At 37.6% G+C, this 288,358-nt stretch overlaps 13 protein-coding genes across 32 annotated transcripts in view; 7 read left to right on the forward strand and 6 right to left on the reverse strand.

Moving 5' to 3' along the window:
* The window catches only part of LOC128887168 (RB1-inducible coiled-coil protein 1), a 73,358-nt gene extending 70,015 nt beyond the window's left edge, over window positions 1-3,343 (reverse strand). The window contains exon 1 of one of the 2 annotated variants that reach the window (XM_054142760.1): window positions 1,552-3,343. In XM_054142760.1, the coding sequence (XP_053998735.1) occupies window positions 1,552-1,619 (68 nt within the window). In that variant the 5' untranslated portion in view covers window positions 1,620-3,343. The remainder of the gene's footprint in view (window positions 1-1,551) is intronic. The other variant, XM_054142761.1, reaches the window with a different exon arrangement.
* An 8,552-nt stretch (window positions 3,344-11,895) lies between these two features.
* Window positions 11,896-17,979, forward strand: LOC128887180 (ubiquitin carboxyl-terminal hydrolase 22). 3 transcript variants are annotated; one of them, XM_054142792.1, is made up of 8 exons: window positions 11,896-11,999; window positions 12,197-13,035; window positions 13,103-13,519; window positions 14,602-14,734; window positions 14,804-15,019; window positions 15,098-15,512; window positions 15,589-16,155; window positions 16,233-17,979. In XM_054142792.1, exons 3-8 carry the CDS (start codon window positions 13,400-13,402, stop codon window positions 16,288-16,290), a joined length of 1,509 nt encoding a protein of 502 aa, XP_053998767.1. In that variant the 5' UTR covers window positions 11,896-11,999; window positions 12,197-13,035; window positions 13,103-13,399; the 3' UTR covers window positions 16,291-17,979. The 3 variants fall into 3 exon arrangements, with proteins under 3 accessions (XP_053998767.1, XP_053998765.1, XP_053998766.1); XM_054142790.1 differs by having other exon boundaries at window positions 12,197-13,519; XM_054142791.1 differs by lacking the exon at window positions 11,896-11,999 and having other exon boundaries at window positions 12,165-13,519.
* A 273-nt stretch (window positions 17,980-18,252) lies between these two features.
* Window positions 18,253-21,445, forward strand: LOC128887181 (hexosaminidase D-like). Its single transcript, XM_054142793.1, has 9 exons — window positions 18,253-18,411; window positions 18,501-18,555; window positions 19,015-19,230; window positions 19,295-19,643; window positions 19,716-19,790; window positions 19,871-20,066; window positions 20,124-20,399; window positions 20,468-20,554; window positions 20,621-21,445. The coding sequence occupies exons 1-9, from the start codon at window positions 18,383-18,385 to the stop codon at window positions 20,793-20,795; spliced, it is 1,458 nt and encodes a 485-aa protein (XP_053998768.1). The 5' UTR covers window positions 18,253-18,382; the 3' UTR covers window positions 20,796-21,445.
* A 197-nt stretch (window positions 21,446-21,642) lies between these two features.
* On the forward strand, window positions 21,643-23,991 carry LOC128887179 (hyaluronan mediated motility receptor-like). Of its 4 annotated transcripts, none has more exons than XM_054142787.1 (6): window positions 21,643-21,969; window positions 22,031-22,431; window positions 22,499-22,982; window positions 23,057-23,269; window positions 23,330-23,518; window positions 23,607-23,991. In XM_054142787.1, exons 1-6 carry the CDS (start codon window positions 21,679-21,681, stop codon window positions 23,652-23,654), a joined length of 1,626 nt encoding a protein of 541 aa, XP_053998762.1. In that variant the 5' UTR covers window positions 21,643-21,678; the 3' UTR covers window positions 23,655-23,991. The 4 variants fall into 4 exon arrangements, with proteins under 4 accessions (XP_053998762.1, XP_053998763.1, XP_053998764.1 ...); XM_054142788.1 differs by having other exon boundaries at window positions 22,499-22,694; window positions 22,749-22,982; window positions 23,330-23,991; XM_054142789.1 differs by having other exon boundaries at window positions 22,031-22,220; window positions 22,299-22,431; window positions 23,330-23,991.
* Window positions 23,992-24,008: 17 nt separating this feature from the next.
* LOC128887169 (intraflagellar transport protein 140 homolog) lies at window positions 24,009-28,961 on the forward strand. The gene is made up of 6 exons (XM_054142762.1): window positions 24,009-24,488; window positions 24,550-24,797; window positions 24,862-25,180; window positions 25,260-25,476; window positions 25,548-28,518; window positions 28,608-28,961. Exons 1-6 carry the CDS (start codon window positions 24,225-24,227, stop codon window positions 28,921-28,923), a joined length of 4,335 nt encoding a protein of 1,444 aa, XP_053998737.1. The 5' UTR covers window positions 24,009-24,224; the 3' UTR covers window positions 28,924-28,961.
* Window positions 28,962-29,151: 190 nt separating this feature from the next.
* LOC128887182 (histone-binding protein N1/N2) lies at window positions 29,152-49,322 on the reverse strand. Of its 2 annotated transcripts, none has more exons than XM_054142795.1 (3): window positions 49,093-49,322; window positions 30,556-31,302; window positions 29,152-30,298 (listed from the first exon to the last, which is right to left on the reverse strand). In XM_054142795.1, exons 2-3 carry the CDS (start codon window positions 31,300-31,302, stop codon window positions 29,642-29,644), a joined length of 1,404 nt encoding a protein of 467 aa, XP_053998770.1. In that variant the 5' UTR covers window positions 49,093-49,322; the 3' UTR covers window positions 29,152-29,641. The 2 variants fall into 2 exon arrangements, with proteins under 2 accessions (XP_053998770.1, XP_053998769.1); XM_054142794.1 differs by lacking the exon at window positions 49,093-49,322 and adding an exon at window positions 36,983-37,012.
* On the forward strand, window positions 32,543-130,468 carry LOC128887194 (uncharacterized). The gene is made up of 6 exons (XM_054142819.1): window positions 32,543-33,034; window positions 35,316-35,540; window positions 44,097-44,204; window positions 45,319-45,456; window positions 46,689-49,084; window positions 130,313-130,468. The coding sequence occupies exons 1-5, from the start codon at window positions 32,956-32,958 to the stop codon at window positions 46,946-46,948; spliced, it is 810 nt and encodes a 269-aa protein (XP_053998794.1). The 5' UTR covers window positions 32,543-32,955; the 3' UTR covers window positions 46,949-49,084; window positions 130,313-130,468.
* On the reverse strand, window positions 58,011-61,910 carry LOC128887187 (uncharacterized). 4 transcript variants are annotated; one of them, XM_054142802.1, is made up of 7 exons: window positions 61,566-61,910; window positions 60,090-60,174; window positions 59,875-60,007; window positions 59,589-59,803; window positions 59,191-59,337; window positions 58,655-58,828; window positions 58,011-58,206 (listed from the first exon to the last, which is right to left on the reverse strand). In XM_054142802.1, exons 1-7 carry the CDS (start codon window positions 61,579-61,581, stop codon window positions 58,074-58,076), a joined length of 903 nt encoding a protein of 300 aa, XP_053998777.1. In that variant the 5' UTR covers window positions 61,582-61,910; the 3' UTR covers window positions 58,011-58,073. The 4 variants fall into 4 exon arrangements, with proteins under 4 accessions (XP_053998777.1, XP_053998776.1, XP_053998775.1 ...); XM_054142801.1 differs by having other exon boundaries at window positions 60,096-60,330; XM_054142800.1 differs by having other exon boundaries at window positions 60,090-60,330.
* Window positions 64,588-85,508, reverse strand: LOC128887172 (uncharacterized). Of its 3 annotated transcripts, none has more exons than XM_054142770.1 (3): window positions 85,084-85,508; window positions 67,843-68,903; window positions 64,588-66,167 (listed from the first exon to the last, which is right to left on the reverse strand). In XM_054142770.1, exons 1-3 carry the CDS (start codon window positions 85,317-85,319, stop codon window positions 64,963-64,965), a joined length of 2,502 nt encoding a protein of 833 aa, XP_053998745.1. In that variant the 5' UTR covers window positions 85,320-85,508; the 3' UTR covers window positions 64,588-64,962. The 3 variants fall into 3 exon arrangements, with proteins under 3 accessions (XP_053998745.1, XP_053998746.1, XP_053998748.1); XM_054142771.1 differs by lacking the exon at window positions 85,084-85,508 and adding an exon at window positions 73,744-75,236; XM_054142773.1 differs by lacking the exon at window positions 85,084-85,508 and adding an exon at window positions 71,795-72,232.
* On the reverse strand, window positions 85,565-126,443 carry LOC128887175 (inward rectifier potassium channel 2-like). Of its 4 annotated transcripts, none has more exons than XM_054142776.1 (10): window positions 124,645-126,443; window positions 107,697-107,811; window positions 106,563-106,801; window positions 105,955-106,228; window positions 105,106-105,298; window positions 104,804-105,025; window positions 102,774-103,009; window positions 101,738-102,036; window positions 100,945-101,218; window positions 85,565-85,703 (listed from the first exon to the last, which is right to left on the reverse strand). In XM_054142776.1, exons 1-9 carry the CDS (start codon window positions 124,923-124,925, stop codon window positions 100,945-100,947), a joined length of 2,133 nt encoding a protein of 710 aa, XP_053998751.1. In that variant the 5' UTR covers window positions 124,926-126,443; the 3' UTR covers window positions 85,565-85,703. The 4 variants fall into 4 exon arrangements, with proteins under 4 accessions (XP_053998751.1, XP_053998753.1, XP_053998752.1 ...); XM_054142778.1 differs by lacking the exon at window positions 85,565-85,703 and adding an exon at window positions 87,818-87,881; XM_054142777.1 differs by lacking the exon at window positions 85,565-85,703 and adding an exon at window positions 95,944-100,345.
* LOC128887189 (coiled-coil domain-containing protein 137) lies at window positions 95,905-134,015 on the forward strand. Of its 5 annotated transcripts, none has more exons than XM_054142810.1 (5): window positions 95,905-95,937; window positions 130,384-130,463; window positions 130,532-131,171; window positions 131,240-131,450; window positions 133,986-134,015. In XM_054142810.1, the coding sequence occupies exons 1-4, from the start codon at window positions 95,920-95,922 to the stop codon at window positions 131,447-131,449; spliced, it is 948 nt and encodes a 315-aa protein (XP_053998785.1). In that variant the 5' UTR covers window positions 95,905-95,919; the 3' UTR covers window position 131,450; window positions 133,986-134,015. The 5 variants fall into 5 exon arrangements, with proteins under 5 accessions (XP_053998785.1, XP_053998784.1, XP_053998788.1 ...); XM_054142812.1 differs by lacking the exons at window positions 95,905-95,937; window positions 133,986-134,015 and adding exons at window positions 129,020-129,138; window positions 129,299-129,318 and having other exon boundaries at window positions 131,240-131,771; XM_054142809.1 differs by lacking the exon at window positions 133,986-134,015 and having other exon boundaries at window positions 131,240-131,771.
* LOC128887193 (BLOC-1-related complex subunit 5) lies at window positions 131,816-133,253 on the reverse strand. Its single transcript, XM_054142818.1, has 3 exons — window positions 133,105-133,253; window positions 132,439-133,030; window positions 131,816-132,360 (listed from the first exon to the last, which is right to left on the reverse strand). Exons 2-3 carry the CDS (start codon window positions 132,750-132,752, stop codon window positions 131,859-131,861), a joined length of 816 nt encoding a protein of 271 aa, XP_053998793.1. The 5' UTR covers window positions 132,753-133,030; window positions 133,105-133,253; the 3' UTR covers window positions 131,816-131,858.
* A 64,798-nt stretch (window positions 134,016-198,813) lies between the features above and the next one.
* Window positions 198,814-281,052, forward strand: LOC128887170 (extracellular serine/threonine protein CG31145). Its single transcript, XM_054142764.1, has 7 exons — window positions 198,814-201,287; window positions 253,486-253,610; window positions 258,027-258,102; window positions 271,152-271,244; window positions 271,567-271,871; window positions 274,107-274,380; window positions 278,942-281,052. Exons 1-7 carry the CDS (start codon window positions 200,821-200,823, stop codon window positions 279,141-279,143), a joined length of 1,542 nt encoding a protein of 513 aa, XP_053998739.1. The 5' UTR covers window positions 198,814-200,820; the 3' UTR covers window positions 279,144-281,052.
* Window positions 281,053-288,358: the final 7,306 nt, after the last annotated feature.

A 288,358-nucleotide genomic window follows, 5' to 3' on the forward strand; every position in this document is an offset into this window, starting at 1 on the left:
ATCATTTAAATTTTAGTTACAAATACAGAATCTCTAGTCATAAATGACTGGTACTGTAGTTTTATACACAATTATAGCAGTTCGATAAACCGAGTACATTCAGGTGAACTTCTATAGTACTAAAGCAAATCAATAAATATTGATATAATAAGCATATACTAGAAATTTTTAATTTCAATATATTTATCGAATTTCAAGTAACTTGAGATGTACGAAGAATATTTTTTACACGCATACTTTCACAATTAACTTTCCCAGAAACACTGTAAACTGCTCTCTAAAGAACCATCATATAGAAAGAGTCGAGAAAAGGAATCGAATCTAGGTTACGCCATACACAGAGCAATTGGAAAAACACAATTTATTTATCTTCCTTTGAAAGAGTCATAGGATTGAAACGTTGAAAAAGATATGAATATTTATTAATTTATTCTGTAACCGAGGCAAACAGAAAAAGTTAATCAGTTTAACCAACGATATATAAACCTTCTTCATATTTTCCAACTTGAAGGATCGTTTCGATAAATATAAAGACAAAATAAATAATTTCACCCCCAATTCTACCGATACTTGAAAAAAACAATCTGCAACAATCCGCACAGTCTGATTTGTATGTTTCATCGTCCAAGGTTCGCCCATTGGGTTGTACATATTGATACCATAAATATTTACAAATCAATAGCAGAATCAAATGTAAATAGTAAACAAACACAACATCAGAAACGTAAATAACGGATGGTCCGAGACTGACGGTCTACAGTGTCTACCTATGCAAGTTCGTGCAAGAGCCAAATAAATAAACACAAAATTCAATTCTTCATTAGTTCGAACAGACGTCCTTTTTGGAGCTTACGAACACAATACTGTCACGTTCAATTTAGAAGTCGTATTCGTCTAAAGTTTTATAATATCGCATTTGTAAAGAATAAGATAAATTATACGCCTGTAAAATCCATAATTTTGAAAATTTTGAAAAATCCATTAATATGCGTTTAAGTATCACTAAAGACTGGAACATAATCAAATTTGCACAAAATTTGAGATGCTGCTCCATTTAGTATTCATTCAATTTCCCCGTAAAACGACCCTATTACAGAATGTAAACAAGCTTCACAAAAAAAAAGAATTTTTAAGAAAACTACAATTTCACATAAAAGTTTTGTTGTAAATTGATCGATTTATTAACTAAATATGGAATAATGAACAAATCGTAATTGAATTGTAAATATGAACGTGGTCGCTAATAACCCTGTAGTTGATGTGACCTTAAGTAAAATAATTTAAAAAAAAAAAAAAAATGGTACATATATAATTCAATAAATATACATCAAAATTCAAATACGCCTTTGAATTTTTCTTAAAAATAGGCACGAACTTTCCGGACAACCAAATATTTGAATTTCGGTGAAGTTACAAAAATAAATACCACGATAAATGTTTGATTATGTAGTCCCCGATAGTTGGTAAATGAAATTCAATCGCGGTAGAAATTTTAGCGTGGCAGTAAACGTTTAAAAAAAAAAAAAAAGAAGAAGAAGAAGAAAAACTTACGTCTGCAGGGCCAGTTTGATGTCGAAGGTGATGGTGGTGCCGGTGTCCACGTGGAATATGTACAACATCTTCGGGCCGGTCAAGCTCCTTCCAGTCCGAAAAGGGTGAAACGGCCAACCCGCCCTAAGGACTCAACTGGCATCCAGGCGATGCTTATCTTGCTGTCGACGTCCGAAGAAGAAGACCTCTGTCACCTCGGGTCAACTCCTGTAGTCAGCTCGATCGGGGCCGTACCCCACGTTTCCCACCGCTCGCGAGTACGGCCCCCTCGGGTTTATGCCACATCGATCACGGCCACCAATCCGTTCGTCCTCGTCGATTCACCGAAACTCTCGCAGAGTTCGAGACCTCCCGGTGCAGCCCTCCTTCGGGAAGTATCGCACGAATTGTGCGATCGTGCGATCGCGCGCGAATCGCGGATAAAACGAGCCAAGACGAGAACGGGAAGCAAAGCTCTGACGAGAAACGACGCGAAAGATCTCCTCCGTCTATGTATTTCCGCACGCTATTTATACACGTACGTACGCGCACAATGTCAGTTCAAATGAAAACAATTCCGTGTTTCAACGAGAACGATTCGTTGAGATTCAAGTGGAAAAAAAAAGAAAATATGTAAATCGCTCGAAAAAGAGCAACGTATTACGAGATCATCGATAACCAAAGAAATAAATCGCACAGGTTTCGGAACAGGGAATACTCGTAAGGTGAGATTAGTAGTAATTGGTACAGCCTTTTTGACGAGCTCGAGTTGGTAAACTATAGCTCGAGCGAGGCACGATCCGCGCGATCGTTATTCACAGGACGGCACTGAAGAATTTTTGGTCCGAGCCGGAAGTCGGTGACGAAAAACGAACGAGGGAGCGTAGAGCCCCTTGGAAACCGAAAATAATCACTCGCCGCGAAGATGTCTGCTTAATAAACTACGGAGTAACGATTCTTGACAACGTCGTTGGTCCTGTCATCGAGGTTCACGGTATAGGTTGCACTGTTGCTCCGAAAGCATCGGTCGATCGCGTCCTCCGTTTTTCCGTGATGTAAGCCTCCGCTTGCCACGGCTCGGCGATCCCTTTAAACACAGTTCGCGAGACAGCCCCGCGACCAGCAACGTCGTGTACGCGAAACACAATCAAACTGTTTCGAAACGAGCCACCGTTGCAACGATGGAGAACTCGTCGACGCGATAAACGAGTTAGTCCCGGATCAGCTGCTCGTCAAAACAAAGCACTCGCGCGTACACGAAAGGCCAGCGATCCTTTCTCCTGGTCGGTGCGTTGCCTGGCGAGGATCCGAGACGGAAAAAGACACGGTGGACGATATATCCCGTGCACGAAATGGCTCGGGATCATCCAGGACGCCAGAATCTTGGTTTAATATCGCAACCGAGTCGTGTGTACGCCGAGAGTGACGTACCGACCACAACAAACAACGCTGCGCCACACGCACGGGAACCTATGCGCAGAGAACCGTAGCACAGGAACAAAGAAACCCCACTTTCGTCCGCGGGTTTTTCTCGTTTGCGCCTTTATTTTCCGGTGGACCCGAGTTTCAGGTACCGTTGCTGACACTTGTGTACTTCGTTGCCGAATTTATACCGCGAATGCGCCGAACGCTTGCCCGTTGAGTGTTCACTTTTTTTTCAAGCTCTTGCACCGTGCCAAAGAGAAGTAGAGGGGCAACTAGCTTGGCGCAGTCCCGTTCGACATTTTGCTCTGACGCATCGCGTCGCCAGCTGTTTACTGCCGAGAGCAGCTCCGGTCGAGTACGGAGAACAGAACTGCTTGCGGAGCGCTCTGCTCCCACAGATATTCCACTCGCCACTCAGCTGTTCGCACGACGTTCGTCGCGCCATCTGCGTATGCTAATATGGCGGGCGGTACGGGTGGCGCAGTTTGAACGGAGATAATCGCAATTCGATCATCTTCGAATGATATCCTTTCTTCGATGTTTCTTGCGTACACGTCATACAAAAAATAGTGAAATCTGTCGTTCGTTGGGACCATTCGCGTCGTTCAACTCTTTGCGGCATAGGAATTCAGGTCATAAAATAGACCCATGTGGCACAGGAATTTTATTGCGTTTTAAATTAAACAAAATTGTTATATTAGGTTGTCCCGAAAGTTTCTTTCGCGAGTTGCACTCAATTATTTTATGTGGTCGTGTTTATATAAATAGACGAACTAATTGCATAGATATTCATGTTGTAACAGTAATGGAGTAAAATGAATCGTGCGCAATTCAGTAATGTAACATAAAACATAAAATATCGTGCATGTATTACTTAATAATAAAGCGAAAGAAACTTTTGGGACAACCCAATGTTTTTATGAATAAAGGTATACAGGCCGGTGGACTGTAAAATTAATTATATAAATGTCGTTTGTTAATCTATTAATGATGAACAATACCAAATAGAATATTGAAACCGAGAATGTAATGAATATTCAAACTGACATTTTCTTCGATTGATTCTATTTCAGAAGATACATTTTAATTTCTGAGAAATATGAAATTTGTTATTTTCGGAAGATTCAGCAATTTTGTTTTGGACTATCGATTTGTTTCGCGGATTGCCTTAAGCTGTTTATACATTAGAAAACTATGTTAAAGCTGCATTTATTTTAAATTCGTCATCTATCGCTCGATTAAAATTCTGCCCGGAATGCTATTTGCAATTTTAACAAATACTTACGATGTACTCTTGTTTTCGATATTAATTATTTCAGTATCACAAGTATTTCCTCCAATTTACCAAGGAATAAGAGCAACACGTTCCACGAAAATAATCAACGTTGTTTCGTATTAAATAACTGTAACGAATACCCAAATGTACAGTATGCAACGAAATCCTCAGCATGAAACACATCCTATTTATCTGCCAGCATTTCGATAGAATTAGGAAAAACCTCAAGATCCAAAACGATATAAATGAAATAATGAACTCTCGGGACAATATCAGAAACTTGATTATATTCCTAAAAGAAACCAAAATCTATAAAAAAAATTGTAAAATCACAGATAACATAAGTTTTATACATGTAAATAAACACACTGTAGTCCCATCGAGCAGCACAATGTAAAATTATACATGATGTTAAACGTAAATGTATAAAGTCGCTCGCGACCAGAGTTGTTAATGCGACTTAAAACTTAAAAAAAAAGAAAAAAAAAACTATAACGAAACACAATGTAAAAGCGTAGTTACAGGAATCGTAATTTCAAAAGAACCTGTAGAAGCAGTAGTGCTGCCATCGACCGAAGATGTGAGCGCACATGCGCGGTACTACAAACGACCCACCGCCATTGTATCGTTTCCGTGTGGAGGCTCTTTATGCCAAGTCGTCTGTGAAAGGGGAGAATGATGCAAATTTCGAGTTGTGTAGCGTGGGGTCTTAGCTGTACGCTGCCGTGTTTGTTTATATCCCGTAACGCGGACGGAGAGTAGTTATATGTATAGAAGTCGACGTCGAAGTTTTCGTTCCTTCGGTTCCACGAGCGCACAAACGCTTCATGAATACGTGCCTTCATTCTAGGCAAATAGTAAAACAGCTCGAGTATACATAACGCTTGCACCCGAAAATAACCGTTCACTGTTGCCTATTCGTAAGCTGTCAAGCTCGTTGGGTAGTTCGATAATGGATACCACGTGTACGCTTAATGCGCTGTTTATGCAGCAAATTATTATCTATTTTTCTCTAGGAATCAGCGTCACCGCGTGCTGACCAAGCGTGGCAATTTACTTCGTAGTATGTAAGAAGTAGACTTGTAACTGCGTCACTCAAAAGATAGTTTGCGAAAAAAAAATAGCATAACAACATATGTATACCTCGCTACCGTACCGTTCACCTTTCGTTATAGGCAGTTCGAGGCCTCGACAGTCGTAACGAGAAACACTCCCATTTATTGCGATCATTGTTTATCGTGGGTGATTCGAAATTGATATACACCGCCAGACCTGATGACGCATTATACTAACGACAAAGGCATCTGTCAGAAACCTCCAAAATCAATGTTTCAAAAATTCATTCTTTATTCGAAATGCTTATTATACCTAACACCATCGAATTATGATAAATCAAATCAAATTATTTGCGCGTCGTTTCAAAGATTAAGAAAGATCATGGATAAATATTATCCTATACTAGTAATCGACTATGACGCAATCAAATAATTTCGTTACATCTTCAACGCTCCGACCAAAGTTGCTGACCTTCCTCAGGAATGATAAATGTATCAGATAAAAATATGGTGAACATAAAGTATGTCATATGTGGAGACGAGTGAATAATTTCGTAAACTATGATCCACCGTGAACATAATGAAATTGAAAAAATAATAGCAGAATCGTTTGTCTCCCTTTAACTACGATTTATCGTGATCTAACGATGGCAAATTGCGACCCAGTCGGGAGCGTGATTCGTGCGCGACTCGAATTTTAATTCTGTCGCGATTTACTCGTCGCGTGGTGTCAATGTATTGCCAGGAACTTACTACGCCGTGACTTCGACATTCACACGCCCCGAGATCGACGCAATAAAGACGAACGTTCTTGAGACGCGTACGTGTGTACTACGCGATAGTAAATAGGTTGCGTGGACACGTGGCACACGATAAGGCACAGTACTGTTTGATATCGCGAATTAAAGAACTCCTAACGAACGAGAGGAAGCGGACACGATGACGAAAATTCATTGAACTCGTCGAAGGCCACAACATATCTCACAGTGTGCCACTGTAGCAATCTAGCTTTACTAAATTAATAACACCGTAACTTTCAAGAAATTCAAATTCAACGCACGTACAATGGGTCAAAAAAATATTCGTACACCTAGTTCCTTTTTGTGAGTACTTTGTACAAACAAACGGTACACGAACGAAAACTATTTCGATTAATAGTCTATGTATAGGGATTATGTGAAAACGAACAATTTTCAATAATACGTTGCGCAGAAATACAAGAATTTGGGAGCCAAAAATGTATTCGAAGAATTATGATTTAACAAAATCATTTATTTGACAAAAATATAAAAAATTGTTTGTTTATACAATACATTTGGTATAATCTGTGCCAGTAGTACATTTTCAAATTGTATACAGAAATCATGTTAACGATGAATCGATGAAAAATGAAGCATCTGCATCTCGTGTGTTTTTTTTTTGAAACACGAAGACGGTCACGAAAAAATTGGTAAAAAACGAAATATAAGTCTGACGACAGTACAATACATTGTTAAGAAATATGAGAAAGAGGAAACTGCAGAAAATAAGCCACGAACAGGTCAGACGCGTGTACTCACGATTAGAGAGGGTCGGAGTACAATTGAAAAGGCAAGAAAAAATCCGTTTGTGCTCGAAATGTTTGCAATGAATTCGCGGTAATATATGTATATTGGTACTATCAATTGTTACTGTATATTGTTCTATATATAGTTACTATTACTGTTGTTGTATATTAAAAGACTTATCTGTATCCTCAAATTGATGATTGTAAGCAGACACCAAACAACACAGTTAATAGGTTCCTGTAGGTAAATACTGAAACTAAAAAGCCTTTAAATAGGTTCCCATTAGGTGACGATGTAATAATACAAATAGAGAAAAGCGTTCAGATTTTGCTAAAACATATGTAAATAAACGTATGTCTATCACAAAATTACTCTAAGAAAACCTAAATCAAAGAGTGGTGAAATACACTTTTAAAGGATGAATCGTTTTCATAGTGGATACCGTTAAATCTGAATTTTCGAATAACTGTAACAAATGTGTTAAAAATGTACATTATACTCTCCATTTATTACACGAGCTAGAACGACAACTTTATAGAGACGTATTGTTTTGGAATAGTGTAAAGCTAGATTCGAAAAATGACGCACTCTGCGTCAAGATAAATGAGTTTTAACCTCTTCGAAGCGTTATCATCGTGCACTCTCGTGCACGTGCAATTTTCAGCGTAGGTACATTTTGGACAAAAGGGGAGATTCCTCTATACGTGCATTATTATTGATGAATATAATCGTTCGGATTTCGATATCGAGATAATGATTCATTGATTAGTCATACATCGTGCATTTCCGTCAAATCATACTTATTGTTGCAATTTTTTAGATGTTGCAATAAAGGAAATACGTCGTCTTATTGAAAGAATTTATCAGATCATTCAACTAGTCATTCTTTGTTATATTGTGTAAACTTTTGACAAGTTCAATTAAGTTGCTCTTTACGAACTTTTCCTTAAATCACGTTGCTATCTATTACATTAGTCAATAGTTGAGCCTATTTTATTTTAAATGGAGTTTGTCCAAGAAATGCTTAAAGTATGTTTATTTTGCCTGTAAAAAGGTTTATGTCAACAGGTGATACTTTCTCACAAGTTTGTTGGCCGAAGTTCAGTTGGTAAACAGAATAGGAAAAACACTCATTATGAAAATGAATTCTATATGTTCTGTATGAATTTTATAACATAACAGCGTTATTTTTTCTGACTCGTAAAATGGACGTATCGTTGCACACACCGTTTGTGCATCAACAGTATATCAAACAAAGGAAGATGGACTTACATCACTTTCATAATGAATGGCGTAGACGTGTCTTAAATGACAATCCAAGCTAACAAATTTTTACCATTTTTTATGGAGTGTTCACCTTATTATATGTATATGTAATATTAGTTAAAGGGACATTTAATAACGCTTTCTGATGGCCTTTTACTGGGTAAAATGTGATAAATGACAAAATTATTTCGTTTCTGCTCATGTTTGTTTATATTCGAATCGGGATCGGGAAGTATCGAAATTTAAGTAGATAGATGAAGAAATTGCTTCCCCAGGGACGTACCGTTTTAACCAATTCACTGCCGGTATTCCTGCCTGGTCGGGGATCGTTAACGATCGTTTCCCCCTCGTGAAAACGCAGAACCTTGAAGCGAAGCTTCGCGACAAGCGGCCCACCGATGCCTGATTTCACAATTTTTCGATTGCGAAATGTTGCGCGAACATAATGCTGTCTGCTCGATGGGGCAGGGTCTCTCAAACCTCATATTCTCGCACCTCCATCCCTCCTCATCTATTTTTGGTGGATCCCCTCATTAAAAAAATATTTTTGGAGGACCTTCTAAATTTAAATTTTTGTTTCTTTTTAAATACAATGAAAAAACTGCTTCTTTTACAGAAATGTATGTACAACGTTCAATAACGTATGTATACGTTTCAAGAATTTGTTATTGTAGAAACAATTGTACGTTTCTAAATTCAACCTATGTATATTGAACGTAAGTTTTGTGGTGTCGTAAATTATACGATGTCATAAATCTATGATGACGAAAGAGGCATCGTGTCGATGATCGTCTCCTGGCCACAACGAAATGTCAGGCTAAAGTCTGCAAGACACGTGCTGTGACCCAAGGCAGCCCCCTACAACAAGTAGATTTCTATGGAAGCGTGTAATCTGAGAAACCCTGTAGGGTTATCATACTTGTAAGAATTTCTTATAGTATTTAAAAAACTGGCACCTCCGCACTGACGACCAAATTTTAAAGTTGAAGATAGCGACCAAAAAAACACGTCTTGATGTTACGCTCTGACTCAAACTATATGCCCTTCAAATATTAATACAATAATTAAATGCTGCTACTTTAATTACACGAAAATTTAATTAAACGTGAGTGGCACGCGTAGCGAAACCAATTGCAAATCCTTGGAATAAAAATCTGTAACGTTATTCTCTTGGTCCGTTAATTCCGCTAAGTATAATATTGCTTGAGATTATTGATAAAAACTCGTTGTATAAAATGTTGCTATCTTCTTTTGTCATTTCTGATGAATCAACCTCATAGGTCGATAGTTGTTTGAATGGAATTATTCGCCTACGCTGACTTTCAACTTGCATTGACAATGAGATTTTAGTGCATTTTTTTCATTATAAAATTAAAACACCATCAATTAATGCGAGAATTAATATCTTCTCTGCTCAATGCTAATTTCACAGCATTACGGTCTGTTACTTAAGTAACACTTATTCCCCGAGGATAAATCTATTTGATGCGCAAATTATTCCCAGTATCTCTAATTAACAATTGCGATAACGGCTCTCTGTGTCTGTTGATCGCTCGTAAAAAATAGCACCGTATCCGTGTAAGCTATCGTCACTGTGTAAATCCGAGATTGAGGTCTGCTTTTAAAAGACTAATATCGCTCGATTTATCAACATGTCGCGTAGCGTCTCAAACTTTAGGGGACCCTTCCTTCCTTATAAGAACGTGCGATGGTTTTGCGATTAAGGAGAAATTAGGTACAAATTTTCTAAAGTAGCTGGATAAACTAAACGAAATTTGGAACTTGATTCGCAGTTTTAAGTAGTGGAAACTCTCGTCTGGCTTTAATATTTGACTCGTTCGACATGATTTCATTATTATTAATATTGTATTCTAGGTACGTCTACTTTAAGAAATATACACTTTCTAAAGACCGTAGCTGAATAAGAAGAAACAGTTTGTCCCAGCAGGAATGATATAACTATCTTACGTAATGTAAAAAAATATTGTTTTTCTAGTATTTTCATCATCAGATAACTTCCCCAATTTTCTTATACACGTATCTCGATCATGTCAACAATACGTATATTATTGACCAAAATCGATTTAATCGTTCGGAAGTTATAAGTTATTCTCAAAATTTTTTATTTTTTATATAAAAATGGTTCAATATCGAAGACTGATATTCAACCAAATTACAAGTGAGACTAAAATAGTATTAATTTAGAACTTTTACCAAAGTCCTAAATATTAAATTAATAGAATCGCGAATTCGAAAACGGCATTTTTAAATGTTCAAGCTGTCCATCCGGCGTGACAAAAGAAAATATTTACCACATCTTCTAAAATGGAGGTATGACGAAATCTTTCAAATCTGGACTTGTGAAATAAGAATTATTAGCCAACCGATCAATACGATCTTCGATCAACGGTAGCAGATTGCTATCTCTCACTGTAATCTTATTTTAGCTACACACAGGTAATTTTATTTTAATCTACGCACCGTCTGTAGGTGTTATCATTTTTCTTGACCAACAGAATTAGACTACTAAAATCTGTATTATGTTTTAATAATCTCTCTAGCTAACAAATCGTCGATAATTTTACGGACTTCGCAATTTTCGTGCCACGGTAACCGTTTAGACAAATAGTAAAATGATTTGCTGTTTTCAACCAGTCGTATACAACATTCGTAATTAACAAGATCTAACTCACACTGGAGTGTTCATAATCCCTCAATGGGGCATCCAACATTTGTTTACCTACAATCCGGAGTATCTAACTTTATTGCAACGATATCTAATCTTTCTATCACCTCGATGTTAACGTTAATGTGTAGGTCAGATCGAATATCAACAAATGGTTGTTATCTCAGTCAGACAAAACATTATACGTCGTCGTTGAGTCTGGTTCTACCATAATCCTTAACTCGAAATATGTACGTCATCTAGCAATAATAGCAGCTTAATTCTAACTGTAACATATTCAGTAACTGATAAAGGCGACCTTTATAATTAACACCTTTTAATCAGTCCTTTAACATCAGATCTGCGTATATCATGTACAAGAATTAAATCTTGTAATAAAGAAAGAAATTAGAATTAGAAGCTTTAGAGTTACTAGATAATTAATTGTTATTATATTAAAATATTAAATATTAAACAAATGTTACGATCTCGATTTTTGGCTACTGAATGTTGCAACGATCTATACTATCCTACAACATATTATTTCATACGTTAATATGTCAAATTTTTCAATTTTACGAATAATTGTTTAATGGAGCAATATGTATCGAAATTTTAGTTAGTGGTGCCAACTAGCAGCAGCAGTGAGAACTATTTTCACTACGAACTTGGACGTTTTCCCACCGATGGCGCCACTAGTACTTACCTACACTATATACGGAACTCTATCAGTAATTACATGCTATGTATTAGAAACTTCCAAATTATTAGAATAGATGGCAGCATAAGAATCTTTCGAATTTGACGACATCAATTGGTCAAACACAACTCGACGTTGTCAAAAAGCTTGGATGAGTTGCGAATATATATGACAGCCAACAAATGCATGACGTATAACGCTCTGCACCATATTTAATTATTCGAACGGTTTTGTATATTACCATGCTCGTATGCAACTTTGTTTTAATAAATTTCACAAGATGCGAGATTTACGGACTTCGTAATAACAAAAACCAATATTAATTCGTATTGTCGAGGTTATGAGACAGAACCGTTGATCAGAATATAATTTGATTGATGCGCTATTGTTGATAGACGAGAAGCTGTAGAATAACATTGAGAGTCAATGGGTCACGCAACGAAGGAATTATCAGTTAGCGGTTTCACTGCTGCGAATTACCAGGAAGACGATTCCGAAGGGATGCATGCATACCGTGCGCAGCTGTTACTCTAAGGTGAGAGGGGTTAGGAAAGCGGGGGGGTTCAGTGCCGTACGTAGTTCTTTATAACCTAAAATACATGTTGCGTATTGTAGGTATTTTTAACGTTAACGTAGTTTCTTTATTTCTGTATGACTGCGCGTTGCAGTTTCGAAAATAATATTTCTACGAATCCTGACAGATAATAGAACGTTCGTTGTCGAATGTTTCAGGTTCACCAATTTTTGTTTGTAGAGTCTCAGATCGGTCGCACCGTATCATTTGAGATATTACTGGCAATTAACCAGCGTACGATATACCATATACTCATCGTTCTCGCTTATTTCGTAAAATTCAGTTCTAAAGCTTTACAAACCGGTATTTTACGTTGCAATTCACGCGACGTGAACAGTTATTGAAAACTGCGAATGTTTTACGATCATATCGTTTGAACAAAAAAATGATTTGACAGCCAATCGCGAGGTAATACGCGAAATAACGGTACTTACGATTGGCAGACAACCTTTCTTTCGACACGCGTTCGTTTCCAATTTTGAGAATCAGAAACGTGACTTGCCAATGAAAAGAAACAAATTATGCGGTGTATTTGCGGTGAGAATATTAGTGAAAATTATTTCGAGTTTCTATAATACTCGATTCGTCGTATACGAACGACGCGTGATGGTCTTCGCAATGTCTCATTGGAGCACATTGGAGTAAACGAAATGAAACAGAATTGTCGATAGAACCATCGTCGCCCTTGGACGAGTCGAGCCTGGGAACGTTCTACCGTTAGTAGTGGGGGTAAAGAGGGGCTGGCTCTAACCGGCGGCGCCTGCAGTGACCGGCTGGTGTCTGTAAGCACCCGGGTGTCGAAAACGTGGATACGAGAAGTGAAAGCGGTGCTTTCCCTCGAAGAGGTCGACGCCGAGAGCATTGGTGGTCTCCCCATTGTCTCGTGGGTGTTAAAGAAAGATCATCCGCTTGGTCGCGCGCACCTCTATTTCGATTCGTCTGCCTCGTCTCTTCCTCCTCTCTGGTCTGTCTCTCTCCAAGCAACGGGGACAGATCGGTACGGTGTGACAGCGATCGACTGGCTACAACACTGCACGGACAACCCTTGCGCTTTTTTTTCCAAGGTTCACGCGGTTTTCCATGTCAACGACACGCGCGCTTCTGCCAAGGCCAGCGTGCTACGCCCTGCACAGAGCAGCCTCCGTCGTCGCCGTAAACCGACCGCTCCACGTAGTGCTCGTGCTCGTCGTTGACGGCCCGTTCTCTACGTCGTGCCGTCGGTGGTCAACTCTCGGTTCGTCGTTGTGGTCATCGTGGTTATCTGTTGGGTGGTCAAAGAAGGCCGGCGAGCATCCAAGTGCGTTCAGGGCTATTGCCAGGCCGAGGAGGAGACAGGGCAGCGTCGCTCACGCCAGCCTGAGATGAGCGACCATGGCTGCATACACTTGAATAATTTCAAAGCAGCCAAGGGTATCCAGCCGTACAAAGTGATACACTCCTATTTCGTGACCAGCACGTCGACCGAGGCACGCGTAAGAAAGGTGCGACTATCTTTTTCTTGCGTGATCCGTGGTCAAGGTTCTGTCTTTGTCTCTTCTCTCGCTTTCGCCTGTGCTCTCTTTCTCTCTCTATGTTGTATTCGACGTCGTACTATCCCTGTTTCTTGTTTTCCGTCTTGCCATTTGGTAGTCTCGTTACGGGATCATGTTCGTCGGGTACACGATAAAAACAGTAATTTATAAGAATGAGAAATCGCGACACCAAGGACGTTTTCGCAGTCTCGGACGCCCGGAGATCATTTCTTTTCTTTGTCATTTTCTAGTCTCACTTGCGATCTTGAGTCACGGGGCATATCCTAATCAGAATGACAAACTGATCCGTAAACACCCGCGTACTGTTTACAGTAGTGTGCTAACTTCTATGACCGCTTTGTTTTTTCTTTACGTGATTCATTCATGCTTTACGAGGATGGGGTTGTTAATTTGTTAATGAACCTGGATTTTCATTATGAGGTTCATTTAAAAAAATTCTTTGTTTTGCTATTAGCATAACGGTCGGTTCTAATGATCAGTCTTTATTTGCGTTGTTTGGGAATATTAAATAGTCCGTTGAATATTTCACAAACTCGATTATCGATCCATAATCTATTCTTGATTCTTTTCTACCTATTTTTGTGTTTCTTTCTCATTCCTTAATTAACATTCTTTCATTTCCTAAGCTAGATTTAAGTTACTGTAACACGAATTGCAACAATCGTTGTATACAATACAGATAATGTCATTTAATTTTCAGTCCTCTTTTTATGGACGTCTCGTGTGTAAAAACGGATTTAAAAATGGCGGCCGTACATGATTACTCTGCCGGTACAATGTTCTGATAGATTTTTTGCTCGCATAATGTTACGGTATTACAATCGATGAAAATTCGCAAACATTTATACTATAACACAATTATGATTTACATTAAATAAACCTTCGTATCGTATTTTATACATATGTTGAGCAACACATGATACCTTTCCATAAGCATACTTTTATCTAATCTATATAACAGTTTACTTGTATGATAATACTTTTATCTTCTATAAGGAGTACAGTAAATAAATGGTTCTTATATTTTTCAGGCTGTAAGCTGCTTATGTCATACATGTAAAACTTACAAAGACCGCCTTCATTCTTGTCTTCACTGTATATTCTTTGGCTGCTATGTAAAAGGTCATATACAGGAACATGCAAAGACAAAAAAGCATTTTTTAGGTAATTACAAGTAGTCACCAGCATAACGTATTTGCAGAACGTATTTCTTAGATAAATTTCATGTTCCAGCCGTTGACCTTTGTTATGGAAATATTTTGTGCTTCCAATGCGGCGATTATGTATACGATAGAGAATTATTGACAGTTGCTAAAGCTCAGTGGAGCGAGTCTGCAAAATCACTGAGTTTTGGAGAATTTTATCGAGCATGGGAACCAACGCAAATAGAGGCAGATTTACTAAGGAAACATCCACGCAGAAGGCGTGTAGTCGAAAATTCTACTATAGGTAAGAGTTACACCATATGTTACATGCAAATCAGGAATTTAAATATAAATTAAAAATTATACTTTATAATACTTTTAGGTCTAAGAGGACTTATAAATCTCGGAAGTACATGTTTCATGAACTGTATTGTACAAGCACTCATACACACGCCACTATTAAGAGATTATTTCCTTGCTGACCGTCACCACTGCCCACAACCCACTCGTTGCCTGGTGTGCGAAGTGTCTCATCTTTTTCAGGAATTTTATTCTGGCAGTAAAGCACCATTGACACTTCACAAGCTTCTTCATTTGATATGGACGCATGCCAGGCATTTAGCAGGTTATGAACAGCAGGATGCCCATGAATTCTTTATAGCTACACTTGACGTTTTGCATAGGCATTGCGAAGCAGCGCCGATTTTAGTAAAAGATAATCCACATCATTGTAATTGTATCATCGATCAAATCTTTACTGGCGGGCTTCAAAGCGATGTGGTTTGTCAGGCGTGCAAGTACGACACAAATCTATATCATAACGTAGTATGTACCGTAACGCGAACGAACCTATATTTACATAATAATTTTTAGCGGAGTATCGACCACGATAGACCCATTCTGGGATATATCGTTGGATTTGGGACCAGCTGCTAGTGCATCAGGTTCCGATAGTTCTGGTCCTCCAACCTCATTATTAGATTGTCTGGAAAGGTTTACGCGTGCAGAACACTTGGGTTCTAGCGCAAAAATAAAGTGCAGCAATTGCCAAACTTATCAAGAGAGCACCAAGCAATTGACGATGAAACAGCTCCCTATCGTGGCCAGTTTTCACTTGAAACGATTCGAGCACTCTAGCATTCAGGACAAGAAGATTTCCACGTTCATCTCGTTCCCAGAACAATTAGACATGACACCTTTCATGTCGCACAGACGAAACGGTAACAATAATAGTGCGATGATGGATGGACTACCAAAGAATGGAGAGGACATGGCATTCAGTGATAATAGATATTCATTGTTTGCGGTAATAAATCATGAAGGTTCTTTGGAAACTGGACACTACACTGCCTTTATACGGCAGCAAAGAGATCAATGGTTTAAATGCGACGATCATTTGATTACAAGAGCAAGATTAAAAGACGTCTTAACTAGCGAGGGGTGAGTCCGCGGCACTGGTTATAGTGCGCAGTTAGTATTATTACGAAGGATGCAGTGAAATAACGTTTCCTTTTCAGGTATCTTCTTTTTTATCATAAACAAATTTTGGAGTACGGTCGAAACAACAAGGTGTAAACGTTAGATCATGTAATTAATTTATTTATCACGACGAATCATGGGCGGTAGACTTAAGTTCTTTAGCATCTTAAGAGATATATCAAACAGATAATTTCGTATTGAAAAATTGTCTCATAAATTTTATCCGACTTAAAGAAATTTGCTTATCGGTCGGACATGCATGATCTGTGCGACAGAAAATAGATATATAGAAAAACAATGAAATGAAGGCCTCAAAAAAGAAATTTCGAACTCCCGTCCGAAACGATATGGTTTAAAAAGTGGTACGGACGAAAATACTTTCGAAATTAGAAGAGTGTGTTAACGAATAACTATACTGTTACGCTTTGATCGTGCGAAAAGATAAAACTAGAAATTAATCACTGTTATAAATAATCGAAATTAATTGGATGTCGCTCTGTTAGCATAGATGTTTGTCGTGATGTTCAAACTTTTTCCACCATTGTGTTTTACGTTCGACGAAATCTAGGCTAGCGCACATGGCGATTGATTTCCCCGTTCGTATCCTAAAGTATTGTAAGTGTAGTTGTAAGATTAGCTCAATTTTTTTAAACGACCGATCGCATTTTTGTATATCGCTGACTATTGTTATATTCCTGCCCTCACACTTGTATACACGAGGCACCAAGGATGGATCACATGACTCAGATTTTTACTCTTAACTTTTCTTTTGTTGGCTTAAGATTGTATTACAAGTAATGAATTAATATGTTAGATCTTGTGTACGCGTTCGATTAAAACATGTTCTTCGCGCGATTCATCGTGTCAGCCATCCTTTGGTGAATCAATTTTGTACAAACGAAGTAACGTATAACAAAAGCAAGAGGGGATAATGACATTATCTGAACAAGGCGAATTATGTCGCATGACTGTATAATAAAAAAAGTCACTGTTTGACAAATTTTTTGTCTGTTTGCCCGTTTTATTTTTATTTTTATTTTTAATGTAACAATTTAAAGGTTAACGATGTTCAAACGGACGAACGGAAGAAAGATACGTAGTTTCCTGTTAAAGAATCGAGCATATCGCTTTTGATAATTTTGCTTAATTTTCTGTACAGCGGATTCTATAAAGTGCCAAGCGTTCGATTGCACTTTTATTTCTTAACTGTGTGCCTACCATAGTTATTATCATAGTGCGCTATTTTTTAACAGAATAGATATATTCTATATTGTGTTCATTGAGATAATTTGCGTTCACGTTTCCCTTAAACACGTAGTTTCGTATAATCTTTCTCATATTAAATGATACCTGAAAGTGAATCGCAGCAGACGCCTAATACGAATAGTGTCTATCAATGTTTAACAAACCATTTTTCGTGTACGTCTTCGTACGTAACGAAAATAAACGATCCTATGTCAAATTGTTAAAATTCCACTAAGAGATTTCTAAATGTAACTAATTCTTAAAACAAAAAACAAATATGTAACCTACATAGGTTTAACAACGTACATACAAGAATATTGTACGAAGAAAGATAAGAAAAATAGATGTCGTAAGCATTATCATCGTTCGACAGATTTACTGATCGCATTGCAACTGCAATGGTGCGTCTATTCTCGTAATGTATTGTGACATGATCAATAAAACTACATCTGGAAATTAAATATTACACCTGCTGTTGTAACATTTTATATAAGGCTGAAGTAAAGGTATACAGAAATAAAGTTATATTTCATGGAAGAACCATCTTTTATTGATACTGTCCTAATGATCCTAAACACGTGGTACACCTATGTGCTTTATTAAAAGGAAATGTATAATGTTAATGTACGGTAGATAATCTTTTATCACATCTAATGCAATGATTGATATTTACTTTTCAAAATACATAAAATATCGTAAATTCTTTATCAAGTTATCCTCATTGATGATATTTTTAAGTAAATTTTTCGTATCAGCGTTCGAATTTAAATCATAGACCGCGTGTTGAAACCTAAATATAGAATTAATTCATAGTGTGAATAATTATAGTTTTAGTGTCGCAATAATAAAAAAAAATATTTATTGTAATTTTTCATATGTAAAGTGGCTGTAGCAATCTTTATACTGTATCCCCTTTAATTAACGTCGTAGTAATGGAGGAAAGATGGACGGCTTGACGTTTGGCTTGCACAGGTAAACGGCCGATTAATTGATGTAAATTTCCGAAAAACTGTTGTTCAAATGAATGTCACATCACAAAAAAAATGATATTTTCTTTGCAGACTAGTCCACTTAGATCTTAAGGGTGCTCCGCCACGAGTTTGTTACTTCGAGAAGGTCTGTTGCCCAAATAAACAACCACATTGTTTACACACACTGTATCTCTTATCTGACAGCAGCGTTATCGAATTATAATGACATGTCTTCTTTCCATTATTTGTGAGATAATTCTTACACAATTCTAAACATCAATATCTGGATTTTTATTTAATTGATACAGTCTCGTGATTTGTCTAAGAAGGACGTTTGTAGATTATGTTTTAGAACACTCGCGTAATAAGGCGTAATTTTTCTGTACCTAAACTTTCATGTATCTAATTTTCGGTGTACTTAATACTCTTGCGAGGTGATTCTTACACGTTTTATAATTTTTCAAATCCTTGGATATGATACTATATTGTTTACTTATAACCATGCATTCAAAAGTTGGATCAATGCAGTGTACAAAAATGTTGTGCTTAAGAGATTAAAACATAGAATGATATGTAATCGTTAAATATACATAATTTATTGCAGTTGTTTCCTCTTCTGAGAACATGGGGTGCCACTGGTCTCCTCCTAGAATGGGAAGACACATTTCCATACAATCGAGAACTTTCTCATATAGGGAGCAATGGATTAAGCAATTTGACCAGTGGATACACAGCTCAGGAGGCTAGACATATCTTACAGTTAGCAGGAGACTGTGGTTTAGCAATTGTTCCTTTGGTCCAAACATTCGGACATATGGAGGTACAGAAAACCAGAATGCAACTATAAATTGAAACAGTTTTAACTAACATTAGACCAATTACAGTTTGTATTAAAACATAATGAGTGGAAATCATTGAGAGAAGTAGAGCATTTTCCAAGCTCAATTTGTCCCTCTAATCCCAGGACATTGCCTTTGGTAAAGTCCTTGATACGGCAAATAGTTAGTTTTCATCCAGACATACAATATTTGCATATAGGTGCAGATGAAGTCTGGCATTTAGGTCTATGCTCTGTTTGTACAAAACGTGCTGCTTCTAGCAAGTATGGAAAGCAGTCTCTATACCTGGAACACATCTTGGCTATTGCACAATATGTACAAGAAACATATCCCTACTTAAAGATTATCATATGGGATGATATGTTAAGATCTATAGATTTACAAATATTGAATGGTATTTTGATCATTTACTTATACTATTCTAAGTCATATATTATTGCATAAATGTATTTCATATAATTTTCAGATCATTATATTGGAAAATATGTAGAACCTATGATTTGGCACTACAATCCTAGAGATAATTTTGCTATACCTCATGGTAAGGTTTCTATGAGGAATTGTAATAAATATTGATATCTAAATGTTAGAAAATGACATAGTATTAAAATTGTTCATTAGGACTATGGGATAAGTATACCGCAGTCTTTCCCCGTATTTGGGCGGCTACTGCATTTAAAGGTGCTACTGGATCTTCACAACATGTACCAGTTGTAAGGCATCATGTCAGTAATCATGAAAAATGGTTAGAAGAATTAAGTGTACATGTGACTAAAGTTCACGAATTTCGAGGAACAGCTTTTACTGGTTGGTCAAGGTAATTTTTATTGAAATTTGTATTTAATAAAATAGTTTTATCGACTTTTAATTTTAGGTATGACCATTACGCGACACTATGCGAATTATTACCTACGTCAATACCGTCACTAGCGTTATGCTTGAAAGTCTGGCTCCATGGTTATTCTGAACAAATACACAATCAAGTGGCCAAGAGTTTAGGGTATATAGATCATCCACTTCATATAACACCACAACCAAGACCAGCACCGATCCCCAGCAATTTACTCTTTCCTGGTTGGCAGGTTGCAGTGGGTGTAGAGTGGTTTTTAAATTTTAGAGCTAAATATCATAATATTACTGCTAGTGAACAGTAAGTATGCATTTTAATATCCCTTTTGAATATTGTTTTCATTATTACATGTGTACTAATTGTTATAGAATATCAACATGGATGAATCCATGGCAAGTCACGAATAATTACACAAATCCGATGCAGTTAGAGAATTTAGTACCTGCTTTCACAGAGTATGTTCATTTATTTCTATGATTATTACAATAAAAATCATATATCATTGAGAATGATCTTTGTAGGTTACTATTGGAATTATCTTCTTTGGAAGGATATTTGCGATTTCAAATGGAAAGTATTTTCTTTCCAACAATGATTGACGAATGGATAGGTACAAACATACAACCCATGAAAGGGAAACTTGTAGAATTGAAACAGACGGCAGAAAATCAAATTAAATTGAATAGTCGAGTTTAATGTTTTAATAAGTATTTTGCAGACTTTCTGCTTTAGATCTCAATGACCAACTTCAACAAAAGTAACGAATACAAAACGATAGGCTGATAAACAAAGTACGAAACAAATTTAGCGTATTGTACAATTTTATCTTATAAGTAGATGCAGTGAAAAGATCGATTTAAAAAAATAATGTTATATGATACGCACGGGATATAATTTTATAAAAGAAAGGAGGATTATTTTATTACTTAGCTTAAGAGTGAACGAATGAACTTATGACTATTTCCTAGTCACCTGATCTTTGTCATGTTGCGAGCTGTCCTGTGATACTGGCTATGAAAGGATCATTATAACGTAATTGAGCTCAATAATCACACTTCTTGACTATTGTGCTTATCGTATTTGCTTCTATCTACGTTAATCGTGCACATAGTATGTGCAAATATTTTTTGTACTCCTTTCACAAACACCTTTTCGAAAAATTTGAGAAAATCATACTAAATAGCTGTATAAAGATTTTACGCAATGTATTTCATGAAGTCTTTTTATTAGTCAATTTATGAAGTAATCTAATAATTGTTTTCAAAGAGTACTAGTCGAAGAACCGTATTATACTATCTGTAAATGTAGTCAAAGTTAAAGTAGGTGAAACGTATCCGAAAATTGTAGTAATGAATAAATAGTAATTACCAATATACGATTTTCTTTCAAATTATTCCATTTCTGATGCATTTGTTTTCTACCCCCTTTTTTTTAATATAATTCATGGCCATCGCGTGATCTTCGTTATTGAACGAGAAACAAAACTAAGATACTATTAAAAAGTAAACATTTCCGGAAAAATGTCTTTTTTAAATTTATTTCAAATAATACTTTCTTCTAACCCAGTTGGATAAAGATCATGCAAAAAATTGGAGAACATAATGAACAAGAAGCTTTGAAGTTGGACGAATGCTTTAAGGAAACTCTAGCACGTACCAGACCTTACGTACTAGAGTTGACATCTGCAGAAAGTGCTCAATTATGCAAAGTTTGGCTTGATAAATTAAATGCTGCAACCTCACAACGCCGTCTCAGAAATGAATATCTCTTAGAATTATGTAGGCAATTGAAGATGGGTCGTATCGACGGAATTTTCAGCAGACCTCCACCTAGTGGATTTCTAATTCCATTGCCTAAGTCATATCATATGGTACCTATATTAGAATTTACAAACTCTACCGTGATATTAAATTAATTAATACGTAATACAGGTTTGTATTAGTTCATCTGTAAGCGATCTATCAGATTATGTTGCGAGACCTCTTCGTAGCTGTTTAAAACCAAGTGCAAAATGTATCCAGCACCAACGAAGTAGATCATTAATGAAGCACCGCACGATGGACGTCACGAGTACGAGCCAATGCTTGGACGCAACTAACGCTTCACCAACTGTTCGTTTTCGTAATCAGAATACAATAAGAAAAAGTCAAACAAAAATTTATGAGCAGCGTATCGATACACTGAGTACTCTTATTACAGAGCTGCAGACCCAAAATGAATATCTAAAGAATCGATTATTGGAACATCCGAGACATTGTAGTAATAATATGGATAATCGCTTGTGTACAAGTATTAATCAATTAACTTCTGATGTCACTACTTTAAAAGCTAAGTTAGTATACCATTAAATATAATTTGAAAGAGGCAATGAAAGTGTAAACGATTAAAAATTGTTAAAGGCTGCTAGAGATGCAAAAGATACAAAATTCTCTGAAAGAAAACTATAAAGAAGTTGTACAAGACTATCACTGTACAGTTGTACAACAGTTTACTGCATTGAAACATGAATTAGAAGGGGCTCAATTAAAAAATGAGGCATTGGATAACAGTGTATCTGTAATTGCTGAAAAGCTGGAGGAAATCATCCATGGTAAGGTAAGAAGTAAAAGTTTTATTTGTGAAATGAGAAACATAAAAATTATTTTGAAGGATGAGCAACTTAAAGAAACAGAAAAACAATGGATGGACAAAGTCAAGGCAATATGTGAACAGTTTGATGTGTTTACAAAGGAAAAGTGTAAAGAGTTGTATATGAAACAGGAATTCCTTGAGAAGAAAGATTTGGAATTATCACGACAAGATGCAGGACGAAAAGAAGAAATTGAATTGTTGACGAACAAGATCCATGATTTGGAAATAAAACTGGAGAAGAAGATTGAAGATGTACGATTGTGTACATGTGTGCTTAATACCGCAATTACATTAAGCATACTATTAAATATTGCTGTATCTCTTAGGAGGAGAAATTACAAAGAACGTTAGTAGAGCAGTACGCGATGATGAAAGAAGAACTTAACAAATGGAGAAAAGAAATAGATTACGAGACGCAAACACAAAATCAAAATCTCACGTCCAAGGTCTCTGCATTGAAGAAAGTCGTTTTAAAGCTTGAAAGGTCTAAAGAGAAACTTGAAAGCGATTATGAGAAAAGAATGACGCACGTTATCAAGGTAATCGTATAAAAATTCTAATCAGTACAATATTATATTGCTTAATATGTTATTTTATAGAACAAGGATTTGGAAATAAAAGCCTTACAATTACAATTACAAGAACAAAAAAATGAATTGAGTACATCTCTAAACACAATGAAACAAAGTGAGGTAGTCAGTATTGTTACACTGTTAGAAAAACAGTACAAAACATTGTTGGCAGAAACAGAAGCAACAACAAAAACTCAGACTCAGGAGCATCTTAGGGTACTGTGCCATATAAACTTTACTTTAAATGTAAGACTACAGTTAATATAAGATTATAATATTAAGAGATCATTTTTGAAAACTGTAGAAGATTGCTGAACTAGAAGACCAAGTACTTAGCATGAAGAAATTGTAACTCAAGTTAATAGAATAGTGAATCCTAGACTCTAAAACATAAATGTTATAAATGTATAAATTATCTTTTTATTAATAAACTGTATACTAACGAGATTTTACTTTCTTTAACTTCCTCGATAGATGAATTTAAATAATTCTTTTATCTATTAATTTAGTACAAAATGAATATAAACAAAATTACTTTTTAAAGTGAATACTACTGCCATCTAGTGACTAAAACTGTGAATTTAAATTACCTGGTCGCTAGATGGCTCAGTTTTTTTCGTCCATCTTTCGATGCCATATTGCCATGGCAACGAACATGTCAACTAAGTTGTGAACTGTCAAATTTTTGAGAAACAGTTCATCTTTTAAAAAAAATTCCTGACAGACATCAACATATTAATTTATATATAAAAGGATACAATGAATTTTTCAATGATATTTAAATTTATGATTTTACAGTTTTTGGATAGATAAAACTTATTTTTAATTCGTATTTAAGATCATAAAGTTAAACATTAGATTTTATAAGTTGCTTGCATGAGGGTTTCAATGTTAACAGTGAAAATAAAGCAATCGAAGAATAATGTCACTGTATTTTGATGCGCGTGTACAAAATCCAGAAACAGCTTCTATTAGTACTCACGTGATTTGGCATGCTAACTATCCATTGTTAGCAATTGCCTCATATTCTCAGGATAAAGGTGGTTTCGTGACAATTTATGATGATCAAGGAGAGCCTATTCAGGATGTGGAATCACCAAGACATTCGGTTGCTCAGGTCACTGCTATTGGGTGGCATCCAGAAAAACGTTGGCTTGCAGCAGGATGGGAAACAGGAGAATTGCGGGTAAATAATTTGTCTGAAATTAAAAGCATAATCATCTACATTTATGTGAATATTTGTTTAGGTGTGGCCAGGTGATACTGGAAGTACAGAATTCAATATAATAGTTACTCCACATCGTGATCCCATTAATATTCTACAATGGAGTCAACATGGTGGAAGATTGGTATCTGCAGACTCAAGTGGGTCGATAATTGGTTGGAAAATTGATTCAAGAGGGCAATTACTAATGACATTTCATCATGAGTTGAAAGATTCTTTTGTGCAGATGATATTTAAAACCATTCCACCAAAACCAACAATTGATATAAGGTGCGTATGAAATATATCTGTGTTCAATTGATTGAAAATAATTAAATAATATTAATTGCTTCAGTGGGTTAGCAAGAGCAGCAGTTGCAGGAGATGAAAGAGCATTAGATATGTTTAGCTCTTGGCGACCTAGAACTGCTGCACCAACAACTGTTGCACCTCAAAGAGATAATCATGCTTTTTATATAGGAACTACTAACAGTGTGATATATTTTGTTGATAATCAGGGACAATGTACAGAAGTACTTAGTATGAGTGGTGCTGCATTACAATTTTTATTGCATCATCAGACTAGAGATTCTATTATTATTATGACAGAAGGTTTGAACATAGGACATTTTCAAGCAGATCCTATTACTGGACGACTCACAGAATTAACAAAAGTGATTAAATATCTCTTTCTTTTTATGTTTTCCAAACACAACAATCCTAGTTTATATAATTTTGATTTTTCCTGTTTAGGTGAAACTTAGCAGTAGATGCGATATATCGAGAACTAGTCCAACATTGTGTTGGACTAGCGGAAATACTTTAGCAATTCTTACGGGAGAATTAGGCATTCGTTGCTGGGATCTTTACACTGGTGATACTTATGTACTTTCTCCACCAGATTCATCAACTGAAAGTATTGCTACACCACAAGAAATCTGCACAAGCATATCTTTCTGTAAAAGCAATGGTACTGTTAATGCTTGACTTCATTTGCAGAACAGAATCTGTACATACAAATACATTGATAATATTTCACAGGTACTTTGGCTGCTGGAACAAATTTGGGAACAATTTACTTATGGAAACGCAAAGTTGAAATGGATAACGATGAGAGTGGCTGGCCAACTATACCAGAATCTTGTAGTATTCATGGTACAGTGAAACAACTGACATGGGGTGCCGCCTTGTTAAGAAACCCACTTCTTGCTGTTAATTGTATCACAAATGTATTTATATTACATCAACAACCAATGTGTGCTGCATACAATGACGGGGTTTGCGCCAGTCAACTCAGTCCTACTCAGATTTTATTAGAGATTGAAGAGCTGACATACACTTTGAAAACCGATATTCAAGTACAACTCGTTGCTGTTAATAAAGAGTACGTTGCCGTATCCTCGAGTAGACAAATCGTAGTTTATAGAATTTATAAAGAAAATTCGATTAACACTGCTATAATTACCAGTTTTAATTGCGATACGGAAAAACTATTAATTTACGATCACACTCTAATAGTTTTGACGCCTGTAGTTATACAATTGCGGTCGGTGGAAGGTACAATTATCCAGATTCTACCTACACTGCCAGAGGAAGGTGAACCAATTACAATGGATCTCACTGGACCGTTTCTAACGGTTGCATCTCTGAATGGTATACTAAAAATTTGGGATTTGAGTAAGCGAGAAGCTAAGTTACACACCAGAGCAATGGCGACTTATGAAGCGATCAGCGATTTTGCTGAGATTATTGAAGCTAGATGTAATGCGGATTGTCGTTGTGTATCCATTACCGTTGCTATGGCTAATTTGATGCCTAGTTCAATTTTATACATCTGGGACATAGAAAGCGATCAAATACTCGAATTTGATTTTGCAGTATCCGACGATACTGACGAAGACAATACCGGTCTAACCGTAAAGTGTAAAGGAAGATTAGTCACTGCTCACTGCTGGGATGTCGAAGATCCTAGGCTTTTAGTGTGTCGCGCTCAGAAATTGGAGACACGAGATTATAAGCAGTTGTCGAAACAAAAAGAAGAGAATGACTTTTCAGTTTCGAATGCTACTGTAGTTTTAGTATCAATGTTTGCTACGTCAGATCATGGAATAGTCGTGCAGGATATAAAACCAATCAAAGACGAAAATTGTAGAGTGTTAGGTGTAGAGACTCCGCATATCATTATTCTGAATTCTGAGAAGACTGCAGATAGAAATAGTAAAGTAGAAAAGTTACTTATGAGGGATTTCGAGGAACTAGGTATATGCGATGTAGTCACAAAGAAAGCTGTTTTAGATTTTAGCTTTCATATCAGCGTTGCTAACATGGATGAGGCTTTTAAGGCTATAAAGTCCATTAAAAATGAAGGGATTTGGAAGAGTTTGGCAAGAATGTGTGTGAAGACAAAGCAGTTGAATATGGCTCTTCTGTGTTTGGGTCATATGAAGCAAGCTAAAGCAGCAAGAGCACTCAGAGAAGCTATGCAAGATGATAGTCTAAATCTGGAAGCTAAGGTGGGTGTACTAGCTGTGGAACTTGGTTTATACAATGACGCTGAACGCCTCTTCCGCGAAGCGAAAAGATTGGATCTATTGGGCAGAGTTCTCGAAGCTCGCAGTAAATTCAAGGAAGCCATACAACTGGCATCTAATGAGAATAAAATTTGCGAAAAGACAAGCTACTATAACTACGCAAAAACCCTTGAGCAGGAAGGTAAAATAGCAGAGGCTATTGAGATGTATACCAAAGCAGATTGCCACAGGTTTGAGGTACCAAGGATGCTACTCGTAAGACCTAGAGAATTGTTGACGTATCTTAACAATTCTGAAGACCCAGAAATAAAAAATTGGCATGCACAATACATAGAATCAACAGGAGACATGGAGGGAGCCTTGCGTTTATATGAACAAGCTAAGAATACTTTATCAATGACAAGATTGCTTTGTTATTTTGGCAAGGAAGACGAAGTTAGCGATCTGGTGTCTCGAACAAATCACGCTGCTTCTGCGTATCACCTAGCTGCACATTACGAATCGAAAAATATCGTATCACAGGCCATTCATTTTTACACTGTTGCTAAAGCTTATACAAATGCAATCAGATTGTGTAAAGAACACAACATGTATGAAGAATTATGGCCCTTGGCTGTATTAGCACCAAGGCAATCGCAAATAGATGTTGCAAAATATTTTGAAGAAAACGACCAGCCAGATAAAGCAGTTTTATTGTATCATAAAGCTGGATTGTTGCACAAAGCTTTGGACATTGCATTCAAAACTCAGCAATATAGTGCTTTGCAGCTGATTATTATGGATGTTAATGCAGATTCTGATCCTGCTTTAATAGAGAAGTGTGCAGACTATTTCGTTCAGAATGATCAAATCGAAAAAGCTGTAGATTTACTCGCTACAGGAAGAAAATACTTGGAAGCTTTGGAACTCATACAACAGCACAATATTCAGTTAATCGAAGATCTCGCAGACAAGATGACACTGGAAAAGATTGATAACGATCCGGAACGCGAAAAGATTCGTATCTCTATATTGGAAAGAATCGGTGAAATTGCTTTTGAGCAAGGAAATTATCATTTGGCGACAAAGAAATTCACTCAAGCTGGAAATAAATTGAGAGCTATGAAAGCATTACTAAAATCTGGTGATACAGAAAAGATCTGCTTCTTTGCTCAAGTTTCTAGGCAGAGAGAAATTTACATCATGGCTGGGAATTATCTACAGTCGCTGGATTGGCAAAATCAGCCAGAAGTGCTGAAAAATATTATTAATTTTTACTCTAAAGGAAAAGCGATGGATCTTTTGGCCAATTTCTATGTTGCCTGCGCTCAGGTGGAGATAGACGAATTTCAGAATTATGAGAAGGCTCTCGATGCTCTAAATCAAGCCAGTAGATGTCTTGCAAAAGTAACCACTCCAAGGGATCCTGATATTCACAAAAGAGCCGTTGATTTGGTAAACAATAGAATAGCAACGATTAGACGCTATCTAGATATCAAGAAGTATGTATCTATGTTTACGCACATCGTACGCAGTAATAAAAACCTACAAAATAAAATTGTTAACGAAATATTACAAAATATTGTTACAGATTATTTGATAGAGGTGAAGTAGGAACAGCGATGCAACAGGTCCGTCAATTACTCGATTCCCAAGGACCTGATTTGGAACAGTCCGTACGCCGTGGTGATTTATTCGCGACTATAACACAGTATTATATTAACATAGGCGACACTGATAAAGCGCATGCTGCAGTAGAGGAATTAAAGCGTTTAGTACCTGGGATTAATTTGAGTTACTATTACAACATGAGCGTGTTGGACACTCTCGGTTATAAAATGAAAGTCCAACGAGAAGAGAGTTCCGACAGAGAAGACGATGATATCGAAGAACTCCTGGGCGAATAAATAAAAAGCGAATTAAGTAAAAAATACACACACAAAATTTAGTTTTAACTCAAATTAACAATCCGTCCAGAAATGTGATCATAGACGTTAAGCACACGGTGTTGTTCGATTAAATTCAAAATATTTGTATAATATTGTAATTTAAAAAATACAGTATGAATCATTTAGTATGAATCTGAAATGTTCGTATTAGATCATTGTGATTCGAGCTGCATTCATTCTGAAAGATTAGAAAAAAACCATCATTTAACGTTTATTAATCAGACTTATACAAGAACAACCTTATTCCTTAATATTTTATCGTGTCCTAGAGAATAAGAGTTTTAAAACACTCGCAATGTAGACGGTAATTAGTACAGCTTCTTCGCTGTCAAGACCTTTCAAGGTAAATAAATAATCATATCGTAAAAACAACGAAAATATGAAATTCAACACACACGCGAATCATAATCATAATTAATGAATAAAAAAATACGAGTGTTTCCGGTTTACTGCCATAATCATAATTAACGAATAAAAAAAATACGAGTGTTTCCGGTTTGCTGCTTTTAAAATATTTTCCACGGTAACGAGTAGAATCGTTCTCGCTGGATCGAATATCGTTACCCTACCTTGGTCCAACTCTAAAAATTCCATTAGTGGTACAGTTTGAATTTTCACCGCGCGAAACAAAGCAACGATCAAAAGTGTCCCAAACGCACCGAACCAAGCGAAATATTCAAACAGCCTTCTCTGGCGTTGGCTTTTTGCATGGCGACGCAACCTCTGTCTCTGGTTCGTCAGCTTTTCTCTTTTTGCGCACCAGATGGGATATGTCACTAGCTGGTTTTTGAACTTTTGGCGTGGACGCGGAATCGCTGCCACTTGGACCGGCACCGTTAGAACAGCCCCCAGCCACTTTGCTCTTAATACCCTCTATGACCAACTTGCAAGCCTCTTGCTTGAAATCCTTCATGTCTGAGATCTTTTCTCGGATCTCTGGTAGTAGTTCTTTCAGCTCTTGTATCTCTCCTTCGACAGTGTAAAAGGAATCTTCAGTCTTTGGTGGTTCTTTCAGTTCTTCGAGCTCTTTGATGCGCGTCTCTAGCAACTCTGTGGCCTTGTTGAACTCCTCGATGCTAGCGTCAAACTCGTTGCCTAAAGAATGGGCCAGCGCGAGCTGATAATGAATCTCTGCTATTGCTCTCGGTTCGCGGGGTTCGATTTTTTGCAAAAGTTCCAAACATCGGTGCAGATCGTTCAAAGCACCCTGAAAGTTTCCTCCTTCCATAGCCACCTCTCCTAGGAGTCGATAGGCGTCGGCCAGTAACTTCCAACCAGGCTGTCCTCGTTTTAAGAGTACCAGTTTTGCCAGCTCCAGAACTTCCCAGGCCACCTTTGATTTAAGAACAAAAATTTATTTAATTTCGTAATTGAAAATATCAGTTGTTTGTTATATAGAAGACGCCCCCGAGCGACGTCATAGTTTAATTAATCTTCTGTATTTAGTCCTACTGTAGAATGGTAACGCAACGTTGAACAATAAGAGATTAATTTAAAATTACAGTAATGTACCGAAAATTAATGGAGCGATACCAGTACAAGTAGGAATTAATCAAATGTATGGTTTACAAGAAACACATAACCGTATACCTGTAAATTATTAACTTCATCTTCATCGTCCTCCTTTCCGGTATCCTCGGAATCATTCTCTCCATTCTCCTTCAGCTCGCCATTCTGTCCAGTCGAACAAGACGGTCCATTAGCATGATTCATTTCCTTGCTCGTGCCGGCCGTAGCTTTCTCTTCCTCCTTTTGTTTCTGCTCCGCTATTTTGCTATCATCAGTTTTGTTAGAGTCTGGCTTTCCAGCATCTTCCTTCTCATCGTTCTTGGACTCTGGCACGTTCTTCTCCTTTTTACCATCCTTTTCCTCCTTCTTCTCTGTTTCGTCTGCTAGTTTCGCGGGTTCCTCCGCAGACTTTGATTTCTCAATTTTGCTCTCAGAACTACCTTCTTCTTTGTTTGCTCCTTCCGTTGCAGTTTTTTCCACCGGTTCCTCGTTCTCTTCTTCCTCTTTTTCGTCTACGTTGCTAAGTTTTTCGTCATCCGCTTCCTCTTCGTCTTCCTCGTCGTCTTCCTCCGCGTCTTCCGTGCCTGGAACTCCACCGCCCAACACTCCGGCTTCTTCTCTCGCCAAACCAAGAAGTGCACGTCCGTAGAGCAGATAGGGTTCACCGAGTTCATCCGCAGTGTCTCCGTGTTTTTCTACGAGCAGCTGGCAAGCTTGCGCTAACGCGGTCACAGCCATGGTGTAATCCCGCACTAGCAGGTGCCGTTTGCCGTGGGATATTGCGGTCGCTGGGTCGGTGAATGCTGCACTCTCGGCAACGTCGGCCATCTGCAATGGAAAACGCTGTCTTTATTACGTTGTTTCGCTTGGTTGTTGTTCAATCGTTAGCTACGAGATACAGGAGTCGTCGATACAGTAAATTTCGAGTTTACGAAAGCTTGGTCTGAGTACAGGTAGTATCTCAAAGGCAATTTAGGCTTGCGTTTGTCACTTTTGTAAAGTTTGAGGAAATTAGCGACAGTAATTTAGGGACTACAAAGAGTCTTCAAGCTTTTGAGTTTCTTGTTTCGAATTATTTATCATCGACGATGCTGTATCGTCGTAAACGCGTAGAATACAGGGTGTCCCAAAAATGTTGTAACACCTTGAAAGAGGTGGTTCGGGAGGTGATTTGAAACAACTTTTTCCTTAGCAAAAATGTTGTCCGAGGCTTCGTTGAGGAGATATTAACGGAAAACACTGACCAATCAGAGCGCGCGGATACCGGTGGAGCGGCCGCGGTAGCGAAGGCTACGAGCTAAGCGGCCGCGTCAATGGCCTTCGATGCACGTCGAGTCGCTTGTTCGCGTACAAGCGCGGCCGCTTAGCTCGTAGCCTTCGCTACCGCGGCCGCTCCAACGGTATACGCGCGCTCTGATTGGTCAATGTTTTCCGTTAATATCTCCTCAACGAAGCCTCGGACAACATTTTTGCTAAGGAAAAAGTTGTTTCAAATCACCTCCCGAACCACCTCTTTCAAGGTGTTACAACATTTTTGGGACACCCTGTATTTCATCCACAAACGTCGCACTTTCTAGACACATCTAACGCAACAACGCGTTTTTCCCCGCATGCGATACGCTAGCGTAGACGCTGATTTAATCGAACACGGTGGGCTCCGAATGTCGAGCAAATTTGACGATCGTTAACCGCGCGAATATCTCGATGAACACGTTTCGTGAATTGAATATCTGCAGGTTGTTGGCATTAAAGCAATCGCAAACAGCTCGTTAGCGGACAGTGCGACTCCGATGCGAGCAGCCTGCCAAGAGATTAATGAAACTCCTCGTAGCCGTTTATAGCTAGAGGATCTAGGTTAGTTACTTCGTTTGGCCCAGACGATTATCTCGGTGTCCTTCAATTTTGACAAACGGACGATAGAGAGGGCTCGGAAGTTGCTTTGCAAAGCGGAAATCGAGAAAACTACTCGAAATGCGCGAGAGTGATTAGGTCAAGAGACTGGTAACCAAGTGGAGGAAGACTAAACCATCCGCAATGGGAACGTACGGGAAATCAGACTCAGTTAACATATATTCTGCGCAAGATGATGCGGCAGAAGAGGACTATGGTACGTTGACCGTGTCTAATCATCGTCGAAGAAGAGGAAGAGGGACAGTTCGACGAAGGGAGTAGAATCGAATCGTGGAAGGAAAGAAGGAAAAAGAAACGAGGAACAGAAAGGGCTGGAGAGAAGCAGAAGAGGGTTGTCCGCAGCATCCGGGTGGGGTGGTCGGTTGGGTGGTACGTCGGTCGATTTTCGTGCGCTTCGACGCAGAACGGAGAGGGCGTCCTGGTCGTTTGCCCCCCTCGTCGTGGCGGAGACTCGCCGAAAACAGACGATCTCTGGGGGTGTCGATTGGTCAGTGCGTAACTAGCGACTGTCGGTGCGGTGTGCGGGATTCAGTGGGCTGCCAGCGGTCGCCCTGGGCACCACCTGCATGGATGGAGCCTACCCGTGTACCCAGGGCCCCTGGTCCGCGTCTCGTTTTCCTCGTTGCCACGCTTGCCCTCACTTTCGCAGGTAATCCTCATCTTGACTTCGACTTCAGATTCTCGATCATCTTTTATTTCTCTCGCGTCGGCTGTGTTTTTGTTTGGATCCGTTGCTTCTCGCCGGCACGCGGTTCACGGGCAATCTTACGTAATAAATTTATTGCTAGGAACAATTGTTGTGTTTGTGCACGTTGAACAGAATGGAGGGAATTTCTTTCGAAAAAGAACTTCGTTTCGCTATATTTTTAATTCGTTCGCGTACGGGGAGTTCTTCGCTACGCGATCAGCTGATTCGAAGGGTTGCGTAGGCTTCTTTTCCGCAATGTTCGAAGAGATAGATCACGCGTCTGGATAACTTTGGAGAACAAAATTAGCAACGATAACATAATATTTGACGGAATAACATTTTGTCTTGGTGTTCGACAGTGATTATCTACTTTGGGAGATCTCAGTTGCTCTTCGAACAGTGTGTGTGCACCTTCGTTTCATAGTGTCAACGGACAATCGATGCACATTCCTATCAATGTGCTGATTAATTATTGTATTCAAAGCTTCCGCAAAGCAGCGGATAATCGAGGGGAGCAGAATCGATGTCCCAGAGCACGTGGGCAACGTTGCCTCCGCTACATGCTTGAAACAAAACGTTATAATATCTGTTCTGTATCGAGAGACCTACCGTTTATGTAGATGAAATCTATCCTTGCGGGCTTGTAATCTCTAGCCTTCGCGGTGCGCTTCCAATCGTACATTTAGGTAAACAATGCGATCGCACAGCGACTGATGTAAATATACGCTTTCCTATGTTACTTTTCTATATTACTTCTTCTTCTCTTCAACGATCGACGAGATCATAATGTATTTTTCGAGGCTCGTTTAGTCGTTTCCGCGTTGCAATCGAGCCTCTCGCGCGTTGTCGTCATGGAGCTCGTTAGCGTCTTTTCTTTATCGTTTCAAAACTTCTGGCAGCACGGTCAGCAACCACCGGTTGAACTCGTTGCACCGTGTACTTTCTCACTAGGAGGACACGAACACTCGAAACAAGTATTCCTCTGTGCTCTATTATACTCGAGGGCCCTCGTTACTAGATTTCTTACACGATACAATTTTCCATGACACGTACGCACACAATCGAGCGGTGGCGCCTATAAAACGATGCCTTTTATCGACTTGTCCTCGTGGCAAGTACTAAACGCTGAAATTCTCGTTTATCGTCATCGATCTCGACCAACCTTGTGCTATTCATCCCTTTAATCTGTCGCAACAGAATTGGAAGAAGATCGTGAACGTACTCTTTTACAAGAAATTCGTTCGATTAAATTTTCAGAGAAAACGATGCTTGTTTCAGCAGTGTAGTATGTTTGAGCATTTATCTTCTCCCCGTGTTTAGAATTTGTCGAGCAAATTTGTACTATGCCTTCGATAGTCGATTAACCAGACTGGAGGGTTCAATTTGGATTTCTCCTACCCCTATCTTTTTCAAAAATTGACAGTCGTAATAGGGAGTAGGTGTTTAACTCTCCAAGAGTTTGTCGAAAGGTAGACTAAGGTAAAGGTAGGGCGACTCTTCAGCTTTCTTCCTTTTAGCTACTTCTAGACCTACAAAGTCCTTCCAAGACCCAGGTGACCGAGTGCTTCGTAAATATTGAAACACCGAACGTTCATCGCGGATCTCTGAAAACGTATATCTCGAGACCATTGGTAGGATAATTTTCTCACCGTTCTTCACGTTCCTTGTCGAAGATCCTTTCAGCCACTTCAAAGGAATAGTCGTTGATTGCGTAACTCTTCCGGACACTGTTTCATTACCATGCATATCGCCGGAGGTTCGATCGCCGTCTTTCAGGAGCTCCGAATATCGAGGACACTCTGACGCAAAGGAGACGGCATCGAGTAGCGAGATGTACAGGATGTTTCGATTATACATCTCGTGAGAGAATGAAATTACCAAAAAAATGTTTCTACAAATGTTATTTGGTTAAAATTGACAATTTATATGGAGCAAATATTTTTGTTGTAAGTAAAGTAGTGAGGGAGATTCGAAAAATAAATTAATTTTTTTTTAAATGGAATCTTATATATTTTTATCCATGTTATAATTGCGTTTGTTTAGACAAATTCATCAACCCAGAATATATGGTTATTTATTGTAATAGAAAACTTTAAATTGGAGCCAAATAGATTTTGTGAAAACATTTTTTGGTAGCTTCATCCCCTCATGAGATACGTAACAATTCCGATTTAAACCAAACACCCCGCAGAACGTAATAGCGGCACTTTTTTACGGAGAACCCTCGTCTTCTCTGTTCCAGCGACCGGACTGTTATGCGGTGCCATAATGTCGGACCATTGGGAGGAAGTGGCCTGGGATAAGGAGGTCTTGACCCACGCGAACGTTACTCTCACGTGGTACTTGGACGGGCAGGTAGCGATGGTGGGTCCTGTTTCCGGCCATAGAAATCATCATCCGGGCAGACGACCCACCTTCCTCGTGCCAATGTACGGCGGCATTTGGATCATGTGCGTCTCCCTTGCGGGTAAGTGATCGTTGTAAACGATTCATGCAACGTTCTACGACACTGTTTCTCCAATTTTTATGAACATATTTCACTTTAACACGTTTACTGCCAAACGAATATTTTTGAAAATTTCTGCTAAGATTAAATATTATTTAGACTATCGAAGTCTAGGTAATGAAACATTTATCGTGGTATTTAGTTTTGTAATTACATCAAAATTCAAGAACTTTGTTTAGATTCATCTCCTGTGACGTCTAACTTTCAGAATTAATCTTTCTAGTTCTTGAGTGAAAAACACTGTCACCCACATATGGGTGACATGGCGATCAACGTGTTAACAGCGTGTGCACACTAGCTGTGGTCGTAGGAATTACACCACCTTATTTAGAAACAGTTTATATCTCAAAAGAGTATCTTCTTCAATGTTGTATGTACATTAAATCTAGGCCAACATTAATTTCTAGGTAGTTTGGTTCCTTAAATTGAGGATAGTCAGAGAAAAGAAATCTTAAAAGCCAGCGTTGCTCAAACTTGCCCATTGACAAGCTTGCTTGGACAATTTCCATAATTTAGTGAGACCACTAGCTGCTCTTATAACTTCCCTTCGCCGATAGGTCATATTTTATCGTCAGAGACGTAACCACGAATACCCACTCCGAAGTATAAAAGGAATTGGCGTGATTCGCGTTATCGGCAGCTTTGAACTGATTTCGAACTAACAATTATGTCGAACGACAACTGGACTCGTGGCAAATTGCTTTCCAGTCATATCGGTTTGTAGACAAAATTGGCTCCTATTGAATTAAACGTTATACACATTCGTCCATTCGATGTCTTTTAGATCACATTGCAGAAAAAAAATATGGACAAGACATTAATCGAACCGGTTATTTCGTAACACTATTTTTAGAAGAGGATTTTCTACACTAATACAGTCAGTCCCACAAATATCCGTTTATATCTATTAAAGAAATTTGTCTAAATTAAGTGATCGGCTTGAAGTTTTCAAGTAAATTTTTCATTATAAATACATACAAGTGTAAAGTTTATCCGTGTAGATATTTATAATGGAACGTCAAATCTATCATTTTATTTAGACAAATTTCTTTAAGAGACATAGAGGCAATACTTCGGAATCTATATTAGATACTAATCCAGGCTGATGTTAACTTATACGTACTTTGAAAGTTTGTGCGATCAGAATTTTGTTCCTGTACAAGTTTTGGAATCTACAAGTACAATTCGGTGTTTGTTCAGCTGACGTTCATGGAAATTCGCTCATAGAGCGCGTTCTAAATAACACACGTGTGCATACCATTTTCACGTAATCGTACCGATGTATCTAGAACGAGGCGGTGCTGTTTGAATGCATTCTATACGTGGATACCACCTTGACTCTGACCAAGCTATCGACCAGTCGATTAGGATCTGAAACATCGCCCTGTCTGCCCCAAGAATGCCGTGACCGTGAACATCTTGGACGTTCCTTTGCTGAAAGTTCGTGACAATCACTTTCGCTCTTCGACCCTTCGACCATCAGTTCTCCAAACACTAGTTCGTAATTCTCCTACAACTGAAAGCGATTCCCCAATGTGCAACAAACACACGGCGACTAAATAGGAACACGTAAAAGTAGCAAGGCCAGATGTAAATTAAAGTACTGCTTTGGTGCAAAAGTCAAAACGCAATTGTATACTACAATAAATCGACTGAGGTACAAATGTGAAATGTACATTCGCACCGCTCAAACGGTTAACGATGAAAATTAATGCGTTCACTTGAAAAGGAACGAACGAGCTACATAATCAAATTTTCAAATGGACATTTTTTTACAATAAATATATCGGTCCTTTATGTTTACTTATTATTTAATCTCGTTGCCTATCATACGTTCAAGTAAAACGGTGGTTCCGATCTAATCACTTGAAAGTGGGACTTACTGTACGCATTTCACGGTATTTTTCGCTCAAGTTTTATTCGCGTATATTCAACTCAAAATGATTTTCATTCGTCGTTGATGGAAGAAGCTGCTTCGATTTTTAGCACATATTATTCCGAGTCGAAGAGATATGGTATTAATATTTCCGTAAACAGTCAACTCGAACGGTGACTTTTTTTCCAAGACCAACAGATAAGAAGTCACTTTGAAGGTGTAAAATGCAATACATCATTTGGTAGTCACATAAAGCAATTTGCTACTTTATTGTATAACACTTTTTCAAAGAAAACTGAAGCTTAAGAGAGAACGTTCTAAACAATTGATTGCTAATCATGGAAAAGTAGTATGAGAATATAAAAATTTTAATAAAAGAGGCAGTGATAACAATTCTGTAATCAGAGAAGGTGATATAACAGAAAGACTGAGAGATACATCATAATTTATTTATTAATTTCAGGCATTGTTCCTTTAAAATTAGGTTTTCTTGAAGAAGTTTCAGAATTCGATTTTTCTCTCTTCGAACAAAAAAAAAAGGATTACCATTTTTATATTACTTGGAAGGTGTGAGTAGCGAGACAGTTTACTGTTTATTGATTAAGCCTATGCAGAAGGGGGTCTATCTATATTCACTTCATTTTGCGAAAGAGTAGCGTAAAATTAAAACCCGTGTGATGATTATTTTTATGCCAGAGAAAATACTTCCAACGTTGCTGCTCTGAATCGATCGCGTTCATTTGTAGTGGTTGCTAGGTTGTTTTTCAAAATTAACATAACGTGGGCGTAAAAAGTGACGCGGAAGCCTTCAATTACTCGTATCTTTTCTCTCCTGTGATGTCAAAACACAAGGGAAAGCGTTAAAATGATCAAAGGAACTCAGGGTTGCTAATCGCAGCTGTGCATTTGTTTCATTACTTTAAAACGCGAGGATGAGAGCTATGCAGCGTTATTTTTAAGCGTGAGGACGGAGGTCACAGGACGCGCTCTGCACCGCAACGTTTCCGCCCGCGGTGCAGAGATGGGCGAAATTTGATTTAAACAATAAATTACGAAAAAAGGAATCGTACGGCAATTTATTTGCAACGCTGATTCCAATCAACTGTTATACGTCACTGTGATATATTTTATTTAAAGGGTTACTCCTTTTTTCTGGGTCAAAAAAAATACATTCTTTTTTGTTCTTATCGCTTAAAACTCTGTTTTAGAAATATGTTACCACGATATCTTAAAAACCACATTTCTGATCGAGTTCAAACTTTGCGTGCATACAAAGTACGCTTCTAATTATGGCGCGAACGATGATATTTTTGATATCTTAAAAATTACTGTTTATTTCGAGTGAAAGACACAAATGCTATGGAAAAAATTGCAAATTTAAATTAAATGAGCCGCCATTTAATCAATTTTTTTTTTGGAACTTTTTTCCTTACTTCACGCTATAATCACATTTATAACAAACAAAACAAAATTAGTTTTAATACCAAATTTGAAAAGTTTATGTCAAGTACTTCAGCTGCAAAGTAATCATGACAATTGATACGAAACTGGTTCAAAGAAAGAGTACCCTCTTAATAAATCCATTTCAAATATTTATTCAACGAGTAACAGATGGAAAGATCTGTATCATTTATTCGTTATTCGAACTATTTATCTGGGTAAGAATTTTGCGCATTCTGTCGCAGTGTATATTCATCATCAAGCTATTTTCCTTGTATTCTTGTTTTGTTTACTTTCTTTTCAATCAATTTACGTCCACAATCAAGCCTTACTTCGCGTGCTCAGCTTTTCGTTAATAATATTTTGTTTATTTCTAAGTTCGTCAAATAATGTTGAATATAATAAGTCTTGTAAAATTTACTTGACTAGAAGAAAATATTACCTGACAGTCTGATCGGAAATCGCAATTGAAAATTATTAGCGTGGGAGAAACGTCGCGAGAAGCTTGATCTCCGAACTAGTGAAACTCAATGGCCACGGGAACCTCGAAGTTTCTTTAGGGTGCGGCTTGACACTGCGTCTATTAGAAACCTCGAAAACGGTCGATACAGTAAACTCTCCTAGAAAGTGGTTTCCATATTGCGCAAAAATTGCGAAAGCTCTCATATAATGCGATAGTAATTGTTCTACTTTGTACTAGTCCTGAGGGCCTTATAACGAGGTGCGAATTGTTCTGTTTTGTACTGATCCTGAATTTCTTACAACGAGGTACGATTTCTTACATTTTGTATTAATCCTGAGTGCCTTATAACAAGGTATAAATTGTTCTACTTTGTGCTAATCCTGAGTGCCTTATAACGAGAATGTAATTGCTCTATTTTGTACAAATCCTAATTTCTTATAACGCAGTACAAATTAATTACGTTATGTGGGGTTGACTGCACCTAAGATAAACCAACACTTTTCCACCCTCTTAATCTGTTTTAAAGCTATTCCGCGCCTGGTCAACTGAGATTTAAATCCACGACTCTTGGCAACTACAGCTAACGAGTCTATCGCAACAAAAAAAAAAAAAAATAGTGTTGGTAACTTTTCACCATGGATCCGAGAAGGTAAAATCAATCATAGCGGTGACCAATACCGTACTACTACACCTCGATAAGACTACAATTTCTTATCATTTCCTACGAGACACACCTGACTGAAATCTGGACTAGCGTTGTTTTCGAACTTATAATTTCAATTATTTAGCATCGAAGAAAACGATTCGTTAACCTTCGCTAAGTGTCCTCGTTAAATACTGTAATTCCACGACGAATTTATCGCGTATCTTTCTGCAACGGCGGATTCGGAACGACGAAATTTGCAACGCGGCGAGTAATGAAATCGTTTCCGAGCGTTACGTCAAGAGCGATGACGTTGTCCAACGTTTAATTGAAAAAATTCCCGACGAGGCGAAAAGTTCGACGTTTCTTTCGCGAACAGCTACGCTGGCACCCGACGATCGCATCTTTGCATCTGTAGGCGTGCAATCATCGTTGATTATAGATTCTGATCGTTCAATTTTCTCACTTCATTGAGAATGTTGAAGGGCGGGGACCAGGGGGGTTAGGGCTGGAGCACGAGAACCGCAACTACTATTTCAATCCTTCACGTTCCACGTTTAACCACCTTCCAATGGATTCATTAAAACGTCCGAAGTCTCGAAACCTTAAATTTCTGCCATTCGAGCTTCGCAAGCTCGAAAAACTTCTGGAAATTGAGTTTCGGATAACGAGCGTAGAATCGATGCATCAATTGTATCGGAAGGCTTTCGTGCTCGCTTGGAAACCGGTGAAATGTATGCGAATACTTTCAACGAAACGAAGTAGTAAGCAAATGCTTGAATTTACCCGTTTTTATGCATACTTGAAAGTAAAAAGTGTATTTTGCGAAAGATTATATCGATTATTGTATGCGTAAAGAGTATAATAATAGAAGTGTGTGGCCTTGTATTGAATGGAGTTTTAAATAAGTTACCCTCAACGTACATCGTATTTATTTGTTCGTTTTCGATAAATATTATTTCGTTAACTTTGTTGTTACAGGCAACTTCTACATTTTTATTTTTGTATAGTCTTTAGATATGCAATGAACGATATCAACACTCGCAAAATTCATTTCTTACTTTGAAATATGGATACAAGTGTGAACATTGAAAAACTTGTGTTTATGTCATACCCTTTTGAACTCAAAGTCAATTGAAGTTGTTTCTAATCATAGTTTGTTGTAAATATGTCCGAAAAATGTTCAATTACGTATAATCAAAAATAGGTTGAATATGGTTGTGATTGGAAGTATTCTCATCAAATAAATCTCGAACATAAAGAATAATACTCCCTTGCAGATATAATGAAGAATACAAAATAAATATTTATTTATATACTGTCATACGAAATAAGGCTGTATGCAAAATTTCTACACCTTTTAGCTTATACCGTTTTCGAGATATAAACATAAGTGTATACATTTTCAAGATGTGACTTAAAGAGAAGAGTATTAAAAAAAAGAACACCGACATCAAAACTGTTTCAACTGTTTAGATGAATTACGTTCAAATGTGCTTGTCAAATATCTGAGTTCGAGAGTCGAGTCCTCCCATTCAAGCTCGAAAGCGTGAGATATAGAAATCACAGTAAAGAAAGACGAATAGGACCAGACAATCTACCTATTGTTTTCAGAAGCCTGTGCCTTCTTCTGTGTGTATTCGTACGTAATAGAATTTTCGCAAATCTTTGTACAGTTATTCCGTCCACTTTGCAGTAGTTAATGCGGCTTGTTCTCGTGAGATACACCTGACCTTCGAAAACGTTTGAGAAATTAGAGTCACGCGTGTGTCTGAATAATTTGTTCGTTTATTTTTTGGAAAACTCTCTCTGATGGTACCTGGTCACGCCAAGCACGGAACGCTATCCAAAGCAGCCTATGCACATGTCTCGTTGCTGCTCGACCTTTCCATGAAAAACAGTCAATAAGTCTAAACACATAAATCCCGAGGCAATTTTGTGACTACAGCGAATTCTCACGTGTGTGTGTGTGTGCACAATTTACATCTCAATCGTCTCTTTCCCGTTGCCTTGCAAATGCAAAAAGAAAAAGCTTGAAAATACATAGAAGCGTTGTAACTGCCATCTGACGCGTATGGTATATAAACAACCTTATCAAAGCGATAGGTAATTTTCTGGTGCAGTAAAGCAGAACTTCTCACACACTTCTCACTACAGCTCATTCGCAGACTGAATCATGGGATTCGACACAAGTAAAATTGATAAAACTTTACACGAAATGATTAAAGATAAGGGATACATTTTTATTTAGTGCTAGAAACTTGAGTCGAAGGGGCGAAACTACCCCGTAATGCTACCTTAGATATTATTAGAGATGCAAGGAAATTTTTTAAACAAACTTATTATGGCTTTTGATGGAATATTACACTACTGAAAAAAATGAATACAAAATGATATCTTTTATAAAAAAAAACCATTCGGAATTTGTGTAAAAGAGTAACTTGTATATTCGATATCTTCGAGGAGTTAAAACTTTTAAGTCTGTAGTTAGAATTCATTTCAATTACGAATCTAATGTTATATTCGGCTGTGCAACGTTTTTTTACATGAGGTATAAATGATAGAAAGTGTAGACTATCTTGTATAAAATTAAGTTAGACCACACGTCGAGATAGGCTTTAATAAAATTAATAATATTCGTCTTTCGTCAAATGAAAATTCTCTGTTTCATGTACTACATGTAACGATAAATTACAGTCTAGAATTTTCTATACAGCCATAGCGAACTTAAAAAGGTGATTATCTATTAGGTCATCCCATATGTTCGTGCCATACATTGTGTTTATATTTAACAACAAAATTATAGGAATTTTATAGCGGCGGTACAATGACTTTGTCAAAGAGGAAAGATCGTAGAAAGAAAGGGTGATTACATTTTCTTGTAACATTTGTAGGTATATTTCCTACATTTATTTGAATAGCAGAGCAATAAGTTAGAATCCGTCACTTGTTCAATAAAAGTTGCAGTGTGAATTCTATGATATAGAAAAATTCGATCTTATATTCCAAATTGAATGAATGAAAATTTATTCGAATAATTGTTCACTAAAATAAACGTTGCGAATAAATTGCTGTACAGGATTTCTATAAGTTATTCGTTATTTGAAGAAAATTTTGTCTATCGTTGGCTGAAAGTGCTCCTTCGTTAAATAATATCACAAGTGGATACTGAAGGGTTATCGGAGTTTCTAACAAGCGTGCAAGTTTGTAGGAGTAACCTAGACCCAGTGAACTTGCGCCGATCTATTTCTGCTTCGAAATTTATTATTACTCAATTCACCAAGTTTCCGCGGCCTCGACGACTCCCGTTCCTCTTCCTGACATTTCACGGAAATTCACGTTCAAGTTCGTCTTCTTCATCGAACCGATACTATTCGGTATTTGATATCGAATCTCACGCTTCAACTATTCCGGGCTCGTGGCTCAAGTTAATCGACCATCCATCAAAAGTAGCTAGTTAATTGGTCATACGTAAAGCTTCCTGCGAACGAGACATCTACATGCAGATAAAAATTCGTGATTACCCCTCAAATTAAGGTCAACCAATAACTCCGATCGGAAGTGGTGCTTTGCGCGTTCGTTTTTCAATCGCAATTGAACCAGAAACTTACATAAATGAAAACCAATTAATCATTCGTAACACCTACATGCACTCTCGTTATATCTTTTTCGAGGAGATTTTATTCTATCGATTCAAAATTAATTCGATAATTACAACTCTAGAGACTTTCGCATTGAAGAAATCATTGAGAAAAATTCCTTGGCGACATATATAAGAGATATGTAATTTAACAAGAAATCTTACGAATTTTATATAACTGGTGTAGAAGAACTAAAAGATGTAAACTTGTAAATTAATACACTAGTATGTACGTATAATAGGTATACGTTGACCTAGCCAGTTTAATATAAAGGAATGCATGAATATAGACTCAACGTTTCCAATTTTGCAGCGCGAAAAGACGCTTTTAGAAACACTGTTGAAATTAGAAAGGGTTAACGAAAGCAGTACCAGTCGAAAATATTTGTTTGGTGTCGTTTTGCCAAGTTGAAACGCGTCAAGATTACATTTCTTTATCACTTCTCACATTTCAGAGGAGGAAATACGACTTCTGGGTCAGGTAGGTTTTCCGCAAGGGAGGTGCATTAACTACTTGTCGCCTGACGAAGCACATGAAGAGATCCGTGCCGCCTGGCAAAATCGTGAGTACAACGTCTTTTGTTCTTTTTTTTCTCGTATTTCGCCGATCCTCGCCATTCAAAGGCCTATTCGCGTGTTGCATTGTGATGGTTACAAATAAAATTCATACGGTACAAGTTAAAATACTCTCCTCACAAACCAAATTTTCAAGTTAAAATAAACTTCAAGATTCGTTTAATACATTGCAATATTATATTATTATTGTACAAATTCTAAAATTACAAAAAAAAATTACGTGTTTCCAGTCACGGATTTTCTATGTACTTTTTTTTTGTCCTTAACAGTAAAAATGGGTTAATAATTATTTTCTAAATAAAATTATATGAATGTGTTCTCAATTTTCCCTTTCTATAGTGCTACATTCTAGTATCAGATATTCTACCCTACAGTTATGTTAAATATTGTTTAACGGGAACAGTCATAATGAAATTATAATTCAAGAAAAGTTATCAACAACTAACAAATGTCACGCTTGTTTAGGACCATAGATTCTTGTTAGATAACTTAGGACAAAACCTTATAAACACGAGTAATCAAAACATAACAGTAGATTACGACCTCATTATTGGCTGGTAAATGCTAAACTCCTTTGATACTAAAATATTAGCTACCTATGAAGGTGATGTAAGACCTACTGAAATGTCACCAAAGTTTGAACTGTAGTGCTCCTAATATATATAAAAAATGATGACTAAAGTTCTCGTCAAACAAGCTGGCCCTTCAAAGACATTCTGATTATACCGCTGTCTGTATACTATTTTGAAAGCAAAGACTTTAGTCAAAACATAGTAAAATACACTTTCGTGGTTAGCTAACAAACGTTATCGAACTCGCTCAGTACCACAAAATGTCCTAGTTAATGACCTAAAACATACTCCATATAGTAGACCGCATTATACGTAGATGGGTTTACTTTGGAGATTACTTACTTCGAAGCTTTCGCAGCTTTCGCAGCTTCGAGTACCCCGAAGAGAATCCTTAGGAACACACGAAACTTATAGCACATACATAGTTTTTGGTTCAGAATCCCTCGTTACTACGGAGAGATTTATCGAAAATCGCTCTAACGACGTAAAAGGTTCATCTTAAACGGCGGATGTTCATCTTTCTTTCCAGGGATGCAGAATTTGAGTATTTCCTGTTCTCTAGTTTGCCTGATTATTCTGAGCACCGCTGTTCTGATTGGCTTTTTTGGATTGTGCAGGCATCAAATATCGGCAGTTCTCGTTACCGGCGTGATGTACCTTTTGGCGGGTAAGTTTGTCAACGTTGATCCGTGGTTTCGTTGGAAAACTCGACGGATAACATCGTCACGGACGTAATTGCGTTAACCGAATACACTTCAACGGTACCAACGTACCGCGGTTGCAGTCGACAAACTCGGCAACCGCAAGGATTCCTAAGCACTCGCGAAGTCAACCGCAAAATAAACGGTTCTTTACAAGGGAAAACGTTAAACGCTGTTATAAAGTTACACGTTTCCAGTGAGAATAGAACCTACGGTGAACACTGTCATCAGACACTGTCAAAAGATTCGTATCGTATCGTATCTACCTATAAGAATTGTTTTTGTTCTTCGCGATGTACACAGAATATTGACTTACTGTTTGGGGGTAATATTTTGGGAGATCTTTCTACAGGCGAAAATAAGACGATATTACGTTTGAGGCTTTGCGTTTGTTATTAATTACTGAATGTACGTGAAAAGTTGAGATTTCCTTAAATTTGGTACGTAAAATTTAATTCTCTTTCAGATTTATTTGAAACACTTTTTAAAATTTAAATTCAAAATGCGGTCAGATTTTGTGATGATAATATAAATCTTAAATATAAAGTTTCAAACGCATACTCCGCGAATGCATTTTTTTAATTAGTTAAAACTTAATCAGTAAATCTTAAGTGTTAAAAAAAAAAAAAAAAAAAAAAAAAAAAAAAAAAAAATTGAAAATTTTCTTGATTACAATCCTTTTATAGATCAAAGCTCGAAATGTAATTTCGTCTTTCTTCACTTTTGTCTCATTTTTATTCTGTAGAAACATCTGAAATATTTACAAGGAGTGTGTGAACATTCTGCATAAAATATTGCATTATTTATTTTACACAGAAGAGCAACGAAGTGCCCGAACCCAATAATCAGAACCATTTAATTTCCATTTCTCTGTTGAATACTGCACTCAACTGTAGTATAAAGTAAATTTGTTTAAAGTTGTATTGAAAGGGGGTCGATATAGTTTGAATAACTTTGCACGAATAAGCCAAAGTGTTTTCTTACTCCACCGGAGCCTTATTCTATACGCTTGTGGTTTTATTGGCTGTGCGATAAAAGGCAAATATTTCTTATCGCTGATAAGACACTCCCAGACTGAAATCCCGAGATTTCTTTTTAATAACGAAATTCTCTAATTAAAACAAAAAGGATTCATTTTAAATCTTGTTGCGCCAGTATGAGATCGAAGAATATTTCTGATTTTGAACAATTGTTCCAGCCACGTTCGCGTTGTTCACCCTGACGATAATTCATTTCAAGAGAGCCCAGGATCGCGGAGCGCGAATACTGGACGGCCCTGAGGATGGTGTAATCGGTGGACCGGCTCCACGCAGTGTCCTCAAGGCCAGACGATTCAACAGCTCCTGGAGCATGGACTTCGGATGGGGTGGCGTCACGCTTTGCGCCCTTGCCTCGGTGGCGTGGATTATGCTCAGCAAAATAATGCGTTTCAGCCCTATCGCTGCTATGATAGCGTAGCAGTGGGAGGCCTTCGAGGTTTAAGGTCGTTTCCAAGAGTTATGATAAAGCGTTTCGATGTCGAAGCCCCTTTTTGGGTGCTTCAACGAAGAAAAAAAAATGTTCTTTCTGACTTTGCGGTGATGTTGGTTCTAAATTTAAGATAAACTAAAATAGAAGCAATACGAAAATTCAACCAATTAATCGATTAAACATTGGGAAAAAAATTAACGAAGAAAGTAAATCATATTTAGAGAACTTAAGCGATTTAGGAACATTGATATTGAAGCAAAGTGTAATTTAACATTGGAGTTCGACATCGAGACACATTGTGCAGGTACTTTTATCCAGAAATGTAATGGCGATTCAAAACGACCACCTTGAAGGCAAAACTATTTCGCATTTACTAGCAGGCAGTATGGGTTGCATACTGCTGTTTGTTGACTTTATCGAACCTGTCAAGAATTTGAGTAAGGCATGATGAGGAGTACAATTATTGTCCATTGCACTGAACACATTTTATACAATTTACCAAGTAATTTCTAGTCTCTGACAAAAAAAATATAAATGATTGAGTAAAGAACTGCAAGCGAAGAAGTGTTGTATGAGATTCTGTTTGTAAACCATACAAAACTTCTATGTATCGAATGTTCTATCATTAAGTTTCTTATATTTTAAAGTTTTGTACGTTTTCTACAAGTTTTCACGTACTTCTGTTGTACCTGAGTCTTTGTATAATCTGAAGACCTTCTTTTCGTATGAATCCTTACGATAAAAGTAAACATTTACAGATACATGAATACAAAATATCATTTAGAAGAAAGGTAAGATTTACTTTTGATTGCAATAGTATTGTATTACGATATCTAGAACAGTGCAGAACAATATACATGTTTACCTCGGGTTTAATTTGCAGTCAAATTAGTCAATTAATACAAAACTAACAAAATCTTACTTGTTCTAGTCTGTATATTTAGATTTATTACAAAGTTAATAGAAACTTATATGTTTACGCAAGATTTCGTTTAATTGGATTTGAAGTAATCTTACGTATTTTAGAAGCCAAAGATATATTTGTTAAAATTTTGCTTGGAAATTTAAATACAAAGCATAATATAAGATAGATGCCTATAGTATAATTCGATCGCCTTACTATTAGAGAGATAAGCATGTTTGTAATATGCATAGTATAGAAGTAAACTTGTTCGAGCCAATGTAAGCAACGATATGCGTGTCTGCAAGAAGATTATAGCTTTTGCTACGACTTGTTATAGCAAAAAGGAGGATATATGCCAATAAAAATGTATCGAATATAAAGGATTGTGAATTGCAATTCGTCCATTAAGATTTAAGGAAAACATAGATGCTTCAAAGAAGAGTACCTATCATACTTGGGGATCAAGTTTTGCTAGTTCAACGATAAAACAAGAAAAGGAAATCTGAATATGTTAGCAAAACTTTTCTCCGAGTGTTTATTTAAAACAAAACGAATTTTTTTGTCATATTTTTTACCTGATCCTTGTTATTTGTTATATCGAAATTAATGTACCATAAATGCAATAAAAAGAATGAGCTATGAATAAACAATACAGATACCCTTGACTTTCCCTGCATACAATGGATGCTTTCACCTACATCGGTTACACAGTAGACGTTTAAAATTGGAGTTGCAAATCGTAATTTTGTGCCATAGAAAGGTTATGTTTCACAACAGCTTCGCAAAAATATGGATCTCATGAGCGAACACATACACAATGTCTTGTGCGATGCAAATACTTGAATACGGGACACGTGATCGGTCGTTATTAGTGTACGTAACGCGGGATATGCGACACATTGTGTTCAATACTATCCTTACACACGCGCGTACTAACACGTCACGTCTGTTCACGGATTCAAACAGATTATATTTTTTGTGGTAGTAAACAACAAAGGTAGTAGAAGCGTGAACTCATTGGAACTCGAGAATGTATGTACAAAAATAAACTGCGGGTTACGAACGATATTACGCGTTAAAAATGTTCGAACAAGAGCAACCTTATTTCGCGAACTTGCAAAACGTCTCGTTTTCTTAATATATTTATTCCAAACAAGACATTTAGCGACCATAACACAAGATAGAAGAGAACAATAATGCACGTGGAATGTGAACGATATGTACGTACCTTTATTTCGTTCGAATTACTCGAGGTTTGACGCTTTCTTAGCAATAGACACACTTTCACTATTTCTTCCGACTATTACGCGCAAAATTTCGTGTATCACGACCTTTGGTTTAACAGTTACGATTAAATTTATGTACAAAGAGCAAGGAAGATCGAATAGAACGACCGTTATGCCTAACAACGGTTTATTACCGGCACGCGTATAACTTGTGCGAGCGTCAAGCACACAAGAGCACAGCGCTGCTGCCAGCATCGATGTGAACGAAACATCTGACGCGCATGCGTCTTCGTTTTACCGCCATTTCTCTCCTTGAAGCGGGATACGTTTATTTTAGAAATACAATCGTTTGTATTCAATTAATTTTTATAACGCAAATATACACTTCAGTTACGTCTTAAAAAATAGAATTAAAACTAGTAAAATCATTGCCTTCTTTGAGTATTATTATCTTTGTCACCGGTGAATTTCGATGAACGTGTTTTGCAACAAAATCAGTTCGATGTATATCGAACTTTTCGTTGTTGTGTAAATGTTATTTGAGATCTGAGATATAAAATTTCTATTTCTTCTTGATTTCTGCTATTACGATAGAATCGGTAACGTGTATGTGGTTTAATGTTAGGTTGGTTTACACTATGTAAAAATTGTATGAATAATTTATTCTGATGATCGATCGACATACATCGATATTCGCGATCTGTGCGTTGAGAACGTATCGAATGCGCAGCGTCCCTCCATTGGTCTGCGCAGTTTCGGCAAGTTGCGTCTGGTGCTTCGTCGTTGTGCAATTTTTCCAAGATACCCAGATAGCTCAGGGACGTCTTATGCACATCCATAAGACGTCCGGTACTGGACACTGACAGATAACGTCCAAACGTCCCCTGAACGTCCCTGGAACGTCCCAGTTACATCGTAGGATGTCCTTGGGACGTCCGATGTGGACATTCCCAGAACGTTCTCTGTACGTCCCTGAGACGAACAAGTGACTCCGTCGTGCATCGTAGGACATTGACGCTGCCGCCTGCCCCCGACTTTTGGGACACCCTGTATAAAGGTCTAAACGTAAAGTAGATTTGGTAATATTTTACATAAACGAAAAGAGGGTTTCAAATCTTGTCTTGGAGAATGAATTTCAGCTTGTATCAATATTTTTTCTTACTAAATAACTAGTGAGAAATATGTCATTCGGTTCATATTACCATAAAATGCGATATTAGTGTAAACAATAGTCGCGAATAAGCGTACCAGAAAATGACTGTCGAATTTCAGTAGCAAATTGTCAAATTATCGAAAGCGACAGCCATTTTGATTGGCGCCAAGTACTTGGCGTTGTCACGAACTTCGATTCGTAGTATTTCTCTAAATTTGTAATTCAAATGTAATTTATTTAAGTAATTTAGTAATTCAAAATGAAAGTAAAGGAACACGTTGCACGTTTGACTTTGGCGTTAAACAAATTAAATTCAAAATTAATGCCAGTATATAAAACTACATGGAAATTGATACTTTTAGATTATGAATAGCGAGTATTTCGAAAATTGTATAGATTCAAATAGTTGTTAATTATCCAGTTACATCCCATAATTGATTTTTGATAAAGTTACTGTTGCCCTCAAAAGCACTTTTAACAGGTTTTATACTACAATTCGTAGAGCTTCTGCTATTAGTTTTACCGCAAACTTCGTCGCACCTCTGTTGAGCTTTCCGTTTTTCCACAACATTTAATTCATTTTTCTCCTCGTCTCGGTAAAGTATCTTCTGTTCGCGTTTAACAAATAATTTCTCTTCGATTTTCGTCGCGGCGCATTGCTTCTGGTAATGATAATTCTTCCAGCATCGTTGGAAATTCGTGAAAGCGTTGCTCCAAATGCAAAGTTCTTCCACTGAAACGGAAATATTCTGCTCTATAAACGTTTCTAGTCCTTTATTCACGAAACTATACATTGAATTTAAAGTGAATCTTGTTAATAAAGCAAGAGAGAAAGATAACTGAAAAGGTTATATCTGTCTCACACGCATTTTAATAAATTTCATTATTACTAAATCTCAATTTACATTTTTTTTATATAACTTTGTATTTAGTTCTACATGTAAAAACTTCATGAGTCACATTTTTTTATTATCCAATTGAGCCTAAATTTGACACAGAGTAGTTTCTGCAATTTACACAATAAATTGTAATTATTTATAACTAAGGCGTGCCTACTAATGGGTTGCCCTAAGTAACCTAATGCACACACTAGATCTCTACTAAAGCTTCGGCCATGAATATGAATTATTACTGCCATGTTCCTTGAGTATTATAGGAGTGGGATATTAATTTGTCAGTCTTAGTACGATATGATAAACAAAGAATTGAATGGAGAAATAAAAAAATTACATTATTAGGCTTAGTACTGTTTAAGTACCCCTCAGAGTTGTATACATTTATTTATTTATAACTGGGAAGTATCATTTTGAAATAGTGACCATTTTCTTTAAAAAACAATTAGGAAATTATGAGAGTTAGAGTCTCTTAGATTAGAGGGTTGCAGGCGCCTTTACCATTTCCGTGTCACTCTCAACGTTACCGATTCAGACTGGAATACAAGCTTAGCGCTATTTTAGGCGTAGGAATTGGAACTACATGTGACAAAACTTAACCGATAATTTTGTTTCTACAAAGAATGCTCATTTTGTCTGTAATGCTATTTTAATGACAACGAGGTAATATTTTCTTATGAACCTGTTGACTTATTTGAAAGTTGAATTGGTAAACTGAATGAATATTCACACAAGACATTCATTATGAAAATGCTGTAAATTTAAAGTAACAACATTACGTTCTCAGATTATTACACTAATTGTGTACCCATAATTATGTCTCAAGCCTTGGTAACATTTAATGATCGATTCAAACGTCATATTGTTTATATTTTGAAATGAAGGAAGATGATTGAATAGTTCAATTAGATGAAGAATTCAGGGGAAAAATGATTATAGTCTAATTCCACAGAGTAATTTGCGTGAAAAATTATCAGTTGTGCCAGCAGGATTAACAATTTTCTTCTAAACTGTGTTTCTTTTCATTTTTTGGTTAACTTTCGTGCTACGATGGTTAACTACTGTATTGCATACTTAAACGTGATTTTTGTACCATAGAGAATTAATGTTGTAAACACGAACGTCCCTGAAGGAAACGACACGTTAGGTAGAAGTGCGCTGGCCAAGTTTAAAAGCGCTGGTCCTTCGTACAGGGCTATTCCTCTCATGGTATCCATCAACCACGGCAAATACAGATAAGGAATACCATACTTATCGCCAGCCATCATCATCCCCGTTGTTATCAATCCTGTGATTACATTTGTCACGAATATTACGATCTTCAGATCTGCAAACAACGTGACCGTTCGCTTCGAATTTTGACAAAGGGTATAATTTATAATAAAAGTGGTTTAAATCTAGATTTTGATCAAAAGTTCACATAAAATTGAAAAAAAGATAGGTCACTTGAAGGTGTTAGAAGGCTAAAAAAAATATAGTTTTTTCGATCAACTTGAAGCAATAAATGCTTGGTTTCTTCTTGATATAGTATATCATTTAAGTAAAGCGTTTTCTAAAAAGAGCTTCAGAATGTTAGTTTTTAATATCAAAATACGTCAGCGTAGTCGCAGTGGGTACTTAAATATGGAATATCATCTTTCATGTTTAATTGTAATCATATGTTCTTCCATTTAAGATTACAAAAAAAGAGGATATATTCTACAATTTGTGCTTGATTAAAAAACAAAATTCTTTAGCCCCTTTCGAAAAATCCTCTATAATTACTGAAACTTCGTCGGAAAAGGGCGTTAAAGGGTGCTGATTTGGTTACTGTCGTTCCAAAGGAAGCACGACTTCCGGCTTCAAAAGAGATCGAACTCAAGCAATGCGTCGTAAAACAAATTAAAGCCACGTACAGTGCTTCAACCTGTGACAACGTTACCATACTTTACATTTCTCGAAATCACAACAATAAAAGCGATATTTATTACAACAGGATTTTCAGATAGTCTTTAAAGAACTTGATGCAGTTTTCTTTTACCTTCGACATAGGCTCACACGTCTGTTTCCCATTTTTCTTTTGGTCCTCCGCGTAAGAGCGACTGACAGTCCTCTTTAATTTAAGCACCATCTTTACAGAATTTTCTCGGTATTTATCCGTACATGTTGGAGCATTTTTTGGTTATTCCGTCTACCTGTCCGTTGGACAGACAGTCGTAACAAACAAAGAACGATATCGATCGATAACGTATAATCGGCAATTTCAAACGTACGACCTGGAGTTGTTTTATTGTACCAATATACACTTTGTAATAATTTTAATGATTGAATTGCAAAGGTTTCGTCGTGTGAACAATTATCGAATTTTTATCGAGATTGTCGGGCTTGGGTGTGAAACAAGCAGAATACTTGGAGCCAATTGTGCACGGTCAAAACGGATAGCAATATTTCGTCGCGTTTCATATGAAGCCCGTCCAGAAACATACTGACGCAGAATACGATTACTTCAACGATAATGACGCACAGCTGCATTAGCAGCCAGGGTGTGTGTAGCATCGGATATTCCTACAAAAATATCATTCGAAAACTTTAAATCCAGAAAGCAGCTTGCTAAAGGGTTTTCTCAAAGAGGCTTTAGGATTTATGATGCCCTAGTGATGGGCATACTAACACTATAGCTACCGACATTTCATTTGTACACAAACGTTTAAAAACGATCATTTGACCTGTCGTGGGTAGGTTTAGTGTTAACAGAAATATATAGAAATATATCATATAAATCAGATATTTTATAGGGTTTGTTTCATTAAAAAACACACACACACACACACAAAGCCTTTTTTTGGAAAACGCTTTATGAATGGCTTACCGTGATCGCGCCTAGCATGATTAAAGTATAGTGTTCTATCCCCAGGATCGAAGTCATCAGTTTCAGGTCTCTATTCACTTCTGAGGAAATTAAAGAAAGGAACTAGTGATTGTTGAGAAATTTAGTCCTAGTAGAAAGTTAAAATAACGTTTCTATTTCAAATTGGCGAATAGAAAATCGAAATCTGGCACGAATTGAATTTTTACAATATAGAATTCGAAGGTTGAAATTTGCGAATTGGGATTTAAAGATTAGAAATTGTAAATGTGCGTTTAGAAGTCTGTAGTTACCAGTTTCCTTGGATCTGCATTCGGTCGTCGGTCTGGCTGGGCTTTTATAGTTCATTATTCGAACGATGTCGAATGCCGTAATCACCTAACGATTGGACAAAGGTTAGCACAGTGATTTCTCGATAAGCAGAGTATCTATTCCGATAGTTTAAATATAGAGTTAAAAATGAACTCGGAACTGGTATTCAACAAATAAAATCGCCAAATTCACGAATCAACGTTTCCTCATCTTTTTCGCAAAGTAAATATCGTAGATTCGTGACTTCGTCCGGTACGCTATTATGCAGAAAGAATTAATGAGTATTACGATCGACTAACGGTCCCAATGAGGCCCAGCATGATGACGTAGATCGAGTTTCCCATGACATAGTGATCGCACAGGGTACATGCCAGTCGTCCGATTCGCTAAAAATTATGAATATTATCTACGTACTTCTCAAATTCAACTAATTAAAAGTTTATTCCATTGAGTGAACGACTAACTAAAGCTCCACTATGTTCGCTAGTTTTTCGTCTACCTCGAAATCTCATAGTTCATTGATCTTGATTTAAACGATAGCAATAATTTGATCAAAATTCACGTTAAGGTTAATTACGCGACTCGTTGTATTTTTCAGTATTAATTTTATGAACACACGCGGCTTGTGATGTAAGTCAAAGATACTGAACGTCCAGAATTCGTAATTACTTCGACGAAAGTATCTAAAAGATCGCCAAATAATTCAATCTTCCTTAGTTCGATTCGATTAATTTTCACTACGACGGACACGACGCTGTCACGTTAACCTACTAACAATAAATACCAAATTGTTTTTGCAAAATTGATGGTTTACTTTCCGTGCGTTGTATCAAAAAATTCTTCAATAAACAGAGGATTACTTATTTCATGAAAAGTAATTTCGTTCTAATTATACGACGTGTTTTATAAATAGGAAAATGGAGACAGATAGTATCCAATGTTATCGACACAACAGACAACAATAAACGATAGTACTGTAAGCTTTTACAACCATTCCTTTTAGTAAAGAATCATCAAAAGGAGAAATAATACTAATTTTATTGTCGAAAATCTGTAAACATACGAAAAGTATCAATACAATTCTTTTTATTCATAATATGTTATGGAAAAGGTTCTAGAAAAATTACAGTGCCCTTTGGTCGAGTTTCAATTTACATATTTTAAAAATTATTTGACATTCAAATAATGTTCAATATCCAAAAAAAATGTTTTTTTAATAATTTCTACATAGGACACTGCTATTTAAAGGCAACATTAAATTATCGAACTTTAAATTAAAGTGACTCCTTCAAAAACCAAGTTATCCGAATCAAATTTTGGTTACATACTCTTTGAAAGGTATCGAACAAAGAAAGGTATGAATTTTGTGATCGGATTATCTCTTTTCAACGTTTCTTTAAAAGATGTTACATCATTGATTCACAGTCGAATAACCATAGAAAAATACGTACTTTCAAAATTTTATTTAGAAATTATTACTGGTAGTTGATTTTCACATGAATGCCTTCCCCCCTCCTAAATCGACACATACATGCACACGAGTTACAAACGCTTACCGAATGTTTACTGCTTCCGATGACAGCAGCCACACTGGATGAGAGGGAGTGTTTACGACAACGTGCCATTTTCTAATTTCTCCCGCGATTCGCATAGCTCGGACGCTTGATCATTTTCCCATCCACCGAAATTTTCTCGCTAGGTTATACAGTGTAATTTACAAGTGCAACGGTTCGTCATCCGCGAACAATTTGAATAACGACGAAACATTTACGTTTGCGTTCCACTTCAGGCAATCTACACTTGCCTCGTTTTCGGTTCTCAAATAGGACAAAAATTTCTTACGATGAACAAGTACCCTGAGAAAGTTCGAACGCTACACGAGAATTACTCGACGGTGAGCTGAACAATAGAATTCGACTATATCTAGTACATTTGTTAGACGTACAAAGAAATAATCCACAACCTTTTATCAAATTCGATGTTTATTAACAACGCATGTTTAAATAATTCAATCCTTAAGGATACATTCTAGAGTAAACTTTTAAAGAGAGAGGCTTCTTTGGGAATTAAAAAAAGGAAAATTATAAGTAAACTTTACATAGAACAGTGTTGGTTAACCAGTTATCATATTACTTATCCCTTTAAACTTTACAAGTTTGTAACATATATTTTTTCGCTGTCAATGATTTTTTCAAATTTAGCAAACTAGTCCATTTGGTATTAGTCACATCACTATTGTACGCTCACACTGTATTATATTATTTTATCTTATATCTTTCATCTTTAATTTTTATTTATTTATACATATACCATTTACCGTCCAATAGTTTGTCTCTACCATGTTTTTTTCTCTTTCATGTATTTAGATTATCCTGTTTTGATCATTTTAGAAAAGACCATAGATGAAAACGTTCAACAGAAACGACAAACGATTTGCTACATCAAAGGTTATTGATTTTACTACCCAAGCTTTTCGGTGTACTCGCGGCATTGTTATCGAGGAAAGAACATATTGTAGCTTTTACCTGCTGAAATTCGTAACAACTATAGTAACGAATGTGCTTCTTACTAGCATCCATCATTATCAATATTACTATGCTTATCTCACTGATTTGTTTTGACGAAACTCGAATTGAAAATCACCCTTACACGGTTATGAAAAGAAATAGTGGATTATTTATTCGTACAACTAATAGAAGCATCCATTTTGTCATACGAGTCATTTTTCAGGCGGTCGACTATAGATTTCCACCGCGAAATATTAAAACGAGTTCGTCCAGCATAACAACGAAGGACGAAAGGCTTTCCAAGAAGAATACCTCCGAAACCGAAGTGTTGCAAGTTTGCCAAGCGTTGTTATTGTCCACTTGCGTGCTCTTATTGAGCTATTACAGCATTCGTTATGGCCAAACCGAGTACAGTGTTCTGGAAAGCGGTCAGCTCGTTCATGGATATAAACAAAAGGCTGTTGTCACTTTGAACTTAGGTTACTCTGTACCGTATTCTTTGATTTCCTTTCTGGCAACTGGTATGCTAGCATATTCTCTCGTATCGGTGAGATATTTTCGTTTCTGCTTTGAATGACCAAAAGCTTAGAGTATAAGGGGATATATAGAGTTTCTCTTCATTAGTCTATTGATTATTGTAGAAAAGACCATGCTGGAGTCTTCCATCGATAATTCTTTACTTGACTAACCTGGTGGACGATGTCAGTGCTGTTCTTGCAGCAATGTTTCTATTTCTCTTCAATTGCTCGTTACCAGCTGCTCTGTTTTACGCGACAGGATCGGCGCTGCTAATACGTACGTTTGATTTTTTAAATTTAAAAACAAAAGTCAGTTAACTCGTCATACCTCAGTGTTCGACATAGAGAATGTTTATGATGACCTAATATCAGTTTATTAGTATTTTGTTATATATTCTTTCCGCTGACTATTATTGCAATTATAATTTGAAACAGACGGTAGATTTTAAGTTACGACATAAAAAAAGCTTGACGTTCTCTATCGAATAAACTATTGTTTGTAACTATTTAAAAAATGCAGCTCTTAGTATATCATGGGTTAAATGGTTAAAATTGTATCATTTAGTTGGTGAAATTTGGATATGGCTGGGCGTTCTGCGTCTCTACGAGCAAAGAACGTTTAAATGAAAGCAATCCTATTAGAAGATCGTAGGGATTCGAGGATAAGGGTGGAAAAACGCATTTAAAAAATCTTCCACAATGTTCGCATTGTATTTTATAATCTACATGTACAGAATTTGTAATAAAGCGTTGTTTCATGTCATGATGTTTCCAGGATTCGCGTCTTCTTGCCTTATAGCGCTCGAGTAAACGATAGGACATTCTAAAAACTCCCTCTGACATTTCGTTTTCAAATTGACAATTCGGATTTCTGGGCAATCGTCCATTCTGAAACACAGGGTGACTTCCTTCATTTTATTGCAAATTCACTTTACCTAAATTTTTGTCGTATAATGTGAAACACAGTATGACTTCTGTACTTTACGTTAAATTCACCTTTTTTTTTTAACTTTTTGCTTCAACCAACCATCTGTCTCTGACGAGTATATCGATCGTAAAGAAATGCCAACATGTTATAATGAGAGCACTCGTAATATTCATAAAAAGTAATTACTATGTGTTGTTCAAATAGCAATTTTAGTGAAATTTAAAATATATTGGTACGAACACTACGTAAAACGAACAAATAAATAAGTATAAATAATTATTATGGCAAACTTGTCTAGAGTATGAACAAAATAGTTGTTCTTCCCTTCGTAAATGTATCCAGGCATTTAGATGATCGATTGGTTACATTTAATTATTAATTATTATTTTAATTTGCTGGGTATCTTACCTTGGACAATACTTTCTTACTGCTTCTGTTAACGTATATGTTCCAGTGAGATCCCTTTTCGATATTTCCCGTACGAGAAATCCCATGAAAGCTTGACACGGAACTCCTGTTAATTGAATATCGTTTTCCAGTTCGATTGTCGCGAGTGTGTCTGGTTGACATAAGTCTTTGTCTCTGTGGAGGGTTGACGATTTCCACAAAATTTATACGTTAGTTGTTGCGGGTACTATAAACAGTTCTCCAAAAAAGGCTTTAGTTTTCTATTCTTTAATAACAAAATAGTCTGTTAGCATAATGGTGGACATTATCCTTCAAAAATGTTTACTCCTCTTGTTGAGGGATTCTGCAGTGAATAAGTTATTATCATATTTTTGTTCTTTTTATTATTGAAAATTATTATTAATCGTAGATATTTGTACTTTCATTCAAAATGAAACCAAAGGAGGGTATACTCTTCATTTCTGTTTTATGAAAATACAAAATCCTCGAGTTTCTTTTGGAAAACTCTCTGGATTTCTGGTTTTAGAAACACTCACTTGCAAATAAACTGTTTCATGGAATCCAAAGCACAGAACATGTTTGGTTTGAGAGCTATTCCAGGGACGGTCCAAAGCAGCTGTGCTTTCGCCGCCATTTCTAAAACCTCGTCGTTCAAACCTTTCACAGCATGCGATAGTTTCGTGCTAAATAAAAATTTCTCGAATTAAGTGGGCATTTGTCCCGATTTTGTACTATTTATCAAACGCGAGCATGGTCTAAATCAGTGATGGATGGCAAGATCTTTTATTCGACAAAATTTTAAAATGAAGTGATGTACGTGTCATGATATTACGGTAGGTCGCATCATTTATTATTATAATACACAGATTTGAATGCCCGTTTTGAAATTAAACATACTAATCAGTCCTTATTGACGTTGCTAATTTAACCTTACCCTTTGAAGAATTTGTCAATCGAAATGTTGACGTTCTTTATATTCGTTTCCCCAGATGCTAGTCGTTTCCTGAGCTGTTCTTCCGGTGTTGATTTTGGAAAATAGCTACTCTCGACAGAATCATTTAATTTTAACTTCAGCCTCGCCCTGTTTGCAATCCACTCGTTCGAGTTTCTTTTAACAGGCTCCTCTCTCAGTAAATTTATCAAATAGACCTACGCAATTTGTTTGTATTACTATCGGTTAAGTAACTGGATCGATCTTAGACATTCGATTATATTTTTACATTTAAACCTGGATGCCTACGAGCTGCAGTTTCTATGTAACAAAACTCCATAGTCGACCAGTTTTGGTTCTCCAATTTGAAGAAGTAAACGTTGGACGAAGCATTGATTTTGGTGGTTGAAATGTCTTTCACTCTGAAACATCGAAAGTTCTTGCTCATGGTTAATGTCAAAGTTCTTCACATGGAATGTTATCGTGGGATATTATTGTTCATACCGACACCTGTTATCAATGATAGTAGGAAGGGCAACAACCACCGTAACGAAGACCAAGAACAGCAAAGTTCCGATTATGAGGCAGGCTGTCATAAATGCGAAAAACAGATCCATTGGCCATTTTTTCAGCTGGCAGACTACACCTTTGATTATCGGCGTTTCGTAGTGTGTATGGGGAAACATGTGGAACTTTCCACCGCGATTGTCTGGGTAAAGGAGCGACACGTCCTCGTCGAACGGATCTGCGCGTTTCGAATGGCAAAAGACGTTCAATATTCGGTCAGTATTGAGTTTTTCTAGTGACTATTAAAGTTAATCCCGTGAAAAACGAAAGGGGACATAAACGAGCGGGAGAGAGTAGTGTAAACACGAGGCAACAAGAAATCAGAGATCATAAAAGACTCAATTGTGAATTTTATGAAGAGGTATCGATTAAAAGAATGATCTCGCTTCATTTTTGTAAAAAATTAAAAGACATTGGTTATACAAGATTGTTTGTACGTACTATTACTGCATTGGAGTATCAAAATAATATTTCGTGACGAAGATAAATTGAAAAATAACTTCGTTATACCGATTCCTTTGGACTTTTGTATTCTGTGTATGCGTTCATAGTACTCGCGGTTTTTAAAATGTCGATGAAAAAAGTGGCATCGATAGGTACCACTGATATTTTTGTCAAAATTAATCTTGGAATTTATATGTTTCTATTGATCTTCTAAATCTTTTAAACGAAATCTTTGAATTTAAGTCTTTTCGTTCTTGTGAGAATTCTGACTGGTATAAATGCTGCGTAGATGATTAAAGACAAGTTGGACACGGCGAGAAGTCAATATAACGCAAATAATAGAACTGTTTACATCGCAACTATCATTACATTGGACACGTATTGCGCACGAGAAAGAACAAGTACGGCGGCGCACATAAATTGCACCACTCATTTAACATTAAAAGGAAAATAACGAAGGACCATTTTATCTCGTTTATACTAGGTCATCTCGTAAGTTCGTGCCACAGATTGTATTCGTATTTAATGAAAAAAAAAAAACTACAGAAAATTTACAGCGACGATATAATGACTTTAATGAGTCGTTAATATAATAACCAGAAAAGTGGAAAAAGATCGTAGAACAGAAAGAGTGATTATGTATAAATTATCAAATTTCGTTTTTAACGGTCTGCAAGACCAACACGCGAGTTGGGGAATCTTTATCATTGGATCGTGGAAGTTTATACATTTATATCAACTGGAAATATAGAAAAATATATGAGGAAAAATTCAAAAGTGTATAAAACGCCAACAACATTAATACATGTTACATTGTTCAGAAGATAAGAGATACTTTCATTTAGAAATATGAATTTGCATAAACATCCGCAGTCTAGAATTCAGCCAAGGCATTAGGTGAACGAAACGTTAGGTGTTTTAAAGACCAATCGGATACGTTTTAGAGCTTGTTCTTTTACAGTCACTTACCCTTCGTGTTCGGCATAATGTCGATACTTTTGCACTGCTAATGTCGTCCTCGTCTCCGGCCGTTTATGCTGTTAGTATCGTTCGCCAAGTCAGCATTTCGTAATAATTGGCCGTATTTAAATTGAGTCACGATTATTTGCCAGAGTACGGAGGAGGGCTGTCCCGTGGAGCTGGCATAACGTTCAAAGTGGAACACCGAAGCGCGTTTCGTTCAAGAAATACATGCTCTTGGAAATTGGAATTCTTACATGCGGACTTCGCGATAAAGGTTATCGGTCGTTCTCGCTTGTTTCTGCACACTGATTCGATTCTCACGCGAAATTGTTCGATGTTGAGCTACACACGCGAATTTTCATGAACGTAACGTAGCAGTTACGCTTTGAGAATAGAAAAAACAAGCATAATGATCTAAAAAAAAAAAAAAGAAACTCTGACGTATATCGAGGATCGTGGAGCAGAGATGGGGAACCCTTTGGCACTGATAGACTTTATGCGATTTCATGGATTTCTTATAACGTCGTAAATTTCTTGTACGGTCATTTTTTCTAAAATTGTAAACAGACGTGTACTCAAGCAGAAACTTATGTTTACTTTTCGCGTATTACAGACGAGCAAAACAAGAAAAAGGGTAACATATCTAAAAATGATCGATCGATTTTAATTAACTTCTAGGAGACAAAGTTTCTTTTTTCTTTTAGTTACTCTAATTGATAATTGAAAAAAAAAAACATTATTGACAAACCATGACGAAAGGTCGCTCCGAATACCTAAAAAGGATATAGGTTCTCCATTCCAGTTTTAGAGAAAACAGTCGTTATTGGTTTCGAATTGTCTTTATTACAAATAACATCTTCACAATTTCTGCTAGAAGTCCTGATGGCAGGTATCCATGCTCCCAAAAATAACACGCATAGTTATCATTTTTACCGAGGTTTTCCAGCGTACTGAACCTAAATGGCGTTAGACTAACTGCCTCGCAAACTGACTCGTACTGTTCGAACGAAACGGTGTAGAAAATATTCGAATTACAGTGATCATCGTTTTTAAGTGACAATTCTGATACTGGATTCAAGTAATTCAATCATTTCTCTAACGTTGAAATTTATTCAGCTCGAGCGATCAGTCGAGTATCATCCTTTAATGAAAATGAAAATTTGTGTTCGTACTCCAATATACTCGTGAGAATATTATTAATACATTGGCATTATTTTTTCGTTATGTTTCATTCAAAATAAACCCAGATATAGTTTTATTTGGACTATCTTTAATTAGAAAGTGATTTCCTAAAGGGTCTTGATAATTTCTTGAGACATGATTTAAATAACATACGATAAAACTAGTCTTTTGTCACTTGAAAGCGGCAATTACCGTATTGATGCGTATCGACGCTTCATCGATGGTGTCTTTAATAATAAATAAATATCAACGATACTAATTTATTTTGTCAGCGAACGCGTGTGTGTTTTTCTTTCTCGTGGGAATGCAAAGGAAAAAACAAGGCACTTTAGTTAGACGACTACTCGTGTCCTAAAAGTACAATACACAGTTTTCGGGGCATCTTCTTTCCCTGTCAGTCGTCGTCGCGGTTCTAGGTTTCCAGACTGGCTGAGAGACAAACGTTAGAAACGCATTCGTTCAACGGGCATTTGAAAATCTAGAAATCTTTCTATATACACACATGCTTTACTCGCGTTGGTAAAAATGATCATTGTTACAATGAAAGCAAGAGAAGAGTTGACGTGTCGGCGACCTCGGTCACGATCCTAAGTTTATCCTTTCACTTCCGTCGCGTACTAAATACTCTCGTTGCGCTTATGCGATTTTTACGTCTAAATCTAACGAGCATGCCGACTTTGAAGTCCGAAGAATGCAAACTATAACGCGTTTCGAATAATCGTGAAATTTTATTTCGTTGAATAGTTGAAGGGTTAATACGATGATAAAAAAGCGCTGCATGCTTCGTCTTCGAAATTATTCGAAGAATATTCCTAAATGAAGCCTTCGAGAAGCTTGTCAGAAGGAAGAAAACCTCGTTCACAATTTACTCTTCGTTCGTCGTGATTTTTATGAGACTAACCTAAGCTTCGGAAGCTTCGCACTAACCGACCCGCGGTTTCACAGCGATTTAGACAAATGAATATATTTTAATGGGGAATAGGAGAACGGTATAAATTCGCATAAAACCAGGTGTTTTCAGAAATTATGCATCTTAATTACGCGAAAAGTCAGTTACGTTCGTTGATACTCTTACCTATCTTATGCTTAGTTTCCTCAACCCTCGAACACAGTCATTTAGAAGCGATCAAAGGGTATGCGAATTTCGCGAATATTTAACTCAGCGTGAACAGAATCAGAGACGAGGAAAATTTTATTCGAATAATAGATAATAAATATATCCAACCTACGGTAATTTATTTATAATGTTCATTTCACTAGATGGTTCAATTTTATTTTTCATTGAGAAATATTTCATTCTACGTAACGAATTGAATATAAATTAGAATTTATTCGAGATTTTTATCTATATAAGAATTTTTGACAATCTATCAATAGAATACATACAAGTCTAAAGGAATTTCCGCTTCGTCTCAGCGAAATGACGGACCTATTTAAATTGACTAACGAAAGCTTTAAATTAGCTAACGAAACGAAAGGTTGCAGATGTACGCGAATTTGGCGTTATGTGTCAACCAGTTTGAAATATGCCGACGATCGTAATGCAAAATATAGCTTGACAACTTAGAAAAGGTCCCCACTGTGGGCAAATGCTGGTCCAGTCTCTTCTCTTACCGAATCCTTATGGGTTTACTTTTTCTTTCAATCCATCAACGTTGTCTAAACGAGAAATAAGGCACGGAGATTCGGACCCACGGTCCTGCGATCCAGAGTCGACCGCTTTCCCTACTCAACCAATTTTGCACTTTATGGGTGGTCGTGACACTACAACATTAGCATTTCCATACCATTTCTGTTCAAATTCCATAACCTTACATACACTTTTAACTTATACCGTCTATTGGAGTTGCGAAAGATCTAATTTTTTAAGATAGTACATGACAAAGTTTCGATTCTTAACCTTAAGACGTTTGATGCCTTCCGTTTTTGGATAGTCTTTCTTTAAACCAGGCTAACATCCAACAACGACTCTACATTTCATCCCCTAAGACTCGCTCCATCGCGCTCAAACCACAATCTAAGGGATTATACCTAAGTCGTCGAGCTATAGCCTATCCGTTCGCCTGGACATTTCCAATGGCGGTAGTCGAGGATTGAGTAACGATCGATTACGAATACCTTGTTTCGGAAGTAAACGCTTGTTCTGACTGTACAACACGTTTTTCACTGGCACTTGGAAGTTATACGTTCGGAGAAAGGCACAGAAAGTTATGTGTTCTCGTCAGACGCTCGTGTAAGAGATCGCCTGTTTCGTAACAACGTTCTTCTCCCCGTATTTGTGAAGAACATTGTCGTTCGCTATATTCTTCACGGATTCCGCACTGTCCAGTGAACTATTTTCACTATTAGGTCTAGACAGGGCCTCGTTAACGTCCTGTAACTGCGCGTTCTCGTAGCTCCTTCTATTCTTCGTGATCACAGACGCGTTAGGAAGCCGGAGATCCTTCCTGATGTACTCTGGACTGGAGTTCCACTGAGCCCCTTCGTAGAAACCCGACTCCGGCGAAAGATCCGACGTCGGAGAGATCGGTGACACCGGAACAGGCAACTGACGACATTTCGGGGACGAAGAGTACTCGTTCGGCGACAAGTTAGGGTCCAACAACGATGTTCCGTTGCCTTCGGATAGCGCGACCTCGTGCTGACGAAGAGGCGTTTGTTTCGGGAACTTCTCCGACTCGATCGTCAGTCTATCGTCGTTCGAGACCAGTATCTCTCTGGTGTCCATTTCGGGGGTCTCTTTAGATCCTTTGGCACAGCCGTTCTTTCTCAGCGCGTTCAGGTGTTCCTTGCTTCCCGTGTGTCGTCCCGTGGCGATTACATTCTCTCTGGTGCCGAGATCCGAGGTTTTGCTGTCCAGAGGAACCAAGAGATACCTTCTGGATCCGCACAGGTTTCTTCTGCAGCCATCGGGGGACCTTTTGTCTTCGTCCAAGCTTCTAAGGATATTTCTGTGGTAGTAGTTTCTTTTGGAGCTGTTCAACGATCTCCTTTCTTCGTCGAGCAACGGGTACCTGATCATACTCCGACGACCATAAGCTGGTCTCAGAAGTATACTTCCCTCGCCAGGTGTCTCTGGTTCTTCGTAGATGATCTCGCGACTGTTCTTCAGGATTTCCCTGTTCACCGCTTCCGGTAGGTGCTGTAGCTCGACCTCGCCCATCACTTGGATATCATCGGACTCTACATCTACGATTTTGTACTGACCGTGCTCTCGGGGCGGGACCGGAGGTCCGTGACAGATCGAATCCCTGTAAGCGTTCCGATAATTCGCCGTCTCGTCGACGCTGTTTTCGCTTCTGATGCTGTCCACGTACGTCAGAGGATGAATTTGATTGTGATTCATCGCGATGAACGGACGATGACTGCAGTGGCACTGACCGTCCGCGCAGGATTCTCCTAGGAGATCCTCGTCGACTATCACACCTGGAAAGTAGTCTATTGCTTAGGGGGGTTTCGTTGATGAGATACGCTTAGGTTCCGGCTGCTCGATAAGTGGATGTTACCGACCCTTTGCTAACTCTGGGAATCAACGGTTCTAGGTCTCGGTCTTTCAACGAGCAAGTTCAGAAATGTTGCGTACTTCTTACGAGTGACAGTTCGTAACCCAAAGTATCGCCCAACCCTTCCGAACAACGACGAATATCGAATTAGTTCTTTGAGTGTTAATAATATCGGGGAACACCGTGGAACGCGTGTGGAATGCATGCTTCGTTTTGAATGTCGAGTTTGATAGTCTTAGGAGAACCACCCAACAGCAACATATACCCCAGTCGTAAAGATTATTTAGAAAGTGTGTGTCCTGTATTTATGAATCGATTAGTCGATACCCCTTTACCAACTACCTCCTGATCGCGTCGCTGTCGTGTCGCGGAACGATCTTCGGCGAGGGCGCGACGTCACACGAGCAGAATCAAGACAACACGAGGGACAGACACAAGCACGAAACAGGCAGATCGAAGTCTTCCGTGATTTCTCTATCGTACTCTCGGCCTCGGACAGTTCAGAGAAATTCGTTCTCACGGCCACGGGCTTCCGATCCCGGTATTTATAGCTTCTTCGGCATCAATGGTATCTTTTCGAGACAGGACGAAGAGATCGTCCGACGTGAAAACGGGTCCTCGAACATAGAAATCGTCTGTACGATACTCCAGGTCATCCTTACGTCTTAACTTCGTCTACTGTGGCGATCTATTTCTTTTTGTCTTTACGTTTCATTCCTCGTCTACTTCCTTGCTCTATTTCGCGTACCGGGTTGGCTTAGACTCCCGGGCAGTCGTCGATCGATGGAATGTCAATGTGAAGTTTCGATGATCCTTGAGGGACAAGAAACTCCGTGGCATCGGGTTGGCTTACGGTGTTCAATATCACTGGCACGGATTTCGGCTCGCTAGGAATTTTCCGCAGGCCTCCATCTACGGTATATCCAGCACCAAGATGTCAGACAAGAACGAAAGCTGTTCGCAGAGCTATGAAATAGGCAGGCAGGCAGGCAGGCAGGCAGACAAACAAAGAGTTTCAAGCACAAGGAAGCGGAACGAGACGTGCACGGGCCTGTGTGGTTGGTATCGATTAGTTTGATTCGCGTGTGCATCCCAATTAGCGTATGTGGTTAACCTTGCGGTGTCGTTAGTGGTTGTTTTGTAACGTGTTATTGCTCGATGTTTTGCTGATGGATGCACGACGGACATTTTTTAATTGCGCCGGACGTGCCAATCAAGCGAAACTTCGATGTCGTTCAGCGTTTGAAGACGCAGAGAGGATTATTGACTATTTTCGTGGTGCTAAACGCGATTCTACAGCTAAAAAAGGGTTCGGTGGAAGGGGGTAAAAATTGGTTCACTGGGAATATCCACGGTAGGTCATATCGATTATCGTAATTGCTAGAGAGAAACAATTCGAATCGATTCGATCTACGCAAGCTTCCGGTTCCGACTAGTTTAGGATCAAATTAGATAACGATCAACTGTCCGCCCCTGATTGCAAGCGTGTTCGAGCGTTTCTCTCGCGGTGTACATTTATCGGCAAACTAACGCTTTAACTAGACTCTCTTTAACGCTAAATCGTCCACTAGTCGGGCTGATCAACTCGAGAGGCTTACCGTTCCCATGGCGAAGATCTTCCTGAACCTTGTAAAACTCAGCGAGCTCTCTGCCCGAGCACAGAGGCGTGTCGACTTGCGTGGTGCTATTGAACAGCGAGTAATCCACCTCGTAGCCCTGCCTCTCCTTCGAGTACGTGACCATCGGCTCGAATCTGTGACCCCAAAGAATCTCCTGCGGCAGGTAGCTGGATCTAGCCTGAGTGGTCTGCCCGGTGGACTCGATAGTTCCCTCGAGAATGGCCACGACCTCGAATCGGTCCAACAGCATATCCTCGGCGGACATGTTGTAAAACGGTGATTCAGCGTTGATCTTGTGAACGATCGTGGTCGGCCAGATGAAGAACAGGTTACCGTTCTGGCCGTCTGTGCCGACGGCCAATTCCTGTTGATTCTGAGACAGTATCTCGCCCTCCTTGGTGGTCCTGGACCTGATTAGTTGCGCGCGAACCGCGGCTCCGATGATGTGACTCTTCTTCCTCATGTCGCCGACACGGAACATGAAGCAGAGTTCACCGTCCCTCTGGCATATCACCGCGTTCCTTGAGAACAGCAACGTCTGGGTCCTCTGCTTGGGCCTGCTCATTTTCGCGAACACTATGCCGACCATGAAGGCCTGGATCATCACGCCAGCTATGCTCTGAATGCACATCACGAAGATCGCCTCGGGACATTCTTCGGTGGTCGAGCGGCTTCCGTAGCCGATCGTGTGCTGGGTCTCGATGCTGAATAGGAAGCAACTGGTGAAGGAGAAGATGTTGTAGATGCAGGGCGTCCAGTTGTTCTCGACCTGTAACGGGGGTAGGTGGCGTTCCTCGAAGTCACCGTGGGTGAAGGCGATCAGCCACCAGATCACCGCGAAGCCCAGCCAGGAGAGCCCGAAGCTCAGGCTGAAGCACAACAACGTCCATCGCCATTGAGTGTCCACCAGGGTCGTGAAGATGTCCTGGAGAAAGCGTAGCGATCGTCTGGAGATGCGGGACTGCAGAACGTTGCATTCGCCATTCTTCAGCACCGCTCGACGACGCAGCTTGCGCGTTGGACCTGCCCTGTACCGGCTCCTGAAAGTTTACAGTGTCTTTAATCGGAGAATGATTAATGATTCCACGAAATGAACATAAGAAATAAGTACAGTAGAATCTCGATTATCCGAATGAATGATGATCGGATAAGAGAATTTTTGGATAATAGAATCTTTTGTAGTTTTTTGATGTCGATTCTCGTTGATCCTGTGTGTAGTTTATTTTGAAAGGGACATAAGTTACTTTGTTTTTCAATCGAAATATTCAGTGGCTAAATACATATTAAATTGTTATTGTGACCTATGCCGCTTTCCAAATAAACGATTTATACGTTATTTTTTATTTCAGATTTAACGAAATATATAATCTTCGAAATAATGTGTAACAGAATCATTTCTTTGTCGATCGATCATTCATCGTGGAATAATATATACGCGAGTCATTCGTTATAAAAGTGTGTGTAAGTTCATTTATATCTATTTCGAGATATGAAAGCTTTCGCATTTCAATCAACTGAAAATACTGATAAGAGCTAATTGACTAATTGTATGCTTTTGGTAATCGCCGATAAATCAATTTACTTGACGTTCAAACAATATAGATATTACTCGAAGCAAAATATGTATTTGGTGATCACCGATGGACCTTTGTCGCTTTCATAACGGAGATAATTGGAGCAATTTAAGAGTCTTAATTAATCTTTATAAACCAATTGTTTTTCGAATGCTGAAATATTCAGACTAATGGTACGCCTAATTAAATTTTGTTCTTAAATACTTAAATTCGTACAATATATCACATTTCTATTTTTACATCTGTAAATTTTTCAAGAAATTACTTTCATAATATTAGTTCCATTGAATTTGGATTTGCTTCTTGTATGTTTTTCTTAGTTTACTTAGTTTCTCTTAGCTTATCGTACTTTCCAGTTGTTTTCAATTGCTGTGATACCATTACATTTTTTAAACAAATTATTCTTCTATCTTGTTTTATTTTTTCTATTGAAATTATGGAGATAAGAAACAAGCATTAAAATGAAGTCCTATCTACATACGAGGGAAAGAGTTACAAACATTTTTATAAACATGATCATATTTTTAGTTAACGAATGATTTGATTGGTAAAGTACACAGAAATTATAATTAATCTCATTCTTCGAAATGGATTAATAATTGCGTTTCAAACTACCGAACGCGAACTGCATTGTTTTGTAACAATTTTGCAACAGTTTGCTAAAATTAGAGTTGCCTTTGTCAGAAGTTCGTGTACCCGCTGATAACGGAGAGTTTTCATGTTTTTATTAACAAATGACTAATTGAAATCTGTAGTTAATGATCCGTGACTCACGCATAAATACATCTAATTATAATAGATAACAATTGTAAGATTTCCATTGCTTAGCATTACTTAGGAGCATTATCCCCATAATTCTTAGAGTCCAAGACTTACTCTCGATTCAAAAGCATTGTTATTTTAAGATATAAATATTATTTCATGATTTACATAGTTATTTTGTCTACTAAACAGTGATGACAAACGTTGCTCGAATTGCATTTGAATTTGTAAACTGGTTACTGTTCTCAATGAATCTTTTTCATCCTAATTACTTATAGTAAACGTTTACGACGAGGATCATTCGTCATGATTGCTGTTACGAATCTCGACAGTCGCTGACTCTATAAGAGTGACGAGCACAATACTTGTTTACCATAGCCATGAACATCGAATCTGCCCAAGTTTACTCGTTGATTAGAAATTTCCAATTACACTACAATACACCGCGATCACGCGAGTGCACGATTTATGCAGATTAAAGTCAATTATATTTTACACGTGCTCGACGCGCGAAGAAACACGAAAGAGCTGTCTGTCGACGCGTCAATCCTCGTTACACACCTTCCGCCATGCGTAATGCAAGATTTTTTCTTGCACAATTCGAAGGAATAAATTACGCGTTTCAATACCAGTAACGCTTGTTGCAAAAATTGTCACCGAGGCCTTCTCGCGGCTTAACTTGACTTTTGTTCACGCCTCGTAATGTATTCCTCGAACAGATCGCGTCGGATTTGAATAACAAATTTCAAAGATCACATTGTTGTTCCAGCGCCGATTCGTTGTTGCCTTTTTAATAACGAATCAACGACGATGTGAAAAAGGCGGCCAAGATTTCCGCGTGATCGAGGAGAATGATTTATAGTAATAATTTGTTTATTGCATTTTCGTTTGTTGCATGTGCATACAGAGATGCATTTTCATTAATGAACTCTTTGCAATTCAGCAGCGAGTGTCACTTGTCGTCCTTATTTGCATGGATTTCAAACTTAAAGGGGTACTCTTTGTTTACCACTTTCGAGGGAATCTTCATGAATTTCTTGCAACCAAAGTGCTTGACATAAACTGTTGAACTTTGGTACGTTTATTTATATATGTATATATAAGATTTTGTTTTTGCAACTATCCTGCCCAATTTATTTCGACGCTATCTACAAAATACAATGCCGTGCCAGACGGATTTACTATATTATACCAAGCAAAATTATAGCACTTAAGATCCAGTTATTATCCTAAAATATAAAACATTCAGTTTGCATTCAGAGTGTACATAAGGTTACTTTACTATTTCATTTGCTCTTGAAAAAGTATCGCGAAGACGATGGTTCCCTATATGAAAAAATCTCGGAGCTCAAAGGGTGATAACCTCGACGGGTAACTTTAAGCGAGCGGAAGCACACTTGACTCGGCAAAGAACGGAGAATTTCATCTCTTAGAGTTCACTTCTCAACGAAACACTCATCATTCCATTTTTTTTTTTTTAAACGTCGCGTTTTTCAAGCGTAACGAAACACAAAAGAATTGCCTGTCACATAATTAATCATGCCCGACGAGAGAACTTCTGCAGGCTTGGTAATTATTTCGAGAAAAATACTTACGATGGATCTCTCTGCATTGTACGTCATCGTTCTTGAACCTTTGCGACAAACTCGAGCGTCCCGAAATCGCGTCAATTTTCTGTCTCCTTCTCAACGAAATGAGTATCACAGCGAATGATCGATCTCGAGCCGATCCAGTTTCTTTCGGTCATCCGTTCATCGCGGACCGACTGCACTTCGGTTTGGGTGAAATCGACTTGTACGACGTTAAAAAGATTCGATCGACAACTTTATCGGCCCTCCACTGTTGCTACATGCGTCAACTGTCAGCAGTGTTTGCTCGTGATTCGTCGAGGAAACGCGATTCGTACGCGAGAATAATGCCAGAATCGAGCGAAAATCGATCGATTCATGAGCAGGGATCGTAACGCGACGATTTCATCGTTCATTTATCCGCGGATGCGAGAGTAGAATTCGAACGGGCGCTGACTAGCAGCGCGCTGATTATCGTTGCGACCAGTTCGATGATCCGGCCGAGACTCCTCGTGCTCGCCTTCCTTTCGTACGGCAAAAAGGAAGTCGCCATTTTGACTTCGAATGATACCCGAGCAGCTGTTATCTACCAATTTATTTATTGCCACGCATAGATCAACCGACGAGCCGTTGACACACTGCGAACTCCGTGATTCCACCATCGATCGCAGCTGCAACGATCCCCGACTATTTAAAGACGAATAATCTCTTCTTTGGAGAGGATGATGAAGATTCCTTTCATTCGGATATACTTTATGTCCGAATCTATCGCGTGCACGATTTCATTCGAACGATTCAACAAGGTGTAAGCAGATCTGAATTCTTCCGTTATCGTAGAAAGATTGATAAGGATAGTTCGTAATAAGGAGTTGTTTTTCGAGGAAGCAGAACAATGAAAGAAATTCTCTGGCCAGTGATTCGCCAAAGATTCCTGAGTTTTGATAAGTTCTATCTACGCTAAAACTTGAATTAAACTTAATTACAAGTATGAAGTAACGAGAAGTGTAATTTGTTTGTTCGAAGACATCGTTGATAAGGGAGTCGGAAACGTGTCCGATTGGTTTGTTTCTATGAGCAAACGTAATAATACTTATAAAAATTCATGAAATATTGTAAATTGAATATGTGCAACTGGACAAATTATTGGTGGATATCTGTCTTTCATTTTGAACGTTCATCTTTTATTTTAATTTTACTTTTCTTCTTGTAATTCTTGTAATTCTTGCGTTATTAAATTCAGTTATTTCAACGTAAAATAAGAATAAATAATAAATGAAAAAAGAAGTCAGCCCACTCATGAAATAAGAAATATATAACGCTTTATTTTATTCGAGTACAATGGTCCTTGGTGGACTGAGTTCCATTTTGGTTTCGAAGCATACGACTTTTCATTTCACTTTCTCTTTTAATTTCTTTCGACATAGTAAAACTTATGAAATTTCTATCGAACTATAAACATTTATTTATCTCTAACCATTAAGTACGAAGTTTTAAAAATGTCTGATTAGGAAAAACGCGATAGTACACGCATTTCAGCAGCTAAAGCTCCACCCACCTAATTAATATGAATGCTTTTCACGTACAAAAAAAAGGGAGAATTCCTCTTATTAAGTTTAATGCCAGTGTTAACAAACAAACGACAGTAAAAGAATGACTGCACAGATATTTGCACAGCATACATATTTTATTTCAATCTCTACTATTTACGGAAATTCGTTATTTCGAAAATCGGCAAATAAAAATAAAACACAAAACCGAATCGGGGGATAGGTATAGTTACACGTGCATTCGAAGGCGACGGATCGAGGACTGATCGTTTATTGATTAATGCCGAAGGAGTTGACGGCGCGAAGCGGACGATTAATTCGCGGTATTAATGAATAATGATTAACTCCACAATTCCATTAATTAGCGCGGAAGTTATTGCGCAGCGAGAATTCCTATCGGTAGATGTTCGTTGCTGAAATATAATTTACCTGCTTCTGAACGTCGCATTCGAGTTCTTGGATAGTTTAACGATTATGGGAGTCGTGGGCGACGCAGGTGGCAGCAGATTTTGTTTCTCTCCGTGATCGGACGACGACAATGTTACGTTGGGTATCGGGATCTTCGGAATATCGTCCTCCATTTCCTTTCAGTCCTTTTACTTTCGGTTCAGTTCGATCGTGAGTCTCTAAAGGCTTCGTACACTTTGTACTTAACACTCGACTCGCTCTGCTCGATTCATCTTTAGTTTAATCACCAAGTTCCTTCACCGATTCTTCATATATCGTTTCGATCACTTTCCAATACTCGATCTCCGCAAGGCTTCACGCGTTACTGTCCAATTCGTATCACTGCAGCCTCAATTTCTCGCTTTCTATCAAACGACCATCACCCACTGACGGACTTATTTATTTTGCTCGGCAAACACCTCTTCGTGATCTCGTGGCTCTGTTCGCGATCGTAAATAACAAGCTCGCGCACCCATACAGGAAACATTCATGCGACGTGAACACATTCGATGATTTTCAATATCTTCGGTACACTCTGTCTCTAATCGAATGTCGATAATTACATCTTCCGCGCTGGTACGATTCAGCGACGATAACAATCCTTATCCGGAGAAGTGGGTTGTTGCCAAAACGTTGGGCCTCGGTAGTCAACGAGCAGCGAGGCGTTATATTCCTGTCGTTAATTATCAGATTATCACACTTCGCCGGCCTTTCGTATATCCCGCTCGATCTTTCACACGCTTATCGCGACGATCACAGCCATGGTGGAAAAAGAATACATTTTTATCGATTATCTTTCTCCTTGATGATTCTCTTCAAGGACCGATGAATTTATTTTGCCGCAGCTGCGAAGCCAGCTGAGAAAACTCACCGAGAATCGCGATTGTTAATTAAATCGTCCAAGTTTCTTCCAGAATCAATCTCATCGTTCGAATCGTCTCTGTATTCGGTGCACCATCGAACAAGTCTGGAATCGGTCGTCGGTTCTTGATGTTCAAGAGTCAACAAACTCACCGCGTGATTTCTCGAAGAAATCGGAACTGAAGCTTATCTTCGACATCTTCGTATCCTTCCGCGGGTCATCGCATCTTACCGCGATTAATTACGAAGATGACAGGTCACTTGTTCTCTTCGAGGTTGGCAAAACGACTGATTGTGGTGGCAAAACCGGATAGCTGCCGAGTTTGCTAGTGGAGGATCTACTGGTGTCCGAGCAACGAAGACGTCTTATATGTACGAGCCAATACCTGACCAGCGGTCTCCACTTATCAGTTACTAACAATAACGTTTGCTCTTTTCATTTGCGAGAAAATGGACTGGTTACGTCACGCGGAACGTTGCAGAAGCGAATCGGTGTCCATATAGGGCTTTTTTCGCCAGAGTTCCTAATTTCCAATCACCCTATTACATTTCGATGTCTCTCTTATTAATTTCAATCTTTCCGGATTTTCTTCCATCAAATGTTTCAAATGTTTTATTTAAGCATTTCTTTTTATCTTTCGACAATTTCTTGTCTCTTTTAACGTTATTTCTTTTAATATTCTGTCTGTAATAAAATAAATAAAATTATTTCACAGAAGTGTCATCGTTCACGTTTTAAGGATGTTCCTCTTTCTGGTCACGTTGAGCGCGATCGGAGTATCGCGTCTTTATTTTTATTTAAGCATTTCGATAACTTCATTATTTTATACATAATGCTTTGGATTTCCCGCGTCACCTTCGATTTATCCGTGACATCCTCCCTGTCACTCAACAGTTTTACGTGATTGCGAAACTCACTAGCTCTATCTTTATTGCAGTGATATACGAACGATTAGTGTATCCAATGTGAACTTGACGTGCTCTCTTTGCTCGCCGATTAAAAGACTTACTCACAGAGAGAATCAGTGTCGCGTTGCGTCTTCGTTTCTTTCATGTCTTCGCGAAATAAGTGCATTGTAAAGGTATCGCGGTTTTCAAGGTTTCAATATTTGGTTGGAACTCCTGCAGGAATATCCAGATTCCAATCGATCCATAGGGAGTCCACAGTACTCTCACTCGAGTTACGGTAAACTCAAACCTTGCCTTCGGAGGACCATTATATTAATGTTTTAATATCGAAAAATCGAGGATTCTTCTGGGATATCCTCTTTCAGGGATAAAGTATTTCCAAAGCTATCTATTTTCATTTTTTTACAAAGATCGAATCAACAAACTCTAAGTGAAGATCCCGTTAAGATAAATTCATTGTTTTTCTCGTAAAAATTCAGCGGCGGATCCAGATACGCGATCCGATTAACATTGACCGTTTTTATCTGTTTCACACTTGATGTTATGTTATCCTTCGCAATGCGTTCTCACGAATCCGAGGTGCTCCAAACGTTTCTCGCGATGTAACACCGACTTCGTTTGACTGACTGAAAGCTGGTGGCATGTCTTATCAACGACTAGCCATCTCCTTATCGGAACCGTACTTCGCTAACCTATGTGCAATCGCTGATTGCACGCAAACGCGAGCATTTCGCCTGTCGATGAAAACGGATCCGCTCACAGATCGAAAAGTTCGCTTAAAACGATCTGTGACGTCACAAGTACAGACTCTACTTGAATTGTTCATGTTTATCGAAACGTGACATAGTAAACAGAGCATTCTTAGGTACTGTTCAAAAAGCATTGTCTAGATAAATTATGATTGTTCGTATGTTATCTTCGTAAGCAGCGTAACTACAAAATACTTTTAGAGTTTATATTGACGAGTAAAAAAGATTCAGTGAATTTTCTGCAAACGAATATTGAGTGAAAATTTGGAGTAATCGATTTATTCTGTGGTCATCTTTAGTATTTGGTAGTTGATTAACCAAAGAATATTATATTCGACCTCTGAATTCGATGTATTTTTATTTACATAACATACAAGTAACATTCTATACGCGCAGGACAAACAATTTTTTGCGCTAATAAAACTGTACTTAATCCTGATAAAATGTTTGTCAGGGCAATGCCGTTGAGTAAATAAACATTTGTTTGTCCTATAAACGATAAAATTAATTACGTACGTGGGTACGTCTGCATAATGTAAATACGCGATATTTGTCGATATGCATGTATGTTGTATATGTATATTTGATATTTGTGCACTGTGTGGACGTGTGTGTTATTTGCACGAGAAGATTAGCAAGATGAAAAGCAAATATATATTTTCGTTTCTAAAGAAATATTATTGAGAGATATATTGACACATATGTATACTTTCGTTTTCACATCGAAATTGCCGTTACTTACGGTCACGATACCTTTTACGATTAAAAAGTATATCGTATTGAAGCGAAGCAGTACATTTGAATGTTAAGTTCGATTAGAGCAAACAGAATCCATTTAAAATTCGTCTCTTAAGAGTTATCCACAACGACTACACTAACTCATTTGTGTTTCAATTAAAAATCAAATCTTAAATATCCTTTTGGAAAACCCTTTATTATAAAGCGGTTTGATCGATTCGCGCAGAAATTCCCACGATTTCGACCCTTTTATTCCTAGCCGAGTGCCAGTTTCGTTACGAACGATTTTTTCACACAGAATTCATCCGTCCCTCTTCCAACGCCTAACTCGATCCCATTGTCAATAAATTGGCGCTTCCTTGAAAACGCTCGGGATTCGTCGTGGAAAGAAATTCGAGCCGGAAGGGCTCGATCAACACCGGTAAAACGCTGAATCGCATTAGCCGCCAGTAATTTATTCCATGCGCATTATAATGGCGCTATTCCATAGTGGAAGAGATATCGTGTGTGTCGTTCGTAGGCGTCAATTGAGAACAGTACTAATTCTAGTGAACGGGAGCTCGAAAACTCGGCCTCTTGTGTTTGTATAGCCGGTCACGAATTATCCTTGCTGAACTAATCATTGCAAACAATCATTCCGGATAAGTAGTATCAATTTTTCCAAACGACAGCAAGAAACTTTTGTCGAACGACAATTGTCGCGATTTGTAATTTAATCCTCTTCCTTCGTAATTACTGGACTGCGGATTTTATGCATTTATGATATAAAATAATATAATAAATACATACTGTAGAAAATCAAAAGGTACATGTACTTATGCAACATGAAATGAAAGTATCGCTGTAATAATTGTAGAAAAAATTCAACACACATGATTTATATTTTACGTATATTTTCTGTATTATTACGAATGTGTATAATCCGCAGTCTAGTGATTACTGTAGGTATAAATTCGAGTTTTTAAAACAAAGCCCGTTTGTTAACATTATAATACTACTTATTAGATTATCAGTTCCTATTATAATCCCTACGATCATTACTTCGTCCAGTAAGGGCAACTAAAAATTTACGTGCATGTAATACTTAATTATTTTTTCAAAATGCTCTATGATACCAGGAACCTTTCGCGAATTTGACTACGCCTTCAACATTTTCCAACTTCATAAAATCGTCCGGAATTAAATTAAATTGGTTAACAAAAATCAAGTATGTTCTACCTCTCCGAACAACACCAACCAGCTGTCTCGTTTCTCGCGGCGTCGACCAGAGTTCGATTTTGTTCGGGACACGATGACTTTCGTCTTCTTGCTCCAAGCGGCGTTCACTTTCCCTCTGCTTGACATAACGTGTCACTTCCAAATTTCTGATTGTGTTCGAAGTTCTCCTCTCCGCGGATTAGAAGTCGTACGTTAATATTAACGGGCGTAAAAGCTTACTGTCGGTCGAGTCTCATTTCTCATTGCGAGCTGCCTGAGCGTAACGTCGTCGGCTTCGATAACGAGCTTTTAATTAAACTAACGAGATCGGACGAGCCACGAGGTTGAGGCACACGAAGATTTTTCGTTTTCACGCGGCGCGCCCGACGAAGTGCACGCAATAGTTTTTGAAAAACCGTCGATTCCCCCGAAGAAGTCGGTGCTTCTAAACGTTTTTATTCGTTCCTTTTGCTCGGACATTGGATTCTGTTTAACGAGCTTCTAATTAAACTAACGAAATAGAACGTGAAACGACGTCGAAACGTTTCGAAAAGCTGTTACTCGTCTAGATTCGAGAACTGCAAAAATTCTTACTTTCTCAGAGACGAAAATACAGGAGAGTTTATTTTTTCTGGTATTTGGAGTAAAGGGAATTGCGATTATATCACAATTGAACGAAACAATCTGGTTTTTGTTCAAATTAGATGTAAGATATAAATAGAAATATCTTTCCACGATTTCAGATTTGAACAAAAATTGCCGTGGATTATATGCCGAGATAATCATAATGAATTATTAAAATGCATTCGCGAGATTCTTATACGCGTTTGAAAATATTCTACAATATTTGTTATTTTTACGAATTTCAAAAGGTAACATTGAAAATATATGTATTTACGGTATAGAATCAGGTAATTCAAACATTTTTGTTCTACATTTTGCAGAAATTTGCTTTTCCCAAAGGATAATTTTGCAGTTTCTGTAGACAATAACATCATAAATGACTTAAGTATACCTATTGCGTGTTTGATCCTCGCAGATAAACATGACAGATTAGACATGCAGTTGATAATTGTACGAGTACATATTTCATTTACTTCAGTTGATATTGGACTTATCGCGTATCAAGTTCATACATGCTCGACTAAGGTCAGTGTTTTTCGTAAAATCTTAAATTTGTAAATAAGCGTTGATGAAACATACTAAATAACGTAAAAACTTCTTGTTGACAGAGTTAATATACTTTTAATATTCAACGTTTCGACCTGTTGTGAAAGCATTCTTTGAAAACTATAAATTCATAAATTATATTACAACTTATTGCAAGAAAAAAAATACTACAAATTTCTTGTTACGAACTAGAGAACGTAACGAAAGATGGGTTAACAAACAGGAGAACCTCACCCATTATACTTTTTCCCATTATAGTTTTTTCTTCGAGCCTCCAAAATCGAATTAACGTTCAACCTTGGACTTCGTGGCTCAGCCGTGATTAAAGAGCTATTAGAACTATTAGAAGTCCCACGATAAAGCGGAAGTATTCGCGAAGATCCGCGCGGTATCATATTTCGTCCAGGAAGCGTGAAATCTGATACAACCCGAGTTTCCGCGGTTAATTCTAGTTGCACAGATTAATTTGCCACTGACGACCTTTTGGGTCGGGCAACCTGGAGATACGAGCCGCATAACATTTTCAACCGTTGTCGACTGCAATGTTCTCAATGACTAGAACCACGAGACTAGAGAGCTCCATAATTTTCTTAAGGTACGCGCACGAAATAAATCATATCAATTCGTTAAATGATTCAGTTTCTCACAAAAACAAAAGTAAATCTGACATTTCATCTCAAACTTTCTTGAAAAGCAGTTGTAAATAGTTTGTAATCCTTGTGTTAAATTTACTTAAAACGGAAGTTCGGCAGTACGAAAGTACAGTACAGAAACTCTGGCAAAATTAAAGTATAGCTATTTTGATAAATGTTGCAAACGATTTGAAGCGCGAAGATTTTCATAGAAATTTTAATTTTTGTGTTTTCAATAGTTCTTATAATTTTAGGAGCACGATGAGGTATAAACGGGATTCTTTTCACCCCTAGAATTGTCACTTATAATAAATAATATCAGTGTGGCTAGATTGACACATTCACCTAATTCTGAAAAATTCCAGATTTTTCTATTAACTTATGGTAAACTATTCCAAATAACTTCTCCCCTAATAATTTTGACATAGAACCTATAGATTGTGAACATTAGGTATATTCAATTACGACCAATTATTACGGAAACAGTCTCAGTATTTTCATCTAAAAATTAACATATAGTAGAAGAAAAGAATGAATCTGCTTATAAAATGACAGAACGATCTACCGAATAGAAACTATACAGGAAAAAAAAAAGACTAAATGTGACCTACTTTTTCGGCCCACAAGGTAAAAAGCCCCCTTGAGACGAAAAACAACGGATCGACGAGCCTTCGCGAAGGTTACTCGACTCATTTGCAAATTTTGCAACTCGGTTACGCAGCCCGCATGTATAACGCGTTTCCAGTCCCTGATAAATGGCGACGGTGGGTTTGCTAAACGTTAATTACAGGTAAAGGGTAAACAGAACGACGCGGATATAGCAGATAGGGACTCGTTAATCAGACGGCCTCGCGATGGCTGAGAAATATATTGCATCCCATGGACGTTAATAGAACGCTGCCCGATAAATTGCACGTGTCTGGTAATAAAAGCTGCGACCGTAAATACCACGGGCGAATAATAATTATGAAAAATGCTGTCTCTGGCTCTCGCACACGAGACGGTGGAATTGTTACGGCTGTAAAGAAAAGGCTTGGCGAAGGAGAAAGTTTCCTTTGCTGGCTGACGGACGATTACAGCGGATTACAGATTTTTGTGGTCACGATATTACAAGATTCTATGTTCTTCGCGTTTGTACAATTTTAGATTTACTCGAGGACATTAGGTTCATTTTTGGAAGTGGATCTGATAAATTACACGCGGTGATTTTTCTATACGCTATGTTCTGTCGAAATAGAGACGGGTTGAATTTTGTTCGAGTAATGAATGACGAATGGAAAACACTATATTTGCAATGTTTGTTTCGTTGAGCAGTCTATCGACTAAGAAGGAAATATTTAAGCGTACCACTTCTTGTATTTGCATCAAATTTGACATGCAACATTATTTTCGGATGGATAGACCAAGTGTAATGATCTTTATCGACTATAACTCACAGTTGCTTAAAAAATTGACGTTGATGATTCGAGTCCATGTTGGATCAGTTCTCGTTTTTATGTTATTTTATGTATTCAAAGAATCCATGCATCAATATTTTGCTATCTTTTGCAATTGGAACAAAATCAGGATTATTAACAAATCAATTGACTTGACATTGTAGGAACATACGTATTTCTTTTCAGTGTCGACAAAAACACATTTTTGGTAATTGATAGCTAATCTGGTAACAAACAAGTCGTAAATCGGTCGACCCAATGGTTGTTTTTTGCTGGTGTCGTAGAGAAAATAATTAAAATTTTTAATCTTTTTCCTTTGATAGTTTGATTTATTGCGTACTTGCAGTCGGATCATCCATCAATGAGCAGAACTGCAACTTCAGAATCGTCTTCAGAAAGGAATATACTATTTACAGTGTAGAAAATTGAATTTAGTTAATAAATCTCATTTTTTAGAAATGCCTTTCAAATTCGAGAAGGCAACAGCTACTCATGGAATTCTTCTTTTAGGATTTCTTTTCAATATTTAAAATAAAACCTATCCAACGTGTGTTCAAACTATCGACCTCCATATTGTTGTAATTAATATTTCTACTCAAATATGGCCTCAAAATTCCCTTGTGAGCCTTCCACTCGTTTAATTTTAAATACAGTTTCATTTTACAATACGAATTGAAGTTTGTATCGAACAAATAATGCACCTAACGTTGGTTATCTTTTATTCACTGTTTGAATTTTTATCTGGATAAGAATTTTGCTGCTCATCTCTGTGTTATTCCTCCAACCACCTGACTTGCACGACATGATTAATATTTTTGTCTGCCTATTTAGAGCCGCAAACTGCATCTGGCGCCAGAAGACGTCGACAATGAATCCCACAAACAAAACGTAACCGTTTTCTGCCGAGAATGATCTACGTCAGGGTTTCTCAAACTGCATTTTCTCACGGTCTCTTCAAATTCTGAATAAGGGCAAATTTTTAACGTGCTTCTTAAAATTTTTGACGGACCTCCTACGGCACAATGAAACATTTATTTATTGAATATAATACAAATCAGTTTCTGAAACATAAAACTTATCTTTTAACAATATTTATTCACAATGAGTAGTCCCATATTTTTATGAATTCATTTTCTGTTACATTATTCACTAATTACTGAAACAGTGCACCAATAATAAATATGACAAAAATTAACGAATTGACACGAGTCTTCTTACAATGTTTTTCTAGCTGTAGAATAATAATCTATTCAGCTGAATAACATTAAAAAAAACCGTAGTACTTAACTTTCAAGTTATACTGTTCCATTGCAAACAAGGAATCTAATAAAATTGAATTTTAAGTGTCTTTCACAAAAGCTGAATAAAAAGCAATGAAAGTAATAAACCTAAATATCATGAAATTAGTTTGAACGTTCATAAAGACTTCTAGTTCATAAAGACTTTTAGCGCTGCAATTTAAAAGTTTCTTCTATCCTGAGAACAATATCTTAATTATATATTATTAATTTTTTCTTTAGTTTGAGAAACTCTGATCTAAGTTTTCCGACAAAAACTGCCTTGAAAACGGGATGCATGATTCTTACACTGCCACTGTTTTCTTTGGTAATTGGCACGCGATTATATCAGGATTGCTTGAGTCAGTAATACGTTGACTTTTTGCATGCAGAGTAGAAATTTCCGGCCTCGTGGTATCCTCTCGAGCCTGAATCGAGGAAGGATGTTCACGTCGATAGAAATCTCTGTTAGATAGGTCCTCCATACTAATGTATACAGTGTTCGCTAATCCCAGGTATAACCGAAAATAGGCTGATTAATCGTACGAAAAATGTTTGTAATTAGCTTTCTTTCTGATTAATTTAAAGAAAACAATTAAACCTTTTCAGAGCTAAAGTTATAAGTCCGAAATAAATAAAGATTTTATCGATCGTATCTATAGCGATGAAAAAAAAAAAGGAAATTCTTTTAGAGGAAGATTGTAGATATTTCAGGATTTTTACAGTTGACACGCGATACCAGTAGAACTGTCATCGCTGTGATATCAGCGGTATCGAAGTTATATTTGTACTGCTGCGACTGCACGTAAACGTGGAAATATGCATGTAAACGTAGAAAATTGTTTCTTAAAAGTCAAGCTTAAAAATGACGCACTTTACTTTTATATTTAGACGGATCGTCAAGAATGTGTTGTACAAGATGATTACTCTTAACATTCGCTGTTCAACTTTTATGGATAAAGTGACAAAGTAATTTTACTTATAAATGTATGGTGTTTCTTTTAGTACTGCGATGGAGCATAAAGGTCTGAACAATTTTTATATTTATAGTTGTACTCCATTCGCGAGAAAGATGACTATTTCCACTCGTCCGGAATAAATCTCCGCAGGAGATAAAAATTGTTCCTCGCATACGCCGTTATGCTCTACATTTGCATCAAATTTCACGCGAATTAAAATTTTCGTGTTCGAGCAGTGGTGACCTATTTTTCCTAGTAATACCTTTGCAAGCGGTGGCGTCACTTCCCAGGAGACCGTGTAAAATCATATGATCCGAATTTTCAGGTCACACACGCACCTTCGTTGTAATTCTCTACTTTTTAAACCGGGTCATAATTTTGTTCCTGCTGAGTCGCGACGATTTAAAGTGGACTCAGCATTTTGTCAGTTGTGGTGTGAAATTTCATTTATGCCGCTGACGTTAGTCTTTCTCAAGGTGTACCGCGAGAAGGTTATATACTGTTGAAGTTACACGTCTTAGGGAATGTGTTGGATATCTGAACAGGAGCATGGAATTCGCGCGATATAAAATGTTTATGAAATTTTAAAAAGAGGATAGTCGATCCTTATTGGGATTTTTCGATATCAAAAGTTTTCTCCTTTCTACACACATTCCGTACGAATTCCACATTTATTCGATATTTTTTTTCACACATTCACATTTCGCATGTGCAAGTTCTACTTGTTTTGATTGTTAGGGCGAGGGTTATAAATAATATTCCGTTACGGACGGACTAAAATGGTTCTAAAACATTTGCGGGAACTATTACGAACAGAGTGGAACAATATTAACCCATGAACCATAAAAATAAAGATTTTTTATGCAGCCGTAACAGCATACGTACGAATAGGATTTTCAAACTGGATTTTCTCGAAAACTAAGATTTAAATGAACAAATTTAAATTTTGTTTTTATTTGTTAATAAGGAACCACCTTGTGCCCACTAGTACATGTTATTCAGCCGCACCTTGTATAAAAATATAAACTTGCATAAACATCCGCAGGCTAGTTATTAGAGTTAAACAAAAATGTACATGTCAAATTGAGTAACCGCCTCGTTTTCGAAGTAGGGCTGAAAAAGGGCTTAAATCCACCAATCATGTAATTATGTTCCCAGTGTGCGACAGTGTATTATATATGTCTACTTTGTCCAAAAATATGTCCTTAAGTAGGATGCCATAGGGTCATAAGCAGTAGAATTTCGCGTGTGTTGTATTGCCAAACTAGATATTAAATTAGGAGGAGATCTCTTTCTACAGCTTTTGATCGACAAAAACCTTTCATTTTTCTGGCCAACTCGTGTTGCGTATGTTTAGCGTATAAAAATATAAGAAAAATTGCAAAGAGACTGACCTGGTGGAGTCTTGCCGACCGACGCCACCGATGCTGCTGCTCTGAGTGCTGACCCTGACGAGGGTGACGTTCCTCGGCAGACTGGACAAGGTCCCAACGTTCCTGTGCCCGAGCAAGGGTGAGTCGGCTGCAATCGGGTTCTCCGGGGACGTTTGCTGTCCTCGAACCTCGGTATCTTTTTCCTCCTCCTCCTCGATGGTGCCCGGTAAACGAAAGAGCTTTTGCGGCTCCTCCATGTCACTCGGTTTTCACTTCACGTACGAATCCATCGGGACCGTCAGGCTCGTTCTTCTCGCTCGTCGATTCTTCTGTCTCGCGGCTTCGTTCACCGACGTCTCCCGTCAATCTCGCGAACACACGTTCATTACGTGCCCTTTCTCTTCGTCGTTGCTCCTGAACCGTCCGTTTCCAGTCACTCCCGGTCGCGAATCAAGAAAGTTGTCCCTTGCTTTCCTGCATCGAGAATGAATGAAGTCGGACGTCACCAGGCGACGATGACTCACGGCTGTTGGCCACGAAGAGCAAAGTTCTGTTTTCTGCCATCGTTTCTTCGTTTCCTCTCACTTTCCTCCGGCATTCGCACCGCCCTTCCGTTCTTGGAATCCCACCATTCCGCGTCCCTACGGCCGACAATCGATTGTAACTCTTAGTCGACGCTTGGCGCGATCTTTCTTTTTTCTTTTTTTGCGTTTTTTTTTTTTTTATCGTCACGACAAAGTTCGATTGTGTAATTGTACGACAGACGAAGGTAACGACTCTGTAGCCGTCGTTGTCATCGGGTAATTGTTTTATTTTTTCGAAAAACAGACAACGGCGTGTCGGTTACTGATTTGCGATCCTCCATCGGTTCTTTTAAAATATATATATGCGAACGCGAGAGGAAACGATAAACGCACATTGATTTATAAAAGGAGGTTAGCGACGAAAAGAAGTTTTTTAGGGAAAGTTTAAATAAAAATGTATCATTGACATTATATAGAATCCAAGCATGGAATAATTCACAGTAGAAGTAACTCATAAAGTATGATTGGATGCTTCGTAATGTACCAAAGGATTTAATATTATTGTAAGAATTTAGCCCGAAAAATGTGATTCACACAAAATAATTGCGTGAATGAGTCACACCAAGTCGTCGTGATTTTACTATCTTCAAACATGTTTCTTGATGGATGGAACCAAATACTATCTCTTACTTCGAGGAAAAGAGTTTGAGTTTTTGACATTTTTATTGTATTTGACATTGTTTCAAGATAACCATACCCCGAGAGAAAGTTAAAGCATCGAACAAGATAGTTGTACGAATGATTTATTTTATTTTCATTATAAAGCACGTTTCGCAAGAATGCAGATAATACTATATAGGTTTTCCGAAAATGGGTTTTAAGATTTTGTTTCTTAACCGGAATGGTCATACTTTCATTATTTTAGATTGTTTTAAGATGAATCTTGTTTGACGAGAGAGTACAATATGTGTACGCGTCTAAATACTTAATGATGGAAATAATGAAACGTGACAAATGAGACGTCGAAGACGAATGGAAAATTAAGTATACTTGGAAGAGTGACGTCGGCTAGATTAGGTCTTCGATGAGCTATTGCATAATTATTTCGAAGATTTACAGATTACAGCGAGACGTAATTAATTTGCGAATCACGGCGAGGTGCGCGTAACGTTGCTAGGAAGAAGAGAATTTTCGTTCAGAAATAGCACCGTGTCTCGAAACGTAACCACAGTTCTTTTTTTTTTTAGATCCATCAATCATGTAATTATAAAATTAAGAGATCTCGCGAGATATTAAAAGTAATATTATAATTATTGTAGCGAAGTAACGTTTATCATGAAAATCTGAAGGAATACGAAAAGGAGAAAACTGAATAAACGTTGATTACCTCACAGAATAACATAAATTACCCTCTCCATTTTCTGAGTCGCTTTATTTTGCGCGTAAATGTTCTCTTATCTCCTTGAGCTCGTTTCCACCCGGCATCGCTTCCTCTCTTCGAGAAAGAGAAAACTATTTAATTTCTCGCAAAAAGGAGATTAGTAAAAAATGCAGTCCGTTATTTATGAAAAAGAGTGGAGTTCTAAATTGATACTCAAAAGAAAGATGAACAGAAGTTGTGCTAGGTTATGTCTGAATATAATCGGAAACGAGTTTGCGTAAATGAAAAGCAAATTGCGCGTACATGTAATTAACTTGTTTACGCGTAACCTTCGCTACATAACGAGTTGCTCGGTAGCATTTCTAAAAGCAAAGGGATTTCGAGTAAAAGAGTAGCAAAAAGTGATGTGAAACCTGTTGCATTCCAGATATTTTCTTATACTTAACTGCATGGATAATAATTTTCAATTTCTTAGCTGAAGCTTTAAAGTAGATTGAAATAAAATACTAAAACCAAGCAATTAATTACGAATATAATTTCCTTCCTTGCAATGTTCACTATAAAGTAACCTTCTCGTTTAATGCTTATAAAAGCAACGAGATTTCAAGTGCAAATGAAAAGTTGTACAATTGAAAACTCTGTATATTTGGTCAAAGAGGTAATTTATAATTGTTCAGCCAGAACTTTTAAACAGATCGAAATAAAATATTAAGGAAGAGAGTTCTCTAAGAATCTGCTACGTTAAGTATTACATTTCCATTAACTGTCCAAAACTGGATGTTCGTGTCAGGATTAAGGACGTCGTTTTAAATCCTCCGAAAAACGGTCTAGAATCTCCAATTTCACTTCCCAAGTAGAAGTAATCCCAAGTTTCACGTCGAGGCTGCCAAGAGGAAAATGTGTGTCCACTTTAGCTAAAAGGAAATCAGAAATGAGACAACAAAGTCCTAGTTCGAATAAAACATGTCGATGGAATGTTCGCAAATTCAAATCAAAACTGCTAGAGAAGTTGTTAAGTTGGTGAAGCAAGTATCAAGTTATTTTCGACAGACGGTGAAATGAAGTAGAAGTAGATTCTCACTGATCAGACTCGTCTCGTTCGAGGATTGAACGTTTTCCCGCGTTTTCAGCCAAATTTCAATTCAGAGCTATTAGAGAAGCTGATAAATTGGTGAAACAAGTGCCAAGTTATTTTCGAAAGACAGTAAAACTAAGTAGAAGTAGATTCTCACTGATCAGACTCGTCTCGTTCGAGGATTGAACGTTTTCCCGCGTTTTCCAGCAGGAGCAGCGCACGTGAGCGCGTCGCACTCGCAACTGCTCGCAACTGTTTCAGATTCTCGCCCGTTGAACGAGATTGTGCCAACGGATGCCATGGCGTTTACCTCTTATGGCGGGGATAATGCAGACACACGGTGCTACATACGTGCGAACACGCGTTACAGGCACGTGTGCCTGACTGCAAAACACAGCCAACGATTATTCGCAAATTTCGCCGGATGCTCGTCTACATTTTTTTTTCAACGTGAATTTTAACTATGACATTACGGTTGTAGGGGTTAACATCCTTGTATCGTATTAAGGGGGAACTTTTTAATTTTTTATCAGTTTCGAGGCAATTTTCAAGACTTTTTTGTTATCAAAGTACTTGACATAAACTTTTGACATTTGTCATGTTTATTTATAAATGTATACAGAAGATTCTGCTAAATTTACGACTGTTCTGCTTAATTTGTTTACGAACTTTAATTTTACCCAGGTAAAATTATAATATTGGTCCTTCATAAAACATTTCGATATAAGAAAAGGGCCCCTCAAAGTTATTATCGTCAGGCTCTGAAAGTTCTAGATCCGCTGGTGTTATCATAGTTGCTGACTTTGCATTTTCTATAACAAGGAAACGTGTGAGTTTCCCACTTTGTTTTGCCAGCATCTTTGATTGTCTTCCAGAAATCTCGATAATATCTTCACGATATTTTTTTGTATTCTTTGTACGTACATTTCATTGACGTACTCCATACTTTTCAAACATGTTTATAAAAATACAATAAATGTACGTTGATACGCTTAATTCTGGTCTTCTTAGTTGAAATGTAACTTAAATTCTACTTTCGACTTAGCGACCAATTGCGATGATATTTTTCTTCTAAGAACAGAATTTACAAGGGAAACAAGCTAGAGCTTACGTAAAACTTGGATGATCTTGAAACACGATCACGCGAAAAGTTCAATGAGAAATAGACTGGAGATACAAAAGAATTTATTTCTGCCGAAGAACAATTTCTTCCAATGTATACTTGTTATTTGTTTTTTATTTATTCTTGCTTTCAAATTAAAATGTTTTTCGAAGGTACTGTTAATAACTTTCTATGTAAAAAGTCTTCCAAAAGAAACTTTACAAAGTTTAGGCTACAATTATTAGCTTTTAGAGACTGAACGCTTACGATAAACACACCGATGACTATATAAAGCAATAAAACTGTTTTCATAAGAGTCACATGTTACCAAAAGTAATTAATGAAAACGTGCAATTACCGTTAAAAGTATTGCCAGTCCTGTTCATCGTAATTCGAAAGAATAATTTAGATTTCTCTCCTCTTTCTCTCTTCCTAAATATTTACAACACCATGTGCGCGAAGTTTCTTAAACAGTTTACACGAACGATATCAACCGATGGCACGATTATCGTTGCAATCAAACTTGTAAAACGTAATCAGGGTCGGAATAATAGAAACGGTATTCTTCGCCGAAGCCGAAGCATCGTATCGATTTTAATTGGTCCTTTTTACGCCAACCGGCGCCTTCCTCGTCGATCAATCTAATCGATAAACGATTTTATTGTCTTCAAGAATATCTCAAGGAATCGAGTAATGCAATGTACGTTTACTATCATTCTCCTGTTTGTTTGTTACGAAATTTAGTAGTTGCTTTAAACCTATCATTTCAATCTTGTACAAAGTATATCTAAAATTACTTACAATTACAATCAACAAAAATCTTTCATTCATCTCTCATCAATAATCGTAAAATTGTGAGCATAAAATCTCAGTTTGTCATTTATCAATGTTAATCACCAAAAGAAAATCGAAAGGCATCCAATTTTCATCCTTACGCAGATTTCAACCTTGCATTGTGCATTCATTATATTATCTCTATTTATGATAACATTTCTAGCAATCTCAAGTGTCTTTGCACAACAAACGCTAATCAGCTCAGGCGGCAGACGGCAGTCTTTACACGAAACGTTCAGCTGTCAGTGTTAAATTCCCGCCTGATTGTCAATGCGCAGTTTCACAAACTCCTGGTTGCAAAAACGAAAATTGAAACGTATACTCAAAGATACTTGAGATACAGCTACAATTTACCGTCGAATAATTACGTTGAATTCAATTTACTGTTACAGTAGAACCTTCGTTATGTGAACTAATTGGGAGACAAAATTGTTCAGACAAGAGAATTTTCACGTAACAGAACAAGGAGTGGTCGGCACTTATTATTACTTAAGATGAAGTTAAATGAACAGAGTTTCTTCGTAAATAAATTTATACGTAGAATAAAAAATGAAACGATATTGTTCAATCCACCTTGTTTTTAGAAAAATAAATTCCATTCTGTAGAAGGCAATATGTAGACACTGGTATGTTCGTGTACCAATAGCATCGCAAAAATATCGTAGAAAATTCACATAACGGGTGTTCATATAATACAGGTTCTACCGTGCTCGAAATCGATACCGATGAATTGACTGTATCGGAATACATTATGGTATTCCGATCGATGTTTGGTTATGAAACGTCACGAATCGTCGATCGAACGTCGAATCGTATCCATTTTTCGTTGCGAAAACCGTCGTGCACGACACCGCGGGGCTGGTTAGCGTAGAAGAAACGAGGTCGACACGCGATCGGATGTTCGGAAAATTCGCGTCCTGGCTGCCATTAATCACTGATCATCCGACCATGCGCTTCATTGTCTTTCCGTTGGAGATCACGTGAATCGTCACCGACAGAACGATCGCGCCGATCAATTAACGCATTCTCTCACGTCACCGACGTTTACCTTTCAAACGCGCCAGTGATACCAACGATCGCCGCGAAAATCCATGGGAAGACCCCGCCTGGAATCGCTTGGAGAACGCGCCTCGATCGTGACGCGTACGATTCGATTCGGAACACGACGCCGACGTCGTCTCGCTGCTTCCGGTGTGGAATTTCAAGCCGAAGTCGTCGACAGGTCGGACCACGTGGTTCCTGTTGGTGCACAGATGTCGTTCGATCCTGTCGTTTTTCGAATTTCAAATTTCCCGCCCAACGGGTACACAGCACTGTTCGTCGAGGCTCGAGGTCTCGCGAGCGGGCCGATTTCTCGCGAGTTTGAACGCCGACTTCACGAGGCGAGCGATCGAAAAATGCTGGCGAGCCAACGTCGACGTTGAAACATCGTGAAACTGCGATCGGGTTGCCAACGAGCGTACCGAGCAGCGAGTTTGTTCAGTGACGTCAACGCACCTTCCTCGCCCGCCTTTATCCCTTCCCTTTTCTCTCTTACTTAGCCTTTTCCTCCTACTTCTCAACGAGATCGAGAATCGTCGATCGAGTCACGTACTTGGTCGCGAACGTCTTCTCCGACGGACTTTTGTTGATCTCTGCAGATGGATCACTGGCGGTTCCAAACGTGAAAACGTATGCAAAGATCGGAACGTTTCGATTGTTGAAAATCGATGAATTAATGTTCAGCCGAAATGATTAAAGATTGATTTTTTATCGAATTAGTCTAAGATCCGCTTTGGTTAGAAGCGATTGGAATCGATTTTGAATCGAGACAATTTAAAACCGGTTTTGAATTGAAATGGTTAGGATCGATTGTAAATCGAAATAAGTAGAACGGATCACAGATCGAAGTGGCTGAAATCGGTTTATAATCGCAACCACTAAAATAAATTTTGATTCGAGATGTCCAAAACCGATTTTCAGTCGAAATGGCCATTATTGATTCATTAAAAGTTTCGTTCTACTACATTTACGTGTCGAAGATCGATTAAAAAAATCTTTTATTTACCAACTTTCTCGTACAAGAAAAACCCACATGGACATCGACGATGACTAAATGGAATTTTAATGTTTCTTTACATTTCGTCTTACAAAAAACATGTTAAAATCATACCAAATTTGAAGAACACTTTTTTACGAAAGAACGTATTTTAAGAGCTCCTTATTCTATTTAAATGATTAAATACAACTATATTAATGTCATGTTAAAAATACGTATACAAGTTAAAAGGCATGACTGTGAACGTAATTGAACCTGAATGATTAAGTATATTCTAATAAAACTTCATGTTCAAATTTAATATTATCATCTCAGTAACAGTTATCTCTTGTGTTTTTTTTTACTATATATCTAGTCATGTATATTATTTATTGAAAAAGAACAAAAGTGTACGTAAATGAAACCTCAAATCTACGTATGTCTAATTAGATCGCGATCGGCTGAATAAATATTAAAGTTCTTCATACATAGATTTTTCTCGATTAAAACTAAGATGCTTTTATGTTAATAGTGTTCAGACACCAGCGCGCAGCGGCGTGAATAATTGATTAACATCTCCGAGGCAACTTTCTACCGATTGTAAGTTGGTAGCGTTCTCTTGCGACAAAGGTCTCCATACCTGGCGAATCTCTTTGATTAATCGTTTCTAAATGAATACTTTTTCTCACGAAGTCTTTGCTTCATGTATGCATACATTTTTTCTAACATGATTTCCTCGGTAAGCACGTTAGCTAAGCAATTAATTGAATAATTCGAGATTTAGAACAGGGGAGTTGTTTAGACGTAACTTGAATGTTGACAAATTATTGAAAACGTATGTGAAGGCTTTGCTAGCATCTGCGAAACGTCGATTTTGGGGGATAACGAATCAAAACTGGATCCTACAAGAGGATAATATTCCAAAACATCGGATGAAACTTTGAGCTCGATGGAAAGAAGAGTCCGATATCAATCACTCGGATTGGTTCGCACAGTCGTTTCATTCACATCCTATTGGATTCGTTTGGACATACGTAGATCGAAGACTTCGTGGAAACAAGTACAGTAGAACATCCGTTATGTAATTTAATTGGGGGACAAGAGTGTCTCGATAAGAGAATTTGCACACAATAGCAATAAAACTACACTTTTGTGATTAACGAGTGCGAAACGTTTCTCTTTAAGTTTGTTGTACTCGCTCCAACTGCTGAATGTTCTGTTTGCACAAAGTGTTTCCTTACGACCCAAGAATTCGAAATGAATGATTTCTCGACGATCTCACCGTACACACAATAGTAACTTTCTTCTATGGCGTACAATATTAAGTGTATTTCGTTCTGTGCGTTAATTAAATATTCAATATACGGAAGTCGATACGTTTTTAACGATACCTATTACAAACAATAACGATGGCATATTTTGTACATAAGAATAGAATTGAATGATATAACTCAAATTAAATTTTTCTATTCTTAACATTTTAGAAAACTGAATGCATTCAAATGAAAAGTTACTTAATTTTTCGTCACTTTGAAAGTTTGTTGGATCGCTCATTGATCGTTGACTACGAATTTTAGAAAGTTTTCGGATCACGTCTCGTTGAATTGATGGCATAGGAATTCATCGAACTATTGATAGATCTCGTGTATATTTCATGACGTCGAAACAAGTGTAGGCTGATTCAGACATGGGATTTTCGGAAGGATGTTAATTAAGCAGGGAACTGTGATGTCTCATTATGCGTGATACGATCCTCTTCAGATGTACTAATTTATCGACAAGTGTTGGGCGTTAAGTGAGGGATGTTGAAACGCGTTTGGTTTAGATGATATTGGAGACGAACGAAAAGATATTTTATCTTTGATTCTTATAGAATATAGTAGAGAATGTATAGCTGTCGGGAAGACTTTAAAATAAAATAGATTATATTTGAAATATGTATTAGGTGCTCAATACAGACCTTACTAAGTATAACCCTCTTTGTGTCAAATTTCGTTAACGACTTTAACAAAGTATATGTGACGAAATTTAATTTACCGCAATCAACAAAAATAAAATTCAAAGATTCGGTAATTGCCACCCAAGCGCCTAACAGCTACGAACCCTAAGTGTAGGTGAATGGAATACAAATTTGACTCGATTACCAGGAAATGATCGACTATCCTCGACCTGCTAGCCAGAATCACAGCAAATAGTTTCTCACAATCAGTTGAACCGATAGAAATACCTACGTCACTTTTTCCACTTCAAGGCGTGTCTTCAACATTTACCAATTGACACAACGATTCGTAATCGTCTATGGCCCACTAAATTTCGATCCGTTATTTCTCACGAGCGGTACTCCCGCTCGTTACTTCATTCTCGAACGCACGAACGTGCTCGTTAATTCATTTTTCGTCCATCCCGCGATTGTCTCGCGAGCAAAGCACGTGCGTTCGCGGTGCATTGCCTCGTGTGCACCGCTGTACACGCTAATGCGCACTAACAAGAGCCAGTGTGTACACTGGTATCCACTAATAGGGGACACACTTCGCCGTGATAATAACCAATTACGTCAACGAGGACGGAGACCGTGACGTTTCGATGAGCACTTTGACGACCATCGAGTTCGCCGAGTGACCGGATCCGTCAAAATATTCTGTGCAATTGCCATTAATTTTGGAATGTTGCGATCTTTCGGTAGAGAGAGTCGCCGAAACCATGAATGAAGTTGTAAAGAAACTCTCGAAGCATCGAGCTTCTCAGACGAGGGTGTGTCGCTAACTGGGAAAAACTATTCGTACGTTTACACAAGCATAAATTTCATTATTGATTTATTTATTATAGGTGGAACTTGGTAGATTAATATTCACGTTCGGTAATCCTAAGAAGAAATACTTGTAATAAATCTTTTGTATGCAACAGTGGAAGTATCATCTAGTGATTGTATCAATAGGAGTACTCTCAACTGTTAGGCAACATATTGTTCGCAGAGTTCAAACGGTGTCGACTTTTATTCGCGCTGAATCATTATTATCATATATCGTAACCCGCTCTACGAACAGCATCACAAGGTCGTCGCTGGTAGAATTTTAGAAACTTCGTGTTCTTTCTTGTGTATGACGCATGGTTTAATTAGAAACTTCGACACATTGGGACTTCTCGGGCAGCTGATTCATTAAGAAATGAAAATGACGCGGCGTTTTGATTACAGGTGCTAGAGTGACAACGACATGCTTTAGTTTTTGTAAATAAAACAAATCGTGAAAATACCAAGAGCAAAGTTCAATTAGTTCTTATTGCTTAGATACACACAAGCAATTATGAGTTTTATTCGGCTAATTTGAAATTAAATAGAATAGATTGATGAAACTATTTTGGACAGAAATATTGAACTCGTATCATAAATATTAAAGAAAATCTGAAAATTGTTTCGCCGAAGGAATAGCATGCAATTACATCATCCTTAACGTCGAATTGTATGAATTCAATGCTGAAGAGACTGGATGGAATTTTACATTTAGTGTATTTAAAATAAAACTTGTAATTCAGCTATTCCTTCTTGTCCAGGTATTGCGCGGTGTATCGAAAGCTTTTTTCTCGACTAATTTGCTTTAATCGAAACATCATGTGACGCAAAGAACGGCAAAAATGTTTTCCTTTTGCACGATCCACAACGATATTTCCTCGTCCGCTGACTAACGTTGAGTCAGTCGTAATCGCACGCGTCCACCGCGTTAATTACGTCCGCATAACTCATTCATGAATTCGCACGGAAGATTCGTTCCTCTGAAATTTCCTGTCGTTTTTATTTAAACAGCGAAACGTACACCGCGCGCGTGACTGTCGTACCGCTTACGTTGACTCCGTTTTAAAAGTGTGACGACCTTCGGAGACGGCTATCTTGGTCATGATTGCCGTGAAAATGAGGCAAACAAGTGTGCAATGAAAGTGTTTTTCGCGGTAATTACTCTTTTTCTCGCGGTCGGTGAAGCCGCGGTAACTTTATAGCGAACGATGCGAGTCTTTCTTCGCGACAGGTGTATTCGCAGTCATGAATCGTTGAGTTTAGCATTTATTTTCTTTTTTCAAATAAGGTTTTTTTACGATCCATCGACCATCAGGTCACTAGCCCCGGCTGGTGTATTTTCTCTTTTTTTTTTTATCCTAGAAGTTTCTTTCATTTCATTAGTTAGATACGCAATATTTTATGTTTCACGATGCATTAATGAGTTATATATGTGACACATTTTGCTTTATTACCTTTCTTCATTTCTCTGGAAGATAAAAGTGACGTAGTACCATCGCTCAAAAACTTTTGTGGGTTTCTGGCAAAATACCAAATGCATTTTTATGTCATCTATTTATCTACACCTTTTACCACGAAGAGAATTTTTAATTAAAGAAGTAAATATTAATTATATGGAGCACGTCTTGATATTATTTTTCACTGTAATTGGGTTTCCATGAGCTTTATTTCTGCAAAAATTCAAAGTTTTCGGTTTGTCCCACATGTGAAACTCACTTCCCTCGTGAGTTCAACATACATATATTATCGATATATAATTTACTTAATGTTCTTACATCGAGCCATAATGAAATTAATCTCTAGCGAATTTGATACAATTCGATGGAAAAGTCGATCGACGATTTCAGGTGCGAATAGAAACACGCGAATTATTATTCGCAAGATAGTGCAGGTATAATCAGCATATCAGACCGAGGACAAACCCGGAGGAGGATGTCGCAATTCGCGTTGCAAGGTGATATGCTTCGCCGTTTTTTCTATCCTCGCTCGTCGGCTGTCATTCTAGACAGTGCTCATTGTTGTGCAGACAATGGCTGTTTTGAATAAGAAATGGAGAGAATCACGATAATACGAAAATGTCGGAAAAATCATGTTGCGGAATTGCAACCGAACTGGTCTTACGTAACGAAGGTCACTGGCGCTAAAAAAAAAACCCGGGAAAATGTTTCCTTTCGTTTAAGAAGATTGAACCGCGGAAAGTTTTCTTTAAAGGAATGTCGGCTCTCTCCTCGAAGAATTTGCACAGAGGGAAGCTAACTCCTGAGGATCCAATCTTCATTACGATGAATGAATATCGTTTGTTTCTCAGTCTTTGTTCTGGACACTGAAATGATCTTTGTACAAGGATCTTCTGAGTATCGGTATACATTGTCAGAATTTGAGAGAAAAGAAAAGGATAAAAAAGAAGGCGAGCATGAAAGAAAGAAAGAATGTATGTATCGTATATAGAAGAAGAAAAGTTTGATGGCAAATGATCAAATTTCATTATATGTTTCCTTTAACGGAAAAGATAGAAAAGAAGTCGATGTAATTCTTTTCTTACATAAATTCTGATCGCCCTTAAGATTTGTTCAAAACAATTTGAAAATTATTGACTTGATTTAAAATTGACTTGTACTTTTTACCAATATAAACCAAATAATACGTAGGTTTGGTATACGTTAAATTTGGTAAATAAAACGAACACTCTTAATACTTACTAGTCCTATAATAAACTCATTTTTTCGTAATTCTAACTTGAGCCACGTGTCAATTGAGATAACGCTACGAACGTGGATTTTACACGGAGGAATTTATCCCACGTTGAAATCAAGGAAAGAGTATCTTCCGGGAGGCTCGAAAAGTGGAACAATCAGCGCGTAGAACGAGCGAAAGCTTCAATTGTTGTTTTCGCGGTTGACGAGTTCGCAGAGCTGGAAACAGGTGCAAAGCGGCTCGAAAGCAGGGGTACAAGTTCGCGAACGAATCTACGTGTTCCAGACACTTGATAGCTGGTTTAGCGTGTTTCGCGTGGTGTCATGGCTCGTGTGTGTGGAAACCTGGCTCAAGAAGTGGGGACGAAGAGGGAAGAGGCCAGGTCGAGATTAAACAATTGACTGGCGTGATAACGAGGGCACTTCCCGCCACTAAACTCATCCTGTCGTGTCGTCTAACCTACGGCTCTCTGGATCCACTTAATCCTCTACTCATCCATCTGCCCTTCAACCCATCGCGTATTGCATCACAACGTGGAATACCTCGACGTACCAGCACGAACCAGAGATGGGTAAAATTTGATTCGGATAACGGATGACGAACGAAACCAACGCTAGATAATTTATTTGCAATTTTTATTCGGTCGAACGGTTACATTTTCGTTCGATAATTGGGAAATATGTTTTACCACTTTGCTCAAGTCAAGGAAATCAAACCAAAGAATAGTAGAACAATTGAAACATAAATACATGATATATGATGAAAAACAACATTACAAAGGATTTATCAAAAAGAGCTGTAGAATTTTGGTGTTTGATAGCAAAATACACCTGTCAGCGTAGACACTTAAATTAAACCGAACGTTTATATTTTCATTAGATATAAAAAGAACGCGTATATTCTATTTCGTGTCTTATTAAAAAAACAATTTCTCAAAGCTCCTGTTAGAAAACCCTGTGTAATGTTTACTTTTCGTCGTACATCGTACATTTATATTTTAATTGAAACCCATCTTTCTCTTCCTTTTTATTCCATAATATAAATTCAAATTTTTACTCAGAGTGAAACAGATACATGGAATTCGTATTTTTAATATATTCACGTGATAACTTTTCAAATGAACATCCGGTATATTACGTGCGATGAACGTTCACAGTCTAATCACGAGCTTTCGCTGGCATGCACAGTAAATTCAATGTTGCAATCTCGATGTTTAATATCATATTTTATACAAATATCTAGTCGGATACGTCTAAAGCTTTACGGTTTGTTTACATTCGTCAATTCCCACATTTTGAGCCCAGTCGTGTTCAAAATTCAAGCTCGACCTTGTCAGAATAAAATCGTTCATCGCTAAAATTATGGTGATCTTTTATTTTGGCTCATTGTCGTTAAGATCATTCCGACCCGTCATTTAAACCTACGATTTCCGGACTCGTTTAACCTCATCCTATCAATCACACGTTTACTTCGAACGTGCCACAGTTTGACTTTGTAGCCGCGTAAACTTCACTCAACGTATATGTATAGAAAATAAACACGCCTTTGTGAATCGTGCTGTACAGAAAGATCCAGCGTAATTCGACCACTATACTAAATCTTTCCAAAGGTCAGTCATCGTCTGAATCGTCGAAACTCTTGTCACTGTTACCACTAAGAAATCACACCGATATTTCAAATTGTATCTATCCAAACAGCTATCCTTCCTTTACGTTATGTATATAATCACCTGATTAACATAAAATTAAATACGAGGAAACTTATCTCAGCGTGGCGCTTTTTATTGGCTTAAATCGTAGCACGGGCCCGACAACTCGTGCCTGATTCGACTCGGGCTCCGTTTAATTTCAAGTTAACTCGATACTAACTGAGTCTTCCGGGTGCAAGCTGTGTTCTTTGGATAAGATACTCGGACGTTTCGTCAGCAGTCCGGTTAACTTCTTCAGGGGTCAAATGACATGTGCTCGTATTGGCCTGCGTCGCGTAGGGATCACTTTACCCATGCTCGTTTCGCGATTCATCGGCTACCAATCACCTAACTCATGGCACGGTTCGCTTGTTACCGATAGAAATTGTTACGAATATGGCTTAAGGTAGTTCTTCCGTGGATTTATTTAATGAAGGATTTTAATGTAGGTTTTTTCGTTAAATACGATTTATACGAACCTATTAGGATTTAATTTGACCATCCCAATTTGATGAAAAACGATATCACAATTTTGTAATTGTAACACAGACCCTCATGGTACATACAGATTTTCGGGTGAATTTTTCAAAGCAAAATGCGATTTAGTAACTCGTTGAAAATTTGATATGTTATAAAAATCGATGTTGTAACTTTTTGAAGTTAAGTGGGTTAAAAACTAATCCCACTTTTTGCTTAGCTTTACTATTTCATTTAAAGTTTTTCATTCTTGTGGCAATTCTATGAACCAACCCTAAAAGTACAATAAGAGGAATCAGAAATGTGTACAAGTCAAAACGCGTTAGCAAGTTGTTGACACTGTTCTTCTGTGTAGCTTGAATTTTATTTTTCCTCAAAGAGATAAACCGTTAAAAAGAAAATAACAATTATTGACCGCGCCGTTACTGAGATATAATACATTAGAATCTGAAACAGAACGTAGAGAAGTTGCGCGATAACAGTACGTGCTCTCAGGGGCTGTAGCGGTATTTGTAGCTACAGTACGGGCTCAGCAACCCCGAGGTACCCGAGCTAGAGGAAGGTCAGCGTCAGTGTCAGTTGTTCGCATGGTATCCTAAAAGATCAGGTGGAGAAAGCCTCGAATACGATCCAAGTTGATTTGACGTTATGTTTCTGAGAAAGAGCACGTCGCGTCGATGCAGCAGATTTATAGAGAGCCGTTGCTGAAAAACGCATTCTAACTTGAGCGCAATCTGTTCTATTTATACCCCGTACGCGATGCAGTCAGCAATGCATCGAAATAGCGGAACGTTGATCGGGATCGCGAGTGAATCAGAATACTTGCGATTCTTTAGATTCCAGCCACCGGTGAGTCTAGTTCGCCTCGACTCGCTCTCCCGAACAGGGTTCTCCGCGTTTACGATCAGAGTCCGCGCAAACAAGCGAAAAAACGGACGAAAGAAACGCGGAGGAACAACGAGGATCGGAAGAACCGGAACGGATGCGGCTCGGTTAGGCGAACGCAAGCCACCAGGCGCGCATGAAAGCTACTCCGCATGACGTCTTTGTGTCCCAGTTAGAACAATTTAGAAGCCCAATCTACGGTGAAGTCGAGTTGTTTTAAAAGGGTGATCGTTTCAAATCGCCTGGGGAGTAATTGATCCTCCTCGTTCTAAGACAATTTGCCAGGGACTTACGGCCACCATCGATTTCGTCATCGATAACGAAACGAGGTAGCACGGATTGAGCTGTCGGGAGGTTTCATTCCTCCTAAGGTCGAGTAGCTCGTTAATTAATCTCAAGCTCCGATTCGTTCGCTCACCTACACTTGCTCCTGGGAATCTCTGCTCAGAGGATGATGATTCGGCTTCGATGAGTCAGCCTCCAACGGTTCGGAATCGTGTTGCGACGCGGGTACCTTCGAAATCGTAATCACGTGATCGTCGTCGCCGAGGATGAAGCTGGTCTTCTTGTGCGGTTCCTTGGACTTGTGGAAGTCGCCCAAGCTGGACCTCCTCGAGATTGAATGAGAGTGAGGATGTGGATGAGGCGGTGGTTCGCGATACGGTTCCGTCGATTCGGCGAATTTGGTGTGCCTGAACAGATGAAAGAGATGTGGGTTACGCGCGATCGAAAAGATTCGTTGGTATCAGGTTGTCTCAAAAGTTTCTTTCGCGAACTGCGGACAGTTTGTCTGGCAGTGTTTATATACCAGTCAGTCCTATAAATATTCGTGCCATCTAGGTCCATTAACCCTTAGAAGCCTGATTTTACAAATTAAATTTAAAAAAATATATCGATGTATAATCATTATTTGAATAATTTTCACAGCTGACGTTTATTTTTTTAACTTTTGTTCAGAGGACCATTATGCAATGGTAACGTACATACAGCCAAATATTCAAAACAAACCAATTGCGAGTGTACAATTCGATTTAAAAGTCCGGTATCAAATTTGAAACTTATATATAACTAATAACTTAAATACAAACATCATATATAAAAATAATGTAACATAAAACATAAAATATTGTACATCTATTATTTATTAATAAACCGAAAGAAACATATGGGACAACTTGACAAGAAGCTTGAGGGTCCAAAAAGCGCTTTACTTGGCTTCTAAATGCTGTCGTGATACCGATCTTGGTGGAGGATTGATAACAATAGGACCTTGATCCAGCGTCGTTCTCGAGCTAGATCTTTTGAGTATGTCTATATTAGTCCTGCTCTCGCTCTTTCTGGAGTCTAACGTTGACTTGGATGGCTCTCGGTGAATCCTCTTGTCCTCCTTGACGTGTGCTCGATTTTTTCTTAATGTCGCGTTTATGTCCTCCAGCACGCGGTTATAATCTTCTTGATTTCTCGCGTCTTCTTCCACCTGACTGATGGTGTGGGGCTCGCTGTCCAACATCTGCGAAAACGATGAAGGTCTACAAGGTTTCATCGAAAGGACGAAGGTTTCAAATATTTTGAGTACGATTTTTGGTTAAACGTGACATTCAAATCTTGTTTCTTTGTATTCTCAGTCTCTGAGGTAGGAACTGTACAAGTTTGAACATCGAGTATTCATTGGTTTCTGATTTCGAAGCTTCTATAAATATTTTTATTTAGTTTAGTCAGGAAGTTTGACGTTTCCATCAAATAAACCTGTTTTATTCTACCTGACAAAGATATTTTCAATTTTCTTCGTCATTCTTATGAAGTTAAGCAAAGAGATGATAGTACACTCAGATTAATAACTTTTATTGCAGTACTCATTTTCATACTATCCCTTGTCGAACGTAGCATCCAAACCTTGTCTTCGTTTCTAGTTTTTATTCTTTTAAATAGAGTTAATAATAAAGTAGTTTCATTATTTATTATTTCTGTTATTTCAAATTTGTGTCAATTCTTTTATTTTAAGCCACAATTACGTTATATAATGAAGTTATTTCGTTTTCCTGAAATAACCTTTCAAGCTAATTACTTCCGATAAAATTTACCCAGGCTTTTATTACTTTCTTCGATTTCCCTTCGCATTTTTATTGTCCATCCAGTCAGTTTCAAAATCATCGCTTCGCAGTGACGCGAATGCCAGTCCAAAGTATACCTGTTCCCGAGAACGAGAAACGATTTTCCCGTGAAATAAGAAACCCTCGAGACACGTACCTCGTTCTGCGTGTAAAATATCGGCTGTTTTGCATCCGTTTGCACACTCTGCATGCTCTCGCGTCTCAGAGAACCGTCGGGGCTGGTGATCATAACTGGAATCGGAGTCAGTGGCGTCATCGGGACGTTCATGTGCAGGCCACCAGTGGACGATGCCAAGCTCGAACCGGATCCGGTGGTCAAAGAACTGCTGGACGCATCGCGATAATGAGCGAACCCGCTTGTGCTCATGCGCTCTGAAATTATATCAAGAATCTGAATCCTTCGATGAGAAGTAACAAGGAGTCAAGACACCAAAAATTACCGCTGCGAGTGCTGTGCGGTTAAGCACCGCGAGGATCTCGTTTACTGCTCTCGCGTATAAATCACCCTTTTTTAAGACTACTTCGTTAGCCCTTTTTTTTTAATGCGATGGAATGTTGAGTTGTTATTTACAAACGTTCGAATCGATGGGAAAATTTAAGACTCGTTAACTCTTTTTCACAAATGCGATGAGATACTAAGCTCACAAATGCACAAAATGGTGGAAATTCCTTAGCGAAAAGAGAATGTGAAGTAGTGAAGTAGTTCTTCTCGATAATTCTTTCATAATCAGAGATGAAAATGGATCATTGTTCTGATAAGCGAATCAAAATATATCTCATTTATGTGTTTTTGTATGCTTGGCTCTGCGTACCACAACGACGATTCACTTACATTTTTATTTATTTGAGGATTCAAAATATCTAAACACTGAATTTCTCGATTTCTGAAATTCCAATTAACAATTTATTTAAACCAACACTGGTCTAGGTGCTCCTCAAAGAGAACCATGATCGCCAGTTGTTAAAACTTAGGTCCCAAAACTGCCTCTGTCTTCGTTTGCCTAAGAATATCTGTTAAAGGTGGAGAACTGTGATTGATGCTCCTTTGAATGAAAGTTCCGCGAAGATTCAATAAACTTGATCCATGTTAATCGAGGTCAATTACATTTCTACAACAGCGGGATTGTCGATAAAATAGAGTTCACTTCTTATGACCGTCGTCGGTTCTTCAAAAGGAGTCGAGATTTTACGCCAACCGATTAATCAATGACTGTTCTGCAAAGGTATCCACACACAATCGATATTATTGAAGCAATAATATTCATTAAATATTTTATATGTTGAGTTATTGTTGTGACTGAAGAAAAACAGCTCTTTCCAAGCGCAATTGTTTTAAATTAAATAACAAACAATATCTTCTCTTTTTTTATCTTGTTTATAATATTAACTTTGAACTGCAACAAAAAAAAATCGTACAAAAGTACACAGAAGATCGAGATTTGCTCCAATATCATCTATATACAATATAATTTTGTTATTAGATCTTCAATGATATTAAACATATTTTAATTATTTCGATATAAAATACGTGCTTTTAACTTCGACCTTCATCCAGTTCTCGACACTTTCCATTTATTCTATTAATGCAAATCGTCAACAGTTTTGAGAATTAATTCCAAGAGGATGAATACAAATATTGACCTTTTCTTTTATACAATTTTTTCTTATATGTACCTTAAAGATTAAAACATTTTGATGGCTACACGTGTATTGAAAATGATGCCGCACGGGGTTTATTTAACGGATCAAGAAGCCATGTTGATGTTACAGCAATTTTAACTTTAAAAATAACGATAGAAAATTTCTTTTTGGTCGTTCTTTCGAAACAAGGCTTTATTTTGGAGCGATTTTACTATGTTGTTAAAAATTTAAACATAAAATAAACTATTCTTGGTACAAAGAAAGTAAGAGATACTGTATTATATGTGCCATCTTCTCCCATTATAATGTAGCAAACGAGTAGCAATACCTAGAATGTTCTATTACCGTACAAGTGAAAGATTGTCAATAAATGAACCTATGATTGCAACGCTTACTTCATCAACCCACAACATCGTCTCTAGACGGCCAATATTACTTCCATTATTCGATACTGCACAATAATCGTGAGCGGTTACCTTGACTCAGAACATTGTGGTTATTAGACTAAAAAAATTACACTCGTACCTCCCTTGGCACGTTGTATCGACCTGATTTTATCCAAATCAGCCGCAGAACACAACGGTGTGTCGACCTCGTACGTGTTGTTGAAGAGAGTATAATTCACTTCGTATTCTCCAGTTTCTTTCTTAAACGTGATTATATGCTCGAATCTGTGTCCCCACAAAATTTCAGCTGGCAGATAGGAGCTTCTGGCTTGCGTGGTCATACCTGTCGACTCGATGACACCTGGAACCATGGTTAAATGGTTTCAATGTAATCTGTCAGTGGTGAGATTTTTACGTCTGCTCGTCCTGTCGTTTTCATACCTTCCAATATCACCACGATCTCGAACCGTTCCCGCAACATATCGCTGGCCGATATATGATAAAGAGGCGACTGTTCGTCGATCTTGTGGACGATCGTTGTTGGCCAAATAAAGAATATCTTGTCTTCCTCGCCGTCACCTCCTACCTTTAGCTCCGTCTGGAAAAACGGAAGGAGTTCTCCCTCTCTGGTCACCTGAAATTTCCACAAACCGTTATACATTTTCTTAGACGTTATACACGTGGAATTTATAAATATTATAAATGTTAAAGTTAACTGGTAAGGTTCGTTCACTTTAGTTCAGTTTTGTTCGCAGTGCGATTACGTTTACTTTTGTTCGACTTTGTTAAGCTTTATTTATCAGGTCATCCCATAAGTTCATACTGCAGAGTAAGTCAATATTTAATGAAAAAACCACAGAAACTTTATAGTGGCTGTACCGTGAGTATGTCGGAAAGGTGGGAAAATATTGTAAAACGAGACAGATTAGCTTTTCTCATAACACTTAAGAGTATGTTTCATATATTAATTTGAGTAGCAGAAGAATAAGTGGCATGAACTTATGGGACGACCTAATAGTTTTATAAAAAATAACATTGAAAATTATTTTTATAAAAATGTTATCGAAATTGTAGAGAGGTGTAATAGATTTTCTAGAAACGTTAGAGGGGATGGTGATTACATTTTTTTCAAAAATGTGGTTTGGAGTTAAAGGTGCGTTTGAGATGTTAATTTGCATAGCAAAACGATAAGTAACACGGAGCTACGGGATGACTTAATATTTATGGAATTGGAATCTGAAAAATGATTAGTATCGTGGAAACGTCTGCCCTTTGGAAAATACAACCCACCTTCCTTTTGATCATCTGAGCTCTGACGTGAGCCTCGATGATGTGACTCTTCCTCATGTCACCGACGCGGAACATCAAACACGGCTGGCCGTCCCTCTGGCAAATCACAGCGTTCCTCGAGAACAGTAGCGTCTGCGTTCTCTTCTTCGGTCGGGACAGTTTCGCGAACACTATACCGACCATGAAAGCCTGCAGAATCACCCCCGTCATCGATTGGATGCATATGACGAACACTGCCTCCGGGCACTCGTCTGTCGGATGTTTCGATCCGTACCTACAACATGTGCCCTCGTTGAACGTGAAATGGAAATTACTCGCATACTTTGCAAATAAATACAAAATAAGTGGATAAAATCCACAGTTTAGTTGGCTGTGGATATTTATGGATTTATGGCGATTGAGAATACGGGGAAATCCATCAGAATGTACACGAATGAAAGAATACATAAAATATCGACAATAATATACATATTATATCGTGTAGAATATAATACACACTTTCATTTAACTTTTAATTTTTTTTTTTTGGTTCAATGAAAACGTTAATTCGCATAAGCATCCACAGTCTAGTTATGATAGTTAGGATCCTTGATTGAAAGTGTAGTCACCCGATGGTGTGCTGCGTCTCGATCGAAAAGAGGAAGGAGCTGGTGAAGCCGCGAATGTCCACGATGCAAGGGGTAAACGTAAAGTTCGAATTGGTGTAGTTCTCTGGATTGAGGTCCCCGTGGCTGTACGCTATCAGCCACCATATCAAAGCGAAGCCCAGCCAGGAGAGCAGAAAATTCATGGAGAACACCAGAAGTGTCCAGCGCCATTGAGCGTCCACCAGCGTCGTGAAAATATCCTGAAAGAATTTTCATAAAAAGAAATCTTCGAATCTAGTCGATCGCTCGAGTCTACGCGCTCCTTCCAACCACAAAGGTGACAGAAGGTCATAGAACAAATTGCATATAAATCATTGATTAGATAAGTTCTATACAAAATTGGCAGCTTTTAGTATTCCTACGATAAAACCTAAACGGGCTTCTTACACAACCTAATACATACGAAACGATCTATAGGCAAGTTACTTCAATTCTAAATATTTCATTTTGTCTTAAGTACTACTACTACACTTTATCTTAGTACTATCTCAAGTACTGGTACAATTAAGAACTAACGACTCATTGTTCTAGCATATAAAAATTCTTTTATCTCGACACTTTTATCCCACAATTAATTCCGATTTTACTGTACTACTCCGGCAGTCAACGTGTCAAGCGGCCGGTTATGCGCGAAATAACCCGTTTGCGAGGAACTCGTGTCTAATGAGAATCAACGGTCGAAATATTAGGAACGAAATCGAAGTCTGGAAATAGCGACGCGTGTAACCGTTAAATTTTACATAAGAGAAAGATGGTAATTTTAGTCTCTCGGAGTTAAGTGGACGCGAAGAAACGTTTCTAGAGAATCGAGACACAGCGGTTACATCTCAGAAAGTGTGTACGCTATAGAACGAAGCAATTTGGCAAGTGGTTCAACGTTTAGAAAAACAGACAAGTCTCGTCTTCGTGTACCGAACGAGGGAAATCGTTTCGACGATACCGTATGAGAATTAAACGCGCAGAAACGCGAAATCTCGAGGCGTTTACGCCGACTGTTAGAAGCGGGGGACTTCTGAGATCGCCTTGGGACGACGCTTATGTTACGAAGAGGAGAACCAGCACGGTCGTACGCTTTTAGAAATACTTTAATATTACCTGAAGGTAACGGCGTCGTCGCTTGGCGACATTTCCTTGTACGACATTGCAATCGCCGTGCTTGAAAACCACCCTCTTGCGTATCCTTCTAGAGCTGAACCTAGTTTGTCGGTATCTGAAAGCAACCAGATCTGTTTTAGCTAGCAAGTACAGAAGAAATTATATCATAGAGTATGAAAATATATCATTTGAGGGGTATCCAGAGGCAATGATATTTAAAAAAAGTGTTACAAACATCGCCATCCACTGACGATAACTTTACTTATAACATGGCTTGTGTTCTAGTTGAATATATTGATATTTAGTGTGCTTGTTAGATTTTGGAAAAAAAAATGAGGAGAACGCTATAAGAATGGAAGACAGTTTGGTGTTTTATGTGTTTCGAAAAAGCATAAAAATGCCACAGATACTATTAATGCTGTTTATTTTACTATCTTGGATAGCCGAACACATCAGAGTCGGTTTAGAAAATTTAAGAACGATGATTTCAGTCTTTTCAACTCTATAAAATCTAAAGTACTCGTTCAATTTGATTGGTATCTATTATTGGATGAAATTGAAACTGATTCTAAACAAACCATCCAGAAATTAGACCCAAAGCTTACGACTTCACGATGCATCGTTATTTTTTCAAACGGTGCTCAATCGCGTTAACATACCAAATACGTCCTATCTTCGAAACAAATTCACCAGGACAGTTGTAAATTTAACAGAATCTTGTACATAGGTGTATAAATAAACACACCAAATTTCAAAAGTTTACGTCAAATGCTTTAGCTGCAAAAGGAATCATGTATATTGCCTCGAAAGTAGTAAAAATGAAAGAGTAACCTCTCAACAACAAACTTTCACTTTTCCGTCCGAGCTTATAATAGATTTAAAAGCGCTTTTAAAAACAGTCGTATCGTCTGCTTCGAAACGTACGAAGCTTAATGCCAGAGGACATCATTTATGATCGAATGGTTTTCGTTATAGTCGGAATGTGACCGATCGAGGGCAATTTGCCAGAAAATCGACATACGAACGAGTCCCGATGATCTTCCGCATCCATGTGATTCGCAATTCGCTTGCCGAATTGTAAATTCTGAGATGCGCGAAATCAAACGTTCTCGAACAGTGCCATTTCTTTCTACAAATTTGTTATATTTTGGTAGAAGCGATACAATTATGTGCAATTTTTTTTTGTTTATATTCTGTATTATCAAGTTTTTTTCAAGTCTTCAATTTACACAATAATAATCAAAGTATTTACAGTAATGTAAATTATATAGAGACAAATCTCTTTTACAGAGAATGGATGTCTATGGGTAGAGAATTTTCTGCAATGGAGTACAGCATGGTCCACAGTTATTTCGGTATTTCATGATACACAGATGGTAACACTTTCACCGTTTAATAGGTACGAGTGGGTGGGTCTCGTGTGTTCGATTCCGATTCCTGAGACTGCGACCTGGTCCTGTCTTGAAAAGTTCATCAAAGGTTATCGCCGTAGAAATCGTACTCAATCGAGAGTAGACGCCGAGAGGATATGCATTTTCATTCTTTATTCCAGGCTTCGCGATCTTCGGTCTTACAGTGCCAAACATAATGGCACGACGTATCATATATTTAAATAATTCGTGTAATTGCATATGTATATGTCCTTTAAAATAAACATGACAAATCTTGAGTTTGCACGGTATACTAGGGAAGAATACAAGTAAACTACACGGAACTGATCAATAACAATAAGAATATAAAATTCGCCTTCGCCGAATCACCCATTTAGATATTTTAAATAATATACGAGTCTATCGTATTTAATGTATTTTAGAATAACACCTTCATTCTTCGAATAATTCTCAATACCTTTGATAACATTTCTAGAGTCGCAAAATATTTTATATATTTTATTAAACTCGTCCGGTGCTACGTCGATAGCTCGTTTTATCGTTGCACACATTATTTGATTGCCTAACACAGAATATTCAATCGCAAATCATAGAATCAACACCCTCAGGGGCTGTAGCTATCCTTGACCGCAGCTACAGTACGCGTTTAGCGATCCCGAGGTACCCGAGCTAATAGGGAGCCAGAGGGGCCCAATAAAATCTCAAATGAGGATGCCAGACAATTAACAGAAGTATGTAAGCAAATTCAAAGTAGTGTAAGGCAGAAATATAATGAATAGAAAGAATGATAAAAAGACCTCCTGGGATAAAAAGTGTAAATATACCTGAAGGGTCTTTCTTTCTTTGTTTATTATAGCGATAAATCTGTTAGGATAATCTTACTCATTATATCACCTGCAGGATCTAGCCACTCTAAAATTTGGATAAATAAATAAGTCAGTTAATCACATTAAGTGTATGCACGAGTTTTGTAGACGTTTCTGATGAATTACTTTATTAACCAAATGAAATCTATACATCATCTAAAAATATTATATCACTAACTACGGTCTGTTATTCGTTTGTTTAGATGCAAGTTGATCAGTGATATCAACATTATCCAGCTCTACCTAAACGTAACCCACAAAGTCATGCATACACCTGATAAAATCAACGCAGAACCGTATCCGCATTCACGCGTAATTCGCCAGAGCTACCATAATTCGCAAAGCCCATTGAGTCGTGATTTACATGGCAAATTTTCTCTCGATTAGAAAACACGGCTAGCAGGTCCGTATATCGCGTTACGGTGCTGGATAATCCCTCACGAATCGTATATTGTGCCCAGCGGGTCGACTCGGACCGCGATTCTCTGCAAAGTGGTTCTTCGTTTTTCGCGCGAGTGAAAATAACTATAGAGAAATTCGAGCCGTGCAAATATTTGGCCGATCTCGTTTTATCTAGGTTACTGACGTCAGCTGCAATATAGAAATATTTAGAGAAGCTCCAGGTGATTGTAGCCGATTGGCAATAATTCGCGTGAAAGACCTAGTAATCCAGTTTCGCTTTAAACTTCTCTGACTATGGATTGCGCGAAACGGTTAAATTTTGTAAATAAAAGTTATTCGCGAACTGCCATCCTTCGAATCCTTTGCTTTCTGTTTCAAATGAAGTTTTTACATTAACACTTTGACTTTGGTGGAAACGATCAAGTTTAACAGCTACTTTGTATTCGATTAAAAAAAATTCTCGTAGAACATATACTTTAAGAAACAGTATGACAGTTTGAACTATTTTTTTTTTTAATTAGCAGTAATTAAGTAATCGAAAGAATTAATGTGAAAGGAAGAGTAGATTATGAATTTTTTGTTGTATAATAATAAAAATAGAGTCCTCAGCGTTTCAATTTTTGTTACAGAAATCGACACTTTTATATTCAATATAAGATTTTATTATACAGCATTATATCTTAAGGTAGGTATTTGCAGTGCATCAGCGAGGTGTTTCTGGTGAAACTTAACCCAAACACGACCTAATTCGGAATGTTGTAAGTTATACATCAGTGGCTCTCAAACACTGTGGAACCGGTTTATTTCAAATTTTCCAGAGGAACGTAATAAAAGTTAACTTACGACCAACCGTTCCATTCCGTGCAAAAATAAATAGAAACGCGGAAGATATGGATGAAACTTTGTACGTTTGTAGAAGAGCCAAAAATAATAGGCACGTATTTTTTTAGCTGTGGCGACTCAAGTTTAAAAGGCGAAACTGCTTCCACGAAAAAGTTCAACCTCCAAAGTGCTAAATCGAAAACAATTAGAGATATATAAATAATGTTTTAATAAATATTGAACGAATTTTGATGTGTTATTCAAATGTTAAAAAATGTTTGAGTTAACAAATATATGCACAAATAATGATTAGATTATGTCTTTGCAACTACTTTATTAGACAGACGTTTCGAACATTATAATTTATGGTCTTGTTCAGTGTTTAAACATTATTAAACTATAATACGATAAAGAGGTATGCTGATGAGTATGTTACAACAATGTTTCAAGAAGAATTTTTCTTTTGCAATAAAATATGTCAAATATGAAAAAAAGGAGTTTCCGTTAATTTGATTTAAAAAGCGATTATAGAAAGTTTTGATTATTAAATTTATCATAAATTATAATGACATGAGTAAGTATTTATGAGGTTAATCACGATATAAGAAAATCAATTATCCAAAATGCATATTTGAAAATGTAAATACAAAGATATAATTATATTCCTGAGAATACACAAATTCTTTATTATATCATTGTTGAACAATTTTTTAATACCGAAGAGGACCGTAAAACCTAATGCTCGAAACGTGTTTCCAGTAGAGTGCTTGGAAATACATTATTTAATAGTTTATATTATAGATAGTCTTCAATAGTTAATATAAAAATTCCATTTCATATATTGACTACTGCTTGATAATGTAATAAATCGCCGAGGTGGGTATAGAAATGAACGTACTTGAATTTTGTACAACTACCGATATTTTTTATCGTTATATTATTAATGAAGAATAGTGAGATTATTGCAGTGTTATGTAGAACATAAATTTTTAGATAACGAAAAATAATAATTCTACATCTCTTGTTGACGCAACGTATCATATACATAGATAGGCTGCCTCGAAAACAACGAGTGCAGCGTGAATATTTTCCGCAAAACAACAATATTGATTATTATTGATTTTGTATTTTTCACCATTCTCGCGAAGATACATTAACAAGGACACGAAGTTTTATATTCATTTGTGGATAAAATTTTATTAGAAAACAAAATTTGATCTCAAGCATTCTATTAGTCTAATTCCGAACCATCGACCGCAGTTATCCAGTTATCAGAAAATTACTATTTGGCTTCCAAGCGAACTTGAATCTACTTCGAATACGGCAAACTAGCCGATTAAACACCCTTGAAAATAACAGCAAGTCTATTGCTAAAAATACGTCGATTCCAATTTCGTCTTCGCGAAAAGTCTCCCTTGAGATGGCACAGGCTATGCAGTTCACGAACCTCACTCGTTGAATTTGGCTACGTTGCTCGCGAAGAGGACGTTGATGCACTCATCGGAACTTTCATCACAGTATTCTAATTCAAATTTCAAATAAAGAAATGTAATTACTGATAAGAAATTGTATATCTGTCGAAAGAATATACAATTTCGATTAAGAAAATAAACTCCCATTCTGAATCGTTTATCGAAGAAAAGCACATCCAAACGAGCCAAATAAACGACTTGCATTGGACGCGCGAGATAAATGTTTCTGTAGTTAAAATTCAGAACTATAGGACGAAGCTATTTGGCAAGTAATTGCGCTCATAAAACGGAGACAAGGGTTTCAGTTGCTCGTGATAGATGGAAGAAATCCGTTCGCCAGTATTTCCTTCCCCTCTTGGCTCGTGAGATTGACTTACATTATCGTCGCCCGCTCCAGTAAAAAAATTAAAGGCAGCAGTGGTCGAAGTTACGAGACTTTATAATTAGAATGACGATTCGATGCTGTTATTAATACTACAAGGAGACGCTACAGATAATAATGGACTCAGGATGGGTCGAATCTCTTGGAATATACGACGATTGTTTTGTATTCGAATATTACTCAAAGTTAAATCGAACAATTGCCTGGGACGAAATTGCTAGTTAAAAAATTCTAATATTACTAAAATCTCTCGAATAGCAACAGTTATCGCGACCTTTTGCTTATACGTACATTGAAAGTAATTTTCGTATATTGTTCAAAATTAAATTGGAATTAATTTTCGAATATTGCTTCAAATTAAATTTGAACGAATTTTGGAATATTGCTTCGAATTAAATTTAAATTAATTTTCAAATATTGTTCAAAACGAAACTGGACTACTTTTCAGAATAAAATCGTCAACCTTACAATTTCTATATTACTATCCTTATATTGCTATCGAGAACTCGAAAGAAACTTTATTAGTCTTATGATAGCTAGCCTTATGAGTATATTTTTTGCTTACCCTGGCCTTTGAGCCTAATTCGTTTTCTTATCTTCTATTTCGATGTCAAAAGTTCGTTCTTGATTAATTACCGATCATTTCCCTATTTGATTAGACTAATGCTGTGTACTATCCTCGTCTAACTAAAAGATCTTATATCTATATGTAACTAGCACAATATTCCTAAAATTTTCCCATGAAACATAAATTTGATCATGCTTCACCTCTACTTAAGCATTCTTATACAAGCCAAATGCACATGCTTGATCTTTGATGATATTATTTACGTTAGTTTATTCTTTATCAACTGTCATCGTCACTGCGATTAATTCATTTCCATCGGTAGCGACAACGACCTGTCCTTTCCCGTTTATCGTACATTTAAAGACTACTGTTCTTTCGCCTACAACTCGAGACATTACTATAACTCACTCCCACCCACGATCCGCTCTTAAACTACTTTTAACTACAAGCACGATATTATTTCTTTCGTCACTGATCATCACCAATGATAACCCTTTGTTAATATTTTGCTGGTTTGTTTAAACTCATTATCTCTTACATGTTTTACTTTTAACGTTACTTATTTGCGAAGTTAACATTACAGCAGCATATACAATAACTATACGTTTGTATAATGCATAAGCTAGTATACCTAGGACGACTACTTACTTTTTCATTTATACAGATTTGTGTTAAATTTTCTTTGCATTTATGCAACTCTTATTAAAATATACTTTGATACTTATCAACCAGAAAAGATAGCAAGGAAATCTTTTAGTCGCATTTCTTGGTCATCGGCATCTATTAATTTTAATAAATACCCCGAAAAACGAATATTTTTCAAAATACTTTTGAAATACTTCCGAACGGCAGACAGAAATCTTTCGAGATACTAGCAGGGTTTAACCCCTCGGGATAACGAGAAAGATTCGAATAGTGATCGCAAACATAAAGCTTCCGGGTGACGGTGGAAATTCCAGCGACGATTGCCAGACGACACATGTATTCCTGTCTGATCGGAACCCGCCAAAAATAAGTTCGGCCATGAGGGACGCCGAAAATTCGCAAAGCTAGACGATCTTCGTTTAGAAGCGACGGCTGTTTACAGACGGTGTTGCGCAGTCACGGATTATTACAATTCTCGTATCGGAGGCGCTAAAGTTGTTGGCAAAGTCCAAGGATGCCCCGCGGTCTCTTTGAACTTGCCTTTCCTCGCCCGTGATCGACTTTGTCCCGGACATAAAGTTGCAAAGGTGAAACCTCGTTCTTCAAATCCCGATTTCGCGTGAGCATGCGTCTTCCAAGGAGCATCACCGTGAAAGTAATTGCGATACGAGTATCGACAGTTAAATGTGTTTAAATTAGAAACGAGATTCAAACACGAACTTGGTAATTCCATCGTAAATTGCACATTGTCTGAATTCGGTGGCAGGGATTGCAATTGTATCGAAATATGGTGTAGTGAACACGAGATTGAACAAGAATTTATGCTACGGATGTGTTACTTTTTACTTTCTTTGTAAAAGAAAGTTCGTAGTGTTGTTACTTTCATTTTTGCAAATGTTGATAGCATGTACGCTTCCTTCTTCAAATATCATTGAGTAAGATGAATATTTTCCTATCAGTTTTTGTTGTGGTTTGGAAATTGTGTGTATGTGTATGTGTGTTCAAATATTGAATAAAACTTAATAAAACTAAACGAAACCGGCACGAGATTGAACAAAAATGAACAAAACTGACCAAAGCTTGACAAAATTAATCAAAACCGAACAAAAATGAAAAAAACTGACCAGACTAAGTAACACCTGTTGTAACACCTTGAAAAGGGTGGTTCGGGAGGTGATTTGAAACAACTTTTTCCTTAGCGAAAATGTTGTCCGAGGTTTCGTTGAGGAGATATTAACGGAAAACGCCGACCAATCAGAGCGCGCGGATACCGTTGGAGCGGCCGCGGTAGCGAAGGCTACGTACTAAGCGGCCGCGCTTGTACGCTCCACCGGTATCCGCGCGCTCTGATTGGTCAGTGTTTTCCGTTAATATCTCCTCAACGAAGCCTCGGACAACATTTTCGCTAAGGAAAAAGTTGTTTCAAATCACCTCCCGAACCACCCCTTTCAAGGTGTTACAATATTTTTGGGACACCCTGTATACTTTAGGTATGGTGCCATCGTTTTCATTTGTTACGAGCTGACCGTAATCTGAAAATACGGGGACACGAACATCAAAGGTTCCGACAAGAGTTTGGCCTCTGTAAAACTACTCCGGTCCAGGGAACTGTCCTCGCGTCTGGTCGACGTCAACGAGTTACGACGCACGCACTACACCCACGAACGTAAACGGGGAGCGTATATTTGTCTTCTAAACGCGAGAACGACGACAGGTTTGCTTTGTTATCCTAGTAAGCTGGAAGTCCCTTGGAAAAGCCAAAGGTACACTGCTCTTTGATCTCGTCTTCTTGCCATTTTGCGACGGAAGAATATCCCCTGATTCAGCATCTGGGAGTTCTTTTTTATTTTCACCAGTTTCGAAGCTACTTTCGTGATTTTTTTCTAGCCAAAGTAATCGACGTAAAATTTTTAAATTTGGCGCAACTATTCGCACATGTGTATACAAGATTTTGTTAAATTTGCAACCATAATGGTTGATTTGTTTGGAAGTTACGTATAGTGTTTCCACGTTACGTCAGAAGGAATGGACACAAAATGTTAACGTTCGTGTCAACGTATGATCGCGTTCGCCCTGAGGTGTTTCGAATAAAACGGCTGAATCTTATTAAATGAATTTCTAGATTAAACTAGGTCCATGGATAATGACAGTTATTTTAAAGCTACTCTTCTAGATTTACAAATGTGTTCTTTTCAAAAAAGACTTCAGGATTTTGTTTTTTAATAAAACCCAAGTGGCCTGAAGTATCCCATTGTTTTATTATGAAAAATGAAACAAGTACATTTAACGAAATTGGGATACTAACATACGCAACTTTATTTTACGTATTCAATTTTCCATTTTTAAAGACTTCTACCGTGGTACTATGTTTATTTTAAGTCGAGACAATATCCTGAATCGCAATTACTTTCTTACTTTCGAAATAAAAGTTAAATTTAAGGATCAAGAGAATAAAAACCATCTTCTTGTTAATGTTTAAGAGGAAGATAGGAGAAACTGCTTACATTGTTGACAAATTTAATGATTTGACAAGCATATAAGAAGAAAGCTTCGAAACTTTCATTGACGATTTAATAAGAATAATTTCTAAGTTAAATCTACTTGGGTGTACACTCAAGAACGACTGCAGAATGTAATGTAAAATGCAGTAATTGATTTTATAGTCAGAAACAGTCCCTTTGTGCTTTTCTTTTGTTAAGTCTTAAGGTGGATGCCCTCCCTTAGATTCGCCCTTGCGATTAACCCAGAGTTCGTCATCTGTTTTCTCGAATGGACCGAACCGCAGTTCAATTTGGCTTGGTTCGTTCGCCTGGCAGACGACGTTCTAAATTCGTGTGGTTTCGCATCGTTCAACCCTGACATATTGACCCGTGATGAAAATAGATTAAGACTTCCACACCTGTTCGAGCTACCGCTACCAGCGAAGCTGGAAAACGTCGCATCGAAAAGAGAATGTCTCTTTTTTTCAAAGAAAGTCGTGTCTGTTTTAATGGCCAGGCTGCTGGAAACTCTTGAAACTGGCATGTTTCGATATTCCCCGAAAACAATTGCGTTCAATTCCAGCTACAATTCATTTTCTTTTTCGTTCGATTACGGAATCTTCGTAATAAGAATTACAAACTCCTACACACTGTATTTATAGAAACGCGCTTAATAATAGAAAACGCTATTATTGAAACAACGAGTAGAAATAATGCAACAGTCGAATTATTTACGAGTATTAAAATGTCCGTGGCAAAGGATACAGTATTTTCTTGGAAGATGTTCACCTGCCAAAGCTTAAAACGGATGCACCGTAATCACGGTTCGTTTTCGATCGAGATTAATATTTAATTTTTTCATATTTTTCGTATGATTTTCGTAAAAGAATTTTATCGACGAATTGGCGATGTGTTCTCGATGAAAATGAGCCCAAACACGGCCTCATTAAAACTATTTTTAATTGCACGTGTATTTGGCGCACGTATTCGCAGAATTCACAAGCGACTCGAATTACGTGTAATTAAAAATAGTCCTAATGAGGTCGTGCTGGGGCTCACTTTCATCGTGTCACTCTCGCCAATCTGTTCGCGATACTCTCACGGAGATATGATAAAAAATATAAAAGTTTCAATATCTAGTAGCGAATGACTTATTTCGCGCGCGATAAGGAACAATGTCTGCTGCCTGGTAGACGGAGGCTCGATCGCTATTCGTGCTCCTCGTTACACGAAACGTGTAAAGCTTCGCATAAATTAAAAGTGACTAGTAGGTCGTAATACGTTTCAGCACTTCGCTTTATTACCTATAATAGAAGACAATTATTTCAATGAACAATATTTTCATAACCATATCAATTAAAACGGTTACAGTGTAACGTAATTATTACGTCATTTTTAATGAATATAATCGAGAGAAAGTTTATCCAACGTGTTGACAGATACAAATTCCTGTGTATGTTCAAACCAAATTTTTTATTTTAACAGCAAACACGAAACACAGCAAACAGATTTTATTGGAATTTTTCTTAATTACAATATTTTCTCCCATATAGTTCTTAATACTATACTTGTAGGCAGTAGAGAGACGATTCTCAAAAAGTGGAGTCAAAACCCGAATGAAGGTCAATGCCAAATTGAAGTTGCAAGCATATTCTTCAAAGAAATACTGTGTTTTAGAATGACAGGGTAAAAAATACTATTTACGAATGTTTTTCTAGAATATTTGCATGTGATTTTATCAAATGCTTTTATATTATCAAAAAGCCTATATATTACAAAATTTTGATTTGCACTAAAGTTATGATCAATTAAATGCAGTATCATGAAAAACTTTTATTCACTAGTGGAAAAAGTGTCTAGTTAGTTCTTTTTAATATCTACAATTTTCAGATTACCAAATTTCTGTATACGTTTTGCATATGTCCTCCGTACTCGCATGTACCATAAATACATAAAATCCGCAGTCCGATGGTGACAATATTTGATAGTGGCGATGAATGTTGATATAATTTATTACTAAATTTACGTTCCTTATTTTTGTTGGAAAAACTTTTTAGAATTACATTCCACATTATTTTGTTAATCTTCTCGTATAAAATCTTGAACTGAATATAATAACTTGAAATATGTAAACATATATTCATTGCCTTTTGTATGTAAACAGTACAAAATCGTATTTCACAACCGTATTCATCATAATATGTTGCTTGTGTATACACCGTACACATATGTATTTCTGTGTACAAATTATCCTATTTTGTATTAATTCTGAGTATTTTATATCGCGGTTTCCGGTATGATACGGTAAGAATTAATCGCGTTGTAAAAGGGTTGACCATATACGATTCACATAACGGGTGTTCACGTAACATGGAGAGGTTCTGTGGTACCGTGGTATACAAGCTTTAAATATGAAAATCTTCGATCAGCCAGATTTTGATTACTTTATACGAGAGTTGTAAGCTATAGATTACGCCTAAATTCGGCCCTGCCTCTATCTGATAAAAGCAATGATGTCATAGACTTGTCCCCGCGCGGCGCCCGTCAGCCGCGGAGTGTTAATATTTCCGATATAATTGATTAGTTGAACCACCGGTTAGGAAACACACTTTGCACAAGATTTCGAAAGACCGACCCACGCGAGCGAGCAAAACGGAGCGATTCAGAGCAGACGAGAAAGTGCCTGTGATTATGATAATTAGCCGCAATAAACTCAATGACATAAACCGTCAAGAGAGCGAGAGAGAGAGAGAGAGATTGTTGTTTAAAGAATGTCGCGGAGATAAAACGAGCGTTAACCAAATGATTTGAAATCGTCCTTGAGCGAGACTCTTCCATCTTGGTTTCGAAACGTGGCACTAGACAACGGCGGTCAGTGTGAACTATTTCCACGAACCATACTTTGTGTAACTACCAATCTTCAAAGGCAGATTTTCAACGAGACTCTCGCAACGTATACTACGAGTCGGTGTGAAATTTTCAAATGTCTCGGTCGGAAGACCATTGATCGAGCTTTTCGATCAGACGTTTAAAGCGAGTCCCTAACAGTGGTATCCTGATCGTAATGCAAATAAATCTCGGGAAAACGGTATACTTGTGCAACTCTTCCCTCCACGCCGTTTCTCCAGAGGTCGTCGCCTTCACAACCAACATCGATACTTGAGAGAGCGCCCTTCGCAAACCGGAGAACGCCATTCCATCCCCCAAGTGGACTTTCCCTGACCCTGAAGAACTCGGCGAGAGAGTTTTCGACGTCGACCCATCCATTTTCTCACTTCACTGAGATCTCCATGAACCGTAGGTCTGGTCTCGAGCCAGAACAAGCCCGTTCTCTTCAAAGACACCAACGATTTATCGCACAATTCCTACACATGACGATCACCGATCAACGGCTCGCTCGGCGTTAAGTCACCCCCGAAACTAAACGAAATTACAAAAATAAATGCTTTCGGACTCTAATCGCACGTGTGCTCGAGCCCGTTCGGGCTCGGCTGGCCGCGTTACCGTTCGGATAAAAAGAAAAAAGAGAAAAGAAATGGTCGAAGCAATGGTTCGATGTTAGCAGCTCTTAGAACTCGATGTATTTCGGTTCGACTTGCACCGGAATTTCGGCGTCTAAGTTTAAGCTTTCACGTCCGAGGCCGTTACTCTAGCGGTCGCTTTTAAGGCACCACGGATAAAGAACTCATCGTCAAAGCCAAATATCGCAGCCGGTCCAGAGCCACTGGAAAATCCAGATGAGCCTTTTGCACCACATCCGTTTATCGACGATCTGGCCGCGTCTTCTTCGTCCGACGGACCACTATGAACGCGTCGCACCCTTGCTGTTGCACCCAAAACTTGCACGATCTCCACGAGACACTGCGACGGGCAAACAATAAAACCACCGTGTGCATTACGAGTCGAACGCGAAACGCTTTAACGACACTTTCTGCTTGCCGTTTCCGCCGAATCGGGAACAGAATTTGCGTAACACTCGTCGACGTGTGCACCAGCTCCTCGACGCGTTAATTTTCGCGGAGAACGCGATCGGTAACCATCGGTCGCTAAATTGGCGACGCGGGGGAGGAGACGTGATCCGCGTAAGGGAAACGAAACGACGATTTCTGGAGCGACTTTGCCAAAACGGAACCCCGATTTACGCACTTTGCGAACTATTTATAAAAACCACGCGTCACCGGGTGAAATCATTGATAAAAGATCCAAGGCGACGGGAAAGAAGGAAAACGGCGCTGTCGGTTGCGGGGATCGAAGGGCGGATTTCATCGACGGGTTCGTTGGCGAACAGAGGCTCGGCCGACACTGAAGCGATCCAATTTCGACCCTTGGCGAGCGATTTTCCCTTTTGTCTTTGCGCGCCAGGTTGGCACGGTTCGCGATCGGCTAGATTCGTTTAATTCGCTAGAGATGGAGCCTCGATGACAAACGATGACTACAAAACGTATCGTTCGATGGATATGTTGCGTGCACCGAGGATAGTTTGCTAAACTATGGACGCATTCATCCTGGTTCCGAGATTGAGTTCGTTTTTTGGAGAAAAAATTATCTATGTACATAGCGTAGACTGCTAGTTCTCTTCTTTATATCTTTTACTAAAAACGGCTGCTATTGTTTTCTTTATTTATGTGGGCGCTAACTTTGCTCTACAGAATTTTCTGCATCTGTTGATAATAATTAGCGTTGTCACTTTTACTAGAAAAATATTACTTCATTCTTTACATTTTCAAGCATTCTAATGCAATCCAAAGTCTTTTGCATCTGTTGACAATAATTATCGTTGTTTTCTTTTTCTTTAATTACAAGCATTCTAATGCCACCCTACAGAATTTCCTGCATCTGTAGGTAATAAAAACAACTGCTTTTCCTTTTATTCAAAAATAGTACTTTCCTTTTTATTTTAATTTCCAGGCATAGTGACATGGTTCTTGTTTTATTTTGAATACAAGTGTAACTGTTATACTACAATTTAAGGAACCTCTGGAAAGCGTCGTTGCGTCCAGATGTTAGTTATCAATTTCCAGTTGAAAAAATTGAAAATAGATACAGCTGACGTATTAGGAAATATTGTATATTTTACACAATACGACGTCTTATTAGATAAAAATACTTTAATACTTCATAGGTGATCAATAGAATATTTGAAGGAGGATAGATCAAAGGAATCGAGGCGTTCTAACTTCAAACAGTTGAAAGATTGTTGGAAAATTCTGAGTTAAAGTGAAGGAATCATTGTTCGTGTTCGAATGTAACGGAACATGTGATGTTGCAGTTTGTCCCAGACAACGATTCTTTTATATTAATTTAGAACTTCTCGGCAATCTTTAAATTAGGTTAACTTTAAAATAGCTTAGGATAACTTGCTCCTGTTACTATTTTCTTTCAAGCTAACGCGATGTTGCAATTTAAATAATAGGATATTGTGGTTTCATCAAACAAGCGAATATGACAATTACATACTGAACATAACTAAACGGTCGATATACTTATGCAAAACGAAATATTATTTAAATTTAAATTCAAATATTATTGTATTACTTATTAGAACAATTATTAGAACGGTTGAACATTGATTTACTATGGACGTACGCGAGAGGAGTAAGACTACTTTTACGAAAGTTTTTAATTACATTTTTGAACGTGACTATCTCGAAACATTTACCTTAAATTGGAAAAGATCGAACGGTCCGCGAGCAAAACAAAGGAAAGAAACGCGTCGAGGGTGCGAGTGGAGCCTGAGCAGGCGTCGTTCTCGCCTCTGGCGAAATGCAAAGGTCTTTATCGCGCGGACATGGGCCGACGCCGGCGTCGAGGATCCATGCTTCTCGCAGAGGCGTCTTCCGCAATTAGGTGCTTCTATTCTTGTCTCGAAAAGCAAGATTTCTGCCGATCGCGGCAGGGTAACGGGAACGGTTCGACGCTATTTTCGAGGGGTCGCGAGTCGTGTATTGTGATCCAGTTTTCAAAACGGCTCACCGCGTATTTTTGACGTTGCCGCTTGAAAGTTTCGCGCCGCTTTCGACAGCATTATCGCGAACTCCCACGCGGTATTTCATGAAACCACCTGGCGATGGTTTTACTTGGTTTTAAAGACTCCGTAACATAGTTTGTGAATATAATTTTAACAATTGATTTAATCATAATGACTAACTTACAAGATTTGTCGCATTCTTTTAATATTCAATTGTTTTGTCTAAGAAAAGTGCAATTTTGATTTTATATTGATTTAATTTTAATCATTACTCAGGAATGGTTTAATTATACGATAAACTGTTAATTATACGTTAATCTATCAATGAGATAAGATTTTGTCAGTCTCATGAGATGCTCGGATAGTTTTTCATTAAAAGAATAAATCACGAGTATCTGGGTACCCGCGTATCTCATAAATCAGCAGAAATATTGTTTGATTTGCGTTTAATTCAACGCGAAAGCTCAAAGTGCAGAGTAACGCATTTCACATATCAATGATTTGTATCAGGGACATTGAAATTTTATCTTTCCGTATCTAATGATAAACGTATATCTTGGCCAACAGAATAATTTTTTGGAAACAACAGATTGCGTAAGAGAATATTTGTCAAAATTATATATTCGTTTCTAAAGTAAAACCCGGAACCCATAGCGTCGCTGCAAGAAGAGGTCATAATGTACTTCCTGGTAGATAATAGTATAAATGAGACAACAATACATGACGCATATAATACTTGTTTGTCACAAACCTTACAATAATCGTATATGTACTTACAAGCAACTGATTATATCGAATCTTCTCATTTCGTAAAAAAATTGAAATTATTCAGTGAGAAATTATTTCTTGGAGTTTCGGCTACGAAACTTGCAAACACTGTCCCGTTTTCGTTAAAGGACTCGAGTTTTTATATTTCTATTATCGATAAGAGAAAATTGACTATTAACCACTATACTTCTCAAGCGATAGTAAAACTTAATAATTAATTTGGAATACATTTGTATCTCATATCTTCGGTAAGTGTGGAAAAATTTACGACGAGTTATTTGTTCATAAATGAATGTTTACGTTTCTCCTGTTTGCAACGTGTGCAGTCAATTACACGATTCGATGCTTGTTCGATTTGTGATTTTACCGACGTCAAATTGACATAGTAGAATTCAACGATCATTAGATCTTGATAACTTATGTATAACTGCTTTCTGTGTTACTCTTATAGTAGCAAATGCGTATAATGTGATTTTTCGCACTGTTGTTTGGCAACATTAAGATCATTAAAGTTTTAAAGCGACTTGCAAGCGAGGGAATGATAAATAAATTATCTTAGTATATTTATTCAATTTCAGCAAAAATATAAATTTTTTGATAACAAACGATATTGTGAGCGACGAAAGTATTCCATTTAAAACTGTTTATGTATACTCAAACTAATAGTTTTGTCAGAATACTACAGAAACATTTATTTTCTTACATTTAAAATATCTCGTGAAATAATTACTTTTTTATCGCTTTAGTTTAATAGTGCTTTTATGTAGAATGACAAGAGGATTCAATCTATGTAAAAAAGGTACGCATTTCTGCTTAAAAGAATAATGCAATTATCGATTACACGTGCACCATTGCATATACACAAGAAAGTAGGATCTGTTAATATAGCACATATGTAAATGTTTCAATTGATGTATAATGAAACACTTATTTGGATACATCAAACTTATTAGAAATTCATTTGGAAAATTTCTTCAAAAGACATGGAGGGTACGAGTACTTATGGGACTGGCTGTATACTTATATACTACTCTCTTTAAATGTCCCTAATTTCATTAATTTTCCGAGTTCAATAAAAGCCTTTGGCAGATATAATTCTAAAGGTATACCTTCAAATATAGATTTTTTTATAATCTTAAACTAGAACACACCCTTAAGAAAAAAAAAAAATAAAATAAATCCACCTGCTCAATAAAGGTCCAGACTCTCCCTTGAAGCTGATCCTGCTGAAAGTTCTCCTCTGAAAATTGCTAAGAATACCGCGCTTCTGTTTCTCGGCGCTGTTCCTTCCGGCTTCGTCCGCGGAGTCCTCGTATAGTTTCACCGCAACTGCAGCCGCAGGAACCGTCGAGTTTACGAGTAGCTTGTTCAGCGACGCAACGTTGTTGTCGGTGGCTGTCGAATGCTCGTCGTCCAGTTCCTCGTTGGTTCCTTTCCTGAGAGAACCTTTTTCGGTCATGAGCATTTCGTTCAACGATATCGCCCGCCACCCGTGTCTCTCTTCTCTTGCCTCTCGTATTTATAGATTCCTCGCTAACTCCACGAACGAATCAAGATGAAAAATCTCGACCCGCCTCGGATCCGTCTCTCCGTCTACCATGATTTTCGTTAATCGAGCACTCTTTTCCCTTGTGAACCGATCGATGGTCTTGATTGAGATTCGAACAGTCGAACACGCGTCTTAGAGACGCTACTTACAGTTCGTTCCTTCCGATCTCACGCATTTAGCTACTCATCGTTCCTTTGTTCCTATTTGCCGCGCACCCGCGACAAAATCGTCGCTTCCTCGCTTCCTAGAAACGCGACGGCTCTCGGAACTTTCTATAGGTCGAACACACACCAGCAGCGGTCGCAGGGTCGTAGCACCTTTAACGCGCGATACGTTTCGCTAAAAACACGCAGGTACTCGTCGAAGCGCGTTCGTTCGATCGCAACGTGAGCCAGGCGTTTGAAAAACAAACGCGAACGTTCCAAGTTCCACGGCCACGTTCGTGCCACGCATCGTTCGTACGATTTCTCGTGGAAACGCGCATCCTATCGTTTATTCCCGTCCAGTTTCGTCATCGTTATCAATTTTCCGTGACGCTCGCGATGACCGATATTTCCGCAGTCGGCGGCGACGTGTGCGCGACAAGACGTTCGTCGGCGGAAATTAAACCGCGCGCCAGGTGTTTCGCGCCTGCTCGTTTCCGTCAAATATTGTCCGCGATTTATCGGATGGTACCGATAGCATCCTTCTTAATCGTTCCGTTCTCGATCCCACGTTTCTGACCACACGGAATCGCGCGAACGTTCTCGACGCGAGAATCATTCATAATTCACCCGCGACACGTTTCTCTCTCGTGTTTTTCTGCGCGCCGACGCGACGGTTCGCCGTACAGCGGCGCGACGCGTAAAACCGACGGATGACGATGTCCATCCAACCTGTCCGCCGATCGTTGCATAAGAAATTCCTTCGTGCTCGTCACTGGTACCGACCGCGACACACCTTTGTCGCCTCGTTCGCGGATCCCGCCGGGCCGGATGATCCAGGAACCAACCGTGGCTGATCGTCGATCCCGAACCACTCTCGATCGGTGCCTCGAGGGCCGGCGGAAACTCGCTCGGAACCTGTCAACGGGAGAACCACTTCTGAGATTGCGTGCGCGGCGGCATAAGCGAAAATAATCCACGCACACGCGCGACTACGAGCGCGAGCACACGAGCGAGTGTACCGATATCCACGTGGCCGTGTATCCGTTCGCCTGTGACAGTATGTGTGGACTACCGACCGTATATACACCGTGTGTCATAACTATAATACCATTTCAACAATTTCGAATTTTGCGCGTCGCGATTCGAGTCGTATCGCTCACCGTACGTGCCACGTGAAACGATCGTATCGCGAAAATTACCAGTGACCATCACTGGGTTTTTCGCTACATAATGCGGTTTTCTTGTAGGCAATATCTTAATTGAAGCTTACACGAAGTTCTTCATTTCTTAATTTCTCTGATAAATTTTGAACAAGGTAAAGACTCCGCTATAACTTTTATGTAAAAAATTTGGAGAAAAGGGATACATTAATTCTTCGCATTATAATCTACACTATTTAATATTTATTTAAGTTTAGCATTTATCAGTGGTTTTCAACTTTTTAATTAGAATTTTAGTTTCTTTTTAGGGAAACATTTTATCAAAGTTATTATTTTTATCTTTTCATGAAGACAATTGTCAAGGTGTAGGGGAACCACAGCTCTGAAACAAAACTTAAGCTTTCAAGTTGTATCTTATCGCTCAAACGAAGTAGTAAATTGAAAATGGATACAATTGCTTCAATTCGAGAAATATTGCTTACGGTATTTACGAAGGATATATAATGTGTTCAAAATTTATATGTATCCTCCCCGTTTATTAAAGAAATTTGTCTAAATTAAATGGTAGGTTTGATGTTACCAAATAAATTTTTCATTATAAATACAGGAATGAATTTGACGTATGTATATATTTATAATGAAACGTTTAATAGAGACTTTCTTGAATAAACATAAAGGGTATGACTACTTCTTATAAATATTTCTTTTCATATGTAGAATGACTATGCATATCTTGTTAATTCATTTATTTTTTTGTTTCTCCTCTATAAACTGGTGTAAATTAATTCCCAGTTTAAATTGGAGTAGTAGGATGCGGAAAGCTCTGCAAACTAGGAGCCTATTACACGCGCGATTTCTTTCATATATATTTACATGGAAAATTAGGACACGTGTATATGTTACTTTATCGTAGGCTTTTGCTCGTTAGGAAACTCTATAAGGTGAAACTTTTGTACATTCTTTACTTTAAATAAAACGACTTTGGTTTAGGGATTCTACTGGCCCCCCTTCTTCAGCTATACCCTTTCGAATGGTTTCATAATTTTGATACACAGTGTAGGAATACTTGGAAAGGTGTGCGCATGTGACAGAACGCGGCTCGCATACACGCGTGCTCGATGGAAATAAAATCGTATGCGCGTTAAAGAGCGTGCGCGTATGCGGGACTAGTAGAAAGGCTCGACATGTGGGCAGGGGCAAAGATAAGATTATGCACGACCGTTATACGTTTCGATGTTTTCGACAAGAAACATTTTATTGCAACCATGCGATATTTTTCTCACAGATTTTTCTCGTTTCGATTTTTCAATCGAGATTCGTGGTTTCGAAAGTTGCGTTTACGCGTTGTTTCGCATAACAGTACGAGGAAAAGTTTGAACAAAGTGTAAAATTGACCATGCTCAATGTTCGCGAGACTTTCGTGTTCGAAATCGATTCTTTGTTTGACCACAGGAGAACTATATTATATATACATATATATATATATATATACAGGGTGTCCCAAAAATGTTGAAACACATTGAAAGGGGTGGTTCGGGAAGTGATTTGAAACAACTTTTTCCTTTACAAAAATGTCGGATGGGGCTTCGTTAAGGAGATATTAAGAGAAAACCCCGACCAATCAGAGCGCGCGTATACCGTTGGAGCGGCCGCGGTAGCGACGGCTACGCGCTGAGCGGCCGCGTCAAGGTCCTTCGATGCATGTCGAGTCACTTGTTTGCGTACGAGCGCGGCCGCTCAGCGCGTACCCTTCGCTACCGCGGCCGCCCCAACGGCATATGCGCGCTCTGATTGGTCGACGTTTTCCGTTAATATCTCCTTAACGAAGCCTCGGACAACATTTTTGCTAAGGAAAAAGTTGTTTCAAATCACCCCCTGAACCACCCTTTTCAAGGACCTCCAACATTTTTGGGACACCCTGTATATTTTTTTTTGCTAGAATCTTTTTATCTTATTTATGTTACCAATAGCATAAATAGTGAAACGAGGTTCGCAAACGTCTTCTCGATTGCCAACACGTTGATACGTGACGCACATTCTTGCGACTAATGTAACCAACACAAGTAGTTTTATACATATGTATATGAATGTAAATAAGCGAGAGTGTAATGTAGGCTGTGCGTAAAAATACGTACGAACACCCGATTATCGCAATGCCATGGAATGCTGTGTCGTTAAAGCAACTACACTAATTTTCGTAGATAATTGCAAATATTTTACATAGTAGAATGGTCAATTTTACCGATTAAAACCGAATAACTCCAATAGACAGTAATCTCTTAATACAACTAGATTCTCTTTAATATTTTATCCTGTAAATTACTTCCTTAATTGTTTCGAACAATTTAAAAAGTCTTACGTATTTTTTATTTCTTAATTGATGATAATAAAACTGCTTATCATGTCTGAGGTTCTATTAAATAACATTTGTTGAGTAGTTTGTAATATTTAGTAGTATTCTATATCGGATTAAACTTAAAATTTCATAATCAACTTGGCTTACTATTCATAGGTAATATTACAGTCCATGATATGTTGTGATAAGTTGAAAGTATTATATTTTATACCAAATGCAATTCTATATTTACCGTTGTATGGTAAAATTTTAGCAGAAAACTGCTTGCATATAAGAACTGCCATCTGCTGCCATCTGAATGCAAAACGCGCAGTTCGGAAGACGAGGTTGTGTTTGTTCTAAACTTGAAGCTCGCGTCGAAATTCGTGAGAAAGTTAGTCTGACAAGAAACACACGATAGTTACGAAATATTAATAGAGTTCTTTGTAATTGCGATAAAATTGAGCATCGCAGATTGGTTCACACTGGTAGTTACAAATTTTATATTACATCTATATAGAAAGTATAGCTTTGTTTCCGTTACGATCTATTTCCATTGTATAGCAATTGGAAAGGATTCAAAAATCGCAAATGCGAAGCAAGGTTAAATAGAAACGCAGTTCAATTAACTTTAACATTTTATTATAGAAAATTTGATTACGTCTAAAGTAAATATGTACAAATATTTACTATCTTAATCTCTTCGTTATTTAATAATATTTCTACATTTGAGTTCCATCGTGAGAAATGCTCTCATGTTGGGATCCTGTACTTTTTCTATAATCAACTTTTGCACGTCCACATCGCTTTTTTCGAGCGCGGCGTTCAATTTTTCTGCATATTGAATCCACACGCAATTTGCGCATCCAGACATGCAACAATTTGTGGGTTCTAACATATCATCTATCGAGAGGGAATTCTCGGTTTCGTTCTTTTCGATATTGTTCTCCTCGGATGATAATGTTTCACATGTACTATGAATATGTCTTTTACACGTAGAATACACTTGTCCACACTTACACGATTGTCTTTTTACAATTGAGAAGGACGATCGAACAAGACTCATCACTGTTTTCTTTACGAATGCACCTAGTTTAAACAAAATAAAAAGTTCATGATTAGCATGAGATAACAAAATGGTTGGTATTTGCTTTATGCGCTGGTACGTTTTCAAATAATTAAATGAATGCACAGATTGGAGTATTTGTATAATTATTATATATTATGACACAAATGTTTTACAAAAACTTTGAGACCGTCCTCTAACCTCCTTCGTCACTGAGAATCTACTGCAAATATGCCTCGATAGCTCGGTACGTCACGAATAATACAATTTCTAGATGTCTCTGTCTGCAATGCATTTGTGTTATCATATATTGTTTAAATTTAACATACATTTCGATTAATTAAAAATAAATTTATATATATCTTAACTAGTTAAAAAAGTCTTTCTTTAATCAAAGGCGAGATAGAATTTTATCGTACATGAATTATTATTTTAGAGTTATGTTTTGTGTTTGTAATTGTAACAAATATAAATTTGTTTGGAAATAATAGTTCTCCAGCACACATTAATGTATAACTTCAACATCAGTCGTTTCATTAGAAATGTAGTATTACTTGACTTTGTTTTGAATGTGTGACACCAGCGTGCGTTCACAGCAGACGCAAGTGGACGTACGAAGCAGACGATACTGTCGACCACGTGAAAATCCTGTCTTGTTTATTTAAAGAAAATGGGTCGGAAAATTCCTGGTAAAAAGCATCGAGGCGTGAAGGATCCTTTTAAACAACACGCGAAACGAGAAGCCGAGTGAGTTTCGCATTAAATCAATGTTATCCTTGAGTTATTTGTATAGGTTAGCAATCTGCGTGTTATAGGTTAGAAACAAAAATAAACGCTCCGCCAAAAGATGTGGACGAACAAGCAATACCAAGGAGTTTGGAACATTTAATAAGATTAAAGGAGACAGTGAAATCGGGAAAAATAACTAAAATAAAGAAACGGAAAAAGCACAAAAATCCATTAATATCCGTAGGCGGAGAGACTCCCAGATTTTCGCATCCAAAAGCAAAACCCGAGAAAGTTGTTCCTCTGTTTCAACAGAGGCCTGGAGAAAGCGAAGAACACTTCTTGCATAGAGTTCAAAAAGAGACTCATGCTTTTCTTGGGGAAACTGCATTTGAGAAGAAGTATAATGTCCAAGTGAATCGAAATCCGGAAACAGGAAACATTGAAGGACTCTCAAAATGCAAGTTAACTGAATTGGATAAACTTGAAATGTTAAGGGCAAGGCATAAAAATATAAAAAAGAAGAAGAAGAAAGATAGCGATGAGGTTAAGATGACAAAGAGTCAGAAAAGAAAAGAGAAGTTACAATTAAAGAAAGAAACAAAGGAGGAAAATGATGTGGATGAGTTCGAAAATTTTAAAGATCAAATCAAGTTTGGTGAAGTTGCTCATGAACCACCTCAATTCAAAATAAGGCCAAAGGCAGCTGATTCCACAATGAGCACAAAGGTGCATATTATTTAACATGTCTTTTACTCTTTTATACATAAAAATAACAAATATTTGTATTATTACAGCCTGGCAAAAAAGATCTCTTGCTGCATTCATTGCTAAAGAAAAATGAATCACCAAAAATAGTTTCTACAAAGACAATCTCCATTGATAAATCAGGCAAACGAAAAAATTTGCCAGTTGGAGAAAGAAGAAGACTGGAAAAAGATCAAAAGGATGTCATAGCAGCATACAGAAAAGTGAAAGCACAACGTTCTGTTGGTATTAACAACTAAAGTACGTATCATAAAGTGTTACACTTTTCCTATAGATAATTTATTTTCGTATGTTGACATTGATCCAATTTATTTAATAAAGTATACAAGATTTTGATCATAGGAAATTGTATGTATTTTTGAAATTAAACATCATATTTTTTACTATACAATTGTAGGATTAACACGAAAATATATATATACATATAGTATAGGATTTTATAGAAGAGTTTTCTGTGCAATACATATAGGTACTAGATGTCTTTGGATAAGGATTGGTAATACATTTATCACTAATGATAAAAAAAAATTACGAAGTTCTAACAGTTTTATCTTATCAAGTTCATCTAAATTATTTTAGCACCAGTGCAGTATACTTCAGATATAATTTAATTTTTGAAGTTACAACTTGATATCTTTAATGATAATTCTATCCAGTAGTCCATACGAATGGTTCCAATCTCTCTTCTATAGGTAAAAGATTATTTAGTGTTTCTAGACTCTCTAATGTTTGATTAAGAAGAGAATGACATTTACTCAATTGTTTGCTAAGCTCATGTACTTTGTTCAGTTGTTCCGCAAACTTGGCAAACTTCTTTTGCCTTTCTGCTACTAAACGAAGAATCTCGGTAACTTCTTGATCGATATTGGAGACGATACATAGGGCAGCTTGTTCCCCAGCAATCATTTGAGCATTAGTATTGAGGTGATGCTGATAGCGTGCGCACAGATTGAACAAACCGATTGGATCTAGTCTTTCTAGTACTTCTGGATCTCTAACACCTGGAGGTAAGTTTAAGGTGCCACGCATGATAGGTAGGAACATTGGAATGCTTTGTAATTTAACCAAATCAGGATCTTTGTCGGTTGTGGGATCTGCAGCAGCTGGTTTTACTACCACTATGTTGTGAATCTTATCGGAGGTAGTTTTTCTGTGATTGAAAGTTACATATCAATTGTGTAAATAAAATAAATAATTGGAAAAAATGAAAATACCATGTATGTATTACCTGTGACTGCTAGTACTTATGCTATTTTTACGTCTAGATATATCTTGTGCACCCAAACTTTTCCCTCTATATAATTGTGATTGTTTGTTAGTCATTTTCGGCGAATCTCCGATTGGTCTGTTTACCGTGTACGATATATAGGGTAGATCAGAATCAGAACATATACTAGCACCAGGACTTATGCATCTTGGCGGTGTATCGTCCGGTACTCTTTCACGATTTGGTACGCTTTTACCACGCCGTAGAGGCGTTGTTCTCATCCTGTTAACATTCGCATTTTGCGTACCACTTTGCGAACTTTGTTCCGATCCCATCTTGTTGATTATTCTTTAAAAATTTCTGATATTTCTTCCGTAAATTTTACATAAGATGCACTCGTTTAACAGAATACAGCTAATCTAATATACCTCACGACGAAAACATTCGAAGATATTACTGCCATTGAAAATTTCATAGAATTAATTTGAGATTAAATACACTATTGTTTCGCTATATAGTCGTAACAATAATCATCATGTTAAATCTAAGGTCAACTGTCGTCGCCTCCTTGTGCGTAACGTTCTAATGAACGGTTCGTTCATTTCTATTCATTCTGCAATTAAAGATGTATAGGATAATCAATAATATCAAAGTCGGTCGTTTTGATGCATGTTAAGTATTTGCTACCTTGCTTGATCACGTTGTCGCAATGATGCAACTCGTACATTAACAGCATCGGCATACACGATAACAGACTCTTTGGAAAATTAGTTTTTCGTTTCTGCTGTCAAGAAGTCATTTCCCTTTTCGTCGTTGACTATTCACGGTAGTATATAGATTGTATTCACGTGTCGTAGCAGTTTCCACAACGATAACACCATCTACCGAAGCCGACTTAAGTTGAATGTAGGCATATGTGTTTTCGATTGATAACGAAATTCTAAAATAAATCTCATACGATAAATGCCCAGAAATCATATCGTGGTTCACGAGAGCGTAAAGAGATGGAGCAATGAACCGAAATTTTTGTCAGAACAAATGTTGGAGTTTTGGGGTAATAATAAATTTAAACATGCTGCTCGATATATAAATTGCAGGTTCAATGACACGGTTGACTATCAATTTTATCAATAGGATATTTGTATTTTAGAGGCGCGCTGACTAAATCTTCGATAACAGCCACACGCGGTGTAATCGTTCTTATGCGTTAGATAAACGGTGCTTTTGTCAATCTTTTTATCTGGGTTTAGCGATAAGAATGTTTTCCGTTTTTTCTTTTCTCCTTCTGTTTAAGTAATTTTTATTATAAATCTGTGGGTTTTATTTTACAGTCATACAAAAATCAACTACTAGTAGTATTTTCGTGTGATTTTTGAAAGCAATTTTATCAGCCATTTTAAGAAAAAGAAAATAGTTTGTACCTTCTCCACTTATAAATTATATGGTTTCAAATGACATTTATTTCAACTATAAGACAATGTTAGGATGTTAATTATAGGAGAAAAACGCAGATTAAAAAATCGTTCGTTCGTTTATGGATTTTTAAAAATGCATTATTTTATATTTAGGTCCACGAGGGTGTAGCAGTTATGTTAGCAGTGGTACTAGTTGGAGTACGCTTCGTAAGCAGGAACACCTTCGGTAGTTACGCCAGCGATGCAGGCAGTTTGAGCGTAAGGGGATATATTTTTTAAATGCTAGTATTGTAATAAATTCAATTCATTAAGGTTATATTTTGCTTGCTATTAAACTGCAGAAAAATAATTTTTATATTGTTACAGAATTGAAATATTAGGAAAGAGCAGAAAATATTCTGTTATCCCAAAATTATCGAGATAATCGAGGTTCTAACATACTTGTGTCGGGTACGATGCTCCTTACATTCACGTTTGAGCTTCATTCGGGTCATCTTTTCTCGCCCAACTTCACGCGACCGTATCAACATTAAATTTACATTACTTTACGCAGTGACGCGACGCATACCGTTAGGCTTCATTTCTTCCCATTTGACATGCGACGTTTGCGGTAAAATGAATTGTTGTGCAATCGCGCTTCAAATGCCGACACGCGTCATTTTCTCGAGCCGTCGAAACGAAACTCGACTACACTTTTATCAGGCGTTTAGAATTATCGCTCGTGCACAGAACTTCCGATTATTTGTTTTAATCTCCGCGTCAGTAGTTCTTAACCATTTTAAGTCGATAATAAACTTTAAAAGAAGTTTCGTAATATTTTATTAACGATTAATCGTTACTACTACGCGATAATTAATGACTGGTTATTGTACAAATTTCTTTTAACCTCATAGGTATAATTAAGTGATCGATGAAAGAAAGTAGAAATAGTTACAGAACATGTTTTTCAACAACTTCAAATCTTTCTCGAGAAGTGGCCAATCGATCGGTGAAAACCACATCGGAATTGGTTTTATACTTCTCGAGTTTTTAATGGTCGAACAGGTAGACCGCGCTTTATATATAGGGTGGTTCACTAAAAACATGACGTCTTGTAATCCAAGGGGATTTGTTAAAAATCGTTATGTAGGAAAATGTAGATAACTTAACTGTGCAGCGTGCATTAATGCACATATGCATCAACCGCATTTTTCTTTAATATTTTATTACCGAAGATAATTATTTTTCTCAGGTCTAGAAATTCATTCTTCGTGAGTGCTCCTTAAAAATTTGAGAAACACTGCATTAAATATTTTTTCTTAGAACAAGTCAAAATAGAGTCTTATTGGTTAAAGAATAATAGACAAGCGTTTTTTAACCGTAGTATGCGAAATTCCATGGTGGGTTTTCGTGTACCTTGGATATTGACGTAGCGTGAAACTTTCAGCTATTTACATAAGGTTTAACATTCACGGCAACGAAATTTGCACGCTACACAGCAGTTTAGAGATTATATTTCTAGTATTTTGTTAGCTAAATATCAGTTAGGTACAGAATGATCAATGAATGATGTTGTACTACTTTTGTCCCAGTTCAATCAAGTTATAACGAATGAAAACATTAACTCTAGTCTTCCTGAAAATCATGATCTTTGAGTTATGTCATTATTTAGAGTGAAGGAGGTATTTCTATTTGTGTAGCGTAAACAAAACTAAAAATAATTGCAATTAAAGGGAAAATAAATATAATAAATACGAAGTTTAATTTATTCGTTTATATATGTATATAAATTTCATTTGAATGGCTGCATGTTTGTCTATTTTTCTGACAGAGCCATGTTTTCTCGCGTGAATGTAACCAACAATTTCATTCTCGTCACACGAAACATTATTTTTACATTGATTTCACCGAGACTATAGGCTTCTTTAAATACATTTAAATTTTGATAGAAACTCTGTACACCGTGTAGGCTATTTTAATGTCTAGCTATCGCACAGGGATCCTCTTTCAGTAGGCGCGCGTACAAGATTCTCATTTTCCACGCAACTTTTCAATTCCAGTGTCGTGAAAGTTTCCTTTGTACTCTCACACTACTTGTCGCTTCGAAATTCTCAAGTTTCGTCGTTTAGAAAATTAGGCAATAAATGGAACAAGCGGACATTAGTATTATTAAACGTCTCTGTTGCACGGATGCGTAAAATGTTCGTCTTTATATACAGAGGATTCTGTTGGAGAACACTTTAATATCTTCGCTATTTGAATAATAGACAAAAGGATTCTTATTGAAAATTGCACAGATTCGGAAAGAGCGATATGGTACTAGCAATAAAAGTGATTCATTTCTTTTTATATTAAAAACTCAGAAATAAATTCATAAATAAAAGACGCTTAGAAAGTCAAAATAAGATTTGACAGTGGATTATTGGTTCTAAAGTAAACTTTAAATGTCTTCGAGCGAACTTGAACTTATCTGTGGAGTATCGAAATAGACACAACTTTGGCACTTCTCCAATAGAACTGTTTCAATAGCGAATGGAATTCTTTCTGCTTTTTCCCTTTACATGAAACACCAACGATCTACTTTCCAATTTTGGCTCGATTCTGCTTCAGGGGTGAAATAGACTTTTCTAGGGCCCTGGATTACGAGAAAACCGAAAGCGATATTGATGAAAAATAAATCTGCAATCGTTATTTACTATTGCAATTGGAATAAAAGTAGCAGATGTAGTTTTTAAAAGAAAAAGAAGGATTAATCACGTTTGATTAATGAAGAACTACGATATTATTTTTGAAAGTTGGAGGAAGTCATAATAAAAAAAAAAAAATGAAAGAAATGATATTAAAAACATAATCATTTTTTAAGGAAATAAAATGAATCACCATACTTTATGAAAATAAGAAAAGTCGTAGTTTAAAAAAAAAAAAAAACTAAAAGAAGTCATCATTTTTTAAGAAAATGAAAAGTCTAATTTTGGAGTAAAGTGAACAAAAATTACGTATGATCTGTTGAATCTAGCGTGCTGTAGCCTTTGAAGCCTTGATTCGTTCCTGATTCGCGTGACTATTTTCCGGGCAAACATTGGACTATCGGAAACGATTTAGAAAGCGTGCGCTTTATAATAAATGGACCACTCGCCTCGCACGAAACGGATTTATTAACGATGCATCCTGCATAAAGTAATTATTGGACGGGGTGGAAAGTAATCGGAAGCGCAATTACCGCGAGGTACACAAATTTCTATCTTCACGCGACACGGTTGATGTTTCATCGCCAGTTTTACCGCCGCTTCCTCCTCGTGGCTTCCCGTGATTTTTAACGAGCACTCGTTACAACAACTTTCTAACGCATTGACGTATCCGAGCATTATCTTCACGCTTCGCTACGCAACGGCAAAAACGAACGCTCGTGTTTCTTATCGACGTTGAACGAATGGACTAGCACGAATTCAAAACCGCGAACCATGGTTCTCGAAGATATTCGAGGCTTTCACGGTCCCGATCTTCATGGTTGATTAACGGAGACTTCTAAGCTGTGGCCTTTGGATAAGATACCTCTTAGTTTCGCCAGTATCGCGGCTAGCCTTTTCATGGGTTAAATGACACGCTGATGGAGCTCTGAACCTTATAGGTCATTTTAACCTTTTACAATAACGTACCGATGGTGCATTTGTAACTATGGTTGGCGGTTGGTGGTTCTTCGTATGTACATATAATAAAAAAAACCAAGGAATTTTCTTTCTTCATTGGTGTTCTTCTTCTGTTGCTTGACTCTCTAAATACGGGTCCCGCAGTTGCGCGATTTTTCGCTACCAACGGAAAAGTCAGGAGTCTTCGCGAATCAATTTTTTAAGTAACTTTTACCCACGAATTAAGTGGAATTGGATGACGAAAACGTGGCAGAGATTTTGTAATTCTGGTGCTCGATTATCTTTGTCATATTGAAACTAAAATTGTACGTTTCAATAATTTCGAAAACAACAGTTCTCAGTTAAAAAAACTGTGTTTTCAACGATTACAAGGATTAGAGGCGATGTAAGATCGCGATACGTAATGCACCAACTTTGTTTTTCTTAACATCAAGCGATTCTTCATCCGCTTTGTTTTACGCGACTAATATCTCGTCTTATACGTATTGAAACTATTTTAAAATAAATTTGTTTAAACATCACGGTTCCCTAGACAATGCCTGGCTTTGTCTCCGCTATAATCCGGCAGCGAGTTCGACGAAAAGGTTGATCACGTTAACAGATATTGCCGCGATAATCCGCTAACGACTATTTACAGAATATCCACCAGCACGTACCGAGATTTGCATATCGTCGATTAATGTCGTTGCGTACAAATTATTTTAATACACAGGTTATCGCGAGCCACGTAAACGCGTTTCACGTGTCAACGAGCAGTTTCCTCTGGAACGATCCGCAATCGAGGAAAATACGGGCAGTTTTCGCGAACGTTACCCTCCTCTATTGCCAGCGATACGCCGAACACGCCAGTTCCCATTACTTATTAATACTGCGCCGGGTCACCGTGAATTCACTAAAAGAAGCTCCGTGAAATTTCGTTTCCAGTTCTCGCCGTGTCGCACGTACGCCACGAAGACGCGTTTGAATAAACAATCCCGTTCCGAGGCGAATTCTTTCTTCCCGAAGTTGACACAGTAGTTTAAATTGTTCAGTGACGCGATACGTGTTGCAATTCTTCCCGCCGTCTTGGTAAATTGCGCACGTCCGTTGCGCATTGTAGGTAAAACAATCGAATAAGAGCTTTTCTTCTGTTTCTTCTCCATCCAGAAGTCTAATCGATCAAGGTGGCACATTTTTTTTCTGGATCAAAAAATGGATTTTCGTTGTTAATATTCTTGTTGCTTAAGGATTTAAGATATTTCTGTCAAATTATGTTAGGAACATGTCTGGATAGATTTCGTGGATTTCGATCAGACTGTAAACCTAAATACTAACGCAAATGTTAGATTATATAGTTAATAATTGTATAAGACCAAAATGTTAGCTTCATACGTATTTTCACTGCCACTGAAAGTGTTAAAGGAACCTGCCTAGTTCTCGTTAGGTCGTATTTAAACGATCTACGAATTCGGTCCAAAGTAGCCTATTCTTTTCCGGAAAATCATACACGCTGGCCAGTCGGTCACCAGTTGAGTTTGTTCATCAAATTGGAAATTTCAGCCAGTGATTCCAGCGCTCGGGCTTGCGCGATACAGTTCCATAGGCGTCCCCGTCGAAAAGGCAGGACGAGACAAATAAAAATATCGGGTCAAGGCGAGCCTTCGTTGGCCACGGTTGACATAGCGGGTATCTAGATGGATCGGCAGCTCCAGGAGGCCTCCTCTTTACAAAGTAGGCCAGAAGAGTGGTCGTGGTTGCTCCCTTGGAAGTCGCAATCTCGAGATAAAAATCACCGCGAGAAAGCATAGTGAGAGACCAAGGTGCAGCGAAGACGAGACGAACAGCGACGATAGACATAGCGAACGGGGGGTCGAAGGAGGATCGCGAGGGGGCGTAAAAGCGGCATTAAATTTAAATTGCTCGTATCCCTGCGCGCCTAGCGCGAAACTTTCAAGAGGCGGCGTCATCAAAAAATGGAAAGACGACGACGTCCCGTCGTAAAAAGACGCCTGCGATGCGTATCCCTCTTTTCGTCCTCTTGTGCGCGAGAGATTACACCGCGAAACGCGATTCTGCGCGGCTATCAGTACGACGGGAGATCGAAATAACGACTTTATTCCTGTGTCCATGTGCGAATCTTCCGCTACCGAAAGCTTCGAGCGATTCTAGGTACTTTCGAGAAGCTAGGTACCGTCCAACCCCTTAATGTATGGTTGAGTTTAAGAAAATGGGGTGTCCTCCGATCGGGCTGATTTTGTTATCATAGGTAGCCCTCGAACTGGCGATTACAATGGTGGCACTTTTGGAAAATCGTTTATTATCTGTTTTCAGACGATCTAACTAGTCGATGCTCGTGAAAGCAACGACGAGTAGATTGTGGCAGCAGTGGTCAGACACAGCGGATCACTCCAAGAATGTTTAAAATGGGTTTTCTCAATAACGTATTGATGAATTCTTAAATTCTTAAATTGGAACATAAAATGATCTGACTGAATAATTATAACAATAACTGGCAATAAATTCAGTTCGGTTTATAAATTAACGTATTTACCAACCTATTCGATTTCAACACATGAATCATACGATTTGTCCTTTTTTTCAAAATATTTATTTGTTTCCGAGAAAAATGTAATCATACCTTAATCACTTTTTACTAAACGTCGAGAATTTATCCTCGATATTTGCAACAAGAAATGTATGTTACTTATGTAGCTATTTCGAGGACTCTGTCTGAGTGGACCATAAGGACAAAAAAGGAACAACAAATTTTAATTGGAAAAAAAAGAATGCTGGAGTATATTTGGATTTTTATGGTTGTTGGAAAGAAAAACGATAAAGAGGCCAAAGTTAATTAGGATTTTGCGCTGCGTGGATGGCGTGCCTGCGCTTAAGGGCAGATAAATAATACGTGTAAGATTAGATCGCAATAAAATTCGTGAACCTTATGCACGTCAGGTGCACAGACGTTTGTGGTTTCTTGAAAAAGGTCCGAGTGATTCGCTGCGAGATGCGAATCTTGATCGCTGCTTGGTATGCAGGCTAGTTTGGGCAAACATGGAAATTTCGTCGATCCAGTCGAAAATTTGGCCGCTTAGGGTTGTTTGTTTTGCAGATCAGCATAAAAATCTATCGTTCGTACGTTTCTTTCCGGGATTTTCCTTCTTGGCGTCCTATTATCGAATTTGAAAGCGCGTTTAAATGCTTTATTATAATTTATCGAGTCACTATTGCTTCCGCTACCAGAAATATCGTTTACGTTAATGGTAGAATTATTTTTGATTCCAGGGAGATTTACTCTTTAAATTATCGTTGGGTTTTACTTGTTTTGAGTTAAAAAAATAAATAATGTTTCAAGGACAAGCTAATGGTAGATAAAACATTTTCGACCAGTTTTATATTACCTTCGGTATATATTCTGAAATTTAATTACATTATGACAATTAATCAGAGGAATGTTTCTATCAACAACAATCTTATTTTCTTGTTTAATTTTGTATTGTACATACGAGACTATCTAGAAACAAATTGTATTCATTTTATTCCATTTAGTTCTATTATGTGAACATTCCCTTGTTCGAATACTTTTGTTCCGTAATTAGTTCACATAAAGGAGATTGTATCGTTCTTGGTTTCAAATTCCACTATGGAGTTCATATAGCGCCATCCACTTTTTATTTGACGACTCAAAAAAGATTTGCCACGATTGCTATCTTGGAATCAAAGATATTGCAACACGAGGAGCTGGAACGACAGGAACGATTCGCTAAACAGATTTTTTGTCAAGCAAGATTGGAGGACGATCCATCGTTGTGCCTCGTAATCGATACTCGTTCTTGAGTCGCACGGAAAAATCGCTAGAAACGTCAGCACTCCGCCTTGAAAAATGATCTTAACCGTGGTTGACGCCGTGAAATCGGAAGAAAGTAAGAAGTCATTTCGATGGCAAGAAGCTTCGCTATTTCTCTTCAAACGGATCCCTGCATTTCACGTCGATAGCTCGACCCCTCGATAACAGCCTAACGCATCGAGAATGTCGAGATCCCACTGTACCGATCGCCGTAAAATATTACATTCTTGTAGCGGTACGCTAGACCCTCCATTGTTGCAGAAAATTGGATCTGAAGATTTTTGCAATGATCGAGGTTTATATAAAAATGATGCTAATTCAATCTACAATAATATAATCTATGGATAAGTTATATTACGTCATCCTACAAGTTCATGCCACGTATTCTTCTGATGCTATCCAAAATTTTTCACTAAAACATGCCTTCTATAAGAACATATACTGCCAAGTACTATAAAAATATCAGCATTGTGTCGCGAACATGTTCGCCATACGTTGAAACTATCATAACGATCAACCTCATTCTACATTAACACGTTGGCTTGCAGGCTAAAACTCGTGAAAATGTTTACAAAGTTAAAATTTTGTCTTAAGACTATCGAGTATCAAATAATTTAAGATTTGTCGTAATATTTAATTTTTTAACGTCGCCTTTACGAATCCTTCATTATCATTATTGTCTCACCTTTGGAATCAATTTTGTTAGTTCCCTAACGAAAAGTCCTGTCACCCATTCCTGGGTAACGTGGCGACCAACGTGTTAAGCAAAGTGTTACTGTTAACGTAGGAGAAAAAATAAAGGGATAATAATTCCCTCTTTCATAAATGTTTAACGTTGTTATGTTCAAATTTATCTCAATTCTCTCTATTTTGTTATGTTCTCATAATAGTATTACCTAATACTCTTTGCGTGTCTCTGCACGCCACGTTCGTATCATAATAGGAGTTATCGACGAATGATGCGAATTCATGCGACACGAACGTGTCGTATAGAGCGCGGAGGTTTCACAGCGGGTCGCCGCTCGACAGGGACGCGAAAGGTGAGACGAGGCGTCTCGATCACGTCTCTTAATGGTCAGACTGTAATTGAATTTGCAGCCGTCCACGGATCCCGATCTCGTACGCTCTTTTGTGCAGCTTATGCACTCGTGCGCCATCACGAGTAGACACTCGGTAGTCGTCCCTAGGAAGAGAGACGATGGCTTGTACGTGTCTTGTCTTCGTTCGATCTCCGCTCGGGTCAAGTCGTTTGCATTTACTGCCAGCCTTCTTCGAGCCGTCTTTCCATCGGTCAGAGTCATCATCGCGTTTCAGTTATCGCTTTACTTCGTTTGTTGTGTTACTCGACCCGCTGCAATAAGCGTCCTACTTACAACACTTTGTCAGCGTTAATTATCTCGGTCCAATCCTACCCACTTTGTCTTGTCGCCTACAAAAATTACGAGCTCGATTTGATTAATATGCGACGGGATTTACCGACGTTACTCATTTCAACCTTGATCGTCTTACGAGGTGTGGAGACCAGGTGAGTCGGTAGGCCTATTATTACCTGACAGTACTGATGTAAATACATGGTTTTATCCAACGGAAGTTAGTGAATCATTGCTGGATGTAGAAAGGTATGTCCGCAGGTCGGATTCTCCTGAGAGAGATTTTATATTTTGAATACTGTGTTTACAGACAGACCAGACATTGATATTGGTAATGTCAGAATCAGACATATTTTTGTTTGAAATTTAATTTATAAGAAAAATTATGGATTCAATACAGTGACATTATACTTTTCTTAAGTAACCTCAATGTTTTCATAGAGAAAGTAAAAGTAGTTAAGTATCCAAACATTAAAGTCATACACAGTACTTCAGACTTTGACGTCCATCGATAATTTCCACTGATTATTTTAGTATCGGATTTTCTCGAGTATCATTGACACATGTTGTAAATGATAAGTCTTCGCAAACAGTGAGCAGTTAATGCGAATCGACATGGATGTAGTCACGTAGTGGATAACTTAAGTACTGTGTTTACAAACATATCAAACATTGCTATAGTTCGTATTACAGGTCTCGTTTTATTACAGAGTAGGTTGTAATTTGTAGTAGGTTGAAAAATGTCTCGAATTTTTAACAACAAATAAAAAACTACGCGACTTATAATCCCACCTGTTCGTTAGACGATAGAGGGCTTATTTTTGGATATAAAGTCCAAATATGAAATCGATCGATCCAGTAGTTTTTCTGAAGTCGTGTCAATTAGCTTCAAAAGCAAGGTTTCAAGAAAAACGTATTTAAAGTTTCATGTACATTTCTAGAAGGAAGGACTTATACTCCGAGCTCTATAACTTTGGCTATTTCGCGAATTTTTATTTGAAATTTTGTACAATTTTCTCTCAAGGAGTGTACTATAAAATTCTGTGAAAAAAAAAATGTATTTTTTGTGGCGAAAAAATTCATTTCCACCCTTAAGGAGCCACTGTAGTTTCGAGCCCATCGCTAGCGGCGAATCATTCTACGCGCGGTTATCGCCGCGAGGGGTGGGGAAGTCGTTAAAGTAGGGGTAAAGTTGCCGCGCGCGTCATCGTAGATCGTAGCCTCAGTGAGCAGCGAGCTCTCGTCGCGTGAGGATCTTGTTGTTACGGGTCTCTCGAGAACGGCCGAACCACGTGCTTCTTCGTTGCGTCGGGTCAGTTTCCAAAACGGAGCAGTTCACAGCCGCGGAATAAAACGTAACGACGAACGTGTTTTGCAGCAAAAAATCGCGTCGAGCGGTGTCGAATCGCTGACGCCTGATCGCGTGTTCGCGTGACGAACGAAAAACCGGGTCGAAGGTTATTGCAATTCAAATCGAGCCACTTTGCTAGCCCTTCTCTGTCTCTGCATCACAGCTTCTCTCGCTCTAACCCTTTCTCTCGTCTGCTTCGTGAAGCTTTCGAAACTCATTTTGAAAATTGGCCCTCCCTTGTTTCGCGCTCCTTTATTGCTATCGCGATGAAGCGCAATGTCACTGTGACGTTTGCTCATCGCCCCGAGTGCAGTGTTTGTGCCAAACGATTTTTCCGACTGTTTTGACGGTGACGAATCGTAACGTTAGATACTTTCCTAGGATTTTGAATTTGGAGTAGATCGCCACGTTTGTCATATCCGCGGGAAGTTGTAATTATTTTTACCACAGTTGCAACAAGTGTATAGTCATTATACGACGATAAAATTAATTCTCGATTAGGGTAGAAAATCCTTCACGGAAGACGGTTATCGCCTATCGTGTCATCCGTGTGAAAAATTCTTCCTGTTTGTTGCTCGTCGATGTCCTTGTGCATCTAGAATCGACTGTTTCTTCGTTGTGAATAGTGTTTGTCCAATTGAATCAATTATTTTATATTTATCGTGGCTGTAGAAATGGAAAACGCGTTAGAAAGTTAAAAACACACAGTACAGTATTCAAAATACTTGAAAGTAATTCATAAAAATTTGCAAATTTGCAGTCACCTTGAACTGCGCCGCTGTAGTTAACCATGTTTACTTTGATATTAATCAAACTTTTGGTGCTTAATAATACACACAGCGATTTAACGTTCGCGTTAAAATTAAACTAAGAGCATTAATATTCATAAGGTAGTTGAAATTTTGCAACTACTACCGTAGGAGATATTGTTCGTCGTTCTGAATTGAATTTAGGTCCTTGTACGGATACACTAAGTAGCCGGTGCAATGTACTTAGAAACCTTTAATTGAAAGCACAGATTTCGTACAGAAATTTAGAACCAGAATTGACAAAATTGAACGGAAAACCATCGTGTGTGTCTTCCCTGAAACAAGCGATTCGACGACACGAGCCGTGTTCATTCAATCGGAAGCCTGTTTCTCCGAATTCAACATCGAAACTGTCGAGGATAGAGTGGTTCGTTGCGTAATAACATTAATTGTACGGTGTTTGGTTGTCGTGATAAGGCATGTTCAGATACGAAGAAATAAACTCCCACGTCGCTGAGTTTCATTGTAATTTCCGCGAAAACAATAGTCAGGTGCGCGACTTAACTATCCCAGAGGATTTTATCGTCTCGTTGAGGACAGAGATGGGCTTCATTATCTAGGTAGAAATTTCGTGGAAGGAATAAGAGATAAACAACTGTTGATTCGCTACTCGTTAATTAAACGATAGAACTTCATTTAGAGAATGAGATATCTCACAGGAAATTGAAGTATTGGCAAATTTATTATTTAGATAGAAATATCGAATATGGAACGAGAGATAAACAATTATTGATTCGCTACTTGTTAAGTAAACATTAGATTTTCAATTAGAGAATGAGGTATTCCATGATAAACGAATAGGAACGTACGCATTCAATGGGAAAAATGTAACGATTGAATTGATTAGTTATTTTTAGTCGTTATCTGTTACCGTGTTTGACGAACACGACGAGACTAGGTGTAGTTTGTCAATAAGTCGCGCCTAGTGAATTATTGAATCTTTTACCATGTAGTACGTACACAAAGTTATCCGAACGATCGTGAAAACCAGTGATCTACAATCTTTTTGAAAGGCATCCCTCTAAAAACCAAAGAGAATTTTTGCTGTCGAGGAAATGTAGATAGAATATATTCATTATTACAAATTTTATAATAAACTAATTCCTCCTATTCTTGTCAATATTGTACTTAACTATTATTACTGTTTTTATTACAATTTCTAATTACAAATTTTGAAACCCTTTTATTAATTCGTTCAGTTTATGGAACTTCTATTAATCGAATGCTTTTCTCATTGATCATAAGAAATTTGCTAAAGAAAGCCCGTATAACACAATATATAAATATACATATATTTGTACAATATAATTTTCTTAAATTAGAATCGATTAGTGACAGTATTTATCGAGCGAAACAAGTGGTATATTTAAAACGATTGAAAACAAATATTGCCCTGCTGTTCATAAACTTCTACAATCGCTATTGTATTAACAAAAGGAGATATAGTTTATCTATGTTAAAAAGTTTTATTTTCTTCCTTCATCTTGGATTGTACCATCTCCCCGCTTTGAAAAACACTGGTGTAAGCGATAAAATTACAAGTAGGTAGGATACATAGAGCTGCGCGAAGTTGATACACGTTCCTTTTTTAACTACGTGCTTGGAATTATTGTTCTTCGAAGCGTGGAAGTTTCTTTCGCGTTGAAAGATTTGTTGCTCTCATTGTTATCTTTTTAGGTGTTTGTAGATTAATTGTCGCGCATTAAATTCAATGTAAGTACATACTCTGATAGCTTTATGCTCCTAGACATTTTGGACGATGTAGTGGTGACGATGTCAAGGTGTACAAGGTATATTATATTATACATTCTTCCGCGATAATTGTTTTTATAGTATTTACATCTGCATTAGAACTTTGTTACGATTTTCAAGGTAACCACGAATTGAATTCAGTGTGATTTTAGTAATTGGAATAGGTCGCATCTCTATTTCAAGCGAAGTTAGGAAAAAGATGAGAATTATTTTATATATTTGAGTTTTAAATTCGTTTACTTTATAGATAGAAGCAGTCACACTAATTTAGTCTTTTTTTTTTTATCGATTATTGGTTTTCTATGCACAGGAGAAGAGTCGCAAAAAAATGTTGTATGATTTAATGGCTTCTTTCATTCTGTGATACGATTTTTTTTCAAGTATATTGATAGTCTTGAGAACAAATGAAATTATCTCAATTCTTGTAGCATGCATGCACTCGTTACATTATTCTACGTATAAAAGGTATAAATTAAGGTGATCAAAAACTTAATATTTTTGGCAATATTTAATTTCGTTTTCAAATATTACAAGCACCAAAATTCCTTTACGGATGGTTTCTAATATTTCTCATGAATTGACATTAAAGTACGTATCGAGTGTTCAGCTCCACGAATTAATATTATATCTTACTGTTAACTGATTGTGCTGCTTTTGAGATGAGGATTTTCTGCATATTTCATGTCCTCGTTAAAGCAATCAAACAATTCCATTGATCGCGAACATTCATTTCTCCATTCATGAAAACTGAATTATTTAAATTTGCTGCTGTACAATTCAACAATCCGGTGAACTACACCAAAACATGCACATATTATCTGATAAGTAGTTTATATAAAAATATACCTTGTAAATTACAAGAAATGCAGAATAATTGGTAATTTAATTTTTTGGTATAAATTACATATTTTCCTTTTATTTTGTTTTTTTTACTGCGTTTATATTATTTGATTTTAGTTGAATTTTAGTTTGCCAAAAATGAATATATTTATTTCTTCTTTAAAAGTATGTTCCAAATTAAAAAAAAAATATAGTTCGTTTCCTGAATTTACAACAAAAATTCCATTATACTAAGACTCAATAATTTGCAAGTGTATACACAGGGTTTCAATATTAATCAGACTTTCATACGGATACAAATTTTGGAAGAATTTCACATTCTTTAAAATTCGAGCTTCATTGAATTTCAAAGCATGGTTGTTGCATCGTAATTTTTTTAAAACTAGATATTAGCAGTTGTGCAACGCTTCGAGCAACAACGAAGAGGCGCATCGTCAAAAGATATCGTGAAAGTCGCGGCGCATCCTCAGTATTGCAGTGTGTGCCTAACGTGATAGTGCCTCACCTCGAGGTAAATGAAAGGTTTCAAAGGTCACGTTAGTGACGAGTTAACTGCCGTTTAAATGGTAACCACTAAAGTTAATTTCATGTTTCGCGATTTACTAGAAAAGCTCCTTATAGTCGAGCAACTAATTACATAACGTTCTCAATTTAACAGTGGAAACTCTAAAATTATCCTTTGCTAGTTTAGCATTTCATAAATATTAAAACATCAGCACTATGGACTCGTATCGTCAAATGAAATAAAATTAACGTTAACTTCGAGTATTTATGCCGTCTTATATTGTTTTATTTTCTCATTTTTCTGATAATGTTAATTATCCAATTATAACGAAAATAATAATGTTTTAGAAATTCAGTGAATCGCATAAATTCAATTTGAATCATTTAAAATCCGTTATTCGAGACATTTTTTTAGATTGGTTGACGTATCCAGATCAAAGGAAGGCGAAAGTAAAGTATTGTTACTTCACTAAATGTGTAATATTACTTATACGCGATAATAGCCATTAAAGTGTTAATTTCTTCTTCAATCTTATTTATGATGTTAATATTCATTGTCCTTTATTTATTAAAACAGTCGAAAATTGAATGGCAACCACTGGTATCGCGATTCAACAACTAATTTATGAGAACGTAGTCGTTCCATACAGTTTTAACGATTCAATCATTTTATTCTGCTCTCGTCAGAAGCAATATTCAAAATTAATCCGAAAGAACAATATAGTGTAGCATAAAGATTAATGTACAAAGAAGTATCACAGATACAACATACATTTTTGCGCTGGAAAACGATAACAATAGAAACAATTAAATTTATCTAAACAATAAACTCGCATAATAATTTTTTATCAACTATTTATCATTTTTAATATATTTTTTATCACACACATTTACATAACTACGTACTTCCCAAAACAAGCTTATTCGATTTTATTACTTCAAAGTGCATATGATTACTAAATGAACGTTAACGATGTCGTTTTTAAATGTCCAATATGTTATCATTAAAAAATAATACCCTAACGTCTCTTGTGGAAAACCTTTTATATTCACTTGTTTGTACAATATTCTTCATTTTGTGCCTCGCTGTTCTTTTAGACAGATTCTTTAAATTCTTTAAATAAAATCCAAAGAGAACCACGGTAATTTATTCACGCTGAGCAACAATGCATGTTTTCAGTAAACCTGATCAGCTTTAAAAGTGCATGATTCACGAAACCGCAACTCGTCGCAGTCGATCGCAAAAATTACTCCCGGAGAACCGAGACGCGTTGTCAAGGCCGTTTTCATTCACAGAACGAAAATCCAACGTGTTTGTGTCTGTGTGAGTGAACATCGAATCGTTCGAGCACAGTTCCAGTTGGCCGAAATCCTGATCCTCGAAGATCAACAGCTCCTCGAGGGGTTCCACGAACCACGACAAGCGACAGGTTTACATACCAGGTACATTTCAATTTTTTCGTGAACGTATTCTTATACCATACCAAGATCGAAAAGTTTTGATCAAAATGAGGCAATCGAAAAGTTCTTACTGTGGATTGTAGGCGAATGCTGTAATAAGGGGAAAATATAGAGAAATGGATGAAACAATTTTCAGGGTTAGAAAATCATTGAAACATCGAGCAACTTTAGCTAAAGTTTTTAATCCATCGATGTTAATTCGTATTAACGGAGAAAGACTTTTTCCTTAAGAAAGTAGATATTTGTAGATTTTCAGTTGTCAATATTATATCCGTCTATTAAATTGATTTAAAGTTTGTATTTTTTTTTTTAAAGAACAGAATTAGGGGGACCAATTGTTTAAAAATTAAGTCTTCCTCGAGATTCTTGAAATTTTTATATTTTATATTTTTCCTCTGTTCTACAAGTGTTCACCTATAAGCTCCCGCAAGAATATTTCAATTATCTCATTTCGATCAAAAGTTGTACTCTTTCGATAGGTAAAACGCCACTTGTACCGATAACGAGGCGTTTCGTTATAAGTCAGCTTCTTCTTGTTACGCTTTTTTCTTTGTTTTCATTTTTTTCGTGGATGAAATATCGAGGTTTCACGCGGCAAAAGTGAAAGTCCTCAACTCGGTATAGCCTCGAATTTTGTCGGTCGTTCTGCTTCTGCGTTCGCATAAATTGCATCGTTAATGGTGCATCGATTCGCTTTTTACGCTATGCCGCGGTTGGGGACTTCTTGTTGTTCTTGTGGGAAATAAAATTTGTTATAGCGCCTCGTGGGATGTCAGGAAACAGTAGCCGTTGCTTCCTGACATGCGTATATTTTAGAAACTGGTTTTTTAGCCATTTTGCCTCGAGATATCACGTGGAAACATTTAAATACATATGCATTATTGATGTTCTAGAGTGTAACTTTGTTTCGATGAACGCCTTGTCGTTCAAACGGCGCGAGTGGATCGACGCGTTAATTACTTGTCATTAACGAGTTTCCAGTTCAGAGAACAAGTCAAGGTCCTTCTAACGTTTCATTCAATTCTTATCGCGTTTTCTAGCTTTCCTCTTTTTTCTTCTTCTCTGCTCTTAAAGGGTTTTCTCACTATTCGTACTAGTATCGAAAAGTGACCTCAGCAGTTAACCTTCTCTTTCGATAAATTCCAATTATAATAATTACACTCAGCAGTAAACAAAACAATTGCAGCAATTACAAGCATGGTTCGACTTGTTTGTTATCAGTTAAACGTATCGATCTTTCCTTGGGGTTCAATTTGATAATTAAGTAAAATTGAGTTGTAGCAGTTTTGGTTCGCAAAACCAATAATAAAAATAATTCGTTGTCTATAACACTAAGAAGAAAGAGCGGAATATTTATATTTATGGTAGGTGAAATAGAAGGTATTCAAAGATTACTGCTTGGCGTTGACAAAGTTATTCGTGATAGATAAAAGGATAAGTAACTTTTCATAAAAATATTTTCTTCGAAATAGAACTATGTAATACAGATAACGTTTTTATACATGGCATGCTGTTAGACGTTATTTAGGATATACAGGGTGTCCCAGAACTCCTGTAAGAATCGGAAATGGGGGGTAGCTGGCACGATTCTGAAAAACAATTGCCCCATTTCCGGTTCTTACAGGAGTTCTGGGACACCCTGTATACAAATATCATATTACATACATTTATTGTGTCTGTGATCCTTTATTTATGCAGGCCTATTGTATTACATAAAAAAAGAACTAAAGCTACTTTTAAAAAAGATCTTTAAAAGTACTTATCTGTTTCTCGTTCAATTTTGCATAATTATTCAGCTTCAGGGACGCGAGCATCGACGATCGGAAGTTCCGACAGTCGAGAAACTTGATAGACATTGCAGTTTTGTCGTCGTTACATTCTGCAGGAGCATCCGTGGTGGCCATCCTCCTTTTCTCTCACGTTTCGTTTAATCTTGCATCCCCCGTACGCCACGCGTATCGCCTTTATTATCGCAATATCGGGGAATTTCTTTCGGCCGGCTATAATCGAAGCCCCGTGTCGGAGTAAAATTTTTATCGCCACCCTAAGTTGCACCGCTTTTCCCAGAATCTGTTAACGCGGGAAATCGCATACTGCAGATCGCGTGAAAATTTCGCGCGACGAACGCACCGCGGGCATCGACGATATTTTTCATAACAAGATCGAAAAGCTTCGTTCAAAATAAGGTGATCGAAGAGTTCTTGTTGGAGGGTATTTTTGGAAAATACACACGGTTTGAGCAAGCTTTGTTCCATAACATAAACAATGTTTTATTTCTGATGGGTTTACGCAGGTTTTACGCAATATATCAACCAACAATAATGTTTGTTTAGGTTTCATTTCTTTGGAACTCGAAGTGTCAATAAAATGATTGTCAATGCAGTATAGGTGTGTAAAAGGTGCAGTAAAATCTCAAATTAGTTTGCGATCACGAATCCGGCTACATCTTCCAAGTCAATCTAAGTTTAGCCAGAAAAAAGGGCCTCGAGTACAAAGGGTTAATAAACAGCCCATAGTGCCATTTCTAATATATATATATATATATTTTGGAACAATTTGGCTACTTGGTTCTTTCAAATTTGCTACGTCGATCTACTTTCTTTCCCAAGGCGAGAAATTTCTTGAACCATTTCTATATATTTTTCCCCTGTTCTGGAAGCATTCACCTACAAGCTTCCATAAGAATTTTTCGATTATCTCATTTCGATCAAAAGTTTCAGAATTTTGGTAGGTAAAACACCACTTGCGTTCATACCGGAGCGTTTCGTCGTAAGTTAGCTTCTTCTCCTTGCACTCGCGTGCGAATAAAATACACTTGTTTCCTTTTATCGCTCATAACTAGACGATGGCGTAGCCTTTGGCAATTCTTTCACGTAGCGATGGGTTCAAGATGCTTTTCAAACCAACTGTTACCGAAAGTTCAGTAGTAGTCCTCCGTCTAGAATGTTATTTTTACCTTATGCACTTTGAGAATTAGATCGTTTGTCCTAAACCAAGTTTTTTTTATTAATTTTAGATTTAAAGTTTCTAGAAAATTTAAAGAAACTAACATATCAACTGGTCGCTAAATACAGCGAAGTTTAAGTCGAAGTTTAAGTTCGAGAAAACATTTTGTTTATTTCTATTTGTGTACCTAAACCTTTATGTCTAAATGAAAGCTGCTGATTGTGAATTTTAAAATAAAAATTTCTAATCTTCATTAAACGAGCAATGGATGAATAGTTTTTTATTTCTTACTCATTGTTCGAAATCGATAAGATAAGTTTTATCTAAACAAGAATTCTAGTAACATCTGACCTTTAGCATCGCCTAGCCGAGGTCTGACCACCACAAATGGTCTCGCGTGCCACTATCTCTAATCAAAAACTTGTGAGCGCATCAAGCACGCTAAAAAAAAAAAGAAAATCATAAACATATGCAATGCCTATTTGATGTAGATTTTAATCAGAATTAGAATTAGATATTAAACTTTTATTTAACGAGTAATGGATAAACGGTCATGTATCTTTCATTTGTTACTCGAAATTTTTATCCAGACTTGAATTTTGCTCGTTTCTAACGAAAGGTATGGTCTATTCTAAAGATATGGTATGCAAGGTATGTAAAGAAATGAAACGTAATAAAACGGTAAAACACAGTGTAAATGAAAATGCAACTCATAGCAATAATGAGATGATCTAGTTAAATATAAATTATTCTAATAAACTAAGACGAAGACACACTCGTCGGAAGACGCTGTACCGAGTACCAAAGATACAGAAACGAACGAAACTAAGGCGAACTTAGTCAAAAGAAATTCTCCAGTTGCAATGTGACGAAAGAATTGCTCTTTTCACGAAAAAACTTCATTTATTTGACCAAGTTTTCCAATATCGCGATGAGCAGCCTTAATACGCCCGGACGCCGAAATATGCAAGCTTCGACCAAACTCGATGAAGGCGGAAGGAAAAAAAGAGGGGAAGATTAAAGTGGTCGGCCCGTTGTGATAAGGAGAATAGTTCCCAACTTCGTGTGCAGTCAAACTTTTACTTCGATCCTCGAGAAATTCTGAAACCGAAGAAGCTGCGGCTTCGGTATGTAAATCTTGTTTGCAGAAAAATCAGCGATGGTAAACAGAAAATAGTATAGAAGATTAAATTCTCGTCAAGTCATCAATAATAAATATAACAAATTGAAAGTGTCGATGGCAGAGTAGTAAGACACTACTAATTTCGTTGGAAAAAGTTGTCCACTGACTTTACGACCCATGATGCACGATTGCATCCGTGCCACGCGTATTCACGTCTCGATTACATGCGTAAGCAGCAATATGTCTCACTCTCCAGCGATATACTTTAAATTGGCCTTTATCTTCTCCACCCACGGCGACGATACGAAGACGAACGTGCGAAGCATAGCTGAACGCAGCTAATGTGGAATATATTCGATTTTTTCATTTCAAATAAAAGTGTAGATGATCAATAGACTGCGGATCTTTATAGAAAATATAATCTTTGCAAACGTATTTACAAAAATCGAACTTAAATAGAAATTTATTTTCTGCAAATATTATCATAGGAACTCTACTTTTAATATTTCTGTACATTATTGCATATCGATTTTGTAGTTTCATGTACATTCAAATTTCCTATGAATGTATAGAAACGTAATGGGGACAACTAAACGTAAAAGATGACGTTGTTTAAGTATCCACTACGAATGCACTGACAGGTGTATTTTGCTATTAAAAATCTTGTCAAGTGCCTTTCACAATTCAGGTTATTCTCGTAGAAGAAATAACGCGACAAATTTATTTTTTATTCCTTATTTAAAATATTGTATCTAAATAATTACTTCTTCTATCTTCGGCTAAGTGTTGTTCGGAAACGACCGATAAAATTGAACAAACGCTCGAAACCAATTTTGAAAGTTTCACAGCGGCTCACGAAGCACGTGTAATCCCGAATCCATCGGAAATTCTGAGAATCGATTCGAATCATCGTCTTCGTCGCGGGGAAACAGCGAAACTTTTCTTGTCCTCCGCTTTCCTCGTCGCTGACAAAACGAAAACTCCGGTTAGTGATAACGCGAAGCGCTTCGCGCAGCGAGACTTAAATCCCTCTACGGAGAAATAAAGGGATGAACATTAATTCTAGAATTGTTTCGAGCCCCCCATCCGCGCCCCCTCCAATTTGTTTCCCCGGATTCGCGAATTTGTTACGCGGCAATTTTTTAATTTCCCCGCGACGATAGCGCGCCGAATTTCTACCATTTCCATGTGATCCGCGATTTATGGTGCAATAAAGGCTTTAATAAGATGCAGACTGTAAATAGGGGCTGGCGATATTTGCCCTGGTCCCGCGTTTGCAGCCGCGTTCTCTGTTTTTCTGTCTCTTTTCGCAGTCTGGCCTCGGTGCTCGAGCGCGTATCGCGAACTCTACGTGGATTACATGCGGAAGTCGGTCTTATTAACATCGGTGCCAGGTGGACGAGATAAGAGTTAATCGCCGAGACGTGGCTTTATCCGAGGCGAAAGGAGACGCAGCAACTCATCTAAGTAGACGGGGCATTGTCACGTAAAACGGTCGTATATCTTTTCTTCCCGTTGGGTGTTTCTCATCGAGGAGCTCCTCGTACATCTCTCCTCTCGTCTTTGATGTTTAAATTTCTTGGAGTTATTGATTCGTGTCTCCTCCATGAATTAATCGCAACTTTTTTTTCGACGAAACATGTATTCGTCGTTAGCTGCGTTTCAAGATAGAAAGCTGCGCGATATAAAACGATTTCGGTATTAACCTGTTCACTGTCAGGCAAATTTAAAGCGTTTCGCCTCGGGCGCCAAGATTTAACACAGATGTGTAATGTAGATTATTATAATAAAAAGAGACGTTAAATTTGTAACAGACTCTAGATAGATACACGTGAAATGTTAAATTGGTTTCCTGCGGCATATTATTTATTTGAACGATGAATAATCACCCGATCTGCACGTTTTTCTACTTTCTCGTCCGAAGAAAACGTGAAAACGCTCACCGCGGGCGCGGGTGTTTCCAAACTCGCTTGGAAAGTAAAACGAAATAAACCCGTACGAAGACGGTAATATTTAGTAAAATACGGAAACTTCGTTATCCTCTTACCGAGGAACTCTTTACCCGTCAAAGTTCCTTGAATATTTTCAATCAAGATTCACCACCCTCCCTGAGGGGTGTGGGGGCTGGGGGTGGCCCCTGTTAAGCGGTTTTACGCGGTCAAATTAGCCGGCAACGTGGTTCTGGCGAACCTTTCTTTCAAGTATACAAGGTGACCGCTTATATCTACCGAAGAAAATTGAAATCGAATGATAGGTTTCATTTTTTCAAATAAATCTTTCGTTATAAATATGTATGTACAGGAATAAACTGCGCACATGCATATATTATTTCATTTAGTGTAATATAATTTAGACGAATTTCTTGAATAGACATAGAGTATACGACTACGACTTATAGGACTGACTAAATGCTATGTCGTCGTGTGCTTCCTGTTATCATTTGTACAGTCGCGTTTATAACGTCACATGTTCAAGTAAAATGATTTCAGAAATAAGAACAATACATTTGTATTTTTACAAGTACAATATAATATTAATATAAATGTATTAATCTTTATCGCTATGGAAATTATTCGAAATTTCGCATATATACGTCTTGCTCTTTGAAGTAAATTATTATGCACTCCTAGTAACATATCGTTTGAACTTTTTAATTCTTTAAAGGACGAAACAGTAATAGTCAATAGACTTCTGTTCGATACATTTTCAACTCGACACAAATTTTGCTCTTTCAACTAAATTATTATGCACTTCTTGTAATACATCATTTATATTCTTTACTTCTTTCAAGAGCAGAACGATAGAAATCAATACTCTCGTATTCGATAAATTTTCAGCTCGATTTATTCAAAAACGAAGCCTCGTGCAAACAAAACTTTTAGTCCGCACTTTCGACTTAGATTTTCACGAAGAATTACCGGTATTGCCGGGACACCCTGTATTACCTCCAGCAAAGTCGCAGGGTCCCCTCGAATCCTCTTTTTCGAAACGGCTGGGCTTCCTTTTCATTCGTTCGCTATTAAATCCCAGCTACGCAATCTCGGTCTCCAGGCACCGTGTGTTCTTTTGTTTCGCGTTGTTTCCCTCTCGCGTTTCGCGCTTGTTCGTCTTAATATTGGCCTCGTGGGCGGACAGGCTTGGGACCTAATCAAAGGGATGCGGCGTTATCCCCTGCAAACGGAGATACACGCCGCGTTTCGAGGGCGTAATCGTGGGTGGGAAATACACCTCCGACATTGCGGGGACGTGGAGCACGATTTCCCTCCGAGTGCTCGCGATAAATTTATTTTACTTGGCGTCGATCCGGAGTAAACAACTCTGGCCATCTCGACGAATTAACCCTTGACTCTTGGCCGGTGGTTGCGCACGGGATCGGCCTGTGAAAATTGCGGGGTTCCATTGAAAACATTTATGGCAGAGGCTCCAGGCTCGCCCACTAAAATTACACCATCGTACAAATATCCGTGTTTTTAGTTTAATCCATTCACTGCCAACAACGAGATGTCTCGTAGTTCAAATTGATTGTAGTTACTCAAGGGATAAATTTATTAAAAGACAATTAAATTTATGAAAAAGATCGTAAATTTTCTTTTTAAAACTACAAATTTAATATATTATTTTTTATTATCAAAATAATATTCTAGATTACACATTTGTATTAAATTTTGGCGCCCAAGGCAAAACGCTTTGAATTTGCCTGATCAGATATTTCCTAAATATTTTCTGTGTACATATTCTTAAATCATTAGATCATTGTATTGATTTTTACGGTTTAGAACAGTTATCCGCCACTCGAATTAAATCTCTCGAGAAGTACACTCCTCGGCACAATAAAACGAAATTATAATTAAATGCGATAAGAGTCGTAAATTTAAAGAGTCGGTCGACAACCGAGTGGAACCGGTCGCCTAAGAGCAGATAATTAGAGAAATATTCGAAACGCTCGAGACTTAATTTAATCTACCGAGATTCGCACGATTTGGGCTATGTAAGCCAGTTATGAAATATCTTCTGTCGAGGGGCCAGGCATTTCTGTGTTATTTAAGCAACGACGAGGCAGCTGCGAGCAGAAAGATGCTCTCCTTGCGAATGCCGCCGGCCAGCGGGAATATTTTGTGCATTTTCATTATAAAAGAGTACTGCAATCGAGTCAGTTCTAATAATTCGTAACTGTGAAACGAAGCATTTTGTAAATAATTATAATAACCCTTTGGCCACGGACCGATTTTTGCTGGATATTCTAAGAGGCATGTAGGTGTGAATTTAAAAAAAAATATCAGTCTATAGAACGGAACATTTTTATATTCACAGTTTATTTATAAGACGTTTAGTTTCAGAAATAAAAATTAGAAACTTAAAAGATCTCTCTCCTGAATTCTCGTAATGGTCTGATCCTGTTGCTGTAATTCTAATCAAAGAAGGATGTTAAATAGCAGCCAAGTTTGTTGAACGTGCGAACATGGACTAATAGATTGCAAAGCCAAGTAATTGTCATACTAACGACAACAGTTACTCATGCAAAGCGTGCGTGCAAATAGATTAAAACGTTGCCTTGATTTATTGCGTATCATTCGCACCATCTAATTTTAAATCGCCATGATTTATTACCACGCGTTGTGATTTACTGCGTGTTTAGTAGTTTCTCGACAGGTTTATCTAATTTTATAGCTTCTCGCGCGGTTTCAAATAAATTCGTTGCTTCCATTCCGTGCGCGACGTCCTGATAAAAACTAGAAAGATTCCTTCAAATTTGCGCGAAATTCGACACGTGAATGTTCCTGGGTTCCTAGATTATGAATCTGATATCCTAATTCTAAAAATTCATAATGACAGACTCAATATGGCCAACGTGTACGCTAAAAAATTATTAGATTTGCATGAAAATTTGTATATCAGGGACTTCTGAGAGAAAATTAATAAATCTCGAAATTGTCTAAACTCATTCATAAATTCTTTATGAACTAATTAAAAACTTTATTAAATTTTCCACATTTTTACGAATAATGGATTGAAAATATTCGCATTGGTTCATAATAAAATAAAAAGGAACGACAATTACGAGAACCGTAAATATTATTAGTTTAGAGCAAATATTTAACAAAGTTGAATAAATGTTGAAATTCATGAATTTGGTAAGTTTATTATGATTGTACGGACTGAATATTATTAGTTCGTTGCAAATGCAAAAATTAATTATACATTATTAATTAATTGCGAATTAGAACAATTAATTAGTTGCAATGAATTGCAATAAATCTTACTGCAATTGCATTTCATCACATTTGAAGGTTAATTGTAAATTCCGAAGAACCTTCAAATACAACAGAATGTGATAGCAAGTAATCTTCAATTGCAACTAAATGAATCGCAGTTAGTCTTCAATTACAACTTAATATAATCACAGTTAACCTATAATTACAATCGAATGCAATTGTAATCGGAAAGTTAATTATCAATTCCGTTTAATCTTCAGTTGTATTAAAATTCATTTGGAATTAAATTTAAATTGATTAAAAACATAATCGGTTAATGCCCGACATCGATGTGCCTCCTTTTAAATCGCCTCACTCTAGCTATTCTTTTCGCGATTTTGTCTCGTTTATCTTATCATAAAGATGTTTAACTTAATTTAAGCGCGCGACGACGGTGTTGGAAGCAATAAAGTTCTGCGTGAACGTCGATCAGGCGCGTTTTATCGACACCTTTATCAGCCACTCAGCTGCGCAAGAAACTCGTTACCCTCTTCTCGATTGCCTTTCACTTCGTCGTCGTCCATCGGATCGGAAAATCTCGTTGTGCTGTTTGAATCTGTCGCTGAATCTCGTTTCAAGAAGCCAGTTCGAAAAGTAAAGGAAACGTTTCGCCGGGTGATATCGTGCGACGGACAATAAATTTTCGATTCGTCTCGTGCTATTGTCAAGATCCAACGAAGCTGCCTGCGTTCCTCGTTCCCAATCGTTGAAGAACAGGGAAACAATTTTCCTCCCTAAATTGAGATCTCGCGAGATACCTTTCTTTCCATTACTTTTCGCAGTATTAAGCAATTCTACGTATCGGAATAAAAATAATAATCACGCGTATCAAGTTATTTGAGATACAATAAAGATCGGAGGAGGATTTCAATAAGGAGTGGGTTTTAGTGAAAACAATGATACGAGGGTCATTGAAATATAAACCGGAATTTTTTTTATTTAAATACTCTTTTTTATTTAATCAGATTGTAATTACTTATCGAATATTGCACAAAATTAAACCAGTTGTATCTTACACATGTACTTACATTCCGTAAGTCGTGCTCGATTGATACAACTTAGGTCTGATTTGCCGAACCGTGGAATGGCTCGAAACCTGGGCGATCATGGTTACGTTTTGGACCCAGGCTGTTGGAACGTAAATCGTAGGGTGATGGGTTAACGCGAGGATAAATTCCTGCACGTAGAATGTATGTACATACATTTCATATGCACGACTTGCGTATAAATTACAGCATGTAACGTATGTATGATATTTGTATACATATATGTATTTTATTTGGGTATATTACGGATAGCGTAGAATGCAATGAATTCTTTAAAAGTCGCTTTAGGATTTTGTTTTTTGATAACTGGCTGGGTTTAAAAAATTGATGTTCAAGCTTTTACCAGCGGGTCGTTAAACTTTGTAATATGCACTTTAATTTTATCTATTTTTTGATTACTCCACAAATCTTTCCGCTGAGTTATCGCTAACTCTGCGTTTTAGCTTTATGTTTGATTCGTGCTGCTGGCATTAGCGTTATCCAAGGAATACCAAGAACAGCTCTAGCTAACCCTTTTGAAATTTTATGCAAGAAATCATTTTGAGTCCGTTATTTTTATGAAAATAAATATTAATCAGATACAACATAAAGAAAGGTTGAATCGCTTGAATAATATAAATGTGCATTTCAGCTATGATTTCTCCATAATCATGAGTATCAAAAGATAAAAATTAATATTACGATAGGATACTATTTATTGAATATAATTCCACAAATACAAGAAGTTATATTATACCTCATAAATTTATCGAGAAGAACGAAATGTTACTCTACGTGGTTTTTCGATCGCGAAATTATTATATACAAATCATTATACAATTTTCTTCAACATCAGTTTAATAATTACACGTAAAATATAAGAAAGAAACCAATGATATACAAATTACGATAGACAATGATAGATATTAATTGAAGTAAATCTAAAAAGTCGATAATTTTTATTTTATCCTCACGAATAGTTATTTCAATTAAATATTGCGGATGTCGTCCACGTCGGCATACAATAAACCCGTGAATTAATAGATTGACTCAAAGCTGACCGATCAAAGTATAAAATTATTCTTGTCGACTCTTGGGATGCAAATGCCCCGTCGCGAGGTAGTCTTTAGAGGTTTCGCCAATAATTTTCTCTCGAGAAAGATGGTTCGTTACAGTCTTCAAACGGGATAGAGAGAATAGAATCACAGATTGAGAGGTGGAGGTATGTGTCTTGGCAGACAGGCCGCAAATTACGCGTTATCTGCACGCGAGAGGTCTCGAGATCGGGAAATATTGACCAGAAGTGGCAGTCGGACGGGGAACGTGCTAGGAACGAAGTTATTTTTCCCCTGAAGGATGCGTGCTCGCTCGCCTAATCCGATTTCTTGGCTTTTTTTCTCGTCGGAAGCTTCAATGGATGAACTTGTTTTAACAGGCTGACTGTCTACGACGCGAAACGATAAATTGTCGTAGATTGCTGCACGAATTCTCAAAGAAGGCCATGGAGGCCCCCTTTGGGGGAAACAAGAATGAAAAAATAAAGAAAAATAGAAAATTAAAATATTATATGTTTTAATTGTTCAGCCAAACAACTTCTGTTATATGTCTATAGTATTAGGTCATCTCACGTGTTCGTGCTGCAGACTGAGGCAATATTTAATAAAAAACAAACTATAGAAATTTTATAATGACGGTATAATGATTATATCAGAAAGGTCGGGAAATATTGTAAAACGAGAGAGATTACCTTTTCTTATAACACTTAAAGGGTAGAATATTCAAACTCGAATATTTCACGTGTTACCAAATTGGATAATGCACGAAGCAACTGATGGTCTCCGACTTATCCTTTGCAAACACCCGTAGTTGAAATTAGCGCGCAATTGCACGAATACCGCAGATCTAATCAAGAAGAAAGCAATTAAGTAATGCCTTCGTCATAGCTTAGGCGACAATGCGATTGCGTTGATTGCATTGCGAAACGAACAGTTTCCCTTGCCAGTCGCAGTCGTTCATTTTATTCGGTGACGAACGGATGCTGTTGGTTTCGAGGCACTCGTGAAAATAGATGCTTTGAATCATGAAATCCTCGTCATCGTTTATTGGCCTCGGTCACGAACAACTTGGAACCGCGGCTGATTATTCCACGCGAATGATGTGCACGTTGCTCTTGGCACTTCTCTAGCAAATGTTAAACAAGGATAAATTTTATCGTGACTCGCACTTTATTGTTCTTTTACGAGGTTACTGATAACTACCAACGATTCCCCGCCGTGTGAGATAGCACGTCGTTCACGACGATATTGGCGTAAACAAGACTTTAATTCATCGCTGTTTCTCAAACGTTTGTCAACGTGTTTGGAATTTTACGGGCGTAGTCTTGTTCAGTTTTTAAGGATTATTGTGTGTAATCTGAAAAGCGAAATGTGTGGAACTAAAATGAAATTCATTTCAAATGAAAATTAACAAATATCGTGTGATAGACATTCCTGTATTAGAAACTTGTTTCCATTTCATCGTTTCCAATTCATCGTTCGAATTCATTGTTTTCCTTATTTGCACAAAGAAAAGGAAATTGGAAATTTCACAAAAGATCAATTCGGGTTGTCTCGAACTCGATATAAAAAAATTGAAATCGATTTAGATAAATGAGACGCAAATCGTTCCTCCTCTCAGCGATTTAAAACTTCGGTTCGAAGGAGACTCGAGGTCCCCTTCAGAGGCTGCCAATTAATTCTCTGACTAGATAAATGCTCTCGATGGCCCGGACAAAGGTTTCTGGCACCTTCGCCGAATTCTTCGGAGTGGTTCATCAATTTTTTAGAATTTACTCTGGCTGCTTTCTTTCCCCCTCGGGTTTTTACCCGTTCCTGCTCGCGGGGAAGAGCCCTCGTGTTGACACCGAGTAAACTTTCTTGGCTCGGTGGTCCGTTTCTGAAAGCGATCGGCAGACTCGATGCCGTGCAAATAAACGCCACGCGAATCGTCGACACCCAGTGGAGCGTTATTAGCGGTGGTGAATTTGAAAGTCGTCGATATTCCGACGCCACTTCTACTCGGTACCTCTCTCAGGCTAATGAAAGTCAAATTATACGCGAAACTTAGCCCTTTCTTGGCGAAATGTTTACGGGACCCTTGGAACGGTCGATTTTTAGCGATCTCTTATAAGACTGCGAAAGAAGGAACCCAAAAATTGTGAGCGATGGTTTCTTCGTCTTCTTACACAAGCAAAGGGCTTTTTTTTTTGTAAGTCCTCAGGGACTGTAGCATGCGTATACGCAGGTACAGCACGGGTTTAGCGACTCTGAGGTAGCCGAGCTTAAAGGGAGCCAGAGAGCTCCAAGAGAAATGCAATGGATTGGCATGTAATTGTAAACGTTTGCTTATATCTGTAGAAGCCTAAATCGAACACTAATCGCACTACAATTGATCAAATGACCGTTTTGAAACTTGTATGTACAGTTCTTATAGACAATATATAAATAGTAAACAATTGCTGTAAATTTAGGATATTATACAGTTTTCAAGGAGGTATCAGTTAATTGCAATTTAGAGCAATCTTAAGTATTATATAACGTGACAGTTTGAAGTTTCGACTTACAGCTCTACGTTTCGTTGGTTGCACCGTTTAAGAGCACCGATCTAATTAGTCGACTTTCGTGAAACGAACCATTGGCAACGCAATGATTCCTTGAACCCTTTTATGAAACCACGACGCGTGCATAGTTAATTCGCACGCCTTCCTAATTATCCGTGCAGCGAGACGCGATGGACCAGCTTCTAGGATTTCCGTAATTATTCTGTTTGATATTCTATGGAAATCGGTGTTGGGCAAATGACTTCAACGCTAGAGTGAGTTTAGATTAGATACCGTCGTCATTTTTCTAGGAAGTACCACTTTATTGATCCGTCACAGTATACCGACTACTTAAGGATTCATTCTAGTGTAAACGTCTAAAAAGAGAGGCTTCCTTGGGAATTAAAAAGAAAACAACCACAAGTCGCAAATACCACGATATCTTATGAAAGAAACAAATTTTTTTCTAAATTTCTACTCATGTAGCTATCGTGTCTATTAAAATAAACAGTGTTGCTTAACAAATACAATGAATACATTCATATTTTTCAACAAGAGAAACACGTTTTCCTGTAACATCTTACAAAAGTACACGCCAATGTTTTAATTTTCATAGCTTCTCAATAATTCGAGCAAACACGACAGCCACATGAATACACATTTAGAAAAAATTTATTGTCCTTTTGTTTCAGACAAGTAAGTAGATCGTGATCGCCATCTATGAAATCTAATTTTCGCAGTGTTACTTTCCCGAGTTGTTTTCTTAGAATATTAATTATAAAATGAGTGAAAATTTTGTGTACCTTTTAAAACGTGTATTGTTACATCCGACATTATCTATTATTATATTTTTTTTTTAATTCTTAAAGAAGCCTCTGTTTGTAGACGTTTGCGCTAGAATACATTTTCAAACGAATATGCGTACATGAACGGCGTGCAAGGGCCATGGATTATTCGAACTATAAAAATACGAACCACGAGATTCCATTGTGTTTGCGGCATGTAATTTCGGCGAGAACGTGTTTCTTTCAGTTGCTTGCAATTGCGGTGCCGTTGATCACGATGAGACGGAATTAAATTCTCAGAAATGTTATACGTCGTTGACAGAGGCGTGGGTGTTGCGGATTCTCTGCCGGGTAGCAGCCACGGGATTTCGCTGCTCGTCCCGCGCAGTTTCGGAGAAAAATATCTTCTGTTGGTTTAAACGTTAATCCCCCTAAGAGTTAAACAGATTTTTCAGTCACGGATTTAACGCGATTGCTTCGGTATGCATTATTTCGTTGAAATTAAGTTATCAAAGCAATTCCTCGAATACTTTCGTCGATTTATTTACAACCTCAATTTAAATATTGTTCCTTTTTGTTCTAAATTAAATGTAGAAGAACAATTTAATAAGAGTTAACGATTAAGTATTATTAAAAATTAAACAACAAATTATAATTACACATCAATATTATTACAGTAATAACGATAACACTTTTCATCGTATTTCATTTTTGTTCAAACGATATACAGTACGCTATTGTTTCAATACAAAGTCCCACTCGCATTTTATACTTCCTTTGTCTATTTCTTTTTTATTGACATTTTTATAAAAAGAGTAGCTTAATAATTTGATATTTAAATTCTTAATGAGCGAGTGACCTATTTCAGACTATTCCACTACGTTTATTTCAGTTATATTAACTGCTCTTTAAACAGTTATTCATAAAATTAAAGCAAAACTCTTTACAGCTTTTCAAATACTCTGTTCTAATTTTATGAATAGGTTTTTTCAAAAGTGGTTATTACGACTGTAATAAGTATCGTGGAATGTTTTGAAATTGGTGACACGTTTCTTAAGAATATGTATATAAATTAAACTTATCTTTCTCGACGAATGTCAAAAATATTGTCTCAGTTCCTTAAAATGCTCAGTCTTCAACCTGTTGTAACGTACATAAACAAAATTATCTAGAAGTTATCGTTCAAAGTGACATTCGTTTTATATAACTAGTCAAGGTATCATTAGGTACGCGATGCAAAAGGAGGAACAGCCTTCAGACCTGTTCTCTTTCAAGATTCATTCCTTGAAAATATAAATACAAATTAAACTATTCTTTCTCGGTAAAAGTGAAAAATATTGCTGTGTCCCTCGAGTGGCACGTATTTTTCTTTTATAACATAGACCGACAAGATTATCCAAAAGTTCCTACTGTCATTCAAAGCGATGATTGTCAAATCATCTGTCGATGAATGTGACATTCGCCTTACGTAACTATCCGAGGTATCATTAGGTACACGATGCAAATGTGAAACAGCCGGCACTAGGTACGAACAGGCACCGTTAGATACACGATGCAACGAAGAGAGAAACTGTCATTGAAGAACATTACAAAAGTAATGAGAAAACAGCGAAAAAAACCAATTTAATGTAATCTTTTATCGACGATAATCCCTTTTAACGACTTCCTCTCTATCAGAGTCACGTTAAAAATTTTACGATCCCCCTAGACGTTGGTTCCGCCCCATTGACATTTTTCCACTGTTCCTGTCGACGATTTTACGCGAATCGCGTTTCGAGCTCGTTGTCATAACTTTCCTCCGCGTCGTTCGCTCGTTGTCCGAGTTTCAGCTGTTGAGTCGTTCGTTATGCTTTCTTTATCTTTAGTCGCGCGTTTAACAAGAGAATTTGCGTTTTAAATCCCCACCGTCGTCTAGCTGCCGAGTCATTGAAACGCAAATTTTATGGCTCGAGGCGAAGATTCGTGTTTCTTCGACAGTTGAATCGAGCTTCACCAAAAAATTATATCCAATTTATGTGGGTAAATCGGTGAATCGAGCGGTTGACTTTCAAGCATTCAAGGTGGTGCTCTTTTATTTATAGTAAAAAAGATAGATTTTTTTCTTGTAACTTAAGGTCTTTAAAATATTTATACCAAATTATATTGATACAAATTCATAACCTTATTGAACAAGCAAATAAAAAAGGAACATTGTTTGATCCAGAAAAAAGAGTACCGCCCTTATAAGACATTGAATGCTAACCATTTGTTGTTCTATTATGTGAACATTTTTCTTCTAAATACTTTTATTCGCTAAATTAGTCCATACAATTAGTGACTGTACTAGTGAGTACTGAAAGAGATAGAGTTTCCTTAATTATAGCAAGTAGTAGATTTCTTTACAATATTTTATATATTAAAAAGTGATGGAATTTTCATGGCAAATACATCACATTTCTATTACCATTGAGAAAATTAGATGTGTTTTCAGTTTTTCCTTGCAACAACTACATTTGCTTAAATATTTTATTTGGCGAATATACGAGTCATTATAATAACCTTATTAGCATCGATGAATTGTTGACTTGGAATAATAGGAATTTTTCACTCACAAACTAAATAAATTAATTCTGAAATTGAGGTATTAAATAAATATCTCTGTAGAGGATTCATGAACTTTGAATACGTTCCAATAATAAATACCACTCCAAACTGTCAAATTATATAATTACCAATCTACCAATTATATAGAAACATAATTTTATCCTCGTAGAAATTTCAAGTACATTGATCTGTCTGTCGATATGTTAAGCGTATCGTTCATTGCTTGCAACAATAAAAATGCGACAATGGCTGTTTGATAAAATATTAAGTATATCGTTCGTTTCAATTACCGTTGAAATTTGCTAAATAGACGCTCGGAAACGATTTCCATAGCGAGATTTGTTTCATGTAAAGGTTTCTTTTACTACAATTTTGCGTTGTACCTTGCACGGCATAATTGTAATAATACATGTAGGAGCTACATTGGTTTCGAACATGTGTTCTATTCGCGTGTGTGCATATGTAGCGTATTTTATGGAGAACCAGTGGGTAAGCGAGAGTCGTAGACGATTTTCACAGTACAAGCGACACGGTACCTCGTTCTGGGAAAATCAGAAATTTTCTGTTTCCAGCTTTCCGCGTCTCCGAGCATAATTGCCGCGGCTCGACTACGAATGTGTAAAATGGAAATTATGGCGGACGATAAATCGTGTAGAAAAAAAAACCATACCGTCAGCTTATCGTCGACTGAAAACGACGCTGTAAAGGTGGGACAATGGTTTAATCAATGGAACGTAATGGAAAGATAGCGCAATTTAACATACCGCCCCATGCTACGTGCGCAAGGACGAAAGCAGAGGCGATAGGGACGAGCCTTCGAGAATTATAAAATTAAAAACAAATATATTTTTTATAACAAACTTTGTTTATCGTATACATTAAATATCGTAAATGTTAGTCTATGCAGCATTTAATAAATACAGTTTTAGCTAAAATTTTTTGATGTAATTTTAAATATAAAATTTTAAGTGATTTTTAAAACTGAAAAATCACAATTCTTTTAAAAAATTCCGAGTATAAATTAAATAGTAATTATTATAGAAGCATATCATATGTGTATAAAATAAACGTAATTATGTCATGGATTTGCAAAATAGATACAAATTTTGCAATAATCGAACTGTTTGACACTCAGCATCTATCAGCTAAATTTGACGCGTCAATATTTATATTTAAATAATTGCGAGCCATCTTACTTTTTTGAAAGGGTCAACGTTCGCAAAGTCGTGCCACGTAATTCGGCCCTTGTCGAGCCAGATTATGCAGTTGCGAGCTCCCCTCTCGCGTGAGCGAGTATTAATCACCAAGGGAAACATTTGCTTTTAAATTTGCCGCGTTACTTGTGCTCTATTAATTTCTGATTAATTAAACTCTCTGTTATCGTGGACGCGCGAGGCTTTCCCGTTGTCGTCGTTTACCTACGAATTACATCAGCTGTCTCGCAATTTGCAGCACTATGAAGTATTGTACAAAAGTCTTCATTACGCGGAGATTGACTTTAAAATGACCTGTAATCTCACGGATTTTGTCTAACGTTCGAGTGCTTGGCAAGATAATTGGATACGATTTCATTATATTTCTATTAAATGTACGACACCTCGATCCCTGCGAACCATAGTAAATGATGGGGAATAGTGAGAGGAAATTATAAACTGGTTCTCCTTATAATTAACTAAAACGTACACTTTGCGACACGATAGTCTTGCTCTCCTGTATTTTTATGGTATCAACTAAACGTGAAGATGAAATAAGTACAAGTAAAAGACAACGTGATGCAATCGTTTATCTCATAGAATTCTGAAGATGACTAAACGCGTACCAAGAGGCTGAAAACCATAGTGGCAAAAGTCATTCTTCCTTGTATCGATTGACGGTAAAGTTTAATATACATAGATGCTGAGTATCTTCAGTCTTCTCAACTGAAACAGTTCAATTATTGCAAAATTCTTATTTATTTTATAAATATACATTTCTATAACAATTATTACAGAATAATATTTAATGTACATGATAAAAATTAAATTTTCTTTGGTACAACTACATCATTCCTACCATTTTGTAGCTAAGTGTATATGACAGAACGCACTTCGCTGCTCAAATACCGCTTTTGTTATTGTTCTTCTTGTTTGCGTAAAGGGACAAGTAACGTTCGATATACGGCACATGGAAAATGCGTTTCTAATTACGCTATCAATTGATATTCGCAGCCTGACGCAAATTGCGACAACGCTTAATGGCCACGCGAATATTTATGGTCCACTAGAAGCGCAGGTGTAATCACTCGTTATCGCCCGCTTCGGACGGTTAGTATTTCGCCATATTTCTTGGTGCATAGTTGGCGTAGAAGGACACGGATAATCTTCCTTCGGGTAATATTCCTGCAAAGATACGCAGCTCGTAACGGGTTTCTAGATACCCACAACGGTAATGAACCTTTGGGTACGATTAACTATTGTTCGAAACACATTTGATCAAGCTCAAGCGAAACCATTTTTATATGAAAAAATTACCGTACCAGTTCAGATTGATAGGATCGATTTTGTTTCCACGAAAACATAGTAGTGGCAGTGATCTCGATTTTTCAGCTGCATTCATTCATTCCACCCATTTTTTTTCCACCAAATTGATCGATTTCACGTCATCGTCGGACTGTCCCCTGCGTTTTCATTTTAATTCACAGCTCGATGGACGCATATTTCACTGTGCGGTCGCTTGATCAAGCTCGCGGCAATGTTTGCTTCTGCATATTTCATTGACTCCGTTAGTTCTACGTCGACGGCGTTCGTGAATCTAGTTTCGCACATTTTAGGAAATCCTGTCGTTGAGGAACTAGTCGTTTCTTTTCGTTGAAAGGTAAGCATTTTAGGGGAATTTATTGCACGGGAACAATCTACACGATTCATTCGAGAGCTTTATCGTTATTATCTACTGCATGATTTTATAACGCAAACATTATTTTTATTATTTCAACAAAGTGATTAATGTCGATGATATTGCTTATTGAAAAGAAGACATTCCTCTGTGGCAGGAAAGATACTTTTTTCTTCACATTGAGGTAGATTAAATGTGGAAATTTTGTTTGACAAACAGGAAGCACTTTCAGGCTCGAACTATAGGATATTTTAATAATTCTTTAGGTCACTAAATGATGGAATTTTTAAAAATATCGTCTCTTTTGGAGGGAAGTTTGCTCCTTATTTAAATATAACAGTAATATTTGGTAGAATTTGAGGGAATCGAGAAATGCTTGGATAAACATAGTAGAAGTTATAAAAATATCACAAAGAAAAAGATTCTGAATGTGATTATACAGAATTTTTAAGCGTTATATCATTGATTGTACTCAAGAGTTTATCAGAAGCACGTACTGATAATACACAGTTTTAAAAGATAGTGTGATAGTGCAACAACCTCACAGGTCTCTTGAAATTTTTCAGATCAGACGAAGGGAAGGTGAAAAATAAAAGTGGTGAAGATGATTCTCTACTAACATGGTGTGGAAATTAACCGAGTGTTGAAGTGAGAGCCCAATTAACGCGTTATTAACGACATGTAACGAACACCGCGAAAGTAATCATGGCGAAGAGCTGTTGGTCGACTTGGAGCAATCCGAGAGGCACGAAGGGTAAGTCGATTTTGAGTTTCACTAATTTTTCACCTATAACATGTCCTGACTAACTGCATATACTCGTCTTGCAACCTTTTCGTTGAAAGAAATCAACTTGTTCACATTAAACTAGCAACTATACCAGTTACGATAGGCATCGATCATGTTTATCGTAAGTCATTCGAAATTAAACTGCTTTCATTTATGTCTACAATAAATACGACTTACGTATTATTTAAATAAAATATTCCATTCCACGGTGAAAATTCTAAATAATTTCAACAAAGAATTCAGTGTGAGGCGTACGCACCCTAAGTACGGGACGTGCTAGGAACTGGTTCTCTCAATCCATTCCGCGAATCAAATTAGCTGAACGTATAATTACGCCGACAATAATAAACCAGCCAGGTTGTAAACAGACGCGCTGCTATTCTTACGTTCACTCGTATCGAGAGCATTCGCAAGCCTCGTACAATTTCATCTGAAAACCGCAAAACCTGGCTTTCTCGTCTCCTGGCTTGTCACCGATCGAAAGTTGTCATTGTCTGAACGGTCCAGACGGTGTCGATTCCTTTCTTCATAGTAATCCGAGTTGATTGTCTGGGTCGTTGGTCCACGAACCATTCGGTGGATAAGTTTCAACTTCGCCGATAGGAAAAGCTGTGATTAGGATCGCGTCATCGGTTCAGGAAGCGAAGTCGTTGCATTATCAACAGGCGAGGTTGCGCAATGAATTGAAATTACACCGAATCGCGTTTTCGTGACGAGCAATCTTATCCTCCTCGTGGCGCACAGTCGTCCCTGCCAGTGGTGCATTCGGTAATTGAATAACCGTGGGGTGCAGCTAAAGATTAACAGACACGAATACACCACGATACGATACGCTACGAAGATTTATTAGAGATGACAAGGAGAAAGTTTATTTAATTTTGTTACGTAAAATTTAATTTCGATAATGATTTATCTTAAACATTTGTTTAAATTTGTATGAAGAACGAGTTTATAGGAGGGTGACTAGGAAATCACAAGAGGTAACTGTCATTGTTTAAGTTTTATTTAACGAGTATTGGATAAACAGTTGTTTATCTTTTATTCGTTATCTGAAATTTGTATCTAGACAAGAATTTGTACGCACACCACACACCTGCACACGCACTATACATCATACATACATTATATAAATCCACGAGCATTGAGCATACCTTACAAATTACACATTTTTCAACGAAGTCGCAACATGTAATTAGTTAATTCGTGCTCCTTTAATTATCAACATTCTCGTTCGACTTTGCTACGTTAGATTCGCTAGGGAAGAGACATATTCGGGAAACTTGGTATCACAGTACCGACTACACTGTCATCGAATGGAAAACACGTGGCTGATTCAACGCGACAATCGGCACCGCGTCGCCGTGAGCGCAAACAAGCGTCGGTTTCCATTTGCCGCGTCAATTATCGCGCATTCATTCGTTTTCCAGTTTCACGCTCGGTCTTTATAACTTTTTCGTCGGGTGGATGTTTTTTTTCCTACGTTCCCGGTGTTTCTTCGTGCGTTCCCTCACGTTCCGTTCGATGTTTACACGTTCCTCCGGTTTTCACATCACCCAAACGTTTCTCGTGTCCTTCTTTTTTCCGATGCCATTCAACCGACCAGTTCGAAACGTCTCTTCCGAACTCCCATGGAAGTTGGTCATGATGACAGCTGGCCATTATTTTTATTGAATTTTCGTTTATTGTGTTTGTTGTATTTATTATTTGTAAATACAAACGGAAGAAAGAATAATTATCGCGTGAAAAGGGCGAGAAACGTTGGAAAATCTGTTTACAGAAAATTAATTTGAATTGAAAAGTCGTCCTATATGAATGACATCAATTTTATTTTGAAGGAATTAGAGGAGTTTACTCGAAGAAAATGTTATTCGGAATTTGTATATATATCTTCGAAGAAAATTCTACTCGAATAATTCTTTATAAGCGAGTAATAATTCATTCGAATTCGTATAATAATAATTGATCTGGTTATATACTGATTAATTCGATTAAGAATTTACCTAAATGATTTTCCAAATGATTACTGAAACGAGAAATTAATTTATTCCAATAATTATTTGATTAAGAATTCATGGTAACGAGTGTTTTATTAAGAACGAATTTAAATAATTATTCGAGTAACGTCCAACTTTGTTTAACGTAGTCCTACTCAAAATCCGCTACTTTAAAGCGAGAATTATCCTGTTCGCAAGCGGTGATCGCGAGCGACTCGTATAAAAAATAAATGTGACCAAAAGTGAATCGAGATGGGATTTCGCGATAGTCGACCGTGGATCTTGGAATTATTCAATGAAAATTTCATGGTCCCGCTTAAGTGTCGTCTCGCGCGGGCTTTCGCGTGACTTCTCTTTATTTCGATCGTGATCAAGAGCAGCGAAGGTAACTCGTGTCGGTCGCGGCGAGCATTTTAAACAGCGCTTCGCGATCGGCACGAGGCTGTATGCTCGTTTTGCATAATCCTCGATGCACGTGCCTCTGCATAAGAACGCATAATTTCCCGGCGTGCACGCAGAATGCATCTAGCCGGCTAGCCTCGTCACTCGAGTCTGGCTATACTCTATGACCTCTGTTGTTTTAACAAAAGAAAGTTTTTAAATATCATTTACTTTTTTTTCATTTTTTTTTTTTTTTTCTTTAATTGATACGAGTCACAATTTTCTTGATTCGAAGTGTTCAGATTAGCGCGGTATTCGCTTCAATTAGGTTCTTAGTTTTATTTGACTTTTTAAATAAGTACTTCGAGGTGAAATTTTATTCAATTTGGTTTAGTGCATCGAATGGCACTCACTTCGTTAAATAATAATAGTTTCGATGAAATTTTCATTTCCACCCTTTCGTCGCATTTTTTGTAGGATAGCATTTGTAAATGAAACATTGAATCTATAGGTTCCAGTTTGCAAAAGAACTGTTCCCTTTGACGGATGAACGTGCTCGTTTATTCGTAGCCGTTTAATTAGTCGGCACTCTCACACTGTCGCGTCGGTTTACAAATTTTGCGTCATTTTTCCAGTACCTCGAGCAATGTTTCCTCTTCGGAAGGACATCTCTTGCAAGTGCTCTTTTCACGAATGACATTTTCATTCGAGTTACTCAGTTTTTAGCCTCTTGAAGTGGCACAACGTTGCCTTCCATTGATATTTAATATTTCAAATTAAATTTTTGAAGGTTACACAACTAGCAAAGGAACGCCTAACTATCTAAGAGGATTACAGTCTTAAATTTCATTTGTCTTTCGACGAACAACCGCGTTACGGCTTCCGGGCGATTTAATTACCCGCAGTCGTTATTTGTTAAATATTCGCGCTTGCCGGCCATCGTGCCTCTCGTCTCATTTTTCATCGAGTCACGGTCTGCGATTGTCAGCCATCCGTAGTTTGACGTTTCTCGGAATTCAAGGATGCAGAGCCAAGAGATTTACGTATCCTCGGTCTATTTGTTACTTAGTCACGTACCGTGTAATGACTTGTGCTCTGCGCAGTATCTGAACTATTGAAAGCGTTTTGTGCAAGTTTTTACCATGGCAGATCACTTTTGCGCGATTAACGTTTGCTATGAGCGCCTAACTAATCAGCGAGTCATCATTTTCTCCAGAGAAGGTGTCAGTTATTATTGTCGTGTAATTTTCACTGAATCGATGGATAAAATTGTCAAAAAATTAAACGCCGGTACTCGTAGGTATCAGGTTGTGTAATCAGTCTGTTCGCTTGACGTGCATCGAAGATAATGTAATTTATTTCAATGAATCCATTTGGTGTAAAATTTCAATTTTAATACATTCTTCTATTAGGAGAGTAAAAGATTCTTTCAATCATACCTATAAAGATTCAAAACCTAAGGAAATTGAAATAGATGTGAACCAAACCATGTGAAGTTTGGTTGTAATATCCTCATTTGCGGGTAAAATGAAAATTACGTTTACTGTGGTAGAGTTGTAACAGATCAAAGACCTGGAGAATTAAAGATTAATATCCAGCGGTATAAAATGCTCGTTAAACGAGATCTATCGTTTAGAAAGTACGAACTTCAGTTTTAATAGCCATTATGATAACTGAAGCGAAAATTATTTTCTTGGCATAATTCTTTCTACACAAAGCTTCGTTTTCTAGTATATAAGTAAGAATATCGATAAGGAATAATTTATATAATCCAATTAAACGCTTGCATTGTAAACTGGATGATTCTGTTTAAATTTGCATAAATTAGAATTTTCTAAAGTGAGAATGAAAGTCCAAGAAATTAGTACCTCAGATTCTTCTAATTATGTCAGGTAAGAATTAAAAAGAAATCTCAAGAATTACCAGCCTACTTACCCTAATAGCCTTCGTTGATTTTAATATCAAGAGATAAAATCTGCAAGAGATAATCAGCTAATTCATCGTGCTAATTGAGCTCATAGTTGCGTCATTAGGAACATGCATAATGAAATATACACAAAAGCAAGTATACCGTATGTCTTGTAATTATTGTTGAATTACCTCCAAACAAAAGAAATGATCGTCATCGTAACAAATCATATTATAGAGGGTGTCTTATGTAACGCGAATGTCGTATTGTTAGGATGCCTCATGAAATACTGCGCATTCCTGAACAACAGTTTCATTACTGGTAATTGCAAAAAATTTGTTTAAAGATTATATGATGTACCGATTTATCTGATCAAACTTCGATTTCTTCTCAACTCGTTAATTTCAAGAGTAGCGAATCATGGTTTTCTAGCATTCTTTTTAAACCAATTGCATTCTTCTGCAATAGTCACGCTAGTATTTTGAATGCAATACACTATGTAGGTGCATCCACGTTTGCTGACGTCATAATTGTCGAATCACCTCACGATCAAAAAGTGCGCCATTGACAAGGTGGGAAAGGTGACAACGGAACAGAGAGAATACGTATCAAACATACACAAGTTAAATTATACAATAGAAGGTTAGATCGAAAATGGATTAGTATAAAAAAGGGTACTCACAATCGGTAAGGAATGAATATCGAATGATCAATAGAGGCAAAATGATACATTTAAAATACTTCAAAATTGCTGTTCCATCGCACAGTTCATTTGAGCGTTTTAACTTTTAATTCACATCGAAGTGTATGTAGTATATGTAGTATATGTAGAACAAACGGTTGCATATTTTTAAATATGTAGAAGGTATGTAGAATTATCTGCCGTATAAAGGACGAGATTCAACCATAAGTTGTAATTAAATCTACCGAGTTCAAATTAAAGGTTCAATTAAGGGCTTTATATTACAATAAATGATCTCGTTTTACAGGTCGATGAATTTATCTCAAAAAATACTACTTTTTTTAAAGATAATAATATATAAGGGTTTATTTAAAAATATTAATCCTGCTGTGCTCACTTAAACAATACACCCTGTACGCACTAATGATGCAAATGGATTAAATTTCATACGAGTTTGTCCTCCGTATTTCTACCACCCTTCATAGTTTACGAGCACTTTTGACCACTTTATCCACCTGTACCATTTCATCCGCTTGCATCTCAGGAAAAGAACTCCTTTTTTCCAAGAGGCACGTTCCTTAAACCGTGATTCGCAAATTCGCCGCGGTCCGTTATTTCCCGCGGGACCGTCGAAGTCACAGGGTTCATCGTTTTGCGAACGAGAAACTCGTCGATGTTGTTTCTTCTCGCCACAGGTTACGTCGTCGCTGCTCTTCGTTTCCGTTGTCCCGACGGCGCGGGAGCGGAATTCTATCAACCGCGGCGGAAAAGCTGCCCGAAGCAAGGGGTCGAAACATCCATGGGAATTTAGCCCAGATGCTGTTTTTCTTGCGAGCATCCTCAGAATTTCAATGAAACCGAGTCCCGACAGGATTGCATCGCGTCTTTTTCCCGCCCTTCGAGTTTTCGCCCGTCACGGCTTGCCTTTTCCCCCTTCGCGACACTCTTAAGGGATTAGTACGCAGTCCGTGTTGGATTTTTCTTTCGCTCGCTTTTCCACTCTTCCACGGCCTCGTTCGAGAATCAAAGATATATCGACGACATCCCTCTCAGCCACGTCGTTCTTCAAACGTGCGTTAAAAAATTCTTCCCAGACGTTTTTCCCTGATTTCTTCGCTTCGGCCGCCAGAGATTCCGGAATAGGGAACAAGCAAAAGCATACAGACGAACCCGACAGCTTTTCTTGTTCGCGTGTCAGGATGCAAAAAGGTTTGTCTCGATGGACATAACTGGGGGACTCGTGTTTCAAACAATCCTCTTTCGCGGACTCATTTAAATGCAACGGTAGAGAAATTTGCGTAATTTCTATGTCGCGAGAACAGTGGACATGTGTAACATTAGGTTGTCCCGAAAGTTTCTTTCGCGATCTGCATTCAGCTCCTTTGTCTGGCTGTGTTTATTATAAATAGACAACCTTATCACTAGACTGCGGATGTTTGCGCAAATTTATATTTTCACAGATACAGGAAAGGAATCGAAACTTTAATGAAAGAATGTCTTATCTTCTAAATGATATAGCATGCATGTTACTGTTGGTATTTTATACATATTTTCCATAGATTTCTTCACATTTTCATTTACCATAGACGCATGAACATTCGCAGTCTAATTGGACTTTGGAGAACGTTTAACCAAATAATAATCGTTAAAAAATAAAGTCCCGTTTCTAAACACTCAGCGTATTCGTCTGAATAGAAGTATGGCTTTAAAAGTATGTTAAATGATCAATTGAGCTTTGTTTGGAAACTAGAAACGTTTTATTAGATATTGGACGTTGAATACAAATTTAAGTAAATCTTACGGTTGCAGCCATTCGTTTAAATGGGAATGCTAATGTTTAAGTCATTTATAAAAATAAGAATGTTTAAACTGAAGTTATTCATGTATGTAAAATATGTACATATCGTATGTGAATCGTGACCATTTGTACATGCGATCTTTCAGCCATTTTTGTATGAGATATTTTTCACATACAGTTCGTCACATGTAACGAGAAATATTTTAATCTAATATTTTTCCTCGTGTCGGCCCGTAACAATGCCACGCAAAAAGAATCCTTTTAATCAGTGGATGTAATGAATTGATATAGAGACAAAGTAAATAATGAAAATTTAAATAACGTTTCGTCGTTACATGTACAATAGAAAAATACCTTTGACTACACAACATTGCAATATCATTTTACCACTGCGAGTGCCAGGAATTCGTGAAACTTTTTATGAAATTAAAATTTCAATTAACTCTACAAAGTACAGAAACTATTTTGCATATCGTGAAAATAATTCTTCTCAAAAAGAAACCTAAGACGATTCTCTGAAAAAGTACCATAAAGAAAAAGTACCATATTTTTGTCCGCAGTCGATATCGTACAAGTAGCATAACATGAAAGTTATGAACACTAGCGGTTTAATCTCACACGTGCACGTGAAATAAGAGGCACGGTTCGAATACATCGCTGATCCATCCGAAGCGATCGTGTTGCGTATCAAACGATTCAATTTCAATAAATCCTTAAGTCAATCGAGGTACGATTGCATTCGGTATAATCGTGACTCTATACGCGTGCACTATCACGTTCGTTTATGTCGTCGTTCGTTCGAGTCAATTTCAAAGGTTCCGTTGCATAAGGCTGTGTAATTGTTGGATAATCTCGTTGCACTTTAATTGACGCGACTGGTCCTGCGTGTTGGCGGCGAGAACTGGTCTTGAATTTTTCGGCCAAGGAGGTTTTCACTTTTCTAAGCGAGTGGTCGACAGACCAATGGAGGATAGAAAAAAGACGAAGAACCAGCTTTGGAATCGCTGCCGGCCGCGGTCTCGCTTTCCTTCGTAAACCAGTCCGTAGAATCTTTTAAAGACCGCCACACGACACACTTCGGCGAGCGTGCAACGAATCACTCGGTTTTTCTTAATAAACCGCATCGACGCGCAGTGTCACAAATTTACGGGCGTTACGGGCTCAACAATTTCAAGACTCAGAGATCCCAAAGTCAAGAGTTCTTAGGGTTTAGTGATTCCAGGACCTTGAATTCAGAGATTACAAGACTCAGAAATTCCAGAACTGAGGGATTCTACGACTTAGATATTCTAGAAACTGGAGTTTCGAAAATTTAGAAACCTCAACACCTAGAGATAGACCTCAACATCCTAGAACACAGAGATTGTAGGATCCAAAAATCAGGACCTAGTGCTCCGAAATTGTGAGATCAAAGATTCTAGGACACAGATAATACAGGACTTAGAAATCCCAGGACCTGGAGTTTCTAGATACCAGAAACTTCGGCAACAAGAACTTTCAGGTGCTGTTGGGACTCCTAAATAGCAGTACTCGAAGAACTAAAGCTACTACAGAACAAACATCCTACTCAGTCTTCAGTCTGAAGATCTTTGTTAATCTCACAGCGAAAGAAGTGAAAGTGAGCCCAAATAACAGTACTTGAAGAACTAAAGCTAGTACAGAATAGACACCCTATGTACAGATTTTAGTCTTCATTCTGAAGTTCATCTGTTGATCTCACAGCAAAAGAAATGATAGTAAAGCACAGGTAGCACAGAGATTCGTGCAAATTACGTTGGACAATACAGTTTTTTGGAGAAACATTGGGCATCATTATTTTGTCTTCCATTTTTCAGTATTTAGAGACGTCTATAAAGGTAAAGATTGTCTTCAAATTTTTCTGTCGAAAGGTGATCCCAAGATTCATTCGAGGTTCACGGGACACGTTACAACGTTACGACGTTCCCGGATTTTTTTTAAGGAACCGATGTCCCCGGTAAAATGGTACTCGTTTAGGAATTTTCCAGTTTGTCCCCAATGCGATTACACGCTGGCTGGCGGAATTAAGTCGTGAAAATTTGTATCCGTTGCCGCGAGCGCGAAAGCGCCCCTATCTCGTTGAAATGGCGCGACGAGAATTGCAACGAAGTTGCAATTTAGGAGCTGCGAGTCCCGTTTCAATGTTATTCAAACCGCGGTGAATTCGTTCGCGTCGCTCTCAGGTTCCCGAATGATGTTTATCGCATCGTTCTCACCTGCGAACTCTGCTGCGCTGATGATGGGCGCCAAAACGAATTCACTCAAATTCAGTCGAAATGAAAAAATATACGAAATCAGATTATCGAATCGCTTCGAATATCGTTCGAATCGAGATGATCTTATAAGGTCTAGTTGACTTTGAAATTTGTCATCAGTCTTGGAGAAGGCTTGATAGGTTTCGAAGTTTTTTTTATCGTTCGCAATTGAGAACCAATGCTGTGTTGATGCAACATTTAACTTGAACTTTGTTTTAGCCTATCATTTGCCTGTTACGCATTATTAAAATTCCCATTTGCACACAATCTCTGCACAATGGTAGACTGTTAATCGAAATAGTGTTCGTTTGTGTAATGTCATTGCAAAAGAACTAGGTGTACGAGTACTTAGTTGATTCACTGTCTTCGTAGAAGCATCTTCCAATGTTTCGTCTCCGAATGAACGCACCGCGTGTTTGCGCGAGTTGTCCTCCATTCAACAAGTACCCAGACGAAAGTATCCGAAATATCGATTCTCGCAACGACCGGGGTACAGCTTAGCTTGCTGCGCGCATTCGTCGTCCTTGCACGATTTGCTTTCACGTTTGTCAGCGATTTCCATTGGAAAGTTCGTCCGGGGCAAATGTAGCGGATACGCGCGTAAGACAAAACGGAAGCGTTTACAGGATCGCGCGAGAGCTCCTGCCCGGCGATGCAGGGAGCGAAACTAATTAAACGACGCGTCAACTGTTGCTTCGCTTTTCATCCAACTTTTCATCGGCTCAAAGTGCAACTCGGCGAACGGGGGCACGGTTTGCTCTGCTCCTCTGCGCGCGCCTGTCCATGATGCTCGCGTGTATGAGTCCCGGGTGCAGTTTGCGATAATGTCGTGGCTGTTTGTAAAGACATCCGTGCTGCTTTCGAGAGATAATTGAAGATAATGGCGTGTCCGATATATCGTTATATTTAGAACGCGACCGATCCCAGACCGCATTGTCCTTCGCGACCTACCCCAAAGTTCTACAATTAGGGTCGCCTCGCTGGTAATTTATCCTAGGTTCTGGAAGTCCTAAGACTCGGAAGTTTCAAAAGCAAGAAATCATAGGATCTAGAGATCGAAGGACTCGGATATTTCAGGACCTAGATTTCTCTGGGTATAGAGCTCTTAGGTTCTTGAGGTTATACGACCTAGAGACCTTAGGACTCGGAGATTATACGGTTAAGAAACTTCAGGACCTATATATCTTAGAACTTAGATGTCTCAGGTGCCGGAGTTCTTAGGATCTAAATATTCCTGAATTTAGAAATCGTAGGACTCATCAATTTAAGGACTCAGAAATTCCAAAATCTAGAAGTCATATGACTCGGAAATATCAGGATTTAGGTACTCAAAAATAGAGTTCTTAGGGCCTAGATATTTCAGACCCTAAAGATCCAAGGATCCAAGTATTTGAGAACTCAGATAATACAGGACTCTGAAATCTTAAGATTCAGAGATTCCGGTATTGTACGCCGACATCTTTACGTTTTGAACCTGTTAACAGCCCTCTTCAGAGGAATCTTAATTTTATGAAGTGCCTTGCGGCAAAAAGATAAGATTATGCAATTAGTGATAAGCAGTTAGTAGGTGACAGACGTAGGTGACATTCATATATAAGCTACCCTATTTTAAGAAGCAAATTGACACAGGCACCGCCATCACAGTTTAATAGATTTACTATTCTTTTTCATTTGTTATTTAGTGATAAATGAGATTAATGTTACTCTTCGAAATTTTGATTACTTACGTGCCAGATTTTCATAGTCGATTTCGCAGAACCTTAATTTGGCAATTTAGCTTCTCAGGAATAACCCTTAATGCTTAATGTAGCGACCCTGACCCAGGGTGAATATCAACGAACACGAGTCAGAATCCGACCACTTTCGAACTTCATCGCTTCTTCTTTCGAGGCAAAGCTGGATAGGCGGTCCCGCGACACGCGAGCAAACGTATCCGCGAAACGTTGGCGAAAATTACCGGTCGAGAAACAAACTTTCCTCTGTTCTGGCATCGTGAATACGCTGTCGTCGGATGTCGCGTGCTGTAGCGACATCAAGCGCCGTCCGTTGAAGCGAGCGAGTCGCATGTCACAATTTATTGACACAGTTTAATCATGCGAGCCAGAAACTCCGCGAAACTTTCCAGCAGAACGAGCAAACCGACAGCGTCCACTCGTCGAGAAACTGGTGCAACGTGAATGCACTCGATCGCCCGGCGAATAATTAATGCGCGCGTTACTTCATTGTTTATTACGATTCCGTGCAAGGTGGCCACGAACTGAAAACACGTATACGTGTATATATTTAGCGACAGGGGATGGAACGGTCGTTATAGGGACGGTAACCAGCTAAAATTAACTTCAAACGGGCGAACCTGTACGGAAGAGAAACGACGTCGGATACACTGGTTGCTCTGCTCTGGATTCCGATGTTCTTTTATTTTCCCGTTGACACTTTTCATTTGCTCTCGCATTTCTCTCTCGATTCCTTGCTCGCTTTCTTCTAATTGCTTTACTTTTCATTTTCTTCGTACGCCTGAACGTTGAGATTTACGCCTTTTTTTCTTTGCCAAAAGGAGATGTAGACATTTTTTTTATACAAATTTAGAGTTGCATTGGTTACCGATGGTTGTCAGCGACTTATTATTATTATAGGCTGTCGCCAAATTTTGTTCAACAGGTTGGTATTTTAAGAAAATTATGAAGCTTAATTAATAACTAATGTTCGCGGTGACAGTCGATTCCATTCGAAGTATTGATTAGTTATTCATGTTGCATTTCGAGAATTTAGGTACCAATACTAAAAGGTGGAATTTAATATTACGGTTGAATAGAATATTGCTGCATTATTAATATTTTATTGTGACAATTGTGACATTTTTAACGTTTGTGACTATTGTCATATTCGTGATTATTCTGACGTTTGTGATTATTGCGATTACACTGGTGGTTCTAATGCTTGGCGATACTGGTATTTGATAACTGATATTTGATGACTTGAAGATTCAAAAAAGGACTCATTCGAAATTCACTTGCCATCTACTCGAACCATGTTCACTACGTCTACTCCCTTTATGCTTCTTAATCTTCTAACTTTGATCATTCTTACAATTGCTCGAATTTGTCAAAACATCAAGGACCGACATGTTCTGTGGACTTGAAACTATTTTGTCCAGATTTAAGAGACAGGTGTTCCACTGTGCAAAGATGGTCGATATGTCGAAACAAATATCCGCGTGAATCGGCATTTGTTGTCCGCGCCCGCCTTTTCCGTGTCGTGGCCCGTAGCTCACGAATAGATTTATGTTTCTCTTCGAAGAACAGCTCGCAAACGTCAAAGTGAAGAGTGTCGTCGGCGATAAATAAGGCGCGTTTTGTGCTCGCTGTAACGTGCAAAGTGTTCCAACAATATTCAGAAAACGGACGCTAAACACTGTAGACGCAGAGAACACTTCCTTTGGAACTTGTACAAAAGGGAAGGCGCTTTCTTAACAACGTGACAAAAGTCTGATATTCTCGCGAAACGGGCATGCCTTTATTCCTTCGAACTTTTATTAACATTGACGAGGATTGTATACAACAACGTAATAAAACATAAAAAAAACTATTTGTCGCATAATAAAATTATATAAAGGGTTCTCGAAAGAGAGTCTATGTTTTGTAACCCTTTGACTACGAAAATACATCCCTCGATAAATGAGCTCCGAGAAATGTTTGTATTCGTTAAATCAATTTAAATAAACTATCAGCTTGTAGGGGATGATGAGACGAACCTTTTTTTTATATTTACAGTTTATTAATAAGACGCTAACTTTGTAAAACAAAAATGGAAAAGTTAGAAGTTCGTTGCAAAAATTGAATTTCAGAAAAAAGGGTCTTCTAAATTATGAATTTTTATTTTGGAAGCTAAACGTCCTATGAATGAATTGTAATTATAAAAAAGTTACGTCTTATCATTCCCTATAAGCTAATATTTTTCTTTTTTATTCAGGTTTCTACGCCACTTAGAATTTCCAGCAAAAGTCGTCCCGCGGTCAAAGGGTTAATTAAACACAAATGACCTCATTAAGGAAAAAGTAAATAAATGTAATGTAAAGCGAAGCAATTTATTTTAGTATACGCATAATAAAAAAAAAAAAACGAAAATAGGTGAAAGAAGAATAATTGGAGACTTAGTAAGAGTTTCAATGCGATATTTGGAATAGAAGCTAAATAACTTTTTCGCTTCAAATTACAAAATCCCTTGAGTTAACAAGATAAACATCTTTCACGCGGAAAGTATAAAAGTGTCACTACTGCGAAACGAAGTAGAAAGTTTGTAATAAGATATTGTTGATGACACGAGAAACTTTTTCTAATTAAGAGAAAATATCGTCGAGGTGATTGAAGGGTTAACAAACTTCATTAAAGATCAACTAGGATAACATTATTTACAAATAAAATATGCAGGGAATACTGCAAAACCAAAAGTCCAATGCAACACTCACTTTTTGGTTAAATTAAGCTACTTATTATTCGACACTTTCTGACTTCACGTTCGAACTCATTTACAGAATAGTGAGATCAAATTTAATTCTAACATCGGAATTCTATCATTGGAAGAGTTTAAATAAATCGTCGTTGAAATTGATTTTATTTCGTAAAAAAATGTATTGTCGAAGCTCAACTGGTAGATCAGTATCGAGTCCTCTCGTCGACGATTTCCGTTACACGGTTTCTCGGAGTTGCCTTTGATCTGGCGATCTTTAATCATCGCTGTCGAAAAGCCAGAAAATGGGAAGCAGTTTTAACGGGGCGAGTTCCCACTTCTTGTTAACACGCTGCTCAAAGCCGACACGAATTCCTGGACGAGTTAACGAGCGTGTTTATCGTGCCTCCGGGAGTTTTCGACGATGAAAGTCTGTCGAAGGTTAATTACGGTTGTCAGGAAGTCAAACTGCGATGTCGTCTCGAACTCGCTTGTGTCGAGATGCGCGCGATAAAAGATTTATCGGCTCTCATTTGAGCCGAACGATCTCTGAATTGTCGATAGATTCTAATTGCGACAAATTAGACTACTTTGCATCGTTGGTTGGCAGATTTGGGAGTTTTTTAGATCCAAAGGAAAGAACGATGATTTATTAAATTTAAATTTATAATAATTGTTCCTGTTTCTCTCTCTTTTATTTTTCATATGTTTATTGTCATCAATGTTGTTTTTTGAGTAGATTATATACGACTTTTCATCAACTTTATGTAATTTTATATAGATACATGCAATCTCATAGAATTATGATTCACAGAAATTTAGAAACCTTTATAAAACTTTTTAAAAGTGTACATAAATTTGTACGAAATAAAATTTCATAGATTGTCGTAGAACTTTATAGAGTCTCGTAGAGTTTGATAAAATTCCAGAATAGAGAATTTTATACGATATACAATTTCATAGATTTTCGCAAATTGTCATAGAATTTTATAGAATTTTATATAACTTCATACAATCGAACAAGACATAGTTTCACATTCTCGACTAATAAAAGGAAATAATATTACTTCACAATTAGTACGTAAAATCTCAATTAGTTTACTTAAATTTTCGTACTTTCCATTGTAACTGATTTCATTTTCGTAAAATAACAAAGGTCAGTTGTTGCAGTTTTTTATTAGGGTACAAAATAAAAAATTAGCGGGGTATTTATTAAAATGTGTGCACTATGGCGAACGGAGGGCACGCGAATAGATTCAGCCTCGTTGTTGATGCCAATCGACCTCGTCGCTTCATTTCTCGTTCAATTGTGGCGGAACATCAGTTCCTTTGACATAATTTGATACCTGACGCGCGGTCACATTAACAATCATAAACATCATGCGTTGCGGGCGTTTAATTAATGGCAGTGGTATAATAAGGACGATACGATTGGATGTAACGCAAGTTAGAAACACTGTCCTAGGTCGAGTTAATAATAACGACAACAGTTTCGCTGTTTCCATCGACTGGTTACTCGAACAATAAACTCGAAGCTTTGTTGAAAGGAAATACGTAAAGCAAATATGTGGGTATATTTCAGGATTTACCGGCTCATCGAAATGAAAATAAAATAAAATCTATTTTCCTGTAGTCTTTCATCGTATCCAGAGTTTGTTTCGTCTTTATCATGGTTTGAGTATGTAACATCGACGCGCGGTAGTAAAATAGACACGGAGGTAATACGATATTCATGAATCAAATCTCAAGCGGAAGAGAAAATATCTGGGTTTGTCATGAAATTTTAACGGAAGTATTATGAGTGGACTGAGAGAGAGTTGGCTGATAAAAATCTGATGAAATAATTTGATCTATGTATAATTAAATGTGATTGGGAAGAGATTGTGGATCTGCATTCATTGTCATTGGAAAAATTTTGCGAATATATTGATACTGTTATGAAGATGTGAGGTAGGATAGTTTTAATCGTATCAATTTACTACCCTTTATATTTTAATGATATTAAGTTGATAAAATAAACCGATAAATTTGATAAGTTCAACGATCCTAAAACGAAGCTGGATGCACAGCCAAATGAAAGTGGTCTATCAATGGTTTCGAATTTGAAAATAGAAGAATTAGGTATTTTAAAAATACCCATAGTGGTGGAAACAATTTAATGAAAAAGTAGAGGAACGTGAAAATATAGAATGAATATTTATTAAAACAAAATTGACTCATTGAATATTTATTAATACAGATATTACTCACTGAATATTTATTAATACTACAATTTTGCGCAGTATCCAATGAATCGGCAGTTTTTCTAGACCTCTAGTTATAAGGGCTATTGCGACAAATGTTGATTAATGCGCAAGTCTAGGTGATACATTATTCAAAAGTTAGCAATATATTTTGTATTAATCTTAAAATAACATAAACCACTACTTATAACTAGAATATTAATAAATCTTTACTTTCTGATGTTAAAAAAAAAAAAATTATGTTAAATTTGAGTATTTCTTTGTAAATGTAAAAATTGTACCAAGAGGTGTTGTAGTTCAAATTGTGACTACTTTACGCCCAAACAAATGAACCAACTAACTAACAGTCACAACACGAAACAACAATTCTTTCCCTGTACCTTTAGTTTTATTCATACATTCGTATGCTCCTCTGAACAGTACTCGTCGTAATGGTAAAAACTGAGATCGCGAATCACGATAGGGAATCGTAACACATACCGTAGCACGTAAGTATTTATGACTGCATTCGACACATTTTTCTTCGGAGTGGGCGGATTTTCATCGCTCACGCGGGCAATGTTATTTATATTTATTGGACGTTTACGAGCAAGTGTCGGTGTGTTCCTGCCGGATCGGTTCGCGTCACAAACGTTCTCATTTTCCACCGTTATACGCGGCCTGTCAAGCCACTATTAGTGCGGTGAGTATTCTTGGCAGCGACCCTCCCGTTTGCGTCCGAAAATAATTCCAAGACGATGCGGAAAGCCACGCAACGTACACGAGACACCTAGCTGCGTGTCCGAGAATGGCATTCGAACGCTGCGATTGCACCTTGAACGACCACTGTCACGAATTCCCTCTCATGCTTCGCACGCCCCGTGCCACCGCGACGGGCAGGTCCTCTTGGAACTGGTTTGGTAATTTGGACAGTGAATACGTTGCTTGAGTAAACCGATACGTTTGCATAGTGCTGATACATTGCGTTATGAATGGGCGATTTTATGCGTCCAGAAGTTGTAACACGATAAATGAATTTCAAAGGGAACATCCAACTTCTGGGCGTGTGAATGTTTTTAGTGTGAAAAGTCTCTACTATTGCTGGCTCGCGATGTTGGATATTGATGAAATATAAGTCCAATCAGTTTAACAATTAATCGCAATTAATTTTAAATACAATTGAAAGGGCAGTCTAAATTTGCAATAAAAATGTTATGATCCCTTGAAGGGATGAATAATGTCGGATTTTAGTTGTAATTAAAAGTACAGATTTCAATTACCATTAGAAATGTCTAATTTCATTTGTACTTGAAAAGGTGTCCTTCAGCTGAAATTCAATTCAGTTGTATTTCAAAAGCAGATTTCAGTTGCAATTGAACAAACAGACACAAGTAAATTTACTTGCAATTAAAATGTCACAGTTGAATTGCATTAAAAAAGTAGGATTACATTGCAATTAAAAGAACAGACTTCAGTTACAGTTAAAATATCAGATTCCCGTTGTGATTAATTTGTGCAAAACTAACGTTATTATCCCATAATCTAGTATGGTTTATAAAGTTTATAAAAAATCATTAAAAATGTTAAATTGACCAAAAATTCACAGAAAAAATATCGATTGTACATTCGTTATTTAGTATAACATGAATTTGGACTCCTATTAAATATAGCAATTTTCTTCTTACTTATCGAAATGAAATTTGGTCTATATAGGTTTTACATGTTTAATCGTCCTCCATCTTTTTTCGCAATCCAATTCGTTCGAAGGTAGCCTTGAAGAAAAGGTCGAGAACATTCAATTCCAATAAACTGCTCGCAAGGACCAATGGTCAATTTCATGTTACCCTTCCAATATGCATAATACCTTCGTATTTTTTACGAGTGTACCCTGTAATTCGTAAAAATCGTTTCTTATGTCTCGAAGGCCAACTAAAACTGGTTTCTTAACCTCGATGGACAATGCGTTCTTAAGCCTTTACAAAGTATAATACTTCCATATGTACGTGCCCTGTGAAAACACAAACTAACTGAGGATAAAACGAAGTCGGTTAATGAAGAATTATTACACAAGTAAAATTTTTAATTAAAGTACACGTGATTACAGTTAACTCCGAAAGCTGATGTTCAAAATCTTAAAGCCTCTTTTGGCGAACCCTTCATTTTGTTTAAATTTCTACAAATTTCGAAAGCAATCTGGAAATTCTTTATTTTACTCTCGGTTAGTAAGTTTCTCTATTCAATTTTGTGTGTACGAAGATTGCGTCTCGCGACAATTTCAGAGCTTATCGCAGCCGAATGTAGCATCTATATTGAAAATCCATTAGAATCAAATAGCAGAATCAAGGAAGACCCGGTAAACTCGATTCGAAACGAAACGAGTAAATCAGACTCCGATGAAGTCCGCAATCGAATGAAGCCAATAACCAAGCGAAACCAAGTGGGGCAAATTGAGCTCGTAACTCGATGAAATCAAGTGACAAATTCAAATTTGTAAAATCATATTCGAACGGAGATCCTGTTTCTCTCATCTGGTCGAAATAATTCACTTTCCTAGCGTTTTAGTCATTCAATTAAAGCAACCCTAGGCTCGTTATCGCATAGTACGAATGACAATTTTAATTAAAACGGCACGACAAAAAAAAAAAAGAAAACGTGCTCTAGTAAAAACGCAAAATCGTACAATTGCCAACGGCGAAACACTACTTCAGAAATGTTTTTCAGATACGCGGTTTCACCAGCTTCACATTTAATTTTGCGATGCACTCTAGTTTTTTCTCATGTAACTCGTCGTTTGTTCATCTTTTTCATGCCCATGCTTTGATGCTACGTTTTTCGCTGTTTTCCAGCACAGATACACAGACTTTATTTATTCATTTATTTCTGTCGGTTTACTTTGAAATACAGCTCTCACAACGGAGCATTTCCAATAGAGATTGGGCTATATTTTGGTGGAAGTTCCTGTTAAAATTCGGAACTCTGTTAATGGATTTCGAATTTTAAGGGATTTTGTCTGTAAAGTGTATGGAGTCTCGTTAGCACGGTGGAAATCGTGTCAGATTTTTAGTTTTACCGGCCACGGAGTAAATTTTACGTGAAATTCAATGAGTGTGCGAAAAATGCGCGGCGAGTGGTTGTATTATACGTAGAAAGCGCGTTTATCATCGTCGCTAGCCATTTTAAGCAAAAGTTGTTTTAATCGACGTGATATTCCAGTGGAACACTGACTCCTAGTGTAAATTGACAAAATTAACTCATCAATTGAAGATGTTTATTAAAAATAATGAAATAATCCTTCTCCTTTAAATTTGTTTTAAATGTTGCGCATTCGTAAATGCAAGTGTTTGTCACATAAATCCACACATGTCGGTCGAATAAACTCAAAATAATATTTTCTTAAAAAAAAAAAAAAAAAAAAAAAAAAACAGGAAGAGGCTATTCAGCAATGCCACAGGAATATACAGGGTGGTTCACGCAACTTCCACAGCTTGATTAACTCATAAAGTTTCTTGTTAAAAAATGTGAAACTATTAACTGTTACATTTAGAGCGAATAAAGGTAAATAATTTTTTACTCAGAATTGTACGTTCTTCAATATATTAGCATCCAAAATATAACATTCCATTTGAAATAACAAAATAAATAACAAAATAAATAACAAAATAAATAACAAAATAAAATTTCTGTAGTTTTTAATTAAATATGAAGACAACCTCTGACACGAACTTTCAAAATAACTTGATACTTTAGAAGTGCAAGTTGCATGGACCACCCTGTATATTTACGTTTCTACTAGGTCTTCATTTAGTAATTTCCATTCACGATCCATTCGTGGATTCATTCAGCTCGACGACCAATCTGGTCTCGTTTGTCGAGGACAGTGATCTTCTATAGTTGCGGCTCGCGACTAATTAATGGAATAGAAGTATTCTCGGTGACGAGGCAGTTAGTTATACGGAATGCTTACGTTTAAAGTAGAGAGAAGTATTACTGCTAATTGTCACTGGCAAGAAATCTTAATTGCCGTGATGATTGCGCGCTGATTAAAGCCCGAACGAGGGCCAACGATGTTTGATAAGAAAATAACAGAGCTGCGGTGCTGCTCTTGATTGCTGGTAAACAAGATGAAAGATTTGCATGGACGACAAAGTCACCCCTCGATTAATTCGCACAAGGACACCGGTAATTGTGATAAACGGAAATAAATCCGATTTTGCAATTGAATATTTCATTTTCATTTGGAAATTTAATATTTGTAGATTTGTAAAGCAAAATAGGGAAGACAATTCGTAATGGAATATCTATTCTCACAAATAAGTAAGAGGGGAAATCTAAAATTGCTATTTTTAGTTTCTATCTTTCTTTTTTTTTTCTTATCGATATCTCTATCTTTCTTTTTTTTTTTTATGTGTAGATGTAGATACATATTTTCATTTAATTATTATATAATATTTTTTCGAACAAATGTGTCTTTTTGTGCAAGCCTTTATACGAGTCGCACCTCGTTGCTTCTCTTTTTCGTTTCTTTTTGTCGCGAGTCGATCGTTAATTACGTCGTTAATTAAGCGCGCCCGGGGATGGTTTATGGAAATTAATCACAGCGATAATATCGATTAACGGTGTTAAATAGAAGCGCGTAGAGTAAGGAAATCGTGATTCATAACCGTAAAGATCGAGTTATTAATTGTTAATTAAGTTAATAAGTAGAGAACGCGGGGCTACGTAAACAGTCCTGGCACGCGCGGGGAGAACAGGCTGCAATTAATTAGTGAGCTTAGCGAGGGAGTTTTTATTTCATTCAAATGGCGCTACGGTGTGACTCTCTTGATAAATGAGACTTTTCCCCATGGAGGACCGAGCGAAATGCTTGAAACGTTGACGAATGTACAATATTGTTTACAAACTATAGGGCCATACGGTAACTATTATCATCAAGATGCAATTAAAATTAATGCCATCAATATTCAGATCGGTACAAAAATAATAATACACAAGTAAAATTTACGGAAGGAATATTATTCGATGGTAAAGCAAAGAATTCTAAATAGAAATTTTGTAAAGAGGAAGAATTGCTGAGGTTGCATAAAGAAGGAATTATGTACGAAAATAATTGAATCAATTAAATAGTAGAAGTTGGCGAGAAAAGATTAAACTTACTTCATATTGGAGTTCTTTTTAAATACCAATTAACGGTTTGAAATTTTAACAAAATAAAATAAATCTCATAGAAAATTAAATTTTACATAAAAGCAGTAGCTTAAAATAATTTCGTTCTTTTAAAAACAGCAAAATCACTTAAAAATAGAAATTTGTGTAAGATTAAAAAGTATTTTATCCAAGCTTTAATTCGTCTAATATGTATTTCAATGCTTTACGTGTGGCTCGAGTTTCACAAAAATGGTAATCATTTTAAGCTCTGTCCTTTGCAAGCCAATTTTATTATTAATAACGAAATTTGTGAAAGAACCCTGGAGAATTTACTAATTACTTTTGCCATTGATACGCAGACTCGTAATCATCTTTAATAATTTACTTCGGAACGACTGTAAAGGAACGGATTGAGGGTTTCAACAGCATACAGTTTTTAATGCGACTATTCTTTCGTCGGAGTAAGCTCTCTCACTTCGAGGGAACGGATTGCAATTAATTAAGGCGCTTAGGCGGCCTCCGTATAAAGAAGTAAAAGAAGAGGTCGAGGAAAAGCGAGAATCTGTGGAAGTGAAGGGAAGTTAACGTGATTTAATTCTTGCCCTTTCAATGCGCATTATGAACAAGTTTTGATGTTGCGCGAAGGGAAGCGATCCGGGATATCGCGAACGGTAACCGAACTTTTTGCTACGTGAAATTCAAAAGATTTTTTTAATCGACTTCGAAAAGGAGGACGTTACTCAATTCGACGTTCGTATTTTTTTTTATTTTTTTTACACAGAGTGACCAGAAATAGCGGAGTCTCAATTCATCGAAATACAAAAAATCCTGCAACCGTTTAAATTTTATTTACTTTGATACTCTGAGAATTTAATTTTATTTAAAAGAAGTAGCTTGAAATAATTTTGTTCGTTTACGACAGCAAAACGACTTAAAAATACTAATTTGTCGAGAAAGTAAAAGTATGCCAAGAATGTTTAATTAAAATCAAGGGAAAGCACTCAAAATAATAATTATATTATTACAATATGTTTATGAAATAATGAACTAGTTTATCGATAATGTATAACTTTTCCCATGCGACCGCATTAATTCTGGGTTATTGTCAACGCAGTAACGTATAATATTACAACATCCTATGAACATTCTCGTTTAATATTCTGTTTAATTAGCAATTTTCCGATAAATATACGATGATTTAATTTCTCAATACATATTCTTCTATTATTTATTTAATATACTTATTATATTAATCTCATTTATCGTTTTAAATAGTTAATCGCACGTTCTGTTCCCTTTGAGTAAAGTAACGACGAAAAATATTTCAATTTTCTATTGTCAATCATCCCATACCTCGTAAAATAACTATTGCTCGCAGATTCGCAATTTACGACTTGCGTATAAATTTTGTTAAGTTACAGAATTACAGTAAAACCGTACTTTCATCCAAAGGAATCGCATTTTATAACAACCTACTAATATTTAAATCGTGTATTTTGAATTGCTACAGTGATGCTAGCTTACTCCGATAGCGATGTTTGACATCGCGAAACGACTTGTTTTATTTTCGATTTTAAGCGCAAGTTAACACTCCCGGTTGGAAAATGAATATTTAGTATCTATTTTATAGAACGTTTTTCATACTCCCGTCAACAAACGATATTCAACTCGAATTACATTTCACCGTGCTCTTAAAACGGCAGGTTTGTAGCGTATATAAATTAAAGCAAAGAAGAAAATAATAAAGCACATTTTATGACCACCGAGAAACGTGATTTTCACTTCAAACTCGCCCCATTCGTTTGGGAAGTGTTTTTAATCAAAACGTTACATGAAAAGAGGAAGACGGGTCGAGAAGGTGATCAAAGTAAGTTGAAAATTAAAAAAAAAAAACGATTAACCTCAAGCGGTGAATGACGCAACGCTGATTAAAGTGATGCAAAGTATACACTTTCGCGTGTTTATTATTTAAATCAAGCAACGAGAAGAAATGGCTTAGAAATTGAGCCTCGCCGTAACCTTCGAGAATAACGGCTACATGATTAATAAACACCGAGACAAATTTGATTAATTCTCAGAATTAAATTCTGTATCATTGATAGCGTTGCAAATTGTTATTATTGATAAACATCTTCATCTACGCACACAAATATTAAATAATGAATAATGATACACGCATAGAGTTTCTTTTTTTTTTTTTTTGTTCGTTACGAAGCTTTCGAAATCGCGGTTACTTTCCGTAGATCTGGACGTTCTTGGGAATGTTCTAATTTCTAATAAAGTGGAAAGTATAAAGCGAACGTCGAAGCACTTTATGGCCGTGGAACGTGCGGTATTTTGATAAAACCGGCATGGACTTTTCGGACATTTCGAGAGAGCTGATTCCAGATTCCGCTCGTACACTCGACCTTCCGCTTTATTTAACCATTCCCCGTGCGATATTTAAATGATCCACGGTCGGAGTTTCGAGTACCTATAGACTGTTCTTGCCGCGGCTCTTGCAGCTCCTTCTACCCACTTGCATCTCCCCGTTTTGCATATTCTTTGCCCTTGTTGCTGCTTCTCGACGCCAGGGAACGCTCGTTGGACGTATTAACTTCTCATCTGAATTTGTTCACCATTCAATATTTCACGACACCTATCAGGAATGCCTTCTGTCACTTGATTCGAACGCAGCCAGTTTTTCTACGATTAATTTTTCATTTTCTGATGGGGCACGAGTTTATGCGCAGCCGAACGATCGAGATCTGGTTTTTCAAGGGGTTTACTTTAAGGGTACTCGTAAATAATATAGTTTTCTTTCTTAAATTTTATAATATTCCCATAAACTAACAATAATTTCATTTTATGTCAGATAATTTATATCCTGATTGAATGCACTGATGTTTAATTCATTCAGTCTCTAACTACTTCACACTTCACAAGGACGAAGTGATATATTGCTCCTTGACACTCAAAGGTTTAACGACTAACAGACGACTTGCAAGACATTTACTTTGAATTTCAAATTGATGGTGCCGTCAATTGCCATCGATATTCTTATTGGTTATTTGAATCACTATACAGTTCATATTAAGATATACCTTGTATAACTAAAACGTATACGTCGTCTTTTGAAAAAAAACTAAAATTATTTGATAAAATGTCGATATATTATGTGACCCGAAAGTTGCACGAGCCCATAGAGGATTAAATTGAACATTAACTAGTGAAAGCTTGAATTCCATTTCAAACCCTCAATTTAATTTAATTTCCATGTCGGTTTGAAAATTAAAAATGGCCAATTTTATAATACGGTGAATTCATTCCACAATTTCAAACCAACACTCGAGTTAAATTACTACAAACTTCTAATTTCGCATCCTTTGTTCAATTAGTAGGTAACCAAAATAAAGGATTGTTTGCGTAACGTGCTCGAAAATGAATTTCACGCTCCGCAGTCGTGTTGTTTGCTTGAAACAGAATCGGTGGATGATTGTTGGCGAATGTATCGTGCAGAAACATCCGCGTTTATTATTCTTTAGGCGTCATGTAGAAATAAGAAGCGTGCCTCGAGAATCGTTCGCGTTATTCGCGGGTCCCGCGAGGGAAATCGGGTTCACGCCGAGGCTGAAACCGAAAACTTCGGTACACGAGACGAGGGACGCGTGAAAGTTTCGAATAGAGGACGAAACCGAGCTTCGTGATCTTCCTTCTTTCTGTTAACTTGCTGGAACAACGCCCCGATCGCTTGTCGGTTTCCGTGGCCGAAAAATATTCAATTACGTCGCCGAGGAACTACGAGATTCGAGCTCCGAACTTTTCGAAAAACTTGACTTTCTATCTGCAACTGGAATCTTGCAAGTCAGTGGAACCATTCAGAACTATTTTTGCTGTTCCACTGGTTAGGAGGTATGCTCCTTTTATGTTTTTTCTTAGCGAATGATTGCCTTATCTGATTGATTGTCAATTTATTTGTCGAGCAAGTAATTAGTAATTTATTATCATCACGTAACCTTGGCAAGTACGGAACTTCAATTTCATATGCTGAATTGACTAGTTAGTTGATTTCTGGTAATATTTTGCACTGTTTTACGTGCACCTAAACCACTTCCATTAGCACGGTCATGCATAAAATGCATATCTGCCATTTCTTCATTTGAATAATACGCGAACATTTTCACGATACTTTGTAACTGTGCAATATCTAGAATTTCCGATCCACAACTGACTGATTCTTAATGAAATCTATTGTAGGCACTCGAATAAGAACATTCAGAACGCGGTTTATAAACACTAAAATAAACATCGCACGCGATGGATGCAAATAAGTCAATCATAATACTAGCAAACAAAAATGTTTATATCTCAGAAACGGTTGGCTTTTGACCTATGTTTATCACAGTTTTTTTTTTTTGCTCAGTACAGTGTGTCTATATATTATAAATATCGAATGGTTTTTTTTTAACACCCTGCGTATGCTTCAATCAAATTCCTCTTTGCGTAAAATATTGAAATTCTACTTTCTCTCAAACATTTGAAACGAATTCTTCGAATAATCCGATAGAGAGCGAACCAGAAGGTAAATAAATCGTTAAACGCGTATTGGAACAAGATCCGCAACGATGCATAGGAAAAATAGTCCTCCGAGTTTGGCTCGGTGCAGCAGGGTCATTTCGCTAACTGAAGACGCAGTTTCGTTGAAATTGCCGCTGTTAATGCCTCCGAGAAGAGATTGTTACGCGACGATTTACGATCGGCCCGTGTCCTTTCCTTTACAACATTCCCGGGAACGATTGGAAATCGTTGTCGTTCCGGTGGAATCTTTGATCGGAAGAGTCGCTCGCAGCGAGCGGATCGTTTCGCTTAGGGAAACGAAACGTTCCCGTGTAACTCTCGGGCACCGATACCGCCGACGAATAGAAACGCCATTGAAATTCCGCGCGTACCTCGACGATAATAAAGATGGCTACAACCATTGACGTTTCTCCGCGAGCGAAAGAAATGCTGCTGTAAAACCGGGGGCTCGTGGAACGCGCCACGCGTACTCCCCCGTCGCATCCACTTATGCGTGATCGAACTCTCAAGGGGTTAGATACACGCTTAAAAAAGGAAGGCGTACATGTATCTATTAAGGGGGCCAGAAAGTAATCTCGTTTCTTTTACATTAAATTCAAACAAATGAATTCATGACAAGTTTTTATTTTTAATCAATTATGTAATCGCTCTTGTTATCAACACAACCTTTTGTTATCTAGTATGGAAATTTGCAATACCTGTTCGATAAACATCAATTGGCATACAACGAGCTGATAAATGATAAACAAGTGTTGACATTCGCAGAGACGACATTACTTTATGGTCCCCCTAATATTTATCTATTTATTTCTTTATTCGTATTAACCTTTCATTCATTTTTATATTCGCTCGAAACTTGGAAATCAACGGAGTTGAATGTAGGAACAAGTGGGAATTTTAAACTCTGTCAAAGGTGAAAACGTAGAGTAGCGACGAGGCGTTTCGGGGTTTAGGCGTACGTTTGGGGGTTGAATAGTCTCCGTTCGAGTATTAAAATAAAGCAGGTCTACTTTTTGGTCATTAATGTCGGCGCAGGTCGATGCAGATATTGAATTGTGCGGTCTGAGCTAGATGCAACGATGTTTGCGAGTATAAAAGACAGGAAAGGAACGAGCCTTTACGATCCTCTTCAGCCATCCCCGCGCAGCCTCTGCCATCCTCTTTATGACGCGACTTTTGCGATAACTATAATGGCCACTCTCGCAACACGAAGCACGCCATTACCGTCACTCTATTTCACAGTTGATATCTCTGCTCTTTCAGCCGCTACGGCCACCCTCACACCTTCGAGCATCCTTTTAGAGGCTGCACCTTGACCCAGTGCATCTAACGGGCCGTGTGCACCTGCAGGGGAACTCGATAAAAAGCCTGCAACACAGCTATTATTATTCCATCGAGCGTTGATTTATTTTTAGACGCGGCTTGTTTGCGGGGGTTGCTCGTCGCGATGTTTCTCTAGGCTTGTTTCAGAGGTCGTTGCACGTACGGTTGTGCTTCTGACAGAATTCCACTAGCAGGTTACAAAAGAAAATTTCAGACTAATATTTACTACTCTCAGTGTAAAATTCATTAGATGATAACATGGGTTTCTTCGCCTTTGATTAGACAAGTATGGTTTCAACCCTTTCCACTCAGAGCCATTTCGTTAGAGAATGTGCAAACAAGAATCACATCGTATTACATAATGTAACTTACGAAGCATGTAATATACTGTAATGATACTTGAGCTGATATGAATCTTTAGACATTGAGGAACATATTTGTGTCAAACATGAAAATTTTATACTGCAAAATAATATGTCTAAAATACTTATACATGCTAAAATCAAATTACGATCGAAAATTAGAGTCAAAAATGGTCATCACTGTGTTCTTAGAACTAGTCGAACTGAAAGGTTATTGAAACCTAGACCGTGGCCCCCTTTAGAACGGTTAGGCACTAAGCCTATATTAAGAGGATCAATAATAGTCGACACATAAGAGACGTGGATCCCTTTGGACCTTCCTAAAGGGCTTTTAGAATAGTTTGAATCATGACCAGCAAGATTTTGTCCCTTTATACTCGGGTGTCCTCTATGAGGAACTAGTCTAGTGAACTGTGTTAGTGATTATACGGAATAAACTTTTAAATGCCACGAAAGAGCACATTAAATTGTAGCATTAAATCGTTCCACGAGTTCATGTCACTTACCGTTTTTATATCCAAATTGATATGTGTAACATATCTTTAAGTGTTATAAAAAAATAAAATCACTCTCTCTTTCTACGATATACTTGAAAAAAAAAACATTTCTCTTGACCTAATATTTATCTATATTTTCTTTATCAAAGTATGATATGTATACCGAGATACATACAAATAAAAAAAATATGAATTGGTGTTACGTAGATAGTGTGGAGTACATTCGCAGCGGTATCAACGCGAAAAAGGTGATTAAGAATATTTGTATAAGAAAGATAGACGTATGAGGCCACTTCTTGTAAAATGATGCAATTCGAAACCATAAATAAATAAACCTAAAACTGTAGCTTAATAGCATATCACTGACTGTTTCGCACGTTACCATATATTAAAATAACATATAAAATTTTTCATTAATCACCAAACGTAATTGAAGCGTGTATCTTACCATGATGTATTGTCAGGGTGTACTGACAATTTAATTTTAATCCATTTCAAAAACATATTCTCCCTATTGAAAAACCTTGTCGCTTCACATGATAATTTCTGTTCGAAATAATTCTATTCAGTGAAATGTTCGCAAAATCGTTCTCTAACCAAAATATCATCGGATGCAAGCGGTTGCCAAGTTAAAATCACTTTAGAAACGATGCTACGAGAACTGGTTAGCGTCAATGATCGGCACGATCTAACACTTCCCCTATTGTTTGTTTTCCAGACGGCAACGGGGTGGAATCGAAAGGCTGACAGTGTCCAGAGGGGACGAGCAGTCTGCGTTAGACGAGTGAACCGTGCGCGATACATTCCAAGAGTCAGTGAAAGAACCCACCCGACTCGGGGCGTGGTGTTAGCGACTCTAGTAAGAAGACTTTCGGCAAAACGTCGGCACCCGCGATTCCGTTAACGACTCGAGCGGCCCGCGATCGATACGCCGGACTTTCGTTGGGTTTCGCGTCGAAAAGGAACTCTGGACGAGAGGAGATGTCCCGCAAGTGGTTCAAGAGACGAGACACCACGTTCAAGCCGCCAGACATTCGAAGATAGCGAGTCGAGAACGGTTCAACGGCCGCTCGAAGCACGAACATCCGAGCCCGTGATCGGCTTCTTAGCCAGGGATGAGGAGGATTCGCGATTTAGGGCTCGAAGGAACGAAGGGAGGATCAAACAGAGCCTGAGCGATCGCGTACCGTCGCCGAAAGGCGAGCAGAAACCGGGCGGTTTCTTCGACAGGCCTAAATTCAAGTTCAGTTTCAGCGAGAAGTCACGAAGGCCTTCGGAAAAAGGCGAGGAACGCGAAGTCACTGATTCGAAAGAAGGCAAAGAGGACGCGCCCCGCGTGAAATTGCAAAAGAGCGACTCCTTCCTCAAGAAACTCGTGAGGAGTTCGAGAGACAACATCACCGAAGGCTGCGAGAGGCTGGTCAGAAACATTCACAAGAGTCCATCGGTTCTGAAAAAGAAGTTCCTGCCGGGCACTAACGACGACGTCACCAGCGGTAGGAAGGAGGAGATACCAGTGCCGCCTCTAAGAAGAAAGGGATCCGCCAAGAGACCTTTGAAATTCGATCGAGACGGAACGTGTTTCACGAACTCCGTTGCCAAGGAATCCACGAGGATCCAAGTCTCGATCATCTGTCCAACCGTCGACGCCGTCGAAGACGGTTTCCTGTTGGTGAACCAGAGTCCTCGGACCCAGGCGAACAGCCACGAAGCTGTCGCGACCGAATACGTTAACAGGATCTCGTCTGTCCACGCTAGTCATTTTCGCTGCGAGCTTTTGGACGACGGAGATTCGTCGAAAAGCGTCTCCGTGGAGGACGTGGAGGATCTGATCAAATCGGAGAACAACTTACGGTTGCTGGAGCAGCGTGTTCTGATCAGGAGACGCTTGGAGAAGTCGTCGAAGCTCTTCCGAGCCCTCGAGCCTGGACAACGAAGATCCTGGAGCGAGGAGAGCTTGATCCCGACGATTGGACACGCCCGCGACAAATTTCAAGCTGCGTCTCCCGGCCACGGAGACTCCGAGGACCCTGTCACGGTCAATTGCACCCCGATCACCCACAGACGTTGCGATCGATCCGTTGGTACGCGCCAGGTCGGACGTTCCGGGGAGTCAAGGTCGCCGGAGTGGCGAGACAAGACGAAGGTACGCTGGAAGTCGTGGAAAGTGAAACGATCGCCTCCGCCGGATGACTGGCTGGTTCAGAGGTCGGCGGGGCTCCGGTGGACGCTCGATAACGAGCGCGGGTCAACCGATAAGCTGGTTTCAACAAGGAAATCATGGATACCCAGTGACGAGCTACACGCGCGCCGGCAGTCGGCTACGTTCCACGGCGTAAAATGCAAACTTGCAAATTTCGCGGATGCTGGACAGCAGAACGGAGGCGACGCGAAGGGGACGAGAGACCCCGAGCCTGATGAAGAGCAAAGTAAACGCGAGTTAGTGGCGAGACCAGTCGAGAACACGAGCGGTTTCTACGGAAGCAGCAAACCCGACGTTTCTGACCGTGCGACACCTGTCCGCAGCCCGGAAGAAACATTTGCGACAGACAACAACCGCTCCAGCGTCGAGACAGTCGACGACACCTTGTCCTCGTGGAAAAATGAAACGATCATCGGCGAGGTAACCAGTTTCAACGCGTCTGCCTGCGAAGCGAACACTAAATGCGAGTCAGATTTTCCAAGGGTCCAATTGAACGTCTCGAACAGCGTGACAGATGAGCCTGTGGATCGGAAAGACTCTGCGGTGGCTCTCGATGGTGATACGAAGACGATTCGGCCCGAGTATTGTCCAGTTCTGATCGGCCAGGTCGTCGACAAGTCTCACGGGAAACCCCAGGACAGATTCCTGCGCAAGAAGAAAGTTAGGAACGCTAAGTGTCCGAAGGCTCGGGACTCGAACGACTGGAAGATGAAGCTCACGATCAGGATGATCAGGGTCCGCGACAAGTTGATGCTCGGTTTGAGCGCTTTCGCGATACTCTTCACCATTCTGCTGGTGATGGATCTCCAGATGGATTTGGGCTACAGTGGCCATCACCTGGTCCCCAGCCACGGTCGCGTTCGAATAGGCGACGATCCAGGATCGGAGACCATTTATAATAATTTTCGCCGGAAGTTCTTGCAGAGAGTGAACGCCAGCAAGGAACAAAACAGTGCCGACGTGTCCGGTACCACTCAGAACAGCGGGAAGGACATCGGCAATGAGCCTAGGGACTCCAGGACTGAGAAGACTATGGTGCACGATAGTTTTCCGGATTTAGTGAACATAGTGACGAAGGGTTACGGTGTTAGCGTGTACGAAGGTGTTGCTAGAATCAGCGGAGAGGATCACACGGACAATCCTACCTTGGGACAACTGAAGAAGATTAGTCCAAGGTAAGCGTTACATTTTTCTGGTGGGATCAGATTTGAAATCATTTCTTTTGGATCGTTACTTTCAATAGGTATTTGAATACAAAAATTGTATCAATTCGTTTTGAAATAATAGCTCTTCGCTGAAAGAAATACTCGTGAAAATAATATGCAATAGAAAGAATTCATTCGAAGACATTTTCACAGCCATTTGCTTTGAGAAAAACTCTTTCTGCAAAATGTTTATCCATAAGAGATGACCCTTTGTCTAATAATTTGCAATGTTGCTTTTTACGGTCTATTTATTTATTGTGAAAAATATATAACAGACACTTTGCATTTCATAAAATTCTCATATTAAAATGTAAACGAAGAATCCTATACTCATGATTACCTTTCAGCATTCAAAGTAACGATTATGATAAAATGTATCGATAATTGGGGCATTTACACTAATTAATCGAAAGAGTATAAATGTGCAAAGTCTACCAGTTCATTTACAGTTTACGCTTTATCACTACCGATTATGAGTACCCACATTTTCGTATCGCGTCATTCATGTAGTATTTATTTTGCGCAAAATTATCCCCTGGTCTCGATAAAGGGCTCTCAAGCGTTGCTTAACCCTTTGCACTCGAAGTCTTTTTTTCTAGTATCTACCAGCAACTCGAAATGCTTTCTTAGCATTCTCTTGCCACGAATGCTGAGCCTAGACTGGTTTCGGTAATGAGATCTCTAATTTGAGATTTGAGTATATCGAAAATTTGGTATATCGAAGAGGGCACAATTTGATTACACTCGCGTTCTAAACTATTAGGATCGAAATTAATTTTGATTTTAGCAAAAAAACAATATTATAAGAAAATACTTTACGAGGATATAGTAGACTGTTCTCATGGCAGTGGTTCGAGTAACTAAATCTCCAATCTATGCTTTCTAAAAAGAGGACTTGAAAAATTACAAGTCGAAACATCCATGACATACTTTTCGTAGACGGGAGTGCAACGAGATATGATCTCTATAAACAAACGTCCCTTACCAAAATATTATAATAACTACGCTAAGGTTTTCGAAACGTTTTCGTTCGACCCATATCTATTTTCTAATTTCCTGTTGCTGATTACGTCATCGATAATGTTTCTAAATATATGTACTATAGCGTAATGGATCTTGCCCGAACTAGATAACATTTCTCTGGTCTTTTAAATATTGTTACGTCGATTTGGAAAATTTGACACACGTTTCCACGAACTTCATTCATAACACTAGGCAATACTTTCGCGAATACAGGATGCACGCGTAAATAGAATAACTTGAAGTTCTTATCAGCGTTGATGACAATTCTCGTCGTCAGAGAAGACATCTCATGAAAGTTTTCCGTTGACGTTGACTCCAGTGAAAATATCTGTCCCCGTTTCATCGCGAGATAAGCGAGCTAGTCATCCGTTCGCGGTGGCTAATTAAGCGGGATAACGTCCAAAGTGGGAAGTTTAAATCGCAACGGGGTCGGGCATCGAAATCTTTTAAAACGTTTTCAAGCACTCCAAATAGAACTCCCACGTTATTTTTTCACCTTACAGTTGGGAAAGTTTCTGCCATTGATGGCTGGTGGAAAATCCGATCGGTCGGTTGGCGACGGAGTTAGATTGAAGTAACCAAAATCGGTCGAACTTTGCGCGCGGTTTTCCGAGCGAGCGAGTAGAGCTGATAAAAAGTGCAACGTTCGCGTAATTTTAATCGATTTACCCTTAACACGATCACGTGCACGTGTGGATCCATCGAGATTTGCCGTCGAGCGAGCTTCGATACTTCTTCGACTTTTGATTCCGTTGAAATCGAGAACGTCATTCTATCACAACAAGCAGATAAGAGACCTCGTGCCGCAATATGTGGATCACGTATGTTCTCTGCAGCGACTGTGTCGACCTTACGCTTTTAACTCGCGACATCTTGATAAATAATACAGAAATAATGCACGAAGTCAACCTGCAAATTTCAACTGCTTACATCTCGATAACGAAGCAGTTCGAAAATTGGTAAAGGGCTTTTCTATTCGTACACTCTGTATAGTTAGGTCCAAATATTTTCGATCTGTTGATCGTATTATTGCATAAACGTATAATCCTTACTAGCACAATTTATTTCATATAAACGTTTAGATCGATATCTCGAGTACTGTTCGGTATATGAATATTGGTTACTGATACCTGGAAGTGGACGAGAAGTTAGATTGTATAGGAAAAATATAATGTAAATAAATTAACATGCACGTATTCGTAATCAGTATATTTCGTTCGCGTGATTATCGAAACATTCGTAAGATCATATATTTTATTTTTAGTAAATTATAAACGTTAAACCGATTGGTACTGACAAAACTGTAATTATTATTTCAGTATAGTATTATTGAGTCAAAAATACAAAGTGCCATTCAAAAAATGAAGGCCTTGATAATACTAAAAAAAAAATGTTCGACCTTTTTTTATTGCAATGTATGACCAATCGAAAACCGATCAACGTTTGTTTAGAATATTTTTTTTAACGGATTATCGCAAATACTTGAAAAATCGTGAAAAGTGTTACGCAAAACACCCTGTATTTGTTATTTGTCGCCGTCGTGTTGAGATTTATTTAAAAATATCGATTGTAATAAATTTGTTCAACCCAGTTCGCCGTGCAAGCTCGGTATCTCGTATTTTAAGCACGAGGCTAATTTTCCAGTTGCGGGGAAAGGTCAATATTAAAATTCAGTCCACAGGAAATTTCTGCATTAATATATGTATTTATATCGTAAATTGTATACTTTTAGAATTCGAGTCTGTCTCGAATGAAAAATAATGCGCTTTCCTTTTTGTAAAGTTAGGTTTTCGTATGTAAATGTAGATAGTAAAAGAACAATATTTACTTCGTGCCACGGCGAATGGAAAATTAAAAGAGACAAAAATTCAATTTAGTCACACCCTAATTCGAAAGTGCAATCTTCCGTACGACGATAAGAAAAAAATGAGGTACAGTTAGTTACAGCCAAAACTTTGTCAGATATAAAAAGTTTGAACTTGTAACAAAGTTCAGGAATGATATTGAAGAAATAATATGGCGAATGTATTTTGTAAATGTATTTATACACATCATGTAATAATATCGAAGGAATCTTTCTAAATATAAAAAATGAAGGTACTGTGACTTCAGTCTAGAGAATACATTACTCTTACACTTGTACGTTTAATGACGATGTCCAAAATTCTATTTTAAATTGTTTATTCGATCGAGTTCACACTTAACGAAAAATATGAAGCTGACTTTCGCGAGTAAAAATTACTTGTTTCCAGAAATAGACATTTTTATCTAAATGTATACTTACGAAGTCTAATCTCTTTCTCTTATCCTTGCTGCTGATAAGTGGTTTGTTTCGAGCTGTTTGACCATGGAAATTATGCTTCTGCCATACTCTTCGTGCCATTTTAGGATTAGTAGTTTCGTCTTAGTATTTCACGCTTTATTTGCGAATTTAGATTCACTTATCTTTGGATTCTATTTAATTTTTTGTTAGCATCCATCTCTCATCGTAAGCGATATAAATCGCTTTATAAATCGCGATATAAATAGCTGGGCTTAAGTTCGTCATTTCTCCAGAATTGGATAATTCTCCTTCTGCTTAAAGGCGATATTTTTGAACAAATTTCAATCGATTAACCATCATTAAAGTGCCATTTATTTGCAATGTTGGCGTGTCTAAAATTATAATTAGAATTCTGTCAATACCAATCTTAACGTTTATAGCCTGCTAAAAATAAAAATTACATTTTGATAATCATACTAGTGAAATGTAGTGAGAACTTTGATGTCTCGATTAATGCTAAAATTAGATGTATTGATTTTACTTTGCTACTGATTATTAATATCCTAAGTTGCATATTAATTTATTTACATTACATTCTTCCTATACAACTGAACATTTTTTACAGATTTCTAGATGTAAACGATTTTCATGTACTGTAGAGTATCAAAAATAATGTAAACAGAAATTATTTTCCTTAGGACTATATATATATATATATATGTTCATAAAAAATACATAATAAAGGGCTCGAAAGCCCTGATCAGTAGCATTAAAATGTTCTTTCGTGGAATTAGAAAAAGTGTTTAGACTGTTCCATTACATTTACAACAATGCAATTTCAAACATCTAAAAATCTCGTAATAATATAAACCCCATTTCTATTCAATAAATTCATATTCTTATATTATATTTTATTTTCTATCGATATCTATCGATATCTATTTTAATTTATAGTGATTGTTTTATTATCCTTATTTAACCTGTCATACCTCCTCATCAGTTCTAATAATAGATTCTTTACTGTAAGTCAAAGAGATCAATTTCAATGCACGTTTAATTCGATGGGCAGGAATCAGTATGACTTCGAGTTTAAGTCGATTTAAGTCGATGAATCCGTCCTTTCTATACAGTACAATTCCAAACGTCCTTCGAAGGAGACTTCCTGAACCCGCCTGTTAATAATCTCCATTTCGCTTAAATGATTTTATTGTCTCGCGAGCGTGCATCAGCCACGTCGCGTGAACCTCCGTACACACGAGCGCGTGTTGTATTAGCATTCACTCGCTTATGTGTGTGTCCAGCGCACATATTCTTGTGCAAGCAAGTTGTCCGATGGTAAACGTAATTATACCCGATGACAGAAGGAATACGCGTGATTCACGGACTTGTTTGCACGGATGTATTTCCATCGACCGCTGGATTGGACATCGTTCCCAACATGCAAACCCTTCCCACTTACAGGGGTAGTTTTCTATTCAATCTAAACAAAAAATATATATTCATGCAGAGTTAAGGTTATTAAGCAATCTAATCGCATTGCTACTTCACATTGATGGTAAACAAGCAGTTGTAGGGGTAAAAACATCCCTTCGATGAAATATATAAATTCGTTGACAAGAATGTTACATAAAGGATTTTACAAAAGGTATTTTATAGTTTTGATTTTTCTTTTTAATAATAAAATATACTTGTTGGTGTATGGCGGACACTAGCGATGTCATTTTTCATGTTCAATTCCGATCGTGTGTACTTTCATTTAAAATAAAAATAATTTTAATTGCTGTTTCTTATTTGCATTCAGAAGACATTGAAAGGGATAAAAACAGCCATTCAATAAAACTTTGGCTTTTTATCTTTTCATCTTCTCTTCTAATGTCTGCGATAACATTTTTACTTTTGCATCATAAAATATTTCATTCTGCTCTTCAACATTTGCCTTTTATTTAACAAGTAATGCGTACACAATATTTCGGTCTGATATTAAATTTCAGATCTATGCGAATTAAAAAGTATATCTGATCTTTTTTATTTTGAATTAAATTACGAGTAAGTGCAACTAAACATGAAGTACGATATCATAATTGAATATCCTCCACGGTTACGTTGACAGGCATATTTTGTTATTAAAAAATAAAATCCTAAAGGCCGATTCGGAAAACCCTCTAATTTTTATATTTTCCCTTAACTGGGCTGATTTAATTCGATGGTAAGTGCGATTGTTCGCGTGAACGTGATTTCCCTGGCACTTTTCCTCTCTCCTTTCTCCCACGATGTTCCTTTTCGCTGGAGCCTAATTCGTGCCGCTCAGAATTGCGTGTAATTGTCCTGGACAATGGCCGCGTAGCCAATCGACAATTCAGACCGCGTCGACTCGTTATAATCCAGAAGCGCTGGATCGAATTAGGATTACTCGTCTGTGTTAACTCTATAGAGACGGTCGATTGTTTTTTTACTCGATTTCGAGAGCGAGGCGGATTTAATTCGGTGATTTTTTCACCCAACGATTTAAAGGCTTTCTAGTGACATTTTAAAATCATATTCGCGATTCAGCTGCTAGATTGTTATTATTACGAACGGCAAAGTAATTGTGCACTAGAATAAACAGAGAATTTCATTATTATAGAGGAATGCTTGACCAGGGAAGCTCAAGCAGAGGAATTCGTTGGCATAAAACGTACACAAGAGCATTGAAGATCTTCGTGTCTCGTCGTAAATTTATTGTTACTACCTAGTGGCTGAATTACCAGACGCCGTACTGAATAGGAAATATTGTTTGGATACCAGAAGTTTTGTAATGTTTCTTGATATGCAACCTTTTCTATTCTAACTTCTGGAATACAAATAAACAGAGCACTGTTACTAACCCTCGTTGAGTACAGGCAGTAGTTGCACACAATGATACCTTACACCATGTGTCAAGAAAGAAATAATTCCAAGACTGGAGCAAACGTTGAACATGTGTATCTACAACAAGCTGAGAATGTCCCCTGGGAATACATCCCGTGCGGAGCTTTCCCTGAAATCTGTTTAATCGAATTCAACCATGCGATGTTGTCGGTCGCTCACGTGTCCATAAAAAGCTCACCTTTCTTCCCTCGACGGTGTGTTCCCTCGGGAATAGGGATATCGCGATCCCTAGGCACCGTGAAAAACTTCCAGCGATAGGAGCCACCGAGGGCTGCATTGAGACGCAGCAGACTGCATTTTTCATTGCATTTCTCTGGGAAGATCGATCCGAGGGACAGGGATCGAGGGACAAGGGGTTGCGAGCTCGTGTATTATCGAGCACCTGGGAAGGAAAACAAGGAGCATTTCCCCGAAGGTTACACGCTGTAAGCATCCTCGTAAGCACAGACCTCTCTCCGTTCTCACTAGATAGACAGCTCAGGTGACCCCCAGCGCCTAGGGAATACGCCATTGTTTCGCGCCGCACAACCGTCAACAATGCCTTAATGTCCCCGTTCAGGAGGGGTTACTTTATCTTTGAATAGGCTACGTGTGCTCCGTGCACAATGCTAGAGCAGACCTTAGCAATACTTAGTTTACACGTGAACTGCTCGCGCAACAGATATATCCCACGACGACAACGACAATGTTTGAAGCTGTATCGCGAGCGTTCGATGTAGACCAGTCCCAAAGCTTTGCTAACCGACTCTCCTCTTGCGCCGAACTCTACACTGTGGAGCGTAACCATACTCGTGGTATAGCACCACTTGCGCGAATGCGTGACTGTGTCACTATGTGACTGTAACTGTAACGGTAGCTTCGTATTTTACAACATTATTGAATTTTAATGATTCTCGATTTGGAACTTTGTTGCCTCATTGAAATGCCAACGTTGTTACAAAGCAAAAGCTTCGAGAATTGCAATTTTGTCGAATTTTAAAGGTACCCGATTTGCAACTGCTGCCCTTTAGAAAACAAAAATATGCCAACATTGTTGCAAAGCAGAGTCTCGAGATTCGCGACTTTGTTGCTTCACAGATCAATGCCAACATTGTTCCAGAGCAAAATTTTAGAGTTTGCAACTTTGTTGGATTTTAAGGATCGTCGATTTGCAACTTTGTTGCCTTCTAGAAAATACAAACATTATTGCGAAGTTTTGAGATGCGCAAGTGTGAAGTGTCGGGCGTGTTATGTACTGTCAGGAGCTGTCTGATGCTGTCAGTAGCTGTCAGATTTTTGCAACGACCGTCAGGTCCTGTTAGGTACTGTCCAATGCTGTCAGGGGCTGTCAGGTGCTGTAATATCTTTGAGTCACAATATTCAAACTGTTATGATACGAGGAAATGGTACAGGCGTTGGATGTGATTTTCAAAGTATAAATCATGGTCTTCACTTTCTGTCGATTCCTCTGAATAAGTGAAGTGGTGATACAGTGGTATTTAACAATTACGTTCTTAAGAACTACTATATCAAAGTATACAGAGATGGACTTCTATAGATACTGTATAATTTAACTTGAATACTATTGTATAACGCACCTTAGCAAATTCTTATACGCGTTCGATGCAAATTACCACGACGAGTGTACACGTTATTACCCGTGAATTTACACGTGTATAATAGCGTGGCCGGGTTGGAGTTATGCATACACGTTGGAGCGCGTGTGCCCCACGGTATGTACACGCGCTGGCAAACATGCATAATGGCGCATCATCGAGCAGGTTAATGCGTGTGTTGTATCGATTCATCGGCGGAATTTTGGAGAGACACTAAACATTGGGGACTCCAGGAGCGCACAAAGCCTTGGGGATCTCCTGGGCGAAGATGACAAAGGTGCTCGAACCGAGTGCCGGATGTTTGCTCGGAAATAATTCATCGCAACTCGGCTGAGTCGCGGCCAGGTGAATTCACGTGGTAGGAAGTACCTCGGTCTATGAGCTTTCTAAGGGTCTCCATTGATAATTTTGCCAAACTGATAAATTCTCCAGCGCATTAATATTCAGTGCCTCTGTCAACCGCCTCGATTGAACGCTGAGAAATAGTGGGTGGACGCATAATTATCCGACGTTTCTTTTTCGTACCGTTCTGTCATTTGAAATCAGTACTTTTTTTTTTTTGAGGCAATATTTGTTCAGGAGTTAGTTCGTCAACATACGTGTTGATAACCATATTCATTTGCATCATATTCGACAAAAGGATGACATACGATTTGGATGAACTTGTGCTGCACAGGCGTGCATGACCCTTGCGTTCTCCGTGTTTGAGACAATGAACGAAAACAAACGAAATTCTAAAGGTCTCATCGTCGACCGTGACTAAACTAATATTTCCGGCAATATCAGCATGACTCTAAAAAATAGCGTTGCTTCGCGAGTACGTCTTAAACTTTCCCGTGAGTGCTCCTTCGCGTCAGACGGAACAGATGTGTCAAAATTTGAAGGGGACACCGAGTGTTTTCTTGTTCGAAAAAAGCACAGCTCGATATCATCATTTATTGTACCCAGCATTCAATTTTCTCGTGTCCCCTACTTTTATAGACTGTGTCAAGCCAACGGTATATTACAGAACGTCTAATCTTCAAATTTTCCGAGAAACCAACAATTTACGACAGACGTAATTAACATTTGAAATCAGAAATTTCCAGACCTGTCTGTCACCAGTATAAATATCATACCAATCAAGTTTCCAGATACTGGTTGGCGTAGCATTTGAAATGAGATCAGCTTTGATATCGTTTAATCGTTTAACTGGTACTTCGTGTATTTCCAGAAATTCTCAAATAGTAATCCGATTTTTCTCGTGTTCCAGACTTATTTAGTACTGTCTCGTGGTCTAATATCATTTCAAACTAGATTCGGAATTGGTCCTCGTTTTGCATTCTGGAATTCTCGATTAAGTCCCATTGAGGCCATTGCTTGAGAAAGAATTTCTTCATGGGTCACTAATCTGCTCACTAATAAACTAACGAGTAATTGACATTTGTTTATCTTGACATGATAATTCCAGACAGCTGTCTGTAGAACAAGTATTCTAGTTTTGTAGCATAAGTTGTTTATACCACACACGCGTAATCGCGATGCACTTCGAACAATACCGACCCACGAGTGCCATATTGATATGTGAATGAACATGGCCAACCGAACGACTTCCTTCATCTCACCATCCATTTCTCGGTGTACATGACTATAACTCACCGTTCCCTAAACTTTTGGGTCCCTAACTTTGGTCCCTGAAGCCGTTTATATTCCCACAAACTTATGCAAAGCTCCAAAGAGCTTACGTTTATGTGTGTTCTTGTTTGACCATGCCTGCTTTGCCTGACCGCTAGCGGATCATTTTTAATTTTCATTTCCTACATTTTATTCAATTCATTCACTTAATTTCAATCATACCTTGCATCCATTCCATTCGATTTATTTTTGTCTAACAATTCCATTATACCCCTTTCTCTCTTTTTTTTTTAACTTTCCTTTTGATTCACATTAATTGACTTTCTATTTTGCTTTAATTCTCATGTATATTCCTCTCTGTTGTTTTTCACTTTGCATTTATTTCCTTTTGCATTCCTCCCACTTTTCCGTCATTAATCATTTCGTCACCCTTTCATTTTCATTTCACTTCCCTTTCACTTCCCTTCAATTTCTCTTTTATCTTCCCTTCCTTTCCCTTTCAATTTTCTTTTCATTATTTCTTCGTTTCGTTCTCAATATTCTATCTTCTTTTCGCTGTATTCCGTTAATTTCTTGTCTCAATTATCTTTAAAAAATTTGCAACTTTGTTAAGTCCCCATTACTTCGAGATTCACAAATTTTCTGATTTGCACGTGTTCTGTGATTCGCAACATTTTGTTTTCTCGCGTTTCGCAACAACGCTCCACCTTTGCTGGTTTCTTAAAACGCAAGAGAAATTGAAGTAAAAATAGAAGAAAGATGAAATGCAAATTAGCGGAAAGAAAATGAAATGCAAACGAATATGAAATAAATTCCAACCGAGCAGGGAATAAAATGCAAATGTATAAAATTCAAAAGGTGAGAAAAGTAAAGTGGAAAAAGAACAGGTCAGAGCCGCTTCGACTTTTTTAAATGGCACTGTGTGATTTTAACTTCATAACTTCGTGGTTGGCAAAAATACGAGTTCAACGTATAACTATACTATGACCTTCAAGTGTTCTTTAATTGACAAGTATGCTTGAGAAAGCAACAATCCAGATTGCTTACATGATATTACACATATTCTTCTCTATAAAAATAAATATTTTAAGAAACACTTCATACTTCAACACTTCATATTAAAGATAGTTTTCTATACAAAAGTTCCGACATATGCATTAACTCTTTGAGGCACAAGATTATAAAAGAAAAGAAAATTCAAGCTGCACAGAAGAACAGTGTCAACAACTTGCTGACGCGTTTTGTACGTATACATTTTCGATTCCACTTATTGTACCTTTAGCGTAAGTTTATAGTATCGCTACATGTATGAAAAACTTTAAATAAAATAGTAAAGCTAAACAAAAGATGAAATAGTTTTTACGCTACTTAACTTCAAAGAGTTAAGTAACGTTCTTTTAAATGCTGTCCAACTTTTTATCAAAAAATTCATAAATGTGCTTTTTTCTTAAGGTAGGCTTCCCTCCTTAAAAAAAGAATAATAATAGTATCTAGGTTGCGGGAACGAATGGTTTAGCCCTTGGTTTGTCTCGATATCAACAGCCGAGCGATATTTCACGATATTCCTCGAAGTGGTCCCCCAGCGAAGGAAACGTTTCTGCGCTCAACACATTTTTCCTTCCAAGCTGAAAGAAAAAAGGAAACCGTCCCGGCGTCGTAGAGTTAAAATATATCGTAAAAGTTGTAGCATCCGATTCGAGGCGAGCGTTTCGGTCCTTCCTCGTCCCATCGTTCCACGGCATCACGAGAGGCAGGTGCAGCCATTGCACATGCACCGTGTACATTTTCGAGCGGCGCCTGCAACACCCGGGACATTTTTCATCGGGCTTGCTCGCCGATTTAAAGGCAATCCCGCGCCCAGGACTCCGCGGGTCTGCCCCCTTGACGAAAATTAATCGAATACTCGGCCCACAAAATCCTGATTTCCGGCGGTTTCCCGTCGAGAATCGAAATGAACGCTCGAGATTGAAACACTCGTCGCGGAAGACTCGTGGCAACGGGGATATCGAGACGCGAATAGAAATTTTCCCAACTTTGGTCGTCGTAATACAGGCGTGTTCAGAGTCGGTGGATCGCTGACTAACGGGTGGTTTTGTTTTCGTTATTACATCCTCTGCTGGTCCTGCGAGCAATCGAAGACCTGCAAAAATTCACAAATTCTATTGAAGTATACATCGAGAAGACGTATTTCTCGGTAACTAAATTATAAATGTTTATGTATGCAAACAGCATAGGTCTCTTATGCATATAAAATACGCATTGATATATGGAAAAATAAAATGTACTACTAATGTAATAAAATAATCGTAATGTATTATTTTGTATTCATGTATGATATATTACTATTGCTATTATTCATTGCTATTAATATACATTTGTAGAATATGGTGTAATATGACCACACGACGATGTGCCAATATAATGGCATGACTATATATGCTTTTCCAGAAGCTAAAAACGAGGCTGCTGAAAAAGTCTGAATGATTTGAAGTTCGAGGGAACGATTGCTCGTAGATGTCTCGCGACGAGGAACGTACTGTCTGCTGTTGTCGTTATGTCGTTTCCTTTCCCGTCGAGTAATTGCCCTTGCTAACGAACACAACGCCGCTTTGTGCCAGTCGAATCGCCTCGGTGGAAACTAGAACGGATCCGTTTCGACGGAACGTCTCAAAGTTTCGAGCAGATGTTGCTTGTTCTGTGATTTCGACGCGGCGGAAGCTGGCAAGCGGTATTCGGTAGGCGTGTTCGGTAAATTAAAGGTTTTAGGGCTGATGCTAAACGCTATTGGTAGCGATCAATGGATGTTTGCGTTTGTAGTGGTGGCTTACATTCGGAAGGATTCAATTTGCAGAAAAGCTTTCTCCTGAGTCGCTTTGGAGATTCAAGTGTTCTTTTGAAGACTTTTTCGCGTTCGTCGCTTTGATTTTGGACATCTGTATTTCTTTAAATATGTTTTAGATGACAGAGCTAATCTTGGACACGACTTACGTCGACTTACATCGACTTACTCCGCCTTATAACTCCGCCAACAAGTATGGTACAGGAGAAAGTTCTGATCCGGACACACTTCACAATATATACTTTACACTTTACACTCTTTATATCTAAAGATCTTATTACAAGTTCGCAGCCATTAGCTCTCGGAATTACTCGAAGGATTGTTCGTCACGGATAATACCGATTACCAGGTCTCACTACGTGGAGGTTGCTGCGACTGGAGACACGAAGATAGAAAGAATCAAAGTTCCTTCGATCTCCCTCTACATAGAGTATACATACGTAGATGCATACTCTACGTAGAGTCGTCGAGCTTAATACTAAGTACGTAACCGTGGAAATCAAAGAAAACAAACTCCCTTTGATTTCCAAAGTCTAAGTCTGAATCTGCCAAATAATTATTTGAACTAAATGGAAGCTAAATGGAAATCGCGACACGACGCGACCATGTAACTGGACTTACTGAGTCAGTTCTGTTTCCTCTCGTTGGATCTGGACTCGAGAGGAAGACGACCGACGCCTCCGGACCAATCCTTCACACCTTGCACCCATCTGGGAGCCACGACGGACCCGACTTGCATCCGTCTCACTGCGCCGGGAGCCTAGGACTACACCAGCCGGGATACAGGGAGTAGAGAACCGATCCGGAGGCGCCGATTGTCTTCCTCTCGAATACAGATCCACCAGGAGGACGGCAACCGACCTTTCTGTCCAGTTACACGGTTGGTCACTTCACTTATGATATGAAGTAATAGTGGCCGAAGTGGTGAACGAAGTTGCGAGTCCAATATGGACCTACGAACAAACAAAAGAATCGAACAAATGGTTAATAATTATTTGGTAGAGGACAGACACTCGTACACGCATGCCTTAAAACTAACCAAACCAAACTAAGGTACCCACAAGGAATACCAAGCTACGATAACTAAGGAAAACTACACTACGCAAAAATAGGAGGGACGCGAGACGTGGACGCGCGATCGCGAGATTCATACCGACCGAAGGATCGTCGAAGAATGAGCTCTCACCCCTCGCATACCTGTGTCGGTCGAGGGTTGCTGCTCGCTTGTGCCTCTCGAAGTAGGGAAAGGGAAGGGCGAACAACAACCGCGTGACATGTCCTGACATGTCGATTCGAAGGCTCGTTTGATCCATCGCGAAAATAATTTGCGAAACATTAATATTACAGAAAAGTCATATTCGCGGTCATTGTTTCAACAAATATTGTTAATAATTAATGTAACTATTGTCAGATATTAATATTTAGTTCGTCCAATCGATAGATATTAAATTATTGACAAATTTCTCGCGATTAATGTCTCGAGTGAATACTTATTCTGAACCGTAATTGTTATTAATGTTTAATCGAGCACTGAATGTTACTATATGCATTGTAGATTTCAATTAATTCGGAGTTGCACATATTTAATGCATTTTAAAGTTTCTGATTATTATACCAATGTTTTTCGAGAAAGTAATATTTCCGAACATGAAAAGTTGAAACGGTAGTCGTGAGAAATTTGATTCTATGTATCGATGTGATTAACAAAGACGTTTAAGAATTGTAACAGTAATTCAAATAAAAGTGGGCGTTCCGGATCGATAAAAGTCATCGTCCAGTTTGATAATCCATGAATCCATAAACATAATATAAGTCATAAAAGGATAATTCTATTAATACGATAAATGTAATATGAAAATATCACGCTTAATATTGGAGATGAAGTAATTCCTTCCAGAGCAATTTAAATAAAATCCTGATTTAGCCAGATAATTTAGGACAGAGAGGTGAATGCAATAATTTTAGAGTGAAATAATTAATAGTATATTTTTAATCAGAATTCAATCCGGTTTAACAGTAGGAACTATAAAATTAGCTATGCATGAATATAATAGATACATAACAGTCGTTAAAAGAGTAATTAAAACCAAATGGCTCATAAGTTATGTCATTCTTTGTTAACAATGACAAAAAGGTGTAATCATTTTATTCAGGAAAGGAACCATTTGTTGTTTATTTTAATATTTGCTGAAGGTATGTTAAGTTGAGGTCACAATCTTCAAGGCATTATTAAACTTTTAAATAACCCTTTGTTATTCTATATATGTAGATATATTTCAAATTTGTAGATATTTTCTAAATATAAATATTACTTAATTCTCTGTAGATGCTAGTTTCGACATCAATTGCTCTGAAATGGAGCAAAACTGTAGGGCTGGAAACATTAAATCTTTCACATTCCTTGTAAACCACCAATGAAACATTCATGGTTACCATCTTTCGTGTTCGAAACCTGCAATTAGTATAACCCAAAGAGGCTAGCAGAAAGAGGAAACCGTTTAACTCCATGGAGCTCGAATCTGAAAGGTTCCTTGTTCTTGGAATTTCTTAAGGTCCTGTTTTTTGCATATCCTTTTCATCTTTAATCTTGAGCTCATTCTCATAAACCCTCCGTCTGACAAAAATGGAAATTGTAAAGCAAAGATAAGTGAACTACGAAGAACAAGACTACGTAGAGGGAAATTATGTAAAGTGAAACTATGTTAATCGAGATTATTTATACCGAGGGACGTACTGATTTCGCGACCGTATATTTACTTGCAATTAAAATTGCATAAAGTGGTGCCAGTGTCGATCAATTCAACGCCTATTATTTTTTGCTATTCAAAAACTTCATAAAGCTACATAAAACAAAACTAAATAATTTTTGTATTCATTAATTTCAATACCCTACTATACTTGCAGCTTTTCCAAAGAAAGGGGAACGTAATCAATGGTTACCATGCAGAAACGAGTCGTAATACTATTGCATCCTATGTTCGCTCTCGTTCATGTCATACCATTATACAGTTGTCGTAAAATACTCGATATTCATACCCTGTCAGATAACGAGATTTACAACAGAGCACTATATAATCACCGCAACATTCCTTGTGGAATCAACTCGACACATGCGCTCGAGAAGAATAAATTATGAATAAAAATCATTCGTGGAAAATGAGATGAAAGACGGTGAAAGCTGAATCTTTATAAAAATTGTTATACAATGCATCGAATGTGTTCTGCTATGTGCACTGTTAAAAGCGGGGTTAATAAAGCAAAATGTAAGTAAATTATTTACACAAATGTTTGGAAACCCTGTCAATGAATTCAAATATGGCTACGGTACTTCGATAAACATGAATTTATCACAAAATATACTTGCGTCTCATCTCAAGAAAATGGTGTATCGAAATTTATGGCCGGTAGTGTGTTTAAAATGTAACTACGTAAAGTAAGCTACTTAAAGTGAAACTACGTAATGGGAGGCTACTTATACCGAGGTATAAGTGTACGCGACAATACTCGAAAGAGTGCTCCGTGTAAATGCTCCTGGTGGGAATAAATTTTATCTGAAGCGAGACTATTTACATCGGGAGATGGGTGTATATCCTCTTCGCATCGATCTTCCAATCGAACGAGTAAGGACGATTACACTTGTTAGGAAGTTGCCAGGGCTTCGGTTACCCGGCAGAAAATCCCGTTTGTCGCGGAACAAGCTAATCGAAAGTCACGAAACCGAAGTTAAGCGAGTTGCAGTCGAGTGAAGTTCTCCCTTTCGCGGAGTCGGCAACCGAATCCCGAGGGCGAACGAGAATCGTCGATTGGGCCGACGAATCGCTGGAACGTCGTAAACAAGACGCAGCCAGCGTGCAATGGAAATTATAAATGACCCGGGGTAAACAAGCGGCGCGAGGCGAGAAAATGGCTTTTCCTCGGGAGAAATGCATCTCTGTTTTCCAGAGCGGAACACCGCGGTCTCCCGTTTTCCGTTTCCCTTTCTCGCCTCTCTCGCTCTCGCGCCGAGCGATTCCGTCTCTGCTCCGCTCGGTTTCTCCGTTGCATCCGGCTCGACTCGTCTGGCGTGGAAAAAGCTTCGACAGGATCGATCTCTGGGTCTATCGATTATTCGACCAAGTTCGTTCCTGGCGCCGAAACCTTCTTGGATTTCCTTCTTTCCATCGCCGACTCGGGACGATTCCTCTTTCTTATTTTCATTCGTCGTTTGCCCTTGTCTTTTTCGCCGTCGCTTCCGCGAGAGGAAAAGCTGTTTGAGAGCTTTCGAAATCTCGAGGTCTCTCGAATCGAGCCGCGAGGATCAAAACAGTGGGAGAATGAGAAGAAAAAAGAGAACGCGATCGCGGTGCATCCCGCCGCGACGCCTGGGCTAACGAACAGAGAATCCTAATTAGGATCGGGGCGAACGGCGACATTTAATTAACGGAAAATCAATTTCGCCCGGGAGGGAAAAGTGGCTGGTGTCAATTTGCATTGTAATTAATTCCTGGGAACGGTCGATCTCGAATATTCTCCATTTTTTTTTCCGTGAGGGCAGTCGCGAATGATTCGCGAGTTCTTGAATGCGGGGCGAATTTTATGAACGATTTCGCGTGCTTGTTTCTCGACTACCGGTCGATTTCGTCGAGGCAAACGATTGCGTTCCGTTATTAGTATTCGCGTTCGACTTGTTTTTCAGAAGCGAATTTGTCACGTTGGGTGACACGAGGGCCAAAACCTGAAATTATTAGGGGGTAACCATGAGTAAATTTCTTTGACTAACGAGTTGTTTTTGCAATAAGAAAATAGCGTAGAAATTCATATTTTATGAATCTTTGATCGAGGCCTAGCATACAAAATTCCAACACAAATATGATCGAATTCTTTCAAGCTTTCTATAGAATACATTCTTATTAACTAGCATGTTTCAAAATTGATATAATTAATGGTTAAAGACTATCGTGTACCGATCTCGTCGCGTTCTAAATTCCTATATTTATAATTTCCCTATAACTTTATATATTTTTCTTTAATCTAGATGAAATTTGGTTTAATTACTCTTTACAGAAAGTACAGACTATTTATCATTAATATTAACCAACCTTTACAAAGAATGTAGTTCGAAAGAAAATTGTATAAATAAGTTACAAGACAGTTGTACACAAATTTTAACATGAACGTTTACAATTCAAATTATAACCGCTTGTCAATGTAATACATTAATCCTGAATAATCAATGATGACGTTAACACGCGTTTCCAATTTGCTTCCACGATACATCACCGTCTATGTAATTTTATTTCATCTCCAGCTAAGGCGTGTCGGAAGCAAATGTGCAATTATCGTCGGTGGTCGGTCTCTCTGGGAATCATTGGTAATAATTCGACACGAACGAAGCACCGTGGATGTAGATTTTACTCGTCTCGTGGCCGTGAAACCAGTTTCTGACAGCGTGGACAGGATTACCCCGGCACACGGACTTTGTTGCCACTGACGACTGAAAAGAAACGCGAGCCTTGCTCGTTGCAGCGGAGAACGCGGTTTTATCGAGGGTTAACTCCGTCCACGTTTCAACGGCGCGTTATGAAGCGACCCAATAACCGTGACACAATTTCTTTCGTTTTCCCTCGCGTGAGAATTCGATTGTTTACTGGCGCACGGCTTTTATCGGCCGTCAGTGAAACCACGGATCGCTGGTAATTGGCCGGAAGAGAGCAACGAGTGTTTTACTTTTTCGGTCGTCCGTTTGACTTCGTATGGATCACGATCCAGCGTGGAAAATTGCGCGTAAAAATAATGCTGGAAGTGCTAGGTGCAGAAATTACGATTGGGTCGAAAAAGCGCTCGTGCGTCTAGTTTTTTTTTTTTTATGTGATAACTTTACAAACTATTTAGAAACAGAAAATTATTTTGACGTGAATTCACATCACTTTAAATTCTATTCGCGGTTGCCTATTATCCACCTTACAAGCGAGTATACAAATTATGAGAATCTTTTTATTTTATGCACTACATGTTTACAACATCGACATTTCAAAACATATTTTATAATATTTATCTTCGCCCTAATGATGCAAATTTGCGATGTCCAGTTTCAGAATTTTATTATTTTCGTCGGTACTCGGTGTTAGAAACGTAAAACATCTGTCTAAGGGCCTTCCAGTTCGCGGAGGATCCTGAGTCGCAGCTCTTAAATTCCGTGCCCGTAACTCGACCCTGCATCCGTACATTAGAAGGCGTATTAGTTTACAATTAGTATGTCGCGAGACGAATGCAGCAACGTCATAAAGTGGATACTGCGAGATAAACACTTCCGGTTCTTCTGAAACGTACACTGCCCGCTACGAGACAATATCGTGTTTCTGCGACTCCGAGCCGTACTCGACAAAAATATTTCGTGTTTCAAACGCTGAACGTGATCCATCGGGCTATTTTTATCTGCCACATACACAGGTTTTTTTTCGTGCCGCGTTCTATTCGACGTCACAACTCTCGCGAATACGTTTAAATTGCGAAAGGAAATATTTAGCCAATAGAGGGCAATTTAAAAATAGCCTATTTTGTTAAATGAACGCCTGACGTTACCCATGTACGTTGTTTCGCTAAAATCTTCGACTCTTTGTATAGTCGCTGGGAGGGATCTTGTGAAGTCGTAAACCGAAACAACAGTTCTTGTTTTATTGGCGCTGTGTCGATATTCATTGAAAAATGCACGAATGACTTCCAAATGATATAACTCCAATGGTTTGTGTGTCAGTTTCGAAAAAAATCACTGCCTTCCAGATAGCCCACATCAAACAATCAAATTTTAAGGAAAAGAGAGTCCTTGGGCGTTATCAAGCTAAGGAGATGCGACATCGACTCTCCTCCATTTTGCATTAATTTGTTCCTAAAGTGCAGATAATTACCTACAAAATCTCACAAAAATTGACGGAGTTGTACGCATTTGAAGAATGGCAAAATTTTGACGAATAATTTTGTTGCGATAGTTTTGTTCTACGGTGTGTAAACGTTTGTGTTTCTTGTATTATTTGAAGCTGTGGACGCGTTGCCGGAAATCCGAAGGTACAGTTTTAAACGAATGGAAATCGAGCCGAACGCACAAAAAAGGCCGACAATTTCCTCGTTTGTCGAACAATCGGTTAGGTAAGCCTATAGAAAAAACATGTTCGTTGATGAAACAGGAATAATAGACCGGATAGACAGGATGTCGCGTGGCGGATGTTGCCTCCATTACGTAAATCTCTGATTTGTCATCGTCGCTCGTCTCTCGCCTCCTCGCGCGTAAACCCGTCGCGCAAAAACCTGTTTCTGCAATCGTGTAAAAATGCGCGTGCCTCGGATTTTATTCATGGGACGAGTCAATTTATTTAATGCTCTGTAAATAGAATCTCGTTTAGGTACAACGTTCCCGAACGAAACCTGAATCCCGCGCGTTTCTTTGTCGATTTTCAAAGTTACCTTTCCTGGGTACATGGAACACGCGTGACGTCGCGTCGAGCATCAAAGATATTCGCTCAAGTATCCATGTATTTAAACAGTTTTAAAATTACTGCTACCTATTTACAACTTAAAGATTAATACTGTAGGAGTCTATACGAAAAATAAGACACGGAGGATTCGAAGCCACGATCCTCGGATCCACAGTCGACCGCTTTACCTACGCGATCAATCCCGTACCCTACGTTTCGTGTTCTTATTTGACTTCTTATTGTTGGGTACGGGAGGCGCGGATATTACAATACTAACAAATCACATTTTGATAATCACTACTACCAATTCATAATTTTAAAACGCTATTACCTATTCACATGGTCATGTGAAGCTCATTGTATCGCAAGTCCCCTGCATCTTTCTCCAAATATCTGGAAAGACTGAATAAAATTTCACCATTGCGTGTAAGAAGTTACCTATGAAATACCTAAATAGAGGTGACTGAAAATCGGAATAACTTGGTTAGACATGCATGTACATAAATAATATAATGAAACAACCTGAAAGTGAAAAAGGAAAACTATTCGAAGTAGATGTCGACTCAGAAAGTCGTACATCTTCGATATTAACACACATAGTAATGAGAAAATTAAATAAAAAAATAACCAGGAAATAAATGTACAAAATAAACAAAATGTAGTACAATTAAAAGACGCATAAGAAATTAAAAAAATGGTTCTAGGTTAAGTGGATCGTTTTGATCGACGCTGGGGCACGTTTCAAGATTTATCAACTGGACATGCAAAAGAAGCAATTGCCATTCCTCGAAACGAAATTAGAAAGTCCATTCCGTAGAAAGACATCTCAAGTTAATATGCAAAACACATCCGAGAGACACGAATCTGGACCAAAAAATATAGGATATACTCGTCGCTAATGATCTTGCAGTCGATGCAACGTAAATCCTCCATTTAAAGAAAAATAACAAAGATTGATCAAAACGGCGGATGCGTCTCGAGAATCTCTACTCGCGGAATTTTTCTCATTAAAAGTGCTCCACGTACGCGAACAGACGCCGGCTAAGCGGAGTGTAATTGAAAAGGTGGAAATTTACTACGAACGGACGGAAGACGGACCTCAACGCGATAGCGATGAAACAAATCCGCGCCTGCCGTGAAATGATATGTACACGCCAGGGAATTAAATCTTGCGAGCTGGCCGCGTAATTAAAATAGTTTTGCGCGGCTTCCGCCATGTTTATCGACAAAACGGTACCGTTTCCATCGTATGTTCGATAAACCGGCGCCTCGCGACTACCGGAACTGATAGACTTTAATGGTCTATCTTCTCTTAATGGTTGGTCTTGTCTTCTCTGCGAATCGTATGTTCGATCGATGGAGTCGATAGTTCTATGAACGAAACATTCCTAGTTCGAATTTCGCGTCAGTCGTTTATTTCTACGGGATGTTTCGATGACGTTTGTATAGGTGATGGAACAGGAGATTTTGTTCGGGTCATGGAGAAAATCAAATAGAGTTATAATAACTGGTAATCCAGTACCTGCTTCAAGGAAAAATAATTTCAGTGGCATTTCTTTAACTGTCGCATACTTGTCTTTTATGTCTCACCCATTGTGACACGTACATTCGGAAGTGATCCTTCTATCAGCAACGAACAAGCGAGATGATATATTACGTAGTTTCTTTTATTGTTCAAAAATTCAGGACATTTTTCTGTCGAGTTTGATCAACTGCCATTTCCAAAAGAATGATCCTTTTGGTTTTTGTTTCAGTTTATTTAGACGGCAAATATCACGTCAATCAGTGGCGAATATCTGTTTCGCGGTGTCGCAGTCAACTGGCTGTAACATTTATAGTTTTGAAAAAATCGATCCATAAAAATTGGTTCATGATACTGAAATAGTAACAAAAGAATGTATATAATTTCAAATTAAAATTTTGCATAATTTTTTTGTAATAAAAACTGATAAAAAAGATGCTTCTTATAGCCTGAAAAAAAGACAATTCCGTCTCAGGTCTGTGAAACGAGCTGGCCTACGTCACCTATCCATTTGTTAGGAAATAGTTCGTGCAACAAGCTACTCGCCTAAAGTGTAGCGGTGGTACCATCCTATCACATGTGAAACACCAAGTGGAACTTCTTCCAGAAGTCCTCTCGATCGAATAACCTCTCACGAAGATAAGCAGCTGTACAAGAAACAAGGTTAACCCTTTGCACTCTTCTATAGCTTCAGTTGAAATTCCATTTCAAACGCTTAGTAAATATTAGGAAGGTAAAAAAGATCAAAGCTGTAAACGATAAATACTTCCTGTTAAGTCAATTGCTTTAAAAAAAAATTGTTTTTCTAGAAATAATTTTCACGAGTCCAAGGTGATTCCCCGTTAAAAACTGATTAGATAACACGGATCTCTACACAACTCATGATTACCTGAACCTTTCTCACTGTTCCTTGTCCCTTGTCAACCATTCAAGCATGGACACGTTATGAAATACCTTGTGCAAATTCTCAAATCGAAGATCAAACCCAGCTGTCACCGCTTTGGATGTTCCAGGCGTTCCTCCAGCCGTCTGTCCCCTAGATCACAATTTCCTCTCGCGCGCTTACTCTCATCCGTCCTTTGGCTCTTCTCGCTCGCGGTTCAATAGTCGCCGCGTAATGCCCGTATTTGAGAGCAAAGGGCGACTCAGGATATCACGAGCATGATCTCTAATCCGGGAGTGACCTCCGCGATCGCTGGCTCCGGGCTAGCCTTAGCTACACGTGCCAGGCATATTAGTAGCTGGAAATGCGCGTAAGGTCCACTTTGCGGAACGAGGGACGCGTGTGCGTGTGTGCAACACGCTGACATTTGCGTTGATTAGTTATTCGCGTACGCGCGATAGCACATCCGCAATTAGGCTCCTATCATTGGCCTGGGTTTTCCAGCCGCGACGATTCGATGGAGATGTTGGACGTGTGGCTGGGTCCTTGCGCGTTGAGTGACTGGATGTCACCTTTTTGTCGGCTCGCGTGACGTGGATGAAGCGCCGATCAGACTCCTCGGCGTATCCGAGAATAATATTCGTATAATGAGAATTAGGAAAAATTAGGAAAACAACTATTAGGACAAATTTCAAAATTAGGAAGAAAAATCTTGTACACTAAGTTTCATCCAAATCCAGTTACTTTTCGCATTTTGGTCTGCCATAGTGGATCCACCATTTTGAATTTCTAAATTTTGAGTTCAGATTTGGAATCAGGGACTCCAAAAACCCCTGTATACCAAGTTCGATCAAACTCGTTCGAAAGAAACTTGTTAAATATAAAATAATGAAACTCTATAAAAGTGATTGTTGTCAAATTCATTCACGAAATACTACCCTTCTAGGAAATATTTAAAGAATTGTTTTGTTGATTGCTCCACTCAAATCTTTAAACTGCCATAAGTCAGCGTGGAATCATCGGATTCGGTTTAAACAAAATCGAAATTGAAGAGCAGAATTTCTTTTATCTAATAAATACTTATTATCATTGTTAAATATTCTTAAACAATTGTTTTACTTATTGATGTACTGGCTGGAAATATGATTGTGGTGTAGTAATTGAAATGTTGGTAGCTAACTTGAGATTTTAGACATATAAATATTAGTATCAAGGGTACCATAGGTTACTAGAATAAAGACGTTAAAATTGTATACATAAATTACAGAATAATATTATAATGTTTAACAAAATCCAAACAAACGAAGCAAAATCAATGTGCTACTTTTCATTATAAGTTTTAAATACCAAGGAACCTTTATCCTTGCCATTCTAGTCTCTCGACTCGCTTTTAAACAATTTTTAAACCAGAAATTTTTATGAATAATTAAACTGTGAAATTCTTCGTTAAAGTAGTGAATATTTTTTCAAAGGATTATACATTCTTCCTCTTTTCGAAATTTTATAATCGAAATCAATACACGTGTAAAGGCGAAATTTCACTATTTTCTAGTTTCGATTTAGCCCCAAGCATATCAGTCTTCATTATTTTCAACCTAGTACGTTTAAACGTTTCTTTACACGAATCAAGAAACTGAGTATGGTAATAAAAGTAGTAAACATCAAGAGCAGAAAACTTTTTTGTTATTTCTGTTTCTTTACGTATACGCTTCCATACTTTGAAATCTTTCCTTTGAAATTATGAGTTCTTTTGAAATTTCCTTGTCGCTGCCAACCCTAGATTCGAGGTAGTTCATGAAAAAGACGTTTCCTCAAAGGCTTCCTAGTTTTCTCTTTCTCTAAAAATTTTTCGTAGAAAACGAACGAGCATCGAGAACGAATAAATACCTATAAACGTTTTTAACAAATATGTCCTCAACATATAATAAACGATTTTCATTACCGCCGCATTAATTTCTTAAATTCAGTGAAGCTTGAGCTCTCCGCGAATCTTTTGGAAATTTTTTACAGAATCCTTTAAAAAATGTCGGATCTGTGAGGAAATTTCAAAGGCGGAATAGTAAATAGAACGATTTTGGAAAGCAAATGGAACGTACGTAGTAGTAATCTTAAATGCAGGAATGAGAATGATTACGCCAGTAATAATTATGAAAAATGTCTACTCATCAGGATTACAGTTCTTTCAATCGTTCATTTCTGTAGAAATGTATGTGGTAATTCTGTATGAGAGAGAAAACGCAGGCAGATCTAGATAATTTCAGCTTGCAACGTAATCCTATGATACTGTAACTGCGAAAGAGAGAAAAAGCGAGTAGATAAAAGATCTTGGTCGTCAAATGAAAGACAATTTGCATAACTGATAGTTCGAACACCATTCTATTATTTAAAATTAAATAAATCCGATCTTTAATTACTTTTAAATGAAATAATATTTATTTGCTTAAATTGTAATATTTGAAATTAATTCTGTTTTTCTCTTTTAAAGAAATCGAGCCAGGAAAAATATTTTCTCTTCGATATTTTCTGGTTGATTGGAAACATTCTGCTATCGTTATTTACTATTCGTCCTCGATCGGCGCACGTTGAAACGAGAGGGAATGCGGGATAAAAAGACCTGAATGTTTTGACATTCTACTTGTCACTGTACTTTCAATTTTTCCGCACTGATTAATAGTGACTTCACGGCTACGAATAACTTGAAAGGGTTAATTAAAACGCGAGTGGATAGATTATAACTTTCGATTGCGATGGATTTTCAATTTCGCATCCGCCATCGGATAGGGACGGAATTTTCGAAGTTATAAATTAGTTTACAATTGCGTGGCGAACTCTGTTAAATGGGTCAACGTAAATAAAAGTGCATTAACAGTTTATTATTCGTTGAAAGTAGTCAGTTCAGCGCACGATTTTTCTCGTATATTTTTTGTTTACATGGAAGGATAAAATAATAAACTACTCGGGGTTCGAACTCGACAGAAATTGTTTACACGGTCGTGTGGTATATTTATCTGATTTATTTTATTTCTTTCATTTTCAATTACCTTCTATTTTCCACCGAACCTTCGTTTCTGTAATCGTGTTTCCATGTTATTTTCAACTGACCTGTACACGCCGAAATCTCTTTTAATATTTTATTCCAACGTGATCCGTGAGGAAGTATTTTGACGTAATCCTCATTAACAATTTACATCGAATTCAAGTAACAGAACCATTCCTATCGCTGTTTATATTTATGTAGTGTGAGAACTCCATTTTTGCAGCGCATTTAAATCACTATGTACCTCTTATTCAAATGAATCAGTACTCCCACACGTGTCACTTGAAGATAAAAATGACTGTAAATCTCATTTCGATTCAATCCAATATGTATTCGAAAAATTCCTTTCATTTCACGAATACTCGTATATACTTTGAAGCCGAGTTTTGTGCATCGATTTACTTCTGAACGCAGAAACAGGGCACACGCGTGGAGGTGGGTTCTCGCGTAAGGTCGCGTATCACGCGAAATGCCAGGGGTGATCTCCATCGTGGGGAATATTAATTATAATTAAAACTTACGGGGTGCGCGGCGTATAATCTCGTTTGTTCGTTCCCGATCCCCGATTCCCGTTAACGGGCCGCCGTAAAAGCGAATGGGACGCGCTCAACGGTAGGTTTGGAATAACGAACGCCGTCAGAACGAAAGTTACGAGCCAGTCGCCGTGAAATCGGAATCATGAATGGACATTCGAGCGTTCCCGCATCGACTCTTTGTTGAACACCGTAACGACGCTGCTTTTACGCTTCGCAGTGATGGCGTAACAACGCCTCTGGTTACGCACCGCGTCCTTCGACGGTGTTAATGAGAAGACAAAGCTGTTTTAATCGAGTACTGTGCGCTCCATCCCCCCCTCTACAGCGTTCAGTGAATTGATCATTCGAGAAATCTTGAACGCGTTTCACCTGTGCAAAGGTTTGATCTGCTGGTGCATATAAATGATACTTGTCGCATCAAAATGAGGAAGAAAGTAGTTTTTTTCCCACGTTCCTTCTTTCAAGTGAGCACAGTATTGTTTCTTCGTATCGTTGCATATATTCAGTGGAACTCTCTTTTTCTATTCGTCCCGCGCGATCCCACAGTTTTGCTGAGAGAGCGTGAGAGAACTTGAGATGCCTTTGATTTAACGAGCATGGTGTAATCGTTTCACTCTGATAAGTCAATTTGCGTCGAGAGTGACGGGAAAACTGCGATTTTCCCTTTCAACGCTTGCAATTACAGTTATCGAATAAGTATTGCCTTGATAAGAGACATGAGTCGAGTAACGTATATGTTTTGGTCGTGAGATGAAATTCAGCTTACAGATAGTTGTAATATTATCATAATATTCATCTGGACCTGGACCTTTTAAGAATTAACTATAAAAATGGACGAAAATGCTTTATGAAATATGAATTCGTTTGTTTTAATTGTTTAAGATCTGATCGGAGACCAAATTTGCAAAATCAAAATATTTTTGTATTACAAAATGTAAATTGTATAACAAGGTACAAATATTTGTATGTATATAACAAAGAATAATTTTTCACGGCTAAATAAAAAGATCTAAATCGATATGTTTAATAGTTGAAGTAGATTCAGTCGTAAACATTCAATTTATCATATTGGAACGTTTGATTTAAAAATTTTCTATAATTCTTGTCGTGCATTTCTTTTTATTGAGATTCTAAAGAAATAACATAAAGCGCGAGATTTTAAATTTATTATAAAATTTTGTAAATTTTTTAACAACCTTCTGTATAATAATAGCAATTTTAATTGCTAGCTTCTTCTCAAGAAATTAATTCTCAAGGCGTGTGAGCATGCACCTTTTATATTTGAAAATTGAGCTCGGATAATGGTGGGGACATGCATGCTCTTAATCGGATAACAATTTTCGTGGAAACTCTCGCCACGTTGCACCATTCAAAGAGTAACGATCTTATCTTAGCGCGTGCATTTCTGGCGACTCGAAAGGGTCAAAGTATCACCGAGGAACTCTTCCGTTCCCATTAAAAAAACAATTCTGATATGCGTTATGAAACGATCATTGTTCTGCCATTTGAAGGTTTATTCTTAAGTCTACCAAATGGAGATATACTATATCAATGAATTTTCAAAATATCGAATGAATTTTCTTTTATTTACATTTATTATAATCTAAATACGAAAATGGACTGAATGTGATGTAATCAAAGTCAAAACTGTTGTTCTTCGTTACTAATTCAATTGTTTATTTTTGTTTCAGGTAAGCTACGAAAATTTAATATGGCCCAATCTACAGCTAAATTCCCAAAGACATTTCTGATCGCAGGTATTTATCGTTATCGTTTGTTGTTAAAAAAAAATGTATTTGAGTAGTTCGTAACTATTCAGCCTATTGGTAAAATTATTTCAAATGGAAGTAAACAATTACTTCTGATGAGAGTGTATTGAACTTATAGTTTTGATTGCCTACGATTGGTCTTCTACTCATTTTACTTCATATTATTTCTTAATTTCGCCATTAAATAAATACCTTATAAATGGAAGTTTATTACTAATCTCAAGAATTTCTTAGGCTGGAAAGAAGGAAGTTTTTCGACACACCCGTTACAGTTTATAGAGCACTGAATTTTAAAGATAGCCATCTAGACCCTCTTGCTGGTCAGTCTTTGGTCAAATATTTGAGCCACCCCTTTTCTTCTCCTCGTGAGACTCTTCTCTCGCGCGTGTGCTCTCCCCAGCGCCCGAATCTTCAACCCAGATGGCCTATTGACTCGAAACGACCTCTTGAAAGAACCGCAGAACTTTTGAAAAGACCCCCCGAGCCGCAACGACACTTTGTACACTGCGAGAATTAGAACGAAGTAGACGAAACTGTACCACGAATCCGGGATAGTGGCAGTCTCTCTCTAATTGCGCTTTAAATATCTTACGGAACATTAATTCACGTAATGACAGAAATGAAATAAAACGAGGGCTGGACGAAGCACCCTTGAAGGATTAGGGTTGAGATTGAAGCTGGGAAGCTCGAATAAGAGTTAAAGCGTCGTTGGTACCATGGAATTCTTTCTATTAATTTTAGATACCAGTTCTCCCATAGATACCAGTGCTGGTAATACAGAACGTTTTGTTGATAAATCCTTGATTTAAATAGGCTCCTGTCTAATTGCTCGATAGAAAATTCATCTAAACAAACATTTATTTCATTCTAGCCATTTCCTAATTTCTTTTCTATTTATAAGTACAGAAATATCGATTTTTAAATTTGGCATGTAAGAATTAATTCCTCTTAATTAGTTCCCCTTGAAAAGTGGTATCTAAATTCGCATTTTTCGAACCGAACAAATAATCGTGCGGTGATTTATCGACACCAGCGCGTGTGCTCGCAATCATTCATTAGAGTCCTTTTTAATGGAGTTTGGCAAGCTGTCGATGCACTGCAATAATTAATCAGGGGAGTTGATATCAGTCGGTTGGCATCGTTCGGTCAAATCCTTGTCTTTCACCAGCTTACAGTTCGATAATCAAAGCGTAATTTTACTCATTCATTAAATGAACTTGGCTGCGACGGTCAGTTAATTACAAATTTCACGAGAATTCAATAAATACGGGAACCGATACGTCGCAACGCGTGACCAATTAATTCGAATTAAAAGCGAAACGTAACGATCGAAGTAAGCGTACTCTGCGAAAAGATGTCTTTTTATCGTATTTCTACAAATGGCATCAGTTTAAATAACATTGGGAACACAGGCAAATGTAAATTAAGGTGCAGATACAGAGACACAGAAATACTAGAAATGTATTTGATATATGTATAATAAGAATATGTTTTTTTATATTGTTTCAAAATGAATAACATATTTTATTATATATTATACATTCATCGCATTAGTATATATTTAACGTGTTCTATAAAAAATTTGTTAATGAATAGAAATATTTTGTTCATTTTTTGTGCGTATAAATGCCAGTATAAGTGTATAAATATTACTTACAACTATCACTTCCCAGTAAACAAATTATGAACCTGCTTTTTCTTTTATCCTTACATGAGTAGAATTACCCATGCAAATATCTTTAAAAAAAAGTTTACCGACCTCTGATTTATACTTGTACGAAACATGATATAGATTTTCTGGAAGATTGAAATTTTAGAAGGATTATCGTAAGAAGATTACGGATGAAATTCAAAAATTTGACGATGTTACGTGACTTTAAAACTGGACTTCGCATACGCTCTATGATGATACTCGCCAAACTTTAAAGCAATTTCTCTCGAGACGACATTTTCAAGCTGGTTGACGTAATATCTCAGGAGCCAATTGATCGATTGACTTGAAATTGATCGCACATGTAAAGTAGATGTTTCTCTAGCTTTTGAACCGAAATCAGTTCGATATCTGCATGAGTTTCCATTTTATTCCTTGAAGAGTATCAAAACTTGTTGGCAGAATAAAAAAAAATTAATAATTTTGACCATCTCCGTATCATTGTTACCATTGTTAAATATTTTCTCATGTAACAAAACGAATTGTTATACTTTTTCTCTTTCCTCTTAAAAATGTAAACTGTTTTCTACCTTTTTAGTTAAATAATTAACAAACAATACGTTTTACGTTTCCCCGACAATATAAACGATTACAACGTGTCACTTTCATTTTGTGATGTCACTTTGTTCTCATTTCGCATCTAAAAATAATAATACGTGTCTGATGAGTTTCGAGTCAATTCAATCAACCTATTAATTTACTCTGTTCCATCAACGTGATAAAAATTGACGAGATTCGATGAAATAGCGAAGTAAGAAAGTTAGTTTCGATGGAGCAGAAGAAACGCATTTCTCTTGGATTCTCGCGCGAATTCGATGATCGACGATGTTGCATCAAGGCAATTTGTGAGTGCATCGGGTGCAATCTTTGTTGCATTCACGTTAGAATAAAAAAGAAAAAGACACGAAGTTAAGACACTCTCTGTTCGATATTCTTTCCTCGTGAAGACCATTTCATCCCTGATTTACTTAGAAAATTGATTACCAAGATTATTCGTATACTGACTACTCGTCATATTTAATATCAATTGGAAAATTACTTTGATCGTCACAAGTATACTTTAAGTTATAATATTATATTTATATACACATTTTATTATTGGACTTCTAATTAGTGTTTATGAACGAGTAGATTTTAAACATAGCAACATTTAAACATGGCAATATTATTTAAAATATCCTTTTGTTGACCATTGTCATCTTCCTATTGAAAAACTGATTACCGTCGAATCTCAATGGAGAACGAAGTCGCAAAACGTGGGCGTTCGAGACTCAAACTTCCGACAGGCGACAATATTCGTCGGCCTCTGTAAACACTTGTCGCAGGCGTAATTCAATTTAATCGGAAACTCGTTTAACCTGCGGCCACTTTTTCTTCGAATAGAATGGACGCGTGAAATACGATTATTCAACTTTCCTGGGCCATTACGTCAAGTCAGCTTCTCGCTCAAACCGCGTCATTAGCGTCTTTCAAATCACAGAGACCACAAACACTTGCTTGGAGTATATTGTCGTTTCCAACGTTAGATACGTGAAAAGATTCTGTTTGTTAAATTTCATTCGAGGTTATAGTTTTTAAATAGTCAGCTAGCTTACATTCAATGGAAAATTCGACATATTTCCACGTCAAATTATTCTTAACAAACCAAACAAAGGTTCTGTAAAGTTTGTTATATGCGTCTTCGTGAAATTGCGAGAAAATAAATTCCTTGCTTTCCATAAATTATGTTCACGTTTACTAACACATTCGCGACCACTCAAAATCTGCCGGTCGCGAACGTATTAAAATTGTTTTGTACTTGCATTACTTTAGGTAACGGCACGATACATTCCGGTTCTCGATTTCCACAAAGCGACACTTTCCGCCAAGCGTTTGGTCCTCGACACTCGATCGTGCCGCCCGTTAATTGCCTAATTAATTAACCGTTATTGGCGTGGGCAAGTGCACGTGCAAACACGGAGCACGGTTTATATAATCTTCGCCCCAGTTAACAACGAAGAAATGACACGATTCGTGACAAGCGACAGTATTAATTTCTCGTTGCTTCCCTTGAAATAGAATAGCCCTTTGACCTTTCGAATGTTGTAATATTCATTATATTAAACAATTTTAGTATCAATGTAATTGATCGTTACTACTCATTATTATCGTGGTAGTTTCTTATTCCGAGTGATAATTTTTCATAAAGAATTCAAGCACCGAACGTCTTCATTTTTTAGTTGTCCATCTCTCTGAGTTCGTATTAAGGAACAAATTTTCACGTTGAACATTTTTTTAAAATAAACATTCTTGAAATCTTTTTCTCGCTCGTGCGAAAATAACCCCTCGGTCGGGTGAGCGAGGATCGAGAGTAAAACAAGGATACGTTTCTTGTCATGTTTCGAATATTTTTCGCCGAAAAATGCCACCGTGACCCTTTAAATGAGTGCTTGTCCGTTCGATGTGTGAATTTAACGATCGCCGAAGCGACGTGCAGTAACGGATGAGGCTCCAAATTGAAATTCCGCGCGCCTCGGTATTTAAACTTCGCCGTTTCGCGCAAAGAAACGTCGCTTTCTGGAAGTAATCGACTCGAAGCATCGGAGACGGTGTCGAAATTGCGTCCTTTTTCTCGGACGAGTCGTCGAAGCTCGTTCAGTAAATTCCGCGTTAGCTGTTTCGCGCGAAAATCAATGTCTACCTTCGAGCTCGGAGACACTTAACATTGCCAAAACCGATGAACGACACAATCGAACACGATTTCGGTGGAAATCACGGTCGCCTCGTTCAGTCGCTTAATATTCCGGCAGTCCTTCAATTTATTTTAATCAACGGAGAATTTAATCGTTGCAATTTTTTTTTTTGCAGCGTGCCATGCACGTGTGCCGTTATTAGTATGGCGATTAGACCCAACAAAAAATAAATAGCAGAGAATTTTGTTCAGTCTTGACGCGGCCAGTCGTGTGTGTATTTAGAAGATGCGACTTTTAGTAAATTTTTGAAGACTGTACGACTGAAGAGGAATTTGAAAAATGTTTGATATATTTAAGATGATTGTTCGAAGAGACTACATAGAAATCTTTAACGTGAATTGGTTAGATTTCGATGTGTTATAACGTTTTCTGTGGTAGGGAGTGAAAAGAGAGACCCAAATTTTTGGTTGTAATCACGTCTGAAAACATCTTGTGAGATTGAAATTTCGAAAATGTTTTTATTCTCTTGTAGTGGCAGTTCTTGTGCAGTAAAACACTTTTGTTGATCCGATTTACTGTTTCTCTCGGAAAGAGTTATAAAAGCGTCACGAGTGCACGTATCCGTTAGTCGTTTAACCTCTTGTTATTGTAACCTCGTCATCTTGTCATCTTGCTGTTAATTCGAGGCATCCAATTTACACTAATCGATGACGATACACGCGGAGAAGTTACATCGGCTCGCATACATATTCATCAAAAAATGTATGCGTCGCGTCGGATTCGATAATTTCACGCGTAATTGATAAAAAACGAACGACGGGTTTTACGCGAGCTTCGTCATTTCCTGTAATCAACGAAGACGGTGGTTCCTCTACCTGGAACACTTTCAATTTCATGGTAGGATCAAGACTGCGAGCTTCTCGCCATGCTGCGACCACTCGCGCAATCGACTGAGAATATAGAACCGCAGCTAGGAGTTCTGAGTAATCATAGGTCGGTTTGAAATTCCATAATTCTCGGGTAGTTTACTGACCGGGAATGTGACTTAAGTGACAATCTTCGATTTAGATGAAATTTCGTACACAGCGAACCACGAAACTATTCGACCCTCTCGCAAAAGAGAAATTTGACATTTAGGGAATTATAGGGAATTCAATTAAATTAAAGTTAGGGAATTGATCAAATTTGTTTTCTATAATAAAATGCGTTAGATGCAAAAATAAAGAGAATTAATATCAAAGGAGACTTCTGTGTTATAATTGAAACTCTATTACTAACTGAGCTTGCGGATTATTTATAAGAAACACTGTTCTTTGATTTTAAGACAAATCGTAAGTGTCTTATTTAACTTTTCGACAAAGTTAAGGTGTTTGTATGGTTCGTACGTTGTCTTTATTTTTTTGTAGCGTTATTTTTGCTCGACGCTTTCAACTGGCGGATGTTTAGAAAGAAATATAGAAAGATCAAATGTTATCGTATTTTTACATCATTATTGAGAGTAGAATTTCGAATTAACTCATAGGACTGTCTCAATTTTTATAATATACACATTTTATTTAAATTTTTTTAATCTATCACTTCCCCTGCTTTTCTTCAAATTTTGACACATACTCGATTCGAATATGTTAAATTTGCCCTTATTGGAAAATATTCCAAAACCCTTTATTCCTCGACAAAAGAATAATGTACGGTAAAATAATAATGAAACCCTTGCAGTTTTACGCGAAATTAATTGTTGCAGTACCACGGGAAAGAGAAGTTACACGTAGCAAAAAATCGACAGTTTTATCGGTCGATCTTTCCTCGAGGGAACCGGACATAATTATTCCATGTTAAGAGCATCCAAATTGAGGGGGAATGAATCATCTCCGTCAGAATATGACAAATGGCTGATCCATATGCATGAGGATGCACTCACCAAAGGATTTCGATTCACTAGCGAAGTGAAAACGTCATTTTTGTATTTTGCCCGTCGATCCTGATAAAGGGAAGCGGACCTTTCAGAATTTTATCCTGATAAATTACATCCACGATGAATTTGATACCATAAAGATCCCAGAAACGACATCATCTACATTTCCGTCAGGTTTTTGCTTAGATTTCGTAACAGGTTCTCTTTATTAACACGTATTTGCTCAAAGTTATTTTAGTAAATTTGATATTATTGAATATAAAATAAAAAATATATTCAAGATTTCGTAACGTTTATTATTTAATACCAATGTAGATGAAATTTTCTTTGTTTATTCTTTATTGTTCGAAGGGAAGCATAGGCTATTTAATTTTGCAAGAATGTTAGCTGAAACTCTATAGTATTAAATTAGTATAAAACTAAGCTTAAAAGCAGGGCGAGAAAATCGATCTTCATTTTTATACCAAGTATGCAAATTCTTTTGACAAACATGACGAATAGCTAAGGTTCGAACAATCATGTTTGTTCTTCTGGTTATTTATGTCAAACCTTTGTTTATAGAATTCCCTTATATATTGTACTCTTCGTAATAATTCTTTTCTGTTTCAACAAGATTCCATGCTATCTCGAAACTTTTTTATATTTACAGTTTTATATTTTTATATTTACAGTGTAGGACGCTTAGCTTCGAAAATAAAACTAGAAAAATTCCAAGTTCGTTGTAAACATTGAATTTCAGGAAGAAGGTCTTCTAAATTTTCAATTTTTATCTCTGAAACTAAACGTCGTATGAATAAACTGCGAATACGAAAAAGTTCCGTCTGATCATTACCTATAAGCTGATACTTTTTTAAAATTCACACCTCTACGCCTCTTAGAATTTCCAGTATAATCATCCCGCAGTCATAGGGTTAATGAAGACCTTATTCAATAATTACAAATTCGCTAATCCATGCTAATCCACTTTTATCTTTAAATCGTCTACTATCTTTTATCTACATTACTTTTGCACCGTACGTCCGTGTAAGGACGTGTAATTTCCATTTGTGGAAATTCTGATACCAAATGGATATGCTTTATTATTAAAAAAGTAATGGAGTATCGGTATAGCTTGTCATTCCTAAAACTGTGTAGTTTCGAAGTGGACAAGTTTACACGTATTTTTAGCGAGGACACCGGGATGAATTCATATGGATATCAAGCGAGAATTCGCGATAGCTGGCTCGTTTTATTATTTATGCAGTTCCCATTCTTCCCTTTCCGGGGCGACGTGTGTCGCGGAATTGAATGTGGACAAAGGAAGCGACACTCTCACCTCTTCGCATTGATATTCCCGAGTCGATAATATTTCCCCGTGATGCAGTCCAGATCTGGTAAGTGCACAATATGCATTATGCATGCCTTACCGACGTTACGGTGCACGTGTATACGGAACGTTTGGACCACGATTTTAGATCGTTTCACGTCGGCGAAAAATAAAGTCTGCGGTTTCTTCGTAAGGCAATCTTGCGACGAAAAAGAAGTAATATAAACGCCTGTTTATGTCGAGTTGTGTAACAACTTCATTCGCGTTTTATTGGAAGAATATTGAGAGATTGAAGCTTCTTTTGGAAAACTTTTTACATATGGACAACGTAATATTTCCTCGTCACCTTTACAGTTCTGTATTAGCCCGCGTCGTGATTGATTAGCAGTAATCTAAATTATTCAGAAAATTGATGAGAATACCCGATAAATTCTTAAAGAACATCGTTCAGTGACATTTACACGAAGCTCATACGAAGTAGTAGCCCGTTTCGGTGATTGATGGTATTCCGTGATATTCAATTCGACCGGTGGCTATGCAAATAATTATTTGAATGATCACTGTGTTGCGTCCGCGTTTAAATACCTGTTTGATTGACGAGACCATTCCCTGATGATCGATGTACGACTGACATTGAATTTAAAACAGCCTTTGTGGAATTTACATTTTTTTCCGAAAATTTGTTCTTCGAGGTTTTGAGTTTAACACCGTTCTTTGAGTTTAAAAACTATAGTATAGTGGTTCATACGTTGTTTTTATATTTTTGTAGCATCATTTTTGCACGACGTTTTCAACCGAATACATTTATTTCATCTATCTTGATACGGAAGCAAAAACATACCGGTCCACTTAAAAAAATGGATGTGACTTTCAAATGTCCGAAGTACCTTCACCTGCAAAAAGGCTATTATCGCCACCGTATGCCCCCCTTCGTACTGTGCAATTTTGTTTCAGCGAATATTTCTGCGACACTTATAGTTTCGAAGATATCTGAGGTGCCAATAGCGATTGCCCCACCCTGTAAATGTATTCATATTATTTTCATTTCTTCATATGAATTTGTTAATTCTGTGGACGCTATAAAAATAAAATAAAATATAATATCCCATATAGTATACGGTAAAATCCCAGACTTATCACATCTGATGAATTTTATCATCTAATAAATTTTTAGTATGCAAGTCAGCCATACCAGCTTTGCCACTTTTAATCGTAAAATTCTGATATCGAATACGTAGTCTGACGTCCTAAAAATCCTTACATACATATTTCCATGCAAATCCGACGAGTTCGTAGCTTACAAGTCTACCTACATACAAATATATTCTCACATGCACGTAGCCGACCAGCAGGGTAAATTCTATTCGAGCGTCTATTCTCACCGCTCGTCGCCGAAGTGGAATCGAAATTGTGTCCCACGCGAATCGAAGATCACTATTACGCGGTCGAGCGACAGGAACACGAATCGTTCCTATTTTATCGAGGAGCACGGGCCCGTCTTGCGACTGGATCGGGGTAAAATTAGCGCGCGGATAAGCGGAGAAGCCATTGAAAGCGGCACGTGGAGGATGGCGCTAACCAGGAAGATTTATCGGCCGAATAAAACAGAGGGAAAGACACGCCCGAGCGTATTTTACGAGACATCAGCAATTCTACCAGGCAAATATGCTGGCTGTTTGTTTTAGAGGCGGTTCGCCGCGACGAAAGCGTCGCGATTCAGCAAACGCTCGTCTTCGCGCGCACGTAGAATGCGGTGCGCGCGTGTGGAATACGGTGGGCCTTATTTTCTCGCCGTCGTATATTTTTAACGTCATCCCCAAAATATGCTATTTAATGGAGATCAATTTTGAGTAAAATTTAAAATGAAAATTGAAAATTGTACAGTGCATCGTATTTACATTTTCTTATAGGCCATTGGATTTTTGTTGCGAATAATATGATATCGTCCAAAAAGTGCCCACGACGTATAAATTCTACGAGTTAACAAAAATCATTCCTTTCATTTAACTTTCTACCTGGACGTTTTTTGATATCACAAACCATGGAAATATTTAAATAGTCATATTCGAATTTATCAGATATCAGTTGATGTTATGTAAAAATCATTTTGAAGCATCATTCTACGAATAAGACAGATTTTATATGTAAAAATATTCATAATGGAGACGTTAGAATATATTTTTCTTTAGTTAAATAATATGTCGAGACGTTTTCAAGTTATCCTGTACACGATACAAAAAAAAGAAGAAAACAAACAAAATAGCTTCCCTGAAGATTTTCTGTATCTCGATCGTTTTTAGATATATCCTAACAATAAACTTATACTTCGTTTTGTACTATTTATATTTCAAACTTGATACAAAATTCTTGAATATTGCCTACGTCAACTGCGTCAAATTTTGATTCTCGAAACGAAACATGAGAGATCCAACACGTTCTTCCCTACGTAATTCTGCGACGAATAAATAATCTCGTGTGTTAAAATTGCATAACATCGCTGCATGCTCCTGAACGTGTTGAATCAAGCAAAATCCTCTATCCCCCAATTCCAGAACTCTGTGAAGAGTCTAGGGTTGAACCATCAGGCACGTTACCTTATTTCTCGAAAGGGTAGCTATCTGCTTGCACTCGAAAGGGTTGGAATAAAGGCTCGTTTCGTATGCACGACGCCAAAGCATCTTCGAGAAGGGAGTCACCGACGAGTAGGGAGAGAATGATTCGAAGCAAGTGTTCCTCATAGTGTACGTGCTCACGAGGTCGATTAATAATTTATATCGCATAACTCGCACGCACTTCGAGTTAAGTTTTGACAGAGGTCGGCCCGGATTATCGATGCCCCAAATGTATACAGGGCGACCCAGCTGAAGGAAGCCACTTGAATACCTCTCTTGTTTCTTGTAGTACGAAAGTTCTTAGTATCGTGATTTCGATCATTTTAGAAGAAGAATTCTGTAGACGAAAAATGTAGTGTCCAATTTTTTTTTTTTTTTTTTTTTTTTTTTTTTTTTTTTTTTTTTTTTTAGTCTTTTCAAGGTAACGATATTATAGATACTAGGATGAGATATATTGTTTGTGTTGTGTCTTTTAGCGCATTGAAAATAAATGCAAAAATATAAAATGTTTTTTAATAATGGAATATGGGATCATATAAACACTTAATCGATACTTTTAATCTTTATTTTATTTATTTATGAAAGCTTGGAAGAACGATCTTTATTTAACTATAAACAAAAAATATAGACAAGAAGATACTGATGAAAATTAACATGAAGAAAATAACAGAAACGATCCTACAATACGTTTCGTAACGTATATTAACAAAAGTTTAAGTGAAAAAAAAATATGCAACTTGATTAACACGTAATTCTGACGAATTGTTGGAAGATTTATCGTTAAATGTTCGGGGTGATTATGTGGTACCAACGCCATGGCTGTCCAGCATATTATTCATGAGCAGGTACTCAGGTACTGAATACGAAATTACCAAATTGCCAGATTGGACGTAATGGGTCCATGATTTGGCCAGCGTGTTCACCGAATCTAACTTACAATCCGTTACATTTCTTTCTTTGGAGAAAATTAAAAGAAGAAAACTAACAACCTATCACTCCAGACGACATAATAAACTCATAGAACCAGAAACAGTTGAAAGGACATCACTTTTAACATCAATAGTAAGTTGACATACTGTCTGAATATTTGTTAAAAATTTAAATGAACTATTTCAGCGTTCGAGAGCATCCGAAGTTCATGGCTCAGAATTTATCGATTGTATTTTTCCATCCTTTACAAAATGCAACACAAGAAAATATACATTTTCCTAATAAAAAAATAAAATAAAATACAAAAAGTTAGAATACAGACTTCTTCTGTACACTATTTCTCTTTCGAAATCATTGAAATCGTGCCATAAATACTTTCCATATTCTAAAAAACAAGTGAAATATGAATAAATATATTCAGGTGGCTTTCATCATCGAAGAACACACTGCACAATACTATTCGAAAGTATTTCAAAACGATAATTGCCTCGTAATTAACGAAGCTGCTCCCAGGTGCTGGGTTCATAAATATTGATTTAGCGAGCACGCTAATTTAACACTGCATTTCGTTTACAATTATAAACGATGGCGCGCAGCTGTTGGAATTGGCTCGTTCTCCTTCAAACAATGTACGCTCGAGCGCGTAGTCTCCGAGCACCATAGGCATTGTTACCCATTGTTGGAACCTGGGAAAGAACCTTGTAGACGTTCGTTAACAATATAATATCGAGCTCTGGGGATTCGCGATACATTCCTCGCGTGGTTATCCAACTTTTTAAGCAATAGAATTCCTATTGTTGGATTTAATAACTGTTACCTCGATGAGATTCCTGTGTGCTCTGGTGTTCCACAAGAAAGGGGTACGTCTCCTGATGTTGTTTGTGCATGATTTCATCGGAAAGAAGCTATCGAGAATAATCGTCTTTGCCACGCTGAAGATTGAAATCGAACGGGGATTTCAAGTATACAATCTCGACGAATCAGGAAACGAAGGGTGGGCTATTTTTCTCAACATCGACTCTTCTGGCTGCAAGTAGGTCAAATTGGATTGCAATTACTCAAAGGAGAAGTTTATAGGAGAAGCTTAAAGGAAGAAAATTATACGAATTATTATGCTTATAAAAGTTACTTCTTCAGCTACGCATGTAATTTTGAGGTCCACGGATTTTGTTGTTACACATGTACCAAAGTGTGTTTGTTGTCTCTAGAGTACAACACCATCACTTAAGATAAGTCTCGGTTAAGTCCCGGTTATGCCTCGGGTGCTTTTTTACATGGCTTTATCGAGGATAAATGAAACTACAAGTAGATTTCCTTATTTTTCTACGTAGGTTCCTTCAACAGAAATACGTACATTGTGGTGGCTGACGAGTGAATAATAGAAGCACGAATTATATGGTATTAACCGTTTGCACTCGAGAGGTGACTCTCAGTCACCGTTAGATTTCACGCAGCAAATCTACAATGTTTAATGTCCCTTTAGGTCTCGGTTAGGTCTCGGTTAAGTCAAACTACCTGACATTATCGAACGTTCCTTGTCGTTGCGATATCATTCATAGCTCCACTGGATGTCAATCTTGCCTCTTAATAAAAATGAATGCCCCTTGTAAAAGGTCCTCCGAAGCAGTACGCGAAACCAAGAAAGTTTAGCGTGGTTACAACTGAAAACACGCGAACACGGGTTCGCCAGAGGCCAGATAAAAGAAATCTGTGTAATTGAAGTTGCCGGATGAGTTTGCGGTCTCCGTGGCTGAGCGTGTACGTGTTCGGAACCTGTTCGACGACGTGCCGGGGCTATGGCGACCCTATGAATAACAAATGAACGCCACCTTCGTGGCTTCGCTCTTGCGTCGCCTTTTTTCTTCCGTCTCCTTTCCTTCCACTTTCCTCTGAGCCCCCTTTACGTCCTTCTTGTTCTGCACTAGCGCAGATAAGCCACGTTAAAAGATTCAATGGTTGGTACTCTCCATTAACAACCACCCTCTGGTTTATAGTCTCCCGAATTTTACCCTCTCCTCGAATTAAATTGCTGCTCTTCGTGGGGTTATTGTTGGCATATGGCAACATCCGTAGTCCCTCAAGGAGGTCGGATAAACATTCGAAGTTTTTTGAATAGTTTCTATCCAAAGAGATAGAAATTTAGATTTAGAAATTTTATATTCCAGTTCCTAGGTTCTTACGCTCGTTTTCAGCTTTACCCCACCTGACTCTCAACACACCCCTCATGAAGCACCGAGGAGTCCTTTCTCCCACCCCAACATTTTAATTTCCCCCGGTCGACACTGTTTTCCGAACTCAACTGATTTCCAGAAGTTCCTTTCATCCAGCCATGTGGATTCTGAATCTTCCATAGAAATCAAAGGAATCTTCATCGTCCGCATAAGTTCGATGTTCACCAATCCTCCAAAATCTCGCGAAAGAACTCCTCGAACTACCACCGATTAACTCTGCCTCATGGAAATCGCTGATGTCTCCGATGTCGTTTCTTCGGCCGCGTCTTACCTCGGGGAGCTGCGGGAAAAGGTCATTCGAAACTCATCATCCCCGATACGGAAATGCCCCGGACATATCCAGGGCTCAATCTCGGATCTGTTGGTTTACGATCGGTCGTACATGCGAACGAAGCTTAAATCCTAGTCCTGATAGAGTTACAGACGCGGCCGGAGTTCCCGGGTGCTAGCCGGGCAGAGGGAAAGGGAGGGAGACGAGATTAGTTCGACTCGCGCGTGTGTTTCCGAACTCAATCTACGTCGGAAGATTCGGTTTGCAGTTTGGCTTGTTCGCGAGCACGCCGCCTGCCAGGCACACCGGAAGACTCGCGATGGTTCCTCGACTTCCGCTCGTCTCGCGCCCCTGAGCCGCCCCTCCTAGGAAACACACTAATCAGACAATACCGTAATCAGGCCAGGCTCGTTTACCTGGCGTCTCAAAGGCGTTCGAATTAATTGTCTCCCTAGCTAATTTGATTATTTGTTAATGACCGATGGGGGCAAATCGAAATTGACTTGTTACAGTTATGCTTGCTTTCAAAGTTCGATGTTTTTTATCTTCTACTGTCGTTGCGTTCTTGACAATTTTAGTTACAGCGGCTGTATTTGATTTTGTTTTTCAGTTGTAGCCATTTTATGGATCTCGAAGGGAGTTCTCGAATTGGTCATCTTTGGCCACGATATTGGGTCATTTTATAAGTAACGCGGTTTTTTCTAGGGATAGTTTTGAAATTAGACCACAAATTTGATGTTTTAATTTTTATCAAAAGTATGTTTGCTGTTTTGTGTGCCTTCTTTACACCTCAATCTTACATACCTGGTTTAATTAAAAAAAACGTCACCAGGGAAGACAAAACTCGACATTTTAATTATATTCAAAAATATGTTATATATCATATAATGTATGTATATTGTTAATTCAAAATTTTCACTTCTATGTTGACATTTTTTAATGGAACACGTAGTTCGACGTTTTAATTTCACTTAATAATATATTTTCGAGTGTTACATACTTCTTTCAATTTCAATCTTAAGTTTTCTATCCCTCGACATTTTTTAAATTATACAATGAGTTTTCAAATTTTATTCTTAATCGAAAGTATTTCTTATTTACATTTACATATCTTCACCTTCGATTTTTAAATTTTTGTAGATTTTTCAAGAACAATATCTTTTCATGTAATCAATTAATGTATTTTTCATCTTAAATTTTCGTTAACACTTTCTAGACGAAACAAACCATTTGACACGATAATTTCACTCGAAAATTTATTTTCCAGCGTTATTTAGACCTTTTTTTGCAATTCAGTTTTAATTTGACCATTCTCTGATGACGAAAGTTCTTTGGACATCAGCCTCTGTATCGAACCCTTGCCCCCTGATGTAATTGTAGATACTACAGCAGAAATCATAGTCTCATGGTACAAGGAGAATGGTAGTCTCAAGGCGCTGGTTTGGAGAGAATACGGCGGCGGTGTAGGTGTCATAATCATAACTTCCCATTCAAACAGTTTCAGTGTTTGTACCGTTTCTCGTTCCATATGAAGCCTGGCGTTGTACCGCAATGAAAAATGACACATTTTCTGTTAGCCAGTACCTTTCTTGGCCTCTTTTCTTCAATAGATTGCTTCTGCCGACCCAGGTGTGGACAATACAGCTACTTCGTGATGGTTTTCTCGGCGTGTAATATAGCTCGTAACGGATGACTCCATTCATATCCCATAGTCCATTATCTTCGACGCTTAATATTGTTGTACAGAATCTATTTTTTGTCGTTACTAACTGCTTTGTTCAGGCATTGATTTTTCTTCTCTATAAGTGTAGATATCCATTGTTCTATTGAACTCTGATAATTCGTAACGAACCCATGATTCATGCTGATAATTATTAATTCCACCTTTAGATTCAGATTTTAATCTGTTATCGTTCTTAGCAGATCATGATCGAACTCTTGGAGGTCTCCTCTTCCCAGCTCATCTTCAAAGCTCTAGTTCTCAAACCAGAAACCAGATTCTCTTCAGCACTCACAGTCCTCCATTATTGCATGGACATTTTTCTCTACTGACTTTTGTAACAAATCATCATCAACTTCTTGCGGATGTCATGACCCTGGGATATCTCCAGGGATATAGTCCTTAGACTAGAAACGCTGAATTCGTATTTATCCTTAACTTACAGTTGCAGTGTCTAAACAGTAAATGCTTCACTGTTTATTTATCGTTGTCACGGTGCTAACTCCCAAAGCAAAACACGTCTTATCTGAAGTTCTGACGTCTGCGAGATGAGGGTTTGACAATTTGTGATTTAAAAATATATTTTTAATCGACATTATAATGTCGAGTATATTCTTTCGTGTAAAAAATATCGCAAGAAATTTGAAAACATAAGGTTAAATGAAAAAGATAGATGACACTGGATTTTTAGTAGAATATTTTCCCCTATTTGTCTCTGCTTGGAGGAAATGTGATTTTCCAGCTTTTTCTTTCATCGTTCATCAGTTTCGTGAGATAAGTGCAGTCTGAAACGGAACTGGAGGTTCCTCGAGAACCTTCTTTGGTGGTTGATCAACTTCAAAGACCCTTGAGGAGGGCGTGGATTGCACGACACCTTAATTAGGTAACTTCAGAAGTGTCTGAATTAATTTCCTCAGACCTTCGCGCATGGCATGCATTATGGGCACTCCTCTGAACTACATAAAATGTTCAAACTCATTTTCACAGTTTTAAAATTTATTTTCGTTGAATTCTTTCTATCTAGGAAATATTTATCATAAACGTTGAATTATCTACTTCTTACCAACTTACCTCTTAAATTTTCAAATCGTTTCACAGTTTAGACGAAACGAAATATTTGACACTATACGTTCAGTCGAAAATGTATTTTTCATGGTTATTTAAATATTTTTCCTGTCGACGAAAGTCTTTCGTTTTTGACTTGAAGAATAAATCAGGCTTCTTCGATCTCATAACCAAGACACTAACAGAAACGCATTCTACTTGTTCGTCTCACGGAGATGGAGATCTATTCGCAATTCCAGTAACCGTCTCCTCAATCTTAATTTGCCACTATCATCTGGGTGGATCGTACAGTGATTTTGAAAACTGAAATTGATTACTATCGAGACAGGCGAAGTCTTCTTGAAAAATAGGTAAAATCAATCGAACACTTCTATATCGAATTCTCGCTCGAGAAGTCAGCTTTCGAAGCGAGACGAGAAAGCTCGCTGGAGGAGATTGGTAGACCTCGAAGAATGTGTCGAACAGAAGAAAAAACGTCGGAAACGACCTCTGTTATGCTAATCTTTATTGTCCTGGGCATTGTTAATTTCAAGGTCTGCTCTTTAGTGTTTCATAAATAACAGGGAGCACGAGAAACACATTAATGCCGCTGTGATTCATTGCGATAATGACATCTCTCTGACAAAGTTCTCTGAAAATAAAATTGTCGCTGGATGACTAATCGTCTCCCATAGACTCGTCATAGTTTTCGTCATTAATATTTTAAAGAAGAAACAATTTAGCACAGTTATCACGTTTGGAATGTATTTTTGAAGTTTTTCAATTTTGTAAATATCTCCAGTCTACTTTTGAGTTTCCGAACACCCAAAAATCTCCAGAAAATTCAATAAAGAAAAATCAACTGTTCTCTAGATGAAGGTTCAGTGGGTCTGCTGAGGGTTAAAATTCTCGCGATCTGCATCATGAATATTGAAGGATCCTCGAGGAGATCTCTGAATATAAATAGGCGAATCTCACTTCCATGATTGAAGATCTATAATATTCGAGAACGTTGTCGCAAGGATTGGAGTTGCCCGATTAACATTAAACTCAATCTTTATCCTTACTTTCTTATGCATTCATTTTTACCATCGCGATCGTGCTCGATTCCTCATGGGAACATCAATCGATAATTACATACGTATGTCCAGGCCTCGGCGTAATTTTCCGGCATTTCTTTTTTACGTTCAATTTTCATCTTATCTGCTTTTTATTACTAATGAAAGTAAGTTTATTGGCCTTGGTACGCGTAGGACTTTTATATTCTATATTGTTGGTAATTATGTCTGATTATTGTACTATTAAAGTGTTGTGACTTTTTCGTTATTGGACCAAATGACGAGAGCAAAATAATATATTTCAATTTGGCATAATATCAAGACTTCCACTTATATAAATAAAATAATGAAAAACTTGTAAACTCCATACTGCAACGTTATGTATCCTCAATTATTGAAATAACAGTTAGATACCAGAAGATATCTTTCGTTAAGCTCAGGCACGTAGGTGGGAACAAGGTTAACGATGAAACCAGAATAAACTGCATTCGCGAAACTGTTATTTCGAAGTCTAACCACTGTAATAAATGAAGGAACAATACTCTTCGACTTGGACGAAGTCGAGCAACGATCTATGGATAGAACTCCGTTCCAGTTTCCCGTTTTTATTGACTTCCTTCGTTCAAAATTTGCATGACTCCGGGGCACGTTATTCCACCTAATTCATGCGTGTGTCTCCGTTTCGCATAGGTGCGTTTAATATGCATGTACCTCGGCGCGTATGACGTAGATTAGACTCAGTACTAGGCAAAACAATGGATTACCTGCAAAACTACATCGCAGCCGTTGACGTCAATGTTTGCCGAAATTGCTTTGTCAACGAATTGGCCAGCATGTCGAGCATCTGTATTAATTGCTCTGTTTTCAATTAATGTCGCCCGTGCGCCTAGTTAAATAAGGTATTCCCGTGATAGAAACGCGTTTTACAATCCGTAAATCCGTAATCGAAATTCTCCTGCTACTGAGTGTCACGGTATTAACGAGTAGTATTGTATGCAGTTGAAGAGTAATTTTTAGTCGTCTACATTTCTGCCATTAAGCTTTCTAATTTTCAGCTATCTAATCAGATAAATCTATTTTTGTAGCAACAATTTTTGATAGCAACGACAAATAATATTCTGTCGTTACTCTTCGCTTTTAATTCACAGTGATACAACGAGCTATGCGAATCAATATAATTAATCTGAATTTCAACCTACGATAAAATATATAACGATTAACATTCGAATGCTTACAAAATACAGAATTTAAAAATTTCGAGTTCGAACCCAGTTTCAAGACTTCCGTCTTATTAAAATTCTCCGTGAAAGGTGTTCGCGCTGATTAGAAGTCTTTACGTGAAACAATCGACCGTCAAAGCGTTAATTACAATCTAAGGAGCACTTCAACTTATACCAGTCGAATGAAGAAGAAGTGATTCGTTCAGAATTTTGTATGCAATTAACGAATCTAGACTCTGCAAATTATGGGCGTGACCAAAAATGACGAATGGTCGACGTTCGTTTGAAATTCCCATTCATTCTCGGATTTCGATACTCGATTGTCGTAATTCATGGACAAACAGTCAATACCATGCATGGTATCGACCATCGTGGATTAACGCGATACAATAAAATATGACTTTGCTCGCGATAATGTCTTTTGTTTATATTCTTTGTTAAAAGCGTCGTTGATGTTGTCAACATAATAAGACCAATGAGTTCGACTTCATTGTCTAACAATGAAGAAATATTATTAGCTAATATTATTTTAATATATTGTTATTAAAATAAGGAAAATATTTATTATTTCTTATTAAAATTGTTTGTTTTGCAGTGGTTCGCTTAGTAAGTATCTTAAGAAAATTTATTATTTCCACTCTGTTTAACGTGACGGTTTGAAAATCCAATGAAAACGTTTTCATCTATGGTATCGAAGCACCTGCCAAAGTCAAATCAATCAAACTGTTCAAAGTTCATGAATGTCGAATGATGATACGCGAAGCACATCACCGTGCATTGTGTGTTTCAGGTATGGTTAATCGTTTTAATGTCGTCAAGGGGGAACTACTACTGTTTCCGCGGATTCTGTTTCCAATTATACCTTAAGCGATCCTTGTGTCTAGACGGGGCTTTAATTCGTAATACGATTGGACGCAGACTCTTGCAACGGATGAGAATCATCTTGGAGAATGTTTCTTGGAGAACGTCGTCTTTGACGCGTATCCACGTTGGATGATCATAATCTGCATTGGATTCATTAGGGAGATTAATTTCAAATTAATTTGCATCGTTGCGTTTATCTTTGATGTTTCTCCAAACGAATCGTTTCCACTATTTTCCCGTTGAGATATTTCTTAAGAATTTCCTTTTAAGAGAAAGATAACCTTAAGGTTCTGTTTGGTCATTATTACTCTTGCTTGGGAAAGTAATACATACTAATACATATTAGGGAAAAAGACCTGCAATACTTTTGTACGTACGTTCATAGTGGAATTTATGTGATTTGATTTCAAGTGTATCTGAAATGAATTATTTATAATAATAATTTCTCAAGTGTAGTAAGCGGTCTTTAAACCTCTTACAGTTATACAGGGAGATTCTGCATGAAGAAAGAAGTCGAAAATATAGAATAAAAATGTTTAACGTGTAGCTTTGTTTTCGTGAAAATCGACTTTGAATTTTCGCCGAGTACGGGTGCGCTTGATCATGCCTCATTAGTAAAGAAACGAGGGCCTCATTTTTCACAGATATTCCAAAATGGAGGAGGGTAGGATATTTCAATCTTTCCGCTGCACGTGTTTGTAGTGACGATGTGCAGCAGGCGAGCCCGCTCGACGACATCTCCAAAATGTTCATCGCGAGTAATAGAATCGCATCGAAATCCGCGGACCGCGAAAATAAACAAGAAAGTTAATTAATATGACTAGGTGGAACGAGGCGCACGGTTCGATCCCCGCGTCGAATCGTTCTCATAAAACGACACTCGGACAGCCTAGTTACACGGGTTGCACGTCTACAGGCAAGACGTAATCAGTCAGTGTACATGAAAGCGTGACCTAAGCCTTCGTTACTGCACGTGCATGCGCCATGAAATTGCATTAGTGATCACTGCATATTGAGGCAGACTGTGTGCATTCTGACCTGTACACACAGGGACGCGCGAGCGGGTACACGTACAGCGGCTCGTGTACACTTCCACGAATTGTATGAAACCCCAACTAGATATACACGGTGTGTCTACTTTAACGATCTCATCAATTGCGACCTGGCCAATATATGCCAACACCGTCGGTTCCATATTGATTTTCATGCCTCAGCCAAAAATCATATCTTCGCGTCCCGACGGAACCGAGGACTTTCGACAATTTTTAAACGAACCTGCGCTATTGTCAACCGCGAGGAAGCAACTGGTAGCAATTGGTGTTTGTTTGAAGCTGTTTCACGCATTAGTAATTTAAATAGTAGCTCTAAAGAGGGCCTAAAACAAGGTCTGATACGTTCAGGGAAATATATGTCCGAAGTGTTCTCTATTTTTCAAACATGTATCAATGCCACCGAAACACGTGTCAGTGGCATCACCACATGTAACTATAATTCAACGGGACTTTAAAATTATTGTGAACCGCGTGACAATCCAGAGAACGTAACTTCTAGCCTTTTAAAATGCATGGAACGCCATTCACGACTCCGGTCCCTCGTTCTACGTCAGAACCAAGGCTTTGCCGCCCGTCAGATAGGCTATCCCATGCCAGGGAGGGTGCTTTCCATAGCGCTACATGAACACCGTTAAGGGATGGTCCTGGCCTTATCTCTGGCTACTATGGTCGAGTTGCGTATGCGTAACACGCGTTCCCAGGAATGTAGATTTCCTCGGTACCCAACATCCACCGAATTGCTTTGATAGGGACTCCTTATGTCTACCTCTTACTCAACACTTTTGTTCCAATGGTCCAATTCCTCGTCTTTTCTTCGTGTTCCCAATCTTTTCCATTGTCTTCGAAATGAAGATCCTTTTCTCAATCCGTTTCGAATCCATATATTTTTCTTCTAAAATGGAGGTTATATGTTATACATATGTATATGTATACATATACCAGTGTTGGGCAACGGCGAATTAAATTTACAACCAAATGATCGATTAATTGAAAATTTAATAGCAATCGAGTGCATGCTCTAAACTGCAGTTAACATACTTGATAAATTTCCAAGTCTGTAATATGTTTCTCGTACATTCGTTATAAACTACCATCCATGTCAGCCAATTTTCATTTTCTCAGCTTCGTATTTGTCGTATTTAAAACTTTTTACACAAAATTCCTCTTTTCCTCTCTTCTCGATCCCGTTTTCTTTTGCAATCAAACTCTCGACTAAACGAATAAAATAAATTCCTAGGTCTCGTCGACGTTGACCTTAATTATTACACACCCTGTGCATCGACGCACGCAACTTCTGCGCCACCCATTCGCTTTCAATTGCCGATTCTCGTGGCCAACAAACGAAAACAGATTCACCCTCTCGCGACGAGCGGTTTTCCAAGCCTGGCTTCACAAAAATCCGGGAAAAGTTTGCGCGCGACGCTTGGAAAGCACTTTCCCCGACCCCTGTTTCGTTCCTCGAATTTGCATACGACCACCGCATGGCCAGTGGGACTGAGGGAAGAAGTCGAAGAGACGAAGGAGGGTGCTTGTTTCACGGCTGGTAGTCCAAGCGATCCACCGTTTCAGCATAAAATCTTCACCTTCGCTCTCTTCCTTTTTGCCATGGAAAAGACAGCTGGACGATGGCCGGGACACCCCCTGCGGCTTGCATACTAACCACTCGACGACGCCGCGTTAAACCCTGCTGAATTATCTCGAGATTCGACAGACAGAAGGGGATGAACCTCCCGACGACTGTTGTTTCGACCAGTTATTATCTAACCGTGACTTACAAGGAATGTCAGCCAAACGAAAACGCGCTGATTTTTGTGAAACTTAATGGACAGGTAGAGCATCGTAAAGTATTAAACACGTATTCTTTTTATTTCGACAGACATTCATGTTCAAGGGGTGAAAAATTACCCTCGAAGCTGTGAACGACGTATCTATTTAATTAAATTTCTAAACAAACCAAAAAATAGAAATAGAAAGCAATGTTAAATACAAAAAATGTTTGGATGGAAAATACGAGTCGTAAGAAAGATCGAAATCACATGGATGACGATTGTTGACATGTTTCAAAATATGACAATAACTCAGAGAGACAGTCAGCCACTATTTTTCTCGAGGGGAAATCAGGTTACGAAAGTTGCCTCGTCAGGACTCTAACGAAGTTGAAAAGAATATTGAAATAAATTTCCAAATGGACATGATTTACGTCTTGAACAGCTTACGGAAGAACTTTCAGAACTCAGTGGCGGAAAACTCTATTAGCCCCTCGTCCAACGTTTGTAGAACAGAAAGCAATTATCACTGTTAAACGCCAGCACCTGTGCAGTTCCAGGATGCTACGTTTCCATGATTTCGAACGTTTCACGCATTATAAATTTAATTCATAACGCGTAAGTCTAATTTCACTTTGTTTTCGTGTATAGTTATCAATACTAATAACTATTTTTGCTGTGATCGAACAATTGACCTACGCAATACGTAAACAACAGAAGAGCAGCAACAGAAAAGACATTCTTAAATGAGAAGGACGAAGTACCACATAGAGATATCAGCGTCTGTTATAAATATCGTCGCGGAATTTGACAGATGTCAGTTCGATATTAATCTCTACGGTTCGCTTTAATTATATTGAAACTCTACTCAGTTGTCTACGAACAATGCCAGCGGCAAATATTTGTCAAATTCCATGCATAATAACGGGATACGATTCAGACGTTCATCCCGTAAATTTTCCAGGAATGTTCCCACGAATCCCGAGTTCTATATAACCAGATTTAGGCTGGCCGACGGTCGTAAAAAGTTGTTTTTCCTGAAAATTTTATCGTCCACCACGGTCGACCGAAAGCTCGCGGTACGATCTATTAAAATTAATCAGTAGACTAATTGTCACCTTCATCATCCGCTCGTTTCTCTTCCTGTGATTATTGCAAACGCGCTGCACAACGCATTTCGCGCGAGTTTCCCGACTAGACAACGCAGAATTTATTTATTTACGATATGCGTAACGCAGCTGTGTTAGTGGGTCGTGTAAAGAGAACGTTTGGAATGATTGGTTGCTGGAACAAAATTATTTAAGTTAATGTTTGCAGGGATTTAACTTTTCGTGTTAGCAAGCTCAACTTTTATTAGGTAATATTAGCATTATACAGAGTTTACCAAAAGAAGGTTTAAAATTTTATTTTTAATTATTTGATTATTTATAGTAATTATTAGACTGACAAATTTTATGCAATTATAGAAATGAGATGAAATGTACAAGAATGTACTCAAATTAAAAAATATCTATATATAAAATATCAAAAATAAAATATATGTTATTACGTTTCGAAAATACGGGATACTTTCATTTAAATTTCATTTCTTTATCAACATCTCTAGAAATATATTCCTGCGCAATCATTCGTAGTCTAGTGGTTATTAATCTCACCGAAAAATACCAGGGAAGACGTTAATTTATTAAATTAGGTGAAGATAAACTTGTACAAAGAGAACCAAAAATAGAGGCTTCATCGAGCTTTCGGAAAAAAATAATTATTTACCGCGTTAAAAATACCGACAATCGTTCGAAACTTTTTCCAGACCAGTGGAGAGAGACTGAAGTTTCCGGGAAGTTTCCCAATTTCTGTTTCATTCGAATGCTGGCACTGTTTTCTACACAGCCTTCGACTTTTCGCGCGAATTCCGTCGCTCGCGACAATTCATCGTCCATCTCGCGACAGTGCGTGGAAAAGAATATTCTGCGGAGCGATTAGTTTACCAGGGGAATTGCCACTGGCAAGCACGTTGCGTTGCGACATAGTTTCTTGTCAAAATTTTCGGATAGAAATAGCACTGGTAGCAAAAATATCCCCAATGACTTCTCGTTTCGCTTACATTAAAACGAAGCATTATTATTGCAGAGTTAGGTAATCATCAAATGACGTAAGCTTGACAACTAAATTCACTGATACTTGGTAGTAATAATTACGTTTATCAAATTGTATGTAGTTTTATTCGGTAAACGTTCATTCGTTGATGATTTAATGGCAAAAACATTTTTCATCCTCAATTGCAATAAATAAAATTCTGTGCTTTAATTGTAATAGTTTCATTCCTATCGCAAATTAATTATTTTCTCCCTTTTCTTTGATTTTAGGAGAAACAGTTCGACTCTGGAAAAGTTCCACTTGCAAATATCCAGAACGGAACTGTATCCAAAGGATTCGAAATATGTGGACCAATTGTTGCACGAAATTGCGACCAAGCCCATCGTTCATGTTGGTAAGTATCTTCCTAGTCTTCATATCGACTCTTTTATTTCTTTTGAGCTTAAGTTTAGTCCATTTAAGTGCGAAACTGTCACCTCAGTTATTCCACGAAATCCATATATCACAATACAATTATTTCCATTCTTCTTAACGTCACTTTGCCTTACATAAATTTAATTATATGTCCAATTGCTAAAGTGGTATTATACAAGAAGGTCACGAAGGCCATTCGAATTTTTGAAGTACGAAACAAAATTTCCATGTTCTTAAATTTTCTTAACTTTTCTTAACTATGGTATTTTCGAAGTTCAAAGCGCAACGAGTTAGTTTGCATCGCTTAGGAGAATCGAATGTTACTGGTCAGATGTTCTATCGGTGCGCAATGCATATCAATCGAAATTCTTTGGACGCTCCCTGTTCAACTCCTTCTGCTCAGGTATTACAGCGATCGAACATGCTGTAATATAAATTTTCGAGCGACAGTGCACGCAAATCGTGCCCGGAATTTTTCCTATGGCAAAGTAATGGATGGTAAGCCGAGGACCGTACGTGGACCTTTATTAAATTTTACATGGTTCGCAGTAAATCGACTTTTTCGAGAGGTCTTCGAGCCATTTGACGTGCCATAAGATTATCTATGTTCGCAGATATTAATTTGTTCGTTGATAAATTCGAGACGTCTACTTTACTGTCTTTGACAAGATTAAAAATTGTATTTGACTGATAATGAAAAAATTTAAAAATTGTTGTTAAATTGACATATTTAATAGAGAGGAGCCAATCTATAGTGGATTATTATTTACACTGTGCTCGTACTGACAATTATCATCTCCCTTTGTGTACTCAATATGACAAGTAACTTCTATACGAATAATTACAAATTTATTGAAGCATAGTGAATGATTGAGCATTAACTAAAAATATCTTCGCAATTGTTGACTATTCAACCAAAACCATCAGTATAATTTGGTTTAAGAGACGTATATGTATATATTATTATTATTATTATTAAATGTTTCCGGTTTACATCGAGGTTATTCGTCAGAATAATCAAGTTAGTTACAAAGTATACAAAATAACAATGAAATATTCTATATTTTCTTAACACGATACTTTGCATTATTAACGCCATAATTTTATTATTATCTTCATTCTGTAGATAACTGCAACAAGATAGTAAAAATATTCTCCGTTCCTTCTTAAAGAACACTACCATTCGAGAAATTATCGATCCGATTATCACCAGTATAATGAAAATCAATTGATTATTTTTGGCTTATATTCGATATTATATTCGATTTATCAACTATTCCGATGTCCAGCTGTGAATGCGCTTCATGGAACATAACTACAACACAGAATACATGAACGTGTCCCTTGCAGTAACGGGATCGACGCAACAAATGAAACGAACAGAGAGGATTAGACGCGGAAGCATAAAATTAATTTGGAAACGGCGCCGTGGTTATCTTCTCTGTTGGAATTAATTCCTCTCCGGCCCATGAAGCCATTCAATTAACCGGCGTTATTGTGACCGTAGTTTTGTGCTTAGTAATTGCTGCGACGCGGTTTATTGACTAACAATACCGCGATCGTTCGATCCGAAAGAGAGAACGAGCGGAACAGACGGTTCGCGTGGTCTGAGAACTATAACGTTGTAAAATTAGCCATGGCGTGTCGTTGCGCGCGCAATCCTCGACTCGATCGTCGCGTCGACTATTGTTCGATTATTTATACCCAATCGCGACATGTGTATGCTCTCGCTTGTTTTCGTCCTGTCGTTTGAATGTCAATCTGAAAATCGTTTCGCAAACGTCAGGCAGTTGTTAACAATAAATTCCTACAATGAAGTTTAAAAAATCGAAGAACGCGTCAAAGTGTCGATTTGATCGATTCTAGTCGATTCCTTCGGTCGGCGGTGAATTTCGTCGCGTAGACGAGTCGGTGTAATTTCGATTGCATCAAGTCGAAGAGCGACAGATTGTTACACAAATGGTGAGACGAGCCGAAGGGTCGAGTGGCAACGGAACGAAATTAAATCGGAACCAAGGAGTCCCAGGCTGCCGCGGATGCAATTATTAAGCAGTATCGAACTGCCGTAGGAAATTAGATCGTCGATCAAAAGGGAGGATGGAACGAAGATGCTTCCCCGGGCATCTCGGTGACAAAGGAGGTCGGTCCAACTTGCTAAACAATAATTAAATTGCGCGGCGAGGCTGCAGCCACTCGATACGCTGCGAACTGATTTCGATACGTAATCACGGCCCACGGAGTTAGACATTTAATCGGGTTGAAGTTTCGTCGACGCACTCGATTCCTAGCAAAAGATCTGATGTAAATAAAAATCGTATTGGCAATGATTGCAGAGTTTCGACATAAAATTAATTTCTTCAGAAACGAATTGTTTTGTATAGATTATTAATATTATATAGATAATATTATATAGATAATTAATAGAGTATTAATACCTTCAAAACAATTCGAAACAATTCGTGTCTGAAGAGGTTAATTTTCTGTTCTGAAAAACGGTACTTATTGAAGTGTATCCTCAAACAGTTCGCAAAGTTTTCTTTCCACCTATTTCTCCAATAATCTCCTAGAATCCCTTTTTCCCCAAGCGAGCGACCTTAGAAGTTTGCTCGAGTTCAAGGTAGAATTTCCATTCGATCGACTACCAGTATCGATAAAAATGTTTGTGTAAAACGCCAGCGTCCTTAAATAACCCCATTCAAGGTCGCTACGCGACCGCGTTGCTCTAAAATTGTTTTCGAAAATGATATCTGCAAAAAAATTGTTTGCGCAGTGGTAATAAACTCGTGAGAAAAAATTCTGACTTCTGGTTGTCCTGGTTACGCAAGACCACGCTCCACTTCTCAATGACAATTTTAATTGACAATTGCGATGATCAGTCATGATTCATTCTTTAAAATAATTACTTTCAACAATGCCTTTCATTATGCCTTTGAGTATTACTACCGGGAGAGCTCAAGTTCAATTCATCATGACATTATTATTATTAATACTGATATTAAGATAAATGAAAGCTTCTTAAACCTACATATTCTCTTAGTTTTCGTTGAATACTTTAACTTTTTATTTAGATCATGATTGTGATAGCTACCGATTGTCGCGTAACGATGTAAACGTAAGTAGTCCGAGTCAATAACTTCGACGGCGCGACAGGAAGCCGACGATTAATTGTTCTGTATGATAAATTGACCGCGAGTAACCCGCACGGCTGGTACGTAAATTAGGCATATATCATTTATGATATTGACACAGCGGGCGATGAACGATCGATATTCCTGCGGTGCGTCTCTGCCAAGAATTTTTCCATGTTAACTTGTTCCAAGCTGCACGATTTCTCATTACCAATCCATGGGGCAATTTTATTCCCGCAATCTCGAAGACTATTAAACCTGGCTTTTCACTTTAAATTTCTTCAGAAATTATCCACCGCAAAATTGCACAACTATCAATTAATTAAAGGATCCCGTGTTCAAACAATTCGTTTTGTCTGTTAAAGATCAATTAATTTGAATTCTGCTCGCCTTATGTAAACTGGATACTCGATAGAATTCCTTAATTAACCAATTATAGTTAATTATGGTTAATTGGCTAATTAACTGTCTTATTACAGAGCATTGGGAAATTTCTTTTGCTAGTATTTAAATGGACTTAAATATTACTTGAATTGATGAACTGAAGTTGATATTTGAGAAACTATTTTTCTCATTTTTGATATCTGATTCGTAGTTGGGAATCAACTATTTTAAAAGTACATACTTTCTGTAAAATTTCTGTATTTTAATGAGTTTAACGAAGACATTAAATAAATAAAAATGTATTCAAGTAAAGATATATAGTAATAATAATAATCATAATAATAATGAACGCGATAATATCCCTCTGAATCGTCAAACGTGCGATTTTCTGTTCACTTGAAAGCGGGGTTCTCGATTTTGATCTGCAACCAACGTGAACAAGGTATTTATAAACATAAATACCGGTAGGGATTATTTTGCGGCACGTAATCGTTGTGAAAATTGACAATCGAAGGTCAGAATAGACAATACACGAGATAAAATGGAATCCTCGAACGATCCTCGACAAGTGTTCGATGCAAATAGCGAAGAGGTTATTCGGAATGGGATCGAAATCGCTGTTTGATAGACGCACTTTCCTGATTATCCTTCGGTATCTGCATACGCGGAGAGTGCAATTAAGCAAGACTTAATCGTGCAGGGACCAATTGAATCGAAAATGCCGATTGTTCCGGGCTCCGTCAGACCGAGAAAATCGAGCTGGAAAACTACTCCTAAGCAATTTGCGTGTTCCAGTCTCTCGGTCGGATAATCGCCCCTTTATTTTCACGAAACTGGAGAGTAAACAATCCTGTTTTACCATTTTTTTTTTTTTTTGTTTTCAGTTCAGAAGGAAGGCGGCACGCAGCTGAAACTCGAGATAAACTATTCGTACATGCAGGCGTTGTTCAAACCCATGAGGTGAGTGGAATTAAATTTTATGGAGTTTTTTTTATATTCAACATATTAATGTATTCGTAGGCGAACAACTATTATTCTTTATCTATTCATTTTTAGATTGTCCTATAGAACGATTTTCACTTATCTATTCAGTTTTCTTCAATCGTATGTTTTATCTAAAAACATCCTGTCTAAGGGGCGCCAGCTAGTGCTGGAATCATGCCTCAACAATTGTATTAAATACCACATGATAACATAATAGCAAAGTCAACGTGAATTACTCGTATAATAAACGCGATTGATTTAAGTTAGCATCCGATTAATTCAAACAGTTACAACAAATCATGAATATAAATTTATTAACATATATGGTTTTATAATTTTAGATAAACCATGTTTTTGGAGAAGGATCTATCAGATAGGTCGAAGTCGTTAACATTATTTGCACAAACTATTTAATTTAACGTTCTCGATATAAAGAGATACACTTGTGGGATGTGAATCATAATTGTTGAATAGTAACAAGAAACGAATCTGAGATTTTATGTTTTCTGAATGTTGTAAACCATTCGTTTCCTTAAAAAATAGACGATTTTTTTAGAGTTTGTGAATTTTTCTCTAAGACAGTCCAACAGTAACCATGTATTATAATTATTACAGTGCAATATTAATTATATTAAAATATAAATTTCATTTATTCGGAGAAACGAATATTTCCAACCCTCAGAAAAATCGTTTCACCCAACAACGAGGTAAGTAGCGCGACAAAGTCTCGAAAGCTGAAACTGCTTTTCTTTCCCCGTTTTGTTTGTTAAGTACGAGTATATCTGCTCGGTTGATCAAAGGGAACGAGAGTTTCTTGAAAGCTGCCGCTTATCTCTGGTAAACGCGTGAATTACAACTGACGTCTAGAGAACCGAATGCACTGCTTAGCGTTACAAATGAAACTATAAAACTTCGAGGATGAAGATAAGAAGAGAAACTTTCGTGCCTTGGGACAAGGTTTACCTTGGATTATATTTCGCCGGTAATCGAATCCGTTGGAATCATTTCGAGTCCGCGTTAAAATCGAGGAATCACGTTGAATTTGGTCCACTTGGACGCGTCGATGTTAGTTTGCTCGTTCAACAATTTATTCAATCGTAACAACAATGCGAGAACCACCGAATAGGTGCTTTTCAAACCTTGTAAGTAAACTCGCTAGTGAAGGCACCCTTAAACCTCCCTTTTTAAACTAAGGATAAATCGAATATTTAAATAACATTGTCTGGGTTAGGTCATCGTTTCGTCTGCTAATTAGATAATGAATTTATTTAGTATAGTAGCAAATAAAATTAATTTGTTATTATACCAAATCAAATTTATTGGTTGTTTTAATAAATAAATTCTCGTGTAACTAGTACTGCGAATGACTTTTATAAATTTCTTTTTTAACAAGTTTTAATATTATATGACTACTTTTATAAATAGTCTCATATGTATTTCATTACTTTAAATCAATCTTACACATGATAATTGAACGTAGGATAAAATGAAATTAATGCAAAAGAGATAGAAGTTTCGTTATTTTCAGAAAATCGATTTTGAATATTCCGAATACGCGTTCGATTTAATACTGACTTCGCTATTTAGCATGTCTGACCATTATTCACTATTTCTACTTACATTGGTGTTCATGATCGTCGACAGTGATATGATCCGTAATAATATCTTGCAACACCTTAGACAGTAATAAAATCCAGAAAAAGTAATGTCATCAACAAAATTTATAAATAAACAACTCACATTTACTACCAGTGGCACGAATTTATAAAATTAAATTTCTTGAAAATAGAATTCTATTCCACGTATTTCGTTTATTTTATTCTCGTTTCATGTATAATATAACTGAATTTTTATTTGTACTTTTGTTCGTAATATTTTATATTCAGAAAAGAATGTTTAAGTAGTTAACTTTTTAATTTGATTTTCATAAGCACCCTTACCGAGCACGTTAAGCAGACTACTTATAGTTCACGTGCATCATTACAATAATTGTCTCCTGAAAATTGTGACGAGAGCAGTGTTATTAATTGATTGAATTTAAAGAAATTGGAAATGCAAATTGATTAGCTCGATAGTTTTAATGTTACTAGATGCGGTTCGAAAAAATTGAAATGAAACTTTTACAGTAAAAATTCACACATCCCCTTGAGAACAAATAAACAAAGCTTCTACTTTTATTCCGCTTAGGCCTGGATTAGGAAACAATCACTTTACTCAACTCCTCGAATGTTTCGCTAATTTACATAAAGAAGAAATCGTGTTAACGTGAACGTCGTCGAAAATATTTTCCGCGGTGTTTCATTTCACACGAAACGTTATTTGCTGTGTGGCACAGACGTTTGCGATTAGAAGCAACTCGTAGGAAATTGCGGAGGTGGAAATCGGGCTTCTTAGTCTCCGCGAATGACGGCGCAACCGGTGCAAAGATAGGGCTGGAAAGTTTCGTATCTTGAACTTGCAGCCAGCGGGAAATTACTTCAGCAGTTTGCCCGTGACGTGGCTTCTCTCGTCGCGAGATCCCGCAGGAATCGCGTGGACATTCCCGCTCGTCGATTCGGCCGCGATAAGAAATCGGGAAATTAACGCTGAAGCATCGTTCCTCGCAACTTCCCATCGTAAGGATTGGCCAGCAGAGTGAAAAACAGCTCGTAGAGCATTAAGACCTCATTCGTGCGAGTGGAAAGGGATGAAATCGTGGGAACGGCAAAGGACAGACGGAAGTTGGGAAAGCTCTTCCGATTGAGGCGTTTAACCTCTTCGGGGACACCGAAGCATACCGCGTGTAACGAAAGCAACTCGACGTGGGGATGTGTAACGTTTAACGCTAGAACTACCGAGCAAGTCAACTTCATCCGTTGTCACTTTCCACGTTAGTTTGTCTCTTCAAATGCCAGAGAAATGGATAAAAATGAATAGGAAAATGGAGATATAAATGAAAGGGTAGTGAATAGAAAAGTTTGAATACAAATGAAAATCAAAACTACCTAAACGGAAAACTCAAGCACAAATGGATGGAAATCAAATGGAAAATTGAAGTGTAAATGAAAGGGAAATGAAAACGAGGAGAAAAAGTAGAAGAAAATTTGTAAAGAAAATCAAATACCAAGGAAAGTGACGTGAAATTCAAGTTCTTCTTTTTTATACAAATAACTTTCTTTAAATGTTTCCTATTATAAGAGAAGATTACCTTCATTAAACATATTATAACATGTAATATTTCTCACAAGCGAAACGAAATATACCAATTCCATACCACGTTTTATTAGAAATACTATAATTTAAAGAAATGTTCCTTTGCGTCACGTGTGTCATATAGACAATCAAAGATCCTCTAATAAAAAATAGAAAACATTCGTCGAAGCTCCTTCGGATAGCGAAAGGTACAAATACAAGAAGAAAAAAAAGTGTTCCCTGGAAACAAATTCTAAGCGTTGTTACGACTGAAAGATGGATTTTTAAATATCGCCGGAAACGCAAATTGACCGGAGGATTGAAACGAGTTTCGCCCAGAACGAATTTGAATATTGCAGTACTTTTGAAATTGCGTGGGCGTATTCTCTTATAACATCTCGAAGCTGTTTCACCCAACGACCCGGCACGTCCCAGGGTAAAAACAAGTGACGCATCCAAAACGATCACCACCCTCGGCGCTCGTTCCCGTCGGTTCTTCGCGAAAGCGTTTCTAGGTCTCAGACAATGGTAGGATGTGACGTATCGCGTTTTCTGGAGGGAGAAAGAGAGAGTGGACAATGATAATTGAGTAGAAGAGGCAAGGACAGTTCGAGTGGCTCTCTCACGGCACGAGGCACTTGGGCCTCCACTTATGTAATTGTGCTCGTAATCCCATCCACGTAACTTCGTCAGCCCCGGTAAAACCGCAGATCTAGCTGCGTGACGGAACAAGCACGGGGGTGAAAAACACGGATAGACGGTGCGATAATTTCGTAATTTCGCTGCTCGGCTAATAGTTTTTCCGATTTTCCACGTTTCTTGTCCCTTTGGGGCGTAATTTACCGCGACTTTTCGCGAGCTTTTGCGAGTTTCTTCGGTACTCGTACTTTGGATTCCTTGGATCTTATTCTCGGTTTGAGAACAGAGATTCAAGGCGGTATGCTTGACCGGTTTCGAGACAATTTTAATTTTTCGCAGTCCAAATACCTAACGTAAACATTGAAAATTTTGTATGTTTGTCTATACATGTATTTACGAGATTCTGTTAATTTTTATTTGTTGAATGAACGTATGAAATATTTCTTTTTTAAAAATGACAGTTCAACTCGAATGATAAAGCAAATGTAATATAAAAATAAAAATAAGAATATAAAAATAAAATACACAAATATATTATGTATCTTGTACTGGAAATATAGTTTACAATTTACTGAAATATTTGGCATTTGCTTTACATACTTCACGCGACTATGAACATCACACCGTTTGTGCTAAATCGTAGTATCTAAGTACGCAGAATTCTGAATCTAATCCTGAGGACTTAATGTCACCCACACTCGTGCTCCCTTTTCATCCATGATTGTACGTCAACATCACCAATATCGGCAATATCCCTAACGTTCAGGTGCAGAAACGATCGACTGGACACCGAATGGATCGCACGTGGCGTCTAAAGAACGAGCCCGAAAGACGGGAATAAAGTAGAGACAACGTAACATCCCGAAGCGGAGAGAAAATTCGAGACAAGCGAGGGTCGCCCAGGACGCTTATTGCGTTTCTTTTTATACCTCCTGCACCTCTAGCCCTCTCGAATCCCTCTGGTGCACACATTTGGCCCTTTAAACTTCCGGTTGGCCGAAGATTCCGCGATAAGTGGCCGAGGGCGGCTTAAACTCCGGTAATAAGTTCGGCAATAAGTTCCATGGAAAGTTTCCAGCCTCGGCCACCGCCACCCCCTTGCCCTGCCAGACGGAGAAAGAGTATTCCGAGCGAAATTGCGAGCGTCCCGACGCCACCAATCCCGCAATAAGCTCTCGTTACACGTTAAGGAGGACACCTCTCTTACTCCTCTCGAAACGAAACGAGTCACGGCCTTCTCTCGCCCATCGGGGGGGTCAAACTCACCCCTCCGCTCGCTAAGATTCATTGAATGGACAATTTCTCGGGTCGCTCCCACCCGGGAAATTATTTCTTCCTGATGCTTTTTATTGGACACCAGCGTGAAGGCTCTTTGATTGCGGACTGGGCTCCGCAGGGTGTCTCCGTGAACGGTCTTTTTCGTTTACGTTCATTTTCGGTCATTCGGCGAGCCATTCTTTTATTTTCCTTTTGGGCAAAGGGAGAACTGATGCGCAGTAATTTAAGCCTTATCGGCTTTACGTCACCGCACGAGAACCATAGGCCGCCGTTTCGTTTGAAAACGAGGCGGGTAGCGATTTCTATCTCGAGACGACGACGGAGATGAGCAAAATTCTCGTCTAGATTGAACATTTCGGGTAACGGATGAGAGGTAAACAACTTTTCTTCCGTTGTTTCTTCGATAAAATTAAAAATCGCACAAAAAGTTGTCAAATTGTATTGCAGGTACAAAAATTATATAACCTGTTTTTTTTTTTTTAATCAAAACTGCATTTTTGTACAATAACATAAATAAAAGAGTTGTTTAATTATTTAACATAATTAAATCAACTTTTAACTGTCAGATAGATATATCACGAGTTTCTATGAATTTTCTAATATATTATGAATTCTTAATTTAAGTTCATCTTTATTTTCATCTTCGCTATTGTTCCTCTAACGTCCCATTTTGCTTATTGAATTTTATTAATAGATTCTCGACAATCTTCAGGAATAATTCATTTATTCAAAAACTAGAGAAGAGCTGCCGGTAGAATATGAGTATGTAAATTTAACGAAAATCAAATGTTCTCTATTTATGTTTAAAATTACTGTTATCGAATAACGTACATTTATTTATGTAGATTAATTCCGTCACGTTCGACTCTTTCCAAACAAAAATTATATTATCATTCGCGATAAGAAGACTCCGTTTTCGTGAATTCTCTGTAATGAACTGTTAAAAAAGCAAAATTTTCCTCGACGGCGTGCTTCCCCACGGGTTCAGAAGTTCGCGTTATTAAATTTTCCGCGGGAGTTCCGCGTTTGAATTCCGTCTACTCGATTATTAAAAACAACTTCCTTCTTCCCCGCATTTTTCCAGAATGGCATTTCTCCAGCCAAGAAATTTCGATAATCTCCTTCGTTTCGTTCTAGGGAAGTTTCTCAAATGCTATCCGCCCGAGCCAAGCGAAAATAAACGCGAACGATTCTCGCTTATTACAAAATTCACTGGAACGCGTGCAATACGTTCCGCGCATTTTCTAAATGAATTTTCCGCGACGGGCGCGGAAACGCTTTCAATAATTTGCGCATTGAATACGTCGAATACTCGGGGTTAATACGTTTTAATTCGATCCGTTAAAGGGAATTTGTTCGGCGTAAGGTGTACATTTCTGTTTTTCATCTCGCCACTCGTGGCCCGATCGAGCAGCAATAATTACCATCGACCTACATCGTTAGCCGACCCGTAATTGGCGTTAGGTCGTTCACGGTGTCGCGAATTCCAGAGGAACTGGTTTCGCAGACCCCTCGAACGAACCGTTTAAGATCGCCCGTGCATAAAAATTGTCCGCGAGTGGCTCTAAATTATACCTCAAAATAAATAAAGGTAAATGGTAAACTACAAACCGTCGCGATATATCCAGCTCATTACAGAAAAACGCAGTCGTCGATCACCCAAGTACTCGAACGCCGATATATTCTGAATTGTATGCTGCATATTTTAAATGAACGTACAATCAACAAAAATAACGTATTAGGTTATGCTTTTTTCTAGTTTCTAGACTCGAAAAATGCAAAAAGGGGACCTTTAAAATGAGAACCATGCTTGAAAGATCCTTATAAAAAAAAAAAAATAGGCTCGAGTTTGGCGAGGAAACATACCAGCTGGATAACCAAGTGTAAAAATGTAATGTTTCGCGATGAAAGTAAGTTTAATCTAGATGGTCCTGACCGATATTCATTTTATTATCAAGATTCGAGGGAGGAAGAAAAAGTTTCATCGCGCAGACGGCGTGAAAAGGGATCTGTCACGATTTAGAGAACCATAAGCTCAAAAGGCGTCGTGGATATGGGAGTTATAAGAGGTCGATAGAATGGAACAGATATTTGAGAATATTTAAACCCATGAAAAGTAAAATTTCTGAAATTACTGAAAATAATCACTGGATATTTTAACACGATAACACTACAATATATATATACATTTTCAAAAAGCCTTTAGATGGCTGATATTAATGCGAGTTAAACAAAATTTCCAAATTCAAATTTCGCCTCTTGATCCAGAAGTTTTTAAAACGGTTCAAAGTCCACCGTGCAGCGAACGATACGATGCTTATGATTGCCAAGGCAAATTGCGAATAGGTGTATTCGAATGGAAAATACCGGAGCGGTCTTGTTTCGCGCAATTATTCGCCCCGAATACCAGTTATCTTTTCCAACAGGCTTTCGCGACACGAGGGCGAAACGGGGCCCCGAAAATTCGCGTACGAAGGAGCTTGGTAAACAAAATTATGCCAGCGAAGTCGGAAGGTCAGGAGGCAAGGCCTGGCTGGCTGCCTTGCGACTCCAGTTAACTTTTAATCAGATGCAAATTACGCGCTAATTACCGCTCGACCGTCGTATTCATTAGCAGAGCCTGCTCGGAAAACTTCCCCGTTGGCCAACCGTTCAGTGGTTTTCCAAGTCTCGTTGCTTCGTTTCGGCTTGCGACTTTAAGCGTGACCATATCTCGAATGATTTTCCAGCGGTAGACAACGATTCGCTACCTTGACGATCTTCTTTCTCGTTTATTCCAATTACTTTTTCAAATTCACATCGTGGCGCGTATCGAGCCGACCAGCTAATTTGATTTGGTTGCGATGGGGATTGTACATGTGAATAAAATACTCATTAGTAGACTGCGGTTGTTTATACAGCCGCATACTTTGTATGCAAACATGCGCTCGTATGCAGAATAGATGCATATATGTATGAAAAGTGTACATATTCCTACGCGGAATAGATGCAAATATTCGGAATACAAGCAAAACGTACATACGTGTCCACTGATCATTTTCCGTTGTCCATCGTCCAATTATAACTATCATGATCATTGTTATCATAATTATTATCACATCGTTATCGTAGTCAACATAGTCAGTATCATCAGTATACGGACTGTGCCAAGTATGTCTTGCAGGAGAGAGTTCTGATCCGGAGACTACTGCAGACTAGTTAGAGGACGGCGATCATTGTCTAAACAAATATTGTTAATCATTAATGTAACTATTGTCAGAAATTAATATTTAGTTGATCGAATCAATAGATATTAAAATATTGACAAATTTCTCACGATCACTGAACCATGATTCATATTAATATTTAATCGAAGACAGAATGTACTTCGTTCTACACTGTGTATACTTTTCGTGCATACACGCCTATTTCAGATGCACGAGAGACGTTTACTCTTTGCGTGCATTATCAAGTATAATCAACTCATTACAATTAATATAGAATTACAATGGATTTGATTTGATTATACAATATTTAGTCACCCGACATCTGCTGCACTATTCGTGAGAGTACTAGCTTGTAGATTCGGGTGGTTGTCCAGTCTGAATTTGTAAGATGTACCGAATTATTCAACGAGTTCACGTATGCACATTCCTGATTTGAAGATCATTGTGCAAAATTTTCTTTTTTAACGTACCGTAAAGTTACTGATATTTTTCCAAAAGTTTTAGAAAGAAAAACAGCTTATCTCAAGGACGTGAAAAGCTTCCTTTTACTGAAATAGTAATTATTCATAAGCGATCTAATATTTTCACATTTTATTCCTATCATCTCCGATTTGTTTAATCGTACTTTCTTCAGTTACTTATTTATCTGAAATGTAATAAAAGCATCACGTTATACAAAATCTTCGTGACTCGTGATTCATTGAACTATTCTCGGTAGCAGTCTCGTCCGCCTGGAACCTTTCGAGCATCCGTACATGTGCCAATAAACTGTCGCAGTAAAACAGTGAACTTCTTGACTGACATTTCACAGGAACTCGTGCAAACCTGGCCATACTGTGACGAATAATTTAACGTGTCGACCAGCAAATTATTGTAAAACAGCGAATTTCACATGTCGATGTTTTATTTTAATCTCGAAGGACAATGATCCTTTTTCAGCCCACTACCAATGGTACCAATCGACTAATTTTTATTGTTTCTCAGATTTCTCTGATTTGTCATGAAATCTGATATCATTGAATTTTTTTGCTTTGCCATTGTACTTAATCTTCTATGTTACGAAGGAAAATGCAGTGTGTGTATTCAAATATTAAATTATTTGTGGCCACGAACCATTACTTCGATTCAATTATCATCGTTATCGTTGTATTTGTTACATTTTTACGTTTTCTTTGCATTGAACAGATTGAGCACAATCACCTGTGGAAAATTCATCACATGTTAGCCATGTAAGGTTACTAATTATGTTTGACGTTCAGACTGGCAGTCGACTATTAGCTTTGCTCCTATTAGTTCTGTTTAGCTGTGAAGGTAATTAAACAGGTGTCAACATTGATATAATTGTTAGTCGTCGATGCTGTAACATGTTTCAATACATATAGAATCCTTTGAAGACATTCCTTATTAAAGTTTGATACAAAAACATCAATTTGAAACATGTTCGAATAGCATGAATTAAAACACATGTCAGTGCCATTCTGTCTGTAATTACACAAATTAAACACCTGTTTCGTTCTTTATTAAGATGTTACAGTGTTGTGTATATAATGGGTATTCAAAAAAGTTCGTGGCGTTTTGTCGCTCGATCAAGGCGAGAATGCCACATAAGCTTGTGAACAAGTTTTGATGTCAAAGATGCATCACGCTGTGGTCGACCGATCACAGAACGATCCGATGAAATGATGCGAATGGTTGAGAAACGCCACGAACTTTTTTGAATACCCAATATTTACAGTGTTGTGCATAACGCCACTAAAATATTTAACAGTTTCGAATTTTCAAGATAATATATAAAAATATAAATTATACCAAACAACAGTGTGCTGATCAATGCGTTCCGAAAGATAACATTTTAATATTGATTTAATATTAAGTTTCTTTGTATTTCATAGAGATCTGAAACATCTCAACGATCGCGCTAGTATAATTATTGCATATCCACAAGTTATGTAACCAACCCCCTAGTTTTCAGATTGATCTATAACCAAACAAGTTTGGTATCCAATAAAAATAGAAATAAGGAAACAGGATATGTCATATAAAGATCAACTGGAACCACCTGTATCCCAGTGATATATGTATGTAAATTAACCGATTACGTATTACTTATATTTCACTGTATTATGTTTCGTAGAATTATTTTATATGTGTACTTAGCATATGTATTAACATACATCGTGTCGTGAATAAAATTATGAGTTGTATAGATGATAAAGTAAAATTTATATCAACATTCTTCAGAACGATTTGCTCTAAATTGTATCGTTCGTAAACTTATGGGTTGCATAGCTGATGTGAATTTAGAATTTTGTATCCTAAGCATAGGCTGATGCAGAAGAATCAATTTGAAATGCAAATCTGTCGATGGAATCAGGACACGTCTTATTTCCATCGCTATCTAGGTACTTAAATCGATCGTTATTTTGGCAAATGTAGACACATGTATGTACACTTTCGGTGTACTAGATTTACGGTAGCTGCGTTACAGATCCTTCATGTACGTACCAGGTGGCTCGTAAAATCTACACGAAGATCGTAGATAAATATTTGACCGAGGAAAGAATCTTCTAGGTTGGTGCATTTCGAAATCCCCCGCATTCTACATTTTTCCCACATGTGTTATTGTCCGCTGTTTCTCGTTTGTTCTTCAGGGAGTTACTGCAACAATATTTTCGCCCAGCTAAAAGGATTTCAATATTTACAATATATTGGTTTGGGAAAGAATCGTTCGCAAGCAGCCTCTGATCGTTTTTTCAGTGATTAATTATTCTTTAATTACATGAGTCTCTGAAAACATAAACACAACAAATCATTCTCATAACTATTCATAACTATACTCTTCATAATTATAATATTGTTACATGAAGTTGAAAAACATAAATTTTGTTCAATTTTATTCTGGACAATTTTGAAAAATATTGTTTTAAACAGTTGAAATTGTCCCCATAAAAACATCTACATTAGGCAATCTCAATATGTAAGAAATAGTAGTGTGACTTTGGGGCATTTTTTATGACCCATTATTTTTGACATTTCGTCATAAAATCGAAAATATTTTTCACTGTAATTTTTTACAAGAATTCTGTCAAAACAGGTTCTAAGATAAAACTAATCGAAGCATCTTTAACCATCAAAAACTTAATTTTATCGTTAATATTAAGAAAGTTATACCTGAAAAATCAAGGGGGGGTTTGACTTTGGTCACTTTGGAGAGAAATAACGCATAGGCTAGGAACAGTTTTCTGACCTACTCGCGGATCGACATCCTCGCAGAATTTTAATCAATAATTTGTATTTGTATTTGTTTTCGCGTGAAACTTTTTCCCATTATTTACATTCCCATCGAGTCTCGTTGGAGCACACTCGTTCAACGTCAGTACACCGACGGAATTCAGGCTTCTTCTTGTTCCTTCCCCGTGTTCCGCGAGAAAAGGTGCGCACGTACACGAAGGATTCCCTGGGGATGCCTTTTTTATTTATCGCCGTCGACTTCCACGGAACCGAGGCGGGAGGTTAGACCATTTCTTCTGTCTCTACCTATACTCTTTCTCCATATCGCCGTGTTTTCTCGAGAAATCGTCTCACTTTAGATTCCGACGTCTCGGGGCTCCGTTCGTGATACGACCGTGTCCTTGAACGGGCACAAATATTTTTCGGGAAAGAAAGGAAATAGAGGGAAAACACTTGATTGTGGAGGCTTCCATTCGACTCCATTTCGTATCAGTTTGCGAAACGTGAACGTTCGATCGATTGGTTGTACCTCGGTCGCTTCAGCTTCGAGTAACACAGTTGAAAAATTAGTCCCTTGTTAACGCTTTACAATAATACCTACAACAATATTAACGAAGATTATTAAAAATGTTTGAAGGATGATTTATTTCTATAAAGTACCGTCGATCAAGATTATATGAAATTTGTTCTTGATTGAAATATTATAGTGACGAATATACGTAGATTATATATTTTTTTCTAATTAATGCGTTCTTTTCCTCTCAGGTATTAACAACAATAATAATATTTGCAAGTTGCAATTGAATCGTTCTTTTAAAAGTCGATTGCTACATACATTCCCTCATTTTTACGAATTTCTATTCTTATGGAAAATAATGTATTCGCTCACTGGAGGCATTGCCCTTTCGTCGCGAAGAAGTATCGAGTAAGTGGAAACTACTTTCCGTTTCCACTTTCTTTCGTCGATTTTCTACCGCACTTTCCACGCGAAGTTTCTTAGTCGCGCATTCTCGTTGGTAAACCTCGCTGATGTCCTTGAACGGACAGATATTTATCAGAAAACGCGACTGCTACTCGTGGTTTTGAAAACCCACGTTTGAAAAAAACGATAATCTAAAAATTACATTCGAAAACAATTTCGATTACAGCTAGGGTATTTCGAGATCGCTAAACACGTGCTGTAAATACAATCAAACATAGTCATAACACCTGAAGGATTCTCTGAAATTGTTTGCCGTCCTATTTACGAGCAATCTTCTCAATGATTTAAAAGCATCGAGATTTTGGTTACAGAGACGTTATGTAGCTACTTCTGCAATTCATTCTAGTAGTTGAAAGTAAGATTACATACAAGGTTCATACAAAGTTAATATTCGTTGCGACAAACAAAGATATTTACGTGTTGCGAATGAAATCGATGTTCCACGATCTGTTGCACTGTGTACGTGTGACGCAATCCAACTATTTCGCAACTAAGTAAAATGTTTGTGTTTGTAACAGGTTTCCGCGGGAACAGCAAACTCTGCCGAATCATTTCTATTTCACCGACTTCGAGAGACATACCGCCGAAATCGCAGCCTTCCATTTAGACAGGTAACAAAATTTCTTTATACGATAACATTAGAAATTAAACGTTTATTTTAGTGAGCGCTTTAGTAGGTTTTCATTCGTCAGTTTTTGACAAATTTAAATGAATAGCTACCTCGTTCGCAACCTCAAGGGTAGTTTTCACCTCTTGAACATGATTATCAGGTGCTATACAAAAATACGTATTTCTACTATTTCTCAATTCTCTATCTGTGTATCAAATTTCATAAAAGTCAGCGTTTAGTTTAGGAAGATTTAACAGTTTTTTTTTTTCAAAGCCAACCTGGATAAACGAAGGTAACAATTTTCTCGATAAATTTATTTGCAGATTATTGGGATTCCGTAGAGCGATGCCAGTCACTGGGAGAACGTTGAACCTGACGACAGAGATTTATCAGATCGCCGATGGTGAGCTTCTGAAGACGTTCTTCGTCAGTCCCGCTGGTAATATCTGCTTCCATGGCAAGTGCAGTTATTACTGCGATACGGCGCACGCGATTTGCGGAAATCCGGACACCCTCGAAGGGAGTTTCGCAGCATTTTTGCCGGATAAATCGTTGGTCACGCGGAAAGCTTGGAGACACCCCTGGAGACGAAGTTACCACAAACGGAAAAAGGCGCAGTGGGAGCACGGTAAGAGTTTCACCTACATAGAAATCAATGCACTAGAAACTTAACTAGCAACAGTGATTATTCGAACATGAACAATTGCAACTCTTAGTTATTGCAATCTTGGCTATTTCTTCCAATCATAATTATAGAAATCTCGATTATTCCAACCACAGCTATTAAAACCTGGAATATTATAACCTTGATAATTACAAATACGCTTATTGTCTCTTTAATTATTGCAAGAGTGATTATTGGAACTTTGATGATTGCAACCACCTCTATTCCAACCTCTTCTATCATTGCAACCACCTCTGTTCCAACCTCTTCTATCATTGCAACCACCTCTATTGCAACCTCTTCTATCATTGCAACCCCTAAAATTCGTAAAACAATTTTACAAGGATTCAATCTTCCGAAAAACTCTATAATCAATTTACTCCATGCGATACATAACAAATTCAATCAATGTAAATCAATATGAACAGCTTAATTTTGAACGAATCGAACAAATCACAATAAGTTTACGTGCATCTCGTGAACAGAAACTTCCTTTCTCTCTTTTCTAACAAATCTGAAAACCACGCCAAATACCATTGCGAAATTTTGAATGCGAATGCGAATATGTCGATAAAGGAAATTGTGTCCCTGATAATACATTTCACTTCGCGTCGACGTTGCGGCGATCGATCCTCGCGAGATATCAGACTTCAAAGCGCGCATTTAAAATGCGCTGGGACGGTGAATAGGCGACCAAAATTCTTGGGAAATGCGGTGACCTAGTTCTTTTTTTACTAGGAAATGCGTACGTTTGCGAGATTAGTAGTGGCGAAAACCGACCGACTCAGCGTCTGTCACTGGTCAGCGCACACGTGGCGGGCTCGGGATAGGTCAGTTACAGCCTTAAAACGCGAGCAAAGGAGATTCGGCTGTGCGAGCAAGACACGGGAGACGTGGGGATAGCGGAATATTAAAAATCATGCTGTGCTTTGGGAGACGGTATCTCGCGAACGGGGATTCTTACGAGCGTGAAACGAAAAGCATTTTATAAAAGAGACTTTTACGGCTCCCGATACTGTTAGACGCCGAGTAAAAGTGTGAATAACTTTGAAACAGAAGCGCTGGAAAGTTGTAGGAACTTCCATATCTGTTACCCGTGCACTTATGTAAATGCATCTTTGCAATCAAATTCTTTACGATTAGATGATGTTTATGCAAATTCGTGTTTTCACAGAAACGGAATTAAAATTTAAATGAAATTGTGTCTTATCTTGTGAGCAGTGTAACGTGCATATTATTGTTGATATTTTGTATATACTTTTGCATTGGTGCACATTCTCATAGATTTTCTTATATTTTCTTGCAGTCTCTTTGTAGTAATGGTGTTAATCAGTTTTGATTTTCTTGACTATTACATTGCGAATTTTATGCTCTTATGTTGTATGGAAATATGAAAATTATGTGGTGAAAGTATACAGAAGATATGGACTTATGGATAATTAAATATGAATGTTATATTATTGTTTTACGGAATTGTTGCATGAAATTTTATTTAGTTTAGAAATTATATACCGGGAAAATTATGAAGTAAAATCTAGAATTATAATGCAATTAATTGTTAATAATAGACCTCAAATTTTGATTATAAAATGGCAATGATAGGATAGAGTAAAATTAGTCTATGGTTCCAATATTCATGCGGTTTTCTGAATAATTAATAATTGGATTTGTCGAATTTCGGTATCAATTAAATTAATTGATTGCTTTCGTATATATGCATGTCAATGTGTAAATATATAATTATTCGATGGAATATGCAGAGCATATTTATTAAATATACATGACATCAATTTAATACATTTGTATCTATCATAAAGTGATAGATATAAATTGATGTTTCATAATTAATGTGCTCTCAATTTTCAATCGGATAATATCTGTACACATCGAATACTTATCAAATTTTATGTTTCTCCGTATTTCATTCGTAACTGTGTCGTGCAATCCATTGGGTATCAGGATTTTATATAATAAGAACAATAAAATATAAATACCTTTCCTTATTTTGTATCAAACAACCAGATGATTGAATTTTAGATTCGACCTAAAATGTCTGAAAAATCTATGAAACCATTTTACTATCTTCAACTAAATGGAAATATTGCGTTGCGATTTTCCAAGCAATTCAATAAAACAAATACATTTGCTCGCTATGATCCAGGCAGAAATTTCTAATATTACGTATTCTAATGATTTCAGATTCCGATTACTGTTCTCTGGTGAAAGAAATACCTCCGTATGACGAGGGACGAAGGTTGCTGGATTTGATGGATATGGCTGTCTTAGACTTTCTCATGGGAAACATGGACAGACACCATTACGAGACATTCAAGATATTCGGCAACAACACGTTCCCCTTGCATTTGGACCACGGCAGAGGCTTTGGAAGACCTTTCCACGATGAGATCTCCATTCTAGCCCCCATCCTGCAATGCTGCATGATCAGACAGACCACCCTAAACACTCTTTTGAAGTAAGTATTTACGAAAGTTTCAGGAACCCTTTATTGACTCTTTGACCGCGGGATGATTTTTCCTCGAAATTCTAAGGGACGAAGAGGTGTGAATTTAAAAAAAAGATCAGCTTATAGAGAATGACAAAACAAAACTTCTTTACATTCACAGTTTATTCATACGACGTTTAGTTTCTGAGATGAAAATTCAAAACTTAGAAGACCTTTCTTCTGAAATTTAATTTTTGCAATGAACTTCGTTTGCCGACACGAAGACAACTGACTCACTGCCGCAGTTCCTTCATTTAAAGCTTGAAGTAGCTATAAACTTAAAATCGAAAGTTCTCCATTACATAAATTTCATCTTACAAATCCCGTAAAATTTGCCCCGTTTTTCAATAAGTCACGTTAGTTGCTTGCCTCGACGCCGATTTCTTTTCGATTTCCAATAGTTCCCCGTCCACGCAAGAATCAAATTCCCGCGCCTCCAATTGAATTTTGATCCGAACGGTCCGGTATTCCAGCTCAGTGGGAAAGATCGTCGATCTTCCGCGCACCCCTAATTCCGTCAGGGTCGTATCGAAGCCGTCGCGAGGGATCGATCGCGGGAAAATTTACAATTCAGAGCGGACCGGGCTCTCTCTCTCTCTCTCTCTCTCCCTCTCTTTCGCCGCGGATTTCGAAAAAGGGAAACGCCGGGAAAACTTTACGAGCCGAACAAGGGTGGGAGGGTTGTTCGGATAAGGTGGATTTCGGAGTGAAACGTTTTACCAGAATTGGCCGCCAGTACCGTCGCTCGTGAATCTCCGCTTTGATGTGGATTCACGGGGACGGGCTTTTTACGGGCGCGATAAATTCGACGAGAAGCGGATTTCGTCGACACGCGTAGCCCCGCGCCACGTGGACGCGCACGTACGTGTGCGGTGACCGATGCACGATTCCGCCAGCCGATTATCGATTCGCCTGGAACACCGATGCTTAAGCTGCCGTTACGAGCTGCTAACTCGAACGACCGATATCTTCTTTGACCGAGTATTTCTTCGCTGGTGTGCGACACCACCAGCTATTGTACCGATAAAAATGGAAACGTAGATTGAATTCCTCGGGACACGGTCACGCTGGAATTCCAGTCGAAGATAGCAGAATTCTTTAACCCTTGTCGGTCGTGTCGAGAGATTTATCGATCGTTAGGTGGTAGGCTGGGGCAATGTTAAAGGGTGGGCTAGTGAAGTATGCGATTTTTGATCTCTCGAGGGGCTGTAATTGAATACGCGCAAATCAAAGCAATTTTGATTTGGAAATTGATTCTAACATACAAATCTACCGTCTCACTTCAATATGGTATACTTTTTCATTGTGAAAGATATCGTGGCTGGAAATAACGACAACCTTTATACCAAAGCAAATATACGCGAATGTATACATATATGTCTCAAGAGATTAAACAACGGTAACAAAACAGTAAACAGTTGTAAGGTTTCGTATTTTATTTTATTACTACAGAATTTTTTAAAGACACAGGTTTTTCGTTGTTCACGTCTTTCATTGAACTGAAAGAGCTGAATGTAATATAGAAACTGGTTATGGTTAAAATTCAGAAAAACCGACAAATTCTTATAATTTCAACATCACTAGTTTATAACTTTATACCGGTTAGACTTACAAGATTTTCACAAGAGACGTTTTTTGGAGAGCATTCGATTTCCTATAAGAATATACCATCTCATGATATTTCAGTTATTTCGTTCTCGAAATATATAAATCAAAATGCAAAACGCTTTTTTCCTATATATTTTAATAACAGTTAAGAATTGAGATAGCGTGCTGAAATTTTGAAGGAATATTTTTTTAGTTATTTCGAAGCATTTAAGGCTTAGGAAGCATAAAAATTCCAAAGTCACCCTTCGACGAAACATCCCGATATACATCGACAATTCAACAACCATCTAAATCGATTTTCTCGATAACGAATCCACGGAGTAGAACAATATTATACCTAACGTTTGTCTTAATCTCTCGCGTAGAATTACATCCAGTCCGTATGTTCTACAATTTCCGATCCACCCTGTACAGGTTCCAGACAATTTAACGACAAGAATACACCCGAATGTGGAAAATCGATAGCTCGCCGACCGTTCTTCGCGAAGAATTTAACAATTGTGTTTGATCGTCGATCGTCCTGGTTATAGTTAGAGAGAGGAACGAGTCCCAAGTAACTTCTCAAATGAAATCATGCTGCTCGTTGAAGGCGCATTAAAGAAGCCCACACGCTGTCCATTAAACCCGATATTATAGGATAATTGCATCCTGTGGGTACTTCGTCGCGGTTACTTCGTCGTGTCAGTCACGGTTGCTTTTTTCATTATGACTTCGTTTTCATTCAATTCCCATTGAGCAAGCCCCCGACGCGCGTTAGTACGAATCGTTATGTGGCACGATGCTGCGAATGGGTTATTAGATAATTAAGTTTGGAATTTCATATGTTTCCTGATTATTCGGAACAACGACGCGTCGATATACATATTCAACGTATTCATAATCTCGATTCACGGTGGAGATACAGTTTTGTCGCGTCGAGTATCTACAAATGATGTTACGCGTTTCACGGATTACAAAAATAATTCGGTGGATTACTTCAAGTTAAAATTATAGATATTATTTCGAAAGGCACTGGTGGTCGATTGACACGAAATTTGGAGGATGTTACGAAGAGTATGGAAAGACACCAAATATAGAATTTTAACTTCGGAAATTCACCCGTTTAAAAGATACAGATTTACTCGTTTAAAAAAAGAACGAAAAGCTCTTTCATATATAATTATTAGCTACCTTAATTTATCGATCGTTTAATTTTTTTTTCGTTTTAGTAAAATCATGGAAAAGTCGAGATTCGAGTACTTTTACGTCACTACTGGAAAAAAGAGTTCAAAGCTACCGAAGGATAAAAAGAAAATATTATATTCAATCCTCAAGGCTTCAAAAAAGATGAAGAAATGTTTGTCTTTCGTCAAATTTATTCAATAATGTCCTTCAAACTTTCTTCAATACATTTTTATGTACTTTGAGATCTAAGACGAATATTAAAGAATGTTGTATTATGATGTCCTCCTTAATGATACGAAATGTCACGTCAATTGGGGTCTAAAGTTTCTAATGAAGGCAGGACGGTGCTCTTCCTACTATACATAATAAAATAGAGATTGATTCCAGTCCTCCAGAGTTATATTTCGGTCGTTAAAGTTGAGTGAACCACCGTGTGTAGTATAAATGGCATCCACTATCCGTCTGCTTAAGTCGATACTTTATTCATTGCCTCTTCCGCGAGGAAGACCTAGATTCTCCATCATCGTAGCACCGTCTCGAAATCTCGGTTGACGTTCGAACACATCCGGAAACTCTTTAACCCGGTGCGAAAATAATTTTCGTACGGGCCGTAACAGAAACGAAGATACGTATCTTTCGAAGAGGCGAGAACTTGTAATTACGAGTATTTGCATTTTTATTGAAAAATTCCTTTCGCGGCGCGCTCTCGTGCTCGCTGATCAATTTGCCCGGACAGGGAGGAAGGGTCACGTTTTTTCATCTTTTCAGTCCCCGACGACTTCTGCGTCGTTCGCGGATTTGCATGTTTATTAAAAACGATCGACTTACTTTGATTCTGTGAATATTGAAAGCGGACGGTTTCGGGGTGGAGAAGTTTTTGGGTGCGGGAAGGGGAAGAGCGGTGACGAACCCCTTCGAATTGAAAAAGGATTTGAACGACGATCGATATATAAATTGTCGACGAATTCACTCGCCACTGAATAGGAACCGTGGCGAATTCGGTCCAAGTTGTAGCAGTTTCACTGTTCGGCCAACAATCACTTTCGCTGAAGAAAGAAGAATTGCTACCATCGCGTTTTCGATCCTTTACTTGTTTCATTGTCGTGAGCCATTGTCTGAAGAATACAGGAATGGGGTAAAGAAAGTCATTCTTGTACGTTTCGTCGAAGACAAATGTTAGTGTCCGAGTTTCCAGAGCAACAGAAATCTGTATTTGTCACGTTTGAGCGAATGTATATTTATTGAATTGCAACGTTACTCGTTTTGTTCGGTACTTCTTAAAAAGTAGAATGTTTCTAAATTGATGCAAGATTTTTCCGATGATAGTTTCAATCTTGAATTTATGAGGGAATTAAAACATGTTTCGAGAACATGTATACTTGATTTCCAAATTAATATCCGTGTATCAAATCTATGTATTTTATTACTTGTATATTCAACTTAAACTTCATACAAAAATGTTTTCTAAAAGTCCATTTGTGTCTCAATTACTTGTATTACTTGTATGATATATTTTTTAATCCAAGTCATTGTTTGTCAATTTCAGTACAACGACGATGTTAAAATTTGTATTTTTCATTAATACGAAGTACTTATATTGATATTAGAATGGTATTAAAATGTCTCCTTGAAATGTATTATACTTTTGTATTAATTAATATATTTACGAAAATAACGTCATACAGAAATAATTACCTTTCTCGATCACGAATATTAAAGAAAAATTTTTGACGCGATCGTCCGTGTTAATTCTTTTCAGATTCCACAATGGACCAGTGTCTTTGAGTGCGGCAATGCGAAAAAGCATGGCGAGGGATCCTGTGGCGCCAGTTTTATGGGAGCCCCACTTCATAGCACTCGACAGAAGAGTTCGCGTGATACTCCAAGCTATCAGGGACTGCATAAATCGCGAGGACTCGAGTCAAGTCCTTCACGACAGGGCCGAGGACGTTGCATCCTAACCCTTTCACGGATTCGCAGTGAAACAGACGTTGAAATCGTCGATAAAAGGAAAACAGAAGTTGGAATTCATCGCGAGCGCGATGTCTGTGCCTCGTTGTAAAAAGAATCTGTAAAAAGACGTGTATAAAGGCTGCATGGTGAACGTTTGGACGATTCTGCGTGAGTTGGTATGAATTTCTCGTATCTTGTGGTACCAGGGAATATTGGGTTGTAATCTAACTTCGATTGGTTCATTCCTTGATGTTTCGTAGAAAGAATTTAAGTCAGAGTTACATATTCGAGAGAGAACATTTTTCTTTTTTTAATTTATTGACTGTCACAACTATTTTATCTTAGAATTTTTTTTTATCACATAATGTTTACGTTATTGCTTCACGTGTTTTACGTTCTCATACTTGAGTACTATTACAAAGCTGTATCGAAATTTTGAATACTTATTACTTGACTATTCTAGTTTATATTTCTTCAACAAATCCTTCAATTTATCTATCGAAGTAGAAATAAGTCGATGAATTTTTTTATTTGCCAAGTCCTCGGTAAAATTTGTTATACTATTATAGGTTCTGTAGCCTCGCGGCTATATTTTTAAATCAGGAACTTTATATTTAGGACCTTTCTATCAAATATCAGAGAATTACCGTTTATCTATGAAGACTGGCGAGTTAATCATCGAGCTTCAGTACGACCTGGAAAACTACTAATTATTATTATTGCTGTTATTATTGTATTGTTATATCACTATAATTATTATTCTTATTCCAGTTTCTTTCCATTTCATTCTGTCTGTCTCAATGAAACTTGTACAAAAAAAAATCTGTACATAGTGTATGTATCGTATGGCAGGAAAAGTTTTGAAATCAAAAGCACCCGCTACGCTCCGCTTTCCGTGTACATAAAGAAGAGACTAAAGAAGTATATGTATAAATGATACGCGAAAATCGAAACCAAACGCCGGAATATTTTCGAATTCGATCGATTCGAGGGAGCGTCTCGTGGCTGAAGGTTTCCTCGTTGAAAAGTCGAAGCAGTCTCTATCAAAGTGTCTTATTTTGCCCTCCATCCTTCGACTGGAGTCGATAGATCGTTTTTCGACGATGAAACCCGCCGGAAGACCGCGATTTAACACGGAATTTATCCTTTTCTTTGCGAGACGAGAGATTTTCTACCAAGGGAAAATCGACGATTGATACACTCCGAAATAACTGACATTCTGCAGAAACAAAATACACGTGAACCTACTAACATTTCTATTGTTCGTTGGTGTTAAAAAAGAATTCTAGAAGTGTGGGTATCCCTTCCAAGAATATCTTATATTTCCATATTTTTCTTTATATCGCTAAAACTATAAAAAATATTTAAAAAATATTTTCAAAACGCATCAAAACGAAGTTTTTAAAAAATCTTTTATTACAGTGTTATAGAGCGTTATGTATTTTGTATACTTTTTGTGTCATCAAAAATATTAACAAAAATATGAAAACTCAAGGACAGATGGAGAAATGCGTCGAAACAAAATTCTAGTGACACCAAAAATATGAAAAATCAAAATTCCCTGTCCCTTCACCCTCAGTAACTTACTCTTCATTTCCTACGAAAAATAACGATGTGAATAGGTTCGCATGTATTATATTTCTACAAAATTTCAGATTTTCTGAGAATCTGGCGCGAGACTTTTTTTTACGGAAATTCAGTTCTCATAGAGAAAAGGACAGTTCTTTGGTCCTATGCGAGATCGAGCTTATGTTCTGCCTGAATGGAGATACGATATGCGTGCGAGGTATCTTTTGTAAAGTGTGCTTTTCATACGCATGTACTTCTGTGACTGTTTCCAAAGTGCATCTGTACTCGTAAGTGTTTTTTTTTTTTTGAGGGTAATGAAAAAAAAAGAAGAGAACTATGTTGGAGAAACCTTGGTGTACTTTCATCGCAATTTCCAACCCCCCAATTACATTCAAGTTCCTTTTTCTCCTATTATTTGTCCGTCTACTTGTCTTTGTAATACATAATAATATGTTTATAATACGTAATAATAATACAAAAGAAGAAGAAGAAGAAGAATTTTACAAATGAACAGTATTCGTACAACGTTCATTGATTTCACGCTTTCATCGGGAATGCTTTAACAGCTTTTTATGCCTCAATTAGCAACTAGAGAAATTATTTAATTGCAGAGTAAATCGTGCCACGGGAACACGAGAAGAAAGAAAAGCAAAATAGGCCAGAGAAAAAGCCAATTTCACTGTAGCTTCATTAAGCGAATCTGAAAGATTCAGAGAGCCTTTTAATTACGTCGTGTACCAAGATTTAAGAGTTTTTCGCGGCTGGTTTCATTATTAAGCTCGTTCTCGGAACGTTATGCTTCCTGTGTAGCGATTCGATATCTCTCGCGTTGAATTTCACTATGTTTCGAGAAATTTCACCCACGATTGCATTCCCCTTCTCGAGAAGCAACAACATATTTGCGTCTCTTCGAACTCGATAACTCTCTCTAACTTCTGAAAGATTACGATGCAGAGAACAATGACCTCGTCGAAAGAAAGAGCTCGAAAGAGCTTTAAACGAAAAGCGTTCTTCTCTTCGGTAACGAAGTTCTCTTTCGTTTTCAGATTCTGGTTAAAGCGATTCGTAAAACAATTACTGCACTTTCAAGGAAACAATTAAACGTTTATAAAATTCCATCAAAATGGATATCACTTTCACATTTCTATGGCAATTGACAGAGACAAAACTTGATAATCATAACTGGTGAAAATAATCATTTTGGAAAAAGCAATATCTTCGTAAATGTATCGAATAAATGATTTGCGCGTTACAAGATCAGTTCGAGTTAACTATCTAATGACTAATCTAATATTTCTTTAGAGAAAAGGATAAAAAACAGCAAAGGAAGAGCGATTTCGTTACTTCGTTCCGGTGTAAAAATTGTCACTTGAAAATGCCAATTATCGTGTTTTCATTCTCGTTCTCGGAGAATTCGAATCGCTGAGTGTTTAGATTCTCATGACAGAAAAGTTACTTGTTTACTTCGTTGTTTTCGATGGAAGTTTCGAGTTCGCGGTGGCATCAGGGAAACAGGATTTCCCGAATGTTTTTCGTAACATTGTTTCAACGATGATGGTTCTACGTAGAAATACACCTACGGTCTACACGCGCAAGCCATGTGGCATCGGGGCTGCCACTTTATCCGCGATGCCACTATCCTTATTCGAGGCGAAAGTTTCGTTCCATGGAACTTTTCGCCTTCACGTGCAAAGGTAAACGCGGAATTTTAGCGAAAGATCAATAGAAGTCGAATGAGGCGGTCGCTCGTTCGAAACTTTCCATTTCTTGCGCGAATTGTGCATTTAATCATGACCTATTTACGTAACGGAATTATCAAATGATCGCGTTAAAGTTTTTCTGGTTAGTCCTGAATATTAATGTTCTGGATCGTTTCTCTTTCGTTAACTACGTGGTGTTAAGAATTTTGAATTATGCCTTAAAGTTTATGACGATATGAGATGATTTTATAAAGTTTTAGCTTTTTCAATGAAATGATAAATTGGTCAAGAAGTATTGTGTAAGCGAAGGCAGAGTACTAGTATGTTTGTGTATGATTTATGAATATATTTGATAATTTTACGAATGTGTTGCATTTTCAACAGAACGTTATGCAGATCAGTGCATGTTGCATAATTTAAAGCAGAATTCTATTTGGTTCGATAATTATTAATTTTGTTATTAAAAGCATTAAATTTTTAAATTTCGTCCATCGAAATGAACAAAACGTAAGTTGAACAGAACAGAAGTTGAATTATTTCGATATTTAATTACATCCCCTCGCACTATTTTCACGAGTCTGACTCACGGTGAAAATTTTGGGCCAAACTTGAAAATCACGAGTCAGGGTCGTTGTCAAATTTAGTGCGACTATTCGGGCGCACGAGTTTGCCACGACTTTTTCCGAGTTTCAGCGTAGCGCAAGGAGTTATAGGAGCCTCAAACTTCAAAGAATTAAAAGAAATTCCAAACTACTTTCTCGTAACGTAGTCAACTAAGGATAAAAATCTATACCATTAAAATATTTAAGCTCTGATTTTGGAAGTCTCAAATTTGGAAATACAAGAAGTGTTACCACTCTACCTCCGTTATTTTCAAGCCTCGTCTCCGCAGCATACCTATGATTCAATCAGTCGCGGTACCGCACAGAAGTTCCTCAATTTTCGTTTCGCCTTTTCCTAATTCGACAAGCAAACGGTGCGACAAATCAAACTGGCCCTTTGTTCCTCGAGATTACACATTCGTCTACAGAGGAAATTCGAGCTGTCAGGAAACAGACGTCCTGGTCGGGACGTCTAACGTCATAGGCAAACCCGAGATCGCGTAATTAACAGGATATATCCTTCCCAATCCTCCCCTGTGTCGGTGCCAACGGGTTCCCTCCACCCCTCCGCAAGGCAAAGGGGGATATTGAGATCGTGTTACGGTACTGTCGGTTACAGGAACCGTTCGCTAAACCCACCTAAGACGACTACTAAGACTGATTGGGGATCTCGACTTGCATACATCTCCTTAGCCACTGAGAGAATTGTTTTTGAACTGTAATCGCTTTGATACGCTGGATACGGTTCCGCGTACTCGGTTAGGAAACGAGATTCGATCGAGGTAACTCTGGGATTAGGAAAACTCGCCTCGGCGAAGGCCATTGCAAAGTATAAAACACAATTTCCAGTCATTATTACCAACTTGACACCGTTCACTGCCGGACCAATATTTGTGAACATTTCTACGAGGCTTAAATTTTGTTGGGAATTTCAATAAAGAGCAAAATTGAAATATGCATATTTTGCATATTTTATTTACAACATAATTATATGAATACTTCCTCAATTGGAATAAGTGTCTAAGAAACGATACATATCCATCAATGATTATTATTTATGTTTCTGTATTTCGTTGGTGGTACATTAGAGAATATATTTTATCGATACTTTGAATATTTCACTAGGAATGACAAGAAAAAACCATTCAATTTTCACGTGAAAATTTTCAGATTATTATGCGAAATATAAGAGTATGTATCCAGTATTATTGTATATCAAATTAAAGGTACATAGAAATTTAAATTTATAACGTTAGAATGTTTAGAAATAGAAGAAATAAGAAAATTAAACGTGAATGATATTAATCCGAATGTATATGAGACGTTATACTTTATATAAATTTAATTAAGAGTACTATCTACTTTATATTTGCTTTTCATTAGTTTTGCTATTTCCGAAAATTCTAATTTCCTCAATTTTACTGCATTATTTAATTAGCTATATTAAGATACAAAACTGTGCATTAAAGATCACTTTTTAATTTATTGAGGGAGGACTACGTAACCCATACATGGCAGTCAACGTGTAAACAAGTACTCGCGTCGTCGATTAAAGCGTTGGTAAATTTATTAAATGAAATATAAATATAGCGTATGTGTTAATAATTGAATCGCCAGACAGAAAAGTTCGAAAAGAAGGGATCTAGGAGGAGAGTAGATAATATTTATCCCGTTGCATTGGTCGGCAGGTTTTTCGCATCTGGCCATAAATCAACCCTTAACGCGCTCCCCTTTGTGATTTTCGACGACGTTCTCGACTTTCTTCTCGCCGTTCAAGACGGGACGAGAAACTTTTCACTTCCTTCTCTTTTCGCCGAGTCGCAATGTGTGTCTCCCTTTGTACCTCGAACGAAGGTAGAGATAGAGATAGAGATTTCTGCCCAGCCAGGAGAAGAAAACTTGCCCTCGTAAAACTAACAACAATTCGATTCAACGTTCTACAGTCAACAATGCTGAAGGCGAAATGGCGACCGAACAGGATTTCTGATACCTTGAACCGATTTGTAGAAAACCATTTTATCTTCCCTGGTATTCCATTTTCTCATTATTTTCCACCGACTACTGCTTACAAAATGAGAAGAATACATTATAATTTTGAAATTATAGTTTACCTTAAGTACATTTAATTTTCTTAAATTAATGAATTAAATGTGTTTAATTACCTTAAGTCAAATTGTTAATGTCAAATGATATAGCTTCTTTTGTCCGAACTTATTCCTTGATGATTGTAAATAATACAAATTCTACGTGTGCTTTTTATGATCTCGCAGATAATTCCAAGTGAAATAATTTTTAAAAGATAGAATTTGATTTTGACAACTATTCGAGCGACAGACTCCCATCAAAAATTGAATTCGATCGGAAAATGTACCCGACATGCCGATGAAGTATCTCTGTGGTGATTTTACAAGGTTGCGGAAACAATCACCAGCGTCATTTTACCTTTAACGACAGTCTTTTGAAAATATCCACTGGCCGACTCGAATCAGCTTTTTCCTGAATTTAATTTTCGACTGATCAATCGATCGATGTGACACAGATTTTATGGATTCGCGTTTTATTTACTTAATGCGCTAAATTACCATCACGCTTTCATTGGAAAAGGACTTTGCGCATTGGCACGTTGGCCTAGAACGAAAAAGTGTCGCAGGACGGAAACTTTTTAGGTCCTGAAACTGTACGAACTCTCCCTGGAGTTTCCACTGGTAAACAAATCCTGTTGACGTTCAAATGTCTCAGAGATCTTCGAAATGCGTCACTGACGATTATTCCACTGCCCAAGTTTCCCAATGTACTTTTCTTTAGCTGTGAACAATATTTTCGTTGAACTCTTGCATCGACGCCAGTAATTTATTTGTTACATTAAATCAGCTTTCTTATTTTGATCACTTTAACGAGAAATATTTACTACAATTTGTATTGATTTTCCCATAGAAAATGTTTCTGTATTTTAAGTTGACGTGTAATAAACTCTGACGTGAATGAATTAATTGTTAAATTGCTGTATCGACACGTACAAATGTAATGCCATTTCGCACTAACAATGAATTTAATTAATTATCCTAAAATTCCAGAAACTAATTATCGGATGCATGCTAAACGTTTTCATTTCTATATGGACTGCTATTTCCCAAAATCTAAATGTGTTTCTCTGAATGAATAATTAATTTTCTTCCAACGTGTGTCTCACTGCGCTTTGGACTTACTGCACTGCGCCGGAAGCCTGGACTACACCAGATTGGATACAGAGAGTAGAGAACCGATCCGGAGGGGCCGATTGTCTTCCTCTCGAATACAGGTCCACCAAGAGGACGGCAACCGACCTTTCTGTCCAGTTACACAGTTGGTCACTTCACTTATCACATGAAGTAATAGTGACCGTAGTGGAGAACGAAGAGCTGCGAGTCCAATATGGACTTACGAACAAGTAAAAGAATTCAACAAATGATTAATAATTGTTTGGTAGAGGACAGACAGTCGTACACGTATGCCTTAAAGCTAACCAAACCAAACTAAGCTACCCACAACCAATACCAAGCAAAGACTACAAGGAAGAATAGGAGCATACCTTCTGTAAGAATTCTTCTCGAGATTTCTGACCCTTCCCTCCACTACGTAATATTTTTCATAGTATTTGTTAATTATTGTAATTATTGAATTAAATACTATTTAACGCTATAGCTCATACTTCAGCTACAATCAAACACAGCTACAGTCTCAGTGGTATGTTAAAAATGGCGCACAATTTATAGAAATCGCCTGACGAAAATTTAAGGAGATCAGACGTATAATACAAGATAGTATAATATTGCCCTAGCAACGTAAACGCGAAGTACTTATTTTGCGCCAGTCGACGCGTTCGAAGGGTTTTAGCGACAATTTCCAAGAGCACTTCCGGTCGAAGTAACTCCTCCCCAGCTGAAAGTTGGCGAGTTTCCGCGCTACGCCGAAAACTTTTCGAAAATTGAGGAAGACTCGAGAGCGGAACTCCTTCTCACGCTCTCGTTAGTCCTTCGAAAATCACGGAAACTTTGATCTCCAGCGATTTCGCTATAATTTCACGCGCTACGTCGCGCATGGACACGTGCAAATAATAACTTCCGACGGAACAAGGTGCCGCCATTAATTATTCGCTTGAATTCGTTCAAAGCTTAGCTACCGATGCGTATAACACTCGAAAATTCCAGATATATCGCGTATTTCAATTGCTTTTCGCTTTCCCTAAAGAAATAACTAATATACGTATACTAAGGTTGGAGCGCCAGTAGTTGGGAGTCATTTTTATCTTAAAAAATAAAAGAATCTTCGACTACATTACAATCGAAAAATAAACCAAGTTTCGCTGTTTGCTAAAATGTGCTGTTTTCGTCTTAATGTGTCAACTATTGATCCAATCTAATGTATCGATAAAAGTACAACATCAAAATGTTTTCTACTTCAGCATTCATACTATCATTATAAACATCAAATGTAACATTTTCACTTTCATAAAAGACTTCGACTTTAACACAGCCACATTCATAGATAGTTTACACTTTACTACCCCTAGTTGCACGAGTAACTTCAAATTTAATATGCTTATGTCATTCATTAATTAGTTCAAAAATTGTTAGAAATGAAAAATTCCCATTTTCGTGAGTACCTGAAACTAACATTTTAACAACTTTCACGAATAAATTCAACTTCAACGTTCCTATATTAATCTATAATACTATATTAATAATTCTTTTAAGTATCATAAGTCTCATAATCTCAACTACACTTGTCAATATCATATTCGTTGAAATTACGATCTTTGTACTCTCATCGATACAATAGAATAGGTATTACAATTCATTAGAACGATTTACACGTAATCCTCTTTGATTAGTGATGAATTCCCTTTACTCCAATTAATTCGCGGACCCCATGATACTCCACGAGGAAATTAATTAGCAGGGTATCGTTTGAATTGAGAACCCCGAACGGAAGTCTAGATAATGCTAAACCACTGTTTTGCATTGCACATTGCATCAGAGAAAATTGTTGCACGATCAATGAATCGAAATAAGTTGAAATTAAGTTGTTTAAGTACTGTACAAATAACAAAGTAAATACCAAAAGTAATCAATTATAATGTAATCAAAAGATATTTTTAATCATATGAAAGTATAAAAATGTTTATTAGAAAACGATATTATACTATGCAATGTTATAGGACTTAATTAAAATATGCAAATTCATTATTAAATGTGCACGACTATAATGCAAGACTGACTTAGCATAGGAACTATAGTTATCCTGTTATCCGTATTGAATTAAAAATTTTATGTAGCGTCATAGTTAGGAAATAAAAATTTCCGAATGCATATC

This window comes from Hylaeus anthracinus, unplaced genomic scaffold (genome assembly GCF_026225885.1).
Source record: "Hylaeus anthracinus isolate JK02 unplaced genomic scaffold, UHH_iyHylAnth1.0_haploid 11985, whole genome shotgun sequence".
In the NCBI taxonomy this organism is placed as follows: Eukaryota; Metazoa; Arthropoda; class Insecta; order Hymenoptera; family Colletidae; genus Hylaeus; species Hylaeus anthracinus.

What these genes read in the sequence shown, in the direction of transcription:
- LOC128887180 (XM_054142790.1), top strand. Translation starts at nt 13,400, where the DNA reads ATGAGCGACCATGGCTGCATACACTTGAATAATTTCAAAGCAGCCAAG. An exon ending in GACAAAAAAGCATTTTTTAG is followed by an intron (nt 14,735 to 14,803) that starts GTAATTACAAGT and finishes TTCATGTTCCAG; the next exon opens with CCGTTGACCTTTGTTATGGA. An exon ending in GACGTCTTAACTAGCGAGGG is followed by an intron (nt 16,156 to 16,232) that starts GTGAGTCCGCGG and finishes TTTCCTTTTCAG; the next exon opens with GTATCTTCTTTTTTATCATA.
- LOC128887181 (XM_054142793.1), top strand. Translation starts at nt 18,383, where the DNA reads ATGGACGGCTTGACGTTTGGCTTGCACAG. An exon ending in GCTTTTACTGGTTGGTCAAG is followed by an intron (nt 20,067 to 20,123) that starts GTAATTTTTATT and finishes TTTTAATTTTAG; the next exon opens with GTATGACCATTACGCGACAC. An exon ending in AATATTACTGCTAGTGAACA is followed by an intron (nt 20,400 to 20,467) that starts GTAAGTATGCAT and finishes TAATTGTTATAG; the next exon opens with AATATCAACATGGATGAATC.
- LOC128887175 (XM_054142776.1), bottom strand. Translation starts at nt 124,925, where the DNA reads ATGCTCATGACCGAAAAAGGTTCTCTCAGGAAAGGAACCAACGAGGAA. An exon ending in TCTGGACCTTTATTGAGCAG is followed by an intron (nt 107,812 to 124,644) that starts GTGGATTTATTT and finishes GGTTGCTTTCAG; the next exon opens with ATACCGACAAACTAGGTTCA. An exon ending in CGACAGCATTTAGAAGCCAA is followed by an intron (nt 101,219 to 101,737) that starts GTAAAGCGCTTT and finishes TCATCTGTTCAG; the next exon opens with GCACACCAAATTCGCCGAAT.
- LOC128887169 (XM_054142762.1), top strand. Translation starts at nt 24,225, where the DNA reads ATGTCACTGTATTTTGATGCGCGTGTACAAAATCCAGAAACAGCTTCT. An exon ending in GGGAAACAGGAGAATTGCGG is followed by an intron (nt 24,489 to 24,549) that starts GTAAATAATTTG and finishes ATATTTGTTTAG; the next exon opens with GTGTGGCCAGGTGATACTGG. An exon ending in CGCTATCTAGATATCAAGAA is followed by an intron (nt 28,519 to 28,607) that starts GTATGTATCTAT and finishes ATATTGTTACAG; the next exon opens with ATTATTTGATAGAGGTGAAG.
- LOC128887194 (XM_054142819.1), top strand. Translation starts at nt 32,956, where the DNA reads ATGGAGCCTACCCGTGTACCCAGGGCCCCTGGTCCGCGTCTCGTTTTC. An exon ending in GCTTGCCCTCACTTTCGCAG is followed by an intron (nt 33,035 to 35,315) that starts GTAATCCTCATC and finishes TCTCTGTTCCAG; the next exon opens with CGACCGGACTGTTATGCGGT. An exon ending in CGTGATGTACCTTTTGGCGG is followed by an intron (nt 45,457 to 46,688) that starts GTAAGTTTGTCA and finishes CAATTGTTCCAG; the next exon opens with CCACGTTCGCGTTGTTCACC.
- LOC128887170 (XM_054142764.1), top strand. Translation starts at nt 200,821, where the DNA reads ATGAAGCTCACGATCAGGATGATCAGGGTCCGCGACAAGTTGATGCTC. An exon ending in CAAGCCCATCGTTCATGTTG is followed by an intron (nt 253,611 to 258,026) that starts GTAAGTATCTTC and finishes TTTTGTTTTCAG; the next exon opens with TTCAGAAGGAAGGCGGCACG. An exon ending in GCAGCCTTCCATTTAGACAG is followed by an intron (nt 271,245 to 271,566) that starts GTAACAAAATTT and finishes ATTTATTTGCAG; the next exon opens with ATTATTGGGATTCCGTAGAG.
- LOC128887187 (XM_054142800.1), bottom strand. An exon ending in GTAGGCATCCAGGTTTAAAT is followed by an intron (nt 59,804 to 59,874) that starts GTAAAAATATAA and finishes CAAATTGCGTAG; the next exon opens with GTCTATTTGATAAATTTACT. An exon ending in GTAAGAAAGTATTGTCCAAG is followed by an intron (nt 58,207 to 58,654) that starts GTAAGATACCCA and finishes CCTGTGTTTCAG; the next exon opens with AATGGACGATTGCCCAGAAA.
- LOC128887193 (XM_054142818.1), bottom strand. Translation starts at nt 132,752, where the DNA reads ATGGGATCGGAACAAAGTTCGCAAAGTGGTACGCAAAATGCGAATGTT. An exon ending in ATAAGTACTAGCAGTCACAG is followed by an intron (nt 132,361 to 132,438) that starts GTAATACATACA and finishes TTTCAATCACAG; the next exon opens with AAAAACTACCTCCGATAAGA.
- LOC128887179 (XM_054142786.1), top strand. Translation starts at nt 21,679, where the DNA reads ATGCAAAAAATTGGAGAACATAATGAACAAGAAGCTTTGAAGTTGGAC. An exon ending in TGGAGAAGAAGATTGAAGAT is followed by an intron (nt 22,983 to 23,056) that starts GTACGATTGTGT and finishes TGTATCTCTTAG; the next exon opens with GAGGAGAAATTACAAAGAAC. An exon ending in GAATGACGCACGTTATCAAG is followed by an intron (nt 23,270 to 23,329) that starts GTAATCGTATAA and finishes GTTATTTTATAG; the next exon opens with AACAAGGATTTGGAAATAAA.
- LOC128887182 (XM_054142794.1), bottom strand. An exon ending in ATGAAGTTAATAATTTACAG is followed by an intron (nt 30,299 to 30,555) that starts GTATACGGTTAT and finishes CTTAAATCAAAG; the next exon opens with GTGGCCTGGGAAGTTCTGGA.
- LOC128887172 (XM_054142770.1), bottom strand. Translation starts at nt 85,319, where the DNA reads ATGGAGGAGCCGCAAAAGCTCTTTCGTTTACCGGGCACCATCGAGGAG. An exon ending in GGTCGGCAAGACTCCACCAG is followed by an intron (nt 68,904 to 85,083) that starts GTCAGTCTCTTT and finishes GTAAACTTTCAG; the next exon opens with GAGCCGGTACAGGGCAGGTC. An exon ending in AGATCTTCGCCATGGGAACG is followed by an intron (nt 66,168 to 67,842) that starts GTAAGCCTCTCG and finishes ACTACTTTCCAG; the next exon opens with GTGTGATAGTCGACGAGGAT.
- LOC128887189 (XM_054142810.1), top strand. An exon ending in CACGCGAAACGAGAAGCCGA is followed by an intron (nt 130,464 to 130,531) that starts GTGAGTTTCGCA and finishes TGCGTGTTATAG; the next exon opens with GTTAGAAACAAAAATAAACG. An exon ending in ATTCCACAATGAGCACAAAG is followed by an intron (nt 131,172 to 131,239) that starts GTGCATATTATT and finishes GTATTATTACAG; the next exon opens with CCTGGCAAAAAAGATCTCTT.